Raw genomic sequence first — 288,358 nt, 5'->3', positions numbered from 1 at the left:
TTGTGAAAGCCTTCTGGCCACATGGTCAACTTAATTTCTCAGTGAATCAAGGCAATCAAATAGAAATACAGATGCCTTCAGGGTTCATTTCCAACAAGCTAGTTTAAATATACATTGCTGGTGACAGTGCAATGCAATCACATCAACATTTAAACATGAACCTTTCAGGGTAATATGGTAAACAACAGCTGTGGTTACACACAGTCACAAAGAGCCCTCACAAATGCAATTCTGCCACTCCGTATGCAGGAAGCAGCAGCCAGCACAGTGACAACAGTTCAAATCTGGGTCGGCACTGCCGTCGGCGTTGCATGAAATATGTGAATTATTTTTTTCTTTCAGAAACCCGGGTAAAAAGTTGGGGGTGCGCAAATTATGCAGTAAATATGGTACCGTTTTCTGGATGTCACAGATATCCAGAACATCAGTTCTTACACATCTGAAATACATTCACTCATGTAAAACAAGGAAAGATTAATTTTAAGATGTTCACAAAAACCTGAAAACCAAAATCCACACAAAATTGAAAGCCATCATGTGTACGTCTGCTGCTACTGTTATCACCTGGCTGTCTTTTGACAAACCTGGACAGTATGTCCAATGCATATCCATCTACGTATGAATATTTTCAATTACACAGCACAGTGAATCATAAAATTTTTAAAAATCCAGATAAAAGACCAGTGTTCAGTGGCAAGTGCCACAATTTTTTTTTCCAATTATATATTTACAAAGGTTTCGTTTCCTTGTCTGAGCAACCAGCTTTAATACAGGGACAAAATTTTGTCAGTAAAAATCTGAAACTACAGCTGTACACAAGCAAGAAACTAAGCTAAGGTACCAACAGCATGTGAATGCTTACGTGACAGCTTGAGTATGCCAGGCTCTTTTGCGAGCAACCGAACAATAACATTCTCTGCATACCTATATAGGTTTATTTTTGCAACAGGAACCAAGTTTCAGATGTCTGTATGGCATCCATGGATTTAACGAGAGAGGCCCCAAGTGTTTGATAGAATTCAGGAATACAATAAATATCTAGAAGAACCCCAAACAATGTCTGCTAAATGACCCATAGATATCCACAGAAACTTCGGAAATTCCTGTTTTCAGCGTATGGTTTTGCCCTACTTGAAAGTAGCCGCCGCGGTGGCTCACTGGCTATGGTGCTCGGCTTTCAACTCGAAAGACGCGGGTTCGATCCCGGCCCTCCTTGTAATTTGCAATGTCAGTGCACATAAAAGAAACCCAGGTGGTCAAAATTTCTTGCACCCTTCACTAAGGCATCCCTCATAGCCTGAGTCACTTTGGGACGTTAAACCCCCAAACCTACTTGGGGGCATCTGAAGCAATTTTAATTTCATGAACGGTCTTGGATGCTCAATATAATACTGAGCAGGCTAAATGTGCAACAAGCAGCCTAAACAAAACAGAAAAACCAAATGAAATGTTCTTACAGCTCATTCTGTACCGAATTTACTACAGTCAAATATATAACTTGAGGATGAAGCGGCAGGTGCCCCTCAAAGGAGCCGTCCAGCCAATGGCGTCCACAGATTTTCATGGCCCCGTGGTTAATTCGATTAGTCCGTGGTTATTCCCCTTTCATCTGCCACCCCTGGCGATTTCACACTAGCAATCCCAAGGGCATCAGTCAAATAGGAAAATCAGGAGAGGGGGAGAATCTGTCAATGCCATTAGCTCGAGGGGTTCCTTTCAGAGGTATTTGTCACTTCGTTCTTGAGTTGTTTATGGTTTATGAGGGTTTAACGTCCCAAAGCGACTCAGGCTATGAGGGACGCCGTAGTGAAGGGCTCCGGAAATTTCGACCACCTTGGGCTCTTTAACGTGCACTGACAATGCTCAGTACACGGGCCTCTAGAATTTTGTTTTCATCGAAATTCAACCACCGTGGCCGGGATCGAACCCGCGTCTTTCGTGCCAGCAGCCGAGTGCCGTAGCCACTGAGCCACCGTGGCGGCCGTTCTTGAGTTGTATCAGACTACATTAGTGAAAGTTATTCTTCAAAATTTGTCAATTGTTGTTGAAAACTACATTGTGCAGCTTTCAAATCACAGGACTGCAGCTTTCAATAGTGCAGCTGATGTACATATTCTAAAAAAGCCTATCTGCTCAACTGGTCAACAAAACATTACCTGACTATGCAGAGTTAAATGCAAAAATTCAAATGCATAACAAAGCACATAAGCAGCAACACTTGTAGGAGTGCTCTTAGAAACAGCATTGGCTCGAAAACAAGATAAAGGCTCAAATCAAGAATAACTCTGCATGAAAAAGGAGATGAGGAATTAAAAGGTTAAAAAACTGCAGCACTGGCTGAAGCATAGTACACAGCTATAGAATGAAGATATTGCATGAAGAACCAGAGAATTAGTAGATAAACAAAATTTGGTTGGGGAGAGAAAGGTGAAGTTCAGAACAGTTGGATAACTCCATGTGGAAATCATATTTAACTATTACATGAAAATATAGCAACTTTTCAATACTGTTGGAGGCAGGTACTAAAAGGATTTCACAGTCAATAAGCCTGGCGCCATCCTTTGAACAAAGTAAAACAAATTCAAGCAGCCCAAAACACTGCCATGACCTTAATTGTTGCGCTGTGGTGAAGCCAAAAATTTTGATTTAACCTAAACCTCAAAGGACAAAAGACAGAAATATGGTGCTGAGTGCACTTGGCAGCAACCTAACCCAAACTGCTAAAGCACAAACAGCCCCAGGACACAGTCACATTACGTCAAAAACTTAGATCAAAAATTGCACAAAACGAAGGAACAAACTAGGTGTTGCATGAAAAAGGGGTGAAAATGTTACATCACAAACATTTGGACAATAAGGTTTCTCATTTCCAAATAAGAAAGCAAGAATGTGATATGATTTCAAAGACCACCTGTGCAGGCTGCCATTTCAGAGCTCAAGTTAACAGACATGAGCCTACCGAGAAATTGCCATTCAAGTGACTTGCATACTGTGGCATACCAGCAAATTAACATCAACAAGTAAACTATGACATGGTTCATTTCATGCTGTGTAAAACTGCCATTCAAAAGCTATTCATGAACTAGTGCATAGCAGTGGCATCAGTGACTGCCTTGTAAACTTTGCAGACAAATGGACTTGCTCCTACCTCATTTCTGTACAGAATGCACAGAAAGCCATACCACATCATCAGCAGCCTGACTACTCCCACTGCAGAGCAAAGGCCTCTCCCATGTCTCTCCAATTAACCCTGTCCTTTGCCAGATGCGCCCACCGTATGCCCACAAACTTCTTGATCTCATCCATCCACTATGCTTGCCTTCTCTTGGAATCTACTCCGTTATCCTTAAAGGCCAGCGGTTGTCTTGCCTTCACTTTACATGCCCTGCCCAAGCCCATTTCTTCCTATTGATTTCAAATAGAATGTCATTAACCCGCATTTGTTCCCTCACCCACTCTGCCGCTTCCGATCTCTTAACGTTACACCTATCATTTTGATTTCCATAGCTTGCTGCGTTGTCCTTAACTTGAGCTGAACGCTTTCCGTTAGCCTCCATGTTTCTGCCCCGTAGGCGAGTACTGGCAAGATACAGCTGTTGTGTACTTTTCTCTTGAGGGATATTGGTAAACTGCCATTCATGATCTGAGAGAACCTGCCATATGCGCTCCACCCCATTCTTATTCTTCTAGTTGATTCCCTCTCATAATCCGGATCGGCGGTCACTACCTGCCCTAAGTAGACATATTCCTTTACCACTTCCAGTGCCTCGCTATCAATTGTGAACTGCTGTTCCCTTGCTAGACTGTTTAACATTACTTACCATACCAACAAATAGATAAAATGCTGGTTGTTTCTAACCTAGGAATTTGATCTTTCAACTGCGCGCATAGCAAGCCACCATGTCATGTAACAACGCTGTTCACAACATATGTGCAAAGAATAATAAACAGAGCTCACAAGCCAGCTTTCCCACATAAAGATGATTAAACACTACTCACTGCACCAGCAAGCCAAAAACTACAAGCCAATATGCAAGATTTGATAATGATATTGAATTTTTATGGTGCAAGGACACCGGTGGCCAAAGAGCGCCATGGCACAAGACGTTTTTCATTTTGCTCAAGGTGGGGTCAAAGACCCATTTCCCAAGCATTTCACTCTGATTAAGCCGAGCACCAGGCCAGGGGAAGCTTGTACCCATTGTATGACCGGAAGGTACCCGGAGGCACTGGGGATCGAACCCCGCACTTCCCGCATGCAAAATATGCGAGATGTAAAATCAACAACACATGCCAATTATTTGCAAATTCACTCACAGTCACCTGGAAGAACTGATTGCCCTTTACAATGTCTATGTTACTACAGTAGAACCCCTCTACAGTAAGATGACTCGGACCTGCAAAAATCTTTACTCGGACCAGCAAAAATCTTTGCTATATCAGGATTTTTACAATCTCAGTTTTTGGTGATGGCATGACTCCGAGGATGCTCAATAGTGATAAATTGGCTACTTACTAAACAAAGTGTTGGTTTATAAAAGAAACTCGCAAATATCTTCTATCCTGCTCTTATTGCCCCTGCTCTTAATGCAATGTGGCTATGCATATTACGTGAGTGTGAATTCATGTAAAAAGCATAGTTTTTCGTGAACACGGCGTCATTTTCCACAGCCTCAGCATCGTTTAAAAGGCAACGCTGAAAGGGCAAATAAAAAGGCTTTAGAATTCGATGAGTTTAAACGAGCCAAATGTGCGAAACTTGCAGGCAAATCATGTGAAATCTTTTCACGCTAACATTTGAAATGGTGGTGTAATCAACTTCTCTGCAGTGCACAACGAGCAGGCAGAGGCCGCAATGACTACGTCATGTACGGCGGCATAAGTTTCCAGCGAAGACGCGGTTGTTTCAAGGAAGAAAACGAATGCCGTCGAAGGTGAAGCTCATGAAGCATTGTTTGGCGTATTGGAAGTCGCACAGCAGCATCTCATTCCGATGCTCTCGAGAACTCAAACCAGTCTCTTCTGCTGTTGAAGAGCCACCCCGGGATGTGGCACGACTTTTTCTATCCGCATTTTCGTTACGACGCTCCTCGAGTCGTGCGGCGCGTTCTTCTGGCGTCTCTTGAGTGCGTTCTCTCTTCCTCGCTTCGCTCTGTCGTTGTTGCGTCTCTTTCGCACTCTCCATAACGACTACAATACACTGAGGCGAAGCGCATATTACATATATATATATATATATATATAAATATATAGCCCTCGCGAGGCGGCACCTCCTCTCCCTCTACCCCAGCGGAGCACATCTGGTGGAACGAGCGGCGACGGCAGCGGCGTCGCCATCTGTTGGAGTGCGGCTGCGGTGTTGCTAGGCGACGGCGGCTCAAGGTTGTTCGTCGGCCCCGGCAAACAGCTGAAGTGCGACCACGCGACCAGCCGAACTGGCTGGCTGGCTGGCGTAGTGTTGCTTTCGCAACAAAACAATTTCATCTTCCCTTTAGGAAACGCGCGCGACACAGCCAAGGTGCGACGGTACCACTCAAGCAGTGCCAACGCGCCTGCCGCCTGTTTCCTGCCGCCGCAACCCTGTGCTTCGCGCTGCAGTGTTGCCAATGTTCGCGCTTTTCTTCCCTTCCCTACTCTTCACTGCACATTTACTGTCTTTCCTTTCTCAGCGACCCGCGCTGCCTTGTTTCTGTATTCATATCCAGCTTTACTTCCTTTTTTTGTGCGCGCCACACGCTTTCCTTCACGGCCCCAAGGGCTTCCAGAAGCTGTCTTCTCCTATCAGCTTTGAAGCTCCGTAGTGAAGCTATCTCAACGAGCACTGTTTTGTAGCCGGCCTCGAGCGGGCCGCGTAGTCGACATACCGCGGAAATGATGTCGCCACGGCCAGACGCTCTTTGCAATAGCAGTTTTTTTTAAACAAATATTTACTATAACCGGAAAAAAAATATGCAGTAGCTTATGGAAAACAAAATGGGGCCGCAGTTTCACTTTACTTTATCAGAGTTTTTACTATATATGAGTTTACTATAGCGGGGTTCTACTGTATATGGCTTGAAGGGCAGTGAGAAGTCACCTTGCAGAAAAAGAGAAGAGAAGACAAAACATCAAAAGCACTTATGCAGGCCTGTACACTTGTGCATGGGCTGCACCCCAAATTTTTGGCACAGTTTTGTCATCATCATCATCAGCAGCAGCAGCAGCAGCAGCAGCAGCAACAGCAGCAGCGCCGGCAGCAGCCTGACTATGCCCGCTGCAGGGCTAAGGCCTCTCCCATGTCTCTACAATTAACCATCCGCGCCCACCGTATGCCCGTAACCTTCGTAATCTCATCCACCGACCTAGCTTTCTGCCACCCCCTGCTACATTAGCCTTCTCTTGGAAGCCACGCCGTTACCCTTACTGCCAAAACCGACACTTCACTTCATCACATGTTCATAGCTACTGCTTTTGTCGTGAGCACATATCAACCAGGCGAGATTTACTTCTCACGCCGTAGCACTGCAAAGCGATGTATTTGCCTCCAATGCACCTTGGCAACATGTCAGTAGGCGCTCTCTACTGAGCTTTCTCAAGCAATGAATAACCAGAATATACTGTCAGCACTCTGCACAAATATATGAGGAAGGAGAAAGCACAAACTGCGAGCCCTAAGTTCTGAGAAAAGGACCATCAATTTTTCAGCGCTCCACTACACCATTTGTGGGAAGCAAAGGCAGCAGTCACAGTTCCCTGCACACGCATATGCACATATGCACACACACACACACACATGCACACACATATACACACAAAAGAACCCCTGCAAAACAGACCTACTGCCAGCGCTGACAAGGAAAGATGGCAGCATAAAATGCAGTGCAGCCCTTTATATACGTGGCAACAACACCATAAGCAAGCAGAACAAGCACACAAGGTACACTCCAACTAGACAAAAAACTAACAGAAAACGGAGTGTCACGCTAAGCTGAAAGTGAAACACGTTGCAGATGCCCACAGCCAACATGGCCCCATGAGACAATGATGGCATTGTACATGATTTTCCCGCCAGTGATGGGAAGGGCCACATTTGACAAAGTCATGAAGGCCATTTGAAGCGGCCAGCAGTAGCTGCACTCAAGTTTAAGTCATTGGGAGACACGGACTTCTTTCTTGTCTGCCGCTACGACTTGTGCCCAGAAATGGGGGAGGAAGGCAACATCTTGGCGGCTTGCACCGATGAAGTCCTGCAGTACAAGAGAGAAAGAAAGGCAAGATTAATGAAAACACAGCTGTGTACTGTCAGGCTGGCAAGTTGCAAAGGGATCGCTGTCATATGCAACACTAAGAGCTACACAATTCAGCAAACAAACTGAATCAATGAATTCAGGATTAATTAACCATTAGTATCCACCTCAGTGAATCCAATGGCTAAACAAAGCTATATGAATTTTACAGAAGCTTCACAGTGTAAGAAAAAAATAATGCCTTAGAGATTTCCTTAGAGACCCTTCCCACCATCTCTATTTATACTACATACCGTATAAACGCGTGTAAGGGCCGCACCCGTGTAAGGGCCGCACCCCGTATTCCCAAAGGAAATATTTGAAAAAAAAAAAATCCGTGTAAGGGCCGCACCCAAACTTTCCAGGAAACACGCAAGAATAGCCTTCGAAATACATGTGCACAGGAGCTTCGAGGTGCCACCCATGGATGGCGCCCGAGGCCGCGGGTCATCATCATAATCTTTTATTCTGCCGCGAGCTTCTGCTACTGTACTTCCACTATCCGTATCGGCATCGGTATCGCCAGGTCTAACTTTGTTCTGTTCTGGCTGTCAAAGCATGCGTTTTTTGGTGGTTGTGTTAGCGTGGTCGATCGGCATAGTTGTTGCTCTCGTGCACTGTCGTTCTTCACTTTTTCATGAACTGCCTCCAAGCATTGTCACTGTTGCACGATTGGCAAGCACCTCAACAGCTACACGGCGGGCTTTAAACTGAAAGTAGTGGAGTTCGCTCTCGAACACGGCAAGCGTGCCGCGGGCAGAAAATTTGACGTGGACGAGAAGTGTGTCCGACGGTGGTGCGGACAAAGGGATGCGTTGAAGAATACCAGCTCCAAAAAGCGCGCTTTCCGAGGCAAGCCATGCAAAATTTCCTGAGCTAGAAGAAGAGCTGCTATGCTATTCAATGGAAGTGCGGAACAACGGCTACGCGTTGACAACAGACATGCTGCGCGTGAGGGCACAAGCCTTGGCGCGTGCTAAAAGCATACCGCACGAGGACTTCAAGGCTAGTGCCGGCTGGGTACGAAGATTTCTGAAGAGGAAGGGCCTATCATTTCGGCGAAGGACCATGCTGTGCCAGCAGCTGCCCCCCGATTACACCGACAAGGTGCTCAGCTTTCAGAAGTATGTCATCGGTCTGCGTCGTGAGCACAACTATATATTTTCGCAGATAGCGAACGCCGACCAGACCCCCGTGTGGTTCGACTGTCCCGAGAGCGGCACAGTTGAACTGAAAGGAAAGAAGAGTGTTTTCGTGCGGACAACCGGCGCGGAGTGCCAACGGTGTACCGTTATGCTGTGCGTCACCGCGGATGGGCGGAAGCTGCCCACCTATGTCATCCTGAAAAGAAAAACGATTCCTAAAGGCGTTTTTCCCAAGGGAATTGTAGTTCGCGCCCACGAAAAGGGCTTGATGGACGATGAGCTTGTGCTCGACTGGGTAAAAAGCGTTTGGGAGAAGCGCCCAGACGCCATGCTGGCCCGACGATCGCTCCTCGTCTTGGACAGCTTCCGCGGTCACTTGACGCGTAGGGTTAAGGAACGCCTGCGCGGTATCCGCACAGACATGGCCGTGATACAGGGCGGCCTCACCGGCATGCTGCAACCCCTGGATGTAAGCGTCAATCGGCCTTTTAAGGTTGAATTTCGAAGGCAGTATTCGGAATGGATAACCAATGGCAATCACGACGAGACGCCGACAGGGCGGCTTAAAAGGGCACCGCTCGCGACTGTGCTTGGATGGATTTTGTCCGCGTGAAGTTCCGTGTCGACCGACATTGTAACCCGGAGTTTCAAAGTGACCGGAATTTCAAACAGTTTAGACGGGACCGAAGACGACTTTCTGTGGGCTGAACATTTACCTGAACACAGCACCAGCTCGGAGTCTGAAGACTCCGTGAGTGATGCCTGAATGGTAAATAAATGCCACGCATTCCAGATTGCTTTGCTTTCACTTGAAAAAAAAATTTTTTTTCGAAAATCGCGTGTATGGGCCGCACCCCGAAATTTGCCCCCCGAATCTGGGAAAAAAAGTGCGGCCCTTACACGCGTTTATACGGTACTTTCCCTATTTTCATCACACCAATTGACACTGCAGAAGCACCTAAACAGCCTGAATTCAGCATTCTTGTGAACCACCTATGAACTGTGCAGGTACCACCCAATCCATTTAAAATTAACATTTGGAGAAAAACAGATTTCATTTTTTTGTTACAATTTATGCACTTTCTATGTAGTTTGTTTGGGCACTCTAAAAAAATCAAACAATCACGTGAACAAAGTTTTTAAAAAAACTCCTAAAGCTTATGCTTGTTGCATAAATCGTGAGATTCAGCGAGAGCTAGTGTTTGGTTTATGGTTTATGTATTAACATCCCAAAGCAACTCAGGCTATGAGAGACGCCATAGTGAAGGGCTCCGCAAATTTCGATTTCGACCACCTGGGGTTCTTTAACGTGCCCTGACATCACACGGTACATGGGCCTCCAGAATTTCGCCTCCATCGAAATTCGACCCCTCGTCTTTCGGGTCAGCAGCCAAATGCCATAACCAGTGAGCAACCGGATGGTCTACAGATGTCATAATTTCCTTTAAATCTCTTCCTTCCTTTAATCCCTTCCTTCATGGTACAGTCCACGTGTTCCCCCCCCTGCAAGACTGCTACTGCGCCTTTTCTTTCCACTATTTCATTTATTTTACCCTCTGGGCTTTCGCATTACATAACCCTTGCGTGGACGGGCACTCTCTATGGCTTAAGCGCATTGAGCTTGCTTCTGCCTCCAGCTGTGCTATGCTGTGGCATTCTGCTAGCAAGCTGGGGGCCACGAGTTTTAACCCGCCAGGCTGTTGCGGGGACAAAGCTACATGTCGGCAATCAGCGAAGATGTCCACACATATAGTTCTTGCTCTAAAAGCTTCTCTGCTCGATGCGAGTTTGTTGAGAGGGCTAGCCAAAACAATGCTGCTTCCAGCCTCCACTGCAAATTCATCTTTTGAAACTGCGTGCTTTAGTGCGTCACCTTAAAAAGACACTGAAGACCAATTGAAGTAGGACTTATAAGCGAAGCTCTTATAAGCGAGACAAGACAATAAAACAAAACACAGGTGTTGTCATCACTGGCCAATTTCAAAAGGAAATTGCATGCTTCAACACTGAATGACTGCAGGGCCCCATCACAGAGTCCAGCGCAGAATGACTGCAGGCCCATCACATAAGAATGGCCCTACAAACAGCTAAGGTGCTGTTATCGCCGTAAGCACAACTAGCAAGCCACAACTAATGCACTGGGGCAACTGTACACTTTGAGACTCATTATCATTATAGAATTATTGACTGCCACCAAAGATTCGGCTGGTTGAAGGTATAACCTCTTCTTGAAAGCCAAGCCAAGGGGCATGTCAGGATGTGGCAGTAGCCAGCAATGTCTTAAAAAGACAGCTTTTTGCAGGGTGCAACCAGTGGTGCAAAAGCATTCACTAATGACAGAGCAGCCAGAGCTGTGTGATGTTGTCACAGTTGACAGTGACTTTACTTTAGTCTGCAACAACTTTTTCTGGCAATGGAGCAGAATAAGTAACAGAGCCAAAACATATGCCCTCTCTTCCTACAGAGCGAAGTATACTCCCTGCTCACAGTTATTACTAGCTTTCTCTTAAAACACAGTTAATTCTCAATACTCGCTACTTAAGACACATCTCTAACATAACTTCCAGCCTTCAGCATTGAAAGTGAAGAAAAAGCAGTTTTCTTGATTAAAACGAATCTGCTAAGCATATCTAGTTACAACAAGCTTCCACAGTAATGTTCCAGCTGCCCCAGTGATGGTTTGAACGTACCGCAAAGAGCAAATGCACTAGGCAGCCAAACAAACCATCGTGCGACCGAGCCATTTGATGGAATGACAGTTATGAACACTCCATCCCTGTAGTTTTCCCTTCAGTGCCAAAAAAAACCTGCTGCCGAGTACTGGCAATCTTCACAAAATCGGAGTCGCTGTGGCAGTGTCATGACAGAACCATGCCATTTGCCCCATTGCGTGAATGTTTTGCCGGTACACTCTGAAAAAGTTTTCGCAGTTTGGCTGTAAAATATACATCTTAGGAGCCTTGTTACATGAACATTTGAATGCTGATCAGATAGAAGAGGCAGTGTCATTTCGCGAGTTCTCTGGTGCCAGCGATGTAGACAGCATGGGGACCGAAAATTTGCATGCTGTTTAGTGGAGCACATGCAGGACCATGACAGCGCAGTTTGTATGGCATACCAAGACTATATTTCTAAACAGATGTTTTGCATGGACCTATGTAAATACAAGGTACTATTTTTAACAACCATCGCTGAGCTCACAGGACTAATGAAAGCATGAGGAGTATTGTGTATGACTGTCCCTGCAATGGGAGTCCTTATTACAGCGTATGTGTAAGGTGATTTGTTATCCATGGAGAGACAGAAGGGGGGAGGTTCTATTATTATTTACTCCAACTTCATTTCATTATAAATTCTTTTCACACTTCGTTATTGCACCATGCCTATGCTGTGGCTAGAAACACGGACTCAAAACAGGAGGTCAGTAAAGACCAAATAGAATTGGATGAAAAGACTATCACAGTGGCCTACGTTCGTTACATTGCTTGGTTTATGGTTTAGGCAGGTTTAACATCTCACAGCGACTCAGACTATCAGGGAAGCCATAGTGAACGGCTCCGGAAATTTCACCGACATTGCATAGTACACAGGCTTCTAGAATTTTGCCGATATCGGCCGATATCGAACCCGTGTCTTTCGGGTCAGCAGCAGAGCGCATTAACCACTGAGCCACCACAGCGGCCTGTTACATGGCTTCCACTGTTAACGTACAGAGAGAGAAAGGCGCATTTGATCCTAGAAAATTGTGCAAAGGGAATACAATCTCACATTGGTCTCACTTTCCACCTGTGTTGTATCTAAAGTTAACACGTGGCCATTAAAGTTTATAAGCACGAGAAAACTGATAAATCAGTTGCTGGGGCCATTGTGTCAATAAAACAAGCACCAATCATCAGGTGAAGAAAATACCAAGCACATACCTGACATTAATTGCAACAGCTGTATTTAACTTATATGAAGGTGAATTTGGAGCGCATGACACAGGTTTCGAAAATAAAGTTACTTATTTATATGATGTGTGTTGTTTCCCATAGAATATTGCAAATTTTTCGTAAAGAATTTGAGAAATTTTTAATTTTCCACCACAGAAAATTACAGTAGGTATATAATAACAACCTTTTTCATGTTTTCCCTTGCGACTCAATGACAAACCAGCAAAAAGGAAGCCATCTGTGGCTGACACCGCTATAGATGGTGCCACTGTTTACCAATAATGATTCTGGCAATAACTGCTGCTGTCTTGTTAAACAGCAAACTCACATAAAATACGGGCAATGATGCAGCGCTGCTACCTCTGCCATTTGGAGTTGAAATAGTATACAGTAGCCGACGGGTAATTCGGACTCCAATAATTCGGACTTGTAGGATATTTCGGACCTCGATGAGGCGCCGTCAGTCACTCCATAGAAGCACATACATATTTGCGACGGATATTTCGGACATCAAAAGTCCGAAAGGTCGATTTTTCGGACTAATTTCAGTCGCCTGCGGGCCAAAATCGGCCATCTTATCGGCTTTTCACTGGCGCAAAAGGTGCCATCTTGGATTGAGGTGGATCTACACTGCAGTTTGATTGGCTTGACATAATTTTGGTACTTTATTGTTGCCAGTAGAGGTCCCTGCGATCTCTGACACTTCGACGTAGCACCCGGATTGTCATCGCCGTCAACTTGTTTTTGTCGCCGACGTTGTCGCGGGCAGTTATTGCTTATCCCATAAGTTGAAAATTGATTGTTGGGGGGAAGGAAATTGTGCACGAGCTATCTCGCATCTTGGCCCGAAGGAATAAAGGAGGGACCGAGAGAAGGAAGTAAGAAAGAGGTGCCGTAACGGAGGGCTCCGGAATAATTTTGACCACCTGGGGATCTTTATCACACAGCACACAGGCGCCTTAGCATTTCGCCTCCATCGAAACGCGGCCACCGTGGTCGGGATCCAACCCGGGTACTCGGGATCAGTAGCCGAGCACCCTAACCACTGAGCCACCGCGGCGGGTCCCATACGTTTGCCATTCATCATTTCGTCACTTGGGTTCCTCTGACCGCGTCCACCGAGTGGCGCTCAGTCTTCACGAAGTTACATCCGTACGCCGTTTTGTGATTGCGTCCGGCAGTTCCGTCGCTTTCCGGTCACTTTCAAACTCCGGGTTACAATGTCGGTCGACACGGAATTCCACGCGGACAAAATCCATCCAAGCACAGTCGCGAGCGGTGCCCTCTTAAGCCGCCCTGTCGGCGTCTCGTCGTGATTGCCATTGGCCATCCATTCCGAATACTGCCTTCGAAATTTAACCTTAAAAGGCCGATTGAAACTTACATCCAGGGGTTGCAGCATGCCGGTGAGGCCGCCTGGTATCACGGCCATGTCTGTGCGGATACCGCGCAGGCGTTCCTTAACCCTACCTGTCAAGTGACCGCGGAAGCTGTCCAAGACGAGAAGCGATCGTCGGGCCAGCATGGCGCCTGGGCGCTTCTCCCAAACGCTTTTTACCCAGTCGAGCACAAGCTCATCGTCCATCCAGCCCTTTTCTTGGGCGCGAACTACAATTCCCTTGGGGAAAACGCCTTTAGGAATCGTTTTTCTTTTCAGGGTGACATAGGGGGGGCAGCTTCCGCCTGTCCGCAGTGACGCACAGCATAACGGTACACCGTTGGCGCTCTGCGCCGGTTGTCAGCACGAAAACACTCTTCTTTCCTTTCAGTTCAACTGTGCAGCTCTCGGAACAGTCGAACCACACGGGGGTCTGGTCGGCATTCGCTATCTGCGAAAATATATAGTTGTGCTCACGATGCAGACCGATGACATACTTCTGAAAGCTGAGCACCTTGTCGGTGTAGTCGGGGGGCAGCCGCTGGCACAGCGTGGTCCTTCGCCGAAATGATAGGCCCTTCCTCTTCAGAAATCTTCGTACCCAGCCGGCACTAGCCTTGAAGTCCTCGTGCGGTATGCTTTTAGCACGCGCCAAGGCTTGTGCCCTCACGCGCAGCATGTCCGTTGTCAACGCGTAGCCGTTGTTCCGCACTTCCATTGAATAGCATAGCAGCTCTTCTTCTAGCTCAGGAAATTTGCATGGCTTGCCTCGGAAAGCGCGCTTCTTGGAGCTGGTATTCTTCAACGCATCCATTTGTCCGCACCACCGTCGGACACACTTCTCGTCCACGTCAAATTTTCTGCCCGTGGCACGCTTGCCGTGTTCGAGAGCGAACTCCACTACTTTCAGTTTAAAGCCCGCCGTGTAGCTGTTGAGGTGCTTGCCCTTCGTGCAACAGTGACAATGCTCGGAGGCAGTTCATGAAAAAGTGAAGAACGACAGCGCACGGGAGAAACAACTATGCCGAGTGACCACGCTAACACAACCACCAAAAAACGCATGCTTTGACAGCCAGAACAGAACAAAGTTAGACATGGCGATACCGATGCCGATACGGATAGCGGAAGTACGGTAGCAGAAGCTCGCGGCAGAAGAAAAGATGATGATGATGACCCGCGGCCTCGGGCGCCACCCATGGGCGGCACCTCGAAGCTCCTGTACGCATGTATTTCGAAGGCTATTCTTGCGTGTTTCCTGGAAAGTTTGGGTGCGGCCGTTACACGGATTTTTTTTTTTTTCATATATTTCCTTTGGGAATACGGGGTGCGGCCCTTACACGGGTGCGGCCTTTACACGCGTTTATACGGTAAATGCGGTGACCTTGCTGTCTAGCGTGTACAGTGAAAGCACAACTTTGGCACAAATACAGGCGCAAATCGTCGCCAGCAAGAGAAATTTGTTGCGAGGTAAAATCAGTGGCATTTTTAAGCCGATTTCATTTCAATAAAGTGGTTTTTTTGTACTTCACGAATTTTTCGGACTGTTCGATTATTCGGACCACTTTCCGAGTCCCTTTGAGTCCGAAAAATTGGTCGGTGACTGTATGTGAAAAGGAACCTAACTGCCCGAGCGCCTCTTCAAGTTCTCAAGCCCGCGTAGACTACTCGCAGGTAGACAGCATCCTGCAAGCTTGCTCTTGACAGCATAACTTATCATAGCCGGGCAGGTCAGCAGCCACTGGAACCCCACATTACAGCCAGAAGCACCATAAGCTAGCCTTCAACTAAAGCAAAACTATCATGAGACTTCAGACTTCCACAGACAAAGGCATAACAAAAGTGGAATAGTAGTAATCAAAAAGGTCCAGTTAATGGTTCAGCAAAAATGACATCAATAAAGCGCAGGAAAAAACAATATGCATCATCTAATGAAGACAGTACTTAGACATGGAAACTCAGCCAGCTGCAGCACATGTTCATGTGATGTTCATGATGGCAAACTTAAACTGAACTGACCTACACTTTGGAATGAACATGGAAAGCCTGCAATAATTTCTTGGCACTGGGGTCCACTCTTAACAAGGAGAATAAATAAAGCGTTAACGAAAAAATTCCCAAACGCATGCAGTATTGTGAATGCACCGTGCAGTAAGAACCCTGTATAAAGAAGTGCACAGGACCACAAAATTGCTTCTTTATCGAGATCAGTTTGTTATGTCAATTGTGCGCCCTTACAGCCCTCAATGAAGTTGGGTTAGTATCTTGACAGAAATAAAGCTTTATTCTGGGTGGGTACAACACGTAGTCAGTGGAAGTAATTTTGTTTCCACCTCTCAGAATGCGCAACTAAAGCTAAACTGATATTTTCATGCCCGACAGCGTGACAAGTCAGGAATATCTGGGATTCGAGAATGTCCATCGACGAGTTACTTGGGACAATGAGTTGCACAAGTGAAGTAAGTGTCGAATAATTCTGGAAGCATGGCAGAAAGATAAGAGCAACTTATTTATGCATGCTGTCAGCATGGGCTTCTTTTATTTTTTAATGCTGCAGCATCTAAAGGCACTTGAATAACAACGCATTGGTATTGTGAAATTATTACCAAAGAAAGCATCAAGCCTTTCCATGCATGTCCTATTATAGGTCTCCTCAATTTGGCTGCACTTTCTGCACGAGTTCAAGAGGTCCAACACTCTCGCACTCGATTTGACAAAGCAGCTAGAGCCACCTGTACTTCAGCACTCGATTTGACTTCGTGCTGCACAAGTTCTTCTGCACTACTGCACTAGCCTCCCGGCAAGTTCTCTTCTCGTGTAAGTAGTGCAAGGCACCTGGCGCATTCCATAGCAGACAAGTAGCAGACGGCCCCACGGCCATGCTTGTTTTAGTGAGCAGCGTTGAGACCATGGTTGAGACGGGCGCGTGCCCAAGACAGATGCGGCCTCTGCGCCGTGTCCTCACCAAACAGCTGAAATTACAGTGTGCATACGTGCGTGCGCAAGTGTGTATGTGCGTGTCTGTGCACACACGTAAGCGACTGGCTGGCAGGCACACTGAGTATGAGTGCTCGCCTTTCTGTCCAACCTCGCACTTGCTTTGCACCATTTCTCTTTTGTGTGCAAATGTTAATACACACAGCACGATGGAGCGTTTGTGCAGATGGTGAGATGTTTTTAATACTAGGTGATCGCAACATTTGTGATGACTCGCTGCGAGGCTGCCGTCAACCCATGCCTTCGCCTGCCAGTCAGTCTATGACTGTTGCTCCACCGCCACCATCTGCAGACAGTGAACGAGAGTTGTAGAGTTCAAATACAGTCGAGCTCACTTATAACGAACCTGACAGTCATGTGGATTGCGTTCGTTATATTCAAGATTCGTAGTAAGTGTACTTCCCATCTTACAGCCAAAAATACAAAGTCGGACAGTGTGAGCTCCTTTATACGCGCCTGGTTAATCAAACTAGGCCCTATTACTGCACTTCCCAAGCATCTCCATCGCAGTCATATACTTCTCGCTGATACGCTTGGTCTAGGTACTGGTACTGGCATGCGATATAACTAATCACGAGAAGCGCGCGCGGTAGCAGATCGTAGGTCGGCCTCCTCATCATCGTCTTCATCAGATTACTGGCAATGCGAAAGTTCTCGTAATTCGCGTACTATTATTTTCATCACTGCACGGCTTTTCAATCACAGCATCATCATCCGCACCAACGAAATCATTCCCGGCGACAGTCAGGTCAGCTGCGCATCTACAACACGTTGCCACAAATCCATATGCATCCGATAATAATGGTATTCAACAGCCTCCTCCATCATTCCTGGGTCCCTAAATGCTGCCTTACAGAAGCAGTTTTTGATGTACTCCGCAGTCAGTTTCATTCATGGGACCTTATCATACCACGGCGGGAGGCAGAGAAATTTGAACTGGCACGTCGCTGCACCAGGTCGGTCAATTGCTATCAGTATGCGCTAGTGACATGCCGCCAACAGGAAAACATGAGCACGTGAGAACTGTGACCATGTCAAGAGGCTTGTCTTGCTCGTCGTGTGCGGTGGCACAAGTGCGTAGTCACCGCAGTGAGGGAAGGGTGCATGTGATGTGCCACAGGCTTGCCGAGCATGGAAGGACATTCAATTTCTTTTTCGCTAAGGCATAGTTGAGCACAACCAGGCACTCAGTGCACATGTCACTAGCTGTTATCCCCATGGCCCTTCTAAACTTATCCCTAGTGGCACAATGGTGGAATAAAAAAAGTATTGCATTATTCAAGCTTTTGTGTTGTGCACGTAGCTTATGAGAACGTAGCTTCCGAAGCACTGTGCCTTGAGAGTCTTCCTGATGACAAAGGCGACTGGTCACTGCACTCATGTTCCTGGATATAAAACTGCTAACGCAAAGCTTGCCGCACTTAAAACAGTGCTAGGAGTTGCCTTTCCAGGCATGTGTTCTTGGTGACTGCATCTGGTAAAAGGTTTTGTCAGCATTCCATACGTTGCGTATTTCTTATTAATTTTTATTGTTTTTGCTTTCTTGGGTCATCGCGTTATTTCTGTAGGAATGCAAGCATTTAGTGGGAGGCTACAGTGGAAATCGCATAAGCACATTTAGTTTATCGTATGCCAACCTGAATGCAACAATAGTGCAGGTCGCAGCGGCGCCATCTGGTGTTAAAGCGTGAAAATATTTTGTGATAAATTTTTCGTATTTAGCCAAGGGTGTCCAAGTCGTATTGCGTAGATAGCCAGTTCCATGGCCAGTTAAGTCAAGCCAGGGCCCAATTTCTTTTAGGTAACTGAACCGAGCAAGTTTTTTATAACGTCATGTTGAGTTCTTTCGGGCCCTTCTGCCTACTGCCGAAATGACTACATTTGGCAAAGCTACCTTGGCGTAAAAATCCAAATCAAGGCAATCCACAGCCGGCCATGTCTTGTTAGGCTTAAGAACTGCCGAATCGTTACACAGGATCAAAATTGGGCAAGTTTATCCCTCCTTCGTTATGCTGCTGGCGAGGGGAGACAAAGCAAATATCACGTGTAGCATTACAACCCAATGAACATGCCTAAAAACCAATAACATTGACGAATTCTCTCTGAAGAAAGGTGACATGGGCGCCACCATCTTTACAAGGCTATTTTTCCTAGTGTGAGCAAGAGCACGCAAGCTAAATTCGAAAAACAGCATACGTAATGTGCTCGTACGCTAAACCTCAATTTAGAATAGCGTTTGGCGCATGCGCAGTACGCAGGACGCTATTTTATAGCGTTCACTATGTCTTTGCGTATGTCTCCGTACGCTCCACTAAAATCCTAATAACCAGGCAATTTCGTTGCAGTGGTGTTCACAACAAACTATTAAAATAAGAAACCAGCTAGGCCAAGTTATCTCCATTAAGCAGGTTGTTTTGTAGCAGACCGATTCATTGTTGAGGCATTTGATTATATTTGCAATGCTGCACGAGATGCAAGCACAGCACCCAACTCTTGGCTTGACATCAGAGAATGCTGCCTTGATACAGGGGTTAGCAGCCCAGTGCATATATGCTGACAGCAGAGATTTGCAAGACTTCTCATGTTAGCATTAACATGTCTCTTTTACAGACGTGTTAATGGGAAACGTGAAAGCTATGTATACTACATTTTCGTGATTCTAAACACCCCCTATTTTTGCAAAACAATTTGGAAAAAAAAAATTTGCATGCATATCTAAGTACCCCCTTTTTTGCAAGGAAGAGCACATAACCAAGGCCGCCATGCATGCTTGCTTATTCCGTCGTCGAGCTGGAGCTGTCAGAGCCACGAGGTGGCACAGCATCTCCAGCGCAATGTCTGGCTTCTTGTGTTGCTGCGTTTCAACACCACACTAAGGATAATGGCACAAAATGCCAAAAACCAGCCTGAGCGTTGCTTTGTTTGGTGTCAGTTGCTCGACAGCCCTAATGGAAGTCTGAATGAGTTTGCAGAGGGCTGCCTACAGCTTAAAGTTCAAGAAAACTGTAATCACATTACTGTAACCGCGTTTGCTGAAGATAATGGCAACCGCAGTGCTGCCACGAAATTCAACATCGACTGAACCTGCATCATTATGTGGAGGAAGTAGCAAGACCAGATTATCAAAGGCGGCGCAACACGTTAGAAGTTCACAGGACCACACGAGGGCACCAAATTCACAAATTAAATAAGTCTGAGTTTGTTCACAGCGAACGATGCAGGGTCTTCGCCGATGCAATCCAGATGAAAATAATGGAGACTGCAACAAGAATGCAGATTCCCCACAAAGTGTTTCGTTCAAGCAGGGGCTAGGTGGAGACTATGATGAGAAGAAATGAATTTTCTTTGATGAGACGCCGGACATGCCAAAAGCTGCCAGCTGATTTCGAAGAAACTTATCAGTTTTCGATCTCCACAGTGAACGCAGCTACGAGCTCGGCCAGAGCGGTAACGCTGACGAGGCGCCGGTGTATTTTGACATGCCGAGGGCGTGCACAGATAATGATATAGGAGCCAAAGAAGTGAAGGTAACGATGATAGGGTACAAAAAGCAGGGTGTCACAGTGATGCTGTGCATAACAGCTGACGGCCAAAAGTTCCGCCATACGTCATCCTCGACACGAAAGCTGCAAAAAGTATCACCATCAACCATCAGAAGGTGCAATTCAGATGCGTAGGAGCAGGCCCAAGTCGACACTGCAGCCGAGTCATTTAGGAATTTTCAATTACAAACCACTTCAACAGAACGGAAGACGGCCTGCTATGGGATCTGAAGAGCAGTGGCTCAAGCGGTGCGACAGACTTGAGTAGCAGTGAGTGTGACTATCAGATACAATCAGTCGATGCGCTGCCTGCAGCTAGTTTTGTTTTGAATGATTGCCAAATAAAATGTTATTTCTTGCACCAGTCTCGTCGAGATATCACTGCAAAAAGAAGGATGGGACGGTCTTTTTAAGATTTTTCAGATCTAAGCTCCCACTCACTTTGGGCAGCACGATCATAAAAAAAGGGGGGTGCCTAGATTTGAGTAAATACAGTACGTCAAGGTGATGCCGCAAAAAGTAGAAAGCGGTCAGCACTGACTGGTTTTTAATGTTGCTGCCAGTATTAATCTACTTCCTACTTCTTAGCTATTTCCTGCCAATCTGTCAAATTAAAGCTCTAAAACAATGAATTTTCTTTCATGTCCCAAAAATTTTCTCTCAGCTCCTGCTAGCTTCAAGAAGTAAACGATTTCCTTCAGCCCTGCATACCTACCTGATGGAGCAAAGTTTACTCCCCTCGTCATTTTTTTTTAATTTATTTAAGCATACTGTAAGCCTAGTTAGGCTCTTACAGGAGTGGGCAAAATAATGGGACAATTATACAAACAATAGCATATCCAGTATAACGGTATTTAGTTCCACCATGAGATACAAGAATACAGTAAAAGCTCGTTAATTTTAACTCGAAGGAGACCGGAAAATTGTTCGAATTAAGCGAAGTTTGAATTATCGAATGGGCGCTAGACTGAGCGGTCATTGCGCCTCACCACGCGGGCAGAAACCGAAACAGTCACATCTAGACTCGTTATCACGAGCTAGGCGCTACTACACGTTTGTGGCGGCCGATTCCGATAATTAAACTCATGTGGTCCTAATGGCAAAAGAAATAAACTAATCGGCCAGTTATGCGCTAGAAACAAGTACTGGAATGCATTCGCGTGAGCAGCAAGCTTTAGTGCTGGAATATACGACGCTATTTATGCTCCAAAACATACTCATGGCAAAGGGTTGGCAAAATTAAAAGTAATTAGTAAGCCTCAATTATATCGGCATCACTCAAAGGCCCCAACGTCTCCACACTGCTGTCCATGTAGCTAGTGGCAACAACAAAAAATTGGCTGTGGTTTAGTTCTGGTTAAACCTAGTCGAGTAGCGATAGCTACAGACCCCAGACCCCCAGCTGCGCTTAGGCTTCGCTCTTTACTTCATTTCTATGGCGATCCCTGGCCTCCTTCAGGCTGGCCGACTTCTCACCATCCATACTGCGGCCTCAACTATGGCTGCGGCGACGCAAGCTCTGCCCTTCTATACTCCCAGTTATCACACCTGCAGAGCGCAGAGTGTGTCGTCATACAGAGGGCGGAGTGAGCGCCCAACGGCAGGAGCAGTGGCCGTATGGCGACCGCGACGAGGCGAGTTGCCGGAGAATCGAGGCCCGTGGTGCCACATCACACAGAGGGCGCGGCGAGTGCCCAACGGCAGGAGCGGTGGCCGCACGGCGACCGCGATGAGCAGAGTTGCTGTAGAATTGAGGGCCGTAGTGCGACGTCACAGTGCGGCCATGGCTGAAAGTGCGGTGACGGTGAAGAAGCGAAAACCTGGCGTAATGTAGCTATCGCTACAAAAGCATGACTGCGGCAGCCGACCGAACCGCTGAACTGGCCGAACTAGCCGAACTGCGTTGTGTACGCCACATGATCGCGACCCAGTGACCACGGCACAACAAAAACCTGGAACGGATTGCGCCGAAGCATCAGTGGCACAGGCGAGTGCTCCGGCAGCGAAAACCTGCTACGGCATGCACCGGAGAGCGGGCTCCGTGAGCCTCGTGCACTCGGCATTTTGTTCTTTTCCATTGCTTTACATCTCCAGTAAATTTGGAGCGTGTTTTACTCACCATGGGTCAACTTCTATCTACGAGGAGCGGTGTCGGCCAGGGGCTCCTAGTTCAAAAGCGGATGCAGACTTTCGAATTATCGGGTTTTCCTTCAATGAAATACAAAAAGCTGTGCCGGGACCCGGGCGTCAGTTCGAATTAACCGTAAGTTCAAATTAACCGTAAGTTCAAATTAACAGAGTTCAAATTAACCATAAGTTCAAATTAACAGAGTTCAAATTATCAGAGTTCAAATTAACAGAGTTCAAATTAACAAGATTTTACATAGATATTGGTATTACAGGAGGAGGTCCTGAAGTAAAAACCATGCAAAGGCCAGTATAATGTCTAATATCAGACAAACATAAGTGTAATGGCATAAAGCCTGTGCTTTGGCTGTCTTTTATGAACGGTCAAGATGCAGGAGTGGCTGAATTAATATCATTTTCTGGTGCACAGTTCATAAGCTTGGATGAGGACGGTACTTCGGCTATTACAATAACTACTGGTGCTGAAGTTTCTATGGAATAAATTAGCACTTATTGCAAAAATGTGAATGGCTTCCTGGACAAGCCATTACGTGAGCCTGCAGCGCAGACGAACGAAAATTCTCCCTTACATTATAACATGCACCAGCTGATATGGTACAGCACAACCAGGTAAGTCTAAAGATGTAAAAGACTACACTGGTTTCTCGTTTTTCTCTTTCACTGGAATTGTCCCTGGCGCTCTACTATCTGGACAGCGTACACGGGTGGGTTACTGCTCACCATGCCTCAGGAGTGTGCCAGGTGGCTGGCCTGCAGCACAGCCAGTGAGGATGGCGGTGGGGGCATGGCCGCAGCCAGCGCCGCCGTCTGCGGCTGCTGCGGTGTGGACAGCATGTCAGCGGGACCCGCCGAGGGCCCACCATGTTTCTCTCTGCGCTCAGCGGCAGCTCGGCTCAGCAGGTACTGGGCCGCAAACTGGTGCTTTGGGTCCATGCGCATGTGCTCCATGTGATGTAGGAGCCCTGCAGTACAACACAACAGGATCCATCTGTGAGCTGCTGCCCACACAACACAAATCAACATACCAACCAGATGCAGCATCAAAGCGAGAATATCATATACCAGGGATATCCAAAAAGTCTCCCACTGTCTAGTTCAGGCCCTTTATGCCAGCAACTGTAGAAGTGTCTTTTGCTGTACCCCATTGCACACTGACAAAGATAAGACACTCGCGCTCTCAATGGACATTGTGCAAGTGCAGTTACAGCCACCAGTGCGCATATTTGCAGTTAGGCTTGAAGCACACACAGAGTGTCTCGAACATAACTGCACAGCCCACCTGCCTGGCCCATGTGAATGAAACTATGTAATAGTATAGGGACTGTGTGATGGCTGTCACGTAGCTTGTAAACAAACCAGCTCTTTCTGATAAAGGACATTTGCAATTTGATGTGCCCAATCCTATTTATTACTTGTGCGGCGAGGCGACAAGTTCATAAGTGAGATCTTTGCTCAATTGCCAAGCACCATTGGCTTTAATCGGTGCTCTGATATATGGCGTACACAAGGTAGGAGAAAATGCAGTTTTAGTTTATATGTACCGAGTATAATGCTACTGCATAGCAACATATGCTTTGTTTTTTGTGGTTTTATAGTTTTTGACATCCCAAAGTGACACAGGCTATGAGGGACATCGTAGTGGAGGGCTCCAGATAATTTTGACCACCTGGGGTTCATTAACGTGCACTGACGTCGCACGGTACATGGGTCTCTTAGCATTTCGCCTCCATCGAGATGCAACTGCTGCAGCTGGGATCAAACCCAAGTCTTCCGGGTCAGCAGCTGAGCACCATAACCAATGAGCCACCGTGGCTGCTTGCACCTGCTTTGTGGTTTTCATGTGGCTTTGTATGCATCGAACTGTGTTTGCTTGCTATTTCAGTCTGATCACGTCCCAGCCAAGTTTTTTGCATTACAGTTGCTTTATGTCATATATATGCTGGTAATCACTACTGCTGTTTAGCCAGGCACACTTTTGTTGTGAATATTCCTTGGAGAAATGGAGAAATTAAAAATAAAAACTTCAAAATTTTAAACTCAGCCAGTAGCCACCATGTTCAAAGCAAATTCAAAAGATGCCACACAGACATGGAAGGGCAACTTGCCAGGCAGCTAAATGGCATGAAAGATAGGCTGGATCACTTCCATACCTCCAAGGAATATTTTTATCACCCATCTCTTCCAGAATTTTGAGAGATGCCTGGGAGGTAAATTTTTTTCATTGGGATTCTACCATAGCAACGCATTATGCTGGTTAGTGCCTGCCAAACAGCTAGACTCATTTCCCCGAGTTCTCCTATGCCATTACAACTGCATTTGATACCGGTAGCGTACTGATTTGGTACAGCAGAAGGGGACCGCTCATCTATATATGCACAGTTTCTAATAAGGTTAGCAATGTGTGAATACAAGCCAATAGAGACTGTGCTCAGAAGCCTAGGTGCAAGAAAAAGCATGCTGTTCACTTCATGGACCCCCGTGAACCTTCAGTTGTTTGCGACATTCTGCTATCCTACGATAAAATGTATGTGGGCCAAGAGACCAGATATCCCAATGATTATTACAACGCGTGACAACTTGCTAAAACCTAGCATGGGTAGCAACCTGGCTTCCCAGAAGACTTGTGGCTGTCACCCTGTGTTTGATAACAAGTATTTGAAAGTTGTATCATAAGCAGTGCGCTGAAGAGATTTTTTAAGCATTTGTGATAATCAAAAAGGGGCACAGGTTGTATCACTCGCCTTTCCATCTGTTCAATAGAAAAAGAGTGCATCAGGTATTAATGTGACGGGAGTTGACAAGTGCATGAATAATTAAAATTGGTTTTTGGGGAAAGGAAATGGCGCAGTATCTGTCTCAATTATCATTGGACACCTGAACCACACCATAAGGGAAGGGATAAGGGAGGGAGTGAAAGAAGAAAGGAAGAAAGGGGTGCCGTAGTGGAGGGCTCCGGAATAATTTCGACCACCTGGGGATCTTTAATGTGCACTGACATCGCACATGGGCGCCTTAGCGTTTTTCCTCCATAAAAACGCAGCCGCGCGGTCGGGTTCGAACCCGGGAACTCTGGATCAGTAGCCGAGCGCCCTAACCACTGAGCCACCGCGGCGGGTCCTTGTTTGTGTTTTCTCTTGGTGAATTTCATAATGTTGATGCAGCTATCCAGGAAGAAGACTGATTTAGAATAAAGAAAAAGCAAGGAATTTTCTGAGCGATGAGTTCAGCATAGTGTTAAAAATGTGCTGTTAATCAGCATTTACCACATTTTATGTCCAGTCTCATGCACTCTCTCCTGTCAAGGATGCTGGTAGCTATGTTTGATTTAGTTCAGTTTTGTTTGGAGGCAAGGATGGGTGGAAGCACAAGCATCAAATGGTCAACTAGTGTCATGACTACCATCAATTTATTAACAGTTGTGAATGTACCAGTTGGCAAGATAGGAATTTAAATTCAAGGAATTGTCAACGAGAATTACAAGAACCAATTGGTGCACTTATCAGGGAAAATGAACAGTGGGAACTAAGGGACACAAGAGAAATACCTTAGACCTACCCTCTTCTCCAGCCAGGCAGGACACGAGACTCATATTGGAGCCCAACTAAATGCAATTGTGTGCAAGACAATGCCTAGCACTCAAAGAACAGCTAGTATATGCTGCATTGGCATCATCAGATGTCTGTTAAAAATGGTGCCATGAACAATGTAAAAAGCGGGCAAAATGGTAGTTCATGGAGCATGCAATGACCATCAGATTAGAGGTGCCTTCACCACCCTCCACCTCAGAACTGCATGCAAAGCATGAGCTTCAGCCTCTCCGGAACAAACATGTCTGCCAGCTTCTCTCTTTACCAGTCTCGTGGGTGAAGACACTGTGGCAGACAGTGCAGGGCCACATGCGCAGTGGGGAGCCCAGGGAGGCTGCCTCCGGGTGACTGCTCACGTGCTTGCGCAGCGAACCTTCATTCACGTACACCTTGCCACACAGGGGGCATGCATGGCTCAGCTGCGGCTGCTGCTGCTGGTTGGCACGCCGCTGTTGCTGTTGTTGCTGCTGTTGTTGCTGCTGTTGCTGCTGCTGCTGCTGTTGTTGTTGTTGCTGCTGTTGCTGCTTGCCTGCACCCACAGACAATATGGTCAGGGACGTAAGGCTGCGCAGCTTAGTTTAAAAATCACAATATGGGCTCAGTCATTCAGGTCACACCTGGACTTCGCCAACCATCACTGATATTACAACGTGTTCTAACTAATAAAAGACCAGCAGGCACATCTCCTTGAGCCATTGCATCAAATCTATTAAAAGATAACAGCCAAAGAAAGTATGAAAAGGCTGCTTCCAAAAAAAGGAAGGTTTTAATTATTTTTAACCATCTGAGGTTCTCTACCATGAATTAACATCACAACATACAAGGGTATTTTTGCACTTCACTGCTACTGAAATGTACCTGCTGCAGCTGGAGTTCGATCTTGTGACCTTGGGTTCAGTAGATGACTGTCAAAGTCACTGAACCACCATAAGATAGGTAAACTAAAAGTAACAAGACAATAGTGGCAGCAGAGCCAAAGATTAAAACAGAACATCTGAGGAATGGTTTGAGCTGCGGCTGTGTGCAATCAAATTACTATCTTCAGCAAAAAAAAAAAAACATGCTTTGTTGCATCTGCATTACATCTTTGTTGCTAACTAGATTTCATAACATTTATTTACCTTTTTAGTTTTGTTCCGTAAATTTTGTTTATGAACAAGCAGAGTACACATGTCATTGTTTGCCTTTTTCACCTGAATCTCACTGCAAAACCTTTTATACGTACTACTACTATTGCCATTTATTCATAACACAGTTTTTTGTAACATCTTTTTTCTTACTTTCTTTTTTCCTTGCTTCCCTTGTTACCTGTATCGGAATGTAAAGCATTTATACTACTAGTACTACCATTTTGTTTGTAGTGCACTATACTCTACATGTGGTGATCATCATCGTCATTAGCCTGACTACACCCACTGCAGGGCAAAGGCCTCTCCTATGCCTCCCCAATTAACCCTGTCCTTTGAAAGCTGATCTCACCCTATGCCCGCAAACTTCTTAATCTCATCTGTTTATCTAACCTTCTGTCACCCCCTGCTACGCTTGCCTTCTCTTGAAATCCACTGCGTTAACCTTAAGGACCAGTGGTTATCTTGCCTTACATTACATGCCCTGCCCAAGCCCATATCTTCCCGTTTATTTAGACTAGGATGTCATTAACCCATGCTTGTTCCCTCACCCACTCTGCCCGCTTCCGGTCTCTTAACGTTACATACATCATTTTTCCTTCCATGGCTCACTGCGTTGTCCTTAACTTAAGCTGAACCCTTTTCGTTAGCCTCCACGTTTTTGCTCCGTAGGTGAGTACAGGTAAGATTAAGCTGTTGTACACTTGAAGAATATTGGTAAACTGTCATTCATGTTCGGAAAGAACCTGCCATATGTGCTCCACCCCATTCTTATCCTTCTAGTTACTTCCCTCTCATGATCCGGATCAGCTGTCACTACCTGTCCTAAGTAGACGTATTCCTTTTCCTTTACATGTGGTGCTGCCACTGCAAAAATGGCACCCTGGCCAAGTCAAGCCATGTTGACAGCTTTTTGCCAGGGAGGGCATCATCAACACTATACAAATGTTGATAATAAACTTGATTTAGTTTAACTTCAAAACTAGCTGGTCCAAACAGAGTGGTCCAAACAGATAAAGGCAAAACGTAAAGCAACTAGGCTACACACTCAAAGTTGACTGCGCAACACTGCATTGGCACTATAGATTCCTTGGCGCAACTCATCCAGAAGTGAATAATCCAAGTAGCAAAGAGATATCCATGGGACATATGGTAACAAATTCAAATATCCAGCCACGCAGGTGTTTACACTGAGCATCCAAAGGACACATCCACATTATCTCTCAGCCAATTTTTAGATGCAAAAAGAGACTTTATGTAGATATTTGCAAAGGCATAGCATACTGAATAATAAAAGCAAAAAATTAAAAGTCCATGATTTAAAATAAAACACAGTTTCTGTATGGTAAGTTTATTTGCAAGTGACATATGAGTCTTTCTGTAAACACCATAAAATTCCAACATATAGTACTCAGCATCTTTCTGCAATTATCCTTCTCAAAAATCTCATTTACTACTTTCAAGGGCATTTACTACTAAAAGGGCATCCAAATTTAATTGGTATATGAGCAGGTCACTACCCTTACCTAGTATGTCGCTGTAATGAGTTTCTGTGACTGTGCATGAATGCTACTGAGAGAACGCTGTTGAACCCAGGCTGTGTGAAATAGTACCTTACCTGAAACAATGCGAAATATGCATTTATCCTTGAGGATTATTTCGGGTACAGTAAGTAACGTTCCACTCTGGACATCCAATAAACATATCAAAAACAGCCAACAGGCATCCAGGTAATTTCTGGTGGACTCCCAGGGGTGACTGACAAATATCTGCAATTCCCAAAATGATGTCCATTGCATGCCTGATGAATATCTGAGGTTACTTCATCTACTAAGGTGCAAGATGCCGTTGTCAACCGCAGTCCACAGAAAAACATCCCTCGGGTGCTCAACATGTACTGGAACAATTCATTATCTGTGCCAAAAAGCATTAAAAGTGAGTTTGCTAAATAGAAGACTATGCCCTTTCCTTAGCCGGTGTGTGTGTGCTCAGCAGGGAACACGCACAGAGTCTGCATTGGCAAAATGCTAACCTTGGTCTCCTGAGGACTGAGTGCTACCTGGAGTGTCACCAGCAGTCCATGTTGCACCTGCATTAGAAAAATAGACTACTTTAAAGGGACACTGAGGAGAACTCTATCAATTTTTTTTGTTAGCAAAATCTGATAGTTCGGCATTTCATGGCTTTGTTGCCACCTGTCCGGGTGCGAAAGATGCATTTATTTCAAAGAAATTTGGATTCGAAATTGAAAAAGTTTTTCCCGCCCCTCTGATTCAAACTCAGGAAACTCTTATGACGCCACGGCAACTTATATGACGTCACAGAACGGAGTGACGTGAATCGTGACGTAAACGCAGACTCCGTGATTTCTGACGGCTAGCGATGCTGTGTGCAACCTTCCTTTGCAAACCTCAGAGATTCGTGGCTTCCATGAAGTAAGGAAAATTCCTCCAAGGTGGCGCCTCTTGTCCAAGGAAGTCATCACGCTTGTACTTGCGAGATTGGCCTGTGGCGGCGATACCTGTATTTTGGTTCTTGCTATTTTCTACCTTACGAGAGTTTTGTTTTCAGGAAGAGTGGCGTTTTTGTGATCAGGGGCTGCTATTCTATGGATACAAGCCAACTTCAATTTCTCCTCAGTGTCCCTTTAATGCATTTCTGCTGCAGCACATATGCTGGGGCTGACAAGAAAGGAGAGTGACTTCTGAAGCACTTACGAGGTGCTGCAAGGTGTGCTGCAAACTGAGTCAAGCATGAAAAATGATAGCCAAGCCCAAGCCACATCAATTTTAGGGCAGCAAAGGACTGAAACACTTTGTTCCCTGTTTCTCACTTGTGAAACGCTTTTACAATGCACTAAGTTGTTGCCCATGAGGAGGGAGTGAGGAAGGAAGGAAGGAAGAGAGAAAGAGGGGCCGTAGCAGAGGGCTCCAAAATGATTTCGACAACCTGGGCTTCTCCAGCGTGCGCTGAGGTCACGCAGGCACCATTTATGTTTCGCATCTATCAAAACATAGCCACTGTGACCGGTACCGTGTTCTCGTGCTCAGCAGGTGGGTGCCTAATCCCCCCAGCCACCTTTGCTAGCATCCCTGGTCTCCAACAGCTGCTGTTTGCAGATCAGCGTCAGTATTTGCCGTGAAAATAGTCCTTTTCTTTAAATGTTCTCTATGATCGAATTGAGCATTATCTATACTAAACTCGATACAAAGAAAGGCAGCACAATATTGTCCTGAGCTTTATTTGTGCTAAACCTTGTCACAGTACATACAAGTGCAGTAAAAGCTTCTAAAATGAAATGGCAGCCTGTCTTCAATACAGTGAAAAAGACTAAGTGCATTTCAGTCTATGTAACTGCAGGAGGTTCATGATTTAATTTTAAAGGGCAAGGAATACTTGCACACATCAGGTGTCTACACATACCTGGCTGCACAGTCATACTACGTGTGTAAAACTGCTCAGTTGCACAGCACCACTCCTCACTAAAGCATAGCATCACTAGACACTAGAATAACTGAAAGCACCTTTTCACAATATGCAAGCTGGTTTCTAAAGCCAGCAAAAATTTTTAAGCTTTTGAATTCCTGTGCTTTCAGTGATGCAAATTCAGCAAATGTCTCATATGCATTACTTATTGTATACTGTTGTTAGTGTACTAAGTGGACATTTACAAACAAGAATGAGCTGATGTAGTATATGCAGAATTATTTAACACAGGGCCATTTCCATAGAAGTCCAGTCAGGCATAAAATGCACTTTTGCTCAGCTACTGCCATGTCCCTCAAAGCTGACAAGCATTTCTAAAAAAGAACAGAGTAAGAACTCGTATACTTCATGCAGAGAAGCTGGCAAGACATGACTAGTTCAGTGCTACCATCATTTTATCTCGTACCTGGTGTGGTGCCTGGTGGCTCCTTGTGTGAAATGCGCATGTGCTCCATAAGGGCTTCAGCGTTGACGCAGATCCTGTGGCAGATCGGGCAAGACTGCGATGCTGGTCCTCCAACCAGTGCCGCGTGTTGCTGCAAGCAACACATGATGCATTAGTTACTGACTAAAGAATGTTTGTGAGGTATTTAGCGCAATAAGGCACTTCTACTTATGATGCACACAACCCTTTCTGCTGACAGTGCCCAGCTGCAGAGCACTGCATTTTTTTGCCATACTAATATATGGTCCAGTTGCAAAAGCTGTCTGCACTATTCTGTCAATAAAATCTTTATCACCAATGCAAGTAAACCCACAAAAAAAACAGTCTTACCCTTGCAACATAACAGCCCAATCAAGTATTTAATTAACCAAGTTTCAATGACTGTTGAATGAGGTACGAAGGCATTTATTGACAGTTTCGCTGCACAAGAAACGTCAAAAAGAACTTCGCGGCACAAGGTATGAACAGCTCCTTTCTTTTTAGTGCTCGCAGAATTCAGACCATCGTTGTGTTGTCTTTTGCAAAGAAGAAACTTCGCAACACATCCGGCCGAGGACAGCAATGGCGAGCCAGGATCCCCGCCGCGTTGTTTTTAGATGCTTCGCACCCTTACACCATTGCACAATGTAGAAGCCTCTGCAACGGCTGACTGTTGCAGCGTACCCGCTTTTCATGCTGCATTCCCCAGACCCGGCACGTACAAGTGTGGACATAAGTAAACGGAGCACGCTATCTTGTTCTAAGTGCGATCACGCCTTCCCAATTGGAAATGAAGAAACACTGTCCACGAGAAAGCCACGTCCACTACCAGCACGCACATACTATTGCCGGAAATATCAATTAGGCAGCGCGTGAAAAATATTCGAAGACAATTGCGTGCTTCATTTACTTTTGACCACACCCGTATATATGCAAACGCATCGTTGTAGTTCTCGGTTGCTTCACCCCCTTGTCCCTAGGCACTACAAAGAAGCCACTGGGTTTCTCTTCATGTCACTTCTCCACGGGAAAGACCCTCCTAATTAGGCACCTTATTTTTTTTTAAATGCTTTGCCCCTTTACACCTCAGCACTGCAGAGAAGCCGCCACGGCAGGCGAGTGCCATTCCACTCCACCTCATGTCACGTGCACTTAGGTTCGGTCTGCTAGTATGTTTGGACATGTGCAGTTGGCCGGTAAACGTACAGGTATTATACGATTAGAATTCATCACAATATTGAAATCGTGTTATCCAGGAAAGTATAACGAGAGGAAAAGTAGCATAACTCTGGGGGTAAATTTTTACTCCTCGCGCAATTGAGCGTATGAACCGGATAATCGAATGAACCGGGAATGTACCAACGAGGTTATATTTACAAAAGTCACTAGCACAAAAGCTGGAACAAGGGTTCTGCCCGTCAGCACTGATTCCCACAGCAACACCTGGAGACAACACAAGGAAGTGCTAGAGTGCCACACACGAACTAATGATGTGCCATGTTTCCATGATGCACTGTCACTACATTAATCATTTGCGTGAAGTGCATGGACTGGCTGTGCAACCAGCAACAACACTTAGCTCATCCATACATTCATGCATCTAGGCATGGCTGGTCACAAAAACAACTGATGTGTAACTTCAGAAGTTTGCATACCTTTAAGCTCCTGCACAACAAAAAAAGGGGGAGCTATAAAATGGCATAACTGTTGTGTGTACTGACTTTTACCAATACACCTTTAACCACAGCGGATCCTTCTTTACTGCGAGTCATAGTTGCCTTCATTCTGATCTAAATCCATGGCACTGCCAGTGCCTTTGCAGTGATATCATCATCATCATCACCCTGACTAAGCCCACTGCAGTGCAAAGGCCTCTCCCATGTCTCTCCAACTAAGCCTGTCCTTCACCAGCTGCGACCACCGTACGGCCGGGAACTTCTTAACCTCATCCACCCGTCTAACTTTCTGCCACCCCATGCTACGCTTGCCTTCTCTTGGAATCCACTCTGTTACCCTTAAGGACCAGCGGTTATCCTGCCTTCACATGACAAGTGTAGGTAAATTTAGGCAGCCAGTTTTAATGCACCATGTGGAATTAAACATAGCGTATGAATGTTATGTGCAGATTCACCATTTGTCTATCCAATAACACATGCACATATAATGAGAACAAAAGAGGAGCAAACACCTTGGATCTGTGAGTCCGCAGACTGCTATCCGACGCGAAGCCCTTGCCGCAGATGTTGCAGTGGAAGGGTCGGCTCTTGGCGCGTTCCATTTGGCTGTCATGATTTCGCAAATGCTGCTGCAAGTTGGACAGCTGGATGAATGCCCGGCCACACTCGGCAACGTGGCACTTGTAGGGCCGCTCGCCGGTGTGCAGGCGAGTGTGCTGCTGTACATGCGAGAGCTGCTTGAAGCGGCGGTCGCAGTAGGAGCACTTGTACGGCTTCTCGCCAGTGTGGATGCGCACATGCTGCGCCAGCTGGTGGGTCGACGAGAACGACTTGAGGCACTGGCCGCACTGATGCGGCTTCAGGTCGCCCCGGTGGGCCTCGCGCGAGTGCTGCTGCATCGCAGACTTGTGCGCGAACACCTGCATGTGCGAGTGACACCATCAGCACTCTGTCGAGGACTAGAGACAAACATTCTGGATAAACCGTGCAAAGTTACAACATTCTGGAACAACGTAGGACCGGCTCCGCCAGGATCCGACCACTCGAGACAAATCTGGTCATGTCTTGCATTGCAAGCAAAGCGATAAAGCAGCGTGCCGGAAGCTTTGAAGAGTGAACAAACACTAAAAGATTTGCGGCAATATGAATGGTTTTGAACACAGCGCGACCAAACTGTGCGCCACTTTGCGTGGCACAGTTGGTATACCCAGCTGTATTATCGGTTTCTGCCAAAAAAGGTGAAGCCCCGCTTACGCCCCGATTTGGTACAGTGGCTTATATCTGCGGATATGCACAACCTGTGTTAGCTATCACGGCTTGTAGACTGATTTACGACACAGTGGTGAGCAGCCCTGTCTAGAGCACGCCAATGGTGCTCTGCAGAGCAAGTCAGCACCACCTACGTTAGGGGTCAAGTTTGAGTTATGCGTCCCATGGGCATGCGCGGCAAAATCAGAGGGATGCCTGCTCATCGCTTCCTTGTCCAGCCATTGCCTTTGAACTGGGCGCTCTGAACGAGAGGCCGTCCACCTGTTTTCCCTCGTGTATGACTGCAGCCGTGTACAATTCCCCCCTGCAGTGGTAGGGGCGTGCAATGTTGGCAAAGAAGACGTGTTTCTTTGAGCCATAGTGGCGGTGCAGGGCACCCGCCCGTGCCTGGCGCCGGCCATTATGGTCCTCCTTGTTGATCTTAGTCGGAAGGGGTCGAACGTCATGCTCACAGACTCGCAGAGCCTGTTGCAACTTTGAGTTCGGTTGGATCACTCCACTTGCTCACCAAATTCTTTGCCACAGTGCTCGCGACTGCGATCCAACTCATCACTCAATCATATGAATCCCCGGCCACCAAGGCATACCAGGTAACAAAGCCGCCCGTGAGGCAGCCTGCGCACTTACTTACCGGGCATCAGGCATTCCTTGGGAGGACCTTAACACATATCACAGCCATCTTTCTTTTAAAGATGTTAATGAGCACTATCGTGCCGAACGCCAGTGCTAGCCGGTTCCTATGAAGGGACTGGGTAAAGCTGGCAAACGAACTCTCCTAGGCTCATTACAAACACCCTGCTGCGCCCGGCGGTTCTCAAGCACTTTGATTCTTCTTTTGACGGCCGCTGCTCATTCTGTGAGGAGGTGGCCGACACCTTTCACATGGTTTGGGCATACAGGCAAAAAGGCCGCCACTGTCTGGAAGACGTTGAAGTAATAGGCGTTAGCTGTTTGGCTTACTAGACGAAGAAAGCAAAGAAGAACGCACCAGTTGTTGAGTTAAACGCCCTCAAGATACGTCCCAAACGGAATTTGCTTCGTTTGGAGGGTCAATGTGGTCCTAGAATTTGCCTTGCAGTGCGATATGGTAACGCTTCAGTTAGTATTTGCATGTATACAATGTTTACCTATTATTTAATTGTTTTATTCCTATACCACAACCCATAGGGTTTTATTTTCCTCCCAAATTCGGTACAGAACTGTCCTCGGATGGGTGCCCCTTCTTGTCCGAGTGTGTGCGTGTGCGTGCGTGCATGTGCGTACATATATATATATATATATATATATATATATATATATATATATATATATATATATATATATATACATATATATATATATATATATATATATATATGCCTGCTGCGCACGCCCAGTAGCAGGTGCGAGTACTACCTTGCTCAACACCGTACAACTTCATCACTATATATATATATATTATATATATATATATATATATATATATATATATATATATATATATATATATATATATATATATATATATATATATATATATATATATATATATATATATATAGCGGAAAGAATGTATACACTGAAGCGGTCCCATAACGGTAGTTTTCCTCATGCTATAGGATATTTTTTTGGGGGGAGGGGGAACTGGGTTGGAGGGCACAAGCAATTTTAATGACCGCCATCCTGGATTTGAGAAACCGAAACTATGCCTCCATTTTGTCCAATGACGTCATACTCACATAGTTCCGCCTCTATCCACCATATTGAACCATGACGTCATCATTGGCACGCGCCAGGTGGTTGTTTCTACAATGCTATTGTAGATGGCGCTACAAGTCTCGGTGCCAGATGTGCTGTTTTTTAGTTGCTGCCAGAGATGGCGCTGTGATCTCAGGGCAGTAGCAGGCCCCACGAAATCACGAAACGTGATGAGTAAGAGCTAACGCTCTTAAAATCCTCTCCCCCCCCCACACCACCCCTTCCCCTACCCTAGAGGACTGGGAGGCGGATCTGCTCGGCTGCCAGGAACTATCGCCCAACAGGCCCTGGTTCGGCGGACCTGCGCAGCGGTCAGGACCAACGAGGTCCGGGAATGTGGGACTCCGCCTTGTATTGTAAGAGGCGAGACCCCCTAGGGGACTCTCCCCGAGCACCTCTCTGTATATATAGCTAAATAAATGCTTTTCACCACCACCACCTCTAGGCGAGGCTGCGCACCACTGTACAGGCAGCCAAGAAAGCGCGGTGAAAATTGGTTATGTGGAAAGGAAGTGGCGCAGTAACTGCCTCACTTCTCGGTGGACACCTCAACCGCGCCATGAAGGAAAGGAGGGAATTAAAGAAGAAAAAGAGCGGCGGTTCGGGCGCAAATCTGAACTAGAGAACTAACTGCAGGGGCCTCATTCTGAATCCCCCGCCCAGGCCCGTGGCTCAAAGTTCAAGCCCAGCCCACGCGGGCCCGCCCCGAGCAAGCTACATTATCACTCCACTAAGCCCGGGTCCGGCCCTCCAAGATCGGCTTGAGGCCCGACCCGGGCTCGTTCCGGCAGCAGAAGTAAACTGCTCATTGTGTACAAGAGGCTCCTACTACACAAGCAAAGAAGTTGCCGGCGACAGCACTCAAATCGCAGCAATGCTTGACAAAACCGGTTCTGTAAACACAACAGAAAAGAAGCACTATCAGAGACGAACTCGGAACAGGCGGCTACCCGTCGAGCTATCGAATGCAGTTCCTTCTTCAGCGGTTCTAATGGAATAAGCGAGGCCGAAAACGGGAGAACAACTGCAGCGAGCGCGACCCTCCGTGTCACTGAAGCATGCGAGGCTTCAAGCTCTGAGACAAAAATCTGCTGCAAACGTGGATGGAAAACTGAAGCACCGTAGCTACAAAATTAAAGACGGCCACACGGAGTAACGGCTTACGAAAAAGCAGCTAAGCAGGACGCACTGCGGAAGATAAATGAAAAAAAAAAAGAAACGCGCGGTTCTTACCTTATTTGCCGCGCTTTTTTAGTCACTATACGCAGCTGCGCGAGCAGGTTTTGGTCTTTTACAGATCGTGTCGAAAGAACGTATTTCCAACGCACCATGGGAAACATGCGTTCGACCCAAAAGCACCGTTCTCCGTAACCTCTACTTGGTCGCTTGCACTGAACCCCTCACTGATGGCATCAATCGGAGCAGAGTGTTTGCGCTGTGGTCGAGGTACACCACAGTCAACGAGGGCTCACAACAGGCATATAAAGTCAAAAGTTGTTTGCAGTCATCTACTTCCGCACATGACGCTGCTAAAGCCAAGAGCCAGGCTTTGATTTGGGTGTCACGTGACAATTTCCCAGCACCCGGGCTACCCATGCGGGAGCAGCGAGCGGCCAGACACCAAGTGACACGCGCGGCGCTATGTGAGGCGCTTCCATAGGCGTGGCTAGTGCTCTTATCGGTCGTACTGTTTCGGCTTCGCCCGTACGCGGCCCCCAAATTCCTTGCACTGAGCGGCGACGAGAACGTCATTTTCGGATATCTAAAAATTGATATGGATATCACTTACGGATGGGCTACAAACCTCAGTAAATGAGTAACCTAACTGTGACAGTTAAAAGCTAACTATTCGATATTAGTTACCAAGCCTGCGAGTTAACGTCTCAGCTGTATTCTAATTCCCACCACCGCTGTCGATCATATGCCGAAGAGAGCGCTCCTGTAACCTTAAAATGGCCATTTTTTAAACAAAAATTGCCGACAGTTTTTAGTGAAACACCCTGTATATAGTTCGTGCAACGAAAAATGCGTAAGCGAAGGCTGACGCTTCGTCATTGCAGCGGGGTAACCTGTTTGATCATATACGTATGCGGACGCCTGAGTGGCTGTAGGGGTGCCTACATACAGGCCGAAAGAACCGCTAGGATTACAGCATCGTACAACAAGCGCGGCTGGCGTTGACGTCCGCGGTGATTCTGCCACGTCCAGCTGAGAGAGACCGATCGGCCCAAGCAGGAGACGAGAGCCATACCTCGGATCCTTCCGGAGCAAGAGAAGCACCCATGTTCGATGTGGTTCGCTTCTTTCTCTTCGAAAATGTCGCGCCACGAAGGACGGGCAGCCATTCGGAATTACAAGGGGGCATCAAGGATATTCATAATGATGATACGGTGGCTCAGTGCTTATGGCGCTGGGCTGCTGACCCGAAAGACGCGTGTTCGATTCCGGCCGCGGAGGCCGAATTTCGATCAAGGCGAAATTCTGGAGGCCCGTGTACTGTGCGATATCAGTGAACGTAAAAGAACCCCAGGTGATAGAAATTTCTGGAGGCCTTCACTATGACGTCCCTCATAGCCCGAGTCGTTTTGGGTTGTGAAACTCCCATAAACCAAATAAAACCAAACCATAATAATGAAAATTGAGAGAGCACAGATTGCGTAGTAACGACTGATTAATTAATTAATTAGTTAATTAATTCGACCGACCGACTAATTTATTGCAACATCTTCAATGACGACCAGGTTGTTTTTTTAACCCCATCACTCTTCTCGTAAACGCACGTTCAGAGCCGCTACACATGGACGCATTTGTTTTTTTCACGCCAGGCTAATTTCTTCTGCCCCTATTTCCTCTGCGACGCGAACGTGCGCCGGCGAAACGGACGACCAGCCCGGCGGCGCCTGGACTGCGCGCCTATAGCAAGCCCGCGTCCGAAATGCGTCGAACAGGCAGCGCACACCCGAGCCTTCCCTGCAGCCTTGGATGGCCTGCGGACAGTGAGCGAGGGTGGCGCACGTCAAGCGGGAAGTGGCACCAATGCGACACGGAAACCCAGCCGCGCGCTCTAAACACGATCAGAGGCGGATAGAGACGGCGCCTCGGGGGCCCCGACCGGGGCGACAGCCATTCCTCACCGTCGGCAGCGAAGCGGGCTTGGCCGCAGCGAACGGCCATCGATTCCGTTTAGCCGCCGCCGCCAGCTCGGCACGGGAAGAATTGCAAAGTGGGAAGACAACAACGCGTTCCCGCGGGAGAGACAGTCGGCGAAGGTCGGCGTACACCCGATCCTCCACTTTCACGGGCTGACGGGGGCGCAGGACGTTACATGTTTGGCCAGTTCAGGGCATATGAGCTAAAGAAAATTTGGAGGCGTTAGGAGGTGACCTTTTTTTTTTTCGAGTATACCCGGCGCGCATTCGTCAGGAGAAGCAGCAGCGCACCAGACCCGGAACTCGGAACACTTCTTGCGTGCAGAGGGTGCGCACCCGTCGTGGAACTGCAAACTGACCCCCAACCCCCTTCTCCTCTCTACCAAGCTCCTTTGTTTCGAAGCTATTCGCCCGCCCGACCAACTTACCGGTCACTTGCGAAAGTACGACAAATGAGGGCCACAGAGAACTCGGACGTTTTCAAGCCCGAACCCCAATCTTTTTTTTTTCACCCAAGTAAAAAAAAAAGAAAGCAAGACGGCCAAAACCGAACGCGAGGCACCCCTCAAAGCCCTCGGTATCGCATCCGCATCCCAGTCACGAAGTGTGCTGTCCTGCTCGTTGCTATAGGTGACCGGGATAGAACTTACTCCCCCCGCTTGACCAGGCGCATCCCGAATTCGAGCTGTACTTCGGGGACCATCGATCAGCCGCCAGTGACTCTAACACTGTCGCCGTGTGGAAAAAAAAAAAGCGTCCGTACGCCCATGTTTGAGGCATTGACAGAAGTTCTCCTCCCGTGTTTCGGACTCGAAAAACAAGTCGAATATTCAGCAGGGTAGAGTAAGAGGCGCGGGTGATTAGTTTTTCCATGCCTCCTCATCCCTTAATTCCTCATGCACCGAGGGTAAAGGGGACAGCGGACGACACAACTGCAAGGTATACATGCAGGGTTCGTACATGGGTTTCACCTACGCGCTGCCTTAGAAAAGTATGAGGAGTGCAGCCTCACGGCTGTACCTGCCGTGCTACAGAAAGCTTCAATGAAGCTTAAAGCTTTGGAGTTATTAACGGTTAACGGTAAACATTGCGACCGATTACACCTACGACCAGGTGTGGACAAAGACACGAGCCTGGGCCACGGCACATGAGGCCGACACACAACTCTCAAGTCATACTCCTGGCATAAAAGAGATTAATTTATGCAGATAATGACCACTAATTGAGAAGTACGATTAGGATCGCTGAAAAGGCCCTGCGACAACGTCGGTAACGGTCAGATTTTAACGAAGATTGTAAGCAGGCCCCTACATGTACCGGAACAAAGAAGTTTAATTTTTAATTATTTTTTTTTTGGGGGGGGGGAGGAAATGGCGCCGTATCTGTCGCATATATCATTGGACACCTGAACCGCGCCGTAAGGGAAGAGATAAAGGTGGGAGTGAAAGAAGAAAGGAAGAAGGTGCCGTAGTGGAGGGCTCCGGAATAATTACGACCACCAGGGGATCTTTTAACGTGCACTGACATCGCACAGCACACGGGCGCCTTAGCGTTTTTCCTCCATAAAAACGCAGCCGCCGCGGTCGGGTTCGAACCCGGGAACTCCGGATCAGTAGCCGAGTGCTCTAACCACTGAGCCACCGCGGCGGGTGGACAAAGAAGTACAGGATCGGGATCGGGACACTGTGCGCAGTAATGCACAGCATCACACAGTGCACTGCATCAGCGCGACGCGCGGACTCTGCACAAGTACATGGGGTCGAAATTATTGCGGAGCCCACCACTACAGCAGCTCTTTCTCCCTTTCTTCTCTCATTCCCTCCTTGATTCCTTCCCTTACGGCGCGGCTCAGGTGTCCGGCGACATGCGAGAGATACTGCGCCAGTTCATTCCCCCCAAAACCAATTTTCATACAGGGTGCGCGTGCTTAACGTGCATGCGTGTGCCTGCAGTGAAGGAGACATGACCGACGTTTAGCGAGCATTGGTGACCACTCTCACAAGTCAAGCGTCTGTTCCTATAGACTTTTTCCATCTTTGCCTGGGTTTAACCAGCTCACCTGGTGGCTGCAGCGTGATTATCAGAAACGTCTTCACATCTTTGCTGAGAAGCGCCAAGTGCCACTTGCGGAAGCTGTTCTCTGTTGCAAATGCAGGCTCCGAAACCCAAAGCTAGCACAGAAACTAACGCCAACTGTCGGCTGCGTTTTTATGGAGGAAAAACGCTAAGGCGCCCGTGTGCTGTGCGATGTCAGTGCACGTTAAAGATCCCCAGGTGGTCGAAATTATTCCGGAGCCCTCCACTACGGACCTATTTGTTCCTCTCTTCTTTCACTCCCTCCTTTATCCCTTCCCTTACGGCGCGGTTCAGGTGTCCAACGATATATGAGACAGATACTGCGCCATTTCCTTTCACCCCAAAACCAATTATTAACGCCAACTGTCCCGGTACAGGCGTTCTCGCGTTTAAGCCTATGCCTGAGTGAGCTGCAGCCGATTCATCTGTAAGTCGCGCACACGAAAGCGAACAGCTGAAAGTTCCAAGACCGAGAAAGGCGCAGCGAACACCGAGAACACCAAGCTGACCAGGATAGGGGCAGCATCAACGCTAAACATCAGGCTGATTTTTCAACGACATGCAATGGCCGTTATGGGCAAGCAAGATGACGGCAGAACGGGCAGGTACGTCGAGGCAGCACAGCTCGAGACCAGCTTCGAAAAGTGTCGGCGAAACCTTCGAGAGCTTCAATGGCTATGTAATTAAGCGCTGCACCTTCCAGCAAGCGAAGACAACCCGAGAACGCATGTCTATATAGGCGGCGGGGCCTACGCAGCCTTAGTGGCGTACTCACCACCCAGTCCGCAGCAGTCGCTCCTATTCCAGATTCCAGGCAGCTACAATAGACAGACCGGGTCTGCCAGCAAAGTCAGCGATGACACTTCCGTGGGGACCTGGCACCAGCAAACGTGCAAGGCGACACAAGAATGCGCGGCGAGGCAGAAAAAAAATTGTTTCGTTAAAAAAAAACTTACAACCACTAACAAATGTTGCGGGTGCCGCGACGACGAACAGGACGATACCTTGCCGAGGCGGCGGCAGAAGAACGGCGTCCCAGACCCAACGAAGCAGTCCGAACCCGTGGCCGGACGTCGTTGGCTAATCCCCGAACCGGACCCCCGACTCTGCAGCGCCGTACAAAGGGAAACCCGTCGCCGGGGACCAAGGGTGCACGCGCAGCGCCCCACCGGCTACCGGCTATGCGATCCCTCCCCCCCCCCCCCCCCCACCTCTTTCTCTTACCACCCATGTGCCCCCCACCGCAACAATATTTCACTTTATTTTTGCTCCCGTGGTATTAGTTCTATTGCTCTCCGTCTCAAGTAAAAGCAGTGACGATCGGACACTTAATGTTCTTTCTCTGGTTGTAATAACCGCGATAAACATAGCTGCAGTAGCAACAGAAATGAAATGTGGTCGAAAGGTGAGACGCCGCTCGGTGCGAACGCATGCACACAGAGCACGCGAGTGTCCTGCGTGTTTATTGAGCGTCCGAGTCCAGAACAGGAACGATGTAAGCACATTCCACTGACTTACATGGCCAAAGGCTTACATGGTGAACTGGCCAGCCAGTTCACCATGTAAGCCTTTCCTAAGACACGGACGAAGAATGGGGCATGCGTAACGTGTCTCGCCCAGGGATGCTCCAACGGCCGCCTGTATACGCACGTGTTTATCCTTCGTCGTTGTTTTCAGAAAAGAATTTCTCCCCATTCGGCCGGTGGCACGGCTGGACTGGGGCCACGCCGCATCACCTTTGCTTCAACAGCACTCCGGCGTGCATCCGTCCGTACTTTCTTTTCTCGTAAGAATGCCACTTGCAGTGAACACTGATACAGACGCTGAATCAGGCAGTTTCGCATTGAGACACATTCCACTGGCAGCGCAGTTTGGCGGGAAAACTATTTCTTAAGTGAGCCTCGTCAATATAGTTTCAAGAATGGGGCGTGAAAACCGTTGTAGCCATCACCAACTTTAGCATTGTTCCCGCATCAACGCGCCTTTCGGACCTCACGGAACTGCGCAATGACCTGCGACGAGCACAACAAAAATGTCTTTAGGCTGCCAATAAACTAGTCTACAGGTAGTCTACAGTCTACAGACTTCCTATAAACAAATCATATAGAGTAATCTATAGTCAATACAAACCATATAGACAGTCTACAGATAATCTATAGAATTATGGTCATACACTTTTAGTACACTTTTGTCTGTGACAGTCTGTAGACTATGAATAGACAAAAGCAAATATCTATAGGAAGGCCATAGAGTCTATAAGAAGTCTATAGGCGACTTTTGAAACGGTTGAACCAGCACCACCTACACACTGACTAGGTGGCGCTGGTTAAACACAGCAACAAGATCTCGATGAATTAATGCTTCCTTAAGCCACACGGCAGCCTCTAAAAGCAAGCACTATCATGAATCAGACGACATCCACGGTAACCTCTCCAGACAGTAGCTTGGTTCCGGCTAGTTGGTAACAGTTTTTTGAAAACCTCTCCAGACAATAGCGCGCCCACATCTGCGTCGTCCGTGTCTTTTTTTTTTGCGCTATGTTTTCAAAAAACCTCTCCAGACCACCCTCCCAATCCGGAAAACAAAATGTAATAAAGGAAAGCGATGAGATGAAAACGCGCATGTTCGAAGCAAATTCGCCTGTAGACGCGTTGTGCAAGGAGATGCGGTTTAGAGGAGACCACCCCTTTATTCGTTCTCATATCACGGGCATAAGCTACAACAGATCGGCCTGGTGTTGCAACAAAGCCCGCCGCCCGGCTGCGACCGTTTCTGCTTCCGTCAACGACCGGAAGTGGACGGCCGATCGAGACAGGTTTCGAACACCGCACTTCCGGCGTTCGACCGTTACCTCGTGCGCGATCTGAGCATCGGAGCCGAATGTCGGCCAGGGCTATTATTATATACGAACGCCGGCTCACACAACGAGGCAGAAAGGGGCAAGGAAAAGCACGGCGTCAACACAAAAGCGGCCAACGTACTATACGTCGCCCGTCTTGTCTCGGTGTAGAGTGTAGAGGCAGTGTGTAGCGTTTGTGTGTTTTTTTTCTTCTCTTTTCCCTTCTCTCTTACTTTACTTTGTTGCAGCGCAACGCGAGTTCTACAAACGTCGCTGTCCACAACTGCTCTGTTAGCAACAAGTTTTCCCTTTCAGTTTGCCCTTCAAGTCCTTGCATGAATTCATAACGTCCGGAAGGAATATCTGCAAATATAAAACAGCTGCTCGATCTGCGTGCTCCAGTGTTACGGGGATATGCTGACATAAGGCGAACAAAGACAGAGAAGAGAGGGAAAAAGTGTGAAGGAAATAAACAATAAACACATCGATTTCAGTGTACACATGCTGAGCACAATCAGGACGCACATGTGACTATAGGGTGCCGAGTTTCAAAAGATAACATTCTTTCTTCTTTATTTTTGCAATAGAAAAAAAAAACGGTAGTTTCTTGCGGCTGTCATAACGAAAATAAAACAAATTCTGACACGGTATACACACAGCCGAGTGCTGCCTTAATTACTACACGCAGGCTCCCGCGTACACAGACGGTGTATCAGGGATAGGAGGCCGAGCTAACCGCGTCCTGGAGGAAATGGCAGGGTGGACGATGGGGAACGGGGAAGCATAAGTGGGGTGGAAGAAAACGACAACCCGAAGAAAGGCAGGGAGGAGGATTCTGGCTGGCTACTTGGCAGTGTGCAGAAAGGCAGAGAAAGGGGAAAACAGGGAAGGTAAGGGCGCAGTACGTAGATGACGGATGCGACAGCGACGTTCCCAAGAAGCGGGGCAGGCCCTTGCAAGCCTGCACGGCTGGCTACGAAGACAAAAGGAATCCGAAGACAAAGTGTAGAGGCATGATCAACTCGTAGCCGCCGCAGCAGCTACAAAAACTGCGATGCCTGACAGCGGAACATTTATAAACCGTGCTTATCGCGAAGACTTTCACCTCAAGCCATTCAGGAAGCTGGCACAGCAATAGCAGTTACGTCATCGATAGGTTACGGCAGTCGACAGAATTCCCACAAGCGCCGAAGTTGTACGCGTGTAACCATTTCACGTTTTGCACCTTCCTGCGCCCGTGTGCTGCGCGATGTCAGTGCACGTGAAAGATCCCCAGGTGGTCGAAATTATTCCGGAGCCCTCCACTACGGCACCTCATTCTTCGTTTCTTCTTTCACTCCCTCCTTTATCCCTTCCCCTACGGCGCGGTTCAGGTGTCCAACGATATACGAGACAGATACTGCGCCATTTCCTTTCCCCCCAAAAAACATTATTATTACTCCTCTCTCCGCCAAATTAGAGAGTTCAGTTGTTTTCTTTCACGGTAGGCATCATGTTTGTTTATTTGCTTGCTTGTTTGTAAGGCCAACACATGCGTCACGAATGGGGACGCCACGAAGCATACCGAGCCAGCGCTGGCCCTGAACGCACAGCGCGCGCTCCATCCGAGAATAGGCAGCAGGGCTACTTGAAGAAGCACCGCAAAACGTGCGCCGAAGGTCCAAGAAGGCGAGGCCAGTCGCCGCGCGTGCAGGATAGTGCGTCTCGAGAGCGCACAAGGGACCACCCGACGCTGCTGACGGTACACGACGGCGGGCAAGTTAGCCGCAAGTATGCGGCCTCTGACGCTGCCACACGGTCGAGCAGCAGCAGCGTCGTCGTCGAAGGAAGTGATCGAGCAGCGGGCTCGACCACGTGCGCCCAAAAAACGAGGCTCGCTTTTTGCCCCGCGCACGGGGGCTGCTAACGAGCGCTAATGCGGGCTCCGCGGCCGCTTTGTCACCCTGTCAGCGACAGCGCGCAATAGACGCCGGGCTCGGCAGAAGGTTCGAAGGAAGAAGGCGGAGTCGCGCGGGGGTTTTGTGGGCGCTACGACGCTCCACCATCGCACAGCGCTGGCGTGGGCACCGCGGGTGAAAAGGTTCACGGAACGCCGGCTGTTGGAGGAGCTTTCCGACGACACCACCGGCGCCAACCACCCCGCACCGTTACCTATCAACGCCCGGCGCAAGTGTTGACTCAGCGCGCGTATGCGCTCTTATGTGCTGGCGCCGTGTACGCATACGGCTTCGGCTTCTTCCCTTCGCCGACAGATGACGCCCACGGCAGAACTAGAGTTTTTAGTTCGGGCCAAGAGCACGCAACACCTCACGCGGGGAGCAGCACGAGAGCACAGACCGCCTTACACAGCACCGCAGCGACAGACCGCGAAACCGAAACGTGAAGGAAGTCGAAAGGCAAGCCAAGGAAGCTTCGAAGACGAAACTATACAGAGCGCTGCTTGCGGAGAGTCAGTCGTCTCCCGTAAGCGTAACAAAAGGGATGTCGCTGCTGTTTAAACAAGGTTAGTTGCCTGGTTTCGAACGAGCGCCACTCCGCATTTCCGCGTAATCCGACGCCCGTGGTGTGAGCACCCCGCAGCTTTTATATATCTCGAAACACTGTCAAATCCAACACAATTTAATGCACCAACAATGGATACATCTGGGGACAAAAGCACATGTTTTGTGCATGGTGCAATGAAACGTCGCCCTGTTTGAACTGTCGGCCTTATGGGAGCCATTAACAAATCTGTGGTCGCTACACAGAGACATAAAAGCCACTCTGTGCGATTCTATAGTTTCGTTTTTCGACACTAGTGCGTGACCAGTCACAAGATACGCGTCAGCTATCGACCGAATCCTTTTAGCCGTCGGCGGACACCATCGAGAGAGAGAGAGAGAGAGAGAGAGAGAGAGAGAGAGAGCCGGTAGTGCCATGGTCTCTTAATAGAGCGGCCCGCTGTGCAAGCGGCGGAAACAGTCATCGATATGACACTCGACCGCAGCGAAATGAGAAGACACGCCGGACTAGAGAAAATGAGTTTCGCAGAAACAACGCGATAGGGAGAGGAAAGATGCATTCCGCACTCTCGACGAAATGAACGCGCCGCCAAGTGCGGCCTTTGAGAGACGTTTCGCCAGTGGTACAAACGGAACATAAATTTCGCAGTCAGAACGCTGGATATATGAACTGTTTGATCAGAGCACAAGTTGAGAGGGATACGTAAAGACCGTTAAGTCGCCACTCTGCGCTTGCATGGGCGATAATATTCTTTTGTTTCCAATGCAATAGAATGGGTTCAGGTAGACTGCATAAGGAGAGACTCACATGCCGATGTTCATAAAGGCTTTTCTTTCTTTTTTTTTCCACTCCAAATGCTGTGCCTAAGAATGTTTCCAGGGGATCCCGGCGTATCAGTGCACATCTTACCTATAGTTATTGGCACAGAGTGGTTCGTATAGGTAAACTGTAAATTGTGGGGCCTAACGTCCCGAAGCTACACATGGCCGGGCTATGACAGACGCCGTAATACAGGGCTCCGGATTAATTTCGACCACTTGGGGCTCTTTAACGCGCGCTGACATCGCTTATCACATAGGCGTCTTTTGCATTTCGCCTCCACTGAAACGCGGCCGCCTCGGCTGGCATTCAATTCAATTCAATTCCTTTATTTTACCATATATATGGAAGGAGCTCTAGGGCAAAAAGCTGCTCGAGGCAGCTTGACTGGGCCCAAGAGACCACAACAAGGTAGGGCAGCGTGAAGTTCACTCAATGTACATTGCAAATACAGGAGAGACGCTACTTGAAATTTCAGTATGGGGCGCAGAATTTCAATATCATGTCGAAAAATCAATATAGGAAAACGTATTGCATACATGGAAACGACAAACAAGGAAAATAGTTTATACACGATTAAAAAGAAACAGTAACATCAAACACAACAAAATAAATATCGTAAGTAATAACATGAAATGCAGTGTTTTAACTGTTGATCTCATAATATATTAAGGAATTGCTGCCTCAACTGATTTATCGTAGGCTTGGTATGAAATATGTATGTGTTTAGAACTGAAGGGAGATTATGTTTTAGTGACTGATGTTTATAATTAGTACGAAAGCGCGGAATGTACCAGTCATTAGTGCTTCTGGCAGAAACGTTATGTTCGTGACGCTGTAGTGATGCGGTTGAAATGAGAAATTCATGAAATGGGCTATTTGAAGAATAAAACGCACGTAAAACCCTGAAGTCGTACAAAGATGTCACGGGAACTATTTTGTAGGTTGTAAAGAAGTGGCCAGTGTGTGTGAGGTATGGGTGATTTCCGATGTAGCGGATGATTCTTTTCTGAATTCTAAGAATTTTATGCTTGTTTGTAGCTGTAGTGGTGGCCCAGACAAGACTGCAATAATTGATGTGGGACGCAAATAATGCGTGATAGAGCTGGATTTTTATTTGCGTCGGTAGGAACATTCGGCAGCGTGAGATCGCCCCAGCTGTTGTGGAAATTTTTTTGCATATGTTCTCTCTCTCCCCCCCCCCCCCCCTCCATCATGTAAATCCCACTTCAAGTTACTATTAAACATGACTCCAAGTATTTTATGCGATTCTACGATTTCAATATTCTGGGCTTCATAAGATATTGGGTGATGAACCTGAAATGTTTTATTTTTTGCTCTGAAAACAATAATTTTGGTTTTAGATAGACTAAGTTTCAATCCGTTGGATTGTGTCCATAAGGATAATTTTAAAAGAAAGTTTTCACATTGTTTTATTAACATACCTGCATCTGGCCCCGGCATCAGTATTGAGCAATCATCGGCGTATATGATAAACTTTACTGATTTGTCAATGAGGACAATATCATTGATAAAAACTAAACAAAAGAGGGCCTAATATGCTTCCTTGTGGAACTCCGTTATTAATGGGTAGAAAGCTTGATTGGTGGTTTTCCAAGCATACCATTTGTGTTCTCTTGCTTAAATACGATTTAATCAATTCTAGGGGTATGCCACGAACTCCATAAAGGGACACTTTAGTTATAATATTATGACTTAGACAATCGAAAGCTTTCGTGAAATCCACAAAAAGGCCTAATGTAAAGTAGTTCTGATCAATATTATCTAGTATATATTCTTTCATTGTTAGGAGAGCAGTTTCGGTTGACCTACCGGTTCTGAAACCATGTAGGTTGTCGCTGAAAACATTTCTTACTGAAAAATATTTCATGAGATCGATCCCGGCCGCGGCGGTCGAATTTCGATGGAGGCAAAATTCCAGAGGCCCGTGTACTGTGCGATGTCAGTGCACGTTAAAGAACCCCAGGTGGTCGAAATTTCCGGAGCCCTTCACTACGGCGTCCCTCATAGCCTGAGTCGCTTTGGGACGTTAAACCCCTATAAAACTAAACTATTTCATGAGACGAGAAAACAATTTTTTCAAGTCCTTTCGAAAAAATTGGAATTATGCTTATTGGTCTGTAATTAGTGAAAGTATTTTTATCACCACCTTTGTAGATGACAGAAGCTCTGGAACGCTTCAGTTCATCTGGAAATACGCGTTTCAAAAATCACGTTATAAATGTGCACTAGCACGGGAAGAATTAAATCTAAGGCATGCTTTATTGGCTTAATTTGAAGATTATCGCCGTCCACTGCAGCACTATTATTTCGATTACTAAATGTTCTGTGCACTTCTGTTTGGTCTGTTGGTTCCATAAAAAAGCTATTTGCGGGGCTGCTGACTGTATCTTGTTCTGATTCTTGCTCTTGCGGCAAGGGCTGTATTGTGGTAGCTATGGTGACAAAGTGTCTGTTGAAACGATCAGCAAGCGCCTTGCCTGTGAGTTCGTGGCCGTCCACAGTAATCTTATCCGGGTGAAAGTCTGAGCGTTTGCGGCCCAAGACTTTATTTAATACTTTCCAGGCCACGTCCCTCTGTTTCCTTGATGCATTGGCAAATAACTGGTGATAATATGCAAGCTTAGCTCGTTTTAGTTCAGCATTAAGTTTGTTCCGGGCCTTTTTAAATTCAAGTGTCGCTGGTGTACGCGTGCGCAAAAAGGAATGGTACAAATGGTTTTTATGCTTTATCATTTTGGCGTGCCATTGCGTTATCCATGGCTTTCTGATTTTCTTCGATGGCTTAGCTCTTTTGAAGGGAAAGTGCCGTGTGTAGACACGTGTAAAAGTTTTGATAAAAGATGTATACGCTTCATCTGCGCTTGTCTTTTCAAATATAAAAGACCAGTCTAAGGCATGTAGTTCATTTCTGAATGATTATAAGGCATCAGTTGTTAAGCACTGAAAGAAAAACGGGTCGTGGAATGTACTTTTTTTGTGTGATTCTAGAATAAAGCATAAATGCAGGACAATGGTCGCTTATATCGGAAGCGATTGTACCAGCATGGTGAACACTCGTATCAGTGTTTGTGATAATCAAGTCCAATGCAGATGAACTCGATAGCGTGACACGAATGGGTGCAGAAACTGTTTCTAAAACCAGTTGAGGACAGCCTAGTTGTGAAATCGAAAGTTACATTACTCTGCTCTAATATATCTATGTTGAAGTCCCCAGAACATATAAGTTGGAATCTATTTTCAGAGACGTATTCTAAAAACTGTTCAAAAAAACTGAGAAAGCATAATATACTACCGCTGGGTGGGCGGTATACAACTGATAAAATTTCATCGTTGGAGCGCAGCGCCAGCATCTCATAGTCCGCAGTAACCTTGCTATACTCTGGCACAAGGTCACTTTTGGAAACTTCTGTATACATAGCAATGCCGGGACCTCCGTGTCGGTAGTTATTAGACACGCTTGTTTGTAGTTATCAGACATGCTGTTCATAACCTGACACATTTCATTGCGTGAAGGAGAGTGTTGTGGTGATAGGAAGTGCGGTAAAAATAAAAGATAAAATAAAAGGTAAAAATAAAAGTTTGGTCCGGTCCTTGTGCGTACACGATTTCGTTGCAAGAGGCATTTGCATACTGCGCCTTTCTTCCGGCGTACGCAGTTTAGAAACGCTGTACTCTTGAAAAGTTCTCGAAATACCACCGCCATAAGTAATTTAAGAGCTTATACCCCAGTGCACTCAACTGACACGGTAGAGTTCAGTAGAAGGTACGCTTTTGCAAATTGGTGCCTTTTGTTTTGCAAGGTTACAATATATCCATAGAAGATCGCAACCTATGGTCAGCGGTTACACAGAAACTTCACAGAGTGGTTAGAAACTTCTGGTAAATGTTTGGTTTCGCTTACGGGGTTTAACGTCCCAAAGCGACTCAGGCCATGAGGGACGCCGTAGTGGAGGGCTCCGGAAATTTCGACCACCTGGGTGTCCTTAACGTGCACTGACACCGCAAGTGTACACGGGCCTCTAGATGTTCGCCTCCATCGAAATTCGACCGCCGCGGCCGTGATCGAACCCGCGTCTGAATGGAAAATGCAAGCTATGCACCAATTATGTACGTTAATTTGTATGTTATATTCGATGTTTCATTCCAGTGGCTGCACCAAGAGTGCTAGTGCATTAAAGGGACACTGACGACTAACTGAAGTTGTCTTGTATCAAAGCCTGAAAAGGCCATAGAATCGATTTTTACTTAGGACAAGAAATGGGCGGAGACAATTTCCCCATCAGAGATCTTTGCTTTTGTTCATTCCACCGTTTGCGGTAAAATTGGGAGACACACTGCGAAAATCTACGATTTCGGCAGACTACCGCGGTCACTGCCGGCTACGCAGAATCAAGTGCAGTTGAAGCTCGTTATAACGAAGTTGAAGGGGCCCGGCAATTAGTTGTTTACAGTTTATAACATCGTTACAGCCCATGTTGACCGAGCTTCCAAGGGGAAACGTCATTCCTTCGTTATATCCATTATTTCGTTACAAACCGTTTTATTACAACGAGGTTCAACTGTATAGCCTTCACCACTGTACCTTGGCCAATCCCCCCGCATGGGTATGTGCCATGTTCACTGGGATAAAGCAGTAAAAAGAAGAAGAGGGATGGTGAAAACGGCGAATCCCCTACTGTGAGTATGTGCCACTTCAACAGAGGACAACATAAACACAGCGAATGAAGAAGAGACGCAGAACGTTGAGAGGCAAGATGTTTATTCGACGGCCACAGGCGCATGCACACACACACACACAAAGACAGAGCGACACACACACACACAGAGACAGGACAGCGTGGTGCCAGGCACCGACCACCACTACTACAAGCTGCTTGACACGACTGCGATCACACTTTGAGGGGTGCAGCCACACATACACACACGCACAGAGGAAAAAAAAACATGAAGACAACCATATACTGTACTGTGATTTCCTTCTATCCGACGCCTCTGTAGGGCCTAGAGCATTTCCCCGCTTCGCCCAGGAGTTCGCACTGCGGAGCTTTGCCGCCAAGCCACCTTTGCGACGCCACTGCGTCGGCGCCCTTGGTCAGACCAAAGTGCAGAAACGCTACTGATGGCTAAGCGTTCTGTAGCATAAAGCTATGTCAGTAGCCCGCTCCTGGGAAAGCTATGCATACGGTTTAAATGCCGCAGTATCCTTAGGCGTAGTCTCTCCTCATTTGACGATGAATTTCGCTCGAGGTGAATCAGCGGCACTCGTTAAAAGAACCTCCACGCACAGGCGCGAATGGAAGAACGGTAAACAGGTCGCCGAGAGGGAGTACAAATTCATCGAAATCGGTTTCATGGGATGAGTGCATGCGATACAGAAAAAGTTAACGCGGAGAACGTGCCACGCGTGGCTAAAGCGCAAAAAGAAAAAGGAAAAACAAGATGTCGAATGAAAGGAACAAGTAGGACCGCCACAGCTACTCCATTCCTCCGTATTAGGCTTTAGCCAAGAAGTCCGCCCAGCGTTTCTCGCACGTTCAGCATTACTGCACAGAAATTTCGAATATTGGAGTATTGTAAGGTAATCTGATGAAAAATGCTGAAGCAATGGCCCATTTTTTTTTTATGCGCACCAAAAGCTTTCTTTGTATGTTCTCCCATCGCTCGCATCGAGCAGTTGAGATTGAGATATAAAACAAACGGGGAACGTTATTGACGAAACCAAAAACGTTAATAGCAAAAAAAAAATGGAAGCCTGCCGGGGGGAGATCTGTGGACAAACTGATCGTTACAGTTAATTCTTACAATATATGAAAAGATTGCGCTCGTAAACTGTTTCCCGTTGAAAAATGCTTTAGTTCTGAATTGCTGGGTATGAGAGCAAGGAATGCCATGTTACCGAGCCATGTTTCTTTTTTCGAGGCCACCTCGGTCAAGCAGAACAATCGTTCACAACTGGCGAAGAGGATCGACCCCGTGGCAACGTTGGTTTTCGCGTTGGCGCAGACGCTCTCGAATTTCGCCGGTTTCGCCTCCCTTGTCTTCCACGTCGGCCAACGTTCAGTAAGCATACACCGAACGCGCGGCTAATTTGAATGGACCTAAAAACGAAACTAAAGCTGTTCTGGTTACCGGCTTCAAGCGACCGCGCGACCGGAGATGTTTGCACGCAACTCTGGTCAGCTGCAATGACGATGGTTCCCTTTTCGTGGCGAAAGTAGCACGGGTTAAATGACATTTTTGTAAAAACGGAAAAAGCACTTATCGCTATCCAACGCGTGGTAGCTGCAATGCCCTTCTCTGCCTCCCTCCCCCATAGCCCGTATGAATAACACGACCATGCATGGCGCACTCACAAGCCGACATGACTCACATGACCTTTTCTTCGGCTAGTGGATGAATGAGAGTGTTTTCGGCTGTGGCATATCAGCCTTTGTTTGAAACACAATACGGGGAAAAAGAGACCAGACGTTCTTGAACGCACCAGTCGCGAGCACGTCCAGGAAAAATAAAAACAAATATGGCAACGCCAAGAGTGCCAGTCGCGCTTCTGACGGTATCGTTCGAATGCAAATGATGATCAGTGCAACACCTGCGAAGAACACTACTTATGTGCGGAGTTGGAACTTAATGTGTCTGAAAATAAAGTTTAAAAGAGAACCCGGCGAAAAGCTAGGCCTTGCTCCACTGTAAGACGAGCGTGACCTCACGTACAAGACAGCTGGTAAAAAAAATTCCAAGAGTGACCTGGACCTTCTTGCCTCGGAGCCTATTTACAGGGCAGACTTTTACTGTTTAAACTCGGTGCTAAAGAAGGATAGCAAAGACGCATGCAAATACTGCTTCCAGGCCGAATACGCAACACAAAGGGCAGCTTTCACGGCCGATATTCACATAGAACACGGAGATGTTGCTGATGGAAATTAAAAACACAGCAGCGTTTTTAGAATACTGTGCGAGAAAACTGTGCTCAAGAAGCGTTATTAAATGCCGGCCGATCCAGACACGGCATGGTCTTGCTTGTACCATTACTGGCAGTTTCCTGATTTAGACAAAATACTAGTCCTTTTGGGAGCTACAGAACATGCCTTCGATAACCAAGACGGGGATCAGTTTGTTGCTGAGTTAGGGCTAGCTGGCTGTGGTTATTTTGGACCTGCCTTCCCTGACGACTTCAATCAATCAGGTGTCGCCAAACCAATGGGCTTAGTAGCACAGCAGCACGTTAAAACTAGCACTACACTCTTCGGTTATAATCTCAACACGTTGAAAGAGTGGCTGTTCCAGCTGACGGCTACTCCTGCGGACCAGTACCAACGAACAACTCACTTCCTTCATCGCCCCTTACTAAACTTCCGAACAGGCTGTCAATGCCGTTTCTATTTAAGCTTTCCTTTCGTAGTGGCGGCACAAGATTTACCGTCTGCAGGCTCACGACAAGTTACCTTGAGTGACGTCTTACGTCACAAAGCAACTCTAATGGCGTTCTGACAAGCTGCATCCAAAATTTCCATCAAACCTAAGTTCATACAAAAAACCATCGGCACTTCCACATCTCCCCTCATTTCGACAGGCAATCCGCAGCGTTGGCCGCGGAATAAACTTCGGCGGCCCCGCAACTGGTTTCAAGTCCCACACGACTCCGCTCGTGCTGAGTTGGAGCTGCCCGGCGGCTCGTCGACGACGCATCTGAAGAGAGCATGCGGCATATCCAGGACGAACGCCCGCGCTACGGCCTTCCATCGTGTCCGCCGAAACAACCGAAGAGCGTGCGGACGACCGTAACTGTCCTGGTTCGGGGAACGGCGCCGAAGCATACAGCGCGGACACGCACTTCCTCACGAGGCACGCCGACAGCGCAGTCCTCCTCCGCACCGCCAAGAGAGCACAGCCGATGGAAGACGGCAGGCCGCACGCCCCTTCTGGTCCGCGTCGACGACGAGTCCGGAGGCCTCCAGCGGCGGGCCGCCGCCGCCAGCTCCGGAGTCCTGTCAGACGTGGGAGACCGGGGGCATGGAGGCGAAGTTCCTGATCTGGTGCAGCGAGATGAGCTGGCTGGCGGCGCTCTTGGGCTCGTACTGGGTGGTCTGGGGTTGCTGTGCCGACGACACGGGGTTGCAGTAGGCCATGGCGGCGTTCGCACCCTGCGACTGGTGCGGGTGCGGCAACCTCGACTCGCCCTCGTGCCAAGTCGCGGCGGGGAGTGGTGCCGGGGCCACGACGGCGGCGGTGGTGGTGCCTTGGGGAAGACCTGCGGGGGCGTGCTTCTGCATGTGCCTGACCAGGTAATTTTCATGCATGTAGCTCTTCCCGCAGCGGGGACAGATGTGCGTCTTGAGGTGCTTGGAGCTCCGGTGCTGCGGGATGTGGTCGATCAGGGCGGCCTCGAGCGCGAAGCACTTGTAGCACGAGTGGCACTTGAAGGGCTTGTCCGCCTGGTGGCTGCGCGAGTGCGACTGGAGGTTGGACAGCTGCGAGAAGGCCCTGCCGCAGTCCGGGTGCCGGCACAGGTAAGGCTTGTCCCCCGTGTGCGTGCGCACGTGCTGCTGCAGGTGCGACAGCTGGGTGAACTTGCGGGCGCACAGCTCGCAGCGGTACGGCTTCACGCCAGTGTGGATGCGGGCGTGCTGGGACAGGTAGGACGCGTTGGCAAACGCCTTGCTACACTGCGCGCACCGGTACGGCTTGGCCTCCCGCAGGTGGCTCTGCGCGTGCAGCTGCAACTCTGCCTTGGCGCCAAACATCTGCAAAACAGAGGAGGCAGCCCGTCACACCAAGGCACCCAATTGCAGCTGCCGCCGCCGCGCTGCCGCCGCCCCCCTAGCGACCTTCCTCAACGGCCCCTTCTGCAACACGCCCACCTATGCAGTATTCAGTGTCAGCGCCCACGGCTCAGGCCGACAGCCAGACCCGGCCGATACGATGTGCGCTGACGTCGCGGCCGACAGGTCGGCCGCAACTGCAGGTGGCGTTCTAGCACATCACTGCAACAAGACTTCAAGTGACAGGGACGAAGCCAGTACCTGACCTGCAATAGGTCGCCTGAAAAACTGCGGGGCATACCGCGACCAACCGCAAACGAACGCGGTTTTCGTAACCAGCTACGTCCATGCCAGCATCAGGAAAAAAAAAGCATAGCGCCTGTTGGAAGAGTGGTCTCACTGGCCACAGCAAAAAAAAGAAAAAACTATAGCACAAGGAGCCATAACAGGTGAGCTCCGCGGTCGAAGCGGATTCAAGTGCCCGTGCTATTACTTGGCATGTTTAAAGCATATCTTTCAAACTGAAAGGTTAGATCCAGAGTACATGCCCAGACGAGTATTGAAAAGCCCAAGCCATAGAAAAGGACACAAGCGTTTCCAGCACTCACGGCTTGTTCTGAGCGGCACTGCACAGAAAACGCGGTTCGACAAGTGCCGTCCAAAAAAAGAAGGCAACGTCAATATTATAAACCAAACCGCGGTTTTCCAAAAGCAGGAGGTAGCGCCCAGAATAAACCAGCTGCCTTCCCTACTGAAACATGTATATAGGTTTGAACGGGTCAGCAAATAGGATTATGGCGCATTTGGTTTGGCTTTATAGGATGGACGTCCCAAAGCGGCTCAGTCTGAGAGACGCCGTAGTGGAGGGCTCCGGATAATTTCGACCACCTGGGGTTCTTAACGGGCACTAACAATGCACAGCATTCGGAATTTTCACATTTTTCCTCCATCGAAGTGCTACCGTAGTAGGCGGGTTCGAACCCACGACTTGCATGCACTGTGTGATGTAAGTGCACGGTAATTAACCACGGGTAATGGTAGTTATGCGGAGCCCTCCACTAAGGAGTCACTCATAGGCTGAATCGCTTTGGAAGCTTCATCCTATAATGTTAAACGAAATGTGCCATAATCCTATTTGTCTCCTATTCAAACCTGTACACATTTTTCAATAGGGTTATCTCTCCAGAAGCAGTTCATTGCGTCTTATGAGGTGTTTACTTCGCCTAAATTACCAGCGGCATTAAATGACACCGTCATTGTTGCTTCGGTAAAGATACAACATCCTGCGCACTCCCCCTAGCTATGCACACATGGAAATTAGAAAACGATGGTATCCCCTCCACTTGCATAACGACCACAGTTGCGGTCTGCGATGACCTGAATCTCTCGAAAAATACCGCAGTACACCAACGCACACGGACGACAATTATGTAGCTAAGCACAAGCGCTCAGTAAGTATATTTCAACGAAAGCAACGACTTGCGTACATAGGTTAGTGTGAGCCTAACTGCCTGCTAGTTGTTGCACCTTGTGCAATAGAATTATTTATGCATCGATATCTTTTTCGCCACTGCGTTCTTCATGTCCCAATCACATCCGTTTGTAAACAGCGTTTGGAAGCATTGCACAAATGCAAATGACCGATGCTTCGGCTCAAACAAAATACTCCACGCTAAGTGGCACTGGAAACGTTGCATTACGATGTGCCATTACGGTGTGATTGCTTAAAGGGTTCCCGAAACACATTTTCAGTGCATTGTTTTGCCTGTTGGTCGCATAGAATGAGTTATAGTGATGCTATTAGCATCGTTCGTACCGCGTATACTGCGGTTTTTAATATTTTAATTAGCTCGCAAAAAGAAATTCGTGGCGCTGACGGTGTCACCATACAGTGGCGGTTTTTAGCAGCGAATATGACATCACTTAGGGCGAGCTTGATGATTGGACAAAGAGTAAATATACAGCAAATTGTGTTAATAACTAAAGATACGCTTTGTCAAGCTTTTGTGTTTTATATTACACTAACAAAGCCAACTTGTTTGCCCTAGATAAAAGCACTGTAAATAAAGTAAAACAAAAATACACCACCAGAGGCTCTGGCTAGTTTTTGCGTCGAAGGACTTTGCGCCTCTCTGAAAATCCTACGACCTAGAACTCATTACTTATGGCTACTGTCTATGTATCCGAGAGCGGCTTTGCGGAATCGATCCGACCGAGCCATTACACTCTATAAGCGTTCGTTTCGGCTCCAAGGAAGGATGCGCTCCTTTCACATTTAGCAGGCAGTGCGCAACGTCAGCTTGTGGAGGATCACCGGGCGGCGGCGCCAGGTGGCGCAACGCCTTTAAAAAAATTTCAGCCTGTTTCAAAATGAGCGCCGCTGCTTTATTCGCGATGTAGTTGTATTTGGGAACTTCCGAGCAGGCAATTGCGAGGAGTTTTTCCATGACCAGAAAAAAAAAATGTGTTTGCGCAGCAAACAGTGCTTTGCCTCTGCAAAATCAGTTCTGTTATGACGAAGAGATTCTTCTTTTGCGATTATATTTAACTACTTTTATTTCGCAACGCGCAGCTGTGAGAGCGTCATGTCCGTGTGGACACGCAGTTACCGCTCGCTCGATTGGCTCCGAACCGCCCATGCGGCTCTCAAGCTTCTAGCTCAGCCAATTCGACTGACAGCCCATTTACTTGACAGCTGTTGGAGTCATTCACGTAAAAGCGCAACCGAGGCCGGTGAATCGCTAGACCATCAGTTCCACGGCAGCGGGGACCTGCAGATGTTTATCGGTCCGAATTCGTAGGCACAGATCATGTGAAACTCGCAAGCAAGGGGTAGGCAAAAGGGTCAGACGCTTCGACTTACAGGCACAAATATGACCTAAGTGCGGTCTAGTAGAACGGAGGGGAAATGGCGGCGTCCTTCGAAGCGGAAGCCGTCCGCCCCTTAACAGAATTTCCATTGTTTTTGCAGCACGGGAGCAAAGCGTTGCGTGCAAAAACACCCGAGCACTCATTTCTGTTGCGCGTTAAGAAGTTTTAGCGAGCAAAAAAAAAATCAATCCAGAGGCCACCACTACAACACGCTTCACAGAAGGAGTGCACAAAAGCTTTGTTTGTTTGTTTGTTTGTTTGTAGCGTCTACCAATGACGAATGGCACAGTATTTGCGTGCCATAATCGCATCTCATGTGAACGATGTGTCTGCTTAAGTGACGGGACGCGAATTTCAGCGCTCCTAAGCCTGACTACAGACGCTCTGTCACACAGGGGCGACAGTCGCACAACGGAATCCTTTGCACCACGTCGCAGCATCAACAAGGACCCGCCTGTCAGCGAGTTCGTGTTAACACGCACAGGTCACTGTAGGCGGAAGCAGCAACGCCAGCTGGGATAGTTCTGTATGCGCTCGCGTGGTATTATTCTCCTGCATTCGCTCTACTTGTTCTACGAGTTGGTCGAGCTTGAAGTAGTCGGCCAATATGTCGGTTCGCTCGTACATCGGACCCGCCGTAAACGCGGCCCGTCGGCCAATATGTCGGTTCGCTCGTACATCGGACCCGCCGTAAACGCGGCCACGTGCGTCAGCTGCGCATACAAATTCCCCATTCCGTGCCCACTGAGGCAGCACCGCTCCCAACAGCCTTCTGCCTCAGCTCCACGTCAGTCTCCGAAACCCCTCCTTCATCGGTGTCACCCAAACCCCTACTTGTTCGGTGTCTTCTGCACCCCTCCTTATTTGGCATTTGGGATCTCCCAAACCCCATAAGCTGCTGATCCGATGACACACTCCTCCTGAAGTCCATAATAATAATAATAATTGGTTTTTTGGGGAAAGGAAATGGCGCAGTATCTGTCTCATATCGTTGGACACCTGAAACGGCGGTATAAGTGAAGCGATAAAGGAGGGAGTGAAAGAAGAAAGGAAGAAGAGGTGCCGTAGTGGAGGGCTCCGGAATAATTTCGACCACCTGAAGTCCATCCCAAGACTGCTATGATCTGCAGGTCCCAACCAGCGCGTGTTCAATAAATCGCTTGTTTCTACGCCCCAATATATCTTGCTGTTAAGAGCTCTGAGAAGCGATTCTGGGGATGCACAGGAATACGGAATTCGGAAAATTCGCGCCAACGAGAAGACCGAAAGGCTATGCTTTTATCATATATTGCGCCGGGAAAAGAAAAGCGCTAACATGCGACCTAGATGTGTGCCTCCGTGTGCAAAAAGGCACAGCCAACGTCACTTTACACAATACACGATGTTCCAAGCCCAGAAACAGCACCGAGAGTTATTTTTTCTCCTCTGCGACCCGTGGCCTCTGGAAGCTAGATGCACGCGGTGAAGGAAGACAGCCGTGTGTTCGTGCTTGCACAAACAACTCAACAACAACTCGCATAAACAAGTCCCAAACGTGGTCCAAACAAGCTCGCAGTTCTACAACAAGGCGCCATTCGTGGCTTCGTTAAGATATACTGCGCAACGTAGCGACCCACCAGTACCAAGCTGCTCAGAGATAAACTAATCGATAATCCATTACTTTGACCGCCTTTAAGAACAACCCCCGCAACTATGGCAGCCATCTAAGGTGGCACTTGCATCGTCAGCATTTTGCAGCAGAATTAGGCGGCTTCCCTATGCATCTGGTAGGTGCACGCCGACAGAAGGTGTTTCGACACGACTCCGGCACATTGAAAAGGAGCAACGCACTGTTGCTATGCGATGACGCTACGTCTCATAAGTCGGCCTAACCACCCTTCATCTTATCCCTGGTCATCTATGTGCGAATTCCACGCTTAGCTGTGGATACGATACGCCTGCAACATGTATCCTGCCTTCTCGTCTGCCATATTTTGTGTGCGTGAAAAGCTGTGTATGGGTACTCCTGTTTTACGAAAGCCGCCAGTTCGTTGAGGTCTCTGAGATATTTACATTTAAAAATGAGACATTTAAAACAGTCAGTCTTCAAACAGGTTAGCTTAAACTGGTAGCTCTGTGTCATCAAATTTGCTACAGCACTTGCAAACTCTGCCAAACAAATTAATGACAGCCCCTAATCAATTATTACAACTATGTCACCCACACTAAGACAAGCTAACAGTTATCAGCCTGGCATCTATATAAAACTGCATATCTTTATGTGGACATCAAGGTGATCAATTTGCGACAGTCGCCAAACCTTGTTTCCTGTTAATTTATCATTTTGTTGCATGTAGAAGAAGCTCTGTATACACCTCTCCAATGTCCCTATGAAATGGAATAGTAGTGATATTAAATATACAAATTAAAGATTACAAACAAGTTTCACAAAATTATAATTACCTCTGAGACTACTCACTCTTACAAAGCAGTAGTAAATCTAAGTAATGCCATTACAAAAACAGAAGTAAAATAATGAAATATTTTATCTAGCATGTCCTTAGAAATATGGGCTAACCTTGAATGACATAAGCCTTTAACATAAAATGACCGCTGTAGAAAGGTTACACGAATAAGACAACTTTAAGTGAGCCTTCTTATGTTTTTTTTGTCTGCCTGAAACATTTAGGCGTAACAAATTAACCAAGACAGCCTATGCCGCTGCAAAGCTCAATCAGTTAAGTTCAGGTAGGTCCAATCACAGCATTAAATCGAAGTAGCGAGTTGCCTCTTCACATGCTAGCCTGCCAGCCTGCATGGAAAGAATGAGGTCTTAGGGACCAAATATAATGCCAAAGCATCCAAGATTCAGCACATACAGCCCCTTCTATCATTGTAAAACTGCTGCAATATCTATGCATTACTTTACCAAATCCACAATTACAAAAACTTTCCCCTCACACACTTTAACAGCATCGACAACACAGTAGAAATGCCTCTGCTCAACCATAAGAATTCAACTCTCTCGATGGTCACTGAGCGTAAAATGGGTGTTCATGAGTGAGTCACTACTATGTCCTGCAGGCTAAAAACTGCTAAACTCAAGAGCGGCACTCGATGCCACCAATCAGCCTCGCCAGTCCTTGTGCATTTGCACCCTCAAGTGACTTGCGGCACTGAAGAAGCAAAATGTGCCTGGTACATTTTCTTTATTGTGTTTTGAATGACGTATGAATCACTGTATATGTCTGCATTAAACTGAAATTATCAAAATTAGCGGCTTGTGTTTACATCCGCGTTTAACCTCCACATTTAATTTTGCATCAATGAATGACGTTGGTTTGTTTTAAACGTGGAAAGCTCTACATATCCGTAATAGTGAAATCAGAAGCATGCTTGCACTGCATGTGCTTCGAAGATCGCTAGCCTCCGGTAACACACAGAAATTGCGGAAGTCTTGCAATTCGGGTGCACACCAAACCGCATCAATGTTTCTTTGAAGGATGCAAAAGACAAATTTCGCGCCCAAAATGCTGGCACAGCGCCATTCAGAGCCACGCATCAAAGCATCTGTCTCGTTGCATAACTGCGAGCGCCACTCCAACTCGGCGGCGAACCACGGGCCGACTCAGCAAAAGAAAAGCAAAGACGCGGGATATCCACATGGACAGCCCACTCCTGTTGTGACGGGAATGTCGAAGAAGCCATCTGCGGAGCAGCAGCTCGCTCATGCGTGCGGCGTAAGAGCACGCTAAGCCGACGCACTGATGAAGTCCGAACAAATCGCGCTAACAGCGCTAAAACTGCACCCCAGCGTAGCGGAGCGCAGAGAAGCCACCGCACGTCGAAGGCGACAGCAGCTAGTGACGCCAACGGAGAGCCCTCAGCAGAAAGAGGGGGACTCGGCGACCGCTTTGCGCTGCATTCGAGCGCGCGCGAAGAGCAGTGAACCGCTTTCCCTCTTCTTTCAGGCCCGCTACCCTCACCCTTTTCTCCTCGCCCGCCACAACAACTAAAATGGCGGCTGCGGTGCTGGCTCACCTTCAGGCCGGCCGAGTCCGCAGCAGTGACGAGCGTACAAACTCCCTCGTCAACCTTCGCATCGCCACACGTCGCTTCCGGCTCGCAGCTGCCGTTCACAGTGTCATTTTCATAACGTACTCGCGGCGGACGCGCGGTCGGTGGTGACAAACGAAAATTTCTTCTCGCGGTCGCTCGACGAAGGCCATTTTTTTTTCCCGACTCGTCCACCGCCCTCCTTCCTCCGCCGGAACAAAGAGGGCTGGTTTGAAAAAAAATTCGCCAGCGCCCCCAACGGCACTGGTAACGAGAGTACATCTATAAAACTCTCGAACCGCTCGGGCGCGCTTCGTAGCAGACGACGCGGGCGGCCTAGCAGACGACAGAAGTGATTTGGAGCGTGCGTTCGTTCATATCTCTCTTTTTATGGCGGCGAATTGAATAACTCCCATTTTCCTAGTCTCACGAGAAGCTGCACTAAATTTTCTGAGACATTTTTGTTGCTTTTTAAGTGGGCTTCCGTTTTATACTAAACTTCATGTCATTGATGCTACTCAATTGAAGGCAGGTTTCTTTTGTTACATGAAACAGATGATGTTTCGAACGAAGTTATTCTGTCCCATTTATTTTTTTTAGCATAAATACTGAACGACGTGGAATTCAATGCCAACATTCTAGCTTTCGGCTTTTTTACGCAAAACCCCACACCACCCGATGCAAAAGTGTCCCGAGTGTGAATTCCTGCTGCTATGTTCATAAAATTGTTTTTGGAACGGTTCCTACTCCTACATGCTGCCAAACTATGAGTGCTGCCAGTACTTTCCACGTTAAGCGGTGAATACAAAATGGCAGGCATTGACACGAAGGAAAACTGTTTACCGGCAGTCATACAGCTTTCTTTCTGAAGCCATGCATCCCTGAAAAAACTCTGGAGCTGACATTTTGGATTTCCAGCGTCCCTCAAAATTCCCAGACTTGATATTTCTTCAAGGTATTAAAACACCTCTGTCGAAATTGTGACGATGATAATAACATAAGGTTAAATTTCAAATACACGAGTGCCGCTCCTTGCGTCAGGTTACATCTGTGATGAGATGCACTGCCGAAAAGGGCTAGAAACAGCCGATACGCACTCTGCATAGTTATCTGTACTCACAATTACACTGCAATTCAGACACGTGTGTTGGATAATTGTAACATAAAATAACTCCGAAGACTTTCTAAAATGAAAGACATTGTGTCACAAACAAGCGCCGATTCGATGCTTATCTGGTGCCGTTTAATACGACACCTTTATTTTACGAGCAAATTCAACGTGACAAAAGTGTATGCAATAAACTGTATCATATAGAACAATCATTTAAAAGTAACTTTATGATGGGCAGCGGATGTTGGACCGTTCAGACACATGACAAGCCCAAAGGTCAAAGTTAGAGTTATACGATAATTTCACCTTGAAATCTGCTTTAAAAATTGGAATCGCCTCGGAAACAAGATAAGTACTGCTAAAGCTGTAACATAGGAAAGAACGCCTGAAGCTGTACGCACAACACGCTTTCTTCGTTAGCTCGAAGCTCTAACTCCGGTTTTTATATTCTATTATATTGAAAACGGGGGAGGGGGCGGATTTTGTTAAACCACTGCCCGCAAGGAGATTAATTTTTTGCACCCAAGAAAGAAAACTTATAAGGAAGGGGCTAGTGAAAACAGATACTGATTTAACAGGAGCTTTTGCGTAACAGAAATTTCGCAAGCTGCACTTGTATAAATTTTCGGAGCACCATGTTTGCAGCATAGTTTTCATTGAATATATTTTGTTTGTTTTTTTAGCAATAGCAATATCAATTTTCCAAGCTTCGATCGCAGCATAAGACAAAACTTCGTAAACTATTCTGTTGCAGCGCTTAGAGCATACAAAAGTGACATTTTTAATTGCAGTGAACGCATAATTATTAACGTTGGACACGAGGACCTATAAAAAGCTTTATTTCTAAGTGTACAGCAAAAAAAAAATCAAATTTCCGATGTTAAAGGGCGAAGCATCCTGGAATAGGTTGCTATTTCAAAGATTATTAAAGGCTTTTGTAAAAATGAACCTTCCAAATTTATAAATTATGGAAATTAGAATCTCTTAGGAACAGAAATCGAGGACCCCTCCCCTCGGGGATTGTACTTCAGCTGTTACTCTTTTGAGTGCGTAACCGCCGAGTTCCAAGTCATTCAGGCAGGTTCCGTGTATTTTTTTATGTACAGGCACCGTGAGGGCAAGCTGAGCTTGCCCTGTATTGACAGAATACCGCGCTCTAATCAAAAAGAAGCTACTTGAACTGAAAACGGAGCTTTCATAAGCTAGAAAAGGTTTTAATAAAAAAATAATGGGTTTTAAAAAAATTGCACCCGTGGTCACGCGGATGATGAGGGCTAGTTCCTTCTTCGCCCGTATGAATGCGTGGCGCTGTGCCAGATAGGTCAGCGCGTGGTGCGAGGCATCGTCTGTGCGCACGGAATGGTCACGTGACCGTGAGGTGGCCACCTGTCTCTCTCCTGTCCCCCTCCTGCTCACGCTAGGCTGCACGGACGCTTTTCGGCGACGACGACGACTAACACGCATTGTTGTTGTTGTTATTAAGTATTTAATTTTCGTAGAGATTTAAAGCAAAAGGGCGATTGGATCAGGCAATGTTGGCCGGGAACCTTCGCCTGAAAAGCTTGCGCTGTAAATATTAAACACAGGTGTCGCCACCATCGCCCTGTTTCGGAAGCAACTGCTGCGCGTCAGGACCCCCGTGGCCAGGACTGCAAGCTTTTGGGGTGCGGATCCCCGAGGCCAGGCTAACAACGCAATTCACTTGTCAATAGTGATCACGGAGTTCTTTTCGGTATTGACGTCCCAAATTTAAACTGAGTGGCAGGAAAAATTTATAATGCGATTTTCTCACGAATAAATGCGTTTTTCGCTGCCGGAAAAATATCAACAGAGCCAGAAAGAGCCGCAGAATCAATTTTTACAAAGAACAAACCTTTGATGTGTTGTCCTCAGCGTCCCTTTAAATTATGTAAAAGAAGTGGGCGTAAAACTTGGACAAGGACCGAGAAGAAACAAAAAATTGTCAGTCGTCATTTGTGCTTCTTCTCGATCCTTGTCCAAATTTTGCGCCCACTTCTTTTATATCATGCAAAGCCAACTAGCCCGACATACAACGGAAATTCTCTCAGCAAAAACATACATCACAGTGATGGAAAAAAGAAATTAATGGCTTGTGCAACAATTACTGTTTAGACTCATGAAGTTGTGAAAAAAACTACCAAATGTAGTTTCATTAACAATGGGAGATTTCATATATGCATGTTTAGAGTTACATAAAAGAAACAGATATCAGCTGTTAATCGTTCTATAAAGCTCAATTCGGACCAAATTTGCATCTGAAATTGTACTGCACGTTTCTGTCTGAAGTCAATTAAGAAAGTTCTACAAAAGCGCTGTTAATACAATACTAATTCCGAAAGAAGGCACAACTTTAATTGTAATTAACAAATACAATATGCAGAAATTCTGGACGTTGTTTAAATCTCTTTCAGTAGCTTCCGTAATCCTAATGCAACAGCTGTAAATGTAGCCGCGTTTATTCACACGAAACCAACTGCATACGGGCGAGTGAATCAACTTACTCTAACCTGAATATCCTCCACCGCATGACATCCCATAAAACTCATTTGGAACCTATTATATTTAGTAAGTTCAGCCCAGGCGTTCAACATAGCAAGCAGATAACACATCGTTAAAAAAATAATTTTTATATCTTATCACTGCACACAGCTAGGCAAGCCAAAAAGCTCGATCGATAGTAGTCCAGCGTTAGTCTCTCGTGGTTCCTATTTTGCGCATCAGTAGGTAGAAATTCTTACACGTCAATTTGAATTTTTTTGCAATGCCCCATTTCAAACAAGGCATCCTGTTTAACCCCGTAGGAGCCGCTAGTGAACAGCCGCAGAGGACACGTTCAAAACTGCTAGGGGAGGCCGGTGTTGGGCAATAAGAATAAAATTCCCTAATGTTCAAATCTGCAGCAATTCAACTTTTTTTTTTTTGCAAATGAAACACAAGGATGAATCTGCAGCAAACACCTGAGGTTCACCATACTGTCAGCATTACTGTTAAAGTCACATATAAATGCTCAAGCTTAATAAAGTAGCACTTAACCCGACTCACCTGGATGGTCCAAAACTCATTCCAGGTTCTGTGACCTGGAGTGAAGGCACTAAGCAAGCATACCGTCTCGCTCTTGTCTTCTACATCGAACTCCTCTATACGCCTGCTCACTGGCACACATCTCGCACATGACGACTTGCATGTTCATGTTTAGGCATACAGGTCTTTCTTTTGTCGCGAAGGCACGTAACACAGAACGTCCTTTTCGTCAACGCTCTCTAAATTCAAAACAATACCAGTTTAGAGGCAGCCACTGAGCAAGTCCTCCGCCCTTCAATTCAAAAGCATCACTGCAGTGCCCTTGCAAGCCACACGCAACGAAACCCCCATACTGGCAGACAAAGACAGCTCAAACGTAGACACTCGCGTTATAGACAAGCAGGCCACTTGTGTATCAAATTATGTACCAACTAGGAGCAGCTATGAACCAATTGTAGGCCCACAAAAAGTACTCCTAAACCCCGAGAGACACATAGGGAAACATATCCGTTGAGATAAACAAGCAGCCGAGCTCCTTCGCGAGCCAATCGGAATCACAGGAGCCGACACCATGTAGGTATAAGCGTAGACCAAGCGAGCGATACAGACGTCACAGCAATTTTGAACGGCAAATGCCAGCGGATTGACGGGGTCACAGGTCCAGCTGAGAGAGCACGAAGACGGAACATTGTACAGTGGCTGTTCTGCTCTAAGCTGTGCTATATCGCAGGCAAGGACTACACAGAGACTACACAAGGACTACAAGAACCACAGAGACAAAAGAAACAAGGGGAGGGACTGACCTGCGGGCACATCTTGCACTGGTACTTCCTCGGCTGCGGAGGGTGGCCATGCGGCGCCGTGGCGGCGGCTGCGCCGTTGGCCGCCTTGAGCGGCTGCGGCGCGGCCAGCATCGGACTGGGCGTGCTGGCCGACGACGAGGAGCCGCTGCTCGAGGCCCGGCCGCCACCGTACATGGGCAGCAGGTCGCCTTCCTCCAAGCTCGGGCCTGAGAGGAGAGGGACAAGGGCAAGCAGTAGTGAAAACGACCAAGGTTATGCTGCACATATAAGATGCTGTAGTTCCTGGTTGCAGACGCAAAAGATATTCGGGGTGAGTGACACATGCAGTAGACCGCGAGGTTATACTGTATAAAGCGGTGCACAGGTCGGCGACCTACAGGATTCGACACTCACTCCTAAAGTGCGACAACATGATCTGTGCAGATGCTGGCCAACCCAGAAGACCCCACAAAGATTATGTTGGCTGACCTGAAAGTCCCCCCCCCCCCCCCGCCCTTATTCAAAGTCTTTCGACTGCGAAGAAATGAAAAGACGCAGGACTGCGTAGCACTCATGTTGCGGGCACGCCGAAACGCGCCCGACTTTCAGGCATACAGGGTGGCCACCACAAAGGTAAGCGCGGGGCAGCCGTGGTTCAGACGCTGTACCGTAGGGCAAAGCTCGAGGCGCCGATTTTTGCTGGGTCTTTTTTCGCAAACTTCTGAACGCTCAACCAGAATAAGGACAGGCAAGGGCTGCGGAATAATTTCGACCACCTGGGGATCTTTAACGTGCACCGACATCGCACAGCACACGGGCGCTTTAGCGTTTCGCCTCCATCGAAACGCGGCCTGAACGCTGCTCGTGTGCTGTGCGATGTCGGTGCACGTTAAAGATCCCCATGTGGTCGGAATTCTTCCGGAGTCCTCCACTACGGCACCTTTATTCCTTTCTTCTTTCACTCTCTCCTTTATCCCTTTCCTTACGGCGCGGTACAGGTGTCCGCTGATATGTGAGACAGATACTGCGCCATTTTCTTTCCCCAAAAACCAACCAACCAACCACTACGACACCTCTTGCAATTACTTTCTTCTTTCACTCCTTCCTTTATCCCTTCCTTACGACGCGGTTCGGGTGTCTACCGAGATATGTGAAACAGTTACTGCGCCATTTCATTTCCTCAAAAACCAACTTAAATTTCAAAAATGTGTGCACTCAAGGCTTCGTGCTCACAAAGCGAGACGGAATGCAGCCCTGGCTGCACGTCTAGAAGACCTGGTAGTATGTTGCGCAGTCAGCGCGTGAAAGGGTGAAATGGGGAATTATGCCGTAGGAGCCCATAAGCTGATGCCTCGACCGTGGCTAATATTCTTCGCTATATTCATGACCGCTGTGAGACAAAATCCCCTGAATAATCCCTACGAAAACAGCGCTACCGAAAGATGCGTGCAAGGCAGCTTCTCGTTACAGTGCAGTCATAAGGTCCAACTTTCTGCCACTTGAATGGTGGATGAACCCTGCACCCTCAATGTCCATTTACGCACGCTGGCTGACTGCATGGTCCGACGAAGACGTCTGCGTGTGTTGGACTTCAACACCGACCATTACCGCTTCTGGACGCGACGTCAAGCGTGGCCGAACGCGCAGCAGCGTCTGCAGCAAGCTCAGCCCGAATAGTTACCACGATGGTGGAAAGGGCGACGAACCAGGATGCAAGGCGGAACGCAGTCGAGGCCCGAGCCTCGCGCTACCTAGACGGCTCACCATGAGCTCGCTGTGGCGGATCGGCGCCGCTCTGCGCCTGCGGCCAGCCCTTGTGGTGCGACAGGAACGACTTGAGCTTCTGCAGCGAGATGACGGGCGTCGCGCACGCCGATCCCGGAGCAGCCTGGGACGTGCCCAGGCATGCCGGCGACTCCACGAAGCCGCACGTGGCCAGTGCGGCCGCCGACCGGTGGTCAAACAGCGCGCGACGTCGTCGCCGCGAATCTCGCCGCGGCCGCTGACGCCGATGCTTCTGGTCGTCGCTCTGCAGGTTCTAAGGGAACGCCGCCGCCGCCCCTCGCGCGGATGACGCAACCCTCATTTTGCTGCCTCTTTGTGTGCGCTTGCGCGCGAGCTTGCTTGCGAGGGCGTTGTTTGCGCCTTGCGCGTGTTTTGCTGCGGGCCCCATTTGCATGCGAGCCTCCTCTCCCCCAATCGAAGGGGTTCCCCGACGAGCGGGAGTCACCCTTTCGCGAAAGAGCGCCTCTCAAAAACAAGCACGCTGTACTCTTGCTTGCCACGCGATCGATGCCTGCCCGCGCTCCCCTCTTCCCGCTCGAGGCGTCATCGCTGCTGCTGCTGCTTCCTCAACAAGGGGAGGCAGGCACAGCGAAGCTATGTCGCTGCTGGAGCGATGGCAGCGTACGCGGCCGCCCCTCGGGACGCTTGGCAAGACCCCCAAGTCCATGGCACCGACGACGCATCCCGGCAGCGATGAGGCAGTGCTGGCACGTGGCGCGTGTCTGCACATGGCGTGCGTAATCTAGGAACAACCCGGTGCGGGAACACCACGCGCAGGGTAGAGTCCCTTGCTGAGACGCCCCAAAACCAAAACGAAGTGGGCGGTAACGGTACCGCTAGCCACCACCTTTACCGCATACCGGCGTATGAGGCCGGCTACAGAAGCTTCCGTGTGTTGATTCCTCGGCGGTCCCCTTCTTGCTACCGTTGAGCCAATGGACTCGGCACAGAGGAATATGATGGAAGGCTTCTTCGTGTAGACAAAGTTCGGGACACAAAAGCGCCTGCTGAGCTGGAAATAACGTGGAAGCTAGGACTTCCCTGCAGTTTTCCTGCGAAGGGGAAGCTAACGCTTTCGACTGCTAAGCGCGCCGTCTCTTTCGACCTGCATATCAAGAAACAAACACTCGCCAACGTCATACAAGAAAAAAAACAAAAGCATTGACGTTTCGGCACCACTGCGGGTGCCTTGTTCACAACAGGATGAAAACGAGATGGGCTGCTTCTTATGTAGGAAAAACGTTACGTATCGTGCGAATGTATATCTCGGGTAGATTGCCCCATGTCCTGTCAATCCCTTGGCTTGTCATTTGTATGTGAAGGGGTTCCTTGAGCAGGCGAGTAGATATTTTTCTTTCTCGAGTATGCGCGCGGCATCCAAATCATTTGAGTGGCCCGTGTTTTGCTGGTGTTCAGCGAGAGCGTTAGAAGTCACTCTTTCGTTCCTAACGTCGCGCTGGTGTTCTTTGAAACGTGTTCTTTGAAAACTCCGCTGTTTCGCCTTATAGGCTGCACCGCATCCTTTGCAAGGGATTTTGTAAACGACTCCAGGGTAACTTGACTTTTCAAGCGGGTCCTTTACCAGCAATAGATGGTTTCTGAGCTTGCTGGGTGGGACATGGGCAACTTGGATGTCGTAGTCAGCCAACATCTGGCATAACGTCTCGCTGACATCAGGGGCATATGGGATGGCTGCGCGTGTTTTCTTTTTGGCTACCGTTGCTTCGGCTGGAGGGGCCGCGGCGTGTCGTTCGTGTGACTGTGGTACTTGACGCGGGTATCCGTTCTTTGCCAGCACCTTTCTTACGTGGCGGATTTCACGAGTTCTTTTGCATGGGCTTGAACAAAGCTTGAAGGCACGATTGTAAAGCGCCGCGGCAACGGAGCGTTTCTGCCCTACTGAGTGCGCAGAAAGAAAATTCACGTACTTTCCTGTGTGGGTGGGCTTCCCGTGGACGCTTATCCTGATGTCATTTGCTGTACGCTCGTTGAGGACGTCGAAGAAAGGGAGGCGCCCATTGTTCTCTTCTTCCACGGTGATTTGTACGCTTTCGTGGAACTACTTCAGGTGCCGTAGAAACTTTTCCGTATCCTGTCGTCGGATGACGCAGAAACAGTCGTCAACGTATCGTAGGAAAAGCCTTGGTGGCGGGTCGAATGACGCAAGCGCACGACTCTCGATCGCTTCTAGGGCCAGTTTGGAACAGACTGCAGAAATGGAGGCGGTCATTGCTGTCCCGAAGACCTGCTTGTATAACGTCTTGTTGAACACAAAGTACGTGTTTGACAGGCAGAATTTTAGGTGCCGGCACAGGTCGTCTGACGACCGCTGGAAACGCTGACGCCCGCAGGCCTCAGTGTTTCCAGGAGATGGCCCTGGTTACCCGGAGGGGGAACGAGGACAGACCCAAGCAGCGCTCCCGACTGGTCCAAGGGCTTGGGTTACACAGGGACGCCCCTAACCCTGATGACTTTAGTCAGCGGGGAATTATTCTGCAGCGAATCTGCTTGAGACTTAGCCGCACCAGCCCTTCCCAGGTTCATCATTAGCGTCACCTCCTATTAACTGGATTACAGGAGCACGCAGATGCTCCCAGCATTAGACCTAGGGCCTTCATCACCAGTGCCAGCACCCCACTAGGTAACAGGAAGACGCTACACCTTCCAGTGTTAGCCGTCCTTGGAGCGCAACCTAGCACTTCACAGCCCCGGTCCCAGACTTAGACTGTGTCCAGGTAGCCGACCCTCCGGCCGACAACTGCGCACCAGTCAGTCCAGCCCATCATCAGTGAGACTACTAATGTTTTGGTTGAGGCTGTGGTTCACCACTTCCAAACAACTGTAAGCCCCGAGGCGGAGAACCCCCTTTAGGGAGCACAGATTAGCCCTATTTTGAACAGGGTCGCCTCGGGTGAGAGCTCGCCCGTGTTCTTGGGGAACCCCATCTCAGCCAGCCTTTGGCTAGCTTCACAGGCTCACGCCAACCGAGCCCGGCTGAAGAGACAGAACGTATGCAGCACAACCTCTATCTCCAAATTCATGCATATATAGTAGTGTCTTCCGCATCATTGTAGACAAGAAAACGCCACCAAAATTAGGTGTCGATACTCCTTTAACTGTTATCGTGGCTCGCAGACTAGCGTGCTTAACTGTCTGGTGCCGGCTTCAGGCGACGACAAACATTTATTCGTGGCCTGTAATTAAAGGTGGAAAAGGTAGAAATGCTTTCCAAGTGAAATATTGTAGAAGTATTGAGATTTTTAACATCACCTAGAGGGAAAGCATGTGGTATTGCACTTCATCCTCTATGAAGGGGCGCAAGGATGCCGGGAAGATGAGGTCACGTATTTGGCTTGGCTATTGTTCGGCATTAAGCGTGGATTTGACCTCAACAATACACCCGCCGCGGTGGCTTAGTGGTTAGGGCGCTCGGCTATTGATCCGGAGTACCCGGGTTCGAAACCGACCACGGCGGCCGCGTTTCGATGGAGGAGCCACCCGGAGCCCTCCACTACGGCACCTCTTTCATCCTTTCTTCTTTCACTCTCTCCTTTACCCCTTCCCTAACGGCGCGGTTCAGTTGACCGCCGAGATGTGAGAGATACTGCGCCATTTCCTTCCCCCAAAACCGTTTTCAAATGTGGCAGTTTTCGTATCAGCTTAAAACTTGTGTTAAATTTATTGATGAAAGGAAAAAAACGCACAGTTAAAATACTTTAATCTGCGCGCAGATAAGAGTGTCACGGCACAGCTGCAGAGTCAGAAAAAAAAACGAAAATTGGTTTTGACGAAAGGAAATGACGGCAGTAACGCTCACACATCTCTGTGGACACACGAACCACGCCGCAAGGGTAGGGAGGAAGGTGAGGGTGAAAGAAGAAAGAAAGAAAGAGGTGCGTATTGAAGGGCTCCGGAAGGCTCAGGAAGGCCCCTCAATCGAAACGCGGCCGCCACGGTCGGGTTCGAACCCGGGTACCCGAATCAGAGGCAGAATCTACCTTTTAAAGCTGAAGCTTTACTGGACGCGAACTTGCGATTTCGCCGTGGCGGTGCTCCGAGGCGGCACATGACGTCACAACGCGCACCTCGCCGCGGAGCCGAACCGGTCTGGCCGGGCCGTCGGCGGCTGGAGCAGTCGGCGCGAAATAGACACGTGCTCCAAGTCTCCGCCAATGCGGTCAGAGTGCGCCGAAGCCGGAGTATAAACGCGCCTTAACAGAGCCTGCGCTTAACCGCTAACCAACGTATTCAGTGGCGGCATCTATGGGAGCCACTATAATCCCCCGCACACTCACTGAATAAAAAAACAACCCTGTAATAATAATAATAATAATAATAATATTTAATAATAATAATAACTGGTTTTAGGGGAAAGGAAATGGCGCGGTATCTGCCTCATATCGTTGGACACCTGAACCGCGCCGCAAGGGAAGGGATAAAGGAGGAAGTGAAAGAATAAAGGAAGAAAGAGGTGCCGTAGTGGAGGGCTCCGGAATAATTTCGACCACCTGGGGATCTTTAACGTGCACTGACATCGCACAGCACACGGGCGCCTTAGCGTTTTCTCTCCACAAAAACGCCGCCGCCGCGGTCGGGTTCGAACCCGGGCTCGAACAACCCTGTGCCGAGGCTCGGAATCGAACCAGGGCCTTTGGCGTTTGAGGCGGAGACGTTACCATTCCACCACGACGGCTCAAGCTTTAGTCACGAATAAAGGCGCATCAAGTGAATGCACTCTTCCGATGAAGAAGTCTGCGCGCTTTCGCTACGTATATCCTGGCCTAACAGAGCTAGCCCATCAGCAATTTTTTTTTTTTGCCCAGCACTACCCAAGCTAAATACGAAGCTTTGTTTCCAAACATTTCCGCGAGGTATGAAGTGGTCTTAAATAAACTCGCATAGACGGTGGCGCCAGCTTTCCTCTAGGTAATATTGAGAAACTATTAATATAAGGAAAGTTTGTACTATTTAACATGCAGTTGGCACCACGGCGTCTTGAGAAAGGGGTAATTTCGGCTAGTTACTTTTCAAAAAGTTAAACTCAACAGCAAATGAAACAAATTAGGGGTGTCCAGTCTGAACGACATAGAGCATTAGAGGACGCTGATAACTGTTGGAAAATTGATTTTGGGGGAAAGGAAATGGCGCGGTATCTGTCTCGAATATTGGCGGACACCTGAACCGCGCCGTAAGGGAAAGGATAAAGGAGGGAGTGAAAGAAGAAAGGAAGAAAGAGGTGCCGTAGTGGAGGGCTCCGGAATAATTTCGACCACCTGGGGATCTTTGACGTGCACTGGCATCGCACAGAACACGAGCGCCCTGGTGTTTCGCCTCCATCGAAACGCAGCCGCCGCTGTCGGGTTCGAACCCCGGAACCCCGGATCAGTAGCCGAGCGCGCTAACCACTGAGCCACCGCGGCGGGTATAATAACTGTTCCCCTTTCAATTTCGCCAAGGGAAACTGATGGAAAGTCGTACGAAACCGATACGTCACATCAGATAGGGGTTTCAAAGCGATCGTTGTCTTGCATCCGTAATTACGTGGACTAATAATTTAGAAGCGAATATTTCAGAACACGAATGTGCGGTGATAAGTCTGTGAAATGAAGCGGTCTGTGGATACTACCGCGTCTACGTTTCCAGAATTAAACATTCACACGCTAACTGTGTGGAGTAAAAGGATAATTATTTGATATTAATGTCAATAAGCTAATTAGTTTATTATAATTTTGACAGTGGCAATTAACCGCTGATTTTGTGTCCGTCCAGAGGTATAAACTACGGGCAAAAAGGCTTTCACGTAGGACTCATCATAAGCGCTCTTGTGTTGTACCTCTTCTCACAGTTTTCCCGTGTTTCGTACTTATTCGAAAAGTTATCATTTGTGCAATGTATTTAAAGGGACTAGGAAGAACTAATGTTTTTGAGCATTCGCACTCTTTCATTTAAAACTGTTCTACCTTGGCGATTTCCCCTAAAGGCATTGCACTAGCACCGTTCCCGCTTCGAGCTGTTGATCAATTAGGATTTGCCCTACCATCTATCTGCTGGCCGTCCTGGTTAGCTTATTCGGTAAAGCGACTGCCCCGGATAGGCAACGGTTTCGGGTTCGAGCCCCAGACCAGGACCAATTTTTCTTCAAATACGAAGCTTCTGAGAAAGCTCTTTAGCTTTTCTTTGTAGCCGCATTCATGGCTACGCTTTTGTGGCCGCTAATAAGTAATTGCTGCCTAACTGATTATCTGTTTTTCAGTATTGCGAAAGCGTTATTTTGAACACATTGTAGAGCCCGTGCCGAAATGGAACAACGCACAAGTTCCGCTTTTATTTCCCTTCGGTGAACGAATTATAGTGTACTCACTTCACACATGAATTTTATATTTAATGCCCAGGACTCATGCCACTTTTTTTTATACCGACGCAGGTAACTCCTAACTATGAGGAGTCGTAGAAGGATATGCTTACATCACGCCAAGCCATATGGAACACTGCGGCTCAGTTCGTCCAGGTGAAAAGCTGTAAGGCTCACTTCGTATCCCCCCCATTTGAGTGTGATGCCCTACATCCAGCGGTGGTCTAGTGGTTTTCACTATATCATCATCATCAGTGCTGGAAACATCCACTGCAGGGAGACGACCTCTTCCACTGGTCTCCAGTTAACACCCTCCTACGCTAGATGTGGCCAACCTATAACCACAAACTTACTAATCTCATTTTACTCTTAATTGTCCCCACGCCTTTCTTACATAGAAATATACTCTTCGTTTCCCTAGCTAAAAAACCCTCGTTTATGTCCTCCGCATCACATGCCCTGTGCAGGTGTATTTCCTGTGTGTTTGTGTTTCGACGATGCCATTATCAGAACATACTGGCTCATGTTAAACGCTGTGGTCATGTATGAATGAAGAATTAGTTATGAAAGGAAGTCATTTCAGAAAGAAGTTTTACAACGAGCGGACCACAGTGATGAAGTCCGGACATTCGCCCCACCGCGACTGTGCCCTGAGGGAAATTCGCAGAAATGATCGGAGAGGAGTTGTACCGGCTCATTTTTTTTTTCGCTTAGTGCGGTAATAGAAGTGATCTTTCGGGAGGAAATTTTCCTCGTTTTAAAAAGCCTACTAAGGGACTTTTGCGGCACCTATGTAACAAAATCACACATGGCTACATAGTCGCCTAAACGCATAAGCCTCGCTCAATATGCCTGTCGATATCTTTTCACAATAGTAATATATTTTATTATATTTTTCTTCTTTATACAACTTCGAGGCTGCCAATGTCAGAGGTTTGCTTGACTGGCAGCGCCTGGCAGATAACGGCATAGCAGAGAGATAATGAACTGCTCTGGTTCACAAACACGAAATAGGAATTATCAAGAAAAAAATTACTGCGTATAAAAATTAAATAAGCACGTCATTTCTCCGATCGTGTTCAAACTCTTCTCCACAGAGTTCACTAAGGATTCTCTGTACTCAGGACGAGTATGCTCGTCGTACTGTTTTTGGCAATAATTTTTTTTGGCAATAAATGCCACTCAGACCCGCCGCGGTGGCTCAGTGGTTAGTGCGCTCGGCTACTGATCCCGTGTACCCGGGTTCAAACCCGACCGCGGCGGCTGCGTTTTTATGGAGGAAAAACGCTAAGGCAGCCGTGTGCTGTGCGATGTCAGTGCACGTTAAAGATCCCCAGGTGGTCGAAATTATTGCAGAGCCCTCCGCTACGGCACATCTCCCTTCCTTTCTTCTTCCATTCCCTCTCTTATCCCTTCCCTTACAGCGCGGTTCAGGTGTCCAACGATATATGAGACAGATACTGCGCCATTTCCTTTCCACCAAAACCAATTATTATTACTATTACTATTATTATTATTACTACTATTATTATTACTATTACTACTATTACTATTACTATTATTACTATTACTATTATTAATAATGCCACTCAGGGGCCTGCAGCAGACATGCAGGGGTGAACTGAATACAATGTTCTGCAGACCAGGTGCAGCTTGATACAACAGCTTCGGAATTCTTTATGTGATACCTAAGGACCTATGAAGTAGAAATAAATCCGTTTCATAAGGTACCATCGTATAACGCTGGAAAAAATTATTTTTTTAAGCTGGTGCTTTGTGCACTTGTCTGGTGACTAAAGAAATTAAATTTTACGTGGCTATGCAGATGTCTTAATGAACCGTGTGCGAGTTTCTTCACTGGATCATGGCATAAGCTTGAAACGCCACGACAAAGCACTTCGCTTCTACTTCACCTACATGCGACGCTCCTAGCTTGTCAATAAGTGAACGAATTTGACCAAATATTTAACTTCAGAAGAGACTGTAATCGGGCTATGTTCTTGCGCCTTTCAAAAACCTTAAGAATCGTGATCTGCGCCAACACTCCAGCTTATTTTGTCATTTACTGTCCCAACTGGAAGTCCCAACTGGAAGTCCCAACTGGAAGTCCCAACTGGAAGTCCCAACTGGAAGTCCCAACAGCTAAGAATATAAAGCTGCACTTCGTCAACAATTTTAGTGTTCAGCCATTTTCAGCCTTTTAATCAAGATGAGTAGGTGGCAGAACAAAGCCAAGTTATCTACTTTCGCAGTGTACAAACCTGCACCTTCACCTTTCGGACATTCAGTGTTCTCTAATTTTCAAAATGTAACACTTACTGCCGTGAACACAGGTAACAAAACCGAACTAATAATTTCAGAATTTTAGTAAACATTTAACCGATAGAAGTCAGGAAAGTGCGCAGCCTCCACCCGAAATAACGTAAAGTAATATGAAAACTTAATTTATTTCACTTCTGAATTTAATTTATTTCTTCCGCAATCTGTCCGCGGTCACCGAGACTGACCCAGTCCCCACACAAACGCAGTCCGCTGCATTATTGTTACAGAGAGTTGTGATACGTCGCGTGATAATCTTCGCACCTGCCAGGAAAAGCAAGTCACCAACGCGTGCGCTGACTTTGAGGAAACGCGCAGTAGCTAGGCGGTTCATATCACTTCAGGTCACTAGGTGGTTCAGAGTTCAGATCACTTCACGTAACCGCAGCAGAACGTATACAAACATATACTACCAAAGTATTCATTATTCGTTGTGGCTACGCAAAGTAGTACATTACACCAAAACTTTTACGACTGCACGTCGCTCCAAATTTAAGAAGAAAAAAAAGATGCCTGAATCGTAGTTCACCTACAGCTATTTCGCTTTTTGGCTCTATAATTAGGTCTACAAATAACCACAAATGGAGCACGTCTCTAGTAAGATTCAGGTCAGCCGAAACAATTGCAAGCTGCCAACTTCAGTATCGTTAACAGCAATATAAGACAGGAAACCTGCCACTGCCTCTTTTTGAACTAACTTGATATTCACCCATTTTTCAAACTTGATTGGGAATATAAAAACGAGAGATAGGCGTGATGGTTTGCCTTACATTTCAGTGTGTTATAAGCAGCACTAAAGCGGTGCGTGAAGGTTATGACGGCGAGTCAACTTTTATCATCAATTTCTGCACCATGGAAATCTTTGTGACCAAAATTAAAACGATCAACTCGACAGATCAACTGCGGAATGAATATAAAAATACACATTTCGAGACAGCGCCCGCAGTAAATGTCATTTGGGCGAGCCGAGCGATTACTTTTGGCCGCCGAGGCGAAAAAAAGCGCTGAAACGCCTAACATTGATCCTCTCTGCGAGCGCCAATCAATTAGCATTTCCCACCGTAACCTTCAAAGCACACCTTTGCTTCCACTCGCCAAATATCGATGTGCGAACCTTCAAATATTGCGTTTAGCGTTCAGTCGACGCCTCCCCACCATGTCGTATCCCCCCCCCCCCCTCCTTCCCTGGCCCCTGGTCATTTCCTTGTTCCTTTCGAACCCACTGACCCACTCCACCCAAACCTTTCGTCGCACGCATCCCGTGTGCTTGCTTCGCCGCATAAGTAGCGTGCAAGACGGAGAAGCAACTCCTCGGAACACCCACTATGGCGCAACACACCTCCCCCAACGCTATCGTCCAGGGGCGACCGTCCATGTAGTATACGCGTTGGGGAGCGATCACTCCCAAGCCTCGTAGGGAGCCAGCCATCATACGAGCGGGCCATCTAGCTCCGGCATCGCCGCTGTCTCCCTCTCCAAGTCGCCGACGCGCTAATTCTTGCCTCTCCACAGCAACGGGAAGCGCAGGCAACGGTGTCGTGTCCGCGCAACCCCAAATCACGCGTCTCACCCGATCGATGCCCGCGAGTCGAGCCAGGGCTGCCGGGCTCGCGCACAGAACCCCGCAAACCCAGGACGACAACGGCAGCGGTCGAGCGACCAGGAGCGGAGCCGCGACCCGAGTCGGTAATGGCGCCCCCGGCAGCAGCAGACGACGCGGCGGCGGCCGCAACTGCATGCAGCGGCGCGCGCGGCTCGCCCCGGAGCGGAAAAAGAAAAGGAAGAGAGAAGGGCGGTCCGACGCTTTATGTTGCCGCGGCTTTCTTTTTTCAAAGGGGCGCTCTTTGCCTACTTACTTGGGGAAGGCTGCTTGTCCATCATGGCGGCGCGCCGCCCTGCGCGCAGGCTCGCCGAGCTTCGACGTGGCGCCCCCGGGCGGCGGGATCCCGACACGCAGGGCGGCGCGGAAACGAAAAAAGCGGGCCGCTGTGACGCCGCAGCGAAGAAGCCCGGCGCGGGTTTGAATAGCTAGCGAGCCTTTTTCGCTGTCTCGGAGGAGACGCCCGGCTCCCGACGCGTCAAAGCAAGCTGGACTCCCTCTGCCGCTGGCTACCGCGGCGGCGGCGCAAGCAGCTGGCTGACCACGAGATATCGGTGGCAGGGGGCGATACTGCCGCTAGCGGCGCTGTCTGGTACTAAGGTGGGCGCTGGCCCCTCACGGTCAATGGAGATTTGCCAGCGCTTCCACCCACAGGCTGAGTCGAGAGGCGTGTATTGAGAGCACCACGGTGAAACGTCAGGGAAGATTCTCTGTGCATGCTCGATCGCCGAGAATCGCGTTTAGGGAATGACCGGGCACGCGATCACAAGTACATGTAGCGCAGTTAGTGCCCCTGTGCATTAGACCTTAAGAGGCTGACAACGATTATTTTCAAAAACAACCAGTATACTACGCATCGCCTTTCGCCGGCAGTTGTTTTGGTAGCTAGATACGAGGTTACCTTTCCTCCGCAGGGCTTCACGTCGCCCGTTTCGACGCATAGCTGACACGATCGGTATACCGATCATGTTGCGTGAGCTTAATGTTTCGTCGCGTAGTAAAAGTACAAAATGTCTCGAAGCGCACATAAATAGGTATCCCAGCTGCATATAACAAAAGGATGGCGATATTTAGCTGATAAAACATTTCCGACTCTCCTCGTAGACGGGGTAAAAAGGAGTTTTAAAGGAACAATTGTTTCTTTGTGTCAGGTGACTTTCTAGTCTGTGACTTAATTCGGCTAAATGAGCTTTTTCTGTTCGCCCTTGCTTTGCTTGATGCGATAATAAAGTTTTGAATACAATGCACCCATAACTCACTGCCGGCTGTTTTGAGAAATAGAAAAAGTGCACTACAAGAGGTAAAGGACGCCTCTGTGGCGATAAAATTATGATATTTGGCTTCTGTGAACAGAAAATACATCCCTAGAGAGCTTCCTACTACAAACGGAATCTCTATGCTTGTATTGAAAGTTGATGAATCGTCAGCACCCTTCAACACCACATACACAATTCTGAATTACCTACGAGAAATAGATTTTTGAGAAATGTTTGCATAATTTCTTCATTACTATCAGTTGTGTGTATACAGCAGTGCTTCACAAATTACGGTTGTGCATTATATGTAGCTGGCCCTTACCAACACATTACAAAACCGACTCTGAAACTTGCTTCGCCACTACACTTGTAAGCGAGAGGTGAAGCCAACTCCAATGTTAAAACTGTCACGTGCATAAACAGTGACCAAACGAAGGTCGATTTCACATTCCTTTCCTTTCATAGTTTCCCGAGAGAAACGCGTATGCTGTCACAGACAATGAGTCTCATTTCTTCGCGCATTGCTTAAGCAGTCACTTTAAACTTTCTTGTTTTCTGTCTCGGCTCGCGTTCCGTGCCGTAAGAGTGTTCTCTTGCTTCAAACCGAGCATTGACACCCGTTTCTGTTCTTGATCCTTTCGAATTCGCGCTCTCCCCTGAAGCGTATTTCCTCTTTATGCACTTGGTAGCGCGTAGCCAGTTGAAGGGCCGCCATCCATTCTTGAATGAAGAAGTTTTTGCCTGTGAGGCCTTCTCTTACCCTCCTACTCTCTATTCTCTTTTTTTCTGTTAGGACAGCGTTACCTCGTGAGCATCACTACCAGCACCCTTTCGTCATCCAGTCTGTCGGTCCTCCTCTTCCGGCTTCGCAGCTCCTGGGATTTCTCAACTTCTCTTCATCTTCTCCGCTCAATCTTTAGTCGTTCCAGCCGGACTCATTCAGTAGCACGTTTCCCAGGCACAAATCTTAGAAGTATAAAACAAAGGTCACCTAAAATCAAAACGAAAATTAATTCAAGAATACAGGCTGCGTTGGTGCACCTTTTTTCGTTATAACGACGGTCCCGAAGTGAGCCTTGTGGTCGGCTAGCCTGTTCAATCTTTCTTTTTGCCACAAAGGCAAACCGGTGTGCACGACTTCTATGGGCTGGCACTGGCATCCGCTTCTCTCGATGGGTTCGAGCCATCAGTCTAATTGCCAATGGCGACCTCGCGATTTCTGTGTCGCCTTCATTGTACCCCCAGGCGCCAATCAGAGGGACTGCTTTGATGAATAATAGACGAAACGAAGCAGATCGATATCGACATCGTCCTGACAGTCTGACCGACCTTACACAGTCAGGTGGCCGTTGTGATGGTCGTTGACGGCAACGAGCTCTCTGGGGCCCTGTCGAAATGTTTGCATTACGCATGCATACGAAAAGAAGGTCGGAGGCTATGATTCAATACTGCTGGAAAAGCGTTGGTTCTACTCAGCAAGACTACGTCTGCGTGGCCTGGATTCCCGAATCCAAAATTTGAAATCGAACCTGCTGAAAAGCACTATTATGTTTCGGCTCGGTATGAATTGCATAACCCTTTCAGGCGCTGCGTCTGCATCTATGGGCGCGACCTGAACGCTGTCAATTACTCTTACGCAAGGCGCAGTGTACACAGATGTGGAAGCAGTAAAATGCGCTGAAATCTGAAAAAAACTTGCGTAGAAACATATCAAGCCATGCTTGCGTAATTAGCTCATAAAAATGTCTTTAAAATCTATGTCTCCGCCTTTAAGATGGCTCCAGTATGGCTTCCGTGAGTGTGTATTTTCATTTGCCGGTTTTGCAAGCAGCAGCGCTTAGATAAATAACGAATTATGACAGGAATGAGCCAGAAGAAGCATACTGAGACACTGAAAGCGGCCTTATTGCACGTTTTGGACAAATGAGAACGCGGCAAAAATCGCACAATAAATCATCGAAGGAGGCGAGAATTTTTTTATGCGAAATCTTGTCTTTGGGCGCACCCATGTCGGCACGAAGATGAAACGCGATGCAGGTTTGTGCAGTCTGAAGTTTCTAAATTACCACAACTGCGTACTGGCGTGTTATGCAGCCTTAGGAACGGCATTATACATTACTGCGTGGTTTCGCGCTGGGTGCTGGTTCGCCCAAAATGCCAAGATCTCTCTACGACTCTCTGGTCCTAAGTCAAGACCTCCTGTGTAAAGCTGTAGCTCGATTATGTTCGCTAGGTGCAGACTGCGCACCCACCTCGACTTGCCGGTGCAAACAACCTTACTTACGATTAGTTTCTTCCGCCATGACCCCATTGGTGCGGGCTTTTCAATTTACTATTCTTTGAGGGAAGCAAAGGAACGAAGAAGTCTCACCTGTGGCAGTCCACCGGTGGAAGCCATGCTGAGGATCGGCGGAACTCCCCGCCTTGGCCAGCACGCTACGATGGTACGAGGGCGGCGGCTCTGCGAATGCGGCGAGATGCTAGAGTTCGCAATCAGCGCCTAGCGCACAGGCTATTTAGAAGCCATGCAGAATGCTCCGACGTTGCGAGTTGCCACTTAACGCAGAAGTTCACAAAGCAAGTTTACCATTCTACTCAAGTTTAAAGAAATCTTATTATCAAGTTGCAACCATTCCGAATGACACCTTGGCTCGGAGCACAGAAGCAGCAGAGAGAGACCGAGGCGTTGAGTGGATGACTAATGGGGCTAATGGTTACATCGCAGTTGTTCTTCAGCGTTTTCCTCCACTACAGAACTTTCCTCACATTAAAATAAAACGCAGGCGGTCATTTCAGAAGCAGTCTTTCAAGCGCCTGTAAAGGGTGCCGCCAAGGTGACTGGCGTGCTAAGGGGCAAAGCCAACTCAAGCACAGTGGGCGATTGTCATCAAATTGACAACGCTATTTGACTAGATTCTTGTGCTATCGTGTCCTTAAAATACTTTTTCCACACTTCTTTCCTTATGTTACACTGAACTACAAGGTGCCTTTGGCAGTTCTTTACTTTACTCCAATATGAGGGGTTTCGCCTGTGGTCTTTGTACCCCTGAATCTCTGTGTGGCGCAGGGAACAATTATTTTGTGTGTGCGTGTAATTTTATTTTGATATGCCTGAAATTAAATGATGGGCGTTTAGAAAATGTTTTTAGTCTATTTGACGCCCTTTGCTAGAGAAGAGCCTTTTCTGTTTTTCTTTTTTGCAGGATTAGTTGTTATTGTCCCAGTAAAGACAAGTCCATGCGCTAGCCCACTGCATAACGCACAATAATAACTACTGTCAAAGGCTGTAAACAATGAAAAGCAAAAAAAGTATAGCAAGACACGAACTGAAGCTATGTGTCACCATTAACTGTATTCGGATGCAGCCTATCGCGCTACAGCAGAACGGGATAAAGGCGGACATACCTCTGTGAATGGGTTGACTTGTTAGGCACTCGGCGCCATTCAATTTCGCCTGGAAAAAAATACGGAAAAGTTAAACATTTACCCAACAGGCAAGTGAAACAAGGCAACAAAACAAGAAAATTTGGCTCTTTTTAATTTTTGTATCCCCCCAGCGACTTTCGTCAAAATATCTTCTCGCATTTTTGTAATCTGTGATGCGATAATCCCATGTGTAATTAAAAAAGAAAGTTGGTCAAATGTTTAGGGAATCCCCAAGGTGGAGTATATTTTTGTAAGGGAGTAATGACTCATTGGCATCCACCCGAACGTAGCCATACGGTTACAAAGGAACAGCTTTCTCAGAAACTTCGCAGTTAAAGAAAACTTAAGGTTAAAGAATATTTTAGTTTTTATTTAGTGTTGTAGTTTTGCTTAGACATTGTTTTCTTTTGCATAGTTAGTGCGGGTTTCAAGCATCAATGTAAGCCGCTGGTTGATGTCTGATTGGGCAGATCTCACGCAGGGTGGGGCTGTGGCAGGGGCGCAGAGAGTAGTGCTTACATAGCCAGAGTGAGGAGGCTCGTGCGAATAAATGATAATATAAAGTTGTGGACAAACAGCAGTGCGAGCTTTTCACCAGGGCAAAAAGTGACAAGTTGTAAAAGCAACTCTTCAAGAAAACTGATCTTACGTTCTGTTCGTAAGATCAGACATTTGCACACAACACATTTCAAGGCTTTTAAAGTTAAAGAACCCACGACACATTCACCCAGATTTCAGTGCTTAAGCTTGCTTCCAGCTAAAGGAGTACGCGCGAAGCGTTGCCAGAATTTTCGCACTGTGCTACAATTTTCTACATCTGGAAATCTCACGTTCTAAATTACCTCGATGGGAGGCAAGGCGTGTTGCAGCCATAGCGGAGTTATGTTCAGATAGTTTTTACTAGTACGTAATGGCCGGCTAGTTAGTTGTCGATGCTTAGAACGGAAATACATGCTCTTTGTTTGCGTCATTTTCGTGCCTCGTCGATGTTGCTATTGCGCTGTCGTCCTAAACATTTGCCAAGCAGTGTGCGCGAACATTGATCCGAAATCCCGGTGTGCAAGAGCGTTTTCTATCTCTCTCCCTCTCTTCTTGCCTTCTCTTTTTTCTACCTGTCTCCTTCATTGGAAAAGTGGCTTTGTTTAACCCCCGGTAAACCCAACCAGATGACAGCCATTGAGTCGCAGAGGCTTGTGCTAGTGCACCGTTGCTTGCAAGAAGTTCCTCCTGGCATCACACCTAGCGAGGCGCCCGATAAAGACGCGGCGAACGTGCAGGTCAAAACCGCCCTCCCCACTGCGCGCGGTCGCAAGCGGGGATGACTTTCAACGAGCAACCGAGGGCAGACCCTGGCATGAAACGACCTCCCTACCTAAGGAACACCTGACATGCTCCCAAGAAGGGAGCAGATATACAGAATCAAAGACAAACAAATCCAGTACCAACAAAAAGCACTCCACATTCGCAATTCCTAGCGATAAAACAGAAAACTCCATTACTCGTTTGTCCGCTAATCTGCCGCTCTCCTGTTTTTGCCCCCCCCCCCCCCTCTACATCCTCATGTACCCTCCCCAACGACCCCTCCATCCCCTCTACACGAGAAGATCAGGGTGCGGTATTGTTATACCGCTCCTAGCTTCCCGCGCGAATGGGTGTGAATGAAATGCGCGGTAAAACAAGCGCCCGCTGAGTCAGCGAATGCGCCTTGGGAGGCAAGAAAAAGGCCGCGCCCAGAGGAGCAAGGAGGAGGTGAAGCAGAAAAGGGAAGTATAGGGACAGTCGCTCCCGTCTCTCCCTCCCTGTACCCAGCCTGGGGACGCGTACACAAAAAACACACCGGGACCCTGCCCAGCGCTCGCGGCCGCTGTCCCTGCAGCGTGTGGTGTTAATCTCTTTCTCCCCTTTAATTAAAGCCTCCTCTAATGAGCCGAGGGAGGAGAAGAATCCGACTAGCGCCGCACGCCAGGCAAACAAGCAAGAACATCACGCCGGGGGCGCTCCCTGCAGGCACACACGGGGAAAAAATATTCAAAAACGTCATTTAATAAAAAAAATTACGCAACACGAAATACGCCACAACGTGTTGAGATAAACTAAAAGAAAGGAAAAGCAAAGCGTCGGGAAGAGAGTGGGTCGGGAAGGGAAGAAGCATCCCTTTAGTTTGCAACGACGGGGCCGCGCCGCCGGTGCAGCGAGGGACTCGGAGAGCGATGTTGGGGATGCGTACCGCAGATATTTTGCATGCTGGCTGCGACCCTTTCTTTTCCCGAGCGAAGTCGCGGTGCTGCACTTCCTTCGCATGGCGATTCGTGCCTTTGCTCCCGGGGATTCGAAACCCGTGGCTCTCTTCGTTCCTGGCTCGGAGTGCAATGAGGTCTACCAGAAACCCGAGCAGACGCATGTTGTACAGCGACCTACTTTATAGGCGCTGCCTGCCAGCAAGTAGCCGAATATTTTGTATTATCTCCTTCCTTGACTCGTTATATCTAATGCACGATGTTCCGTCCGTTGCCGAGAACGAAGGATTTTTTTCCTTTTAGCGTAGTAAGAAAAGAGGAAAGGTGTTTATTGAAAAGCAGACAGTCTTGCCATCGAAGGTCCGTCTGCGTGCTACTGTGCAGTAGGCTGATGATAGGACAATGGTAGGCCCTGTACTACAGTTAAAGAAGGGGGGGGGGATAAAAAAATGATGTTCGATTTGCATAGTTAGGGCAAACGAGAATTACGTTCGCTAGCAGTTCGGTTTTCACTTCGGTTCCGGTGTTCAGGTCCAGCGTTCACGGATGGAAGTTGTTCGGATAGCGATAATGGGTTAATCTCCATATATGCGGAATTGGTCTTTCTCTACATTCATAGATCCCTGGGGGTCTTCCTACCACGCCTGGCGCAGTGGTGCATCGCTTGACCGCTGCACCACTGCCCTTCTATAGCAGGTGCTGCCATCAAGGTGGGGGGGGGGGGGGGGGGGGGGTGTATATGAGTTGCTTGGGTAGGGTTCAAATCCAGGTTGCTCTTCGCGAGGAGCATATCACGATTAATTGAACTGCTGCCTGACACGGTGGGCAGGTGAGCAGCTTGCCTGAAAATCTGCTTCAGACTGACTAACACAAAATGGCCAAATGCGGGGAATGGCCACTAAGTGCTAGCGCACTAAAAAAAAAGATACGGCTTGTCCTAACTCCTTTCTTGGCTTTTCGGAAGAGAGCGCCCCTAGAGACACTAAATAAATAATAAATTTTTATTTAGTGATTCTAAGCGCCCCAATTCTCAGGACACAATATACAAGCAGTGAATGCAAATATTCATTTCTGGATCGCTGCTAAGCGAAAAGCACATTGGTGCTTCATACTAATATTATATTTTTGAAAAACAAACCCAGCTGATGAAATTACTTGCTTTACATTATTTCTGCGTCTCGACTGTGGTTTGGTTCGATAGACTTTTCCGCAGCGAACGAATTGCGCGCGCGCCGACTAGCGGTTCCGGCGCTGCTTCCCAGAGGGAGCCACGAGCGCGTATGGCTGCCAAAATGAAGCCTGTGCCGGGGAGTTCGGGACATGGTTGGCGGTGTGCGGAGAAGCAAGATACTAATGAAACTCCGGAGAGTTCTCAGCTTTAAGGAATGAACTCGTTTTCACTCTCTCTCTCTTCTTTTTTAGGAGCAAGTGGGAACTTCCTCTGCGGCTTATTTTGATGTTAGTAACAAACCGCATAACTTTTTTTCAGCTACATCGCTCCATGCCTGCCCTCTGTGGTGCAAGTGCGAGTTTAGATGTCACCCTCGAAACCACATAAACTGTATTATTTAATCATTTCGTCTTAACTTATTCCCTATTTAATATGGGCTTTCTTTTATTATGGGAGCATTGCTAATATTTTATGTTAAAGTAATATTTCAGCGCGAAATAACAGTACCATTGTTTTCTTTTGACTTTTTTGTTTAAGTTTACTTTTTCCCAATACACGACTGTCTTACAGCAAACGCTACCTTCAGTTTCATTCACTTCTGCTTTTGCGAATGCGGAACAGAAAAAAATAAAATAAAAACTACGAAATGACAAGTTGGCGCCTTTACACCAGATTTTGCACAGCGAGCACCGCAGCTGTCCCTATCATCAGGTTGAATGCTAGTTACGGCTGCAAGCAACGCGAACCTCCAGAGATAGGCATTAGCTCGATGCCTTCACTTCGCACTTGGTAAGCAGTGCCATAATCTGTCACATCTCGTAGTTTAAACAGCCAGCTATCACTATATAGCACTGAGGGTCGGGTGCTTGTTACCCGTACGCATATCAGCGTGCAGAACAATTCGTAAGAAATAAAAGTTATTCTAGCTCCACTTTACAGACAAACAAAGCAAATAGAATGTTCAACTAAATGTTCAACTATCTCACAGCTATGGGAAAAGGCACGTCGGATCTATTTGTGGCCTATGCTGGTACAGCGGTGATGAACTGGCCAGCGAACCTGCTCAGCCGAAGACAAGCTCCACCGCAATGCACTAAAGAAAGACCGGAAAGCCAGAAGCGTGAGTGGTTCGCTTCCGCGTAAACAGCGATGTTGTTTTGGGTAGTTTGTGAAAGATTAGGTGGGGTTTTAACCTGCGCGGGTTATAAGTTAGTGCGAGTCGAACGGACCCTGCTCAGCCGCCGTGGCATGCAAGATGTGGTGCGTGCACTCAAGTTGAACTGGAGTTCACAGCTCGCCAAAAGCAAAGCCTCAGCGTTTATGAAGGGGACCTCGGCACACGGCAGAATATCGCATGTGGCTCATATGTTCGGATAGAAATAGGCAGCAGTAATTTTGCAGTTTGCATTGCAATCAAAAATCCGGCAGCTTGTCCGCATCGTCGTGACTAAAACCACTGACATGCACGAATAATCCGCGATAATAAATGCACACGGTTATGTTACGACGTAGTGAAACACCCGAAGCGCTCTCAAAATTGACACAGATCGGCGCCTTCCCACCAGGTTGTGCGAGGCGCGCCTTCACTCGCACCATGTCGCATTCAAGCGACGAAGGCCAGGTGACCCGACAGCATGCAGAGATGTACTCGTTAGGTTATGTTAGGTCAGGTTACTTGCTCGGTGCCTTTGCAATCCGGCTTAGTAAACAGTCTCGAGATCTCCAATCTCATTATGCCCGTAATTCCGTGCAGGCGGAAATTCTGCACCGACCTCTGATGCGCGGCGGCATACTTCGCAGGGATCGAACCTTCAATAGTACCCGGAACACGCTTACCCTGCAGAGTACCCGAAACCAATACGTAAGAAATATCATATGCTAGCTCTTCTTCACCGGCAAATAGAATGTTTATGTTTAAAATTTCAAGAATCGGCCTCAGAGCTACGGCAAAATCAATAGAGCGTCAAATTTTCGAGTCCTACGGTTACTGGCACAGCGTCGATGGCCAAGTCGACGCTCCAGTTGAGGCGAAGGCGTGCTCCACCGCAATACACGGGGCAGGGGAAACCGCGAGGCCGGAAGCGAGGATGAGCCACTTCCGGGCAAACACCACCATTTTTGTGGGGAAGACGATAAAAGCGCCCTGCTCACAGCTGGTCCACGCAAATGGTCCACAGATTCGAGCTCAGCGCGAGCCGAAGGGCCCCTGCTCAGCCATCGCCACAAATGTGTATTTCAGGCACCGACACGGCGTGCACTCAACTTCGACTGGAGGAGAGCGGCTCTCCGCAAAGAAACAAGCTTCCAAGTTGACGAAGGCGGCTTCGGCACAAGGCAGAAAAATTGGAGGGGGCACTTAAGCCCCGCATTAAGGATATGACGCTAAAGCGTCATCGGTTAATTCCCATATATGCAGAAAGTTATTCTCTAGTTCACATTCATATATCCCTAGCAGTCATTTTACCCTTTCCTGGTGCAGTGGTGCAGCGGTCAAGCGATGCGCCACTGCCACTGCGATGGCAGGTGCTCCCAGCGGTGGGCCTTGTGCAGCGCAGGCTGGCGTTCCCAAGAGACCAATCATTAATTTAACTGCCACCCGCCTTGGTGGCCAGTTCGATCCCTATCCGTTGGGCAGGTTGTGAGGACGCCGCAATTGGGTAACGTGACCTAGGTGGCCCACCTGCCTCCTAAGTTGCACTCTGGGGGCCACCTGCCAGAGCCATGCCGGTGAGTTTTCCCTCACAACGCTGACAACGTCGACACCGGATTTTCTGGTGAACGGGGCTTTTAACGCGATCGCGTTAAAACAACCTTCTCAAAACAAACGAAAATTAAATGCAGTCAACCAATGTAACAGAGAAATGAATGTAGCAGTAATACTCAATGTCCATGTTCTGCTTTATAAATTCAAAGCAATGGGAGAAAGAGCTGGAGTTGATGTGTTTTCGGCTCCTGTGAGATTGAGTGGCTTGTGCGCGCGTATAAATGGCCCTAAAAAGAATGTGAAACCGGTTTCCAGGTGCAAGAGAAACCACAAGAAAAAGTATGTGTCTTGCAAAGATAACCTTGTGTATGTGTTCAATGCCTTTGTCATGTAGTGCCTCATTCATCGGCCAAACCGGTCGTTGTTGCAACAATGTTAATAACGCTTCCGTAACATCGGAGTTCACTGCCGCGATTGGTCTCGCTTCCCCTGTCGAAAAAACAGGAGAGTTGTCCCTAATCACAAAGATAACATAACTAGAGATATAATCGAGGCATCAGAAATCGGGAAGCTGGGTGCCAAATGTGTCAGCACACCGTCTGTTTCCATCTCGATGAAAGAGCACAGCCTGCTTTCGCATAATCACTGTACTGACTAAATGTCTGCATGCTCAAAGTGATTGGGTTAGATCTACTTGTCACTTCTGTTTTGTTTGTTTTTTTGCCTGTGATACTAGAGTATATATGGCGATAGCATCCCGAATAAACATCTGTTATCAGTTCAGCGCGGTTTTTTTTTCCTTCGTCCTTTGGTCTCGTGCCTTTGCGCTGCTTCGTTTGATACTATGTCTGACCAACTCGCCCACTAGTTCATGTGTTCCATTTGTCGTTCTTATCTGTGTAATGTTAAAACACGAAGAAACCAGGAACCTCTTACAACAACGCCATGCTTTTCCATCAAAAAAGAAAAAGTCGTTCATCGTAAGCGTCGCAATTGGCGGGCCGTTGTCGGGGTCCTTGCTTATGAAATGAGTCGATTGGCGAGAAATGATGCACTATGCTGTGGACCGTTACATCAGCCAAAGCCGTGCAGCCACGAGGCCTTTTATACCTCGACTGCCATAATATACTGTGGGCATCTCACTTCATCGTACTCGACGTTTTTTAAACTGGACGCACAGAAGGTTTAAACGTGCTACAGCTGAGAAGCTCCGCGTGATACATTGTTGTATGCCAGGGTTTGTCACCAAGCGTAAAAGCTTAATGCACAGCTTCCCTATAGTCCCGTATCACGATCTTTCATCGAGCATTTGAGTAAACATTAGATACTAGATTGTACATACAGTCTACTAATCCAGATTAGACTTATTCGCTAAACAGTGTCCGCTTGCCTTTACAGCTTAAGTACAGTACTATAGCATAACATCAGGCATCTGCATTGCGGCTTTTTTCCCTTCTGTTCAGTTATGCAAAGTGCATGTCTGAAATAAAAGAGAATCTTAGCATAGCGATAGCATATACTAGCATAGATGTATACCGGATGACCGGGTGTCTTCTCCGCACGTGGTCTGAGAGCATCAGGTAATCCAGTATACATTTACGCCGCTATACCGCTCCGTTATGCTAAAACTCTCTAAAGACTGGCTCTGACCAAGACGCTGCCACGAGCACGTCCTTCGTGTTGGAGTAATAGATGTAGAGAGGGCGCCCGTGCACCACGTCACTTATCCACCCAGCAGCCCTTCCACACAGCTTCGCTAAGTTGCCCAGTGTCCCCCCTCCCACCGCCATCTGACAGCGGCACCTCTTGCAATACTCTTCCCGCGGCTGCTCCCTCAAGTCATCGGCGCGAGCAAAAAGCGCTCCCGCGCACACGGCTAGCTCCAACTGCGCGCATGGGAGAGGAGACCCCGACGAAAGGCCCTCGCGACGCCGCGTGGCCAGCGTCCTGCGGAACCACGCAGTACGCGCGCTCCTGGCCATCGGCCCACGCCTTCTGCAGAGACGCCGGCTGAGACAAAGGCGCGCGCAAGTTTTTAACGACTTCTAATGAGATGTGCAACCCACGGCAGAGGGAGGGAAAGAGAGCCCGCGTCCGCTCTCTCCGAGAACACGCGCGCGGCGCCAACCGCCATTTCTCTCTCTCTTTTTTTCTTTTTTAATTTCATTCCTATAGTTTATTTTTTGCGCGTGTGTGTGAGCGTAGCACGCGCGCGCGAGTCGGGTGCGGGTTTGCGTCTCGTGTTTGCTTGGCCCGTTTTTTGGGGCCTTGTTCAGTCGTCCGCGGTGGTGCTCCCCACTCCCCCAGCTCTTTCTCTTCTTTTGCGAATCGGAAAGGGTGCTCTGGGTGGAGGGTGGCTTAGACCCTCGCGTGAGTGTTGGTTCTCTTTCTTCTGTGGGTGGCACGTGCGCCTGCTGATGTGCCGTTGCCACTGCCTTAATGACATCTCGCGCCCGCCTTTTTGCTCTTTCTCTACCGGCCGCCGGCGTTTCTTGGACCGCTTATGCCTTGTCGTCCTTGCCGGCTGCCTTCTCCACTGCCTCCGCCTTGGACTCTGTGCTTGCCTCGTACACGAGAGAAAGTTCGGCGCCACCCGAGTGCGCGTCGGAGAGCACGTGCTCAATGCGCGCCGGTAACGCGTTCTTTTAAGAGGCAGGGGTCGAGATTCTCTTTGGACCCTTTCCGAGAAGCAGCAGCCCTTCAACACACCCACACACACCGCCGGGTCCAGTTTCGCGGTCGATAGCGGCGCATTTGTCACAAAGTTGTGCACTTCTATGCGCGCCCACACACGTCGCCGGCACGCACGCTATTAGGCCATGAGCCCTCCGGCCTGAGTTCTTCTCCCGCGCCTGGTCTCGCGCACTTCGAGCTCAGATTTTAAAGAAAGTGGGGGAAGATTCGCGCATGAGCTTACCGGTGTATACCTTGGGGGAAGGAATAGTTCCGACTGGGGAGAATATATTGCGCACTTAAATAAGCCAGCATATCTCCCACTCGTGTTTTCACTGTCTTCGTCCCTTCCGTATGCACGGTGTGGTTGAGATGGCCGCTCAGAGCGATAAGGTTGTTATCCCTTTCCTTCCTTCATTACCTCCTCCTCATCCTTATCGGTTAGATAATAGAGGCACTTGCTTCTGCGGTGGCACCATCCTAGCAAAACCGTGCCACTGGAATGACGCCAGTAAGAAGCGCGCGGCGCCATTCACTCTAAGCAAAGTAGGCACACTTGGGACCTTCAAAACAGCGGGACGTTCAAAACAAGCAACCGAGGTCTCACTCTTGCCATCATGACCCGTGAAGTCACCGTGTCGAACAAACGTCATTCACGTTGCAGAATCAAAAACCATAATGTCCGCCGACCTTCATTTCGAAAAAAAAAAGCACAAAAAGGATCTGCCCCCCCCTCCCTCCCTCACCTGCTTCTTCCTACTTCCCTATCAGTGCGGCCACTCTCAATGCCATATCAATCGCCCGGCTCAGTGGATATGACATTCGAATGCTGTGCGCTAATGTTGCGGGATCGAATCTCGGCTGTGGAGACCGCATTTCGATGCAGGCGACATGAAAAAAACGACCGTATGCTGCGATGCCAGTGCTCGTTAAAGAACCGTGGGTGGTCGAACAATCAGGAGCACGTCCACCACGGCTTTCCCCAGAGACCGTGTGGAGCTTCGGGACGTTATACCAGTTAACTAACTAGTTACGTGGATGACACGACCGCACGTGACACATTCGGAGAACGGAGTATGTGACGTCAACGCTGAAGTTGCAAGTCATGGCGTACTGTTTTTTTTTTTTCAGAAAAAGAAGCGCTTGTGATCTAGAAAGAACCCACCAGTGGCCGTTTCTAGAATTCCACTGCGATGACGTTTGTTGCGAAGATGGATGATACTTTCTATTCAATATAGAACCGGAAAAGGGTTAGTTACACACCTGACCTTTTTTTGTAATTTTATAAATGTTATCGCTACTGTACTTTTGACGCATAAGGAACAGGCTACAAAGTCTAAAAGCGGAGAGGAAACGAAACCCGTGACCTTCGACGTCATCAACAAGGTCGCGAGCCGGAATAGAGTGGTGGGAAAAAATAATATTCAAATTTGAACTCCAAATTTCTCAGAAATGAACGCTCCTTCTGCTGCTGTCAAAAACGAACCACAAATGGCCCGGCTATCGGGTTTTCCTGAGCTCAATGATGTTGCTCCCAGTGCGCCTCTAACGCTACAAACAAATGACGACCCTTTCCCAGTTCCCAGTTAAAATTTCTCGTTTTTCGGGTAACCAGAACCGAAGTCGTAGTTCTCTAACCTAAGCCACTGCTTTCCATAGTCTAGATGCTGCGCAGTGCCACTATCGAATAAATGGCTACTGGCCTACCGGCATATGTGTGTACGTGAATGCAACGCGGAATACAGACCGCACAACGCAACAAGCGGTGCTCTAGTAGGGTCCTCTTTTGAGACCATTGGCCGCGGGGCAAGGCTGAGCCGTTTGAAAGCGGAACCGCCGTTTTCCGGCGCCTTTCCAATGGAGCGCCCTAATCTCGGTCGCTCGGAACCTCCAAAGTCCGGGGGAAGCGGTTGAGAACTGCAACGCCCCCCCCCCCCCCCCCTCCTCGCCTCCTCTACCTGAAGACACGCGCACACGTTGGGACTACTACGACCAAGGTGGCTTTGCTACGACGGTCACAAACGCTCAGATATCAAGAGACGGAGCGGAGAGAACGGCGCGGGAAATAGCGCGCGTCGGCGGCTCCGAAACCAAGATGCGCGCGCTTTTGAGAAGAGCCGGCATTGCGCCGCCTCTGCTGCTGCTGCTGCTGCAGCTGCTGTTCGTCGGACAGACCATTTCCGATGCCTGCTTGCGCTTTCTTGAAGGAATTTTCAAAAAGTGGAGTCGAGGAAAGAGGGACACCGGACCGCCGCTGGGTGGCCAGGCTAGCAGGAGCGTTTTCACGGAGGTACGGTCTACGTATACCGCACACGATAAGAACAAGCGCTTGGGGATCGGCTGTTTGCGGGACACGAACTCGTTTTTAATGAAATTGTGTGACTTGTAAGAGTTTTCACACCCAAAAAGCTGTAGCTATAATAACCACTTGAAGAATAAACAAAGATAGATATTGCATTTGATCGATTATATGAGTTTTGTGACTTATTCAGGAGAAATTTTTCAACCACGACGCCTCCAACTAAGGTACAGACTATTTGTGTGATCATCGTTAGTGCTGCCTTAGAAAGAATCCGTCAGCTCCATCGCGCAAACGGCACGACAAGCATGACAGAATGGCCCCGTGCCAGTCGCTTTGTGCAAGCAGACCAATATCGCTGATCGAGTTAACCTGAACGTTGAAAAACTATTCTTGTTCCTAAGCAAATGACCGATAACATCTCCATTGTATTCATTGCGCCTCTCATGACGCCGACCTGTCACGCTCCACCCTACCTCACCTCTTTCATTTCATTTCTCCAGTCTGCCTGCTAATCTGCAATTCCGCTGCCCCAGCTCAGGTGCTTCCGTAGCGATGGCAGATGCCGGGGCTCTCAGGCAAACTCTCAGGCAAACTCTCAGGCAAACTATCATGCAAACTATCATGCAAACTATCATGCAAACTATCATGCAAACTATCATGCAAACTATCATGCAAACTATCAGGCAAACTATCATGCAAACTATCATGCAAACTATCATGCAAACTATCAGGAAAACTATCAGGAAAACTATCAGGAAAACTCTCAGGCAACCTGAGCTAATTAACAGGCAGGTACGCTTCATTTGTCGATGTATCTCGAGTCATTCGATGTATTTCTGATGGTGATATAAAGCTCCTGAACAATGAACAGCTTTGCCCAGAGATGCCGCGCTGCGGAGCAGCTTCCGTTGGAAGGGCGCAGCTTTAAAGTGAAGGAGGGATTGACCCCATTCACGTGCGCACACATGACATTTGATGGATCATCGAGATAACCGATGGTTTCATTGACATTGTGTCTGTATTAATATTGTTTAGCGCGAAAGCACTGCCTCACGAGTTCTGACCGGCTCACCGAATTTGTGTGAAGCTCGACCTTGAGGTGACCTTGGAAAAACTATAAATATATATAAGAAATATTGCCGCGACCAGGATTCGAACCCGCGGCGGCGCGAACAGATCGGCCTCGTTGGCCACTGCGCGAGAGCACAAGGCTATCGCCGCAACCGATCACAACTCGTGTTAGTGCGTTGCACATCGTCGACTTCACCAGCTAATAATTCTGTCGAACTAATATCATCACAGACGTGCCGACGACACAGCGAAGCAAAACCATGAGTCAATCAGGTTAGATACATGCTTTCACACGTCTACGCGGTTCAGCCACGTTAAAATCCTACCGCTTTTCCCTATTGGAAAGAAAAATGAATCGGGTGCACACATAATCGCATTGTAACGTTTGATTAGTTTTAATGAACTATTTTTTTATTTACGATATCCAAAGCGCGACAATCTCCTCATCCCAATATGCCGCCGCCATGATTGAGCTGGCAAGACGACGGCGCTTGCTACCCACTGAAAACCGCTCGTACAACTCCCATTGTCCAGTGCACTATCCCAGCGTGAAGTGTTGGGGAAAATTCGTGACCAGTGAAATAACTACTAAAAGACTCCGGAATTGACCATTCGTGGAAATCTCAAAGTCAGCTTCCCGGTAAGGCTTATTTTACAGCCGAAAAGTCTGGTTCCCAGTCGACACTGTTGCAGAAGCGGAAGGTGACAGGGGGCCCCCAAATTTGCGCAAACTCGGATGGTCGCGGGTTGACTTCAATGCGGCTCGGACAGAGCAGACGAAAAGGTTTGTATTGCGTCATTGCAAGCCAACTCGTGACCGGGGGGGTAGCTGCCTCTTTTTTTTCTCCCACGAAGAATGCAAGAATGTTGTCTGGGGGAAGACCTTAATGTTGTAAAATAAACCTTACGGCCAATTGTCATCACCGACTGTCACCCAACCACGTTTCCCCTCGCACAGGGTGAGGCGAGCGACACCTGCAAGGCAGTACAGTGGAGTTATAGAACATAAATCCGATGCGAGCCCTTCGAGCCCCTTGCATACAAGGGACCACTGCAGAGATCCATGGCGCTGTGAGGAGGAAGCCGACTTAATGGATTCGAAGAAACGCTTGTACCTGTACATACTATCTAGTTGGCATTCGGGTGAGTTGGGCAACCTCTTGCCTATATATGGAAGAAATCCCATGCATTCACTTCGGTTGACAACACGGACGCGGCAACAAAAATTGCGAAAAAAAAGATGGGACGGTCCGGCTGCCACGGTGGGACCCCAGCCCTCTGTTGGCGGGACAGAAGGGTGAATGCTCCCCTTTTTTAATGTCACGTGTTTACATCAAGTGGGGTCAACGAAGCCAGCGTGTCGCCCCTCCGGCTAATCACGGCGTGAATGTGCCGTCATGCGGTCCCAGAACCGCCCTACCGAACACCAATGTGCTGACAGGGCAACTTGTGGCAGTAGGACGTCAACTTCCCCCTCTTTCGAGGGGGGTGACCAGTCTGAAAGCGACATTCCTGCGAAGACTTCTCTCCCCCAGAAGAGCGGTCATTCTCTTTCTTACGTCACGCATGATGTGGGAGCGCTGTTTATGTAATGTTCAAAAACAGACGCCAAGTGGTGCCAACCAGGCGAACTAGAAGCGCGCCTGTTCAGAATCCTTGGTAACGTGATCGAGTAATCAGATTCCCCAGCCACGAATCTCGGGATGATAAACTGTAACGAGCCAGATGGCGTGTTTTTGTGCGCCCCCTATTTATGCTGGAAATGTGTAAAAAAATGGTTGCGGCGAGCCCTCATACCACTACCAGGCCTATGAAGCAGGGGTTAAGCGATGCGCCACTGCACTGGCAGGTGGCTGTTTCTATCACAGCCATAGGGACTGTGCGACACATGTTGCCCTTCCTGAGCTACCTCCCACGCAGCTGGCGCAACGCTCCTCCGAACTTACCCGAGTTACTCCGGCAGTTACTCCGGCAGTAACTCGGGTTGCTAGGCAACGGCACAATATCGGATGAATGTGCGGTGAACGTACAGTCGGGGACAAAAGTCTGTGGACCACGTGCTAATGAAACGAAGCCGATAGCTCTGCTGTTAGGGCGCATTCACACTTGTCCAAAAATCCGGCGAGCGAAGCGGATTCGCTCGCCGGAAAAACTAGGACCTGTTCTCATCTGTTGACGCCCGGGCGAGGCGGAACCGCCGCGCCTCTGCTGTTCTCGATTTTCCACACACTCCCTGGCCACCACGTCACCGCTCGCGGCGTACACAGATATGATTAGAGAAGAGCATAAATCGATGCTGTCTGTGTACCATAACCGTATTCGCGCTTGCGTATGTAAACGCAGGCACATTCCCATTTTTAGTTCAGCGTATGCAGACTCGCAACGAAACGCCCAGCCTAGTGGCGCCATCTGCTTGTCAGGACGGGAACTAGTACTGTCAACAAAACCGGCGCTCCTTTTAGGCCTAGTAGCGGCAGAATCGTCACTCAAAATAAAAAGTAAAGCAAATTTATCACTTATACTTTTGATTATAGGTGAGGTGAGACGAAGCGATGTACCGGTGTCTGATTTATGACCAGTGAACGCGCTGAACAAGGCCGCAACAACGAGAAATTCATTCCGAGGCGAGGGGTCCTGCGTCGAAGAGCGCCGCCATGTTTTTCGCCGCGACGGCGAACGCGAAAAATTTGGGTCCAGCCCGATCGTCCACGCCGCGCCGCTTTCCGCCTCGCTCGGCGTCAAAAGCGGCCGAATCCGCTTCGCTCGCCGGATTTTTGGACAAGTGTGAACGGGCCCTTAGACGCAGGCTGGAGACCACACTTGTGGACGTGAAAGTCAAAACTTCGTTCTTTCATCTCCTCTAGTGTGGTCTCCCACCGCCAGCTAATAGCAGTGCTAGGGGCTTCGTTACAGGAACGCGTGGTCCACAGACTTCTGTACCCGACTGTACGTGCGGTGAACGTACAGTGGGGGACAAAAGTCTGGAGACCACGTGTTCCTGAAACGAAGCCGATAGTTCTATTATTAGCCAGCGGCTGGAGACCGCACTTGTGGAGATGAAAGAACGAAATTTTGACATTCACGTCTACAAGTGTGGTCTCAAGCCGCCGGCTATTAGCAGAGCTATTGACTTCGTTTGGGGAACATGTGGCCTCCAGACTTTTGTCCCCGACTGTACGTGCGGTGAACGTACGTGTGGTGACAGCATTCTTGGTCAGTGTTGGTGAGCGTATGAGTGCTTTCACACTAAAACCTTTCGTAGTGTTCTCCCCTAGGCCCTCCCTGCTCTTCAATGTTTGACACTCCGCACCAGCACTTCCAGCCGGGACCTGTGGACCTCAACCTGGGAGCAAGGCGAGTCAAGGGTTCCACTTCTAACAGTGGCAACTGTCATCGCTACAATAACAAGAAAAACAACTGCTGTATCTAGAGTTGTGCACGGGCCCTTTGGAAGCCCTTTGACCCGGGCTGTCGGCGGGTCCGAGCCCGGGTATGTCTAGCTTGGACGGGCCGGCCGGGCTTCGCGATCGCGAGCACACGTACAGTCTTGGTCAGAAGTTTAGAGCCCAGGGGTTTTGCCTCTAAACCGTGTAGTGGGGCTCGTGGAAGCGTGTAGCGTTCGTGGAAATCCGACCCCATAGGAGAGGGCAGGACTAGGACCTAGAGAAGATTTGGAACCAAGTCGGTATCCAGCGAAAGGAACGATGGGATGCCTTCTCTCTTGTCCGTGTACACGGCAGAAGCGACACGCTCCGGTTCCGGCAGGGGAGACGGACAATAGTCAGGGGCGAGAGCCACGGGGTAAAAGAATGCAAATGGCGCCTCCACTGCGGCTCGGACTGTTCCGGCGCAGGCTTGGTAGTAGCAGAATAGCGTGAATAGCAGAAGGGGGGGACACGTCGCGGCCACATCGGAATTCGCAGAAGAACGCCCTGCTGTCGCTTGTTTGCTGGCTTATCCTCTGACAAGTCACAAAGTCTGCCAGTCGTGGCACCCTGTCCACGGCTTACGACGCCACGCCTGTCACTCCAATTTGTACTTCAAGCGTTTTTCTTGCTAAAGCAGCAACTCCATGCTCACTTCCGGGCGTATGCGCGGAGCGCCTGTGCGCCCAGCGCCGCGCCGCGATGGGCGTCGAAAAGGGGCATGCACCTCCATGCTCCTGGGGCTGGCACATTTCCCCTCTCGAGCCGAAGGAAAGAATTTCAAGGCGTAAAGAAAAGGGGATTGGTGGGCGCTGAAAGGACAACTTAAACCGCGAAGAAAACTGGGGGAACCTAAGGGCCGGAACTTGCAGAACGTCTAGTGCCCTCTGCAGTTTTCCAACCAAAAACCCTCGCTCGCAGACGGCAATCTCGCATTCTTCATCGAAAAGAAAGGGCGGAGATATCCCGTTATCTGCCTGAGAGGGAAGTTGTTGAAAGGAAACGATAGAGCAGGGGTGCGAACCTCAGGAGCCGGCCGAGACAGGTACTAGTCAAGGGAATGTATCATTGTAACCTTTCTACTACTTCCCTTTACACTGTCTCTGAAGCTGGTGGCGGCCATCGGAGCTTCAGGTTCTGGCAGATTTGGGGGCAGTACCCTTCAACTTTTCGAAAAAGAGTACAATGAGGGGCGATCAACTGACTCATCTCGCTCATCTCCGCTCGCGCTAACCCTTTCTGTTGGGACATCCGGAAGTGAAAACGCGATCTGTGAAAGAGGGTTTTTGGTTGGAAAACATCTTCCTGACATCTTTCCCGCAATTTTGCAAGTTGTCCATTGCGCCATGATGTGCCAATTTGATCTGCTGCGCCAAGCTGCGCGTAAACGGCAATTTACGCCCATTGCAAATATACGGGGCCAAATTTAGCCGAGTGTTATTGTCGGCTAGGCAACACTGGGCGTTCGCTACGAAACGGATTTTTGGTATATTATTTGTGATTGCCTGGGGTCGTATTTCGAGGCAAAAGTAGTTCAGGAGCTTGACATGCCCGCCATGTTTTGCACCATCATGATTGACGACAGCCCAATCCCTGAGGCCATGGTGCAGCAGCAGAACATGCTTGTCCGCTACTACTGTGCGAACACTGAAAATGTTGTGGTGGAGCAGAAGGAAGTGAGCCCCGACATGGCTGACGTCGGTGAATGCGGCCTCCACAAAGTTCACAACGCTTTTGCTGCTGGGCTGGATATGATCTGCGCGGAAGAGCAGCCTCTTGTAACTGATGCCCCCTTCTATTTCAAGTTTGCCACGAGGCATGCGGACATGAAGGAGCTGGTGAATGATCTAGGACTGCCCCAACCAGAGTTTGTGCGGCACGTGAACAGCAGCTGGCTGAAACTGCTTCCTAGTGTTGAGCGAGTGCTAAAAAAGCCATATTCCCTCACGGCATTCCCTCACGGCTGGGCAGTCAAGGTGTTCATCTATGAGGCGCGGTCGTCTGTCATCTGCGTTTTGTGACAGAACGGTGCGAACAAAGTTGTTTTTCCTTCAAAATACAGCTTAGATATTTGACAGATTTCAAACGCTCTTCCATAGCAAGGACCTTCTGCATGTTTTATATGACGAGATTGAATCTCGTGAAGTTTGTAGAGAAGTTGCGAACAAAATTGCTCTTAGTCTCATTTAATGTCACCAGCCTACTCCAAAAGTGCTCCGAAATAGCCTACAAATTGCTCCAAACTAAGACTTGCTGCTCCAAACTAAGACTTTTGCTGCTCCAAAATAAGACTTTTGCTGCTCCAAAATAAGACTTTTGCTGCTCCAAAATAAGCCTTTTGCTGCTCCAAAATAAGACTTTTGCTGCTCCAAAATAAGACTTTTGCTGTTCTAAAATAAGGCTTTTGCTGTTCCAAAATAAGACTTGCTGCTCCAAAGCTGCTGCAAAACAAGACTTTTGCTGCTCCCGTGTCTGCTCCAAAAAACTGGAGCCTGCTTCTACCCCTGGAACCTGAATGAGCCCCAACCCATTAAAAAAAAAAGTCCCCGAGAGTCCCGCGGTCCTCCGATTGTTGTAAACCGAACCCCGCTTCCGACACGCGCGCGAGTGCCCGTGCCCAGGCGCGGATATCTCACATGTACAGATATCTGCGCCCTGTTCGCGCCTGCGCGCGCGTCGCGCATGCGCAGCCAGGCTTTAGCGTACGCCCGTGCGCGTAGGCGCTCCGCCCGTACGCCTAGGATGTGTCCATCTAGTTGGGGCTTAAGAAAGCATTAGACGTTCCGGTTCAAGCAGCGAGAGAAATTTCAGCGCTGCCGGATTTGTAATGCAGGAGCGCCGTTCTTGCCTCAAGCCATCATCAATGGACGACTTGGTCTTGCATATTAACTTAGAGTGATAATTCTACACCTATATGCGTTGTGCCTAGTGTATACTCACAAACTGTCACGTGGAAAGCGAAGTAAAAAATTCAATTTCATTGAAATAAACTCATTTTCCTGAAATTCTCTCTTTGTGTCGTCGTCGCTTTGCAGGCCGGGCCCGGGCCGGGCCTTAACTCCGAGACCAGGGCCGGGCCCGAGCGGGCTCAGGGTCCTTCAGTGTCAGCCCGGGCCGGGTGCGGGCTCGAGATTGCGGCCCGTGCACAGCTCTAGCTGTATATATCCAGTGCAGTGCGCGGAAAGCGGCCGGCTCCTCTGAACTAGGTGACAGAGAGGCCCTGAAAAATTCAGTGCGCTTCAAAGGAACTTTGCATAAGGCGAGAGATTCGGACTGCCAGGGGCTAGGCAAATCACTCTGTACCTGACGCTTCATTTCATATCGCTCTACTCTACTCACTGGGGTACAACTTAGAAAAACGCCTCATGCCGGCGCTATCACCTTCAAGATCAGCCAAGGTCAAAGCGAGACTTAATCGAGACTTAATTATGCAGTTATGCCGACTAATTACTGGGGCGAATTAGCGTTAATTGGTTAATTTCAATTGAGCCAAATTTAACTTTGCGCTACAGCATCGAGTCATATACCTTTGGAAAGCTTAGGTCGAATGTAAATGCTTGGTTGCTGCAGTGGAGGGCTCCGGATAATTGCGACCCCCTGGGGTTCTTTAACGTGCACTGAAATCGCACAGTACACGGGCCTCTAAAATTTCGCCTTCATTGAAATTCGATCGCCGTGGCCGGGATCAAACCCGCGTCTTTCGGGCCAGCAGCCGAGCGCCATAACCACTCAGCCACCGCGGCGGCTCGAATGTAAATGCATTGTGCTAGTTAGCGACCCTAATTAATTAGCGTGAATTAGTTAATTACATTTAAAACCATACTTTGCGCTATAGCATCGAGTTTTATACCATTGGAGAGCTTAGGATGAGTGCATATGCGCTGTGCTAGTTAGCTACCCGAATTAACTAGTGTTAGAGTTATTTGCAGTTTAAACCAAACTTTGCGCTATAGCATCGAGTCAGTACCGTTAGAAAGCTTAAGTCAAGTGTGAACGCGCTGTGCTAGTTAGCGACCCTAGTTAATTAGCGTTAACTAGTTAACTGCAACTAAAAACAAAATCGGTCATAATCACAGAGCTCACACTCTACTAACTAGGTTCAACAGAGTTTAACCATTGCCAGTTTTTTTTTTATTTCAGTCATTAAGACGTGTATACCAATCGGCCGAAATTGGCAACCAAAAAGGTTACGTCGAATGATTTTCGTCACATTTTCGCCACTATACCAAAAAAAAAAAAACATGCGGAAACCTTGTCCTAACTGCTGAAGTCACCGCGAGAAAGCCCGTTGTCGTAAGGGTGAGCAAAAATTTATCAGGCTTTCAAGACAATGCAAGTGATTTTCTCTTTCTTGAAAGCTTTTTAGCCTTTACAGATTTTTCATATTTTCTAAAGCATGAGCAATACGTTGCTGCGGTCTGTTCATGTGAACTGTAGAACAGGACGGACATTATGTACTTGACAGCAGTGTTGGCGGTAACGCATTACTTTTTTCGGTAAGCTAGTAACATATTCGTTACCATTTGGTAACTGTAACGGGTAACGTACTTACGTTAACATATTTGGGTGACGTGAGCTGTCACGTTACATTTACTTTTTATTCCAATCGCCCCCCCCCCCCCCCAATCCGCCCCCTTTTTTAGAGCAAAAAAGCGCAGAGCACCTGAAGTGATGTTGAAAATGAACAAAGCGTACCGGTGCTCTCGACGACCCCTGTTGCGGCTCGCATTCAGGCCAGAAAACACCTGCCCTTGACGACGCACCCAACTAAAAAAAAAAAAAGAGAATAGCCATAAAGCACGAAATTCATGCAGGAACACGCATTCACACACTTGCCTTCACCTACCTCCCCTTCCCGAACCAATCACACACACAACTCTCTAAAGAGTGGAAGCATGCCGAGCATTTTGGAACATCACATTTTTCAGAATTACCTTAAATTTTCTTAGGAGTTCAGCGATGTTTTCATTGTGAAGTTAGAATTGATGATGTAGTGTATTTTGTGTTTAATGTCAGATTCAGAAAATGGCTTCACCGCGTGCCGAAAAGTTAGAATCCATCACATGTAACTCTACAGGCAAATGTAGGCCACTATAAGATTGCTAAGCTCGTGCACATTTGTGCAAATTATTCTCGTCTAAATCAGGATTTCGCGTAAAATGGTCGTTTGGTTTCATGTGAAATATGAGCTCTATAAAATTGTTATCGTGAGTTCTTAAGGCGAAGACACACTAATTAAAATTTATGGTCATGAAGTAACAGAAAAGTAACGTGTGGTACTTCTTTCGGTAACGGTAAATCGTTACTTCTTTTTGGAGGTAACGTAGGGCGGTAACGCGTTCCTTTTTTTCTTAGCGTAACGAGTAACGTATTTGGTTACTTTTTCCGGTAACGCCTACAACACTGCTTGCCAGTGTCCAATTAAAGACGATTAATTAACAAATCAAATAATAAATTTTATATTGCTGGTTTTATAGCGCAAGGCTATGGTGAAATTTGTGGCTATCAATTTTCTGAATCGGCATTGCGGCTCACGTTAGTTTTTTTACATCATAAAATACACAAACTACCTCTCTATTCCCCGCATTAAAAATTCGAGCGACGCCATTTTATCAGTGTGCAACGCGAGAAAACCGGCTCAACAAGTTTTCATAAGCGTACTTCTGACGTTCGGTTTTCAGATTAAAAAACTAGGATCACCTTCGATGTTGACAACCTTCAGTCTCCGGCTTGGTGTTCAATGACTGCCGTATGTTTTAAATAAAGAATAAACTAAATAATCTCGCCAGTTAATTTCGGCTTAACAATGGTCTTTTAATGAAACTATCAGGTAAGTACATAATGTATACCTTGTTGTGCAGCCGATATCTCTTAACGGTTTTTTAAAATGAAAATTTGTAAAGATTAAAATATAACCGGGCATAGCGAAAGCAGCGCCACTATTCGTGATGCCACATTTTGCAAGCCGTGTAGGTACAAGGGTCTTTTCCCTGTGCTCCTTATGTTTGCTCTAATGCCTCTTGATCTTGAATGTTAATTGTATGAGTTATTAAAATTACCTTTTTACTCTGTTCTTATCTGCTCCTCTTGAAAAAAGAAACAAAACAAAATGCAATGGCAACAGAGACGCACAACCGAATGTCGAACACCACCCTGCTCTTAAAAAGGGATGCTTTGTGACTCTGGCTGAACAAAGGCTCGTGGAAGTCGTTCGTTGCAGCCTGGCTGCTTTTGCGTTGAGGACCATGTCTTTGAAACGTCTTCCGCTCTCTCGCCAAGACGAGAAGGTGGTATGAGGTAACTGCTCTCACTTTAAGCGTCCCTCCTCCCCCCTCCCCATTGGCTGACAGAGACAGGCAGATAAGAGATCTTAATCTCCCAATGAGACATTGTTCATCGGTTTCGTTCTACGCGAAAAATACTAAATGTTCGCGATTATCGCCCGATCTTTCGATAAGCCCTTAGCACACGAACTGGGTCGTCCAATCGCGTTATCGTATTAAAAGGTGCAACTTGAGTGGTAAATGTGGTTTTCAAACTAGAACGCACAACGAGCACGGTTTTACGCCCTTCCCCCCTCTTTTTGATGGCGTCTTGCGGTGACGTAAGATTTGTAAGACGTGCCCGAATAAGGGAAATGGTGAACGGAGTTGTTGTGGCGAGGCGGGTTCTGTCGGTGCCTTTAATCAACGCCCACGCGCGCGGCGACACGCTCACAATGCGCAGCCATTTTTCAGAGAGCAGCGCCCCCACCCGCGGCGCAATGGATGGACGCGGCGGGAGGCCGCGCTCGGCGCGTGTCTCCAACATGCTCCACAGCCTTTGGTCTCGCCGCCGCACGCGGCAGACGACGAATCGGCGTTTCGGCTAAGACGCAATAACTTCAGACGAGGAGGCTCGGTGAGTGAAGGGCCCTCTGGTGCCAGCAGAATGTGTTACTTTGGCTTAATGTTCTCAGAGATTCACGAACAGCGCCACCGTCGATCTTGATGGCAGTTGGCACAACACTCTGCTCCGGTTTAGGGAGGAAAGTACTCGAACATTTTTCATGAAGCTGGCAAAGGGATGACAAGGGATAGTCGGAGACTTTACGCCCAGCACCGAACAAATGACAACGATGAGCTTAACACCGCTCCCCATCATAGAATGGGGCAACCAATGACCCAGGCTCGCATACATCACATATCGGCACATGAGTAACACAAATTCACGCCTGCACGCCAGAGAAGGAAAGAAGGGGTGCGGGGGGCGGAGTCTAATTTTTCTGATGTCTTCACGTTTTACAGTTCACCATGCTTGCCTAATTTGAGAAAAACACTGCTGCTGATATCAAAAGAATCTAAAGTAAGGTTCAACGGGACTGTGGAAACCGGTGACCAGATCCAAGACAGGTCTCGATGGGTGTCAGATGACGCAAACAATGCCACTTGTCACAAGAATGCCGAAGGCCATTGCTGGCTCGTGCAGAGGGAAGCACCATCACGCGCAACAGCGATGTACAGTGGTAGGCCGCTAAGCCAGGGCACTAATTCATGTCCACGCTACCAGATTTCATAAGGAGGAGGAGGCAGTGCAAGCAGCGGGCCGAACATCCCGCCTCCCCGAAGCGATATATACTTTTCGTAGGAAAACCCTCGGTAATGCTACCAGCATTCAATAAATGCAGTTTTTTATAGCATGGCACCGTTCCAGCGGCTCCCAAACGACGTGTCCAAGTGTTGCTCAAGAATGTACGTTTAGTGGCATGAAGTGCAGCCGACTGAAGCTCCTGCACGACACGGATGCTCACAGCACACTGCAGCATGAGTCGTCGAACGAACGACACATGATCAGGTGTCGATTTTCGAATGCTACAGTGTAAAGTTAAATTCTACGGTTCTACACTCTAAACACAAATTCGCCTATATTGGTGTAAAAACGGAGTAAGATGTACTCTAGCTCACTCCTTTTTTGTAAAAGTGAGTGATCTAGAAGACATCTTACTCCTTTCTCTTTACGGTCTGCAGTGAAAAAAAAAAACTAAAGAGTTGTGCCGTATCTCGTGAGCTGATCGCGAGAAATAGCAATGTCGTACCTGCAGGGGAACGCTCCAGGCGGCCGCAGGAGAAGGCTGCAGCTGCTCGTGGTCCCACAGGGATGTAGGCGGAGTCGAGGCTGGCCAGCTCACAGGAGGACCGGCCTTCTGGAACGCCAGGCATGTAAAACACGCCCACCCACAACAGTTAGTTCCATTGTTGTTAATCGATGAACTGTCGCCATATCGCCTAGAAACAATCAATAGGTGTGAACGACTGTCTGACAGAAAAAGTAGCATGCAAATGGACACAGGAAGGCCGCCAACAAAACCTCCGCGCACATGGCACACGGCCGGATGTGCCCTTGCTGATGCGGTTCGACTACCTCGCTTAACAGGCTGGGCCAACCAGTTTCAGACTTTCAGACGAACTTCTCGGCCTTCCATGCCACGGAGTTGCCTTTCCTTTAATTGGCAAACAAAAACTCAACGTTAATCAAAAACTCAACGACAAAGGATAGTGCAACCTTTAGTAAGATGCAGCTAAAGAAACAGCATTTAGTAACAGTGGGCCACGTCCACGACGTACTGTATTACTCCGCCAAGCAATCACAACAGTTATTGTTTAACTGTACCAAACAAGTGCCACGTGCATCCAAATTCCTGAGCTTATGATTTCCTCTTGGGATTATCTTGGGTTAACAAGAACGGCTTTAGCAATGGTCGCCTTTTTGCAACGGAGGAATCCTGTTTGGCGGTCCTGAATGTGCACGGAGCTTCACTGCAGTCTTGAGGTGTATCCGACTACGGTTTGACAAAAATCATAATGCGACATTCATGCGACGAAGAGAAAAGTAATGCTCACAGCTGTGCGGGTTGGCAAAGCGACAAACAATAATAACAACAATCACAAATCGACCCTCTAAGCATTAATAGCAAACTATCGGATCCTCAAAAGATGGAAGTATTTGGGCAGAATTCATTTCGAGAACAATTCCGTAAGTTTTCTAATCTGGTAGCCCTATTAAGTTTAGTCACTCATCCTCTGTATTTTCCCAGGTTATAACGTTCACTTGAGAGGCAAAGGAAACTGTGAGGAAGAACAATATGTTCTTTGAATGCGCTGTCTTAACTGAGCGCTTAACGAGCTTCAGCGTAAAAGAAACTAATACTAAAAAGGTTCAGAATCTGCTTTTGAGAAGCACTCAATTATTCAGGACTGCATTCTTCTTTAGAAGCAAGTCTCAAATGATGATGTTTTGTATATAGGTTCCTCCCAGTATGTACTAAAATAACAAATAACAGTGGTTGTTCTAAAGCATTAGCGAAAAGCAGGCATGGTTGGCGCCGTCTGCAGATTTTTCATCGTAATACATGGTGAGAAAGAACTCCACACGCGCAATGCGCCAACACGGAAGCATGGGTTCCTTGGCATTGTTATCGATAGGAACAGCGATTGTCCATATCCTCTCCTTCCTCGAGGAAAGTCCTGGGCCGCATCTGTGCACTCGATTCTTCAACTGTACCGTTCGCTGTTGCTGGGCTACATGCGGTACGGCTTTCTCATTCTAAGCATTATTAGAAAGACTAACATCCAGACACTTCAGAATGTACAAGCACAAAGCTCTACGAATCTGCCTTGGACTGCCTAAATGTGCCTCAACAGCAGCCACTGCTCTTGTAGCCGGGGAGCATCCTGTTACTACATACATTGCTGTTGAAACCACGAGAATGCACATTCGACACCCCACACGAGTTCCGAGTCATCATCTCGATGCTCTTCCACTAATCAGACCACATACTTCATTCGCAAAACTAATTGAAGCTCATCGTGCCTATCTTCCTTCGCAGTCTGCATAAACCTCGGGTATACGTCTTTATTCCCGGAATTACTAAGAAATATGGGTTATCATTGCCTGATCTCAAACAAATGACATCGGATCATCTGCATTTTAACTATAATCACCGCATACATATATACACATAGGGCTCAGTGAACTCAACAATTTCTGCTGGGTCTGTGGTGATACCGGCCAGGTCTATCTTAATGAAGTTGAGGACTACCGATCTCAACTCTTCAACTGGTGCGGAACTAGCTGCCCTGCGGGCTGCAGTTCAGTTCATCAGTCAGGAATCTCCCCATGACTGGCCAGTTTTCACCGACTCTAAAGCAGCCCTCCAAGGCCTGCAAGCTGCACTACGCCGCGGGTCACACAAACAACTCGTTACAGAAATCCGCAAGCTGTACCACGATGCCGCATTGAAAGGACATGAGTACTAATGACTAAGGCAGTGCAGCTAGGGAGAAGCTAGATGAAGACGGTAGTGCGTGTATTCATATGTTGATATCCCAGATAAGTATTGCACGCTTCCAGCCACTTCCGCATGCTGGACGAGAGGACAGTATTTATCTGCTCGCGGCAGAATGTCTAAACAAAGATCAGAACGTGTACAGCTCTTCAGTGACCACTTTTTATCTATGAGACTCCTCACCTCTGCACACGACCCAGTTTTTCTCTTGGCGACAGCTACGACAGGTATGACGGGAAAGGGAGGGGTTTTAGCTTGCTGTTAGCGCTCCGCCACCCGTGTTAGGAATCATGTGCAAGGGACTGAGCACGCGCGTGCTGAACGTATCCAACCAGCGCCGCCTGATGGTAGGTAGCTGTAGCGTAGCGGTGTGTGCGTATGGTGGTTTATTGAAAAAAAAATAAAAAAAACGGAAGGAAAAGAATGTTGCCGGCCGCAACAATTGCTATCTTAAGCACCAGAGCTGCAGCCGCCGGAGGTGAAAGGGAAAGGGAGAGGATAGCGAGGAAAAATATAGAGGGGAGCGATAGCAATAAAGGAAAGGGGAGAGCTTTGTACACTATTTACAAAACACATAAAGCAATCAAGTTCGCGCCGCTCCCGCGCTGGTGTTCAGGTTCTGTTCGAAAATAAGTGCGCGCGAGCGGCCACTGCGCACAATCATTTACAGGAAACGTAGCGGTGTACAACACTGCTTTGCTAAAACTCCTTTATTGGTACCAGGTTACCTGGTACACATAGAATAGGCACCGAACAAAAGTTTTGAGCTGACCCGGACGAAAGCTTACCCTCTTTTTTTGCGACCCGAGGGTTATGTTTACGGCATAAGATAGCTTACCGTGAACGTGCTTACTGCAAATTTTTAGACGGAGGCGTTAAAATTAACGGTCTGCAACTAACCATTACCTGCGTGAGTTCATAACAGTTCAACTTAGATTTGCTTACAGCTAGGTTTACTGCGCTTAGATTCGGTTTTAAACGCAGGCGTTAACCATTCAGAATTTCATTTTATTTATTTATGGCCGCTAGGTGTCGTTATGTTTAAGGCTATGTTATATTTACAATAAAAGCGTTAACAATTGACTGCTAACAATTATTGAAGAACTGCGTAAATGATAGCAGTTTACTGCGGCTTTGGTGAGCGTTAGGTTATGCTTAAAGTTCGGCTAAAATGAGTTTTGGGCTAGATGATAAAATAAATGGAAGCTTTATACAATTAAATGTTGGGTTAACAGACTGCACAGCTTCGGTGCGGTGAGCAAATTTTGTCCGGGTCAGTTAAATATGGAGATCTTTTGTCCCCGATTCGTGCATAACCTATCAACCACTCGAAACAGCGCTAGGTAGGTATTTGAAGGGGGTCGCTCAGCGCAGTAATGGGGAAATTATTCCTAATAAATTAACTGCTCAAATAAGCCTTCTCTTCGGGTTGCTTTCTTCCTTTGTTTCATTCTTCCGTGTTAGCTGTCTCCTAAATATTTACAAACATGTTAGGAATGCGTTGACCAATTGTCTTTCGTGTCTTGCTGAAAGGACGCTTTCCCCGCTGGCGTCTGAGACAGCGGTACAAAATTTCCAAGCCAATCCTACTTTCCTCACAACATTCCAACAGGCATAGCAGTAACCACGACAGGCGCAGTAATTACTCCTCTTGTAGGGTAATTTAAGACAGCTCTCATGCAATCGCCCACAAAACGCAAGTCACGAATTGACGCGTGGCCAATCCATTCATGCGGGCTTTTACATGCTAATCCAGACCTCAAGAGCATGTTTTGTTTTTTTTAATGCGCCCCGGTTGGCAACACACCAGGACATGGCAGACAGTGCCACCGTTTTGTCACTCGCCGCCTCGTTTGACGACCGGGACGCGGCGCTTTCACGGTGCCTTCCCTCCTCCTCCTTCAGAGTGCTTTGGCCAATTATCATTGTTCCATTGTCCGCAGAGCCGTTCATCACGGTTTCCCGCTTCCCCGGGAAGGGAAACCGACAGCAGCGCTCGCGGCGGTTAGTTCAAAGCGGCGCAAGGCTCTAGCCGGGCCGCAGTGCGCGCCCATCGTAGACCACTCATCCTCCCGACAAGTGTCCCATGATGGCCCGTTGGCGCCTGCACCCTTCGGGACGGAGGGTAGCCGATTGTCAAGCGGCTCGCTTACTACCTGAATGTTCCCACCACACCATCAGCATAGCGCCGCAGAAGCTGCCGGGCTGCGGTAAGGCTGTTCAGTGTCAGGTGCGCGCTGGCATCGGTTGCTTTTTGTAGAAGCGTGTCGCGATTCCCGAAATGTTTCCAGCTTTAAAACAGCGGCCCCGCCGCGGTGGCTTAGTGGTTAGGGCGCTCGACTACTGATCCGGAGTTCCCGGGTTCGAACCCGACCGCGGTGGCTGCGTTTTTATGGAGGAAAAACGCTAAGGCGCCCGTGTGCTGTGCGATGTCAGTGCACGTTAAAGATCCCCAGGTGGTCGAAATTATTCCGGAGCCCTCCACTACGACACCTCTCTCTTCCTTTCTTATTTCAGTCCCTCCTTCATGCCTTCCCTTACGGCGCGGTTCAGGTGTCCAACGATATATGAGACAGATACTGCGCCATTTCCTCCCCCCCCAAAACCAATTATTATTATTATTATTATTATTATTATTATTATTATTATTATTATTATTATTATTAAAACAGCGCGGTATGCGATGCGTTGATACGATCCGCTTGCACAGAAAGCGAACTACTCCTGGCCAGTCCTAGTTTTATTAGAACAGGAGGAGGAGAACTTTAATGGAACAAGAGTTTTATCAGAGTGCCGTGCTTCAGCGATGCATGATTGACGCAAAAAGTGTCTCGCGCCTTCAAACGTGCGAATAAAGAAATAAATGCACGAGCCAAAAAACAGAAATCATTGGTTTAGTTTAGCGTGGTTTATGGGGTTTAAGGCTATGATGGGTGCTGTAGTGGAGGGCTTCGTATAATTTCGACCACCTGGGGTTCTTTAACGTGAAATGGCAACGCATAGCACACGGATCTCTAAAAATTCGCCTCCATCGAAATGCGACCTCAGCGGCCGGGGTCAAACCCGCGTCTTTCGTGTCAGCAGAAGAGCACCGTAACCCTGAGCCACTTCAACGGCTAAAAAGATTGATAGAACCCGCACTATGAGCAGCGGGCGCTTCAACCCCACCTTGTAAACCATATACACATGCAGCAAGCTAATAATTATTGCTTAACAGCCAAAAGAATTATGCTGGCATTTAACCTTCGCATAGGGATTGTTATTTTCCGTTAAATATGAGCAAATGTTTCGAAAATCTTTTTATAGCACGTGCTTACTTTTTTTTTATTATTGACAAATACTGTATCTCTTTGCAGGAGTGAGTACTGGTTAGAATCGTTACGAGAAGTAAACACATGAAAGAATTATTTTTGTTGCAATTATGTTACCTGAAACATCAAACGTCGGTTAAACAAGGTAAGACAATGCAAGGGAAGAAAAAGGGGTACCAATTCTCTTTGAACAAAAAATTGTTAAAGGGCCTCATTGAGGCCCAGCACTCATTTTGATGTGTGTATTTGCTTGATCATATAGAACTATGACGCACAGTTCTTTTTAGAGAATGCTTGTATGCACCTTTGACGTGGTATCGGCAGTGCGCATACTGTACGCGTAGGCTTCTCTTCCGCAGAAGCACGAAGAAGTTATTTGATTTACATTGCCCAAAGTAAGCACCCCTTGCCTTATGAAAGGAGAGTAGCCGGTTCTGACAGAGGGTGCCAACAGCTCCTGAACTAACATCGAAATATTAAAAAAAAAAAGCGCCATGGCTGTGCTTTCAAGCTTTCAAGAATCCTGCTCCTGATGCCACAACAGCACAATTTATAACTGCAGCCCGTTCCTAACCTTTGTGCCTACTTTGACTTCGCCTATTTTCCCGAGACTATCTCTTCTCCAATCGCCGCAAGACCTTGAATCCTACGCGATTTTCCAGATAAGAAAAAATGAAAAAACCCGCTCGTCTTCAAGCGCTAGCTCAAAAGCTATGCTTTCTATTTCGCTTAAACTCAGTGTTCAAGACAAATAGCACAGGCCAACGAGCCAGAGCGCCACACGGGTTTCCTACAAAGCATGCAGCCACTGCCAGCACCGAAAGCTCCCAGCCCGGCAGCAGCCCGGAAACCGCAACGAATGACTCGGCGGGCTTCAAAGGCGTGCGTGTCACTGACCTTGAAGGGGTACAAGACTGGCAAAATGCTCGAGAACAACAGCCTAAGAGATAGAAAGATTTGTTGGGGAAAATGTCCCATCTCCAGCTGGTCTCGTGTTTGTGGCGGCAAGCAAACGCGTTGTCTCTGACCGCAGGCGCCTAAAGTGCTCCGTCGTGTCGGCGCCCAGCGCACATTGGTCGTTATTCCCGACCCCCGCCCCGAGCCTCGCTGCCTTTCAGTCCCAGCGCCGATGTACGTACGGCTGCGAACCGACTCGCTTTGCGGCTTGGGCAGAGTCGCCCGCCTCGAAAGGTCGCGCCCCTGCACAATGCGTGTCTCCCTACCCTCTCCCGTCAGACCCAAGCGCGGACGGGTTCGCAAGGCGGCGACGGAGCAAGCCGGTCTTTGTGGCACCCGTGCGTTCTGTCCAAGGAAACCGGCAAATACTCGCGCACACATGGCTTCTTCAAAGACGCTTTTCGGCAGCGCATTTGCCATTTCACGCGGCTTGGTTTTGTCGAGCTATTATTTCGTTTCCTTTCGTTTTCCTTAAACGGCGAAACTTTTGAGGCGTCGATTCGGAACAGGCTGCATCAACTCTCCACCCTGGTAGAAACAACAACCAGTTGAACCAAACATGACCTCAGGCATTCAGAAAAGGGAGAATGAAAAAAGAAGGCAGATTTAACAGTTCGGCTGCTTAGGCCCGTTTCACATGCTGCGACTAGAACGAAAACAGTCGCTCTAGTCGGTCACGCCGCAGTGCGATTTTGCGATTTTCGGTCAGTGCTTTCACGTGCAGCGCGTAGCTATGGTGTACTATATCGTACCCAGCGAATTCGGTTGGAGGGACAGGCAAGGTTGCTTGATGTTTGCGTAGGCAACCCATGATTAAACGCAACAGAAACGCTACACGAAATGTGTGGAGGATATGACCAGCGTATTTTTAGATACAAGGCAATATTTCATACGTTTTGATTAGAATAAACAGTTTTGCTTCCGCCGCGTCAACCGCTCCCACGTGACTCAACGTAGCACGCCGTCTCGGCGCTCCCCCATTGGTCAGTCGCAGAGCGAACACACCGACGCTGCGACTGAATTCCAACCGGTTGGAACTCGATCGCAAGCCGTCTGCGGCTAGGCTGACGGCCGCCCCCAGTCGCAGACCGAATTCGCTGAGTCGCAGGAGAAAATCGCATGCATGTGAAACGGACCTTATACGTGTGGGGATGCGAAAGCATTAGGTTTTGCGCCGTTAAGTTTCTTTCATCAAAGTTGCTTCTACGAGATGGTTCGTCTGCGTGGTTTGTTGTGCTTGGCCTTGAAGTGTCGCTACCGCGGCTCTCCTCACACGCGACGCCATCTGCTTCTCCTGTAGCGCGCTTGGCCTTGACGCAACGCGTGCGCCTCGCTCACAAACGGCGTGATGACGTCATCTTTTCTGGACCATCTCCCGGCCTCAACGGCGGTCGCCACGGAATTCCGTCTAATGGAGCCAGTAATGCTTTCGCATTAAAACAAAAAGATGAAAGTGGTAGGGGAATGTATCCAAAGGCTACCCTCCCCCCAAAAAAAGAAACGGGGGGGATGTTATGGTCATGCTCAGGGGCTCACTGGTCAAGCCGTTCGGCTGCTAAGCATTAGGTCGCGGTAGCTGTATTTCGAGGGATGCGAAATGCAAAAAACGCCCGGGTGTTTTGAGACACCAGTTCACATCAAAGAACACTACGCGATCGAAATTAATCAGCGCTCCCAACTACGGTGTCTCGTAGCACTACGCGCTGATTTTCCGGGCAAAGCTTGATTAAAATTCGCAAGTGCCCCTAACTACACTATGCGTTTGAAATGCAATAGCATACGAACCTGTTGATGCCTTTACCGGAAATGACACCACTTCCCTCCTACCGACGAAAATCATCCGGTCAATGAGCAAATTCTATGACCAATGATACAATTTCTTCCCCGATTAGGCCTCTAATGCTATCGCATTATTAATTAAACAGTTTGGACAGAGGGGAGACGTTAATTACGCTAGCAGCGTGGAAATAAACTTACCGTAAGGCAATAGTTAGGAGGAAAGATCAAGCCTCAAGGTCAGAAAAGGGTCACATTAGAGTTATAGCATAGCGCAATCCTCTACCGCGAGGCGCTCTGCGCGTGCGCAGAATGCCATGGGGGCGCCACGTTCCCGTCAGCTGAGGGCGCGCCTGCCGCGTCAGGACCTATCGGCGCGAGGCGGATTCACACGACGGACGAAATCTCTGATTCCGACCACAGACAGAGCAGAGCGTCATCCGACGTCACTGGCTCCGCCTCGTCCGCAGTGACTCGCGTGCACATGACGGACGGTTGTACTGGACGATGGCACGGACGGGCGGGAAAACCAGTTGTGACATGCTGTGGTAAGCCTCCCGCGCCGTCGCCTTCTCGTTGTGTTCCACTGTCCTCGCAACTCCCTCCCAAGAGCGAGGCAAGTGCCTTACCCCACAACTGCACCACCACAATGGAAATATGCAGGAAATATGCACACAGACTGAGTCACAAAAAAGCATACCTCATGCTATCCTCGCAAAGATTTCTTTAGAAACACCGTCCATAGACCTCTGTCTACAGAGCGTATAGACCGTCTATGGACAAATGCTAGAGAATAGTCTATATGCAATACAAATCCTGCACCGAGAAAGGCACTGCGCAGGTCGAGCCGGCAAAGGCAGAAACCACTATTCTCTTCAAAGCTACGTGTTTAGACCGCCAAGATATAACCTTTTCGCTGTCTCCACGTTCGGAAAACACCTGTGCGCACCTGTGAATGAAGTGCATTTTCCTATCTATACTTAGCCTTGTTGTCACGCGCCACACTCCGCGCCGTGACATGCTCCGCGCGCCACAGACTTGGCACATGTTCTCTATTCCACGACAGTGTCGTACATTGACCAAATCGGGCTATGCGCGTTACAGCAATATAAGGCAGGCGCAAATACCTTAGCATATCAAGTATGTGCAGCTCCGATGCCTGCATGTTAACCGATTTATCATTGTGAAAGCTTCCGCGCCGCAGAAAATGATCTGACGTGCGCTCGATGAGCAGCTATCCGCCTTCAATAAAACATTGAATCCCGACCTGGCCTGATCAGCATATCTTCTAAGTGTAGTAGGTTAATGAATGACAGTGCCGTATTGTTGCATACTAAGCTCAGCGCACGTGAAACGCCGAGACTGTTGTACGGCGCCCACAGACCAAACAGGTTTACCCTCTTCCCGACAGCCATTTTGGATTTCCGTCGCGCCACCTACTCTCTGTTAACCCCTCAACGCAATGGTCTGATCCAAGGGCCTTTTCCCAAGCATTTAACCGAAGAAAGACAGAGCAGCAGGTCGTGGGAAAATCTTGTACCACAGTGCTTCAATGCTTTAAGGACTCTGCATGCTTGTACCCAAATCTCGTATAGTATGCGCTAACGCGAAGACGAAGAAAATGATAGCTCGTTACCACGACGAAGTTAAGTGTCACTTTAAGCGAGTGATGGCGCGTTCACATTTGGACATTCGGCGGCGAGAGCGAGCGGAATCCGCTACCGCGGCAGAGATTCCGCCAGAATGCCCAGCGGAAAGGCCGATCGGTCCAGGACCGAATTCTGCCACCCGAAAAAAAATCCGCCGAATCTCGTCAGCCAATAGGAAGACGAGTACCCGCGGTGAGAAACATGGCGGCGCCCTTCGATGCAGGACTCCTCGCTTCGGACTGAATTCGTCGCTGTTACTGCCTTTTTCAACGCGTTCACTGGCCATAAAAGAGCCAGCGGTCTCTCGCTTTGTCTCATCTCGCCCATAAGAAAACGTTTGAGCGATAAATTTGTTTTACTTTTTATTTCGGGTGACGATTCTTCCCCTTTTAGGCTTAAGAGGGGCGTCGGTTTGTTGACAACAATGGTTCCCGTCCTAACCACCAGGTGGCGCCACTAGGCTAATTTTATAGTTTTAAAAGCGAGAATGTTAGAAATGGCGTAACGTCCGGCAAAATAGGTGCATTTAGCGTACGTAAGTGTGCATATGGTTATGGTACGTAGACAGCATCGATTAACGTCTTGCCATATCTGTGAACGCCGTCACCAGACGACACACAGACGATGAGCAGAGACGCGGTGGCCGGGAAGTGTGAACGATGCAGCGTTTCGGCGGCAGCGGATTCGCTTGCTCTCTCCGCCGAATGTCCAAGTGTGAACGCGCCTTTACACTCGCCTTTAAGGCGGATTCAGGGCCCGTTCAATCTTGCCCAGAAATCCGGCGAGCGAAGCGGATTTGGCCGCTTTTGAACCGACCGGGGCGGAAAGCGGCGCGGCGGGGCCGATCGGTCGGGACCGATTTCTGCCGCCAGAAAAATTCCGCGGCGACTAACATGGCGGCGCCCTTCGAAGCAGCACCCCTCGCTTCGGACTGAATTCGTCGTTGTTGCTGCCTTTTTCAGTGCGTTCACTGGCCATAAATGGGCCAGCGGTCTCTCGCTCCATCTCACCTCACCTACAAGTGATAAATTTGCTTTAATTTTTATTTAGACTGACGATTCTGCCGCTACTAGGCTTAAGAGGAGCGTCGGTTTGTTGACAGCACGGTGGAAGAAACCGTGGTTGACAGTAACGGTTCCGGTCCTGACAAGCAGATAGCGCCACCAGGCTTATCGTTGCGTGTCTGGCTGCATACGCTGAAATAAAAGTAGGACTGTGCCTGCGCTTAACTTACGTAAGCGTGCATACGGTTATGATACAGAAACCGCGTCGATTTAAGCTCTTTTCTAACCATATCTGCACGCCGCGAGCGGTGACCGGGAAGTGTGTGGAAAAACCAGAACCAGCAGCGACGCGGTGGTTCCGCCTCGCGCGGGTCCCATTTTTTTCCGGCGAGCAAATCCGCGTCGCTTGCCAGATTTTTGGACAAGTGTGAACGCGCCCTCAACTGTCGAGTCGCAAAAGTCGTACGACCGGCTTCGGTAAATTAGTTACGGTTTCCGAAGCATTGTGAAAGGTGAAAGCGGGGAGGGGGCGTAGGTAGCAAGTCGATTTCAACACCCTCTGTAGCTTAACCCGTTCCCCCACCAAGCCTCCTAGAAGCTGCTAGGAATACCACCTGCGAATACCTGCGTTGTGAATACCACGCACGTGTTTCTGGACTGGCAAGCCAAACATGCGACGCTTACAGAGAGGGCAATAATCGGAAGAAATGCTGCGGGGCGTATCTAGCCGCCTATAATCGAGAGAAATGCGGGGAGAGGAATGCTCCACCATCAACTCAGAAGCGAAGGTGGACTATTTTGCCCACCAGGACACGCTCCTTTGACGTCACCTCGTCATCTCGAAAACACGTCCTGACAGAGTGCCTGAGGTGTGTACAGTTGGCTTCCCTGAACCGCACACAATCGCATACAATGCCGGCTTGGCCTTACTTCGAGAAAATAGTTCGAGCGGCGCCAGCGTCATGCAGCCCGAGCAGATGTGCGTTCGCCCTCAGTGGTCAAACCTGCCATGCACTACGTCACGACACAGTTTGGGCTATACTCCGTTTCATACACCAGGTGCAATGCTGTCAAAGCTAGCGCTCTTGTGTGCGCTGCCTGCATCCGCTGCCAAAAAGTAGTGCGCTCCTTGTGGTGAGCGAAACGCAGTAAATGCTTTGCCTGCAGGCTTATTACATGACACATTTGTCATGAGCTTGATTAAATCAACTCTTATTGCTGACAACACGCTGTCGCTTTCTCGTGACTTAGACCCGTCGGCCACAGAACAAGCGCGGAGTAACACGGCTCCCTTTATTATTCCGTGCGGACTACTTCCATACCTTTCACAGCGTTGCATCTGATGTATGGAACGGAGTATAGTTGGTTGTACAATGCAGTTCTGTGATGCACTACCCAGTCGGGGCGCTGCAGTTAATCCGCTTATCCATGACTGAAGGACGCTGGTGAGCCAGACGCGTCTTCTCTCGAGGCACGTCAGTGCGGTGACTACCTGTATGGGCGTAGAAGCTGCTAGCACTGCACATAATTTATCGTCCCACATTTCGTAGTTTCGTTGTCCGGGGAAGCGCATACAGTGGACGAACAGGCGCCACGGCTTCGCCGTGCGAGAATGATGCCGAGAAGGCAAATGACATTCGAAGTATGTTGGCGGAAAAGGTCCATTCCAAATGGCACTTTTCCTCCTGAGCGAAACCCGCCGCGGTGGCCCAGTGGTTAGGCGCTCGGCTACTGATCCGGAGTTCCCGGGTTCGAACCCGACCGCGGCGGCTGCGTTTTTATGGAGGAAAAACGCTAAGGCGCTCGTGTGCTGTGCGATGTCAGTGCACGTTAAAGATCCCCAGGTGGTCGGAATTATTCCGGAGGCCTCCACTACGGCACCTCTTCTTCCTTTCTTCTTTCACTCCCTCCTTTACCCTTTCCTTACGGCGCGGTTCAGGTGTCCAACGATAAATGAGACAGATACTGCGCCATTTCCTTTCCCCTAAAAACCAATTATTATTATTATTCCTGAGCGAACTAATACATCTGTCACACGGGCATTTCGAAGGTCCTCGATCCGATAGCCTATCGACTCAAAGGCGATCGAGCGCTGCTACACGGGCAGTTTCAATGCCCATCGAGTCAATAGTCTATCGAGTCCACGGAGCAGCGCAGAACTCCATCGAGATTTCGAGGGCCTTCGAGCGCTGCCCAAGGTTGCTAGCGTTGCTTCGAGCGGCGCCAAGCGCACTTTCGTACACGATACACTCATGGCACAAAAGCATGAGAAAACATTATTCGCCTAAACTTTAATGCAAGCAGTCTGTACAATAACTTTAAAATTGTATCAGACTGTTTTTAAGCGCAAATGCGCATTAATTTTGCGTTGCGGTCTTTGCGTTGCTTGCGTACTTAGCGTTGACAACATGGCGGCGCCCTGCCCGCCCTCTTCACAGCGATAACAGCTTTGCCGCTAATCCCTAAAAGCAATATCGTGTTCTAAACTGTTGTATTCGCCTTCGATTTGCCCATTCTTACCATCGCATAAAGTTTTAAGCGGCAAATACCTTTTATTTTTCAGATATCAAGGCGATTTCCCAGGTGTTAAGCCTGACGAAGTTTTGGCTCGTCTTGTAATATAGTGGCTACAGCAGTGTGCATCTCTCCGTCGCGTACGTGAAATTAAAAGGGTTTTAAACGACATGCACGTATGAGTGTATTTCAGCATTTAGTATACATTTATCAAATATTTTGTTATTTTTGCAAATTCCAAATTAGTGATTGTGGCGCCACACAAGCTTGGCGTAAGACTCGATAACCATTTCAATGGCCATTGAGATTTGCTGTGTAGCGGCGACAACTCTTTAGAGTTCGATGGCGATTGAGAATTCTAAAGACCCTCGACTCGATGGCCATTGAAACAGGCCGTGTGACAGGGGTATAACACCCACAACTGAACAAAGCTAACACACGCTATGTATCCATTTTCTCTTTCCGCTGGACGGGACCAGTTTCAGTTTCCACGAACCTCGTTTGCATGAACCCGACCGCGTCGAGTCGAGTCAGGCGATCCGAGTTGAGCAAGGTCGTCCCAACTCGACGACTGCGTGTTTACTCGATTTCAGCGAACAGCGGGACAGGGCAGTGGCGAGGCTGCGCTGCCGCATCCCCTCTCTAAATTTCTATTTACACAAGTCGGGTTTGGCGCTCTCTCCCCTTTGTGCATTTTGCCGTGAGCCTGAATCTATAGAACATTTTTGGCTGTATTGTCGCCGATTCAACTCTGAGAAAAAGGTTGCTGGAGGAGCCCTTGCAGCATTCTGGCCTTAGTTCGAGCAACCCGCTCTTGCTATCATTTGGCGCCACCACATTTGGGTTCAGCCACAGATCTGTTTGTACCGCTGTTCAAAATTTCCTGATAGAATCTCACCGACTGCCTTGCTAAGTGTTCCAAACTTTTCTTTTCTAGCAATTATTACATTTTGACTTAATCATTATTATTTAATCCCTCTCTTTATTATTATTCTTATCATTTTGAAATCAAAACTCATCCCTTTTCTGTTCATGACGAAGAATTCACCGGTGTTGCGCTTCCACGTGCTTTTTTTTCCTTTTTGAATTTTCACCCGATTCTTGGCCGATCCCCCAGTGTGGGTATGTGCCATCTTTTGATAGGCTAACAACAACAACAAAGCAGTGGCAGCCTCCAAGACTGCTACGCGGCACCACTGTCTCGGAGGCGCGACGGCGCAAGCAAAAAACAGGTTTGCATTTTTTTTATCTCATCTCCCACTAACCCGACTCATCGACTCGACAGCGTTTACAAGAACGTCGAGCGGGGTCGAGTTGAGTCAACCCACCCCCTGCAGCAGACTTGACTAGACTCGCTCCCTCGACTCCCGGACCCGACTCTGCGATGTTTACATAAACCCAGTAACCGGTTTTCAACTCAACTCAACCCCGTCATGTAAACGGCCCTTATATATGTGACAAACGGTTTTAGGTAGGCATCACTACGCTAGGTCTCTCGTCTGTTATACATTCTGATCGCGGCTCGGCAAACTGTTCCGACGGATTGAAAGCGAGACCAATGAAGTTCAACACATTTGGATCTTAGGGACAAGCAAATTTACAATAAAATATAATCGATTCGTGTCACTGGGCATAAAGTGAAGCGTACAGTCAAAATGCTAAACAATAATATGAACACGCTCATCCTCAGGTGTCTACCAAAGAATCGGAAAATGCAGGCTCGAATCTCGCGCTCAGTGAGCGAACATGGAAAACAAGAAGCGGGATATGTTTTCAAAGTAATATGATTCACGATTAGTGCATTGCAGACAAAAAACAAGAAACATAAAGCAACGGCTTTCGGGCCACGTCTAGCAGCGTAAGCGGACGAGAGGTAAACATGTATTACAGGCATGACTATGACGCTACTGAAAAAGTATTAAAGCCATGACTGCGATTGTACTGAAAAAGTATTACAGAAAAAGTATTACATGTACACCCACCCTAAAAAGTAAATGGAAGGAGATGACCAAAAAATATAATTTCTCTGAATTCAAACCATAGCGGTCGAGTTTTATTGGTGCACTCTGTGATTCACACAATCACAATTTGGCTGAATATATTTGTTCATTCATGCATATAACGAGGACGATGGAATTAAATTTTTTGGATAAGATTGGCTTTTATTTACTTTTGACGGCACCTTTCGTCGTGGCCTGTATACTGTGACCTTGACTCTGTGTGGATTGGCCTTCTTTTATTTTCATTATATTTTTACTTGCCCGGTTTTCGCTGTGGCCTGCATTCTGTGTTTTGTCTGTGATTGTTACTGAGCCCGTGACTGTTAGGTTCTTTTTTTTTTCTTCGTCGCGGACTGCACTCTGTGCCTTTGACTGTGGTGTGCCTTTTGCATCTTCTTTGCTTTTTACCGATTTGATCTCTTTTTCTTTGGTGCATTTAGCTCCTTTTGATTTATTTGGCGTTAAGAATGACAAAGCGTTGCTGGTCCGCGCTCCCTGTCTTTCTTTTGTTTGTTTTTTTACATTTTCTGAGAGCAACAATAAAAGGTTAAAAGGGCGCCTGTACCTTATCTCCCCCCCCCCTGAAAACCTCAATGCCAGGCCCCAGCCCCACCAATGGCCATGCGTTCAACGAGTGTTTCAGCTCTGCTTACCGGGTACGGCGTCTTCCGCCACGTCGACGGGTCATGTCTGGTCGATGGCGAGGCGCAGTGCCTGAAGGGTATGTACGTAGATTGCAGCTCGAGGCACGAGTTCATCTCCACCTTGGCCGAGCGCACGACGCAGGGTACTTCTTTTCTTACTCTCGCATCCGTAGTCACTCGCCGAAGGCGCACGGCACAATGGCACTGGGAATTCCTCCAAGCTTTCAGGGGTACATGTACAAAAGGTCGAGATCATCACTTCCCAGCTGTGTCGACTTCCTGGCGACCATTGTGAACCGTCAGTCTGGCACGTGGAAGCGCGAGTGATGACAATCGCGCGTCAGATTGCTTTGTCCTCCATTTGACAGCTTCTGAGAAAGTCAGCGACTTCTTTTGTGTCCTTTTCCAAGCTGTTGGTGGTCACTGAGAAAGACGCATCCGCACCTGGAAGAATGGCGACGTGAATCTCATCCAGTTCACGGTGGTCGACGCTCTGCGCGGCCGAAGGTGCTCTGCTCGATCATGGGGAAAACGGGCTCTCCTCTCCTCCAGTTCGTCGTCACGTGCTCCTAGGGATCCCCAACAAGCGCCGCGCGGGCCGTCCCATCCGTTCCCGAGCTCCCGGCGCCCGTGAATGTGCGCCGGCCAACGGCAGCCTTGGTGGCGGGCAGCCTTTCCTCCTCGCCCATTCCTTTGGGCGCGCGCGCGCTTAGGAGGCGCGCAGGTGCGCTCTTTCTCTCCCCTTTATCTCTCTTTCCCTCTTTCTCTCTCTCTCTCTGCTCCGTCCTCGAAAGAGCGCGCGCCTCCGAGCTGCGGCTCCTGAGGAAGGAGGGCCCCGAGCTCCCTTCGAGGGGTCCAAGGGGTGAGAGACGCGCAAGTGAGCAGCCGCTGCGTACGCATCAAGGACCGCCGTGCGAAAGCAACGACTTTCACCCTCCGCACAGGCGCTGCCGGTGGCGGAGAGAATGAATCTGCCGGGGATGCGTGGGCTCGGTGCGGAACGCGTTTAGGCGAGAACGCAATGGAATTTTCGAGCCCCATTTCTGACACTCTTACTTATGGAATGTCAGGGCATGGAAAGCGCAAACGGCCCACCGTGCAAGAAACCTACTTTAGGTAGCACAGAAAACTACGAACGATATAAAGCACATCTGCGTTAAACAAAAAATAAATCGCAGCGGTTTAGCTCGGCTATGCCAGGATATACGTAGCGAAAGCTAAGGCATAGCTTGGTTAGTCTTGATTGCAAGTCCAGGTTAGTCTGGTTGCCTGGCTAGTTGTTGTTGCATTAAAGGCGAGACATTGTTGTTTAGACGTCACGCCAGATGGCGAGGAGGTGGCGCCCTGGCTGGTCACGTGACCAGTGACGTCACGTGGTGCGGTGTGACCACGCTGAGAATGCGATCACGGCGAAATTGCGAGTTCGTGGCCAATGTAGCTTTTGCTACAAAACATGCTCGAGGCGGCTCAGTGTATGATAAACGCGCTTTTACAATTTCCTGTCTGGGTTGCTCGTTGACGCTATTCAACAAACGGCTGACGCCGAAAGCAAGTCCAGAGATGTTCACATCAATGTTCATGACCGCAGAAGCTGATACCACAGCGTCGACGCCTGCTACAGTAGCGCCAAACACGGAACACGACGCGTCTACTCCAGCCTTTCATCAAATTCACTGCACCATACCGTGGTTGCCGTGAGTGAGGTCAACGTCAGGTCATTGGTATAAAATTAATGCACAACCGTTCGCAGGATTAGAGCTTCGAGTCAGTTTCGCGGAACAGATGGCCGTGGTATAGCTGTTCTTTAATGGGAGTAATGTTTAAGAACGAAACGTAAAAACCCAAAAACTCAATACCAAGGGACCAGATATTGCTCACTAAATCAGGAATTTCGTATAAACGGCCAGAAACTGGGCCACTTGGTTATTGGTCACCATTTCATTTCTAAGCCGTGGTCACAGGCAAAGACACAAATGACAAGACCAGGAATAAACACCAACTACCGCGTATATTTCTGCGAAAACATAAATCGGAGCTGTTTGTCGAACAAATAAGCATCTACTACCTTCTCTTAATCTACTACCTTCTCTACTTATAATTCCCTAGTGTCAAGTCCCATGGAATACGTTTCGGGCTGTTTAAGTAGCCCCGTCTCTTCTTTGGGCCTTCATGAATGAACAGACCTCGTTAGTGAAAAGACGACCGTCGTGAAATCTGGTTACGCAAATCCCTGACTCGGCTATAACCAGTGTTGGCGGTAACGCGTTACAAGTAACGACTTTTTTCGGCAACTTGGTAACGCACTCGTTACCATTTCGGAACTGTAACGGGTAACGTACTCCCGTTAACATTTTTCGTTAACGTGAGGTGTCACGTTACAGTTACTTTTTATTCCAATCGCCCTTTTTTAGAGAAAAAGGCGCAGAGCACCTGAAGTGATGTTGAAAATGAACAAAGCGTACCGGTGCTCTCGACGACCCCTGTTGTGGCTGCCATGCATCCCAGAAAACAGCTGCCCTTGACGACGCACCCAACTAAAACAAAAAAAAAAGGACAGAATAGCCATAAAGCTCGAATCATGTGCACGAGCAAGCATTCACACACTTGCCTTCACCTACCTCCTCTTACAAAACCACTCACACACACAACTCTACAGAGTGGAATCATGCCGAGCATTTTGGAACATCACATTTTTCAAAATTACCTTAAATTTGTTAAGAGTTCAGCGATGTTTTCTTTGTGAATTTAGAATTGATGATGAAGTGTCTTTTTTTGTTTATAATGCCACATACAGAAAATGGCTTCACCATGTGCCACAGAGCTATAAGTAGGATACAACCTTAAAAAAGAGCAGTTCGTTACACTGGGCCGCCGTCCGCTGCGTCCTGTATTACTCCGGTAGCCAAAAATTAAGTGTTTGGCTATATCCAATAATTCACGTACCAAAATTCTAAAGCTCGTAATTATTTTCTTGTGATAAGCTTGTTTAGGTAACGAGAAACGTTTAAGCAATGAACCACTTTTTTTTCGTCGTGGAGTAATTCTGTGTGCGCCGGTCCTGAATGTGGGCGGAGCTTCACTGCAGACTTAAGTTGTGTCCGACTGCTTTAGGCCACTATAACATTGCTAAGCCCCTGCACATTTGTGCAAAGTATTCTCGTTAAATCAGAATTTCGGCTAAAACCGTTTTTATGAACAGAAATTTAAAAGTGAGAAATATGAGCTTTATAAAATTGTTATCGTGAGTTCTTGCAGCGAAGACGAACAGAATAAAATTTATGGCCATGAAATAACAGAAAAGTAACGTGCGGTACTTTTTTTCGGTAACGGTAACGCGTTAGCTTTTTTTGTAGCTAACGTAGGACGGTAACGCGTTCCTTTTCTTTAGCGCAACGAGTAACGTATTTAGTTACTTTTTTTTTCGGCAACGCCTACAACACTGGCTATAACGCACTACCGCGCTATTCCGCCGATCTTCAAGCCGTCGCAAAGGAAGTCAAGTCGCGCCACTTTACGCCGACACAACAACGACGTCAAGCGCGGAAGTCGCAGCATCCACCACGGAGGAGCGAATCTCTCCCAGCTTCATAAGAGAGGCGCGCTGTTCCTCTTGCACCCCTCGGCACTCATATCTCAAGACACACCGCGCGCGCTCATATATGCACGCTCGCCATAAGACGCGCGCGGAGGCACCCCCCCCCCCCCCTCCCCCTTTTGCGCGCAAGCAATCCTTGGGCTCCGAGTGCACCTCACGGTTCTTGACCTCGAGCCGCGGGAAAGCGGGCTCGGCAGGAGTTCCACGCGCTCACTGGCGCAACCGCGATGCATGGGAATGCCATATGCCGGCGACCTGGGCGCAAGGGCGCGCTATTATGCAACCACGACCGTCGCCGGGTCAGGACCTAAGGTCACCTTGGAGCCCCGTGAGAGCGAACGGGGGCCCCGCGTGCAGCAGAAGGGTTGAGGTTCGGATCGCGGAGCCTCGGCCGCGCGGTGGGGTGCGCACAATCAGACGAGGGTGGGGAACAGGGGAGGCACCATTTTTCGCTTCACTGGCTTCTCTTCAAAGCTCGCCGAGCGATCCGTGCCCGAGGGGCTGGGGCTGCCGATAATGAGCGAAGGAAAGAGAACGCCTCGCATGCCGTGGCCCCGAAGGGTTAGGTAGCAATGGTAGCGGCAACCGCTGGCATTTGGACTCCGAGTCTAGGTGCATACAGAGCGGTCGCAATGTATTGCTCTTACTTGGAATCTTGTTCGAATGCGCAATGAACGAATGCATCCTTAAGCATTCCGTCCGTGACAGTGCAGATTCTCACTTTGATGGAAGCGGCAATATGCTATAACATTAGTGTGCTGGTATGCACATACACTCGGGAAGTGTGATGAGACGTCGAAATAAATTTTGGCAAGCATAGCACGTGTGCGCGTGTGTGCGCGCGTGCGTCGCCGTAATATGATCTCATTGACAAATCCAAGGATCTAATCCGCCATACATAAAGTGCGATACAGCTTTATATAGGTCATTGTCCCTTTTCTTTTTTCTTAAATGGAATGGCTCTACGAAATTCACCGTGTCACCTCAAAACTATGCGCCAACTGTGCTGTCCTGCATGCGTGAAGTTTATCAATTCCATTAAGGCTTCCACGTTTTCGTAACAAGCCCGTGAGACACTCCTGCACAATCTGACCAGGATAAACGTTCCGAGGGCTCGCGAACTGAGCGGCGAGCAGTGACAAAAGTAAAAAAAAGAAGCTCTTGAGCTTTTTAGGGGACACTGACCTTCTGGGACATTGGTAGAGACGCATTCATTAAAATGGCTCAGGCGGAGCAATTAGCGGCCGATTACTGTAACGCTAATCCCGCCTGTACATAAACGTCACCACGACCACCACCGCTACCACTTTTTTCACACGGAGGAACGGCAAAAACGCGTGATAGTTTATTGGCGGGCTTTTCTCGGCTCGGCGCGACTACAGCAGCCTCTTCTTCACAGCAGTGCAACTGTACGTGTGTCATGCCTGAAACAAACGGTGCCCGTGGAAGCGACAACAAAAAGCGGGTTCGCCCCTCGAAAGACGCTGAGCGAAGCAACTGCACCTGCTGCCTGGTCTCAGGCGCTTCGGAAAGAGAAGGCGCCGGCCGCTTCGGGAGACAGCCTACATGCCAAATGAGCCGTTATGGGCCCGAGCAGCCACGAAAAAGGGCCCGCCTGGCTGACCGGGCCCCCGGTCTGGTGAAGCGTGGATGACCCAGACGCTTTCTTCTCTGGGACGCCAGCTGATGGAAAACGACGCGGTTCCACAGGGGGCGCTCTCGGCGTTTCTGGCCGGCCGACCGAAGAGAGTTGGCGAGAGTGAAACAACCATGGTAATGTGTCAACGATGCTGGCGCGTCTCTCGAATGGTCGCCACGTCAATAGTATGCTGAGGTTTTTCGTTTACAGAGGCTAAAGGCAACGCGATTCGTGCATTTGCTTGTAGAGACTGGTATTATAACGCGAAGCTTTTTCGAAAGTTTTGAGACGTATTCATATGCATTCTACTGTATACAAGCTACGAAGCCCGTTATGCCTAGCACCTCGAGAAGGAACACTTTATTGTTCAGTTTTACAGTCCCATCATATTCTTTGTACAAGCTACGAGGAACAGTATTCACGCACGACTCACCAAATTTTCGGGGCTGTTTCAATCGTCATATGTCCATATGGCCTGGATTTTTTTTTCCTTTCGTAAAAATTCTAGCGCACCATATATTTTTTTTTATGTATCAGCACTCAAGCCCACATTCGCGGAAGGAGCCACTTGTTCTTCTGGGATTAAATGGTCCACGTGTAACGTACAGATCGCAACCCATCCATCCAGAAGTATATATATACCGGATGTTTCAGAGAATCTCGTCACTGATATTTAAAAACAGTGTATTTGAGAAAAAAAGAAAGGTTTGTTGCAGCATAGTATGGTACCAGTGTTGGCGGACGCCAGAAAACAGGCGAATCACGGTAACTAGCAGCGACTAACTAAATTCCGATAATAAACTTTTTAACAGTTACCGATAGGCGCCCGACTGGAAATTAGAGATTTGTAGCCGGCCATGAGTAACACCCATATCAGTTTTTAGAAATTCAAAAACGCGATTACCCTCCCCGCTGTGGCTCAACTAATTTGGGTCATTTATCGCTCCATTCGCCGCGCGCGTGAGGGGAGCTCGAAGCGACGTCAATCAAATCGCGTCACTCCACGACGCAAGCACCACGCGACAATCTTTGCTCCGCCTTTGCTGCGGCGCTCCCCGCCACTTCGCTATAGATAGATGGAACCAGCGCAAGTACTCCTCCTCTTTTCTAGATTCATAGATTGCGGGGAGTCCTCATAGCGCTTATTGGCGCAGTGGTGTAGCGGTTAAGCGACGCGCCACCGTTCTGCAAGGTGGCTGTTTCAAACACAACCACCGGTGGGGCTTGTGAGACCCAGGTTGCCCTTCGCGAAATCCTATAAGGCTCATTTTAGCGTAGTTTTTCCGGAGGCTACACCTCTCGACCAATCAGCGCAGTGCCACAGTGGGCAGGTGGCAATTGCATTGAATTTGTTTGAAACAATTTCATTGCCACCTGCCACTTGTTCTCGTGTTCTGCATTTCTACTCACAAACTAAAATGTTTTCTTTTCTGCCTCTTTCCTTTAGACACGTGGGTGCTCTTTGGACGTTAAGGAATTCTTAGCACTATCTTCCAGTTTGAGATTATCACGAGGTAGTTAAGAGTAGGATGATGATGCTGTACTTTCAGTATACGTGGTTTGGAACGAATGGAAGTCATTTGTTTCTCGTCCCTGAATAATCTTCTGATAAGAACTACGCAGGCAAGCATATACTTGAAAAATTAGCGAACTTGAAAGTATGACAGCTCAAATCACTCGGCACGTATTTAGCGATGTTCTCTCCGGGTCACGAAAGGTTGTGTTGTAAAATCGTATCTGCTTATCTTATCTTATCTTACCCGCTTATCTGCCTTGCTCCAGGTAATCAGTAATAATAATAATAATAATTAGTTTTTTTGGGGGGAAAGGAAATGGCACAGTAACTGTCTCACGCATCACGGTGGACACCGGAACCGCGCCATAAGGTAAGGGGGAAAGGAGGCAGTGAAAGAAGAAAGGAAGAATAAAGGTGCCGTAGTGGAGGGCTCCGGAATAATTTCGACCACTTGGGGATCTTTAACGTGCAATGGCATCGCACAGCACACGGGCGCCTTCGCGTTTCGCCTCCATCGAAACGCGGCCGCCGCGGTCATGTTCGAACCGTGAACTTATCGCATTTCACTCACTGTCTGATTTCACAGCGTCGTTGGATAGCAGCGCCGAGAATCATCCGTTATTGACCGAAGCGGGTAAACAGGGACGTTACATCAGTTTTTTTATGTTGCTCTTTGTTGGCATGTAAAAATATCCGAAGTAAGTATCAAAACAAAAATAAACAGGGCAGCGCCAAAAAATAAAAAGCTGGGCAAGAAACACCAGAAAAAAGCTATCATGTCGGTGATGACGCCTCCATATCTTCAGCAGCATTCTCTTCTGACCGCCTCGTTATGCTCAACTCCGACAAGTTTTATCAAACTTAACTCGCAGACGAAAGGAATTAAGGTGGGCTGGAAGGTATCCCACTGATCCATGCATATACACGGTAAGATGCAGCAAGCATTCATTTGCACATATACATTGCCGTACATAACCTCACAGATCAAAATAACTCATGTTAACGTATACAGCGCATTAAGTTCGTTTATAAAAAAAAAACAGCCTTAGTTGTTCGTAATTCGTAAGCGCGGAATGCTTTCTCCTAGCCGCTCATCAGGTGCGAGCCAAAAGCGAAGTAGTTGAAGCGGCTGACACCATTTCCGACTCTCGTTCAATGAATAAGCGCTAACACTCAGAGCGCGAGGCCTAATTCTCTAGAGGGCAACAAAACAAATATAGCGTAACCAAGACGAACAACACTAGAGAGGACCACACAGGACTAGCGCTAATTTTCATCTAACTTTAGACACAGACAGCGCAGCAAATATAAGGAAAAACCAGGGCATGCGCAGATACTAGTTCACGCACAACACTATCACAGAACCGTTCAAGATATGTCATTTCCGGTTAGAAGAGATTAACAGACGTATCGCTAACACAAAAAAATTCGTTGGAGGCACTTAGATATCTCTTAACTGAGGGAAGGCGAAAGCCGTTTGCGACTCATATCACTTATTTGAATTTGCCGCCCATTTTATTCATTTCCCGACAGATAAGAACAGCTGGCGCGAGCGTGGCAGAGAGCTCACGTGACATCACAAGGTCACGTGATCTTAAGGTCACGTGACCTACAATGTAAGGGACGGACGCGAGTATGAGCCATTAAAGGCTATCGCCTTAATACACCTGTCTTTCGTATATGAAATGCTTCCAATAGTTAGTTCCCTTGCTCTTGTGTCTTTGCTTGCAAGGGAGCTATGACAAGCAGGTTGACAGATTACTTTCGGGAGGTTTCCCAGGATCAGTAATCGCAGCGGTTGCTGAAGCCCTCTTAAAGAAGATGAAAGCCACCATGTTGCAGCAGCCATGTAAAAGCAGAAAAGCGGCTGTTAAACCTGAGGTAGTGCCTTATGTGCACAAGGTAGCCCACCACTTGAAAAAAGTGGCCAACAAACATGGCGTGCCGGTTGTTTTCTCGGTCCCACGCAAGCTGGCACAGCTCTGCGCGCGTTTTGCGTGCAAGGACAAGAGTGGTTGCCGCATCAAACATGGCAAGAAGTTCACTAAATGCTGCATCGAGGTGGTATACGAAATACCGCTGTCATGCGGGAAGGCCTATGTGGGCGAAACAGGGCAGGTGAGCATGCGCGGTCATTAAAAGACGTAGTTGCTGCGTATCTATCTCAGCACTTCGCTGAGTGTTATGAGTGCCCTCGCGCGGCAGAACATTCGCTACCGGTTAGATGCAAGTACTGAAAAAAGTGCCAACTACGGTTTCATGAGATAAAGATTTCAGGTAAAAGCAAAGATACAAGGGCAAGGAAACTATTGGAAGCATTACATATAAGAAAGATGTATTTTGTGTTAGCGATACGTTTGTGAACCTCTTCAAATCGGAAATAGCATATCTTGAACGGAGTGTTGCATGTCAACAGGTATCTGCCCATGTCCTGGTTTTTTCTTTATCTCTGCTGTGCTGTCAGTGAATAAGATGTTAGATGAAGTTTAGCGCTAGTCCTGTGTGGTTCTTTCTTGTATTCGTCTTGGCTGCGCTGTAGTTCTTTCGTTACAACATGCACCATCTAGCCCAACAAGAAGTTCTTCTAAACCATCTCTCTCTAGAAGGTGTTGGCGAGGCGCACACCGGCTATAGACCCCACGTGACTTCGGCGTGGCGGTCGGCTGTCGCAGACGAATGTGCTCGGTGGCGACCACTGGGAGAAAGGGGTCACCTTTCGATTAAGCAATCAGTTGCGGCTCTTTTCCCCGCCAAAACCGCTGGCATTGATTTCGGTTAACCGAGGGCCGTTCTTCTGTTCTGGGGGCTTTCGAACGAGGCTACACGCCGCGGACGGACGAGTGGCAAAGCCGCGGAGGCGCCAGCTGGGTGGCAAACAGCCCCGCATCGACGCGCGCGCTTCGGGACTTGCGCCGCGCGTTGATGGACCCGCGGGGGAACAGAGATCCTGCGGGAGGACCTCGGACGGCGATTACGAGCTGCCATTGATTTTGTCATTTGACCCGCGGCTGCCCCTTACCTTTGCGGTGAGCGCGTGCCGCCGAATTGATGAACACCTCTCCTTTTCGCACGGGGATGAAGTGCCGCAGCGGTGGAATACGGTGCGGCCACTGGCCTTGTTTCGAGGTACAGTCGTGGACGATATTAAAGGGAACAAACTTCATGCACAAAATTGCGAATTTTCTGGTTATTTCTCCACTGAATTAGTGAATTCGTTTTGGATATTTTACGCTAAGAGGAAGCCTAGTCAGAAAGCAGAAAAAACTGTGCCTGCCACAAATATTTATGGAGTAATCAATAAATAAAACGCTCAAACCTTGTTTCCTTTCATACTGCTCATGACTGTATACGTTCTGCAACGCCGGGACTGCGCGCGAGAGACTCTCCAAAGACAACAAACGACGAAGAACCATTTTGCGCGAGAGGAGCACTTCGCTTTAGCAAGCTTATTCACATATTTGTTTAGTTTAGTAGTTAATAAGTTGATTAGTTTATTAATTCACTTCCTAGTTAGACAATAAGCTCTTTGCCAGTTATTTTACGCAGTCAGTTCCAAAGTCAGTCATTCGACATTCAATTAGTTAGTTACGGCAGAGAGATGCCAAGAAGATGGGATTCTTGACAACACAAAACAAAGTACTAACCATGGTCCAGACGAATACAGGTTCCCCTGTCGATACGCTGGCTAGCGGTCTGAGGTTCCCTTGTTCACTTTGTTTCTTTTGGATCAGAATGTGTCGCAGCGCCCGAAGCCATTACTGCAACTTGACACACAAGGCGACGAAGAATTTATTAAACTACCACAAAACTGAATGAAAGAGAGACGTCGTACAGCATTCGGCCCATTTATGATTGAAAAGAAATCATCGGAACTGGGCATCAGATTCCCACTTAACATTATTTATTTATTTATTTACAGAATACTGCAGGCCCTTCTGGGCCCTAGCAGGAGGGGCAATACAGTGCAACATGAATATACAAGAATATGACGCTGAAGCTCATTCCATTCTCGAAGGAAAAGGCACAGCGCAAAAAAAGACAGTACTAAAGGAGCGGGCAGACACAGGCGCTGTCTTACGAGTCGTAAGTCAGCGCCTGTGTCTGTCCGCTCCTTTAGTCCTGTTTCTTTTTTTTTTTGCGCTGTGCCTTTTTCTGCTAAATGTACCGACTACCCCAGACAAGTCCCCTTTTGCAGTTCATTCCATTCTCTTCTCGAATTCAGGAGAAAGAGCCCTCCAATACTTTATTGTAATAAATACTCCGTTTTCGGGAAAAAAAAGACAATAAGGAAAATACCTTTGCGTCTGAGTGGCTCCGTGGTTCCTTGATTTGCTCCTTTTGAAGGCGGTGCATGCAGTATGCAGCGCATGTGCTTGGGCCGGGTGCGGCCCAAGCGCGTGATTCCGAGGCCGGAGCAGTGCAGATACTTGAGGCAGGGAACAGTAGCGCGTAGAAAGACGAACGCAGCGAACGAACCGCGTGGACGAGCATTGACTTGATTCGCTGAGAAGCCAGCAAATATAAGGACAACCAAGGCATGCGCAGAAGCAAGACCGCACGCAATCAACCGAACCATTCAAGATATGACATTTCGATCACAGATGCATGACTAATACAATCTTTTCCTCTCTTATCGGAAAAGCTTCCAAAGCCTCCCGCAGGGACACTAAGGCACGGGACGTTTGGGGAGCTTTTCAGATAAGGGACAGAGGAAAAGATTGTGTTGGTGACGCATTTGTGAAACATTTTAACACCGATATGTCATATCTTGAACGGTTTTGCCGATTGCGTGCTTGATGGCTCGATTGGTTGGATGGTTGGGATTACAAGTGAGGTATTTGGCTGCCCTCTAGGGGATGAGTTATGTAGCTTCTGCGCACGCTTTGGTTTTCCTTAGATTTGCTGGCTTCTCGGCGAATAAAGTTAGGTGAAGTCAGCGCTTGTCCGCGTTGTTCTTTCGTTGCGTTCGTCTTCGTAGAAGCGATTGTTTCCTGTCGCAAGAACTATACACCATCCAGCACAAATTGAAGTTTTTCTAAAGCAGTCCACATCTCATCACTGTGGGGAATATTGGGGAGGAGAAGACGTTTATTTAAATTTTTTTCAATATGTGCGCTCGTTGTGACGGAACTGGTTACCATTACACAGTGCCTTTTCGTCCCCAGCAAGTTATGGAAATGATTTTATTCTTTTTTATTGTTTATGTTGTTTTAACATTCCAAAGCAACATGGGGTATGTGGGACGCCGTAGTGTAGGGCTCCGGAAATTTCGATCACCTGGGGTTCTTGAACTTGCACTGACATCGCACAGTACACGGGCCTCTAGAATTTCGCCTCCATCGAAATTTGACCGCCGCGACTGGTATCGAACTCGCGTCTTTCGTGTCAGCAGCCAAGTGCCGTAACCACTGAGCCACCGCGGCGGCAGCTATGAAAATGACAGACAGTCTTTGGTCCAAGCATAGCCCAGAAATGCTATCGTATTTAATGATGGCACTGTTCTTTTATTCATCTACAAAAAAAAGAGAGGAATGTCTAAAGGACATGCGACTGCAGTGTTAATAATCTCCAAACAGAACGGAAGGTGACGTTCTTTGCATGTAAACAGCGCAGCAGCACGGGACCAAGAAAGACACAAACACGGGCGCTGAGTGTTTGTGTCTTCCTTTCTTGATCCCGTGTGCTGCGCTGTTTCCATGCAAACAATGTACCAACTAGCCCGGCTTACTCCTTTGTTGGAAGGTGACGGTTAAAAAACAGACACGGAGAACGGAATAGTTGCCTCATATGCGCAAATGCGACGCATTTGAAAACATTGTGGGCTCCACCGCAATGGAAAACTGCACAGCTTACAGAAGCGAAGTCGCTGATGCGGAGCCTTCGTTACGTTGACAATGACTGTCTCACCTCACCCACTCCCCTCCCCACCCCCTTCCTCGCCTTTTCTAAGCCTGAATTTTCATTTAACAGGCTAACACGTGACCATGGCAGATTAATTGACAGCTGCAGAGCTTCTTTTTCCACTGTGCGCCCGTTATTAAGTCCAAGGGCGGCACGGGCGCGATGACATCGCCTCACCGTACACCGCTGTTGTTTGCGCAGCTACTAGTCCTGGCCTACTGTTCCTACGGAGCAGACAACTGCTGGACTACCGGAGACGCACCTGTGCTCGGTGCTTACCTGCTGGACCGTGGCGATGCCACCCTGTTGCCTTGGCTCCGGCGCTTGGTTTATCCGCCCACCTGCTTCTATCTACGCGATGCCCGGCTCCCTATGCCGCAGCGTTCCCCTGCCTACTGCGCACCCTCAGATCATGGCCATGCACTTCCGGTCTGTCTTCTCTACGTCACAAGCCATACATAAATCCTTGTGACATCGTCATGGCTTTCAGTGGGCTTGGCAGCACGGGCGCGATGACAACGCCTCAGCGTACACCGCTGTTGTTTGCGCAGGTAGCCAACTGTTGCTCTTTATCAACTAACCGCACGCGCTACAGCGGTCTTTTAGTGCTGCCAAGCCCACACGCAGCTTTTGTCATTATTAGGGAATATGCACGTGTCATACAGGCGCTTCTGCAACTGTCCGGGGATGTCGAGCAAAACCCGGGTGCCATTACTCGTGCCTCTGCTGGCGACGAGCCATCTGCTTTGTTAGAAGCTCAGGACGAACTAAAGAATGGACAGGCGACGTTATTAGATGAAGTCCGAAATATTCGTGAAAAGCAGACTGGAAACGATAAAATGCTGCAAGATATGAAGGAAAGAATAACTGAAATTGAAGAAGAGCGCCAATGTATAACGACAATCAAGACAAATATAAAAAGTGTTCAGACGCTCGCAGAGGCAAACGCTTGTCAGATTGAGCCTTTAACTGCTCGAGCAAACGATGCCGGACTTAGGGCGCGGCGAAAACAGCCTGGCGTTCTACGGGGTGGATGATAAGTGCGACGAAAGTTGGGCGAGCTCTGAGGAATCGCCTCTTCCAAGGAATACTTGAAATTGTGCATTGAAGCGAGGGAGCGTGCCCAGAGGCCTGGGTCCTTTTCTCCGAACAAAACTAACCAATTCTAGCGAAGTTTGCCCATTTCAAGGATAAAGAAAAACTGGTGACCACTAGCAGGGCAAACAAACTCTCTAAAATTAGTGTTGCCCAAGACCTTTCTTCTGTCACCCCCTTAGCCCCGAAAAACCTGATTGAATTTAAAAAAAAAGCTTTCTCAGCACTCTTCGCCACAACAGACAGGAAGCAGGAAAGGACACATACAAACGAGTTGTTTTTAATTCAACATAGCAACTGGCACGTACCAACCATGACAACATAAAGAAATCCCTCTCCTTCCTTAGGAGCGTGCTACCCAAACGCGATATCATTGAACCTTATCGATTCATCAGATTCTAATGTCAACGGGTTAACTGAGACATGGCTGAGTTCAACTATAGATAATTCAAAGATTTTTCCTTCCCACCCAGACTTCAAAATTTTTCGTGCCGACAGCAACAACAGACGCGGCGGTGGTGTTCTCATTGCTACTCATCCTGGTTTTAATTACCACCGAGTATCCGTTCATACTTCTTTAGAAATAGTGTTCGTACGTTGTAGAGCTGCACACCCCCATATCATATCCTTGGCGCATTCTATCGCCCACTTGATTCCGACAAATCATTCGTGCCCCAGTTTCATGACGCATTTAACTCTGTACGATCTCTATATCTGCATGCCCCTATAGTTATATTCGGTGATTTTAACTTTCCTGATATTACTTGGTCTGACCTTGCCCTCTCCACATGCCTAAAATTTTCGCCATTCCAGATTGTTGAATCAGCAACTATAGCATACCCGTCATTCAGCTAACATCCTGGATCTTGTACTTACAACCCATCCCGATAGAATTCCTTCGCTGTCATACCTAGATTAAATTAGCGATCATGAAGTAATCCATGACACATTCCTCATCAGACTGAACCGCGCAGCCAGAAGCAACAAAAAACTGGCCTTATATGGCAAAGGTAATTATCGAGACTTCAATGAAGAACTAACCAGGTTTTGGGAATTCTTGTCTGTGGATTTCTGCACGCAATCTGTCGAGCAAAACCGCTTAATGTTTAAGTCTAAAATGCAGGAATTAATCAATACCTATATTCCAACCATAAGCATTAGCGAGCGTAGTTCCTCCCGTTGGTTTAATTCTGCACTCAAGCGTCTTAAAAACAAGAAGATTCGCCAATTCCGTGCATTCAAAGAGTCTAGAGGCACGGCAAAAATACCGCACCATGTTCAAATTATATAACTCAGAGGTTACTAAATCTAAATGTTCCTTTTATGAAACCACCCTACTTACTTACTTCGAACTAACCCAAAACAATTGTGGAAAGCAATTAATCCCAAAAAGAAAGACAAATCAGTTTCATTAATGGATCAGGCAGGTAACCTTGTCCCCAGTGACGAGGTAGCGGAAACACTCAATGTAACCTTTTCTTCTATTTTTACAAGAGAACCAGACGATAACCTCCCGTATGTTTCTTCGTATAACCATCCCATAATGCCAGATATCACATTTTCACCCCAAGGAATCTTAAAACCATTCAAAGCTTTAAAACTGACTTCATCAGCTGGCGTCGACGGCATCAATGCCAAAGTGCTCAAAGGCACCAAGGAAATCACCAGTGTTATTTTGTCCCACGTTTTTCAGCAGTCATTGTCATCTGGCATCGTCCCTCATGATCGGAAAGTGAGTAAGATTGTTCCAGTTTCTAAGCCAGGTTCTACTAACTACCGGCCCATATCTCTAACCAGCGTCTGTTACAAAATTATGGAGCACGCTATTTATTCGTAAATCACAAATTTCTTTGCATCTGTCAAGTTCTTCCACCCTAACCAGCACGGATTTCAAAAAAGACTTTCATGCGACACCAAACTTGCGCTATTTCTTCACGACATAAGCACTAATGTAGACCTTAACACACCTCTTGACGCTCTCTTCATCGACTTCGAAAAGGCTTTCGACAAAGTCCCTGATAAGCACCTATACTACTAAAGCTTTCACAACTAAACCTAGACCCGCTCATCTTCAAGTGGATACAGGATTTCCTCACTAACCAAAGCCAACAATAAATCTTCACTCTCTAACGTACTCTCTGGTGTGCCGTAAGGAACAGTTATTGGCCCTCTCCTTTTCTTAATTTACATCAATGACTTGCCCAATCATATTTCATCATACATACGCTTATTCGCCGACGATTGTGTCATTTGCCGTTCTATTAATAGTGCTGCAGATAATAATGCTCTTCAATGTGATCTATTAAGGTTTGAGGAGTGGTGTCGTAGGTGGCTGATGGTCTTGCACTAACAAAACTGCGCTTTCTTCCTTCCACAGACGACAAAATTAACGGGTCTAGTGTCTTACCCCCCAGTCGCATTAAGTACCTTGGCGTTCACATCTCGGGTACCCTTAACTGGTCTACCCGTAATAAAGCGGGTAATTAACAATGTTAACAAAACTCCAGGCTACCTTCGTCGTAATTTATGTCGAGCTTCACCAGCAGTTAAATTACTAGCTTATAAAACACTAATTCGGCCAAAGTTAGAGTACGCATCTACCATCTGGGACGCCGCTAAACTTAACCTAACCAGTTGTATTGAACTTGCTCAAAATCATGCCACTCGATTCACCTACTCAACCTACTTATACTCCACCTTACATTCCTCAAAAACAATGCACGCCTACCTAACCTCAAGCAAAGCCGTATAGTTGCAAGGGTGTTCTTGTGTCACAAAATGTATCACAACTTTCCTTACAACTGTCCTATGCAGCCTGCTCATCGTTCTTCAGCCCTCACAACCCACCACCAGGCCGTTTACCCACCCCCTGCTCGCACCGTGACCCATCTTCATTCCTTCATCCAAGCAGGGCGTGACTGGAACAGTCTTCCCACCAGTACCATCCTTCTTACAAACCTGGACCATTTCAAGAAAGCCATCGAAACTATGTTCTATTAACACCAGGTTGCTAGCCCACCCCTCATGTAAAGCCCTCACCCAAAGACCTTTGAGGTATCTGTATTTTTACACGCTCACTTTGTAAGAAATCGCCACGAAGGCTGAAAACAGGGCTGCGTTTAATATACAGTTTATGGCTCCGCGGTACGTGGAATAAGTAAAAAAAAATTAAATTTTGCCAGTTGTTCGGCCTGATTCTGTGGCTCATGCAGGACATCATCACTTGCTAGCGACAAGAATGCGAAAAGTGGTGACAGAGTTAGTTTTTCAAGCGAGGATAAGATATGAGAATTTAACTATTTCTGGCTACTGACCCAGTCTGAAACTAAACGTGATGTATAACTGTCTGCGCAGGCCTTTACTTCAACTATACCAGCGGATGGCTACTGGAGACAGTGGTCCTTACAGACCGCCGACCTTGAGTAACGCCAACCGCACCAAACCCGAATTCTTTTTCCTCCATCCAACGGCCGGCTTATGCACCAATATTTTTCTCTCTTTTTTTTCTGGTCCTATAAAGGGACTCACAACAACATTCTCTCTTATTTTTTACTTCTAGCTCTGTCGTCGCCCCTGTGAGCATGACTTTTTATGCTTTTATTTTGTATTTTAATCCCCTCTTCCGCCTCGTCGACAGCCACTTCACTGCTCTCCTAACGACACGAATTGGCTCGTCACAGATTCACACCAGGCACAACCACTGCATTGGGTAACTTGAAAAAGAGACGTAAAAAATAATGACAGATTCAAAGAAGTAAAAAGCGTGAAAAAAAAATCTAAAAAAGAACACACCTGGCTGACACTACAGTGCAAGCATGATCGTCACGTTTGGACCTCTTAAGGTGGTGGCTGTATAATTAGCACTGTGATCCGGGGAGCTCGGCGGCCGTGTTCAAGTGACACTGCGTGTGGCCCCAGTAATAAAGAGAGCTACGCGCAGAGTGCAACGAACGGCTGAAGGATGAGGTGGGGTGAAAAATACGAGAGCGCCAACCGTAAGAAAATGAAACGCTCATAAAGTGCACCAGGTTCTCTCGACTTCAATCAGCCAACTTTAGCGCTGCGAGAGGTAATATATCGTAAAGTCTATTAAAAAAAAAAGATTACAATTCGAGCAAGTGTGAAGTTGCATGGAAACTCTCGGGTGTATACAGTTTCCGCACCTGATATATACGACATGTGCGACGAATTACAGCGAAATGAGTGTAATAGAGCAATTTACTTATTGTCTATTTGCAATGTATAGAGCGCAAGAAAAGAGAGGGCAAATCCGTCTACTTCCGGCCCGTTTTTTTTTCATTGTTTACAATCAAAGGACATAGCTATTGCGTAATTAGTATTCTCTCACGTGTGTCTTCTTAGTTAGAATATAAGCAAGTTCACATTGCTTTCTTCTTATTTTTTCTTTAAGAAACCCTATTCAAATGAAAGCAAAGACTTGTAGACCGAGTGCAACCAGAACAGCCACCAGGGAGCTGCGATTTGCAATATTACACACATTTCGTTACTGAAAGGACGAATACGTGCTTCCTAGCTGGTTGGTGCGCGACGCTCTGAAAATAACAAAAAAAGGCGTGCACCTTCCTTTGTTCTTATCCGCAGTGATTGTACAGTCGGGAACAAAAGTCTCTGGACCAGGTATTCCTCGAACGAAGCCGATAGCTCTTCCATTAGCCGGCGGCTGGAGAGCGCACTAATTTTGGAGGTGAAAGTAACAATTTTGTTCCTTCATCTCCAATAGTGTGGTTTCTAGCCGATGGCTAATAGTAGAGCTAATGGCTTCGTTTGAGAAACACCTGGTCCAGAGACTTTTGTACCCGACTGTACGAATTTACAACTTCCAAAGTGAACCCCGTTGCACGTTTTCTCTTCCGCTTAATGAGTGAATGGACGCTGGGCAGACATGATATCCATATAGAGTGTTAATCTTCGTGTCCTTCCTCTATCTATATCAAACGTTATTTATTAGGAGAAACAAGAAATATACTTCGCCCCTTAAACAACGAGGCTGTATTCGAAGATGCCACTGTACAGTATGCGGATAACCACTCAGCTAACACACCGCCGAATACCGATAGGGTCACAGCAGCGGACTGAGAAAAAAGGTTTAATCCTACATCATGCCATAAGAAGTCCCGCGTACCAGTCCATATATGGAGTGTTCACCTATGTCACAGCGACCGCCATTATATTCCATATGGAGCATGGCAAAAAGCAACATGTATGTCTAATCGGCTTCCGCCACCTGTTCCGGCCTGCGTAGCTCTCGTTCTTATAGCAGCGTTGCAGCTCGGGCAGCGCAATCTTTGATATACCTGTAGCCGATATCCCTGCCAGCGGCCAATCACACTGATCCCACAGGACCTTGCGTAGCACGGAAAGAAAGTAAAACCATATATATATATATATATATATATATATATATATATATATATATATATATATATATATATATATATATATATATATATATATATATATATATATATATATATATATATATATATATATATATATATTCTTTTTAACAGATATGCCTGTCTCCGAAAAAGACGGCAACTAAAGTCGTCCTTGGCTTGGCTTGCGTCCCCCGAGGTCTGGCAGATAATGGCCCCGGAGTGGCTGCAGAGACCGTGTTTTGTTGCTTCCGAGAAGAATCGCTTCCCCGCGAGTTACTCAGCGCGCAGTGATACAGGGATGACACATGAGAATAATCTCCGAAGCTATATAGCACGCCTCTGATACTTTCCAACAGCGAACGCGGTCCTTGCACGTGCAGTGGCCACAAGCGCTCACAACCTGCGCATTTCACGTACACTATCGTACCAAACATATCCACGCTCGATCCGAGAAGCTTCCTCCTCTTTCATTTTTTTTTAATTTTCCGTTCTATCAAAGCAGCATCGATTTTTAATTACCTCCGCGCAATCCGGAGGCGCTCCGTTCGTTCTGCCTGGTCCGCTCATGGCGTGAGGACCCCGCGCACGCACACTGGACTCCATGCAGGAGCAAAGAAGAGTGGTCAGCGTGTCCCCAGCTTCAATTTCCTCATCGCTGTGGCAACGAGGCTAAACAAGCCCGGTCGCGTCTCGGACGCGGCTTGCTCGCGAGCACTGGCCAAGGAGGTGTGGGAATTTTTAATACCTGCGAGCGCACGCAGCGGCGGGCACGCCGCCGGGTCATTAAGCCATTTGGGGCGCGCAAGACGGATGACTTCCCAGGGAATTACAAGGAAGGGGAAGGTCGTCGTCCCCCGTGGTTTTCGCCTCCCGAATTCCCGGCTTCACCGCCCCGTAGGGCCGCGTTAGTTTTCTTCCTTTATTTCCAAGGGACTGAGCCAGACCAGGGTACACCCTCTATACTCTGTACAGACGCACGTGTTCCCGGTAGATACCTTGGTTTAGTTTTGACTATGCTTCTTTTCGTTCAATCAGTGAAGGCTCGCTGTTTTTAGGAGGAACTCGGGTATACGAGCGAAATTGACTAAATGCTCGAGGTACTTACACGGCGTACCACTCAGCAGCAAAAATAAATGACCCAAAAAGATCAAGCTGTACTCTGAGCGCCATGTTCGGCATATTCCCCTGAAGCCGTCGCCCGTTCCGAGCCTTCGTGCGAGATTTCCTTAGACGCAAGGAGTTCGTGATTTTGGCTAGCTCTTGGACGTAAGTGTTATGCATGGGTGCAGGATGTCCCCAGCGTTTATGTGGTTTGACCATGCGCATGGCGACGTATGGTAGAACCGCTTAAGCACCGAGAAAACATTTTTTTTTATATATGAGTCATATATTATACGCCTTCATTTTGAGGATTCCTTACCCGCTTTGACTGCATTGCACAGACTTTTTCAGAACTTCAGGCCAGATGGTTTGATGGAATTTACTTGTAAGTCCATAACTCCGAAGGACGAAGAGAGATTTCTTCTCACCCTCCACGCAGCTATCGCATTGCAGGCGCTGTATGTGGCCCGCTGCACGATTCAAAATCAATTAGCCCTGTGGCCTGAAGAGGTTTTTACAAAGGCTGTGCATGTGCCGTATGGAGCGTAAAACGTCAAATATTTCTAATCTCTTTTAAATACAGTTAATGTGAGTGACGGTAGTGGCGTTTTATTTATAACGCGCTAATGCTAGATGCAGCTATCAGCTGCGATAAATCGTAAAAATGTGAATAGTTTTAACATCTGGAACTACAAGAGTTGCTAAAATAATTGCAGAAACGGTCTCTTTCAAATTATTTATCAAATAAAGGTCAAAGTGTCGGGTGCGAAAGAGGCAAGAGGCCTACGGAAGTACAAATTTATGCGAAATTTAACCCTAATAGAACAACAGCCTAAAATATTCGTGGTTGCAATGTTGCAATGGGATGTGATGGACCAAGTCAGGATATCACTTTTTTATTTATTTTTATTTTATTTACAAATACTGCGGTCTCAACGAGACCAAACAGGTGGGCATGTCGTACAAAATTTTCTCCCGATCAACACGAATTATAAATAAGCTCTTGCGTTTAACATGCGAAAGAGAACAAAACATGCGAAGAGAACAAAAGTTAACAAGCACGCATTTCACTTATGTAGAATGATTTTTACGTAATATCCAAGAAATGAACTTGCATACGCTACCCCTCAGAATAATGATAACCTGATAAAATTACGGATTAAAACGTCACAGAATGTCACGATGCAAAATACAGCAGCAGCGCGTGGTCAAAATTATTACTGTAAGCGCCTGCGTATTATGCCGCAGTTTTATCGTCCTTATATACTTACAATTAACCAAAATTAGCTAAATTTAACTTGTTCTAATGATTCTTTTCTTATTAACTGTCCTTTATTTTTTCATTTATGCAATGAAGGGACCATCAGTGACGGAATCGTGACAGTTCGTATATTTTATCCAACGTTCTCGATGTCTGGGAATTAGAGGGTAAAGAAGCCGGGTGGTTTCATTACTTGCAGTCATTATGTCCAGTGTCGAAAATAATCGACAGTTATTGACCAGAGTTCGTTTGGTGTAATGTCATAGAAACAAAGAGGTTTTTTTCGACAGCGCTGACCTACAATTTAACAGATTGCATGTTGCATGGGTGCAGCTATTTGGAGTTATGTTGGCAGAGCCGCACAGCTCGTGCGGTCCCCTGCTTCGCTTGCACTGTTTTCACTTACTTTCCTCCAAGGATCACGTCGAGCCTGATGGAGGCCATCTGTTAACTTCAGACGAGCCCATATGCTAAGTCAGCTGCATGTATAGGCAAAGTCTTCGAACTATAAACCAAGTCCGGTATATTTCATCCGAGAGCAACTTGCGCAAACGCTCTGCGGCAGGATTGACGGTGACTGTTCACCGCCTCCATACAACGGCCGTCATTGTCGAGAAGGATAGCTGTTCACCGCCTCCATACAACGGCCGTCATTGTCCAGAAGGATAGCTGTTCACCGCCTCCATACAACGGCCGTCATTGTCCAGAAGCATAGCTATTCACCGCCTCCATACAACAGCCGTCATTGTCCAGAAGGATAGCTGTTCACCGCCTCCATACAACGGCCGTCATTGTCGAGAAGGATAGCTGTTCACCGCCTCCATACAAAGGCCGTCATTGTCCGGAAGGATAGCTGTTCACCGCCTCCATACAACGGCCGTCATTGTCCAGAAGGATAGCTGTTCACCGCCTCCATACAACGGCCGTCATTGTCCAGGAGGATAGCGTCCATCATTTGCACACAAGCGGCCACACACGGAATACAGTTAAGACTTCTTCATCTCGTTGCAACGCCGACGCCTTCCACATAAGTAACGTTTTCATACTCACGTCACCTGTTGGAGGGCTCACAAAGGTATGGCGACTCCATGGGTCGCCGGTTAGAAGTAAATAGCGGTGTGGTCTAGCGTGACGAGTACAGAGACAAAAAAAAAAAAAAAAAGACTGGCACGTGTTTACGTTCTGCTGCGTAACGCGCTAAAGTCCGCCAAAGTTGTCGCTGTGTCTGTCTTGCCGCGGAAGCGCGCATCGGCATTAAGAGGTTTCCTGCACTTGCTGAGCGCAGCGGCTGGTCATCAGCGGCGGCTGTCGGCAATGGCCGGTGGCAGAGCGGAGGACAGTGTGCTGGAGCCACTGCTGCTGATGATAATCTTTGCGGCCAATCGTTTTTTAACGGGCGATCAACGATTTTAACTTGAGTCAGGCCGCAAAATTTGTAGCCCAGGTTGTGGTAGCCTAGTAGCACCGGCCAACGTTGGCACCGGCGAAGAGCCAGTGCCGGCATCGAACCGGGTACGAGAGATAATATTCGAGGGGATGCTATTTTGAATACGGCCTGTGTGAAGCGCCTATGAGGCGCCTAACGGGTTGCGATCCTTATAATAACTATCGCTGTAAAACTCTTGACGCCTTAGCAGTTTACCTGAGAAAAAGGCCCGTTGCGGCAGCACCTGTGTTTGGTTTTTGCAACTTCTAAAAGCTCAGTTTCAATGAGAGCAGTCCTCTTTTCATCAGAACACGGTAACAAACCGATATAAGACAATTTTAGTTGCGGAGAAAGATGACTGACACCAACGAAGTTAATTTTGCAGAAAAAAAACACGAGGTTCCGGGACCGGCTCGGTTCCTTCTTCATGGTGTGACTTCGGGCGAGATAATAATAATAATAATAATAATAATAATAATAATAATAATAATAATAATAATAATAATAATAATAATAATAATTGGTTTTTGGGGAAAGGAAATGGCGCAGTATCTGTCTCATATATCTTTGGACACCTGAACCGCGCCGTAAGGGAAGGGATATAGGAGGGAGTGAAAGAAGAAAGGAAGAATAGGTGCCGTAGTGGAGGGCTCCGGAATAATTTCGACCACCTGGGGATCTTTAACGTGCACTGACATCGCAAAGCACACGGGCGCCTTAGCGTTTTTCCTCCATAAAAAGGAAAAACGCTAAGGCGCCCGTGTGCTGTGCGATGTCAGTGCACGTTAAAGATCCCCAGGCGGTCGAAATTATTCCGGAGCCCTCCACTACGGACCTATTTGTTCCTCTCTTCTTTCACTCCCTCCTTTATCCCTTCCCTTACGGCGCGGTTCAGGTGTCCAACTATATATGAGACAGATACTGCGCCATTTCCTTTCCACCAAAAACCAATTATTATTATACTCCATAAAAACGCAGCCGCCGCGGGCGGGTTCGAACGCAGCTTGGCTTTTTAGGCCCTCGTGTGGAAGACCTCCGGGTCAGTGGCCGCAAACCATGGATGTAAGAAGAGGGAAGTGTCCTCAGGGACCCATTAACATTCTTCTGCGTCTGTTGGATGTGCCACGACTCGAGTAGAAGCCTCCTGCGCGGGTTGGCTTCGATTCGGTGGTCGCATGCCTCGCAGTGTTCGGCCACAGCGCTGCGTTGACGGTTCATCTGTCGGACGTCCGCTTTGTGTTGCGTCATTCTTTCCGCGAAGTTCTTCGTCTCCCCTACGTACGAGGCCGGGCAGACCGAGCAGGGGATTTTGTGTACCACGCATTGGGCCCTTTCTTTAGGGCGACGGTCCTTCGGGCGGGGGAGAATGCGTCCGATGGTGGTAGTCGGTTTGTGCGTTGTTAGCATTCCTCCTTCAACGAGAATGCGAGCCAGCGTCTCGCTCACGTGGTGTTTCTCATAAATTAAATTTCTGAACCAGACAGACCTCTGTCAAATGTTTTCTCCTTTTGAATTTTAGTTTCCCCATAGTGCTCGCTTAATGTGGATCCACTCGAAGGGCCATTGGCCCACGAACCAGGCGTCACGTGACGTCCCACTTGAGCTCCATCAGGTCCGAGTCTTGCCCACAATGTTGCCGAGCATAGAATGTGAGCGACCCGTGGGCATGCCTAATCCGCTTATCACCGCCAACAAAGGTGAAGGTCAGCTAGGCAGGCGGGGGAGCAGATTAGGAATGCGTGCTGCCCTCTCCATGCTTGGGCTAGGAGGGGATCTCACGGAGTGGACTTCACGAAGCATGAGTGGAATGTCATGTGAAGCCTGGACCGCAGGCCCACTATCCGTCGTGCGAGTTTCGCGTACCCAGAAATACCGGACAAGCGCATTTTTCAACGGAAAGTTGTTTATGAGCGCATTTTTTTTTCGTATATTGTAAAATTCAACTGTAGCAATCAATACATCCGCAGATCGATCTCCCTTCGGCAGGCTTGCATTTCTTCCTTAGTAACGTTGTTGCTGTCCTCAAAAACGTTCCCCGATTGTGTTTTCCTGTCAGTGCACTCGATACAAGCGATGGACAAGGTTTAAAAGAACGACTTCGATGCGCATCGGAAGAATAGACCATCACCTTCAAATATTTCTGTAACAGTATACTTTACAATATTACACAGTTGCCTCGCAATTAAAAATGATGCCCAATAATCCTGGATTTCTGCAACGAGGTCACTTCATCGTATCAGTTAATTGCGTCCACGGCAATATTTTTTTATACAAAGAATATCACTACCTTCGATTAGAAATCTTCCGGAAGACATTACTTACGACACCGTAATTTTGTTTGCTAGATAGCTATTTGCTACTTAATCTAGCATGAAAGAGTTTTAAGAGAACTATAGGAGCGCATAGACGCTTCCTTGAGAAGTCAAAGCCCCAAGCACCGTGAATACAGTTCCTTTTCCCTTCCATATCCTTGTTTTGCAGTTGATGCATGGCCAGGTCTGCCGGCGAAGCATGCAAGAGCCTGATGTGAAAACGTCAAGTTCACTCTCATTGCCTGGCATATTTCAAAAATGCCAGGCGTGCAGATTCCTCAATCCCTAGCTGTCAGCTCTTCTTTCTGATCGCTCCTTGCTTTTTGTTGCTGCCACCAACTCTTTTTTTGTCCCCCCCCGTGATATCCCAACGGCAAGAATTTCTAACGGCCGGCTCAGTGCGTAGCGTCGCGCCGGGGCGAAGACGTTCTCGGTGCGGCTGGCGGCGACGATCGGCGCACAATCGGCCGCGGACGATCAATCTCGGAGAACGACAGTGCGGGCAGGTCGCCTTCAATGCTCGCCCGCTAATGGTCCCCGGAACCGTTGGGCCGCAAGCGCACACGCTGCCTAGGCGTTGCGGCGCATGCGGCCACCGTGGGGGCGAATGCTCGGCGTGCCACGCATTTAGCCGTGCCGAGCCGGAGCCGTCCGGTGACGAATCCCGCCATGGCGTATACAGGGATGCTGCGTGTTCGAGACAGGATATATATATTTTATTTCATTCACGGTTCCTTCGTTCCTTCATCCATTTTAAAAGGCCAGTAAAGTTTCCGATCAGCGGATTAAAAAACAGCTCGAGTTTTCCCGGGACACGGCTAGAACTGAGATAGTTAGCTGTGGGTCAGAGTGTTCGTAGCATTCCAAAGGGCGTTCGACGATAAAGAAAGGATCACTAGACAACTGATTTTAGTCAGGGGCGGATATGGGTGTAGGCGGACAAAGCGATAGTTTTTTTTTTTCTTTTATGGGAAAGTCAGAAAAACTCATCCTTTTGAAAGTCCTAGAGATGCATTGCAGATATATGTATGGCCGCCACCTCAAGCAGTCATTTGACGCATTGTAATTAGCGAAAAAAAAAACAACACAATGGACAGAAAAAAAAGCTGGTGTCCCGTCGGCGTCCGTTTTCGGTGTCAACTGTTTTTTTCGCGCTAGTTGTGATGTCGCAACCGGTTACACAGCACCAGCTAGCCGAACTTTCCTCTTTTAATTCCTCAAAGAGTCGCCCATAAATCCGCCCCTCGTCTCAGCCTTGCGTTTCGTGCTTCCTTTCTTTGTAATCGTCTCCTTTCGCCCTTTCGGCTGTCAATAAAGCGAGATGTATTCCGCAGCTAAATTGTCATGCGCAGTCCAGCCTGAAAGTAAAGCTGATCTTGGTATAGTTAGAGCAGATCATTGATCCCGATGGTGGTTAGAGAAGGAGCAGATGTCCGTAAAGTGCAGAGCAGAAACTGAATCCTAAAATTGTTGACTTTTTTTTTTTTACAATCAACAATGCCATCTGCAAACATGTGAATCAGCCCTCGGCACTCCTTTCCAAACGGGGAGGTCTCTTCTCGCGATAGAGACGTGCGTTTTTATTTGTCGTCCCGCATAGTTGTTGCGGTGTAACTCCCCATCTGTGTCTCGCGATGCTAACAGCCCATTTAGCTGCTTCGTTTGACACCGGCGCAGCGCGTTTTCCGAACATTTCGTGATTCACTCTTCACCAGTTCTTGCATACTGCTCCCATATTTGAAATTGAGACCAGTCGTAAAAGAGGGCTCCAGATTAATTTCAACTGGCGTTCTATGCTGGGAAACAAAATACAAGAACGCCAGCCACATTTTTTGCATTCCGCCTCCACCGAAATACAGTCGCCGCGGCAGGGATCGCACCCGCGACCTGGTGCTCGGCGGCAGGTACTCAGGTAGGTAGGTAACAACTTTATTGGTTCATGAAGGAATCAAGTGAGGAGGGAGCTACCGCGGCGGGTAGGACACTTTTCGGATTTGACTTTCTACCGCTTCCACAGTGTTACTTTGCCTCCAACCTTTCGTATTGGCAGCCTTAATTTGCTCCGGCAGCGAAACAGTTCGCTTTAAACGCGGCGGTGGTGTTTTTTTTTTTTGTTTCCTCGAAGCACGTTGCGTCAACTAACCCGAGTTTAAGCTCTTCTCGCCAGACCTTAGGGCGGGAAAAAAAAAGAACACCACGAAAAGGCGCTCGGCGAAGGCGTCACTGCCTGCCCTTTCCCCTTCCTCTTTTTCCGCCGGCGTCGAAGTGCGGCGGACTCGCGGGCCAAGGTGCAACGGTGCAGCCGCGCGTGCGGCGTTCCTCGTCGCGTTCTTCGCGGCGTCTCCTCCGCGCCTGGCGCGGATCGGGGCTTCGGCGGCGCATGCCCAGGGACCTGCCTGCCCCCAAGTCCCGCCCCCCGCTGGCCCGGGGCGCCGCCCCGGGCCCGCGCCGAGGCGGCGTCAACCCTTTCCGAGTCCGCCTCTCCTTCGGACGCCGAATGCTGTGTACTCCGACCTCCCCCACCCCCACCCCCCCCTCTCCCCCATTTCCCCGCATACCCCGTTCGTCCCGCGCCGCGATCCCTTCGCCGAGCGCTAGGGTTGACGACGCACGGAAGCGGGAAAAAGGCGGAAAGGTGTCGGCTACTCGCTTGCTTCTTGTAGACTCGTCAGCGGATAGCGATGAATGGTACAAAACATAATTATGGGTAATGTTTTCGGATGATCCTTTTCACGACTCACTCTGTTGTTTCCTTACCATTTTTCTGCCCCGCCTTCGATACGAGAGCCAACGAATGACATTGGGCGTTCAGCTGACAGTGATGACGTCACAGGTCTCAACTACCAATGAATATATATACGGGAAGAGGAATGAATCGAATAAAGAATTGTTGCTAAATACCCACGTTGGCAGGTTATCATGGTCAGTATAGTGCCCTAGCCCCCTTCGTTCAAACGACGTTTCGTATGTCCGTTACGATTTAATAATAATAATAATTGGTTTTGGGGGAAAGGAAATGGCGCAGTATCTCTCTCATATATCGTTGGACACCTGAACCGCGCCGTAAGGGAAGGGATAAAGGAGGGAGTGAAAGAAGAAAGGAAGAGAGAGGTGCCGTAGTGGAGGGCTGCGGAATAATTTCGACCACCTGGGGATCTTTAACGTGCACTGACATCGCACAGCACACGGGCTCCTTAGCGTTTTTCCTCCATAAAAACGCAGCCGCCGCGGTCGGGTTCGAACCCGGGAACTCCGGATCAGTAGTCGAGCGCCCTAACCACTGAGCCACCGCGGCGGGTACCGTTACGATTTGCATTTTGAGGAAAGGCTGTCGGACTGCTGGTACACCTAACTATGGGCGTTGGACTTGGGAAAGAGACACCGCGGTCCGAGTGGTAGGCAAAGATACATAAAAAAAAAGATAACGAGGATTATGAAAAGATGCAAGTTCGTTCTCCCTTTTACTAGTTTCGAAGCAAAACTTTCCGAGCACCTGCTCATTACGCCAAGGTTTCACGAAATACGTTTGTTTGTCTCGTGCGGTAACCGCGTATATGCTGAAAACTGCCAGCCAAAGGTAACGGCTCGTCAAAGAGGTTACGGGTTCATCCAGGCCACTCGATACATATTCGTCACAAATGTCAGAATTCTACGCCGGTGTAGCCGAACAGCGACCTACAGAAAAGGGACTTGCGTGAGAATACCACCGGCTCGTAAATCTGTAGTTGAAAAGAAAAAAAAAAAACTCGAACAAGCTTAGTTGAATACTCTGCTAAGGCAAGCGAATAATTGCGGCGTAAAGCTGCGGTTACGGAAACTTTATAATCACCGCATCAGTGGCAGCGCCATAAAACAACATGACTGACAATATCGATACCCCACAGCGTATTGGACTCCTGCTATATATAGGCTTGACTACACGATTAATTGTGCACATTAGGAAGAATAAAAATACTGTCAGGGCTATAACGTCGTCCGCGCCTTATCTCACAAGTTCTTCCCCTATAATAACATCGACACTAACGAGGACCGTGCGAGGACAGAGCTGATTCTTGGGCCAGTTGGTCGCACGTGTTAACGAATACGTTGTTGCACCAATCAACGAGGACACGAGGCGCCGTGTGCTCTACCTGACTCAACTCATTGCTATAGTCTGCGCTATAACAACTTCGCAAACAACCTGGGTAGACCTCAATATATATAATTGGTTTTGGGGGAAAGGAAAATGACGCAGTATCTGTCTTATATATCGGCGGACACCTGAACCGCGCCGTAAGGGAAGGGATAAAGGAGGGAGTGAAAGAAGAAGGGAAGAAGGAGGTGCCGTAGTGGAGGGCTCCGGAATAATTTTGACCACCTGGGGATCTTTAACGTGCACTGACATCGCACAGCACACGGGCGCCTTAGCGTTTTTCCTCCATAAAAGCGCAGCCGCCGCGGTCGGGTTCGAACCCGGGAACTCCGGATCAGTAGTCGAGCGGCCTAACCACTGAGCCACCGCGGCGGGTCCTTCGCATGCTGCACTCACTCTGTTATTATCACCGTCAGGCTAAGCGCATTATTAGGACCAACCCTTGAACACCCGCTCCGTCTTAGCCATAGTATTCAGCGTCAGCACAAAAGTTATTAGTAGCTCATTGTTCCGAGAAGCTCACTAGGATTCTTCCCCTTTGCATCGTTCATACATGTATGTCAGAATAGAGAAACTTATCCTGCACAATTAACCCGTCGCTTTTTAATGGGTAACATTTCAATTGTTAATAGTAAATTGTGAGTTTTAAAGTCGGGAAACGACAAACGGGAGATAAGGGACGCCGTATTTAAAGGCTTCGGATTAATTTAGACCACCTGGGGTTCTTTAACGTGCGCTGACATTGCACAGCACACGGACGCGTTTTGAGCTTCGCCTCCATCGCATTGCGGCCCGCCGTAGCCGGGATTGAACCCGGCTCTTGCGGCTAAGTAGCCGAACGCTCTAACGTTGCACTGAGCCACCGCGGCGGGTGGGAGCTTTTCTATGCACACGGCATTAATGTGACCCTCAACAAGTACTTTTCTGTGCATCTACATTAAAAACACCTGTCACTTGAGATTCTTTGTTTCGCCATCAGGTCTGCACCCGAGTCTGAACAGGATTTCTTTTTTTCCTGTTTTTTCCCTTAAATTCGTACGTGTTTTCTGCTACATTTTATCAGTCACGTGACTCATTTTTTCCCCTCCGCTGAATCGCAAAGCTTAAATTTATTTTCTTTTCGCACGTTTCTGTTAGCGAATGAAACAGTACTGCCCCCTCACCCCGTTCGGGTATTCACGGAACCGGAAGACGCAAATAAAAAGAAATAAAATTTGGAGCGCTATGAAGCCCGTACTCGCAGATGATAAACCAAGAACAAGCAGCAATCAGTCACTTTTTTTCTCTCTCTCTCCAATAATGAGCGCACTGAGTGTACGGTTATTGGATGCTTGAAAAGACATTTACCGTGTAGCCCCCTCTAGTGTTATATGCCATGTACTGTACCTGCAAAGCTATGCAAGCCAGGATTACCTTGCAAAACACAATACAAACATTCGAAAGAAAAACATAACAAGAAAAACAACTGTTCGTAACAAAAAAAAAAAAGGTTCACGCGTACGGAATCTGGAAACTCAAAATTCGGAGCAGAGCTGCTTGGATTGCTTGCTTCTCTTCACATCCCTTATCTCGTTTTTTTTTCCCCCCATTTTCTTCGCCTTTTGTGCGCTTGGTTGGTCTCCGTTCCCCAATGCGCTTTGTGTCTGCGGTGCTTTACTTATACCCCCCCCCCCCCCTTTTTTTTTCTTGAGCTGACTCCCCGGGTTTTCTTTTTGTGTTTTTGTAGAAACCAAGAGTGTTGGTGGCCCAATAAGGAAAAAAAAAGACTTGGAAGAGCAAATGCAATGTACGCAATGTAGAGCTCTTTGGAAAAGACAATTGTGAACGTTTGACGAAGTAAATTATTTGTGAATGTGCTTAATAGTTTTCTTTAACATAATTGTTAATGTCAATCTGAAAAGTAAACTGTAGAGGTTCGCCTGACTTGAGATACGTGATTAATTAATCTAGAAAATACGGTACTGAAGAATGGGAGAGTACTCACAGCTATATTGACGAGAATTAGTTTTAACCGAGCAAGTTTACTGCTAATTCCTTAACAGGGCTTCGATAAAGATTTTTAACGAAGACGAACAACAACAGTGCGACACAAATGGCACGCGTCTGATTGTTCGCCGTCGTTAAAAGTTGAGCTCGGTGGCAAATTAGTGTACCACTCCTGTAGGTGACAAAACGTGACACTGCCGGTGGGTGTCGACACAAGGGCTCTTATGCTCTAGCATAATTGTTAACGAAATGAGGTCATACTCGAAGCAAAGCGCCAAAAGGCAGACTACCTTATACATTTCTGCCTACACACCGCCTAGCGAAATTTCTCACGGACCTGTCAGCGCCATTCAAATTTCGCGCGCCGGCTGTCACGCGGGGCGGAACATTCTTCTGCCAGGTGATCTGGCAGAAGAATGTTCCGCCCCGCGTGATCTGGCAGAAGGATGTTTCGCCGCACGTTTTTTTTTTTTTTAGTGAAATCAAGGGCGCCTTTACATCAACTGCAAAAATATATGGCATGTCTCAGTAATCTACAACTATTCCCGTCGTCCGCCCGCTTTGGTCACCTTGTCCCCCTCAATTTTTTTTTTTTAATTTCATCCACCCACGGCGGTCTCTTGCCGTCTTTTAGCCTTACTCCTACAATTTTCCTTTCAAGGGCACGTTACGCTGTCCTCTGTTCTCAAGTTAATCTATTCCTCTGCCAATATATCAGTCTGTCACGGATATCAGACTAGATTAAGACATGAAAATCGATCTCGGGGGATAATGTAATCCGGAAAACAGACAACTGCTGGCGTGTTAACAGAGAGGATTGCAACTTAAGCTAAACGTGAAGTGTAAAAAAAAAATTGAAAATTGGTTCATTGAGGAAAGGAAATGGCGCAGTATCTGTCTCACATCTCGGCGAACACCTGAAACGCGCCGTAATGGAAGGGATAAGGGAGGTAGTGAAAGAATAAAGGAAGAAAGAGGCGCGTAGTGGAGGGCTCCGGAATAATTTCGACCACCTGGGGATCTTTAACGTGCACTGACATCGCACAGCACACGGGCGCCTTAGCGTTTCGCCTCCATCGAAACGCGGCCGCCGCCGCGGTCGGGTTCGAACCCGGGTAGTGAAGGGGCAGCAGAGAGTCTGGTGATGAGACGTGATTAACAGATATGCACAGACTCAGAGCGGAGCTGTATGATACCGATAACAAAGGCGTTTGTCCTGCAGTGGCCGTAGTTGAGCTGATGATCACAATGATGACCTCCCATAGACGAACCGATACAGTCGCCGATACTGCACACGCATAGATGCGTCAGTACGCAGAAATGTTCGCAACGAATGCGGTAATCACACGATCATATCTTGCGTATCGCCACGCGCGGCCAAGTCATTATTTCCTCTTTTTTTTTTTCTACAGGCGAGTCGCACGGCACAGCCGAAACCAAGGATCGCCGAAGCCCAATCGTTAGCGTCGGACGACTAAACTCGACGGCAGTGGTGAGAGGCCGCCGTGGAACCGTAAAACGCGTAAATCATTTGCGCAAGAAGTACTCGACGCGGAGCTCTGCAACTCGTACTTAAAGGAGGCGCACCTCCGAGCGGCACAAATTTCGGAGGTCGTGCCTTTCTTTGTGATCAACTCCATCGGCAACCCAGGACTTGACAATAAGGCTCCGGAGTAGTTCGCGCTGGCGGGCTCTCTCGTCAGCTCGCTTGTACGGCACCGCTGCAGAATCGGGCACTCGGGGACGTATGTAGAACGAAGCGGAAGACGACGCTTCTTCTTTTCCTCTCCCAATTATTCTTCCCCGTCCAAGTCATTAGGGCCAGCGACTGCTCAGGTGCGAAGAAAGCGACCGGCTTGACTGCTGCTGCGCGCGTTTTTGTCTCGAACATCGAAAAGCACAATGTCAAGCGCGCTGCGATAATAACAGCGTGTCCGCCGCCGAGCGGGTCGTCGAGTCTCTATCAGGAACAAGCCGAGCAGTGTCAAACAGAATAAGAGAGATATCTCTGTAGTCGCGCACCAACTTAGAGAAGCGTCTCGCCTCCGAGGAAAGGAAAGGGTTGTACGGGACTCCGTCGGCGCTTGATAAAGAAGGGAACGGAGAGGAGGAGAGATAAAAAAAAAATCGGGAGTGTTCTCCCGTTGCGTGCCCTGCTCGTTTGTCGATAATTGCGCTCCTCGGCGCGCAAAAATGATCGCGTTCCGGGCTATAAACGCCGCTCGCGCGTGCGAGTTCTTGTTCCTTTTGTGACCCCCGGTGGCACGCGCATCGGGCATGATGAGGCATTTATTACACGTACGATCTCGGGGGGCGGGGGTGGGGGGGGGGGGGGGGGGGGGCGACGTGTGGCAAAGCCAGATGAGGCTGCACGCGCGACGACTCGATAATGGTGGAACCCTTCCTTCACATTTCTTGCCCCCCCCCCCCCCCCCACTAAATTTTCTTTATGGATTTCATGGACCTGGATGCGTTAAAGATGTCTGACGTCAGCTCCAGAAGTCGGTCTTGATTATGCATACGCGCTTTTACAAACATTTCAAAGGCGACATGACACCACAGTGTAGTATACGGTGGGAAGGAAAAGCGTTATTACGCGATAGAATAAGGAGCTCGTTGGTCCGTTTGGCGTCGAGTCGTGTCACACTCGGTCGGAACGCGGTATGTGCTGTATCTGTGGCAGAAATTATGACGTGTACTTATGATGGTAAATGACTAGACATGAGATGCAATATGTGGTGATCCATCATCTTGACATATGATTACTGTAATTAATGTCATTATGTCCTGTGTATGGCAACTGCGTGTGTTATGACTAAGCATGATACTGCTGTGTGATGCCATGACTATGAATAATTAAAATGCCGATTTGCATACGTGGGGGGGGGGGATGTATGCCTGATTTTGTGTCACTTGACCAGAGTGATGACGTCATCAATGACACGTGACGCATGTTCATGGCAAGTATGTCATGTCCTGACTGAGAGTGTGTGACGTCACATACCAAGTGGCTCTACAAATCAGCAGCGACGACTGTATAGTGAACTAGAATACTGATCAAATCTAAGCGAACGGCAAGGAACAAAACACAAAAAAACCCGCCGCGCTGGCTCAGTGGTTAGGGCGCTTGGCTACTGATCCGGAGTTCCCGGGTTCGAACCCGACCGCGGCGGCTGCGTTTTTATGGAGGGAAAACGCTAAGGCGCCCGTGTGCTGTGCGATGTCAGTGCACGTTAAAGATCCCCAGGTGGTCGAAATTATTCAGGAACCCTCCACTACGGCACCTCTTCTTCCTTTCTTCTTTCACTCCCTCCTTTATCCCTTCCCTTACGGCGCGGTTCAGGTGTCCAACGATATATGAGACAGATACTGCGCCATTTCCTTTCCCCCCAAAACCAATTATAACAAAAAAAAACACGATGGGAATTACCCGAGCACCTCGTCGCCTTCGGGTTGCCCAGATTCCGAAGCTTCGTTTCAAGCCGTGCCACTGCGAGGAAGCTGAGTTCATCTCATTTCTGCGTGCAATAGCACTTTTAGACGGAGCCGCCGTGGTGGCTGAGCGGTTATGGTGCTCGGCTGCTGACCCATAAGGCACGGGTTCGATCCCAGCCGCGGCGGTCGCATTTCGATGGAGGCGAGATGCTAGAGGCACGTGTACTGTGCTATGTCAGTGCACGTCAAAGAATCCCACGTGGTCGACATCATCCGGAGCCCTCCACTACGGCGTCCCTCGTAGTAGTAGTAAGTGTTTGATCAAAAATATAATAAAAAGGAAGTTGAAAGATTTTTTCTCACCCCGGCATCTGCCATCACTGTATCGGTGGCACCTGAGCTGGGGCAGCGGTAATAAAGGATAGAAGGCAGTATAAAGAAGGGAAATGAAAGAGGTGAGGGGACAGCAAGAAAGGAAAGTCCCTCGTAGCCCGAGGCGCGCTTTTGGAAGTTCAACGCCACTAAACGAAACCTTTAGACGTTGTCTACAAAACCTGGTTTGTCTGAATTCCGGAGCCCTCCACTACGGAACCTATTATCCTTTCTTCTTTCACTCCCTCCTTTATCCCTTCCCTTACGGCGCGCTTCAGGTGTCCAACGATATATGAGACAGATACTGCGCCATTTCCTTTCCCCAAAAAACCAATTATTATTATTGTCTGAATGCCATCTCCGTTACGTACTAAAACGAACTGAGCGAAGAGGGGACCTCGCGATGGACGGTACGCACTCATAGGAGCAGCGAAGGAGGCTTTGATAGGCAGCCGATCTACTATCTATCCGTCGTGCGGCAAAGCGCTCTTCAGTTCTCCTCTTACGAATGCCTGATCGTCTTCCATGGTTCAGTCAGTGGTTGTTACTCGGCGTGGGCTGCTCTTCTCACGGGTAGTTTAGAGCCAAAGGCTGAGAGCCTCGAAAGAAATAAGTTTTCTAGTCTTCCACGTGCTTATACTTTGTGATTATAGAGCAGTATACTATGTCTTGCTACGCGGCTTTAGTTTCCGGTTTATGTTCGCCATTGTGTCTTACGTTTTCTTGCCGTCTAAAGGAACAGTTTTGACCTACGATTGTACTCGTTTTCAGGTTTCGCCCCCTGCAGGCTGCGGCGGCAGCAGTATATTTGGCGGCTTTCAGGAGTGCAGCTCACTGCGGACGTGCGACATAGCCCAGTATGCACGCATGCTTAAAACTTTAAACAGCGAAAACCTTTACAAAATGGTCTATGACAGTCTATACACTTCTTATAGGCTCTGTTGCCTTCCTATATTTATTTTTGTCTATTCAAAGACTATAGACTGTCTATAGACAAAGGTCTACTAAAAGCGTATGGCCACAAATCTATAGATTGTCTATAGACACTCTGTACGATTTGTATTGCCTATAGACAGTTCTCTAGGGTTTGTCTATGGAGAGTCTATTGACTTTATAGACAGAAGTCTATGGACAGTCGAAATAATTTTTTTTTAAGGTAAGGTCTATATGATTTCAAGGCACGCAGTCGTGGTTGGCTTTCGCCTGTCCGCAGCGCCACACAATGATTGGTACTCAAGACATATCTTTGTGACTTTAATTCAACAGGTTAAAAAAAAAAGGACAAAGGACGGTCACGCTCGATGTGAGAACAGGGGGCGCGGGAGAGCCGCATTGTGACAGCGCGGCGACTCGCATGCCCCGGCGAGCCGCACCGCGCCGTCGTGTGCGCGTTGGCAAGAGAGTTCACAGCAGTGGAGGATGGCCATATGTCCCACCAGTCGGAGGCTACGCGTGGTGCAGTCGAGCGCGCCGGATGGCAGGTGAGGTCCCGTGGTCCTCACTCCTGGAGCTTGGTACCTGTCCGAAGAGAACGAAGGGTCGTAACGTCGCGACACTTGGGGAAACTATATTATTTAGTGTGTTTTCACACCATTGTTCCTCATGACTAACATGGCTGCAGTGACGATGCCTCAGGCAACTTAGCTGGCGCTAACACAATACTAACGACTCTGTCATATCAAAAGTTAATGAACAGCCTTCCCACTGCTGTGTCCGTAGGTGCAACACCGAAATTAAAGCACTCTAGCGCAGCGACTAGTCGAGGCACCCGGGATCAGAATCCAGAAGCCTCGGCCTAGGGCTCCGCCCGGATATGGAGCACGAAACGTGCACAAGTTCTGGTATGTGGCCAGTCACACTTCAAGAGACTGCACCCCCCCGCCCCCCCGCCGCACTGCTGCTACGTGCACCTACAGTGACGGCGGGCAGCACCCGGGAGTCACCGGAAAACAATCAGCCACTTAGTGGGATGGAAACCAGGTCAAATTCGCATGAATCGACGTCGTTTGGAAAAGAAAAAAGTGCCAGGGCTGAAAGACATGCGTAGGGAGAGGCGAAGACACGCTCATCCACAGCGCTGTGCGCAGAAGGAATCAGAAAAGATTCAACGCATCGGATTAGCCCCCCCTCTACGTGCCGCCACGGCCAATGTGTCAGCCACACGTAGCACGGGTCGTACACTGGAAGAACCCACGGGGTGCGCACTGTACGCGCGGAAACCCTTCGCGGCCTCAGGGCCAACACCTGTGGCTCGCGGCGGGGTCATCACCCGCTCCGACCCATTCTGCTGGGCGGCGACGCGCTCCCGCGAGTCCCCCGCCACCTCACCTCGGAAGAAAGGGGGGAGGGAGCCTGCGCGCCCACCGTGTGCGGAAGCCAGCGGAAGCGCCACCTCGGGGCAGATGTGCGCGCCCCCTTTGGGCCCCGTCCTTCGGCGTGGGAACCGGGGGTCAAGGGCCGTCGCCCGGCATCGCTTCGCCTACCTCCCCGCGACCCCGAGCCGTAGCCGAGCATCCACGGCGCCGCCAACCGATTTCCCAGACGCCGGGGAAAACGGTGCCCCTACACGGAGCCACGATCCCACAACGCCGGCGCGTGCTTTTCGACGCCGGTCCGTTCACCTTCCTCGTCACTCGGCGCCTAGGTGCTGCCTGGGGAGAAACGGAGCTTAGCCGTCTAGCGGCGCTCAATCACGGGCCAACTTGGCTGGAGAGGACTGCGTAGGGGCGTATATCAAAAGTGGGCGAAGGATCCGGGGACTTCGGCTTCCCTCTCCGCGAGAGAGAGGTCAGGGGCGCTGAGGACGGGGGTTGCAACGGGGAAACGGGGGATGTCCGGCCCACATACCCGGCGGCGGCAGCAGGTCTGTGCCAGCCTACGCGCTCCCGTGTGAGCTGGAATGCGAGGTTACACCGCTGTTGCTGGGAGCGAACGAAACGGGAGGAACTTGTACGAACCGCAGCTTACTCTGTTTCGCATTTCTACATTCACATTCTTGTTTCAAGGGCAGTGGCTAACGCAGGTTAGGTTAATGGGCGGGGGGTAGGGAAGCGTCGGAATCGTTTACATATTCGCGGGCTCGGATACCGCCGGCCGCGTGTGGTTGTCGTTGCTGCTACTAGAGAGTTATAGCATATCGTTACCGTGTTACCGGACGCCGGATTTTCCGGTTAGCGCGGCGCGAAGACGTTTTAGCGTACCGTCTGTCCCGTAACAAGTTATCGTAGGGCGAAAACGAGTGATGATGATGGCAGATGCCCAGCTTTTAATTATAAAAAAACGGATGCGTTGCAATCATTTCTATGAAGTGAAATGCTACACTTTAATAATTTTTTTCTCTGCATATAAAGACGTACCGACTGCACTTCAGCTAACAGCCGACTATGCGGCTTTTCAAATGTGCACGCGTGAAGCTACACACATTTGCCTGCCCTGGCCAGTTGACAATTTCACTACGTAGACCTCATTAAGCTTGTATACACAGCGCACGTTGCGTTGCGAGCGCTGTAAAAAAAAATATCACAACTACGACACCTGTTCGCCGTGCCGCAACGTCGCTGCTTTATGTGTTTGGATGTGAACACGGTGGCGCCATCTAGTGGCAGTAAGTTAAAGCGCGCCAACATCGGGCCGGAGAAACTTTTTATTTTCTGCAATTACTGATGAATATACCAAGAGAATTACCAGTCTTTTTTTTTTTCGAGCAAAAATATCATGAAAATATAGACAAATGTTAAATCGGGCACGAAACTGAAGAGCTGCAGTGTAGTCGTTGCTATTTGGCTATGTACACGACATATAGTCAGGCTTAACTGCTCAAAAATCGGCAAATAACCTCAAAAACATGGCCTAGTTGTTACTCAAACCTCAAGGTACGAGTGAGAGTTTGCAAATTAAAAGCGAATGCCTTCATGAATAGCGAGAAATGGCGCCGAAGAACGCGGCGGCGGTGCTGTATTTGGTCCGAAGCGGCCGTGCAGGGCGCCGCCATGTTTGTTTACAAGCGAACGCTAACTTTCCGCAACGCTAAAAGGGATTCCGTAAAGTGTTTGCGGACCGGTAAGTGGCGGCGCATGCGCAGACGTCGCTAGCCGGGCCCGGTAAACGGTAACGCGAACACGGTAACGATATGCTATAACTCTCTACTATTTGCAAACGTGCCCGTAAGATACCTATATGACCACGCAAACAATTCTCCCTTCCAGTCAACACCGCCCCGAAGAAAAATGTAACGTTCCCCTCTGCTCTCTCTGGCATGTCAATGCCAGTTCGGTTCTTTCATGCGCATGTTAGTGACGATGCACCGACACTTCGCTGCATCGATACCGAAGGCAGCTTTTCTAGCCCCGGGCCTGAGCTGCTGTGCAGCTCTGCTCTCGTCGCGAACATCGCGCAGACAGGTTACCCGTGCCACGCACAATCGCCTGCCACTGCCTCTGACTCAACTGCATGCGACAAGGTGACCGCAACGAATCGACGCGCGATTACGTTCAACACAGCGTATCCTTCGTGCGTCACGACAACCCCAAAGTAATTCGCAACTTTACACAAACCTAAGACAGCTTGCTGCTACCGCCCTCATCGAATAGCCTTCTGTAGGACTATTGAAATCCAGCAAGAGCGAACTACATTCTCTAACACCGTACACCATGGGAACATGGCAGCAGTGCTGCTTTACTACTGCGTACCGTTCTAAAAAAGTATGCCATTTAACCAATGCGCATCGCGTGCTGTCGTTTTCTATCGCTGTACAGGTCTCACATCTCATTTCTCGAAGTGATATTACGCCACTGCAGTCGACCACGCTGGGCGCAGTCCCGCAAGCTTCTGTCATCGCTATACGTTACCTTCTTTTTTGTGACAGAGGCTGCTTTATTATCGCTGCCCCGCCCTGCATCGAACGTGCACGACTACAACGCACTTCGGTGCTCGGACTCCAGCGCGTCTCCAGCAACGACTCTTTGGCATGCTTACCTTTAAAGCCCATCCCGGTAGACTCCCTACCTGCAAAGACAAAAGCCACCCTTAAGCGCCGGCTAACCAGCGATGATGACAGCGCAAGGCACTTTTGACCATTCACGAGTTGCCCCAACTCCCAAGTAGAGCGGCAGTTAATCGTTAAAAGGGGATTCGCGAAAGTGGTGGCAAATATGCGAAAGATGGGTTCGCGCTGCAAGATGCACAGCAAAGATATAGGAGCGCTGCCGAGCTCAGTTTACCGGACAGGTCGTTGTCATCCAGCTCGCCCGCCGGCTCGTCAACCTGCGAAGAAACAGAAAGGGCCCGTCAGCAGCGCCGGGGACGGCGGGCGCATAGTTCACGGTATGCAGCGATACAACGCGTGGCCGAAGTGAACACAAAACATTGAGGCTGTCAGAGTGCCCAGGCGATATAGTTTTCTTACTGGCGCCAGGTCAGTTCAGACACCCAGCACAGCTCCAGAATGAATCCACAAGAGGCGCAGTTTGTTAAAACAGGCAATTCGTCGGCAACGTGACGCACTGCTACACGGGTCCGCTAAACACGGCGCCTGTGCCGCAAAGCAATCCCTTTTGCAGGGAAGTGTAGCAGCACGGCGGCCTGATTCATGCCGCAAGTCGCACCGCGTAACTTGACTTTGAGCAACACTTGCAACAGTTTTAGACTAGCTGGTCTTCCCATGATTTTGGCGAGCGCTTCCGTCCGTGCCGTAGTCCTTTTGTCTAGTACGCTGTATTCATTGCGCTGGTTCGTCAAAATCGAGCAACCTGACTGCTTCTGAAACTATGGAAGAGACTCTATTGGAACGACGTATCACTCGTGACGACGAGCCCTACCGTTTGCACGGTGGCTCTGTGATAGGCAAAGATGTGATACGGCTCATGGTTTAAGGGGGTTTAACGTCCCAAAGCGACTCAGGCTATGAGAGACGGCGTAGTGAAGGGCTCCGGAAATTTCGACCACCTGGGACTCTTTAACCTGCACTGACATCGCCCAGTACACGGGCCTCTAGAATTTCGCCTCCATCGAAATTCGACCGCCGCGGCCGGGATCGAGTCCGCGTCTTTCGGGCCAGCAGCCGAGCGCCATAACCACTCAGCCACCGCGGCGGCCCGCAGATATGTGATACGGGGCCCCTCAAAGCCTCACACCGGAAAGAGAGAAGGAACTAAGGGAGAAAGAGAGTCGAGACACTAGGAAGCTCCAGCCTCCCCGCGTTCGTTAGCGCGGCCAGTATCCGCCATACAAACGGACGAGACCGGCGCAAGGGACACCCACCACGAGCAGCAGAAGGGCGCCGGGGAGCACGCCCAGCTCCGCGAGGGTGGCCGAGTTGCCGACGAGAGGCCGCGGCAACTGGCCGTCGCCCATGTCCATGCTCAGGTGCTGGTCGAACGGGGCCACCGTGAACTGCTCCATCACCTGCGAGGTATTAACAAGCGGCGTCGTCTCAAGCAGCCGCCCATTCCACACGGGGCACGTGCTCCCTGACCTTGAGCTTGAGATCGAGCAGCGTCTGCGTGGCGCGCATGTGCACGGCGCGGTCACCGCGACGCGCCCGCCGGTGGCGTCGCTCGTCCAGCCGGGGCCGCTTGGCGCTCGCCTCGGCCTCCTGGCTGGACACCCGGCGCACGAGCACGGTGCCCTGCTGCGAGTGGCGGCGCTCCAGCTCCGCCGACTCCCGGCACGACTCGCACAGCGCTGCACGCCGGGAACAACACAGGCGGGACTCGCGACAATAACGCTCGGCAATGCACAAATGAGGGGGCTCGGTGCGTGCGCCCGATTTTCGCGGCGACCCTTTGGCGATCGCACGGCGACTCTCATCGCCTGGAAGCCCCCGTGTCTTCACAAGCATGTATTAAAGCCCGGCCACGTATGGATGGCTCGCATCGACGTCATAGTGATCGCCATGTTGGTGGACTATGGGGCACGGTGAAAGCCCGTGCGAGTTTATAGACACGCTCAATTCAGCCAGTTGCTCCGATATGTGCAATGGAACTTGTCCACCATCATGGAGCACGCGACGTCCCGTGCGAGCCATCCACAGTGCGTAAACAGCCTCGTAGGTATGGGAGGCCAGGATTTTCCCGCGTTCAGCTAGGAATGACGAGGGGAGGATAGGATAGGATAAACTTTACTGCTCTATATTTAGAAGTACGGAAAGCTGAGCAAGTTGCTTACTACTATCCATGGTAAAACAGCGCGGAAAAACACGAGGACACGTGTCGTCGTTTGTTCCGTCCTCGTGTTTTTCCGCGCTGTTTTGCCATGGTTACTGCTCTAGTTTCCATACACTTCAGAGTGCAGAGGTCGTCTTCATCTTGCGATGTCTTCACCCTCTTCAGCGAGTGGAGCCCCATTCCTGGGCCCCACTGGATCTGGCAGCTTACGCAGCATGTTGTAGGGGAGGAAGTAGCACACACTAAACAAATTCTCACCCTTAAGGGTGCAAATCAGCTGTCCCCAGACGAACACCCTTTTGGGTGCAGAGATCAGCACCCTTCAGGAAGGCTGCAAAGCATGAAAGTTTCGATGGCGCGCATCAATCCAAGGCATTTGCTTCATGGGTGAATCAATGTGGAGCACCCTTCCAACATGCATTCGTAGAGGTGTTATGGCAAAATAGTACCCTTTAATGAGGGTGCAACCATTACATCCTCTAAAGTATCACTAAGTGCACCCTTCCGGGTGCTGATCTCTGCACCCTTTTTTAGCACCGAACAATTGGAAAAGGGTGTTCGTCTGGGGACAGCTGATTTACACCCTAAAGGGTGAGAAAATGTGTAGTGTGTAGGCGAAGGAGGAGAAGAGCAGAGCAAAGGCAAGCGATCCGTCAAAATTCGCGAGCGTAATCAGTGGTAATGCGTTTGTGCAGCAGTCAACGCAATAACCATTTCCCCGGCGTATCTGTACAATTCTCGTTTACTGCAGACGACAGTCACCGCACGGCCTTTCGTCGCGACTGAATTGAATTGAATTGAATTGGTTTTTGGGGAAATGAAATGGCGCAGTATCTGTCTCGTATATCGTTGGACACCTGAACCGCGCCGTAAGGGAAGGGATAAAGGAGGGAGTGACTGCTAACCGGCGCATTTCTTCGACGAGGCGGACAAAGGGGCATCGTCGTTGCGTCAGCTACGAGCATCAAAACACCACGGGTATCCGCAGGAGGCGAAATAACGGGCGAAAGGTTTCGAACGAAGATAAACGAAGCGATCGTGCGAGACAGCGTCACCATCAGGCTATCGACTGTACCACTCATCGGCACAGTAATTCAGTAAAAAAAAAAAAAAACGGGGACTCGAGAAAACAGCTTGGAACAATATCTGACTGGGTCCACTAAGTCTTTATTGAATGGGAAGCCAATGACGTGCCCGGAACATCGGTGCTTTGGAATAGCGCCGCTCAGACTTTCTACCAAAGGGCACGCATCGAGGCGGCCCTAAGAGGGCGAGTAAGAAACGCGTGAGACCCAGAAAATGAGGCACTGCATACGTCTCCCGGGGAGGGGAATGTCTATCCCTGACAAGGAGTGGCGACTGTCCAGTCGGAAAAGCGAGGTCATTGTAGTCCATCGGGCGTGATCAGTGTTGACATGCATGCGCTAAAGCACGCTACAGTTCGTTCCAATGGGTCACCAAAGATGAGCAAAACACATAAAACGCCGATTGCGTACTCCACACGATTAACAGATGCGCTGTTCACGCAGGCGGACGCTTTTAAATGCCAAACTGCGAGTTCTAACAAAGGCGAAAAAAAAAAAAGGAAGTTAATCGACTTTCTCTGCTTTCAGACACTCTTCCAGCTTCACTGCATCTCGCGCGTGTGCAGCGAGGAAGAAAGAAATCGCCCAAAACGCACAGGTGGTAGTGGTTTTATTAAAAATAATAGTAAAAAGGAAGGAAAAAATTTTTGCCAGCCCCGGCACCTGCCATCGATACTGAAGCACCTGAGCTGGGGCAGCGGAAATAAAGGACAGCAGGCAGAATGGAGAAATGAAATGAAAGAGGTGAGGGGACAGGAATAGAGGACAGGGGGGAGAAGTAATATGTACAAACTATTTACACAATAAGTAATGTGTCCCGGTTGTGCGCGTGATTAGTTCATTTAAGAGGAATTAAATCACACACGCGCACAGCACTGTGTTGGCTACAACTGGAGTGGGGCGTCCAGTTATTAATCGTTCAAGGTAGAACTCGCGGAGCGTTCGGTCACTGCGTGTAACTACCTGACGGAGAACAGACGGGACGTCAAGAACGTGTGTTCGAGGAATGCACAGTGGACCGCTTTTTCTTGCACTGCACAGTTCTCGTAACACAGGCTTGGTGGAGGATGAGCGGTTGTCCGTAGACGCAATACTACGGCGCAAAAGTGCAAAAAGAAAGGACGGGGGGGGGGGGGGGGGGGGGGTCTGAGGTCAAGGTGCCAACGGGTGGTGTCATATACAATTTCTAGTTGCACATAGCATACATGTGCTGGTCAAGTTGTAGGCTGGCTTGCGACAGGGATTCGAGCCGCGACATATGCACCTTTAATTGTATGCCCTCCCAGAATCTCGTATCAAAATTGTGATGCAACCGTTCGTCGTACAGCATTCCGGGGTGGTGTCATACGCGCGCGTGTGTGCGGGGGGTGGAGTCATACAATGCACTCAGGGAGAGTAATGTAACCGTTCTTATATAGTACAGCGTTCCGGGTGGCGTCATACGCGCGTGTGCGTGGGTGGTGTCGTATACAATGCACCCAGGGACAGTAACGCTTTCGCATTCCCACATGTAAGCAGTCGTTAAGTATCTCCGCAGATTTTTTTTTATTACTAGAAGATATTCCGGGCGTCAAAATTTTTTCTCTCGCAGCTATTAAGTTTTTTACGCGGTCTAGCCTTGCTTTATCGTCATTTATTAATCTGTTATGAACATCCAGACAGCGCCACTGCGCTGACAGTGGCGCTGTCATGGCAGCACGTACTGCTCCCAGCAAAAAATGATTGCTGACATCTGCGATGGATACAAGGAATGTTGTTTTACAAAAATGTTTTAAAACCACCGTAGCAATTTAAATTGTAGTTTAATACCTGCGCACCTCAGTTAATGTCACACTCATTAATGCCACCATGCACTTCCACTGCCCGACGCCTAGGCGGCGCGGTAGTCGCGTCTTTAATGTCGGGGGTTTGCAGATATCGACTACCGCGGGAAAGGGACGTATTCGCCCATATAAAAATTACGCTTTAAATTGTTCCGCCGTTTTTCTCAGTCCCGCATTGGGCACGCGTTTATTTGGATAAGGGGCTTTCAACTGCCGCCGTAAAAAAAAGGTCGATACAAGTCAGTGAACTGTCTCTCTAAACGAACGTTTTAGTCAACCGCTACCACGTTACAGTTATGCCCTTACCGTGGCTGCATGAAACTGCGCGTGCTCACTATGTAAGTGCGCAGCTAGCCCCTGACGGGAGCGGTATTCACGATAACGGTACGCCAAAACATACTCTTCATAGAGTTGTAGCATACTCTCGCTACTACCGAGATTCTATTCCACGGGACTACACTGTCGGAACCAATCAGCGGGTGAGCACCGGCGGCGCGAGGAAGCAGCTCACGGTAGCGGATTGTACTACGCTACAACTTTCTAACGACATGACTCGCCACTGGAGCACAAGTCGCCCGCAGTCGTGTCGTTTGCGAACATCGGCCCAGACAGGAACGCAAAACGGGCGCGCAAGGTTGTGTCGCTCGCCAAGTGTGCGGATGTCAGCGGGACAAGCAGTCCTGAGGAATAACGCCTCGTGCAAAGTAACTGTTCATCCACCGCGTGACTAGAGACGCAGTCAAGCCGCTTGGTGAAACAAGCTACGCCCGGATGTGTACCAGAAGAAGCACGCGTCTGCACATACCGACACGCGACCGCACTTCTTTTGCACTTCGCGGAGCTCCACAGGCCCTGCAGAGCGAACTCGTAACTATAGGTGCGCACCGTTGCGACTGCACTCTGTGTCAGCGAGGACTCGCGGGAACAACGTCCGACTACGCTGTCCAACAACACGATGGGGGTCGACGCCGAGAACCCGCATGGGCAGAAAGGGAAGCGGTCGTCACCACAAGAACACCGGCTCCGTCCGCTGCACACAACACGACCAGTTTGGCCATATCGTCGGCAGCGAGCGCATTCCGAGGTGCGCACACACATACACACACGCGCGCGAGCCCGGGCGTATTTAAAAGTGGGGGAGTGCAGGTGAGGGGGAGGAGGGGGGGACACGCCAATGAAAGTGCGGGCACGGCATGCGCTGACGCGGCGCGACAAAGACGGATGCGCCGCCCTGAATCATGCCGCGGAAACGACCTGTGACGACGGCCGGCAGCGCGGAGGAAAAAAAACACGAGGGGGCGCAAATGGACGGCCGACGACGACGACGCGAACCGCCATCCACCGGTGTGGAGAGGAAAGAAGCAAAAGACAGCACCCAGCGAGGGGAGGCGATAAAAACGGGGAAAGCCGTCGACACCGCAGCAGCAGGTCGGAGCGGCTTCTTTTTCTTCGCTTCCCCGGGAGAGGGCGCTACCCATCTTCCCCTCATTCGCGGGCGCCCGCGCGGCAACGCAGAGCGCGAAACAAGCGCCGCCGTCGCGACCGTTCGTCTACGCACCATTAACGCGAGCTTAGGCCCCAAGGTGGCGGCGCTTTCTCTCCCCGAGCGTGTCGTCTTCGCGTTACGCATTCGGCGGCCGCCTCTATGTATGCGCACGCTTCCCACACCTCGACGGGGCCCGCCGCGGCAGAAAAACCCGTTACACGCCGCTTTGGGCCTCTCTAACCCCTGGCACCTCTTTTTCTCGTTGATTCATACTTTCCCGGCGCCCGGGGTTCTTCCGAGGTCAGAGGCGGGTGGCACGTCTTCAACTTCGGAACATCGTGCGTGCGTGTGGGTGGGAATCCCCCTTCCCCCTTGGCTGTCGTCGATAGATTCAAACCCCTGAACAGACGGCGATGCTCTGAACGGCGTCCAAGGTATTTGAGAGTGACATATTTAAGTCCCGGTTACAAGTACTCCAAACTCCGTGGCTTCTTTCCCTACTGCACCTCGTCGCTGCAGAAGGGAGTGCCACAACTAGGCAGGGCCCGCAGCACCCGGGGTGTGTACACACCCCGCTCGCTACAAACGGCCAACACCTCCGCGTACTGGACAACGATCTGTACACCTGGAGCTGACTGCCAGCGAAAGCCGGAGGATAATGAAAAAGCCTAAGTTTACGGCCCAGCCAAGCACGTGCCGAAATCAGAATACTTCCCACCCGTTAGTGAACAAGGCGCCTCAGCTTATGGGGCTGAATCAAAGGCCAAAACTTGCACACTTGAACAACAGCCTCTTGAACAGCAGCGCAAGTATGCATAGGGTGGCAGCTACACACGCGAGTGAATACATGCTACACAGCTTCCGCTTACAGAGCTGGCTGCCAGCACACCCGTCATCAACAGGGTGAGGAAAAGTCGCGTAACACGCCACACGAAGCGGAGGAACCCGGAAGTGACAGGCGGAACTGCCGATCTGCTTCCTCATAATTGGTGCGTAAGTGCACGACTGTGCAACAGAACAAGTAACTCGACCTGAACTTTTTGTGAATCTGCTGCTATGCAGAACAGGCAACTGACGAAACGCGCACAAGCTCTTTCCGCTAATTCTCCGTTACATTGTTACGGTAACAGAGTTCCAGTGGTAACGGCAGAGCATTGCTGGTCTCGCTGCAGCTGGTATCGAGAGTTAGGGCAATATTTATGGGGCAACACCAAGTTGTTGCCCGATAAACCAGCATCACCGCAGCGCTGAGGAGCTCAGCTGACGATCGCGAGGCTTCACGACCAGCTCGTCGATTCGTGACATTCGGGTGGGTGATATATGGACCCGTGCTGCCGCAAAATATATAAGTATACGGTGAAATACCATTAATATGAAGTGGCCAAGTCGGCTGATTCGAACCTCCGGTTCGTTCGAACTGGTGCTTAAGTCGCGTCAAAATAGCGCGTACTTGGAGTGCAGGAAACACCTGGCGACACGAACGCATCATTGTATGTAACGGTTAGTTTAAACTAAATTCCCTCCATGACGTTTTCTGCCGACCAGGCCAGCGACAATAGAGTTTGAATAGGCCGTGCAACCAGCGAAGAACCGAAAGAGCAGCGGATCGCCAGAGGACCGGCCGCGCCGCATCAGTAAATACCCACAGCACCGACCATACGGCTGCTTTCAGCAGTCTGCGTTTATCGCAATGGTGCCGTGTGCATACGCATCCCCCCCCTCCCCTTCGCCCCTTTCAAAGTGAGAAATTTTCTACGCGAAAGTCGCGCTGTTGCCCATATTTTTCTTGCGACGAAATTTAAGAAGTACATTGTGCAGATGGAACCGTCACGAGCATAAACAATTTTGTCTAGTTTTACTTCACGGACAGGCGTTTTCATTTCTCGCGGGTCCTAATGCACTAAAAATGTAGCAGGAACAGCGAGTGCCCATGGTGGCCAGGACAATACAAATTTCTGCTGCTAACGGCCAGAGAAGCTGTCATATGAAACTGATTTCTTGGGACCATGAATTAACAAAATACAGCCAAACGTCGCAGTAACGAAACAGTTTATAACGAAATAATGGATATAACAGAATAGCTATTCCCTTCAGAAGTTCCCATAGAAGACAATTTTTTTATTTCTCCTTTTTTTAGAAATGAAATTTCCTGACGACGGGAGCCCCGCCGCGGTGGCTCAGTGGTTAGGGCGCTCGACTACTGATCCGGAGTTCCCGGGTTCGAACCCGACCGCGGCGGCTGCGTTTTTATGGAGAAAAAAACGCTAAGGCGCCCGTGTGTTGTGCGATGTCAGTGCACGTTAAAGATCCCCAGGTGGTCAAAATTATTCCGGATCCCTCCACTACGGCACCTATTCTTCCTTTCTTCTTTCACTCCCTCCTTTATCCCTTCCTTACGGCGCGGTTCAGGTGTCCAAAAATATATGAGACAGATACTGCGCCATTTCCTTTCCCCCAAAAACCAATTAATAATTACGACGGGAAATAAAGAACCCCAACTGAGAACGTCCCTAGTGATTTCGTACTCAGCATATATAAACTTGTAATGGCGCGCTACGGTTCCGACTCCGCAGCCAGTCGGTGCGGCAAACTGAAATCACCTGAAGGTACACCGCGCAGAACGTGCGAAAAACGTCTCCCGTCTCAAGCGGAACCCGCATGTGGCGTTTCCCCGAACGATTCATCAGCTTCCGCACGACAAAAATACTGACGCCTAGCCGCGTTCTGATCTTCGCCGAAACTCCAGCACGCTACCCGCCGCGCCTCGACAGAGTTGCCAAGGTCACTGCAGTCTCAACAAAACTTGTAGACAGGCCGGTTTGGTATGGTTACATTACAGAGTCTCCCTATTCTCCAACATACTCGTTGCGCGTGGCCCACGCTGCGAGCGCACTGTGACTGACGTCGTGCGCCGTTTAGTTTCGGTTTTCACGGCATGGTCTCGTGGTTCGACCGTTTGGCAGTGCTTTTAGTGTGCCTGGCGATACCGACGAGCCGCGGTTTCGGGGAGGGGGGGGAAGGGGCGTAAGGATTGCCGCCAGGGATGGAAAACAACATCACCGCAAGACGATGACGTCTGAACAGAACGCGGCCATTATCAAAGCAGTTGCATCAGGCACGAAGGAGTGTCAAGTACCGCAGAACTGATATGTAGCTTCGAGCACGCTGCTTTGATTCTTCCGCGACAAAGAAGCAATCGCTAACGTCACCGCCCGCGGTGTGAAATAAACTAGAAAGAGGCTAAGGTCATTTGCTTTCGAAGCAGTTGAGGGAGCCCTAATCAAATCATCAAAATGTTCTTCGGCGTACTCATTTTCCACTGGACACCGCTGTCGTGCGGTGAAGTGCTCTGGCGAGCGTGCATATGCGCCATGCAGGGAAGCGAACTAAAAACGGGCACTAGCGACAGAATCAAGAGCCGCGCGTCCGCTTTTACCGCGGCCCGTACCGGCCTCAGCGACGAGAAAATAGGGGTGGATAGGTCTCGCCCTGATATTTTTCTTGTTTCTTTTTCTTAGTCCCAATATAATCTATGTCCTCTACAGCAGTAGGAGCTGGGCCACCTTTTTTCCTTAGTACCAAGATAATTTTTTCCTCTTCTACAACACTGTTCCTCCTAGAACTGTTTTCTAGGCTCTGCAGGAATAAACGTACACGCTTTGGCGAGGCTAATATATTAATTTGGTGTACCTATACTCGGCCACATCGGGGGAGCTCAGTGCACGTGCTTAAGGCTCCCTCAGCAAACATCAGGAGCCAACCAAACGCCAGCTATGCTGTCGTCAGCGTGCACTCAGACAAAAAGTCCACTTACATGTGACAGTGCGGCCAGGGCCACATATGACTGCAACGAAGAAGTGGCGGGCCCCCTTGGCCTTCGTCATAATGAGCTTCAACTGCATTCCTGTTTTCACTTTCACTTCCCACACCTAGTACGCAGCAGGAAGCGTTGAAAGTTCGACTGTTCAACTTACAATTTGCAGTGCGTAGCTGTGCCGCTACTTCTTTTAGGACTTGTTACTTTAGTGAAAATGAGACACCCCCATAGGAAAGGCCTTTCAGGATGGCCGCATAACAGGGTTATAAAGACAGGAGGTGACAGGCGAGTCCCAGAGCAAAGGTTGCAAATCAGGAAGGGCTTGAAAGTTGAAGCGATAGATAAGATTGAACTTCTGAAACATACTGAAATCACACTACATTAACAGACAAACAGAGCACCTCTTTTTGAAGGAAACATTTTTCTTCATGGTGGGTGAACAGTGCAACAAAGGCAGGACAAAGACAAGACAAGCACTGACTAACAACTGAGTTTAAAAGGATAATATACGGTGAATGCCAACAATCAAACAGAAAAAACCGAAAAAAAAAATGTTCTTGGAGAAAAATGCATCAGCAGTCCTTCCGTGACATCAAATCGCAAGGAAATTGGATATCTTGCCTCGCACGTGGCATAGGCTTTTTACTTTTTTCGCGTTTTTTTTTTTCTGTTCCATCGTTAGCACTTACTGTATACTATCCCTTTCCGTTCTTCAATAAATTCAGTTGCTAGTCAATGCTTCTTTGTCCCGCCTTTGTTACGCTGTTCAACCACCACGAATGCTTACCAACTCGCCCCAAATTTCATCTTTACTCAAGGTTTTTGTTCCAATCTATGCTTACTAGCTATTTTTGCGACACATTTTCATTAAGTCAATGGCTGTCCTGGCCACTGCTGGGCCTGCTCACCAAAAGTTCAAAATACAAGAGAGCGCACTGCCAGTTAAGTATTTTCAATACAGAGGAACAAGAGAGGTGACTGAAAATGCACAATATATTTTGGTAACACAAAATTTAGCTTTGCCAGCAATTCTCCTCCAGTGTTTACAATAGACATCCACAGGCCTTATAATACCCTTGGTTGGCATACACCTTGCAGTAGGGGTGTTTCAGTGCACAAACGTTAAGTATGAATGTTAGTCGGTATTAGAGGGAGAAACTGCTCCCCATGGAGCGCCACTTGCCTGGTTCAGCAGTAAGCCCACGCTCCCCTGGTGACACAGTGACGCACAGGTCGGCTGGGAAGAGTTGAACAAGCGATTCCCACTCTTGTGGCCAGATGGCAACCGCTCTGCAAGGACATGTGCACAGGTCGTGCTTCCCATACTGTGTGCCTGCCACACAGCACACATTGTGGGGCGGCTGGTGCCTCAGACAGAGCACTTTCTTGATCCTCTTTCCATTTCATATCAACACAACAGACCACCTGACATTGCTGTGTGTTCCGTTTAAAGACAGCTACGGAACCTTGAAACGATTTATGACGTAATGATAGTTTCTAAATCAGGCATGGGTCACATTTCACGCAATGCTGCTGCATCAACACTGAAAGCTTCTGCAAGTGCACATTCTCAAAAACTCACAAGCTGCAAGACCCCGAAATACAGGTCACGCATGTGGCCATCCCTCTGGGCAACGGCACGCTACCAAACATATCTGTGTCATGAACCTGCACCCCACATACCTGTGCTTTTTTTTTTGTCATTGAGCCATGCACCTTCAAAGATCAACGTAATATGAACTGCAGAGAAATTCGCCACTATGCAGACTAGAGTACCTGGAACTCAAACTTGCAGACAATTCTACATAATTGGGCATGAAAACGTGGGGTTGGGCCACAGGGAAAAGTGGTGACCACTGCCACATACCGGTTTTGACATTCATAATGCCTAAAACAAGCCCAGCCGCTTCTCTTGAACTTGCATGAACACATTATTTCACTAAAATGCGCATACAGCCTTGAACAAAAGTCTCCAAGCCACAACTTTGGTTTTTATCAGCACAGTTTGGCCGTTACGGAGTCATTCAAGTTCCAAATCTATGTAGGAGGAGAAAGAATCTTGTCCTCATGCCTCAGTATGGTTCAAGCTTCGGGGACCAGTGATGCTCCATTCAAGGAAGGAAATTTTTAGTCTAAGATTGGGCCTAAAGGGAGTCTAAATAACTTGGTAGGGAACCTTAAGAACAACGAAAATGTTTTCAGCTAAAGATAAAGATCACAGCCAGGGCAAGGCACAAAGATGGTTACAAACACAGGAAAGAAAAGGAGAGAACGGTGCACTCAATGCCACTACAGAAAGCCGTTCCTTAAAGCCGCCTCTGAGCCTTCACAAAGCACAACATTTGCTACCACTGCTACTACACAAAGGTCATGCACACGCCATCTTTTCAAGAGAGCTGCAAGAAATTTCGACATAAGGCCAATGTGGCAGTCAGCACTAAACCTTGACTATGCCATCATATCACTGATGGTGCAAGTGCGCTATTGTATCTCCATTGTTCAATAAATTAGTGCCATTAATGTGAGGAGCAATCAGAGTATCGTATCTTCATTGTTCAATAAATTACTGGCGTTAATGTAAGACATGGACGATAATGCAGATGTTTGGGTTGTCTACCAAAAATTATTAGAAAGAAAAGAAGGCGGTTCCATTTTGCATCTTCTTTCAGGCTCTCCTATATATCGCAACTTTGCGTTCATGTTCGTGCTGGGCACAGATATGGTACTGTCTCTGGCAGTGCGTTTCTCACGATGCCGCTGTGCAATACGCTTTGTGCCAGTAATCTTAATTGCAAGTTGGCAGCTTAGAGCTTTTGTAGGGGTGGCGTGGCTGTGCAATACGCTTTGTGCCAGTAATCTTAATTGCAAGTTGGCAGCTTAGAGCTTTTGTAGGGGTGGCGTGGCCTTTTTGTGGGCATGAAAAAGGAAAGACAAAAAAGCACACGAGCGTAGCGCGAGGAATGACGCTGCAGTATATGGAAAGTCGAGCAGAAGTTTATGAACAAACTTAATACCTCCAAAAACAGTTTTACTGTGCCTCACCTTCATAGCAGCCTATCTCTTCGTGCACCAGAAGTGGATAACTGCCATTAACATGCAACACTGCAACATACAGCAGTCTGCCAAACTTCACGTCTCGTGATTTCCACTGTTTCTTGCTCGGGACTAAGTGTCAAATTTGCACTCGATGCGCAAGTACGCTGTCTCCAATGGCAAGTTTCTCACTGCACTGCTACTCTGATATACCACAATGTGCCATGCCGGTTGCCTTGGTGGAAAACTGGTTCCACGGCAGCTGCAGCCACATGGAAAGGGCAAAACCCATGCACGTCAGCTGCAGCCAAGTGGAAAGGCAGAAACCTGTGCCACACTGTGCCAGCTGCAGCTTACACTGTCTGTAAAACTGCAATAAGTAACCTATGCAGAGGATCCATACACATTCGACACCTTCAGCCTACCACGTATCGTGCTACCATTACCGCTGCCAAAGTACCGGGAGCCCACGTGTCGTCAGTGTGCATGCGTAGATCGCCTTGAGGGTGCCAGATGGTGCTAGGTACCCAGCAGCTGCCCGTGCACCTGCTGCATCGGGACCAATCAGCGTGGGAGCAACGGTGGCAAGCGGGCTCCCAGTATACCGGCAACGGTAACATGATATGCGGTACTCTAAAGGTGCCTATTGTGCTAGGACACCTGCGTCGCATTTAGTTTAGCAAAGCAACCTGAGAGGGTTTTTTTTTTCTTCTGATTTTCGCTGTCTCTCCGGCTCCAGGATGAAGAGGTTGCAATGTCTCTCACTCACTCCTTCCACAGCACGGCTGTTACCAATTCTGCGAGCAGATGTGCCACATGCCTTTCCGTCCGCTGCAGGCAATGCACACATGGCAACTATTTCTCGTTATCTCTGCGCTGCACTAATGTGTATTGCGATGACACATCAGTTGAAAATTCGGCGCCCAAGTTCTAAGCCCCGGGTCAAATAGCCGGTGCACTTCATGCCTACGTGCCTTCAAAGTCTGCTGGAGGTAACACGCGAAATGTGGCACGTGCACAACGCCAAGGTCAGGCCATGTCAGATCACTGCGCTGAGTGCAAGCAGATGCATAGGCGCACTGCCTTTCCCACACTAACAAGAAGGCCATCCTCCCCAATCTCCCCAAAGAAAGCACGTTGCCGCAAGGCAGCTTCCCCGCACTTTTGCACAAATGTGCACGGAAGCCATTTTGTGGAGCCGCATGTTCTTGCGTCGAAGCATTTTACTCAAGGAAAGTGGAACCAGCAAAAATGGATGCAGGACAAGAAATAGGAGGCACACACACAACACTGCATTCAGTGGTGCTGTATGTGTGCTTCCTATTTCTTGTACTGCGTCTGTTTTCGCTGGTTCCAACTAGCCCAGCAATTTAACGTTCTTGAAGCCTTTCTCATTCTTCTTTCTTCGACAGAGCTGCGCGGTGTCGCCGTGGTGTGCTGTCACTGTGAAAGTTCAAGCTAACAGAAGGTACACGCAAAACAGTTTGTCTTAAGCAGATTTTTGACTTTGAATTCTATGACAAACCAACTAAATGGTCTCACACTGTTTATCCTATCCGAGAATTCATCTTAATTCTTTCAATACTATGCCATTACGCATCGATCACTGGCGACCGACAGATTCGAAGCACGATTTCAGTGCTACAGGTGATGCCGAGCATCTGTTGCACTGTCTAGTTTGTTGTTTAGGCACTGTACTTTAGTTTCTTGCGTGGTTTGTATTTTCCTCCGCCAAGTGGCAATTTTTGAAATGCCGTTGAAGTTGAGGTTCCTGCGTAGTGCACTCACGGGATGGCTTAAGCCAAACAGACGGTGCATGCTCAGAAGAATCCTCCTGCGGAGGCAGCATGTTTTTTTGGTGCTTGAAGCAGCAGTGACTCTGACGATGATACTGCATTGTCGGAATTTGATTCTTGTCTATTTTTTGGCTCATAGAGTCAGTTTACGCGTCGCACTGATGTCATGAATGATATGTATGGTTCCTGTGGTGTCTCAACATCATATGGCTAAGGTTTACTTCCATCTGCCCAAAAAAGAATTGACTCTAGGCCCGGTGGAAATCAGGGCACTTACATCGGATTGACGCTTCGTAATAGTCCAAAGCCGTTCGCGAAAGCTGTGGATGTCTTCAGATTGGTCCTAAACCGTCAGAAACGTCATCTGAAATGGCTTCTTGTAAAGTCAAAGCATTGCAGGGCATTTTCAAGCAGTTTACAGTAAAACCTCCTTATAATGAACACTGATATTATTAATTGTTGGCTACATCAAATTGTTCCTAAATGCTTTCAACAAATACATGCATTTCTTGCTTAATATATTGAATACGGTTTGTCATAAGACGGATAAATCGAACTGCCGAGCGTTGAGCCATGCTGTGATGGTGTGTACGCTCGGATGGCAGGCGGCAGGCTTTGCCTCACTACACGGGTGACTAGTGGTGGTGCGGCATGAGTTAGCATCACGGTTCACACTTAATAGATCTTTCTTTTGCCAACAGCGCCACAAAATATATAGCGGCAAGAACAGCTGGTAGCCAGGCGGACAGAACCCGTTTGCACCTCTCACACCCGCAGACAGCATCTCGGGACAAGTGACGCGGTCAGTTGTTGCTTTCCAGCAGCCATCCTCTGCTCATGTCGACTGTCATGGAGCGGAGGTGGTGACAACGGCTGTAGCTTTCGTACTGGCATCCAATTTTTTTGCACGGCACCATTGTAATGCAAAGAAGACCCCCTAGCTGGCATCTGACCTGCCACCATTGCGTGCTGCAGTGTTTTGTGGGGAAGCCAACCTAGTTGATGTTTGCCGCTGTTTTTCTTTTTGAGGCCTCTGCAATTGCCGCACAGGGCTTCGAAACGGTGCTAAAACTACAGAAAAGGTATCTCCCTGTTGCTGTTCTTTCAATGATTGAATTTTGCTTCTCCAGCAAGAGTTTCTGGAGAAATCTTACAATACAAATATTGTTAACACTGAGCCAGTTTAGTTTCGTACCCATTCGCTATAAGCAGGTACCACTGTTTTACTTTCCGTAATTTTCATGCGAGTAGACCATCACAAATGGTATGGCGGATATACTTTTTGTGTTTCTGGAATATTTTTGTGCTTCTTTAAAAATATGTTAAGCTCAAACTGATGACGTCGAAAAGTAAATTTATCAAGCTATATTTTGATACATTACATTTTACATTAAAAAATTTTTACTAGGTGTAAAAAATTTACATAAAACTTTGTTCATTTGTACTTCAATGGACTGAAAAAAGTGTTCGAATTATCCGAAAATTCAAGTTATCGAATGACCCTGAAAAAACTGGCTAGAGCTGCTCGCATCATGGTAAATTTATTTGGTGAGAGACTTGGCAATGGTTGCTCAGTTTTGAGATGAGAACGACGTGACAATTACTATTTTTAGCGGTGGAGCTCCACTGCCACTGCCTCGCACACCGCATGAGCAGCAGTCTCATGTGAAGAGGCATCACCGCACTAACTACGAACGACATATGAAGAGAGAGCAGTTTCGGCACAGTGAAAGAATGGAAGAATCATGTGGATGGAAATGCTCAGCGGCGCCAAAGTGGCAAAAAAAAAAATGTGGATGGGGAAGACGAGTGAAACGCGTGAACCAGCACCCAAAATGGCGCGCAGCCGGGCTTGATTGCCTGGCTGATGTGGCACAAATTTTAAAGCGAAATTGAGACTACATGATGCGACCACAATTGGAGATGAGGCAGTCCATCTGTCGTCACGCCTGACGTTGAGCACAGGTCAGAGGAGCACGAGTGATTCTGCCGCACGGAATTCAGCTTTGAGTAGGTATATTTGGACGATCGCTTGCTGCGCCAGATATACCTGTACGTACACAGCCTCCCTATGGAAGTCCGTTCGAATTTAGCCATGAGGGACCTGTAGCATTCGAATTAGCGAGCATGCGATGCCATAGATTACATAGCGCTGGCCGGGGCTGCGACGGAAATTTACTGTATATCAAACACTTTGAAAATGGCTGTTTTTTCATGTAATGTTAGAAGAAAATTTCTAGATAGAGAAGTTTTTGAGTTATAAATTCACTTTTAATGGCTACTTAACAAATAATTTTGTACGTTCCAGAATGTTTTTAATTTTTAATAATTTTTCTCCAAGACACAGTGTCTTGTAAACCCAATTTTTCAAAACATTTAACCTTTTTGCGTGTTTGCCGATTTTTTTCACAATATTCACACAAAGTATTTATGCTAAAATAAATGTCTTCAGAAAGCACATTCTATTGCCACCATTTTCGTGTAAAATTTGCTTTCTTACACCTTCCATATTTTGCAGGAAAAAATTCTCAAACCTATCAAAACAGTCATTTTTCTCCTGGTAATGAAGGAGTTCACAGAGTTTGCCTCAAAAGGAATCTACTGCATTCAATTATAACAAAAGGGGCAACTTGTCACTCCCTTTTTTTTTTGTTTTCCGCCAGCCCACACAACATCAAAAAAAAAAAAAACATTCGCTTGACTTCATATCACAAAGTTGAAAAATAAGATTGAAATTGACTCAGCCTTTCTTCTAAGGTCATCATGGGCTACAAAAGCTGGTGGTATGGGTACAACCCTGAAAGCAAATAAGCTTCCATCCAATGGAAGACATCCAATTCCCCAAGACCAAAAAGAGCAAAACAATTGAGATCAAATGTGAAAACGATGTTCACTCTTTTCTTTGTTTTTTTATCAATGTGAGAAACGTGCACAAGGAATTCGTTCCTCCTACTTGGACGTTTTGAGGTGACTGGGAGAAAACTTGCAAAGAAACCACCTAGAATTGTGGAGATTGGGTGATTGGTTTCATCATCACGACATTTCCGTGGCTTGCATAGCTTCCTCTGTGGCCTGGTCTTTGGATTCTATGGGATGAACTGCTGCATATCAGGAGGCACTCAACAACATCAAGCTTGAGCAGTTCCAGAGAAGCTTCAAACAGTGGGAAAAAAAGACTGGACAAGTGTGCTGTCTCAGGTGAAAAGACTTTTGAAGGGGATTAAGTGTTTTTTTGAATGAAATCTAAATAAATCACATTTTCTAAATAAAACATATCGTTATTTGGAGTCCCCCTTCATATCGTTTCATACTTTTTGAAAAGGGGCGCCTTGAATACCAGGAGCCAGGTAAGAGGAGATGGCAATGGCGGCCGATACGCAATAGTGTGAGCGCTGCATCGCAGTCTTCCAGGTCAGCTTTGTGCCACATGGCAATACTAGGTGGCAATATAGTAGTCATAGTGAGCCAGTATTAACCTGAGCTGTAAAAATCATGTACAATGAGATATAAGTTGTTCACCACAGTCAATTATTTGCATGCTTATTTCCTTTGCTTCCATTAAGAAGTGGATGCTCTTAATAATACAGCTTGAAAATGGATTCATCACAAACTTTTAATTTAACATGTAGCCTTAGATGGTAATGACGGTCAACTATTCTCACAGGTTGCCCCTGCTTGAATTACATGATGTAGCGCAGAAAAGAATAAATGAATGAATGAGCTGTTTATTTAGAAAGGGAGGCTCAACGCCGTTTGTTGGGGAATTGGGTTGTTAAGGAAGGGAAAAGTAGGGGTCTACTGATACATGAAGGGACGGCATGGGTGGTCTAGCCCCGCTTTACACTGCTTTGTAGAGGCCACTTATCTTAGCATATTTGCCAATATCTTCCAAGGTGCCGTTTGCTCCGGCTCTGGTCAATGCACGAAAGTCCTCGCCATCGGTGGGAAAACCATGCTTGGTGACGAGGTCGTCACATCCCTTGCGGAACTCTGAACAATGCCAAACTAGGTGGTACAGGTCAGCACGACACGTACAGCCACAGTACGGGCACTTCACAATGCCAATATTGCCCTCTTGATTCTTGATGCCAGCGAGGGCCAGTAAGCCATTTACGGACGATGTTTGGCATGTAAGCGGCATCGGCGGTGATCTCATTAATGAAGATCTGCTCATGCCATGTGAGAGCAGCTGAGGTATCAAGGTAACCCGGTGGTGTAACGGCCGTAAGTCGTGCACGGCTCCTCTGTTTGGCACGCTCTAGTCTGCACGTTAGGACAGCCAAGTTGTTGGACATATCAGCAGGGGCGCAGAAAAGAAAATGCAAACACGTGCAATCAGTAGCACTTGGCAAATTCCTACATGCTAGCCTTCAATCATCCCATGACACCAATAAAAGAAATGCTATGAAGCAATGCAGGAAAAAATGCCGAGATTTTCTAAACTGCTACAGGAAGAAACTCTAAATAGGAATTTTTTCTAAACTTCCAAGTAAAGGAATGGAACACAACTGCAGGGAAGCCATCAGCGTCCATCTGGTAAGCTCATCAAATGCAGATCAGGTGGCATGAAGACTCTTGAACAAGGCTTTATGTTTTCAATCCCAAAAAGGGCTTGATGGCTTGGGAACTTCATCAAGAAATGGCACACAAATAAAGCAGCTGCCTACACAGACACTAGAGCACAGTGCTTGGCATACCTGTCCTCGTCCTGGGGCAGGTGCAGCAAGAGGCCATGTGGGCAGAGCAGTTCCTCATTAGTGATGCGCGTGGGGCGCTCCTTTGCAAGGGGGCACCTGTGGGAAGGTGAACAGTAGTGGTAACTTTAAAGGGGCTGCGAAACACTGCTTGAGCGGATGCCGGTTACACTTCAGATGGGTTCTTTATGTCAAACAGATGCTGACTCAAAAAGAATTACAAGAATCGATGCACGGGAACGGGAGTCATTCAATGAAGAAATGCAAAATACAAGCAAACAAAATGCTGCCCTCAACTCGACTTTCGTGCAGCTTCCCATTCCCATCTCACTTTCGCGATGACAACACTTGGGGGGACCAATCAAAACAGCCTATCTGAGCACGTCGCGGAAGTTTGCACACCATGACTGCCTGTTCTCTGTAACTCGTTCTTGCCAAGGCTGGCAGCGCCGTTTGCATGGTTACAACAACCATGTGAACACCCAGCTGACCCAGTGATGCATCATCGTCACGTCAACGGCACAGAAGGGTACGCTGATCAGTGACGTTCCCTGACTTATGGATCCCAACGCGATCCAAACTGGATCCGAACTCGAGCACGAGATACTGCGACGGTGTGACGGCCTGCGCAAGATATCAGACACATTTAGCATAGCGTGTACCGCTACTGCTTACCGCCTACCATGGCCCGTCGCTCCTAGCACGCTGGTTGGTCACTGCGAGCAAGGAGCACGTGCTGTTGACGGGAACGTGGCGCCATCTGGCGCCGCCACCCGGTGATCCTCCACAAGCTGACGATGCGCACTGCTAAATGTGAAACGAACGGCTTTTTTTCTTTTCATCCTTCCTTGGGACCGAAACAAACGCTTATAGAGTGCAATGGCTCGATCGGATCGATTCCGTAAAGCCGCTCTCAGATACATAGAGAGTAGCCATAAGTGTCGTGTGCTAGGTCATAGGATGTTTACAGAGAGGCGCAAAGTCCTTCGATACGGTGTATTTTTGTTTTACTTGCTTTACAGTGCTTTTATCTAAGGCAAACAAGTTGGTGTTGTTGATGTAATATAGAACACAAAAACTTGACAAAACGTATCTCTATAGTCGGGTACAACTTAAGAAGGCAGCGGCATTTGCCCCTCAAAGGCGGATGCACACGAGCCTCCGCCAATAGGCGTGCACTTCAGGTGACGTCATGAGCCGGACGGCCGGTGACACCGCCGACGGAGAACATGCCTAACATGGTCGCCCTCGCTTCGAACTGGGCCGAGTCGCGTCAGCTGTGTGCGTCTCCCTTCGTCAGAGTGAATTCGAATTGTTTGTGGGCGTCTGTCATGTTGGAAATATTATTGCAAGCTTACGATGCACAACTTGTGCTGCATGCGTTTGTTCTGAGCCGTGAGGCGACGAAAAAAGGTTACAGCGAACATCGGTGACTGCGCTGCGCTTCGTCTGGAAACAGGATCCCGCAGCGGCACACCGCTGCAAACAAACATTGTGCGTGTCTGTTCTATGGTGTTTTGTTTTGCTCCTAAGTGAAGTTACGACGAGGAGAATTTGCCAAAGTCTGGTACCTACTGTGAGCGGCGGGTGTGTTAGTGTACTGTGCCCCTGCGTTTCACGTCGGACGTGGCGAAGTGATGGAGCAAAACCATTCTCAGGATAAATGAGAAAAGCGTGCGCAGATGAAACCAACCTACGAGTTCCTCAACCGAAAAGATTTGCGGAAGCAACCTCCAACGCAAAGATTTGTTGCTGCCAGCTCAGCGCGCAAACGATCGATCGTTGGCAGCAGTATGATAAGATAGCCGAGCATCTAGCAGGGCGTCGTTCGAGTGTTGTGTAGCACCGTTGATTGATCACTTTTTACCAGTGCTAACAATCAGTGACTAACACGCGCTGCTTGAGCGAATGTCATTGGATTATTAACGGCCAGGCGTGTGGGAGCAGTGTTTGTTTCCTTAATGTCAGCCTTAGTACTAATATAAAAATATGACCGATACACTGGTGCCGTTACAAGGGAGCTTGGCATGAATTCGCGTCTCTGTATGGCTTAGAATTCTTCACTCACTGCACGCGCCAGCTGTAGAATGCCTGCTGTGACACAATCGCACATCACTTGTGCTGCCAGCGCTCGACTTGCTTTCCCACAACACAGCTTTGCGCTGCTTTTCGATTGTTATGATATGTTGCTACTAAAACAATTCCAAGACAGTGAAGGCAACAGAGCCATTATGTACATCAAATAAAAGTACGACAAAGTAGGCACAGCTGCTTGTGAACTGACTCCTAATACCTCTACTCGCGTCTGCATTAAATGTGTGTGCATGTTTTCTTGCGTGTTTGTTTATATTTGTTATTTTCCCCTTTTCTGCATTTTAGATCTTAGTTTTCGCGCTCGCGTTTGTGTGCATGTGTGTGAATATGTGAGTGCTTCTGTGCGTGTATGTGTTTATTATTCCTATTTGTGTCCATTTATTTTTGTGTTTGTTCTTGTAAGCATGCTGCATCCACCTCTTCCTTTACAATTTCATTAACTCGTCTCATTCAAAGCACCAAGTCCTGTGAATAGCAGGGCTGGCCTCTTCGGTGCCATTAAATCCTTACACTCTTGTCTACCTTGCCTCCTCAGTCTGCCATCTTGCTGTGTTTTCTCCTACTATTCTGACCTTGCTTCTTGTGCTGTTGTTGCAACGTGATTAACCAACTTGCACTAAAGAAACTTCTATCAGCTGTGACGACAGAAACATTGACCGATACAAAATGTTAAAAGCATCACGTAGCTTGCGCAATAACTTCGTTTCTTACCCCTGTTAATGTGTTTATGCATCAGTGCATACGGCAGCTCGCCAGGAGTGCACATGAAAGGGTGCCATATTGTGCAACAGCATCTTGCGATGTTGTTGCATTCAGTCTTAATAAATAGATGGTTTCGCTGCCCGTCACATGTGGGGGTACACAAAACATTGTGCAGTGGATCATCATTTCCTGTCTTGACGCTTTCATCATTACAAATGCAGTTTTCTAGTCAATGGAGTCCAGCAAAGCAGTGCTATGCGAGCTTTTTCAGCTTTCACCATTTATTACCTCACCAATATCACTGTCTGAATCTGGCCGTCATTTTGCCTATGGCTTGCAATGAACAAAGTGGCCCACTAAAACATGTTCAACCTTGCTGAGCATTTTTCCGGTACGTAAATATGACAAAAAAAAAAATGTTAGCAAAGTTATTCGCGTTAATAATTGTGCTTGCATTCGCGTTAATGCCAGAGTCAGATAAATAAATTAAAAATTGGCTATGACAAGGCTGCGCTTTTCAGTGCATACTGCTAACAGAGCCATAAAGCGTGCTCTGACTACTTGCTGTTAGCCACTGTTAGCAGCTTGCACGCCAAAGCACATGAATGTGCTTTGGCGTGCAAGCTGCTAACAGTGGCTGTCAGTTTCGTGTTGACTACTGGTATCGCAGCTGCACTGGCTATGACACGACTGCGATTTTCAGTGCATACTGCTAACAGAGCCATAAAGCGTGCTCTGACTACTGTTATTTCAGCATGGGGCCCGACAAACTCGACGATGGCTGCCTGAATGAGCATTCTGGGCCTCAATAAGCTAATGATGCTTTATATTTATTCTCTTATTCTCATTACTTGTGTGAGCCAGATAACCAAAATAAACAATGCAACCACATGAATGTGCTTTGGCGTGCAAGCTGCTAACAGTGGCTGTCAGTTTCGTGTTGACTACTGGTATCGCAGCAGCACTGGCTATGACATGACTGCGATTTCAAGTGCAGACTGCTAACAGAGCTATAAAGCGTGCCTTGAATACTGTTATTTCAACATGGGGCCCATCAAACTAGATGGTGGCTGCCTGAATGAGCATTTTGAGCCCGCCAAAAATAATCAGAGTTAACAGTTGTGTTTCAATTCAGATATACCAGCATTTAAACATGTTTCTATGCCACTTCGTAAATCGAGCACAATGTGTGCTGGACGTTGCTTATCAGAATTGAGCTTCTATTATAAGGAATACGCCATAAATGGAACTGCTTATTTATTTCAGAGGTCACGGAATGGATGGTTGTCTGTTGCGAACCAACGGGAAAAATTTTGGTAGCCCTAATAAAGGCTGTTCTTTCGTTAAAAGAAGCCGTTATGCTTCGTCGAGTGGCTCAATGCCAGACAGCTCGCAGTCGGAGTCGCTTTCTTCAGTGTCATCTTCACCCAGCTGGATGATGATGGGTTGAATGTGCTCACTCCCAGACGTGTCAAGTCTGAACTTTGCCTCCAAGTCCATCACGTGCTGAATGCTCTTCGCCCAGTCTTCCGCCGCTACGTGCTTGATTTTCTCCCTCAAGATGGCGTCGACCGTGAACAGCTTGAAGTCTCTGTTGTCCGCAGCGATGCCATTTTTGACCTTGGCCCACACAAGCTCAATGGGATTAAATTCGTAGTGGTACGGCGGGAGCCTGAGTACAATGCAACCGGCGCTTACACCTGCATTGTCTACGATGCAGCTCAGAAAGCGTGACTTTACAGATGCCACCAGCTCAAGCAGCTGCTTCTTTATCATCCTTTCAGCGTAGGTGATCTTCTTGCTTGTGAGCCACTCCTGTATCTTCTCCTTCTTCCAGGCCGTCGTTGGCAATTTCTCTTCTCGCCGGCTATGGTAAGGTGCATTGTCTAAAACAATGAAGCTACCAGCTGGAAACTTCTGCAGAACGCCATTAAACCAGCCCTCAAAGCGATTGCCGTCCATTTCCTCGTGGTAGTCGCCTGTCTTTTGGCCTCGGATTACATCTAAGCAGCCGTCGACGAAGCCATCCTCGCTGCCGATGTGCGTGACGATCAGGCGCTGACCTTTCCCAGAAGGTTGTTTTAGACCCGTCGTTAGGCCATTTGCTCGAGCGAACAGGCGTCCGCGCTTCTGCACCACGGTGTCTGTCCACACGATCGACCGAGTGTGTCCCGCTGTCACCCATGTCTCGTCCAGGTAGAAGATCTTTCGGCCTTCCTCTCAGTAGCGCTCCACGTCACGGAGGTAGCGATTCCGCCAATCGGTGATGACATCCCGGTCGATAAGCAGAGAGTTATTATATATTATAATTGGTTTTGGGGAAAGGAAATGGCGCAGTATCTGTCTCATATATCGTTGGACACCTGAACCGCGCCGTAAGGGAAGGGATGAAGGAGGGAGTGAAAGGAGAAATGAAGAGGTGCCATAGTGGAGGGCTCCGGAATAATTTTGACCACCTGGGGATCTTTAACGTGCACTGACATCACACAGTACACGGGCACGGCTTCTCTTTTCGTGCTTGAAGCCGATCTCGGCAAGCAGGCGACGCACAGTACACCGCCTTAGTGATGGGAGTTCCATACGTTCCGAGAACTCGGTAGTGATCTTCTCGACCGTCGGTATCTCGTTGCGGTGAAAGAAATCGTGCACACATGACCTCAGCGCGCACAACGTGAAGCTGTCAAACTTCGCGCTGCGTCTTCTCTTCTCCGCATTGCGTGGGCGCTTTCGGGACGGCGTCGTCAGTTTGCCACCCGAAAAATGTGAAGCTTTAACTTCCTTCCTCACCCTGAACACAGTCCTTTCGCTGACACCGAGCATGTCAGCGACAAACTTGCTCGTCTCCTCTACGCTGCGTTCAGGCTCCCTGTTACGCCAAAACGTGTAGCAGTGGAAGATCATGTTGCGTGAATCACTGTTCAGGATGCGGCCGCTCTTGCTCTTGCCGAGGCTCCTTGGTGGTGTGATCATCGATGCGACACAAGGCTCGTTCGGCAACAAAGGCTCGTGTTCGGATGTCACCTCGCTGGGCTCCATGGCGGAAAAGAGGTACGGAATGCCGTGCGCGAACGTGCGTGAACTCACGAGATTGTAGGTTCGCAACCGCAAAAAAAAAAAAAAGAAACAAGTAGCAATTGAAAAATAAGCCTCACACATTTAAAAAAATAAGCTTGTGAAAACACACAAAAAGTACATATGAATCCTATGCTATTGAGCCAGACTGTTTTGTAATTACACGCCCGGTGCCGTCGATCTCGCTCCGTAGCAGACGACGCACAGCGTTGTAGAAGGCACGGAGTTATTTTTCTCTCGCGATCCGGCATATGCTGAAGCATTTGCATCATGATAGTTTTACTAAACCACTCATCAAGATACACAAATCTTATTTATACAGAGAAATACGCATTTTAGAAGCAGTCACAATTTTTTGAGCGGGACTATTTCTTTAGTCGCGGAGGCAATTGGCTGCTGCGCTTCGGTCATCTGGGCGGGGCCTCTCCTGTCTTCTAAAGTTGTACCCGACTATAGTTATTAACCCCATTTGCAGTATATTTACTGTTTGTCCAAACATCAAGCTCCCGCCAAGTGATGTCATATCCACTGCTAAAAACCGCCACTGTATGGTGACACCGTCAGCGCCATGAATTTGTTTTTGCAAGCTAATTAAAATATTAAAAACCGGAGTATACGCAGTACGACCGATGCTAATAACATCACTATAACTCATTCTATGCAACCAAAAGGCAAAACAATGCACTGATTATGTGTTTTGGGGCCCCTTTAAGAGCCAGAAAGAGAGCAGGATGCGTTGCAGAACAAACACTGGCCGAAATCAAGAGGAAATGAACAAGTGCAGGCCATGTATGTGGTGAAGAGAGAACCAATGGTCTCTTGGGGTAACGGAGTGGATTTCAAGATAAGGTAAACACCGTAGGGGCGGCACAGAGTCAGGTGGGCGGATGAGACGAAGCAGTTTGCGAGAATGGGATGGCTGCAGCTGGTGCAGGAAATTGATAATTGGAAATCAATGAGAAAGGCCTTTGATCTGCAGTAAACATAGTTGGACCAGTGACGGTGATATGCACTAACAAAAGGATCCACACACCATCATTATGGGCACCTTCCTCATCAACACTGCACCCAATTCCTACAACAGATTAATGCTATGAATGCAATTGAGCACTGTTAGGCATGGCTAATGACAAGGGGAGTTACTAATGGATGAAGCCCCGCTCCACAGTGTGCCCGTGACTACTATTAATTTGTCCTCGTTCCACAGTGCGCCCGTGACTACTATTAATTTGTCCTAACAGTTTTTCGCCATCACCGTAGCAATTAACCAAGTCAAGTCCCCTGCCAAGACAAGAGCCTGTCCCAGTAACGGCCAACTACCTCTCTTCTGCACCAGCTACAACCGGCCCAGCTTTGTGGATTAGTCTGACTAACCCAATCATTCCACCTCACTCTTTTGTACCAATGACGACTACATCTTGATTACATCTTGAGTCACTTACTACATTGAGCTAATTTCTCTCCTCATTATTGGCCTCATTTTACGAGGCTTCAAAAAAATGCTGTATTTACTAAAACGTAATGCAGTTTCTTTAGTCATAGCTGACGTATAAAGCCAACGCTTGCATTACAATTAAATCGATATAATTGAATAACTACATCATATCTTTCTCCTGCTGCATACTGGCAAAAGCAACCCTTGAATTGCAATTATGGTCATGGTACATTTGAGTAAATACAGTACTGCCACATAGTACTACTCTCTTCCCAGAGATCTGCCGCAAAGCAGCGCGTATACTGTCAAGGCAACTGCATTTAATATCAGCTTACTTGATAAGAAAAATGCCGAAGGAGGCATGCAGTGTGCGCTTCTCAGCACGAGCCTTTTTGTGTGCGTTTGCCAAATCTAAGCAATGAAGATAAGGTACAAGCATGGCTGCTCCTTGCGCATCACAAACAAAGACAGTGCCATCTAACCTGAGGAAGAGCTTCCACTGGGTGAGGAACTGACGTGCAAGCAGCCGGGCAGGAGTCTCGTTGGGGTCAGGCCTGTTCCTCTCCTGTACCAAATCAGCAAACTGCTGCCGCTCTTGAGCCGCCTGCTGCTTCAGCGCCTCCTGGGCCGCATTGTCTTGCTGCTGGTGGACCTGCCACAACAAACCACCATGCTTTCAGCAGAGCTCCTCGACTGCAAAGACGTGAAAGTATTCATGCGCCCCATATTTTGAATTCTGGTGCACTGATAGGGTCAGAATTTAAAGGCCTGCCAACCGTCACACTACCCGTGGCAGCTAAAACCCAGCCCTGTGCTCCTCAAAATTTTTAGAGCACGCCAATACAGCCACCAATTAGAAATTCGTCGGATGTTCTTAATTATATGGTTTTCCTCACAGCACCACCACATGCCCCAAGAGCCAATGTGTAAAGCGTGAGTGAAATTTCGGATGAGCTGCAACCGACTGCTTGATTGTTCAGACCTCATGCACACTCACCGCAGCACCACTAACAATAGCTAGGCCGCCGTTCTTTCTTTACAGTGGAACCTCATTAATTAGGGGAGAGCAAAAAATGTGTTAGAAGAGCATGTAGTTGAAGCTAAAAAGGAAGAACTATATGGTGATTTCCACTTATTGATTTAGAGCACATTTTAGAGCGAAAGCTTTACTCCTTGGGTACAACTTCCGATTTCGATGTGGATGAGACAATTACCTTCAATGCCTCACAAGGGCAAACCGAACTTAACTGTGTGGTGGTATGGCTCAAGCTATGGTAGTATGATCACATGACTATGACCATTGGGTACCTGACCTTGACATTTGGCCTTGACCTTTGATTTGAGACAGTGGGCACCACATCGACAACGACCTTCAATGCCCTACAAGGTCAAACCGAACTAAACTGCGTGGTGGTATGGCACAAGCCATGGTAGTGCGACTTGTGATCATATGACTAAAACAATTGGCTGCCCGACCTTGACCTCTGAACTTGACCCTTGACATTTGATTTGAGGCAGTGGGCATCATGTACCGCCTAGTTCTAACCTCAAAGTAACCCAACTTCTAACTGCAAGCAATTAGTTTACAGAACATAAAACAGTCTCCACATTAGTCAAGCCACAGGAAGACTGTTATGAAGCCTTTGGTGTGCAATAATAAAACATTCAAACCAAGCGAAACGTGCCTCGCCATGCAAACAGAACTTCCGCTTGTATAACTAGGTTCAAGACACGTTGAACACCAGCCATTTTTGCTTGACGAGGACCAGTGGTGATGACACTGTTCAGTAGTATTTTTCACTTAGCTTGTGAGGTGTGTCACGTTTTGGCATGCCCAATGGTTGATGACAACCAGGGCTGAGCAATGGGAATGAATGAATGCCCTGCATATGTGTCCATACTGCTTGATCTTCTTGTAAATTGTGGGGGTTATATGTAGCCCCAAAACTATATGTGGGAAACGAGGGACACCGCAGCGGAGGGCTATGGATTAATTTAGACCCCCTGGGGTTGTTTACCACGTGCTCACATCACAAAGCACACAGGCGTTTTTTTTTATTCAACAGTTATGCTGCACCATCGATGTGGCCGGCGATTTTCTGACAGCATTTGTGAGGCGATTTAAGAAATGTTTTTTTAAGAAATACATTTAAGGAAACATGCATTTCGCCATCGCCATTTGCGCTGGCCTCTGGGCTCCATAGATTTCTTTCCGAATCAATTAGGGCGAGAAAAATCACTCTTTGTTCCGACGACACGATCCAACGTCAGAAACGCAAACAAACGCCAAGGGGTTAAAAGGCCTCTGAAAACCGGAGTTTGAGGTTGGCTAAAAAATAGTTTCATTCAGCACACTACACTGCACCGAGCGTGGAGTGAATACAAGTGCAATGAATACAAATGAACCCTTCTTTGCAACTGCAGTGTGACTTGCTCTCCTTTTTTTCCAATGCTCTTAAATTAAAACTGTGGGTTTCTGCCGGACTCAATTTATATTACCTATTTAAATGCTTGTAACATAATAACGTTGTTGCATGCAAGAGAGCAAATAAATTAGTAACAAACCAGGCACTGCTGGCAGGCCTGTGTTGACTGGGGAAACTCTGGCGCAGATGGGAAGTGCCCCTTGAGAAGATTCCACACATCCATGCCCACTAGCCGCCGACTGTTCTCGTTGGGGTGCAGCCCACCTGCACAAGGAAGGAGAAGCCTGAAGGGTTTTGTATTGGTTGCAGTGCCACTGCCCCCCTCTCCTCCCTCAGAAAAAGCGACTATTAAAACTATCAACACGAAACCAAAAATGGCTTCAGCACTGTACAGGTATGACTCGTGAAAAGATAAAGCTGGCGCATGTGCAACTGACTAAGATTCACTCCAAGGTTCAAAAGCTACATATACGGGTCACTAGCCTCACTGTCTCTTCTTTGGCACAGTTTCAGACCCCTAGTTTTGCTAAAGTCAATTCAATATTAAGCATCCAATTTTTTGAAATGCAACAGAAAGCTTGCTGTCTAAGGCACTGAATTTCACAACAGTTTCACTAGAAACGCTGCAGCTGCAGAAGACTCGCACAAAGAAATTTTTTATCAGTGCATGCACCTGCTTTTCACGATGCTAGAAGTCATGATTAGCGAGCGTGATGGCAATTGTACGTCGACAAAAGTGACGTATCGAAAACTAGCATAAATCTCACCCACCTGCCAGTAATTAGACACTTTTAGCATTGAGGAGCGTCCATTTCAGCTTCCACGCTTAAAGCTGTTATGGCACAGTGATGCATGACTCATCGACGAAAGGTTTAGTGGACTGTAGTTACCGCTTCATCCAAAAAATGCAAAACACTATGTGGCGCTATCTAATGAAGAAAGCTAAAACCACATCATTGGCAATGCAAAGGGAGCATTGCTTATCATTGAAGGATGCACTGGAGTGAGTGTAAACCACACAATACATGGATATAACAAAACTGAAAGAAGTCTGCGCTTTCTCATTACTTTCAGGTTTTCATAACATGCAGTTTTTGCTAGAAGGTTTGAACGGACAATGCCAAAATGGAAACCAAAATAAGAAATAAATGTAGGCAAAATCACCTTGAAAACGTTTACAAAATACCCGATTACTGAAGACACAAACGAGGAGAAATGTTTCATGATCACGCTGATAGTGCGACTACAACAGCAGAAGCCACCACCTCTACTGTGACTAGTGCAACGCCGCTAGTAGTGAGGTTGGGAGAGCAAGAAAGGTGGGGGCACTGCAGCCGAGCTAGAAGAAAACACGTGGATGCGCTGCCACCAGCAGCCTGGCCGCGGAGGCATCTGCTTCTTCCCGCATGTTCCCTCTCTTGGTCTGCCCGCTGCTGTTTCCGAAGGAAACACTCTTCACCTTACGTCACTGGTGCGCTCCACCGTCCCCACTCCCAAAGAGCTTTCCGCGCAGGAATCATGCCAGCAACCCCTCAGCGGCAATGGGCATGCATTGCTCGTGCTGTGTCTTTTTTTTTGCTGTCCTATAATTTTTCGCTGCTCTTGATCATGAACTGTTGTGGTGCCAAGTGGTGAGACGTTCCAAAGGCGGAAGCAGCACAGATGTGCCGATGGTGCCGGTGCAGTGCGCCATATCAACTGCAGTTGCTCGTTGCCCCCCTCCCCAATCGTAGACGTTCCTCTCATGTCAATTCGTGGTTTATTGTCACGAAACTTTTCTACCAAGTTTCGTACCTCAGCACAAGTTAACAGAATCGGCATAGCGAGTTCGTGACATCAAGGTCAACCGCCGCAACACCTTCGTTACGTGGGGGCCTGAAATAATACACACACTTCAATGGGAGTGGCGTCAGGGAATTGAGAAATTTCGTAATATCGAGGAATCTGCTATATAGAGGTTTGTAACATCCAGGTTTAACTGTATAATAAAACATAAAAAACACCCCTGAGAGAAAGAAACTGTGCACTTAAAAAAAATTGGCGATACTTTACGAGATGCAGAGACATGGTGGGATACACCCATAATGGCAGGGTTTCACCGCAAGATGGCACTTTAGTTTGTTTTGTGCAATTTTCACTGCCAAATAAATATTATAAATCCTCATTTCTTGAATACTGGAGTGCTCAATGCTTACAATACGAGGCAAATTTTTTAAATTTCCATCATACCCTCACGACACGCTTTGATCAGTGGTTGGCCCCCTTTAAGATCCCAGTCCCCTTGATTTTTCTATGCCAGCAACCAATGTATGAATAACGACTGACCCGAAATGAAGATATTCAGCAAATCTTGCTTTGCACCAAAGTGGGCAGTGCATAGCTCCATAGCAGATTATGGAGAGAAAGTAATGACCCTGAGTGAGTGATTTATTTATTTAGTGCCCACTAAAAGCCAACAGCCTAACAAAGCGGTGTACGTGATGAAGTAGAAAGCAAAAGAGAAAAACAGTAAAAGAACACAATTACAAACGGTTAGCAAGGAGTCCAAAAAAGAAAACTGACAAATGTTTACAGTATGCGCCTAATATGAGAACGCAGTAGCAGCTATTACGCTGCACCTTCTTAAATCTTGTGGATCACGCTGCATTGTGACTGCAAACCTTCACCCTTCAACCTGCAGTGCAGTTGGTGCTTCGTTCTGCCCCACTGTGCCTCAGCTGCCAGATCCCTCGCCCTCCACACTGCACTACGCCTCTGCAGTGCAGTGCTTCCCTCTCGATGTCCTATGCTCCTACAACACTCCACCCCGTGTTGTGTCCCCATGCGCTCCCTCCCTTCACCCTTCACTCTAGTGAGGAGGGGGTAGACACAGCATGGGATGCTGTGTCCCTCTCCGTCCCCTCTATCCTGCACCCTATCGCATCCCCTCCTACTCCCCTTGATGTGCAGACTGCTAAGCCAATGCTTTACTAACAGCAATTGCTATAAAAAAGAGGCCTAACGAGCCTTGTAATCCCTTCACATCTGTGAAGTTCACTCATACTGCTTCAGCAGGCACCCAAAACAGGTACTATGCGGAATGCTCGCTATGCACTTGCATATTCTTTTTGTTTGACTGCAGGCAACACGCAATGCTGCATTTGAACTGTGACTAAGGGCTTCGGGCCACTGCAAGACTGGCCATTGCCTTCAGTCCTAACTCTGCCTTCAATAATCAAGGAGTTCGAAAACCGAGACATGGAATGCATAAAATGCCATGGAGCTTGTGGACATGAAGCCGCTGCTCACTAGTGTAAAGGTCAACACAAGCATTGCTGTACCATGTGGGCAGCAGATGTCATCGTTGAAACTGAAGTTGGACACAGGTGCTGGAGGCAGTGTGGACTCTGGGTCCTCCTCGATGGGTCCTGAAAAGTGGCAGGTTTGGCTTGGCTAGTATGCAAAACAGTATTGATGCTTGACAATTTTAGGTTCAAATACCACAGCTATGCAAGCATGGAAGCAGTTGTAGAGCATGCGTAACTTGCCTTTACGGACAGTCTTCTTTCCTATTATTCGCAAACATCCAAAAATTAATCTTCATTTGACTGCAGACGTTTTGCTTAGTCAACTCCACTGCAATTGCCACTTAATTTTGAGCCCACTGATATGCGGTGGCAAGCTGAAGTACACAACATGAAAGATGGTGACGACATTATATAATGGCTGGCAGGCCTGCGCGAGCGCTCCACCCCATGCCACAGCCTGTTTCTTCTCTCGCAACAATATAGCACATATGTTTTCTTTTTAACCCTGTTCTAAACATTACCTCCATTCTTGCAACAGCCTGTTAGGACACACACCAAATCAGACTGCACCTTTCCTACCACTCTTTATTGACCCTGCACAGAGTAGCACCAGTCAGGAGAATATCAGCCACATATGCACTGCTGACCTGTGTCATTGCCGTTGGCCTCCTGGGTTGGCGGTGCTGCCTGAGCCATGGCAAGCTTGCGCCACCACTGCAGTGACTGCTTGCCGACCCACACAAGGGGATCACCACTGCAAGACCGTCCGCAATCAGTCACCCACACTGAATTGCAGTACAACAGCAACAAAAGAGGTAATACTTAGAAACGAGGCTAAAAGCATATTTACAAAAGCTGCTAAACAATTTCAGCTTGCACAGCCCCCTGCAAAATGGTTTGTACAGGGGCTATAGTTTTTGCTAACTCAATCGCATTCATTTGCGAACCTAGTGTGACACCTTCACAGCAAAGCCCCAGCAGTACAGTAAAACCCCTTTAAGGAGTACTTGCTTAAACGGCAATTCCATTTAGGACGTAGTAGCATAAGATCCCTGGCTCGGCTTCCATTAAACTTCATGTACTTGGTGCCCGCTTACCGCAGTAGCTCATCATGAATGTCTTGGTTAGCGTGTACCTATCACTGTGTAAGAAGCTGAAGGGATCTCTTGTCAAGTAGCCATGAATGATGCCGTGCACTGCAAAGAAACTTCACTGGTGCTCCAAGCGCGTAGATTGCAGTGGCATGCTGATACTGATACAGCGCAGGGCATGATGAGCATGCTTGCAGCTGACACACTCAGAGAGAGAGAGAGTACTCTCCCCACTTGTCACCAAGGGTGCCAGTGTACCCCCCCTACCCTGCCACCGTTCAGCCTGAACGGCTGTGGTCAGAGCCACACGATGTGCCCATTGCCACAGCTACCATTTATAACTAACACGATTCAGCTTCTACACAGTACGGTGGCTACGCACTTTCAACTGGCCACAGCAAACTCTCACTTTAGTCCATGAGCCATAGCCACCATTGCCGCGCCGTTGGCTGACTGGTGTCACTCCACAGCTGCAATTAGGCCTCAACTCGTTATTCTGCTGCATTACTGATCTTGTCGTGAATTGTGCGCTTACCAAGGGACAATGCGAAGCTCCGAATATTAACAACCGTCAGTGACGACCCCTGTAAAGAGCACTTTGCAGAAGTTTTGCAACGGGACGGCACTGTAGAAACTGTCACCTTTTGCATGTTTCCAAACATAGACAGTGCAGCTGAGACTGCTCCAGCATGGTACGATAGTAGTGACATTGGTGCCTCTATCACTGGAGAAATGTCATCCAATGCAAACAACACCGACGAGGAAGCTGACAACATCCCGGGTTCTACCACTACAGATACTGCGTGCGTGTTAGATGCACTTCGCCTGTTCGCCCAAATACAGAGCCCAAAAGAGCAGTTTGATGTAGGTTTCAATGCCTTAAAAGCTGCAAGCTGCAAGGTCGCCCTGGCGGCAGATATGACAGATTTCAGTGGTCCAACTTAGAGCTTTTGCTTGTGCCTTTCTTCAAGGAATACCTCAATATCATCCTTTACCAGATCAGGTGGATATATTTAGGATGTCATATATATAAAAAAAGAAGAACAAAGAGACGAGAAATGAAAGAGGGACATCAGTCACTCATTAGTTGTCCTGGATGGAAAAGAGTTGGGCATATCTGGATGCCCCCCACAACTGATTCTGCTGTTATATTGTTGTTTTGTGTACACTTTTTCTGTAGATATGTACGTATTTTGTGTTTTGCGATTAAAAGCTCAGTTGCCATTCAGCACTTGTGGTATCCGTTCTTCACTTCATCTTCAGTCTCTCTGCGCTGTTTTTTCTATGATGCATTATGAACTAGCTCAATAGTGTATCACTTAAGTTCATATCATGGCTTCTATTGATTAGGGAGTAATACCTCACTCTGGTCCTTCTGGTCATCCACCACAGTTGCCGTTAATAAAGATACAAATGTATACATAACACACATACAACTACATGGTGCATATAGCAAATACAACATAACAGCAACTCAATATTGCAATGCTTGAATGTGGTGATACTTTCTGTACTAGCCTGAGCTGAATAATTACAGAAATTAAAAGCCTCTGCGACGATTACAACCAGAAAACAATAATACATCATGTACTTTAAAAAATTTCACAATCTTCCCTTCCATGATTTTGCATGGATTAGGAAATGTATAAATGTAAGGCATGGCAACTCCACTGGCCACAAACTTACGAAAGACTCATCTATCTTATCCAAGTTTATCACATTCAGTTGTAAAAAAGAAAGGGTTTTTGTCGACTGGTGTTCAAGTTTATCACATCCAAGTAACGTGGAAAGCGCATAGCAGCATAAGCACTCGAATGGCTTCTTGACGGTACATTCTTGTAGGAAAAAATCAGATGTGCACCTACTCGGAGGGTTTGAACTTTAGAAGCCGGGAGATGTTCCGCTGGTCATCCTGCACCCTCGTGTGGGCTCTGAGGTAGCGGCACTGCTGCACCACACAGCTTGCACACAGTGCCTCCCTGCAAAAGCACACTCCTGTCTATACTGAACATCATGTTGCAGAAAACTAGATGATTATGGTAATCAGTAATGCAAAACTTCAGCGCAGCTGCGGAGGTATTTCCATTTTGCGATATATTGAGGCCAAGAATTTGAGAGAGATATGTATATACTGTATAAACGCGTGTAAGGGCTGCACCCCGTATTCCAGAAGGAAATGCTAGAAGAAAAATAATATCCGTGTAAGGGCCGCACCCAAACTTTCCACACGACCCACGTGGGTATAGCCTTCGAAATGCATGCGCCGCGACCTCCGAGACCGGCTCCAGCTGCGAGCAACGGTGCTTTTGATCGCGGAGGCGACGCATACGCACAGGAGCTTGCAAATGCTGCCCACGGATGGCGCCACAGGCCGCGGCTCATAATCATCATCATCAGCATTTTCCTCCGCCGCCGGCTCCCGCAATCCTTATCGGCATCAGTATCACTAGCTCCAGCTTTTTCTGGCTGTCAAAGGCACGGGAGTTGTGGTTCACCGTAGTTGTGGCTTTCGCTTGCTGCTGCCGAGCGTTATAGTTTTAGCAGTTTTAGCACGATGGGCAAGCACCTTAATAGCTACATGGCTGGGAGTTTGCTGTCGAACACGGCAAGCGTGCGGTGGGAAGGAAATTTGACGTGGCCGAGAAGTGCATCCGACGAAGGTAGAACCAAAAGGATTCATTAAGGAACACAAGCTGCAAAAAGTGCACTTTTCGAGGTAAGCCGTGCAAGTTTCCCGAACTGGAAGAAGAGCTGCTCAACGGCTACGCGATGACAGCGGATGTGCTGCGCGACTTCTTGTGAGATGAGCGTGCACCACTAAGGTGACTAGAACTTTTTAGCACAGCACCAGCTCGGAGTCGGAATACAGAGCGAGTGGCGATTAAACACAGAATTAATGCCGCTAATTTCCTGATTGGTGTGTTCGTAGTTAAAAAAATTCTTTTTCTTCGAAAATGGCGTGTATAGACCACACCCCAAATATTGACCCTCAAATCTGGAAAAAAAAGTGCCGCCCTTACACGCGTTTATACGGTATTTACAGGTATGGACCTTTTTCTTTTTTTCCACAAATAATCGTTTTCTGACTTGCACTTAACTCCAAGCGTGTGGCATAGCTGCTGCCGAGTCTCTCCTCATCATGACGTTCTGATAAGTTGAGAAGCCCTCACACAGACCTATGTTATTACATTACTGAAAGCCTACAGTAGTAAGTTATGGCAATGTGAACGATTATGAAAACACAGACCTGTATATGTAAGCATATTGACCAACAGCTAATAAGAGCACTGCACACAAGAAATACCACCAAATAAAAACAAGCAGTTTTTATAATTTTTCTCAAGTAACGATAGGATAATGCACTGCCAGTCATGCTCAAAAGAATCTACACCTGCTTAAGATTGTTAGATTTGAGTGGTACTTTTAAAAGCAGTGACAACAAAAAATGTGCCGAGTGCATGGAGGCAGTTTTTCTTGCCACCTGATGCCACCACTTTGTGGCCGGCCCTGATAAGCCGCCTAAGGTGCTCGACACACTATTGTGTAACCAATAGTGGCGTTTTCCTTCCTGCATATTTTACACAGAAGCTCAGAGCAACCCCTCCCTCCATACACACCTCAATCTTGGGCCACCCCCGTACTTCTGGTATATTAAGTCAGCCTGAAAAGACACCAGGGAAGCACACTCAGCCGTTGCAATAAGTGTGTCGCTGTTAATTCATAATGATGACTTACAGCTTGGCTACTGATGCATTTCACCTTGCCCACATGCTGAGGATCAAGCCTGTGGAAAAAAAAGAAATCCAAGTTAAGTACTACTAGAATCACTCTAAGCATTACAATGAAAAATTGTTGGCATACTATGCCGATACATGAAATTGGAAGCACAAACGTGCAAATGTTGGACTCCTGTACAACATGGCTAAGCACCAACTCATAAATTGAACAGGATGTGCTTAAGAGGAGCTTTGATCATAGACCTTGCTTCAAAATCTGCTATGACTGACAAGATTGGTTCATGAGGATGTCAACAGTTCCCCATACCATTAAAGCATTTGTCAGTTCACGCTAATTAGCAGTTAATAAAATGCCTTTTGTGTCAATCGCATGGCTGAGCAACTGCTACCAAAAATGTGTATTACTGACAGAGCGCGTTAGGAGCAGAGACTTGCTTAGGAAGAGCCCAACAAAACTGCTTCTCTCTTTGCAAGAAATTCGCACTATTAACACATTTTTTAAAGCAGCGGGACAATGTGGTCCCACTTGCTTCAAGTGCCAACAAATCGACAACGATGCAACTATGTACCATATTTTTTGTGTGCTGAACACTACCAAACTATCAAACAAGCCATTCAGCGTGTTTTCATCTTTCACTAATGGGCCTCCTTGCTGTTGTGTGTGGCTTTACAATCGCGGATGACCAGTTCGACATGGCCCAGTATGGCAGGAAAAATAGATTTTGAAAAATTGTCGAGCTTTTGAGCTTTTTCCTTCAGTCAACTGCCTCGTAATGCTCATTGAAGAAATTTTCAATTCTAACGAAAGACTGAGAAATGGACACATACCACATCTGAGGTCTTTTTAAGAAGTCATTAGTACAAATGTGTACCGTGCTTTTTTCTACAAAGCAAACGGTCGAAACAGCCAGAAAGTGATGTGATTTAATCTATACAGTCATTCTGAGTACAATTTCACCATTTGTATGCATGCGAGGCATGCACACTACTTGTGCTTTACAAAAGGTCAAGCACACACACCAAGAAGTGCCATCAAACACCTTGAACACTAGATGCTTCGCACTTCCTTTCCATTTCTAAACTGTGTATGTGCTGCATCATTTTTTTTGTCCGTTAAAAACTGGAACTCTCCCACCAACTCACAGGGAGTGTGGGCACAGAGCTGCTGAGTTGTCCACAGGTGGTACTGGCTCCTTGTCCTGGGCCAGCCACTTCATAAGCCAGTCGGTGGCAATCCAGTCCACAGGTTCACCTGGCACAAGTTGAGAAGGTCAACAGAACAATCTTGGCGTTCAACAGTGTGAGATGATTGAGACAACAGGGACGGCAACAAGAGTAGGTAGGCAAGGGGCGGCAGGCACCACCCTAAAATTTTGCCAGGTGATTCCATCAGCTATGGAAAGAACAACGATAAGTGTAACATTAACAGACCGGAAGTGGGCAGAGTGGGTGAGGGAACAAATGCGCGTTAATGACATTCCAGTCAAATTAAGAGGAAGAAATGGGCTTGGGCAGGGCATGTACTGCGAAGGCAAGGTAACCACTGGTCCTTAAGGGTAACGGAGTGGATTCCAAGAGAAGGCAAGTGTAGCAGGAGGCAGCAGAAAGTTAGGTGGACGGATGAGATTAAGAAGTCTGCCGGGATACAGTGGCCGCTGCTGGCAAAGGACAGGGTTAATTGGAGAGACATGGGAGAGGCCTTCTCCCTGCAGTGAGTGTAGTCAGGCTGGCTGATGATGAGGATGACGATGATGATGATTCTATAAGACCCTGATTAATTTGCCAACAAGTTTCTTAAATGTGCATTCAATTGTGGCTAGTAAGTGCCCGTGTAAAGCTCCTGTGTGAGCCTGTGTGACAGCGCCCGCCCTGTCATGTTTTTCTATGTCTTCATCTATATGTGTAGCGCTGCTTAATTTCAAGAAAAGAAAATGACAAGAAGCAATACCACAAATTAAGCCATCATGCCGGCCAAAAATTTCGCTCACCATTTAATGGTATATGTTTCATGAGATTTTTTGTCGTACATAAACCAATTTCAGGCCCATTCCAGCAGAAGTTAAGAGCACTGAATGGCTTTGCCCAAACACGCCAGCAAGGTGGCATATACGAGCACAAAAATGTTTTGATGCTCAGTTCGTGGCGTGCTCCATTTATAGTAGAGCCCCGATGTACTGAACACGGATATTACGAAGTATTGGCTATATCGAACTCTTGATAAATAATTTTGACAAACGCATGCAATTTCTACTTTATAATGGAACGCGGTTGGAAGTGAAACGGATATATCGAGCTCCCCAGTGAAAACTGTGTCCGTTCGAATGCAGGCGGCAGGCTTCGCCGCACTGCACAAGTGACTAGTGGTGATGCGGCAAGCGTTCGCGCCAAGGTTTGTACTTTTATCTCGCACTCGCCAACAGCGGCGTGCGAGTTGCAGTCCAGCAGTCAGCACGCATTCACGCCACTGGCATTCGTCAATAACGCCCTGAAAGCAGCTGCGCAGGTGGTTGTAAGCTTGCAGTAACAATCCTGCGTTCAGGTCTGCTGTCGCGCAGCTGATGAAAACGGCAATAGCTTTCGCTCTGACGTACTGCTTTCCACGCGACATGGCTGTGATGCCAGGAAGCCACCACAGCCGGCACTCAACCTGCGCTTGAGGTGCTGTGCAGAAAAGCCAACCTGTCTCTCGTTTTTTTTTTTCGGCCTTCGGAATAGCCGCCAGCACCTATGAAACGCTACCAAAACCTGAGAAAACGTCTCTCCGTTTCTCTAGTAAGAATCGCCAAATTTGCTGTCTCTTCAATGACTAAATTTCGCCGCTGTTGCGCGCGTTTTTGGCGAAGTTTTACATTACAAATTTCGGCTATACTGAACTATTTTACAATTTTGCTACTTGTTTGCTATAACGACGTTTCACTGTCGGCAGATGCTGCAGGGTAAGAAAACCTCAGGTGGCGTCACAACAATAACTAAAGAAACTCATGTGCTGCACCCTACTGCTGCAGTCTAATCAAAGAAAGCCAAGAGCACCTTTGATGACAGGTAACTGCTTGTAAAGGGAGCGAACTTCATCCTGCTGAGCCCGGCCAGCTGTCACCTTGTCTGCCTGCATGACATTAAGAGGAGGCGTCAGTGAAGCTATCCAGAAAGCTAATGATTCATGAAGTTGTATGTAAGCCTCTTGCACTGCCCTTTGCTCTGGGCGCGATTGTAACACAGATGAGCAGGCGCACTCCAACAGCCTTAGTACATGCTTGAAAAAACTATAATTAAACACCTTGTGATGAAATAGCTCGATTTAAAGGTACCAACCCACCTATTCATCCAATCCAATCCATCCTATTCCATCCAATCCATCTCAATCCCATCTAATCCCATCCAATCCAATCCCATCCAATTTCAATCTAAATTCCATTTATCCATCTATCCATCCTATTCCATCCATCCCATTCCATCCAATCCATCCTATTTCATCCATCCCATTCCATCCAATCCATCCAATCCCACTCCATCCCATCCCATCCCATCCCATCGTCCGTCCGTCCGTCCGTCCGTCTGCGGCATTATCACATATATCACGACAAAATGCAAATTTTCCTCCCCTGTCTACTCTTGCTTTGCAAGGGAGGACACCTCCTTTCCTCTCAACTGTAGTAGAGATGTTAATGAAACCAGTCTTCTTTGCATATCCACAAGAAACTTTTCTCAGCATCATTCATACAATATCAGTGAAGCAGCACTATGGCTGAAAGTAGTGAACACTAAATGGCGATCCCATCCGTTATTATTTTTCAGTGTTAAGCTTGCCTATTCCCACACTGACTGACGGAACTGCCACTTCTATGCTGATGGTCTTCACAAAAGACGGGCAAACCAGCAGGAAAATAACTGAGTCATCAAATGAACTCGTGAAGCAGTGAGATTTCAATGTTGAGAAAGGCACACACCCGCATAGCATCCATCTCGGCCACCCACTGTTCGAAAGCTGCATTGTCTGCATCCAAGGCCTCTTGCAAATGCTTGGGTAGCATCCAGAAGGGGTCCTGGTCAGCTGGGAATGCTGCGTGGTATGCACAAGGCAAGCTTCAGCTGCTACTTACCTCACTGTCACAACTAAGCAACCTCAACATCCTACAAGAAATAAAAATTTATCCAAGCACACAACTTTTCATACCTCATTAACGTACAAACATTTTAACAGACATCTACGAAAATCTCAGCAAAAAGGAGCAAGTATAAGGCATAGAAAGTTTTGATTTCTAGTATCAATGAAAATGGTTTCTGATGCCAGGATTAAAAGGACTGAGAACTGAATTTTAATCATCCATAGTTTTTTTTGGTGCAACAAAAAGCTTATAGTCAAAGGTTCCCTTTCCTGCAATGGTTTCATTGGGAAAGCCATAGATTCTTACCAAGAATTTTTCAGTCAGTAGATGCACAAATTTTCATGCATCGTGATGTTGAAAACCATGATCAGCAAGTGTGACAATGACTGCACCGCAGCGAAAGTAAGAAACCTAAAAACTGATGTGGTCACAGCCACCAGGGAGTAGTTACACAGTTTCAGTGTAGCATAATGTCACTTCCATTGCCATGTGCAAAGATGTTAAGGCTCAGTGACGTACATCTTATCAATGACAGCTTTAGTGCCAAGACTGACTACCATTTCAACCAAGAAATGCAGAATACTGTGGCAATATCTAGTAGCAGTAATTCAAAGCAATTTATCAGCAATGTGAAGGCATCTGTCATACTTGGTAATGGTTTGCACGCTCGTCAGTCCACCTTTCAATACAAGGACACGTGAAGGATGCACCGCTTTTTATTGAAAGATGAATTGAAGAAAATGTAAACCATTCAAATATGACACATACTTGCAAAAAAAAAAAAAACCTTACAACTAATGTCAGTTTACAGAGACATGGTCAAGTGATGAGGTACACTGACAATACCAAGGCTTCATCACAGACCATTGCTACAGCTTGTTATAGGCAATTTTAGATGCCAAATTAAAAATATAAATCTTCGTTTCAACACTGCTACAGCACTAAATTCTGCCAGTATAAAGCAGGATCTTTTCACTTTGTGGTCAGTTGTCAGTCCCTTTAAGGCTAGAGCAAAGTCTCAGTTACAGTGCACTGATCTGGAATATCCAAATCTAAAAACTAAAGGGTGTAATTAAAGATGTGCAAACTCTGCTGCACGCCACTGCTTGGAGCAACATTCATACATCACAACCACAAGTATAACTGTTTTCACTGTTGCACAGCTTCAGAAAAAGATGCAAGATTCAAGAGAGGAAAGGCTGAGCAGCTTCCCAATATAGCTAACTTAGCAAATAAGACATATATTGAGTGTGAAATGAAGCCAGCATTACAGCATAGCTGGTGAAACTTTTTTTGCTGCCAACTCACATATCTAAGAAAAAAAACTGGCGGTGGTTTAGCTCTGGGTAAGCCTGGAGTGATGCGATAGCTACAGCTGGCCGAGTGGAACTTGCTTAGTTGAATTGCAAAATCAGCCTTTCACCGCTCCGTTTCGCTGGGCGTTCCTTCTTCATCTTCGTCCCACTTGACACAGCGCATGCGCACAACTGTTGCAGCTCGGTTTCGCCAGCGTGCCACGCCGCCGGCAGCAGTAGCTGTTCCGCACCACGTGGCTGGTCACGTGATCAACCATGTGACCACATGGCAGTGGCAGCGCCGCCACCGTCACGTGCTGCCGCCACGGTCACGGGCCACCACCACTTTGAAGGCTCGAAATGCTACCGTAATGTAGCTATTGCTACAAAAGGTTTAACATCCCATCCATATCCATTTAATACCTGTTTCACCTCTGTGCACAAAGGCAGAAACTCTGCTGCTCAGGGTTACACTCACACTGTGCATGGCCGTGCCTCTGGTAGACCAACATGTAAGCCCCCGTAGAGTCATGGGTGCCCTTGGCCAGTCGTTTGGGCTCGCTGGCATCACCTACATGAAAGAGAAATCTAGTAGTACTTCGCCTAGAGCAGTAACACAGGCAGAAGATCATACACTACCCTTTCCCTGCCCCCTGAAACTCCACAGGTACCCCTTCCTCTTTTAAATCGAAAGCACTAGGAGGGCCATGATGGCTGAAACTGCCCGCCGTTGGCGTCTTTGTGAAGCCTACACCTGCCAACTATAACAGGTTGGAGAAAGCATTTAGGGGGAGATCTTCCTCTTCACCTGCCACCTACTACAACGCCAGCTAGAATGAAGCACTGGCTATAATAACACACCAGCTATAACGAAACACTGGCACTACCAACTAGGTTAGGACGCTTCAGTGACACGTGATAGTGATCAGGTTCTAGTGATGATAGTGGCTTAGTGAAGTTACGTGTAGCAGTAGTGGTCATTGTGGTTCGTGCTCAAGGCTGCAAAACGACAGCACAAAGGAAGAGATCGTAGCGGAGAATGTTCTCGCACTTCCTCCGCACCAATCCAATTGATCGCATATCCCTTTTTTTTTTTGTGGGCTCACTATTACTTTCTTCCAAACCACGTTGCCTGAATAACAGCACATTAAAGGAAGTATCAAGACATGCAAGTACCATTATTTCTCTTTTCTGGTACCTTTAACAGCCTGCCACTATGAAATTAAAACCTGTGCTAGTACAAACATGTGGTTTAGCTGCAATATATACACAGGAATGCATTGCATTAACCAATGTTCTATTTTGTGCCCTTTGTGTACCAGAATCAATGTGCCATGCTCAAGATGCTATCATCTTTATGTGCACATTCATTAGCTACATATAAGCTATTTTTCAGTAACTGAATTTATAGAGCCTCCTGAGCGAGAGAAAACGTTAGTCTGCCTCCCTCTCTTTCCCTTTCTCTAACCACGTAACCAAAACAAAAATCAGAGGAAAAATGTAAGCTACACTTTAAGGGTCCGATGTGATAGCGTTAATAGACTTGTGCCCCCATATGCAGAATTGGTCATTCTCCACTTAACATTCATAGATCCCTGGGAGCCCTCATGCCAATCCTGACATATTGGTGCAGCGGTTAAGCGATGCACCACTGCCCTTCTATGGCAGATGCTGCCACCGGTGGGGTTTGTGCTATCCAGGTTGCTCTTCCTAAGCAACCTCTCACGACCAATAATTAATTTAACTCCCACCTGCCACAGTGGGCAGGTTGTGATGATGCCACAAAGTGGCCTAGGTGGCCCACCTGCCCCCTAGCTTGCTTCTATGGGGATTTTTCGTGGATTCTTCGCTCACGGTCAATGACACCAGCACCAGCTTTTCTGCGACTCAAGCTCATTAATGCTAACATGTCAAAATGCTGCCTCTAAAAAGGTACATGGCTACACCACTAACCTAAAGGACCACACAACCCTGTTGTAAGAGCACACTAGTCCCAAACAGGCCCTACCACTCCTTTGCTGCTGACCAGCAACTCACCTGAGCTGGTGCCTTGCGGTCGCATAGGATTCTCCTCATCTGTGTTGAGCTGCAGCTGACGCCCCCGCATCTTGCACACCCCATCGTCGTTGAAGAGGTACCAGGACCCTGAAGTGCGGTCCTTGATGTGGGCCACATAGTGGCCAGAGTTGGCACTGGAGCCCCGGTGGATCAACACCGCCATCAGAGTGTACACCATGCTGCCCGCTGCACAGCCACGGAGACTGATTGGACTGACTGGCTGACAGAATGGATTGGTTGGACTACTGATTGACCGGCCTGATGGCTTGGCCTGATTGGACTGTCTGACAGATTGATCAATTGACTGAGTGATTAAAAAAATTCATAGATACATCTAATTACCTCATGTGCTGGCAATTCAAAAGCATCAGAAACTGTTGATGCCTTTACTGAAAGTGATGTCACATCAGCTCTGGTGACATCCCTCCCCTCCAGCGAATTGGAATTATCCAGTCTGGTGATGTCACTCTCCTCCAGCCAATGGGCAAATTTTATGACCGACGACACAAATTTTTTCCCCAATGAGGCTTTTGATGCTGTCGCATCAAAACTTTTTATTATACGAAAGGACCGAACTCTCCCCACTGTGGGTAAAAAACCCTCTGCAGGAGAGTAGAAAGAGGCGAGGCGTCCTACTTCTGAGGGAGTGCAGCATCCTGTTTTCTTATCCCCAAGGGGGTCACAAATGAAGATCCGACATTTGATATTCATAAAAGTAGACAAGAAGCAAGCTCATATAAGTTACAAGTACAGCTGACTACCAATTTTTTTTACTGTGAAAACGCCCGAAAATATCACTAACTTATAGCAAAAATGCTGGAGGAAGGGGACAGTATGTTTATGCACAGTATTTTTATGCTCATTCTGAAGCTCCTCATGACTAAATCTTGTTGCACGTCATGCACACAGACGACAGGCGGCGACTACTTTCACGAGCTCAATGTACGATGGCTTTACTGGGCGTTCACCATGTCACCGAAGAACGCAATGGCTGGGACAGTCTAGATGCAAAAGCGATTCTGCCGCTGCAGGAACTGCGCTGCGCCTGCAGTACGAAGGGCCCGGAAAAAGAAGGCGAAGATGGCAAAACAATAAGAACTGACAAACGGCCGAAGGAAGCGCTCCGCCTGCAATGGTCTTTGTAATTAGGCTTAGTGACTAGGGCCAAAATTGACATCATAACTGCTGATATGCACTCTGTGGTGGCTTGAGAAGTGCCCTGCCTGTCATTAAACCACCAGGTGTTGGTGGTTTTACGATAGAAAATTCAGGGTTGCAGTGCTTTTTGCCGTGGGTACGCTGACCTTACTTCGCAATACACCGCCCTTTTTTTTCCGTGCCTCCCACGCTCTTCGCTGCTACCTCTTCCCGTATCCGGGACAGAAGACTCAGCATAAATAGTTCTGCATACTGTGACAACTGTTCAAGTTTGTGCCGCAGATGATGTAAAAGAAGTTTGGTACGAATTCAAAACCATGCGGGTGCAATGTGCTGATTCGCCACGAATATCAACCTTGCCAATTAGAGGCTCCTTTTCAGTTTGAATTTCATTTGAATTACCTGGCGGCAAGTGCAAACAAGGTCCGAAAAATCAAGCAGTCCATTGCAGAGCGCTCGAAATTTCAAACGCTCTTATACAGTGGCTCTATGAGCCATGTCGCGGTGCCGCTAAAGTGTCCAAATAATCAAGCATGTTAAAAAAAATCGGGGCTCCGAATTTTTGGACGTCGACTGTACATACGAGGCTGTCGAAGGTGTGAGCTGAGATCGAGTGTCTCGGTGAACTGGAGTGCAGTGTTGATCTTGCGGCAGCCAGCCTGCCGGTCAAAGCCAAAGCGCAGCAGTTGCAGGCTAAGCACAGGTGGCAGGCGGCGTAGCTGAATGCAACGCACCGCATTGCGTTTGCCACCGCACACCCTGCACCTGTACTGGTTGCTACCTTCCAGCTTTTCCTCCTGCGTGCAGACATGAAGTGCAAACAGGTCACTGCAGGGTAAAACTGCAGTTTATACTACTGAACAAAAACCAGTTCCAAGCAGACTACCCACACTCTAAACACGAATACACCTATATGAAAATAAAAAGGGAGTTAACTGTCATCTAGTGCATTTCAGGTAAGTCCACTGGGCTTAGAATGCTAATGCTCATTTAGCTTTGGAGGACAGCTTACTACCTTTTTACTTATGTTTAGAGTGCACAGTGCATGACAGCAACACTCATGCATTGAGGTTTAAGCCAAACAACTGCACATTTAAACAGGAAGGTTTGCACGGGGCGCTTGAGTAATGCAGAGTTAAATCCACCGTCAAATGTTTGTGAAAGACGACTATGCAAAAAAAAAATTTTCTTTGCATCCAAGGCGTATTGCTGTGATAGTAATAGTGCTCAGTGTAATTCACTCAAGAACGGTTGAGCTGCAGGCATCTATTCCAAAGTGCATAAAAATATGCTGCTGCGATTAAGTTTTTTTGTTGCCAATATTGCCTTCCATAAACTTTGACAGTGGGAGTACATTATGCCTTTGTTTCTGCTCCCATTGCACCTGGCCATTAAGCAGCATCTTTACTGCAAACATTTAAATTAAGCCAGCTGATTTTTTACTTGTCAGGTTCCCTTCGAGTTCACTGACTTTGCAAACACTGCAGGTAAGTCCACTGGGCTAGAACGCTACAGCTCATTTAGAACACAACATCTAGGAAGAAACAAAGTTCCAGTTAATATTTAGTGCTGAAAAGCAATTATATGCACGCATTCTCGATGCTACAGCCTCAGCAGCTAACAAAAAGAACAGACTCGGAAGAATTGCCTACCATTTGAGACAATTAAGAGAAAAGGGCCCTTCAAAGGGACAGAATGAACTTGCCCTTAGGAACTGGTTGATTGCGTCGTCCAGGTGCCTGAGACCCTTGATGTTGAGATCCAGCTCATAAAACTTGGAAGGGCATAGGGATTCTGTGCTGCACTCAAGGCACCTAAACGGAGATAAAGGAGGGTAGTGGATTACAAGCTACAGCGGTAAAGGAACTTAAAGCCTATGTCTCAAAAAAGAAACAAATTCTTCAGAAGATGGCAGCATGCTACCACTGACTATGATTTTCATCATCTAAATGACACAAACAAATATGTAAAAAGAAAGGCTGTTTAAGAGCCCATGTGCTTATACTAGACACAGACAGAAACTCCTTCGTACTTCTGTTCTCTGAAATTGAGCTGAAAATAAACCATCTTAGGAGGAGCATCGCATCCATGCAGCATCTCTTCAAATGCGTTTCAACACATTAAGTTGTGAACAAATAATACATCGCAACCCTGCCAATGATAATTAGAACAGCAATAAGGGAAGCACATATTAAGGTTTCAACACTGATAAGGGTATGCCGAGATCACTACACATATTAATATTATCTTTGCTAAGCTGGTTCATATTTTGCTTTCCAACCACGAACTCAAACAACTTTCATTAACATTACAGGTCATTAAGACCTGTAATGGTTACTATGTTCACAGGGACTGCAGAGTATAAACAAACTGCACTAAGAGGAAACAGGCTGCTGTGAAGTGTATTTGTTCCATATGAGGTGCACATTTAGAACCAGAAGCCAGCTGCATTATAAAGCTCGGAGTGCATTCATAACAAGAGGACTGGCCAGAAATCAGTACACACTTGGTGACATAGTCGTACTCCCCCACATACTGCTCCTGTACAATGTTGCGAACGCTGGGCTGCTTCTGTGAGGAGAAGTGCTTTTCCAATAGGCACATGAGCAGCTTGCTGAATTCTTGTGCATCCTGAGAGCAAACAAAAACAAAAAAATGCTTGAAGCAGCATACAGCAACACTCCCTTATCAATCCATTTAGCTTTGCATGTTTGGTACTTCCACCTTGTTCGGCTCAAAGAATAAAGATATGAAAACAGGATGGCAACAGTGCGTGACAACTCTCGTCATTGGCCACTTCAAAAACTAAGGACTTCCATGGGAGCTACAAGAGCCCCACTACACAACTTAAAACGAACCCCCCTCGGCACCACACAAAAGCTGTGCATGCAGGGATGCACATGCACGCAACAACACAAAACAAAGGAACAAAAAACAACAAACATATCAGCATTGTGTTGACATCCAAATGTTTCTTGGATAGCTGTATATCCTCAGAATCTAGGCTGTGCATTTACACACATCCAATGCCCTTGCTTAGACTTACTTACCCTTGACCTCATTTTGTAGTGAAATACTAATACTTGAAATTGTTTATCCTCTTCACTTCACACTGATCTACACAAACTTTTCTATCAGATGCTTTGCTTCTCAATTTGGTTGTTTTTCAGCAAGGCCATCAAGGATGCACTATAAATTCTCAACAGTCAAGCATAGTTCCCTTCTCCATTTATTTTCCCTTTAGTGCCTCTTTAGAGTGGGGTAAGACTTAGTCAAAAAATTCGATTTTGAGATTTTGTGATCACCTGATAGAAAATTTCTGTATCTTTCAGAAAATATATTACACATATTCATGATTTCAAGAAATTGGCAGTTGCTTAGCTCGGCTATGCCAGGATATATGTAGCGAGAGGTATGTTTCCAGGGTTGAGCTTGTTGTGGTCACTGTATGTTTAGCAATGAGAGACATTGGGCACCATCTCGGCGGCTATGCGCAGTCTGTTACGCTCAGCAGTCTGGCATCTCCGTTTGGCAAGCTGCTCTTCTCTCTGTTCGGACGTCTCTACTGCTCTCTTCGCCTTCTTAGGCTCATTCTCTCTGTTGAGTAGCCAAGTGCCAGGCAATAACCTCAGGATCGAAAGAGTTAATCTTCTCTTGTCTATACCGCCATTTAGCAGCGGCCGGACTCTTCTTCTGTGCATCCATATCAAACATTGATACAGCCGCCCATTACATCTCCGCCTTTTATACGCAACGCTGCGCATGCAACGCACGGTTCAGGTGATAGAGCCGCGAGCGGCGAGGTGGCGACGAAGCGCACAGAGCACCTGTGGGGTCTCTCTGGTTACCATGGTATCAGCGTATGCGCACAACTACTCATCCGCGTGACGTCACGCAAGGCTCCGACAGTGGAGTGGGCGCACGGCGACGGTGAAGCACACACCGCACCTGCTGCTCCTCTCTGGTTGCCATGATAACGGCGCATGTGCACAACTGGCCTCTCAGAACCACAGCAAAATGCTCGACAGGTAGCCAAGTGTAGCTCTCGCTACAAAATGATTTTAGTCCTTTCTTGTCATCACGTCGACTAGCACTATAGTTGAATACAACTCAAGATGGAAGTGGCTTTTCCCCGTCAAGAGCCAATATTGGTGTTGGCCGATTCTCATGAACTTGCTAGTGTGACATTACAGGGAGTGGTGCGACAATCCCCTTTCATCTGCCATATAATAAGTTGCCCCCAACGCCCCCTCTCGCTGACTGAAGAAGAGTTCAGTTAAAACAAAAGCAGATGCTCCAGCCTGGTCGTCATAGCTAGCCAAAGCAAGAAGACTCATATCTACAGTGCTTCCCGCGAGATGGCACTGTGGCGCACGCGCAGCTAAAAGCAACAAAGGCATAATGACGCAGTCTCAAGGCCATCAGTCAGAGGCAATTGGAGAACAAAGTTGATAAAATGGCACCCCTTTCTGCCCTCCCCAACCGGGTGTGGAAAGGCTAACTAGCCTGGTAATGGGAAAATCGAATTTCCAACAGTCCTCTAGTTTCGGATTCCGCTGCAGCGCACGCTTCTGAGGTTACTGGAACCGGAAATCTGCTCTCGCGCTATCTACCACTCGACTGGGAAAGCAGCCACCAGCACGAGGGGGCCGAGTAAATGCGCTGCAGTTAAAACTGTCGTGAGTGGACCTGCACATCAATTGGCACCAACTGACAATTTTTTATTTTATGGATGGCAGGGCATAGCTAGCTGCAGCTCAGTTGAAACTGCCTTTTAGACCCCCCGAATAGGTCAGCTCCCCACATAGGTCAACCCACTCCCCAATTTCGGATAGTAATATTTGAATCATTCCACGCCAAAAGACCCAGACGTTGCGCTCGACCATCTCCAATTTATTGAAAAAAATTCATGGAAATTTATCGTAATATGCGTAATGAAAGCTTGAAATATTTTTGCCGAAAAATATATACTCGTGAGGTGAGGGCAGTTTGAATATTTAGAAAAGGCGAGAAATCAGGCACTGCTCAATAATTGATAACAAGTTCAAATTTTTACAAAACAATTGAAAAAATTTTTTATTGACATTTGCGCAGATTCTGCTTTTCGATATAATTCGGAGCGTGCAGCTTTAAATGGCATAAATACTTTTAAAAAATCGAAAAAAAAAAGTATGAAAATGTACCATTCTTGTCGTTTTTTTGTTTTGCTCTCGGAAATTCGGAAATAGACGTTTCGTTCCTCTAGATGTCTAGTACCTATAATAAATGTTACAGGTGATGAAACTGCGTACACAGAAGTAAAAAAATACTAAAGTTGCAAAAAGTGCGTTTTGAGCCAAAAACAGTCGTTAATTTCATCCTGAGGTGGTCCAAGTAAAAATACAAGCAATAGCTGGTTACGTAGAAGGGTGTATTGCCTTTCATTTCTGAAATTTTTATCGAGATAGTTTTTGTTTAAAGCGAGAAAAGAATTTTGACGTTGAGCTCTCGGGCCGCAAGTTGCGTCGTCTCTTAACGCCTCTTCACCGCAGAACATGGCACCTGGCATGGCACGACACTTATGGCCAGATAACTTCGTTTGCTGTCGTGCATTTTTAGGGCTGGAGCTAAAGAAGATATCACGCGACATTCGGCGGATGGTAGGCAATAAACGAGATCGTTTTGGCTTTGGAAGTTCGAACAGACCCGCTTTGATGTGGGGCGGCCAAGAGAAGAAAAACAAGGGTATTCAGCGTGCTGTCTCACATGGACCACAAGGAGGGATGACCAGCTGGCATGGCAGGCGTATCACAAGTGCATTATTTATATCCGAAAAGATCGCGGAGAGCGCACGCCTCTGAGTGCACGCACGTGAAGGTGCGATGTGCACACCGCTGCGGCGAGTAACATGAGACACTCCGGCGGTGAACGCTGCCCGCTCGCGCATAGGTGCATCGCTCGCATGAAGGTGCTTCGCCAGCATAGTGGCTCGTCAACAGTTGTTGCTGGAGTATTAACGCATAAATTTCACCGATTAAATCAAATACACCAAACACATCACATCGGAAACAAACGGGCATGAGCCTCTGATGGCCACAAGGGTCAGGTACCACGTAGTGCTGCTGCGTCGCGGATTGTTTCAACAACGGATCGTTCTGGTCATTTCCAGATTGGCGTCTCAATGCTGGTGATTATGTCTGTCATGGCGCCGACAAGAATGAGTGACTGCAACAGAACCACACCGAACAAATATAGATTCACTTGGGCATGTGCCGCCCTAGCAACGTTAACAAAATATTCTCCTACGAATACCTGTTCGACTACACAACGTTCCCATGCTTGCCTGCAGTGCAAACCTCACTTAAGAACAAGAACTAAAGATTCCGCTTGGCTAAAGTGTCGGCAGTGTCATGCTCTGCGGTGAAGAGGCGTTACGAGACGACGCAACTTGCAGCCCAAGAGCTCAACTTCGAAAATTATTTTAGCATTAAACAAAAATTACCTTGATAAAAATTTCAGAAATGAAAGGCAATAAATCATTCTACGCATCCGGCTATTGTTTGTATTTATGCTTGGACCACCTCAAGGTGAAATTAACGAGTTTTTTTGGCTCAAAACGCACTTTTTGCAACTTGAGTGTTTTTTTTACTTCTGTGTACGCAGTTACGTCACCTGTAACATTTATTATAGGCACGAGACATCTAGAGGAACAAAACGGCTATTTCGGAATTTCCGAGAGCAAGTTGATATTTAAGACAAAAAACGACAAAAATGGTACATTTCCATACTTTTCTTGGTTTATTTTTGAAAATATTTATGCCCATGTAAAGCTGCACGCTCCGAATTATATCGAAAGGCAAAATCTGTGCAAATGTCAATGAAAAATTTTTTCAAGAGTTTTGTAAAAATTTGAACTTGTTATCAATTATTTAGCAGTGCCTGGTCTCTCGCCTTTTCTAAATGTTCAAACTGCCCTCACTTCACGAATAAATTTTTTTCGGCAAAAATATTTCAGGCTTTCATTACGCATATTACGATTAATTTCCATGAATTTTTTTCAACAAATTGGAGATGGTCGAGCGCAACGCCTGAGACGTTTGGCGTGGAATGACCCATTTGCAAAAAATTGAGGTAGACTAATTAGTGGCAATATACGGTATATAGACAGAACAGTCAGCCTATTACAGCGTAATATACAAAAGGAAATCTGGAATGCTCTTCGGTGGTCTGCCAGAAGCGAAATAAACACGCAAGATAAATCAGGGCCAGGGTAAGCACATATGGGACACATGAAAAAGAACCGATCACGGAGACAGCAGTAAGCTTAGTACAGTTGCAAAATTTCATGCATGCACTTGCATCTCTGATTACCTGCTGCTGGGTAGTGCTCAGGCCCAAGCAGGTGATGAATGGCTCAGGATCTATGTACCTGCAACATAACAGTTTTGATCAATCTCCCTGGCAGTGCTAAAAGAAGAAGCATGTTCTGCTTAGTATTTCAGTTCACAAAGACAGTAAAAGCAGCTTAGAGCAATAACAGACACAGGCCCTAGCACAGTAGGATGGACAAATTATTCCCAGTAACACCAGTTTCAGTGCACAAATACTGCCTTGACCACAGGAATCGGGCACAAAAAATGAGACACATGCAAGCACATTCCGTGTAGCGACGCCGACACTGTCACATGCACCGACATGGGGCTAGAGAACAGAATCATCTCCCACAAGCTCTCTACAGAGCAGTCAAAGAACTGTCTTTCTAGTAGCCATGAACGCTCAAGCACAAGTTACCCATTTAACTGACTGACCATTCCGTGAGTGCTGCATTAAAATTAACAAGCACAGAAAAGTGCTTTATTGCCACCTTACAAAAGAAAAACTGTCCACTTTTGCATGTTTTGAATGACAGAACACCCCATCACATAGACTGTGACATGCCACTTTTGTCAAAAGTGTCACACAGAGTTAGGGTTCACTGTTTTGCAGTGCGGTGAGATACTTACTGCAACCTGCGGCTTTGATTTCCTGCAAGGGGAGCAAACCTATCATTCTCATCCTTACAAAGCTCTGCAGCTTCAAGGATGTCATATTTCACTACAGAGCTCAACAGTGAATCCTCTGGGCCAGCAACTTTTGACAAAGACTGCGCATGAGTGCTCTCTGCTGCACTGAACTGCTAAAAGTGCTGTTGTATAATACTGAAGCAATAGTAATGTTGAAAGTGACTGTTTGAGAATATGGCTCCTGTATATGATCCATTGAGCCGAACCTTGTGATATATTCAGAGACTCTTCACCATACTACACAAATGAGGTTGCCAGGTAATAACTGCTATTCCTCCTGTCATTAAGTGCCAAGCTTCTTGGCAAACACAAAAGAAAGTAAGGCAGAGTTCAGCTTGTTAAGTTAGCTGTACCAACCAGCTGCTGGCTTCACCTCTCCTCTGGCCTTGACCACGTGCACCGAGTGAGCTGCCACTGCGTGGCTTGTGCACTGAACTTGGCATAGCACAGGCCTGGAAATGGCATTTCTCAGAGCTTAAGCATTGCAGTAACCTCACAGTATTCATCACAGCCTATGTAGCCTGGAGTTGCTCTGGAATCAACTGTATTGAATGAACTATCACTGCAGCTCCTCTGAAATTAAGGTGCAACTTGTCCGTCGGCACTTTGGCAGACACATCGAGCAAATAATTGCACATAATTGTATGTAGCACCCAAAGAGCCGACCAAGCTTTCTAGAAGTGGTGTGAGCAATTATCAATGTTGCATCGCTTTGCTTCAACTACATCCTTCCTGTGTCATCAAAGTGGTAGTGGTATCTGTATTTACAACATCCCTAAGCATTAGCATGTGGGCTATAAGAGACACCACAGTAGACGGCTCCAAGCTCATAACAGCTGTCTGGTGTTCGCAACATGCATTTATATTGCACGGCACATAGGAATTTTTGTCTCCACTGAAAAGTGGCTGCTGTGGCCAGGATTGAATCGCGCTACTTTGGGATCAGCAGCCAAATGTCAAAGTTCCTAAGCTGTCCTGGCAGGTCTGTGTTTTCAAAGGGTCAGAGGCACAGACAGGCCAGCCAACATTGTGACTTCCAAAGGATACCTAATAAACCTATTGCTATAAGGACTTTATGCAAGTGACTGGGTACGAATCACATTTCCTCTCAGCACATGTTCAAATAAACTGCACACACTCGCAGAGATTTAGAAAAAAGCTACAAACATGAGTGCACTAAGCACTATCTAAGAACAAATGAAATTAGCTATGCTTAAAATTTTGCCAGCATGGGGGTGCAGAGCCACTAACCTTCTTTTGCTGAACTGAAGCTGTGCAAACAGGAGCTGAAGATGTCCAATAATTGACGATGGGCTGTACACAGCAGATGAACCAGTCCAGCTGACAGCTTCTGGCTCACCTTTTCCTGTAAGTGCGCAAAGGCCTACTGGGGCAAATCGAAACTTATTGTGCATTTAACAGCAACATATACAGACCATGAAAAGTATAGCGTCCCTTCTGCACTAAATGCCACTGTAAAGCATTGAAACTTCACTGCCCTGCAAAGCATTTCACTACTAACATCCTTACCAATAATAATGCAAAAGTAATCTCTAGAGCTGCATATGTTTATATTTTAGCTAAAAACACTAAGCATGCAACTTCTTGCTGGGGTTAAAAATAAAACAGGAGCACAACAGAGTTTTGTTTTTCAGGAAGATTTTCTTACCGTGGGAATGAATGAGGGCTTCAATAACTTCAGAAGAACTCGTCAGGCTAGTTCGTTCATTATAGATGCGAACAAAGAACTGCACGAACGAAACACGGAGAGCGAAGAGGCAGAGATGTTTGTGCAAATATGTGTCTAAGACGTCTGAGTCTTTGCCTCTTTGCCGTTTGTGTCACATTCGCGCAGTTCTTTCTTCGCTTCAATAACTGCTTTAATTTTACACATTACCTGCACCGACTAACACCTTTGCTTCGTTGCTAATACAGCATGTACTGTCATCTACCAGTCTTACAATGCTGCATTTTTTAAAATTCCAAGTGTCTCTCAAGAGCACACACAATACACAAAAAACACCTACCGTTTGAGGCTGAGAACTTTACACATTCTTGTGGATCCTCCACAGGATCCCACATATACAGCGAATGCCGAAATGCTGGGTTGTGGTACAACACCTGAGCAGGAAAAAAAAAATTCTGGAATCCCCTAACGGAATGCACACATTACCAGGAAAGCCCAAATGGCAATGACATGTGAATGCATGGCAGGGAAGTATGAATGCGGTACTTTATGCCCCTTTGTCTATCTTAAACTTCAGCCACTATTCTTCCATGCTGCTGCTTCCCTGCTAGGAACTACAACTCTGTCATGTTACGCACAAGAACCAACTACCCATGTAGCACACCTGTTGTTGCTATTACAGAAATAAGTTGCTTCCCAGGTAACATCATTTTAGCTTACGTACCTGCAGGAAGCTGTTCAGGTAGCAGGTTGCACCAAGGTTCTTCAGGCCAACAAATCCTCCCTACAAATATTATACAATTAGGTGCGATAATTTCAAATAACTGCGTTTCACCTTACCTCGGCTCTCCTTTCTGCATTAGGGTCATCCACATCATGCCAGGCGCTGTCTTTGATTTCTTGCAACCAGCTGCGTTCTCCGAGACCAGACAAGCAACGGGGATTTCCTGAACAGTTTCGCCTTTAAAAGACAATTGACATACGAGGTTGACAACGAAGTGCGCATACATAACGAATCACATTTTGGTTAAGAGTATAGCCACCTCATGAAGCTTCCTATGTTCACGGTTTGTTTTTTTTCTGCATGCACAAGATGCTGACGATAAATGCAGCACCCCGTGTTCTGGCCCGGCGCCCTCACTCGAACGAAAGCTAAAGCAAACCGGTGTAGCGACGCGGTTTGGCGGGAGCGCGTTCGCAGTACTCGCGCCATAATACTTGCACGGTGAGCCTGTACCACGCCATTACGTCGCATAAAAATAAAAATACAAGTCAGCACTTTTATTAAAGACGGCTGTCAGATGCTGCAGCGCGGAACGTGTGCGCACGGCAGCCGCGACTGTATTTCCCGCGTGTTTTACTGCGAGTGCGACGTCGACTGCCAGAGCGCATGCCGGCACTTGTACCGTGCCCCGAGGTGGTGATGAACGCAGCATCATACCTCCTTCACAACACACACACTCACCTGCACGTATTTGCCTCGCAAGAGCCACATCTGACTCGGTAGGCGGCCTCGATGTGTTCTTGCTTTACGTCTGCCGGGTCCACTGTCTCAGTCCACTGCCAGGCTATCTTATCCAGCTGCTGTTTCGAAGGCATGGTAATATCCGTCTTCAGCAAACCATGATGCGTTCATCGGTTGCCACACTGTGGAACACAGCTAGCAAATTGTTCCGAACACGAACGGACGCACAACACAAACATTAAGGCATCGTTTCGGGATTCCCGACACGCGTGCACGCTACAACACTGCGCGGTTATCCAGACGCGCATTTAGCTGCTTAGAGCACAGCGAGCAGCGCGTTTGACTTGGCACATCACACACGGACGCCCACGGCACACATTTTCAAGAACGAACATAATAAACCGCCGCTAATGCCAATCGCTGAGGTGAAGCGACATTCAAGGATCAGGAAGTGCAACAACCCGCCAGGCCGCAGGACAGGAAGTTACGCAACTGGAAAGCTGTCCCGCCGTTCTCGTGGGTTTTGTCGTCTGCTCTTCCAAGGCGCGTCATTTGCGAGCCCTTTCGACAGAACAGCTGCTCGAGTATCCGTTCGCTCGGAGCGCTTCCAAGGAACACTTCAAGTCGAGAAAGGCGCTAGCGTTCGCTCACGACCAACTTCCCGCAATAGGCACTTTTCTAACAAAGTATTTCGCGCGTTTGCACTGAAAAACGAACTCTCTGACTACGGAACGCAAAAGACACCCTGGCGGATTCACTGATGTCGCGTTTCCTTTATGCAGGCGCACATCACAAAAGCGCATGTATACAAACGTTCTTTTTGTTAAAGATCTGCAGGTGGTCGAAATTATTCCGGAGCCCTCCACTACGGCACGTCTTTTTTCCTTTTGTCTTTCACTCCATCCTTTATCCCTTCCCTTACGGCGCGGTTCAGGTGTGCAACGATATATATGAGACAGATACTGCGCCATTTCCTTTCCCCCAAAACCAATTTTTATATTACAAACGTTCTTGCCTTTTTTCTTTTCTCGCCCAGTCTATGCATACACGCGCGTTCCGCGCGCGTGATATATGCATGGGCAAGGGGCGTTGTTCGGGAACGCACATTTCGTGACATTCGCGGGCCCCAGGAGTAAGTTACAGCTGGCGCAAACAGCCAAGATTAAAAATGGCGGCATGCATATGCATTCATATTGCAGGCGCTCGCGTAAATGGCGCACAGCAAGCAGCTTTCGCCCGAAGAGATCGCCGACATCAAAGGCGCCTTCCTGCTGTTCGACCGTAACGGCGACGGCGTCATCTCGTGCTCCGAGCTCGAGATGGTGCTGCGCGCGCTCGGCGAACGGCCCAGCGCCGATGAGATGGCGCGCATCGTGCGTCAAGTTGACCGGGACTTCAACGGGAGCATCGACTTCCAGGAGTTCCTCGCCTTCATGGTGCGCAAGATGTCGGCACGCATCTACACTCGCGCAGACGTGCTCAAGGCGTTCCAAGTCTTCGATCGGGACTCCAATGGGTACATCACGAAGGCCGAGCTCGCCAACATCTTCACTAACGTACGCGCTTTCCGTGCCGCTTGCATATATATTGCTAGGTGGCCAATGCTACACCTGCTACAACAGCTGTTTCATTGCACGTACCTTACAGTTTCACATATATCACGTGGCAAACAAATATTGTGACGGGCGCTCCTTCTGTTCAAGCACAAAAGCAAATTCTATGAATAGAATCTAAAGGGTTCAAGTCAAGCAAAAACATGCAACAGCTGTATATGACTCGTCTTTTGTCTTCTGTGTTGTTCCCATTTTGAATTGAATGCAACTGATCCAGCTAACAAAACATTCTTGAGATGCAATAAATTTGGACCAAACTGTCATCCATGTCGCTTGACTTGCCAATGCCAACAAGCACCGCCAACCTTAGCGAACTTCAATCACATGTGCCTCTTTTATCCGCGACTACTACTTCCAATGACTGAAATTGTCCAAGCTGCCTGGAACAATTTATAATTGTTTTTAAGAATAGCTGTTCTGCCATGCTAAGGTGCAGTGCTATATTACAAAGGTACAGCTCATTATGCTTTCATCTTAGCTAGCTGTGGCATAATTTACTGGCCAAAAAAACATGGCCAACATGGTCAGCAGACTTTTCATGTAGAAATAATATAGTTTGTAAACTAATTTAAAACCTTAAGGCAGACGTGTCCCAAAGAGCACTATTATTTGTCGATATGGGGAAATTTTTTTACCATCTATTAGAGAGCAAGAACTTGTAGTTCACTGAACTAAGGTGAAGGAATTATGTAGTAGCAATGTGTGGTTGATACAGTGCTCTCAGTGCTATGATTTAATAAGTGTTTTTTCCAGATTGGGCAACACATGACGCTTGAAGAGGCTGAAAAGATCATAGCAGAGGTGGATGCCGACAAGGATGGTCGCATTAACTATTCAGAGTTTCTCAACAAGGTGGGTAGTTCCGCATTAAATTTTGACACTTCAATTCTGGCATAACACACAAGGTTATGCAGCATGCATACTCTGCAGCTTGGAATTCTAGTAACACACAGTCTGGATGGTATGGCTTTTACTCAAGCTCAACATTGCCCTTGTTCTTAAGGTCACTTTGATGCAAACATGAGGAATCCATTTCTTATCAGCCTCTTCAGTTATGCCTCTTCCAGGTTGGTTATTGAGCTTAGAGTCTGACACTCAAGCTAATGATGAAGAGAGGACAGTAGCAATGACTGTGATGAGAAGACACAAAGCTTTCTTGCCAAGCTGCATAAGGTGCCACAAGGGGACCTTTGCAGGAACTCTGTTCCTTAGCAACTGTCCTTCATTTGCATTTAACCGCACATTCTACATTACAATTTATTATTTAGGCATATTATAGGCTAAACCCTGGCCCAAGTAGAAGTCCAAGTAGGAGGATGAAAAGAACGCAGATGAAGTAGAGACTCTACAGCAGCACAGCTAATTCACCGGTGGGTGCTGCACTGTTGTCACCAATACCACAGGTTGCTATTCTCCTCATTTGCAACCTTACGGTACACAATTTATTCCACAATATCTAAAACAGCAGTATAGCTAACATCCAATAATTCGAAATCGAAGGGGGTAGGAAATTTGTTATTTACAATGACACTGGCGATAAATAGAAGTTCGCCTGTTTTGATAGAGTACCACGTTCTAATCGCAAAGAGGTCACTCTCACCAAAAATGGAGCTTTGAAAGCTAGAAAAGTTTACGGTTTATGAGGGTTTAACATCGCAAAGTGAATAAGCCTATGAGGGACGGCGTAGTGAAGGACTCCGGAAATTTCAAACACCTGGGGTGACCTAGACGAGGCCAAAGCGTCAGTTTGGATAAACTGTAAGTTTGAATTAACAAGTTCGAATTAAATTTTACTTTGCATGGAATTTACTCCTTATCAGTGCTAAAAACTCTGCCTTATTTTTCCAAAAACTTCTGTTTAGCTCCTAAGGTGCTGACAGCAACAGCAAATAAATGAACGAACGAGATTTTACTCTATTCATTCTAATCCTTTTTGAGAGCATGGACAGTTGTATTTTTTTTTTTCCTCCCTTCAGGTGATGCCAGAGGACAAAGAGCAAAGCAGCTCTACTGAGAAACAACTGGGGAAATGAAAAACAGGTTTAATGCCCCCCCACAGCTGTAGAAACATTGAGCTGGTCATCGCTTGGGCCACTTGGCAGCTGGACTACCGTCCTGGTTTCCAAACGTGTGGCTCTTGACCTGTTGCCTCCTGCGCTTCCGTCTTCCGGACTGCAAAAGAGTAAGGAAGTCCCACAACTTGCAGCACATGACTGTACAGCAGATGCTGCAGTGATACCGTACGCACCTTCACGTCGGCAGGCTTCTCAGGGTTGTAACTCCATGGCTGCTTTTTCTGTGCATTGGCTGTGTGGAAAGAAGTGAGTCACAGATTTGTCACGCTCAAGTTCAGCTCACAAATAAAGGATCAGTTACTCATGTCAACCTTTTGCCTCTAATAGATAAGCAATGCTTATCAATGCTGCTTGCATCATTCCCCAAAGTGACAAATTTGGCTTGTTCAAGCTTGCTTGTCCCCTTCAGCTGATGAACACATGAGATCGCTGAGGCGTGTTTCATAGTGCCAACTATGTTTAGCCAGCATGCGAAACATTGTGGGAAAGTGGGAAACAGCTAAATTAAATAAAAATGGTTCCTCTACAAACAAACGGATTTAGAAACAATGGATTAATTTAATACACCCATATCTTATGCAGACAAGATGAAAAAAGTTGCATGCAAAGCATACATTTTACGGCGACAGCTGTATACGGCATGATCAGTGAAATCACATCCTTGTCCACACTCTCCTCCTCACCCGTTTCCCTCATTGTGCCTGTCACACCTTTCATTTTCATAAGCCTTAGATGATCGACTTTGTGCAATCATGCATGGCACACGCTCACACACTCCAAACACTCCAAATGGTATCAGCATTTTGCACCAACCAAGCTGTTATCGAAATTAGCATTACTACAAGGATAAAAGTTCGGTGAATTTTTTTCTGTACATAGTATAACCAGCATCACTCAGTGAAAGGAATAGAGCAGCTGTGATAAAAGGTGGTACTATATGGAAACAGCAGGAATGCTATACCATGGGGCAATAAAACAAATCATGTATCTAAATGCAGAGTTTTGCAACAACAAAGCAGCCAAGCTGTCGTCACGAATATTCCGAGCAACCAATTAGGCTGATATAATGATACAGTAATGCCCATTAACCCTACAATGCCCAGCATATCACGTACGACACAGACTGCAAAAAAGAGAATAGTTTTTGTTAATACTCGCAACAATGCACCAGTTCCTCACAGTACTGCACAAACAACACACTTCTCAAAGCTAAGCCAAAGTGTCAGCCATGAGAGATGCAGACCACTTAGTGAAAGATGATGCGTAGAAAAAGCTAACCTCACAGGAAGAGCAACCGAAAATTTCAACAGCTTAACTGCAGCATAGGCAGATGGTATATTGATTTTAAATTTTGCTACCAAATTATTGCATGCACCTGAGTATGTATGCAAAGTCTTACACTTCTTAGACATTTAGATGTTATTATAACTTGCTAATTTTTATAATGCAGTCATCATATTTTGCCTAATGAATCTACAAGTTTCTAACTTTACAGAACCAGTAGCAATAAACTGCTTTTATTCGACATCTATTCGACATTTTCACAGCCCGGGCGTTATGCACGGTTAACAGTCTACCATTCTTCGGCACCTATTTATTACCTTTGGGAGTCTGGGCATTGTTGTAATCGAAAGGCTGGAAGCTGGTTCCACCTTCACTGCCATCCTCCACTATTTCACTGGATGGAGTGCTGACATGAGGTGAATTATAGGTCTGGCCATCGGGGAGTAGGCCCACATCAGGTTCAGGCTTCTTTCGCTTGCCACGCCTTGTCTTCTGCAAATGAGACAATTCACCACAATGCATTCCCTTCCCTCCACAAGAGGAGTGCCATAAAAAAAGAACTTGATTCACCTGGAGGATTTTTGATAAAGGGGTGTGATATGACAACTAAAAGCTCTTCTGCCGAATGCCATACCTCGCCTTATTGTCTGGTCCCTGATGCACTATTTTCTGAGTATGCAGCAGCAACTACAAGTATATATTCAAAGAGTTACAGTACATTGTTGTGTATAAATTGACTCCGAATATAAGATGACCATCCTAAATAGCACCCCTTGCTGGACAAAAAAAAAAAAAAGAGTTGCAAACTAAAGTCAATGCCCGCCATCCCTACAGCTCTAGCTATTCAAAAAATAAGGATGTGAGCAGACAAGACTAGAACCAGAACTGTCAGGGCTTAACTTTAAAGACTCCTCATTTGTTGAATAATATAGGAGGTGAGGTTGATTTTCAGCAACTCAAATTTAAACAATATGTCAAATTCGTACATTTGTGAAATAAGCTTATTTCTTTTCCTTTATTTCTGATTAGGTAGCAGGTTTGTGTCAGTGACAATGTACATATGTACTACATATGTCGTATGTACTTTATGTGTGGTTGCGTGTATGTGCATGTAATAGTACTAAGTAGTGCCAACATGTACCACCAGTGTCAAATGAAACGCCAACAGGTTATTTGAAATCTGAACGCAAGAAGCCAACAATACCAGCTCATGGAGAATAAATACATGCATTACTTCTATGCAGCAGACTTCCCACCATCGGAACGAAAATCAAGTGCTATAGCATTCAGTCTTTGTTACCTAAGACATCGTTTCATTGTACCTGTTGACTTTATCTTATTTGCGTTTCACTTCATGCTGACAGTGCATGCATGATTTCTGTAAATACTGCACATGCATATGGTACACAGCAACATTTCTATGTGTATTCTTTCATGTTAAGCCAGCTGAAGACAATTTAATACAGTCGCTGAGTGATTTTTTTTGGACTTGGCAGGACCCGGAAAATGGTCCAAATAATCCAACAGCCCGAAAAACCTAAAAATCTGTGAACTTAAAAAAAAATCACTTTTCTGCAAAAAAATAGCAAACTTTGCTGCTCCCCATGCTCCGCTTGTAAGCAATAATATTAAACTGTAACTGAGCTAGAATCATGCTTTTGTCGTGTCTGCACCACCTCACTTCCAGATACCAAACATTGCAACGTGGCCGCAAGTTGTGGTGCGAACAAATGCACGAGCCACATGAAGTCAGAACAGTCTGTTTCCATAAGCAATCATACTCCCCAAGACCAAGGGAAAAAAAAACCCGTAGGAATAATCTATAAACGAGAGGAAGCAAGCACCTCCAAATGCACCCCCCACCTCCCCCCCCCCCCCCCCCCCCCCCCCCCCACCCCGTCCTCATCTGCCCCACACTGCGGGCAGCAGCAGCTAAGCCATGGCGGGGCGGACACTGCAGCTGTCTTGTTTTCAACGTGATACTATAGTCAGATACAACTCAAGAACGAAGCAGCTTTTCCCTGTCAAAGGGCCCCTTCCAGTCAATGGCGTAGGCTGCATCTCGTGAGCTTACTAGGATGCAATGCAGGGAGTGACAGATCAAAGGGAGACAGTAAACTCCTTGCATTGTCACGCAAGCAGGTTAATGGGAACCGGCTGACGTCATTGGCTGAAAGGGGGCTCTTTGTCGGGCCACTTTGTTTTTTAGTTGTACCCGGCTATATAAACTAACAACACAGCAGTGTGAACATTAGGACATAAATGCAGCAAAGAAACGGAATAGAGCTGCCAGGGAGTGTACCTTTGGTGAGCGAAGAGGCTCATTCAAAGCTGTGTCCTCATATGGGACCGCAGGCAGGGCTTTTTCTTCTTCTTCTTGTTCTTCCTCCTCCTCCTCCTCCTGCTGCTTCTCCTCCTCCTCCTCCTGCTGCTGCTTCTCCTCCTTTAAAGCGGTTGCTTCATTGCTGGAGGCCTCTTCCTCAGCCTGCACCAGAAGCAATAAAGTGATGCCCAGGAATGCACCGAACAGTAGCGTACACAATTTCCTGAAAGGCTTCTTGCAAGCCCTGAGCAAAACAGAAACTCCCACCCTGGCTGTGACAAGCAGGATAATACAGAAGCTGAACAGCTTGCCTTCAAGGTTATCCGCTCCAGTTTATTTAAATGAGCTAGACCAAGAACACTGCCCCCAGATGTAACTCAATAAAGAAAAATGATAGAAGAGAGAAAATGCAGAAGAATAGTATGGAAGTGGGTCCAGTGACAAGCACAGAGATTGAAAAAAGAGACTGAGACTGCAGTAATACTCTGAAGTTTTTCTTTCGAAGGATCGCTTGCAGCAGTGACAGCTGAACGTGTACACCTGTGAAGACACGCTGGTTAGAGCATACAAACTTGAACTCGCAGTGAGAACCCCCGTGTGAACATGGTAACACGAACCAGCTTTGCAGGCTGAGGTCCCATTTGTACAATGCAGTTGCTGAACTTTCCTCTTAAAAAAAAAAGCTTTTCATAGTTTTTTAATAAGGAAGCCACCCCATGTCCACATTGGAGTCATCTCACTGCTTATTGTTCACTGTCTGGCAGTGTTTGCAGCAGTGACTAATTCTGGATGACTCAAATGATTCCTGCTAACCTCTTCCAATCTTACACTTCAGTTGACATCACAATGTTCAAAAGTCTGATTTGAATTGGCTGTTGGGGAAAGGAAATGGCCCAGTATCTGCCTCGCATATCCGCCAACAGGACACCTGAACCACGCCATAAGGGAAGGGATAAAGGAGGGACTGAGAGAAGAAAGGTGCCATAGTGGAGGGCTCTTTCGACTACCTGGGGATCTTTAATGTGCACTGACATCAGGCGCCTTTGCGTTTCACCTCCATCGAAACATAGCCACGAACTCCGGATCAGTAGCCAAGCGTCCTAACCACTGAGCCACCGCGGCGGGTCTCAAAAGCTGCAACCAAGCTGTGAAAAATGCTGTCATAAACAATTACTATAATTACGCTATGGCACATTTTGAATCATGATTTATGGTGGGCAATTACAAGCACAGTGTTCTAGGAAAAGAAAATAGAATAAAAATACTGAAGTATTTACCCATGCAACATATTTTGCCGGAAATGCAACCTTAAATGAAAAAGCAAAGACCTGAAATAAGAAAGAAAGAAAGAAACTGGGGTGACTGCAAACCAGACTTTGCAAATAACACACTGTGAAGTGTGTGTACCTCCCCACAGTTGTTGATATCCATTATGTGTGCACAGCAGAACCATGTACTTACAGCACGGAGCTCTAGGTGGTTGCCAGCTGGCGTTCTTGAATCTTCCTCACCTTCAGAGGCACCTTGTTCTGCAGCGGCCTTGTACTGCACTCACACAAAGCATTAATATGAATTAGTACTTCCTGGAAAAGTGCAGCAAAGTGCCTTGTAAGCTTTTGCCTTTATTTTTTGCCCGATGACGAAAATAGTCACTTGATGGTGACACACTCAATACTGACAAATGCAAGGTGTTTTAATTTTTGGTGCAGGAAGTTTAACCAGCAACTGCCCGGGGAACCAAATAGCTTCCAAAAAGGTGCCCAGGAGTCCTGTATGACCAGGATTTCATCCCTTCCAGTCTAACATGCATGCAATGTATGGCCGCTAAAAAAATGTTCACAATCTAATAGTGACTGGCTATACGGCAGAACAGTCTGCTATGAGCAATTATAGACTGATTAAAAGAGGTCCCCCGGCAGCACTCCACCATGGGGCTTCTTTCTGTATTATAACAGGTATGCATCTGAACATTTCATGTAGTTCAAGAAATAATAAACTTCAAAACTTCAAAATCAAATAAAAGAAACTTTAAACTTCAATAATTTCAATGAAACTAAGGTGAGTGAAGGAAAGGTGAGTGTTGAGGCAAGGCATGGATAATGGATATAGGTGATAGGGGGGAACCCGGAAAGCAATGCAAGGAATTCAAGGGTTCCACAGAGCTCAGTTTAAGAACACTCAGATGGATTATTACTCAGTTTGAGTAATAATCCATCTCTTCTGAAACAACTAACAAAGCATATTTCATGACAATCACCAAGGTACTTTAGCTACCTGGTAGCTAAAGAAACTGTTGGCCTACACCACCACTAAGAGCACATTCCAAAGCATCCCAAGCTTTCTCAAAGTAAAAGGTGGATACCAGAATGTTGTGGCAGAGGCTCACAGTGGCATATTCCGCTGCTACTGCTGCCACCTATTTACCAAAACCTAAAAGATTTCTGATGACTTGCACATGCTACTGCCCTGCTACTTAACATTGGCCAATAAAGATATCTACCTCCACGTGCTTCTGGAGACAGGTACTGACTGAAATGTTACACTGTATGCAACCACTGCAGTGAAAATGTCAGAGAGACTGAGTCATTAAACCTGAACTGACCGAGGAACCAGCACAAAATGGCAATTTTGCCAAATGGGGTTAGCACGAATGCTAACCAGAAACTGGTTTGGTGCTGGAAGACAGGTGTCGAAAATGGCTCTGAGTGATGCAGGACTGGATTGTAACCAAAAAAAAAATAACCTAGCTCAGACACTGTACCAACAATGCAGGAAACTAAGCCCAAATTCAATTATTTGCTTGCTACCTAATCCTGTGACTGTGAAACCACCCTTTATATTTTACTCTATAATTAATTATTTTTTTTGGCTACCGCTCAGAGCATGCTGCTACCAGAGATTGCAAATATTAAAAGTGGTGGTCTCTGCATAAACATTCCATGTTTTTTTATCCTGTGTAGTCATCACTGACACCAAAGGACATAGGTAGTTAAAGGCAAAGTAAACCTCAGTATGAAATGGGTCAAGGCCAAGGAATTACCTTTTGACAATGCGAAACATGCAAATTTAAGAAAAAAAAACATGCTCTTGAGGCAAGGAAATGGTGCATATGACCAGTACCCATGGTGACTCACGATAAACTTTTCCACACAATGGGGAGTAACGACTCTGTGAGAAGCAAACTCAAGGCTATGTTTTACACATTGCAAAAAACAACACTCCTCACAGCATGATGAAACAAATGGGGTTTTGAGCAATGTCTTTAGAATGATGAGAAAAACACAGCACGAAACAAAAGAAACAACGAGAACTAGTACCAAAAAAAAAGTAACAAAGCTCACAGTCGTGCATGACAAGTGGCTGGCCCAACTGTGGCCATCAATTCCATCAAACTACACTTCTCTGGCACAAATCCCAATTTATTCACTAGGTTACACCTCAGGTCTGCATTAAAGGAACATAGAGAAACAGTGAGGGGGCCAACTATCCAGCAGCACTAAAGAAACAAAAAGCTTGGAAGTTGAGTTCTCACTTTCCACAAGAAGTGACCTCATTATTGCACACATTTTGAGAGTCTACAAAAGCAAGCTGATGCATGGTAAGAAAGACCAGCGTAAAGTATGTTAAAGAGACGTCGAAGACGAATTGAAGCCGGCCTGTATCGATATATTACTGCATTCTAACAACAAAGAATGTACTTTTTCTGAGAATGGAGCTTTTATAAGCTAAAAAAAAGCAAAAAAAAAAAACGCAGGAGCCTGTGTCACCAGTAGTTTTTACAAGTAAACTGCAATGTGTCAATACAGAGTCAATTTAATTCTAGAGTAAAATATTAAGGGTGGTTTACACACTCAACAGGATTAAGTAGCATATGATTGAATTTGGGCTTACAGTTTCCTGCATTATTGGAACAGTGTCTGAGCTAGATTTTTTTTTTTTGTTACAATCCAGTCCTGCATCACTCAAGAGCCATTTTCGACACCTTTCTTCCAGCATCAAACCAGTTTCTGGTTAGCATTCGTGCTAACCCCGTTTGGCAAAATGGCTATTTGTGCTGGTTCCTTGGTCAGTTCAGGTTTGCTCACCCAGTCTCTCTCCGACATTGGCACTGCAATGGTTGCATGCAGTGTAACATTTCAGTCAGTACCTGTCTCCAGAAGCATTTGTAGTTTTTGGTGCAGATCCCGGAGGCCAGGCTGCAATGCAATTCACATCAAAGCCACGATCACCAAGTCCTTTTCAGCGTAGACATCACGAGCCTTAATCTGGCAGTGGGAAAATTTTAAATGCAATTATTCCAGCAATATATGTGCCTTTTGCCACCAGACAAGCATCAACATACCCTGAAAGAGCCGTGGAATCATTTTACTGAGCACAAAAATTAAGTGGAGTTGTCCTCGGTGTCCCTCTAAGACGGGCTGGCAGTGAATGTGACATGCACGACACAGCAGCAGTGAACGCAGTGCAACCACTTACCCGCTTGTATGGCAGGACAAGGCTATTGGCCCTTGACTGTGCGCGTGGAATCTGCAATCAAGAGTAAGGGGCTGTTCGCACAACAGCCTCACTGGCTGAATGCTAATGAAGGAGATCACAGGGCATGTGTAACAAGGCTGCACTCGGCTGAGTCACCACCTCCTTGCCCAATTTGAAGTGGCCAGACCAGACCTGTTGTGCAACTACTACTATTCAGGAATGCATAAGCCGTGCGTGCACATGGCTACAGTGTACCACGCACGTAACTCACAGAAAGAAGATGTGCAAAGGTGGATGCCTACAGGAAGCAGAGATGAGCAAGAGTTGTGAAAGTGCCATGGTAGGGCAACTTTTCAACAAGATTCGTCTTTGTGAGGGCCGTGACAGCAACGAATGCTCTTGCTGAAACTTTGGCAGAGAGTAGTAGCACTACAATAGTAAAAAAAAGCTACACTTCTGATTTCCTGGGCCATTAGGATGAAAGATAATCAGCCATCCTCTAATATGTCACACTTTCCATCAAGCAAAGCCACCTATGCAGATGCAGGGGCAATATTGATGCAAGCAAAAAAACATGCACGCATAAGCAAGTGCACAAGATCACAAAACTCCACGGCCGGCATGTGGCATACCTTGGCTGCCAGCGCTCCCAAGCTTGGCACTGCTTTGGTCACCAGGCGTGACGTGCGCTTTTCAGCAGATACACGTTCGCCGTCTTCATCTGCATGAAAAGCCATCCACTCCAGGATCAATGATGCCAACTTCAAACATTAGCAGGTTTACAACGAGGAGACTGAACAAGGGACAAGCTGTTTATGATGGATTCACAACAGCAACAGCAGTATTGTAGTTTTTCAATGTACAATATTTATGTACTTGCGTGCCTCACACGTCACCACAGATTGAAGTAAATGCTGGCAGCGAGGTGCCAGCATCACGGTTTAAACCAAGGCTAAATCCAGGCATTTTTAATTGCAGGGCAAGCTAACTTGTGAGAGAGTGGAGTGTTTGCACACACAGCTTGCATGCAGCCCAACACAGGAAGTGCACTAGATGGCTAGGACAGAGTGAGCATAGAGCACCCATTACAGCACATAACAGTATCATTGGTGGCTGGGCATTGTGCCTAGGGAACAATACTGCTCTCCATTCATTTTCCACTAGCCACCATGTAGAGGCATAACGCACATAGCTTTTCCAGCCTAACCAAGCTGCAACTTCTGGGCGCCAGAACATTGGGCTCAAACACTTGGCATCAGCAGCGGCCGCTAAATGGCACAAGTGGAAGCAAAATGCCAGCAAGTTTAGATTTTAGTGCCTGCACCGGACAAGTACTGAGCAAAAAAGAAAAAAAAATCATCTGCTGTACAGCCCAGCCATCAACCTACAAAACCGGATGCCCAAAAATGGTATGGTAGCTTTGGCAAAACACAATGGTTCTCAGTGAATGAAGAAATGACACCGTGGCAATAACAATTTGGCACAAAAGCCAGCTGTAGTGAGCATAAAGTTAAGGTCGAAGAGTGAACGCAAATCATGTGCTTTTGTGGATAATGTGTAATACAAAACACAGAATGGTTCTGGCAAATGTGAAATTGAGCCCACTCAACAGAATGCCAGCCTGCAATGCAAGAAAATGGCTTATGGGGCTAGAGAATGCTGCTGGCAGGACAGGAGGAGCAAGCGCAGCAAAGGATTGTGCCAGAACACGTGGTAAAGGTGTGTCACCAGCCAAGCCATGCTGGCTTGCTCACTTGCTTTGACTCGGAGGCCATCTAAAGCTGCTGGAATGTGCACAAAGCAAAGGGCTGAGGTTGCACGCTCACCAAGAAGAGTGGGCAGTGACAGGTGAGCATCGTCATGCCTGGGTCGATCGTGGACGCTGTGCAGCACACTGTCCAAGTCCACCTGTGCAGCCACTGGCCACGACAATTCCTCAGGCACCATGGTCTGTATTGAAAAAAAAAAAAAAAAAGGAAGAAAAGTAGCAGACCAGCATTATGAAACAATGCTACAAGTTGAAGCATTATACTTTCTGATACAACACATATATCACCATTTGAAGAGAAGGCTCTTATTCCACAATATTTTAGAAAAATAAAAAAGCAATGCCTGTTAACATCTGGTTTCACATGATGAATCTTTAGAGTAGTCTAAAAAAAACGAAGGCTTTCAACCTGCCTTCTCCAAAACTATCATATAAATGTTATGAGGTTAGTTCCAATAAGTGTCAACAATATCAAGCACTTTTGAGAATGCACAAAGCGCAAGCTGTGAAACAAGTGAAATAAATATATCAGGAACTCTGCCCCAAACAATCTTCCATGCAGTTTAACCTTCTTCACAAATACAGAAAAATTCAAACAAAATCCTAAATCAAATATGCCTCCTGACTACAGGAATTTGCTTTCAGTGATCTAGAGAGAGAATTTCATTCAGCAGTTGGCTGTCAGAACAGCTGTTATGGTAGTAGGACATATACTAGTAGGTACACTTAATGCACTATCTAACATTTCTACTAGTATAATACTCCACTGAATTCACGATGTTCCTCAGTCTGCCGGGCAGGAAGGAAAGAATGTTACAAACAGAGCTAGGAGAGTGAGAGTATCACAAAAGTTACATCACTGCAATGCGTAGCACGTATCATGTTTTGACATAACATCCCATGCGGACGTGCACCACAAGCTTCTTTCGAGCAATTCATCAAACATGGTTCCTTTCCCAAACATGGCATCTATTTTTCCAACAATTTGAGTGTCTCTTATGTGCATTCAGAGCTGACTTGAGTGCAGGAACAAGATAGAAATGACCAACTGAAGAAGTACACTATCTTCACACATGCACAAATGAGCCTTAACAACTGCATACTTTCATACCAGAATCAATCAGAACAGCTGTAAAATGGAAACAGCCTCACATCTATGTCAGGACTGAATTTGTAGCAAAGGTCTCAAATGAAAAGCTTATTATGGAACTACCCTCGAAGAGGACAGAATACTACCTACAAGACACTGGTACTCAACATGCTCAGCTTAAAGGGATGATGAAGATGATTTAAGGGATTTCATACTCAGTCTGTTCATTTGTAGAAACTGAGATTACTAATATAAGGACTGCAATTACAGCTTTTTATGCATGTGTCTTAAGACAGGTTTCCTTCAAAAGTACCTTTAATGCTGCCATTTGTATTTTCTGCGCTATAAGGCGATGTGTGCTACATGATCTGTGATGTTACCGCACCAACTGTGATAACTGTGATGAGGCCATCTACATTGCCATGCTTTGTCATTTTCGCTTAGCTAACAGCATCAGCCACTATATTCAGATACAACTTGAGAATGAAGCAGCAAATGCCTCTCAGAGGAGACACTATGTGGCGTCGAGTTATTTTCATGACCTCACAGTTAATTCCCTTGGACTTGTTAATGTGACTTTGCAAGGGGAGGCAGATGAAAGGGGGTTAGCCACGGCTTAATCAGATTAACCACAGTGTCATGAAAACTGGTCCATGCTGTTGGCTGGAGGGCCTCCTTTGAAGGGCATCTGCTGCTTCATTCCCGAGTTGTATCTGCCTCTAGTTAAGCCAACACATTCAAGTCAACACAATGACAATGACAAGAAATCCATTATAACATAATGCAAGTTTTTGTTGCTGGCCTCGTGGAAAAGCACAACCCATTGTGAAGAAGTAAAAAACACAAACGAAGAAAGAAGAAAGACTCAAACAGGAAATACATGCTTACTTAGCTAAGCAAACATTGGTTAACTTTTGACTGAAAACTACTAGTAATGTAATTTTGTAGCTTATAACTAACAAAGGGGTCTACCTGATGCTGATGATATAATCATGGAGAAATCTGCACACTAGTTTCAGGGCATGTCCAGTGGCATTAGCACCAATGGAGAGGAGAACAAGAATAAAAAGAGTAAACCCTAATAGAGCAAGAGGGATCTCCAAGTAAGTTCTCTGAGCAGCAAACCACCAGCAGTAGACAAAAAGCGATCAAGTGATTCAATTCACCACATGACACACAAAAGTTCGATGAAGGAAACACCAATTGGCATAAATAAAGATTCATTCTTGGTATTCTGCAGCGCACAAGAGTTATGAACACCTCGCATTGCCGTGAGTCGCATAAATGGACATTCAAGGCAATGCCAAATGCTGAAAATCCACTGCAGCAGAGAGAGGCTCATGGCTCAACTCAAGCAGTTGTGATGCTGGAAGTGTTGAAAATGTGTGACTGTCAAGCGAGTAGTGTTTGGAATAAACGTTCAAAAGGTCCACAAAGGGCAGACTTTGCTAAAAAAAATGGCCCATCACATCAGATGCAATGCCACAACTCCCAGGTGTCCAGTGAAATCGCAGTTCTTTAACATGTGATGGAATGAAAAACCGAAGGGAACGGCTCGGATGGGTGCCACTCGAGCCTTCAAACACTGTCAAGATGTAAATTCTGATGGAGTCTCCAGAGGCTTTCTCTTTTTTGGGGCCTTGAAAGAAAATGAGAGCCGTGGAGCCCAGCTGGAAGGTCTAATTGTGGCTCACACACCCAACCGAAGTACAACTATTATCGAAATTCACGTTAAAGCTCCTAAAATTCCAAATAAATACCACTGCACAGATAAAATGGAAAAAGAATTGGAAAGCCAGTTTAGCCATGATATGGCTTCCTGCTTGGTTTTAATCATTTTACAGCCGAAATTTATGAATCACTGTTTATACACACCATTCCCTCTAAGAACATATTTTTCTATGCAAAGCACAGACTACTGGTAATCAGTTCACACAAGGTTCAGCTTTCCATACAATGTACTCTCTCAGCTTTCTTCTTCTTCAGAGAGGTTGCACAAGAAGAAAGAAGTAGGCTGTCATGAAGGAATTGATTTCTTGCCTTGCAAGCCTAGCACGAGCCCCATAAGAAAAAAAAAATCAACATTGCTTGACTCATTTCATTAGTAGCTTATGTCATTTCTTCACTTGTGTCTACACCAAAATACATTTTATGAGAACCCTGGCAGGCTGGCATTATGACAAAAGAGGAAGAAAAGATGCCTTCCTCATAGCGGTAGAAGTCAAGCATCACTTACTGAGGCTGGAATGGAAGAAAAATGGCAGAGCTAAGCACTGTACTGCCTATTTCAGGATGTCTTTTTCATGTCGTTGAAACACTCTTAAGGGGCAACCTGGCAGAAGAGGCCTGGTTCAAACCACTGGACTGCTGACATTGAAGCAAGAACAAAGAAGTCAGTTCCTGCTTCTAGTATGTCATCGTAAATAACTGTGATGCCGAAAAGGACGAAGTGTTCCCAGCACGTGCTAGGGAGAACGCTCGTGACCTTGGCCAGGGCCGGACGCTGCCGCCGGCGCTCTGCTGCTGCTTCCTCTTCAGCAGGCCTCAATAAATGTGGCCGCGGTCGCCTTCCTGGGCGACCTCCACATTGTGGTGACCCGTCGAGCCGCGCCTTCTCCCTCAGCTGCGTTCCTGGATGGCTTACTGGCAGAACCCAGCATTCGACCCGCCGCTTCCGGCCTCAAGGCATCGACGGTGGTTCGCTCAATTCGAGGCGGCGCTGTACCTGAACGGCATCACCATCCAGCCGTCTTCTGCGATATCCTCCCGCCCGACCTGCTGCGCCGACTCGCCTGCCCTGCCTTGGGCTGCCGGCCGTACGACGAGCTGCGCGCTGCCATTCTGGTGGACTTCAGCGTCTCCTACTGCCCGCTGCCGCTCTATGACGCTGCAGACCCACTGTCGCCACCGTCAGCAGCTGGTGCAGGACCAGCCTCGCTCTCGCCCACGCTGCCTTCGCCCCAGCACTGCCCGCCTCAGCAGCCCCTGGCCACTAGCTCCCCACCACTCCAGCTATGCGTCTCCGGCCCCGCCGTCCATCGTCACGACTCACGAGGTAGGCTCACCGTCCACGTTTCCGCAAGTCCTACTCCCACACCTGCCTTCTCCGCTTCTTTGGACGCGCCCCACTGCAGCAGTGCCCATCCAGAGATTCATTTGGCCCAGTCCCCACCACCTCGCCCACCACTGCTGTTCTCGCCAAAGCCTCTTGACACTAAGGACCGCTCTGTGCCTGTCTGCGAGTCGCGTTTTTCGACACCTACGTCTGGCTCGCCACAACAGGCCCTACAGCGCTGTCGCAGCCGCCACCGGCTGATTCTCACGACCTCTCGGCAATATTGCATTAAGTGCTGGGAAGCAAAGTACTAAATGTAATTTTCACCTTCTAAGTACAATTCAATGCTTTAATCACACTGCAGTACACTTTATTTAGATATAGTGTTGATTTGCAATGGCATTCGATGGAGCGAATCAGTTACCACGCTGCACTTTGGTCCAGCACAACACAGAAGCATATTTCCTGGATAAAACCACCACTGAAACCCTGCAACTCAAATGCTTAGTGTGAATGTGGAAAATGATATACAGTCAAACCTGGATATAACGAAATTGAAAAAAGTTCGCAATTTTTCGTTATATCCAGGTTTTCGTTACATGCAGTTTTGGGTTAAGACTGGTAAGGATTATGCCAAAACGAAATAAAAATTCGACAGATATCAATTCAAGTGAACTCGCCATTCAAAGAATTTATTTAATAGAGAAAAACTGCGTAATTTTCGCTTGCTGTTTTTGCCCGATCGAAGCCACTACTCGGCGCTCCAAGGAAACTAAGGCATCCATGGCTGCTTCATCGTCCTGCGAGCCGACGAAATGGCGCAGAACGTCCACCGCGTCCATCAGTTCCCTCGCGGTGGGAACAGCACAAAACGTATCAGGCTCTGACGAACCGTCACCTTCAAGGCTATCTTTAACGGTTTCGACAAGTGCCGCATCAGTCATCTCTTCCGTAGCCACGGCGCCGTTGTCCACGAACAAAAAGTTGCACAGCTCGACACCGTCGGGCACCCCACCGTTCATGCGTAGTTCATCCCACGCTTCTGCGACCTCGGGTGGGCTTGAAGGTTCGTCTTCAGTGACTGTAGCTTGAATGGCCTTATTTACCTGAGCCTTGGCGAAGCAATTGGTGATCACTTGTGATCCGACCTCTTGCCACGACGCAGCAAGCATTTCGATTGCTTGGTAGATATCCACTTTTGTTGGCCATTAAAGGCGGATGTCCAGGAGCATCTTCTGTATCAATCGACGCCGGTAACAGCATTTAAAGCTGTTAATAACCCATTTGTCTAAGGGCTGTACCAGAGAAGTGCAGTTAGGTGGCAAATGCTGCAGCTCGACCTTAGAAAGCTGTAGGCCTTCCACATGGTGCGCGGAGCAGTTGTCAAGCAGCAAACAAATGCTGCGAACTTGTCGCTTGACATCTTGGTTGAGCTCCTTCAGCCAGTCGTAAAAAATTGCCCGCGACATCCAAGCTTTGGAGTTTGCCACATATTTTACTGGCATCCGCCCTGTTCCTTTAAAACATCCGGATCGGGCATTGCGGAAAATAACAAACAGGATTCGCTTGTCGCTGGCATCAGTGTTGGCGCAAAGCAAAACCGTCACGCGGAGTTTAATTTGCTTTCCACCGCGGCAGTCTTCTCCTTTCAGTGAGAACGTGCGGCTCGGTAACATTTAAAAAAACAGGGCCGTCTCATCAGCATTATAAATGTCGGCAGCTTCATAGTGGCTGAAAATGCCGGGAAGCTTCTTGGCCACCCACGAGGCAGCAGCATCGCTGTCTGCGGAGGCAGACTCGCCAGATACCACTTTTCCGACGACACCGTGCCGGCTTTTAAATCCTTGTAGCCAGCTGTTACTCGCTTTGAAGTCGTCGTGGCCCAGGATACAAGCAAAATCTATGGCTTTCTGCTGCAAAATCGCGCCACTTATGGGCACGTTTTGTGCTCGTCTGTCCAAAAACCATGCAAACACGGCGTTGTCCACATCAGCATACGTCGACGTCTTCAGTCTTTTCTTCTGGGCGCTTGTGCCCGACTCCATCGCACTGCGGATGCTTTGTTCTGCAGCAATAATGGTTGACAGGGAGCTGGCTGGTATATTGAAGCGGGCAGCGACATCCTTCTTTTTTTCGCCGGCGGTAACCGCATTCAAAATCGAGAGCTTATCTTCAAGCAACAAAACTTTGCGTTTCCTCACAGCAGAACTCATCGTAACGAACCGACACCGTAAACACACACCAACACACACACGTCAACACGCTGACGAAGAAGGCTTACCATAACTGCGCCGCAACACCACGAAAAATTTGTCATAGTAGTGCCACCTAGTGTCAAGCTACAAAATGAAAGCTTAAAAGTTGCTACGCTTGCCACGGAGCGGCGATAGCGGCGCTCAACATCATCATCATCACTGAGGTCTGCTTGTTTGCTGCGATTGCAAGCGTTCTGCTCGCGGTCTACTTTACCTTTTAATATAAAAACTTACTTAAACAATATTCATTAAAGTTGCGCACTGCCCGGTCAAATTTCGGGCAAAACATTACAAGATACAGCTCGATGATCAGAGCCACGGATTCGTTACATCAAGGTCAACTGCCGCAACGAGTTCGTTACATGGAGGTCGCCTATACATGGGCTTCAATGGGGGATGTGCTGGGGAATTGAAAAATTTCGTAAAATCCAGGAATTCGTTACATAGAGGTTCGTTACATAGAGGTTCAACTGTAACACATTGAAGGCTTAAAACTGCTTCACTTCAGGTACTCCGACCTTCTTGCTCATAACAGGTAACCTTTGGGTGTCGTAACATCTATAGGTAGTAGAACTGCTCAGTGCTGTACAGCTCAATTGTTACGGGTTAAGGCAAAAAAGGGCACAAGCATAATGATGTTGAGAGTAATTTAGTTTTAAATTTAACTGTGCCTCACAAATCTGCAACCGAAATAAGATTATGAAGGTCAACTGCTGAAGGGGAGTTTCAACATATCATGCAGTGTATGGAAGAGGCCAGCTCCTGAGCAGTTTGTTTTTACAAATGCTTCACTAACAGGTTCAAATCAGCTCAATGCATAGATACAACTTACACTTCAATGTCAATACCTTATGTCACTCCTTTAGGACATCCCATATCATAAAAAATTATCGTAGTCATACTGAAAACTTGAAATAACGGCTCAATATACAAAAAAAAATCTTAGCATTTTAAATAACAATGTATGTGAGTTAAGGTACCCAAGATGAAGACAGAAGACACACAATGAAGGTTTTTTTTTTTCTTTTAAGTTGCTCGGGCTCAAAATGCGTGCTGCAACCATTCACACAGCTGCCGAACAGTGCTTCGTAACCTTACTTGTGTTTTGCATATAACGGCAATCTAGAGCCAAGCATGTGCTGTGATGCTTTGAACTTTTTTCTACTTCATGCTCCAATGGGTAATTATATCTTCGAATGACCAGTGGCCACATTTACGTGGTGCTAGTGCTGTGCACTGAAGGTAGAACTCTTTCTGCACTGCCGTGCAGGACTTGAACTCTCTTGCTCTTCTTTAGCTGCCTTGGTTGGTCCAGCAGGTTTGTCGGCCAGTGGCACAGAAACCATGTTTGTCGTTGGAACAGTCGCCATGGATGGACCTTGGCGCTGCCCTTGGAAACCGTCCTGCACATGCAGCATTATACGCAGCAACGGCCATACCTGTTATATCATCTACCTGAAACTTACCGACCTGCTAGCGACATCACTCTACTGTGAGCGCTGCTTGTACGTCCTGTGCTGGCAGTGTGCCCTCACGAGTGAGCTCTTTCTTGCCTGCTGCCACAAGTGTTTTGTGCTGCCTTCAAACTGTTTCCACAACCAGGACTTGATGAATTTAGCATCAGTGACACATTTCAGAATATCTGAAGCTCACCAAAGGTTCTTCGATGGCTATGTTATCTTTTTCTTCCCTTACTTCGGATACTTGAAACATCCCCATCTTCTCTCTTCAATGCAGTCTGTCTTCAGTGTGCAGATTTTTCAGATTTTATAACACGGGTAAAGGCCCAGCATTAGGTGCCATGTGACTGCATAGGACAGATGAGAACCACAGGACTACTGTGGACGGTTTGACAACGGGGGCCCCGCCACGAGCATGTGCCTTACGATAGGGTCCACAAATAGGGCAACTTGGTGGGGACCAATACACACCCCAAACTTCTGGATGGCAAGATCAAAGAAATGCGCGAGCATTCAACCAACACAAACCTTCTGGTTGAGGGGCACCTCCCGAGCCTTGAGGATGATGGAGTGCAGTTCGTTGAGGTTCTGCCGCACCAGGGGAGGGCATGGATTGCAGCAGGCCACGATGCCCTGCTGCTCCCTGGGACATGAGACGGCATAGCATATCAGGGCAAAAGTACCAGCACAGCAAGGGTCAAGTGCATAGTCTAGAATACAACCACAAAAGAGTATTGCACACTGTGCCCAGCAAGCTCTTCAAACAGAATATACTTCCATAGGAGCTCACAAGAAACTTACACCTACACAAAAAAATTTCATTAAGAAGCAGAGAAGACAGAGTGAAAAAATAGGAAAGACTGCATCCTAATGCACACTGTTAAATAAACACTTAATCCTCTTCCGCAGTTCAAAAAATTGCTTAGGTGTGTCACTTTATGGCAATTCATGCTGAAGCTCGGCACTACTAAGTGAGTGACTAATGGACCCGATTATTAACAGTATTCACTATTAATGATTGGTAGCCGGCTAAATAGATTGTGCATCAAAGTCAGGAGTGGTTGCTCTAAATGGACATTGCATTATTGCTGAATGCAAAGCAGTCAAAATAGATTTAACGGATTACCTTGGTAGGACTTCGGATATCTCCAGGATCATGTGCTTGGGCAACACATATCTGCACATAAAAAAAGAGCTCTATTAAATTATAAATGTCAAGATGCACAAAAAATTTTCATACCATAGATCTATTAGCCTGCCCTTGAAACTTGGAAGCAGGTATTGAATGACGTCGAAACGTCACACAATCTCCACAATGCCTCCTGCAACTGTGATATCACAAAGCCATGATCCCTCATGGAAATTATTTCAGCCATGAGCCATGAATACAATCAGTTTTTACTGTTTTGCAAAAAAAAACAAACTCAGTTTTCATTATCAGTGGTCTGCCTTTGACAGCAAATGGGACAAGGTATAGTCGGGGATAAAAGTCTAGACACCACATGCTCCTCAAACGAAGCCAATAGCTCTGCTATCAGCCGGCGGCTGGAGACCACACTTGTGGAGGTAAATGTCAAAATTTTGTTCTTTCAATTCCACAAGTGTAATCTCCAGCCGCTGGCTAATAATAGAACTATCGGCTTCGTTTCAGGAACACGTGGTCTCCAGGCTTTTGCCCCCAACTACATTTGTCTGCAATACTAAATGATTGTGAGACACAGCCAAACCTGGATATATCGAACCCAGATGGGATCATGAAATATTTTGATAAGCTCATAATTGATATATAAAAAATGCCAATACTAGATAGGCTTATCTGCAGTCTACGGTCAAGAAAACATTGCAACCCCCTTAGTGATGCACTTCTTGCCGTGACGCACCGCTCACTAGGCATCGTTAGACCTCAACTGCTTCGCACCAAAGCCACAGTGGACGGCACTTTAGAACTAGCCACTGTCTATCATAAAATGTCTAATCCTGATACCAGTATAATATAAATAGAATATCTTTTTAAAGTTAAGGTACAGTTGGTCCCCAACGCTTTTGGTGAAGAAGCAAGCGAGAGCTGCCACTAGGCCCTAGTTAGATTATTATCACCGCATGGCAAGAATGTAGTATGGAAAATGAATACAAGAGACCGAAGGCCCCCCTCAAACACAGCCCACGTTCATCTCGCATGCAGTTTCACAGCGCTAGAACAGCCAGCAGGTGCCCAAGGTCGCAAAGCTGACCTGTCTCTGGGCATTAAAAGTGACCAAAGTGTGCTATTAGGTGAAGTGCCACTTACAGGGCCACGGTGCGAGTTCAATAAACACAAACAATTGCGCAGAATTTTTTCATGGGATTTTTAATGAGATGTTCTGACTTTTAGCAATAATTCGATATATCCAGGTTTGACTGTGTCGGTTACAACCAAGGGCAGTAAAGCAGTAAAATTATGTGTGCATCTAAGCATATGACAATGACTAGCAGTCACAACTCTCCCGCATCTATAAGCACAGGATCGTACTCTACTTTCTTTGATGAATGAGCAAAGAAAACATAATTGTTAAATCAGCCACAGACTGAGATGATGAATTTACATCTTCACATGAGATCAGAAAATTGCAATTTAGACAAGGAAGTTTTTAAACACTCTTTAAACAATTATACGAGATATCTACAGTGCCAGAAATCTCCATTTTCTGCATGTGGCACGTAAGTTGCATTAGGAGAATGCTGAGCGCCAACAAACCCAGTGCTCTCATCTTCGACACGAGCAATGTGGTCTCTCCAGGCATACAGGTGGCGCAGCGCGTGCAGCTGCCGGCTATTGAATGTCTTGCGGCTCTTGCGGTACAGCTCAAGGTAGCTCTGCTCATTGTAGATGGGCTTCTCGTAACGCTGCATGGAGCCAAAAAGTAACAGGAGGCAAGCTTCAACCACAACTGGAGCAAGATCACTAGTCTATGCATGAGTTTGCTCAGGTCTCATGCAAAAAGCATGACCGAGATTCAACAGCATCCAGACCATCAGCAGAACCATGCAACAGAACTGCGCCAAAAAGCTTTCCAATGAAATCAACCAAAAAAAAAAAAAATCGCTCTATAGTTGGGTCTTGGATTCCGAAGTGCACAACCCAACCACAATCTGCACCAATTAACATGAGAGCTCAGCAGATATATGTACAAACCAGTGCAATTCTACAAGAATAAGTCATACTGAAGCCCACACTCTCACTTTAGGACTCTGAAAGGAAAAAAAAAAATGGCTAATAGCTGCATTGGCCTTCATATAGATAAGCGTGGATGCTCATGACTGAACTTGTTTTTTTTAATTTTGAAAGGCATATTTTCAGAAGTTACAAACCAATGTACGTACAGTCATGAACGAAAATTTGCAGAATGGAGATATGCGGTAATTTATTTCTGAGTGGTCGGGCAAAGCATGATGTTTGAGGACATATGCATGCTCCATCTGTAGGGCGAATACCAGCTGACTGGCTAGAGAGGCAACAAAGATAATTCTTCTTCCGCAAATCCATATCCTGCAAACTTTAGTCCATGACTGTACATGTAAACAGAGTACCCGCCACAAATTTGCTGCACAGTCGTCGACCAATTTTTTGGACTCTAGAGACTGTGAAAACATCCGAAAAATTAAAGCTTTCCAGAAAAAAAATTACTTTACTTCAGCGTCTAATTGCAAATATAGTGGATGAGGGGGTCACTAATTTTGCGCACATTCTGAAGCTTCACAACGCATGGCAAGTCTTGCCATGCGTTGTATACACGAACGACAGGCAGCAACCAGTTTAATGACCTCAGCGTGTGATTGCTGTGCTGCTGTTGGCATGTCATGAACGCACGGGATAGGACAAAGTCTGGATACAAAAGAGAACCTTCCACAATTCTTTTTATTTTTTCTTTTAAGCCTCACGATAATTTTATGTAGTAACTGTGAGCCCGTTGTGAGCGCGGGCAGGGGGCTGGGCACTTTATTTTTATTTATTTTTATTGGCCAGTCTAATGTATGTACTAACTGCGCTGCACCCGCCGTACGGAGGACCTGAAACAAAAAGGCAAAGATGGCGATAAAAATAAGAAGGCATTAAGAATATCGCCCTCGGTGTTTCCACTATACATATAATATGGCGGCTTGCCTATTTGCGGCAGTGCTACGGCGAGTGCGAAGGAGAACTGAAAAATCTATCAGTTGCGATGCGTTCCGCATTTTGGCTGCTCTTATAAATTGGCTCTATTGCAGCATGCGGCACTGCTGTGACAAAATCCAAATAACCAAGCATGTCTGAATAACCAAGCATGTCCAAAAAATCAGGGGTCCAAATTTTCATTCGGCAACTAGAAAATTCAAAGTGGGTCGAGTGCGGCATAAGAACTGACTAAACCTTGTGAAAACAAATTAATCTGGCTCATAAAAAGTTCACACTGCCTTTAACTTTTGCACAGTGTAAACTTTATCGGCTTCCTAAACTCAGTTGTTTATAACGAAGCACAGATTCATATGATAGTGCATAGAGTAACATAAATACAAGCTTCTGCAGGCTGGTAGCACCACTTTCCTGACTTTCAAGCATATATAATCCCAGTTCAGTCTGCGCTTGATGAAAAAACACCTACTAATTGGATAAGCCTTCACTGTGAACACACCAAAGGCCTTGCCGGCAGGGTACTAATGCTGATTCTCAACAATTTAAACTGAAAGGAGGTCAAAAATCTGTTCAAATCATGCTGGATTCAAATCAACAAAAGCATTTTCAACATGCACTTGATTCTGAACAACCAAAGTTTTCAGTTCAAACAACCTGTCAGTTCTAATTAAGGAAGTCCGAATTAACAAGACTGCAGGCAAAGGTACATTACGAAAAACAAAGTGCACAGTGAGAAAGCAGCACCCACCTTAAGCGCCACCTGCTTGCTGCGGTCAAACACCGATCGAACCAGGTTGTCGTTATTGTTGCTCCTGTCAGCCAGGTCACTCTTCAGGCAGTCCATTATGTACAGCAGGTAGTGAGTGTCCGACCGTGCATAGTGAATCATTACAGCTGGCAAGGGCCTGTGAAAAGCAGTTCACAGCAATGCAGTGTGGAACAATATCATTCAAGTGGGCTACACCAAAATAAAACTCAGTGAGAAAAGAAGCTCCTGTAATACTATAGAGTGGGTCGGTGTTGGTTCTTTCTTAGCTTTAACACTTTTCACAGATGCGTTGATTTTTCCAGTCAGCTGTGGCGAAGGGTGGAGCTCGGCTGGATCGCTGTCCCCGCTGCGTTAGCTTCGGCATGTAATTTCTGGGCCTCAGCTTGCATTTTTTTGCTATGTCGTTTTTAAATGTGCGCTGACAGCATATGGAATCTTCATGCTTGGCGCTGTACCACTGGGAAGCAATGGGGCATAATGGGCACTCGTCTCCTTGAGGTACTTGATTGGTCACCATTTCAATCCAATGAGGTTACGTGTTGAAGCTTTCCTTGCTTCACCATTGCCAGTTATCATGCTGCCTATATTCAAATATGCGGATTTACATGTTATTTAGTATGTGCTAGACTTGTGCAAGGTTGTGGTTCTCGAGGTCTAAGTTGGCCCATTCAATAGGTACGTCACACGCAAGCTCTGTCGCTTCGTGTTCAGTGCACAATCGTTCGCGTACACTGCAGCCCTTTAGGATCTTCCGTGTACAAAGAAGCTTGCATTCATTGGAAGTTTCCTTCCACAGATATCACTGTGCTTGGAACTATCAAATATCATGCGCACAGCCATAATGAACGACGCGGCATGCAAACTGTGGGAGCTGGCGGTTCATAAACATAGTGCATACATATCCCAGGATTCCTTTCTCTGACGTCAGTGCAAGCTATGTAGAGTGCAGAGCACATGAAACAGGGCAAGTTTTCTAACACGCAAAAGCATGCATATGGTGCATTTTTTTTTATTAAAAAGATGCAGGGCTGCCACTGTACACATAACAAGCACATTTTTTCATCAACAAAAACTGCTGCTAATTTAGGAGGTGCATTTGCTATGCATGGTATGATATAATTAAATCTTCGATAACTAATGCAGGGGATGCATTTATAATGCGAGTGCATCTGTTATGCACATAGCTCATTAGTACTTAGCACTCCTGTTTGAATACTTCTGCATTGATCCAAATCTCCTGTAGACCTTTGACCTGTTGCACACTAAAATCATCAAAAGATGCCCATGGGCTGCTCTATCAGTTACCGTATGCGCCAATCGGCAAGCTGGAACTGCTTGTCGGCCTCTATACGGCAGTAGTGCCTCAGCAGGAATGCCAGCGAGAAATGGGCCAGGCCCAGCACCCTGGCTGCTTGGCCCGTGTCAAACAGGCCCACCAGGTAGAGGCCGAAGTCACGCTGCAGCCACAGCACGTCCATGTCTGCACCATGAAGGACCTGGGGGCACACACAGCACCACACTGCTTTCACTTGAGCTGGCGCAGGCTGCAGCACTGGCAACTTCTTCCGCTGCTTGCTAGACTAACTGATGTTCAGCTTTAAATGAATATTCCAAGCACCCACGGGGCAAGCTTTGCTACTCTTTTCAGAGAGCAAATTTACTGCAGCAGCAGGCCCAGAACAAAGATCAGATGTCATAACAGCGCAAAAAGAGCTTTTGTCAAATCGAGAATGCCTCACTTACCAGACGTGACCACTCGACCAAAAAGGCACATCAGCCACAAGCAGATGCAACACATTTTCTTAAATAGCATCTTCCTTCAGCACATCCCTGCCATATGGACTGCAGCAGATGATTTTACCATCCAAAGTTCCACATTCTCACTACAGCTAGAATTGCAGCTTTTCCATCATACAGTTACACTACACTGTGTTCAGGAGACTGATGACGTGGAAAGCAGAAAGAGTTCTGCTTTGTGCACTGCACAATTCAATTTGGTCGGTGGTATAATGTGGACAATTGCTGTAAATGAATGCTCTACAGTCCCTTGCATTTGCCCCACTGATCAATATGGAAATCTCCAGAAAAGGCTGTCCATTGCAGCAACTAAAGAAAAATAAATACAAGAATTCTGAAAATTCTGGGGACACTGCTCACTTGCAAGAGGGAACTATCAAAAACATTAAGCAGTAGGACAGCAGTGCTTCATTATATCAGGCTCAAAATCTGAATTATATGACGGAGGCAACAACATTTTTGCAGTTACAGAAAGCTGTTAACTCAATTACAGAGAAGTGGCAGCAACAGTTTACAAATCTCGAACGCATCTCAATGAACGTTTGCTAACTTGTCGCCCTCCTTTTCGCACTAACGAACAGCAAGGCCTAACCCCCAAATCTTGCTACTTCGAAAGAATTCCAGCAAGCAAGTAAGGAACCCAAATAAATGGTAAAAATAAGATGCCAGCACAGGATGCTGTAAACACACACTTCAGCAGCATCATTTCTGGCACTGGCCAGAGGAGCACATACTGAATTAGACAAGGACTAGTGACCTTGATAATCTTGGGGTTGGCAAAGACTTCGTTGAGAACTTGTAGTTCATGGCGCAGCTTCAGCGTGTCGACGATGTAGTCGTGGCTGCGAGTTGAGATCTGCATCAGGCACGTGATCCCCTGGAAGCTCCGGTACGAATGGTGCTGTGGAAGAGAAGAAGGAGGAGAATCCGCACTTTCTAAGCAGGATGCATGACCATCTCGCTACAAAGTGCCATGCCCGTCAAAGCCAGTAAGCTATCCTCAAGGAAGGAAAAAGGAAAGGATATGGCACAGGGTCTCTCTTTTTTTTTTGTTGCAATATCCATTTTGCACTGTTTAAATCATTTGAAGCAAACTGAACAGTTTAGTATCACAACTTCCTTCCAAATTTACACTTAACTTCCTCTCTTTTAGTATAACATGGAGTAACCTGTGCAACCTAAAAAAATAAAGAACAGAGAGCAAGAGGAAGATGTTTCCACAGGTTTCGTTTTTTCTCTACTTCTGAAGCAGGCCGGCTGGTAGACTGGCTGCATCTACCTCCAAGTCAACAGCGATCTCGGTTTCCTTCGAAAGTGCAGCGCACATGTCCTGCAGCTGCTGGGATGTCTCCACAAGGGTGTATGCAGTCTGTTCCAGTGGCGCTGGCAGCTTCTGCAAAAATAAAAAAATAATTCAACTGCTGTTCCCCTACGTCTAAAGGTCACCACTCATGCAAGGCATTGTTACTAGCACTAGAGCAGCTATGTGACAGACGCTTAAAACCACCCAAGGAAAACTAAAATTGTGTTTAGTATTTGAAAATAAAAGGCACACCTAAAGACAATGCTTCCACACCAGCTACTTCAACATGTTAACAAGGCGCACAGCTGGCAACACCTAGAAACCACAGCAGGAAATAATTATTTCGTGCTCGCTTACCTTTTCTGCAGGTGGTTTCAGATGCTCCTGCGGAGGCTCGAAGCGATCAATTTCCCATTCGTAAGGGTGACCATAGCTGAAATGAGTCCGAGCAGAGATCCTTAACATGTTGCACAAAACATGTCGCATTCTTGGTCCCACTCTTGCCTCATTCAACAAACCCGCTGCTTTGAACTGCCTCAAGCATTTCACTAACAAATGCATTCCTATCATACCATGCAGATCTCTTTCAACATATTGTAAAAATAAGGATGCACCAAACCCCACTAAATGCCTGGACATTGCCCTGCCTTACAAATCTGAGCTGTTACATATAACCAATGCCGTCACTATGCAGGTCTACATGGATGCAATTAAACTGTTGTCAAAAGCCCTTAAAAGACGTTGCAAGCAGCCAGAGGGAGACAGAAACAAGAAGAAACACACTGGTTATGTATGCATTTTTCAATTTATAACGCACCATCATAATATCATGCGGGACATCTCATACGATGTTTCTCACAGGTCAGCATCATACCAGAGTTTTTGCACAGTATTGTTACTTGCGAATTTTGGAGGTAATGCTTGTTCATTTCTGCTGGCATGTCATAACATCTGTACTCCCGCGAATTTATTACAGTAAAAGCTCGTTAATTTGAACTCCACAGTGACGACGATGCAGTTTGAAGTAACCAAAGTTCGAACTAACGAAAGTAAACAGAATATGTAGTACACTGCAATCGGGAAGCAGTCGGATAGTGAGATTATCCTATTTTGTTGTTCTAAAATAATCGGACATCATGTTTTGTTTTTTTTCCCTGAAGGCAACAGCCAACACCTAAAGCCCGAACTTATCGGACGGCCTCTACTTCACTTTCAAAACTGAAGAGGCGGGCAGCATTCAGAGTGTCCGAACTTGTGCAGCAGAGGGCCGCACCAGAGTCCCAAAGAGCATGCTATTGCCTGCATCATGGATGCAAGACTAGAAAATCAAGCAGTTTGTGACCACTGCACAACTGTCGCTTCTCGATCAAAATGATAGCACAACCACAAAGACTCGAAAATTCACACTTGCGAGCTGTAGACGTTATGAGATTGTTTAGGATGAGACTGTTTAGGTTAAAGAGCAAAAGTCACGAGGACGGCAAAAATTTGATGATTTCTTGGGTTCATGAACGAGCACCTCTGCAGCATGTGCAAGCGTATGTATAAAGCGCTTCCTAATTTTTGTTAGGTAAGGCACGACAAGAGTTTGATTGCCGAAGTATGGTCCGTAATATTATAGCCAGGACTGTACACTGGATAATTTTCTAGCTTTCTGACCTCGAGTCGCAAACAGCCAAACTAATAAGCGCACTTTTTGGTGACATCTTGTTCCAATAACGCACCGGCGTCGACTTCATGCATGGTTTCAATCTTCTCTCCAAGCACTTTGGCGCGATAATTACCGCAAATAGAGGACATTTCTAAATCACTATGCTCAGGCACACTGCGTAGCTTGACTGCTATGGGTGCAGCTGGTTGTGCAACCAATCGTATGGAATGTGACGCAAAAGGCGGCAGAAAACAGAGACAAAGATGCATAGTAATCATCACCGAAAGCTCCAATTAGTTTGTTTCCTGCAAGTTCATGCACGACTGCGTGGTTTCGGTTTCGGAGTGCTGGAGACACTACGCCGCTCCTGATTTTCTGTAACTCACCACTGCTCGCGTCATTCACTGCTTAGCAACAAACGCTAACACATCAAGCTACTGAAGCCTTCGAGATCAGTGCTTACAAGAAACAGCCGGGTTAGGCTAGCCGGGTACAAAGACTTCATGTGCAGTCACTATGCTGCCGCTAAAATGGAGAGAGAGTCCCCCCCCCCTGCACGTCTTTGAACCATTACCAGCATTTTCTTGACTTTTATGTAGAAGGAATCCCATACCACTGAAGCGTACTCGAGTTTTGGTAAAATAAATGCTTTATAGGCTTGGAGTTTTAATTCTGAGGGTGCCTTTTTTTAACTTATGCCGCAGAATGCCAAGTTTCCGTGTAGCAGAAGCCCAAGTGTTTTTAATATGTGTATACCACGAAAGGGTGTTAGTAAGTGTAATTCCCAGGTACTTATATTCGTTAACTTCCTTTACAGGGTTGCCATTAACATGGTATGAAAAGAGATAGCAACATTTTTTCTTTGTAACACGAAGCATCACTGTTTTTTCAGAGTTTAACGTCATACCCGACTTCGCACACTATTCAATATTTTTTGTCAAACTGGTCAATAGGTTTCTTGATCCTTTTCACATGTTATATGCTTATAAAGAAGGCAATCGTCTGCAAACAGGCAGATGTTGACATCAGGATGAATTTCAGTAGTTATGTCATTAACGTACATTAAATAAAGAATAAGCCCTAAAACGCTTCCCTGGGTAACTGCCGATGAAACTGGTAATGTACTGGAAGAAAACCCTCTTATGTCCACAAACTGGGTGCGATTTGAAAGGTACGCGTTTATCCAATTTATTATGCAATAATAAATTGCAATAAAACGTATGCAATAAAATAATTTGGTTTTGGTTTAATAGGGCTTAACGTCCCAAAGCACAGCATACAGGCCTCTAGCATTTCGCTTGCATCGAAACGCGACCGCCGCGGCCGGGCAATATGTTACAATAGTTTCAAAGCCAAAGTGCCCATGTCTCAAAGTCAAGATGTCAATGCCTGGAGTGCAGGCAAATGACTATGTCTAGGAAAAGGCTCTGTCCATTTTTTTTTTAAAGCGAAATTTATTGCCCCAGGGCATCAATGATGGGTGAAGGTGTGATGAATGATGTAGTAGACATTAAATGAATGGAAATGTTAGCTGATTTGATGAAGTCCAGTAGAGAACGATGGTACGGTCCCTGCATCCAGGCAATGTATGAAGCAGGGTTGCTTGGTGAAAGACCTGCTACCATCAGGTGCCGGATCCTTGTAGGCTTGAGAGCTAGGCAGTCCCACAGAAAGTGATGAATGTCGGCCTCAATGTCCTCGTGTCTACATATCAGACACCCTGGCCGAGGAAACAATTCTCGGTACTGAGGCCACTTCCGAGTTATGGCTGGTGTGAGGGCAACCCCGACCCTGATCCTCCTAAGTGCAACCTCCTCTGCACGGGTAAGACCGCGGGGGAGGGTTACCGCACACGGAGGGATGCGAGCACGTGCGCGGCGCCGGAGGAGTTCCTTTCTTGATCAAAGGAGGGTAAATTGTCCAAATGAAGGAGCCGAGGCGGTGATGAGTTTGTATTCGCAAGGCGGGTCGCTAAATCTGCCTGACTTTGATAGGTCAGCAGATCCCGTGGGACCCACTCAATACGTACTGGCTGCCGGATGCTCCATTTGCTTGCACAAGTCTTAAATGAAAGTGAAATTCCTCGTCATTATCTTCAGCAGCAAAACTAGCTGGTGGCTGTGTTCATCACATTGCTGCACAGCCATGTGCTCACTATGATAACAAGTACCTTGCCCCTGTCAAAACAGATGGTACTTGACCTATTTATATTTACATGTCTGGAAAAATGGAAGTGCGCACCACATCAAACCCCCGTTTTCTTCCACACCACAAACAGCAGAACCAGGCAGGCACTGCACCTTTCCTGTCCGTCAGCTGTGCGCTCAGGCAGCAGGGCAAGGGGCTTCAGCGAGTGCGGCTTGTCCCTGATGATGGGCACAAAGGGTATGTTCCTGTTGTCCACCTTGTCCCGGAAATTGATCTGTGGCCGCACCACATTCTTGGCTGCCAACAGGTGGACCTTGGCTGCCAGCTTGGGGTCCTGCCAACACAAGGGTAAGAAGTTGAGCTAGCTAGACTGTGCAGACCAGAGACGAAAGGCATAGCACACAAAATGATTCCAGCAAATGTGGCGATGTTTAACAAATTCACTTCTTATTTTTTTTCTAGCAATGCTGGGCCTTCTGTACTGATTTAATTTTCTGCCTGGGATGCATGCAGGTACTCAACAAATACTTGCTCTGCCCTAACAGGAGACTTCTATAAAAGAAATTGTGACAGAAAAGCAGAAAAAGGTATTTTCACCCTGAAAGCAATATACATGAATTTTACGGATGCTATATTTTTATATAGTGGCTGTGTTGCATATGGAGGGTTTATTTTTCATGGCTCTACAGCACTGCTGTCATTCACAATGCTGCTGCCACTTATCTTTTGAAAAGTATTCACAAAAAAGCCACTTTCATTGCTGGAGTCAGTGTGGTCATTTTCACGAAAAATAATCTCCATTTTGTTTTTTTTGAAAAACTGCATCTGAATTTTCTCCCTGTAACGGCTGTCTGGCACATCAGAAGGCAGCCATATAAGATATCTAGATGAACAATAAAAAAGATTCTAAAAAGTGGAATCACTACTGCCATCTATCAGGAAAGTATCCAACATCCATTCAACGATATGTCACACTGCATCATCAAGAGATGCATGTAAGAACTGATAAAAGCTACAGGCTGTCATTTCGATGGCTTTTGTATTATGGCCCTGTTTTTCATGAGTGTCGATCTGATGGCTTTCGAAGACAGTAGATTAAAATTGCTTACAGCTTTTCGTGAAAGAATAGACTACAGAGTCCATATACTAAGCCCGCTTGCTCAAGGGGGGAACCTGCTTTCAGCAAAACTTTTTTATTTCTAGATGTATTTACATGAAATTTTTTTAGCATATTAAACAATTTTAAAAATACTCTCACAAAAATTTTTCTGTTATATCTCCAGAAAATTGTTTTCTAATACATATTTTTCCTCTGAATCTTGTGAAAAGGCTGCAGAGTTAAGAAAATATAGCAGAAGGCTGGTTTAACATTCATTGAATCCCTACTGGCGTGCCATCGGTCAAGACATTCTTATAACCTTTCTCTTTTCGCAAAACGAAAATTTTGGTTTTCAATTTCTCTGTTACAGTTTCCATTTTCATGTCTAAAGTGAGAAGAAAATTTCATACACAAAATTTACAGTTTTGAAAAACAAAGAATGTCTTGACTTGCAGTATGCTTCTAGGAGTGCTGTTAAAACAAACAAGGCCAAAACAGGCAAAAACAGTTGCGAAGAAATCTCCGCAAAGTGAGTATCTAGGTAAATGACCGTAACAGAGAAAAACACCCATTGTTTGAGCATTTCTCTGCAATGCAGAGCCACCATGGTTCACGAAACAATTTTTTTGCAGTACTTACAGTACTTCCCTGCCGATCCTTGCAATGAAACCTCAGGACGGCAGAAAAAGTGAAACATACAAACGGATGCAACAATTAAAAAAAAATCAATTTTCTGGCCATTTTTGGGGATTTCAAAGCCGTGACCCCCCTTAAAAGCAGCATGTTCCGTCACCAAACCATTTATAGCCTTTGTCAAAAATATACAGCCCACCAGGCTTTCTTCTGGGCCGTCCGTGTTGATCATTTTGCATCAACACTGTTTCAAATGCCTTGAAAGTGAGAGGACATCTTTATCTCACCCATCTTAGGGCTTCCAAGGATGCTAGGAAGCAGCATTACATGGCTTAGGAGCAAGCCCCATAGGCTGCATATTATTGACAAAGGCTTCATGTGGTCATGTGTGTTCACCATAATCAGAAATGTGACTCGGCATAGATTTACATATCAGCAAAATTAAATGCAGGTCACACTGAAGTTGGAAATGGCAATGAATTCAACCAGGTGACACACTGGTGCCAACTTATGCATTAGCTGAATTCCTTGATTTCCTTGAACTGGCTGCACTATGATTTCTGAGCATAAAATTTAACTGCTTCTTAGGCATGCCTTGGCCAAAGTATTCCACACAAAGCACTGGGCAGGAACACCTCTTAGAGGATCCACAGCGTTTATCCCAGAGTGTCAGAACGCAACACAGCCAGAATCTAATGCTCACCCTCAAGTTCCAGCTGGTGTGGATAGGCCTGTTGGTAGCACTCACAGTCATGAGGACAACGTCATCTTGTTTCTTCTTGACACCATCTGCCTCGTCAAGACTGTTGCCCTGAAATTTCAGTACGCTGCTTTCATTAATGCAAGACCAAGAAAAAGAAGGAGCAACCAGAAAATTTCAAAACAGCTTAAGTAATTGCAGTTGTTGACAACTAGTAGAAAATGGGTGTTTGAAATGGTGCTCACGCAGAGTGGATAACTCAAAAGCTAATGAACGCAGTGCCTGGTTTACGTTTGGCAATTTGTAGCACTGTCAGAAATAAGCAGTCATTTTTACTGGCATAATTTTGAAAACAGTGGAATTCTAAAAACGATTTTGTTACAAACACAGATATGATGAAGGCTGAAGAAAGCTGGCAAGCAAAAATAAAAGCCACAAATATATACTGCTCTATAAACTTGAAATAACTAACATATAACATCACACAGAAACAACAAAGTGAGTCGCTTGAATAGCAAGGCTTGGTGGCTTCTGAAAGGTCACTTCAACCACTGCCACATGCATAGCAAGGAACAGAGGTTACGGCAGCAAACATTACAAGGGGAGACAACCCCAGCTGTGTCCTAAGCTGAGTGTGGAGTAAGTAGCAATACTTCAAAGTATTTTATGCCAAAGTGGGATCATACCACTCGTTCCAGAATGGTGTCATTAATATCCGCCAGAAGGTCAAACTTTTCTTCCAAATCCAGGCCCTCGAACTTCCCTTTTCCAACTTGCTGACTGGCCAGTGAAGACATCCTACAAGAAAGTTTGCACAGTATAAACATTAGGGCAAGCACTTTTCAAGGCTAAGCACAAAACAAAAACAGGTACTATAGTAAACCAATGACTTCGGCCTAACATGTTTGAAGTACTGGGATTAAAGAATTGTGTGATCCTAAAAAACTAATAAAGATAACAAAGATATCTCAGCCAAAATGCTGATCATCTATCACCCTTCGAAGTCTCGGTTGTTTTTGGTGCCTACAAGAAGGCTGCTGAATTTTGGTAAATAGCCCATCACAAATATGAGTTTTCATGTTCTGAACCTGCTCAATAGTCTTCACTAGTGTGTCACTAATCCTGGCTGCACACAACTGTACACAGGAGATTCTAGTGTCTGAAGCGTTAGCAAAAAATAGAAGGGCAGCAGAACCCGCTAAAGCAAGTCTCATAACACCAGTGATTACTGGCACTTATTGACATGAAAAGCAGCCCTTTAGCATACGATGGAATAAAAGCAAAACCAGCACTTATGTCGTCATTTAGTGGATTACTCGTCTTGACCAAATTATCTAGAATCCCACAAATGTGTACAATTCACGCAGCATAGAAGACAAAAAAAAAGGGGAAGGGAACTTACAGCTTCAGCACACTCTTTCCGTCTGCTTGCATGACTTGACGAAAACTAGCAAAACTGCTGAAGTACTCGAAATCTTCACCAGCCTCAGGAAGGTCATTGGCTGCTTTTGTTGCTTGCAGAACAGAACGTAGCACATGCTGTCATTTAATATAGAAAAAATGACAGTGTTAGGCATCTATCGCAGCCTATAAACCTTCTAGCTTCATATTTCACATTAAATTCCGCCCTTCCCCTTTAAAGGCAGTAAGAAATAAATCAGTCAGATTAGGTCATAAATGCACTCATCGTATATGATCCTCCAGGGCTGTACATGTAGACGCTGCATGCTTTGAAGAGAAAACCCGAAAACAGCCAGAACATACCCCTCACAATATGAAAGGCAAGCAATTCACAACCTTAAAATATGTGTATTCTTGATGGTCTCATAACCCCTTATTTAACAGACACCACCCTGTGCTTGAGCACATAAGGCTGCCCAGCACAAGATATCATGCCAGCAGCTGGGCAACATTCTGCGCAATTCTGTGTCAAAGGTCTATTCTTATGAGCATGCTTGTACAAAATGTATAATGCATTTCGAAAGAACGCCTCAACACTTCACAGTTTTAAAGTTAGTGCCAATGAACACGAATTGCAATGTTGCAATTACCATACAGGTAAGTATTTCAGTTGGTCTAAAGCATTCCACAGAACTCAACCAACACCGTTTCCTGCGCATTATTTGAGCATAGGCTCCAAAGCTAGTCTGGCAGAAACAATACTGGCAGAAACACAGCTTACGAGTCCTGCAGTGGCGATTAAGAGGAGCAAAACATAGATGAATAAGTTATACTTTTGTCCAGAGGGTGAGGCTAGCACAAAAAATTAAGTGGATATACGAAGACCGGGGTCGAAACGGGATTGGAAACCAAACTCGTTCAGCGTTGTTGCGATGTGCAGTCAGTTGCAGTTTCCAACGCGATCACATTTAGTGTGCCTTGCATTTCAAAGCCTGCAGTTTTGCAGTAGTGCAATGACTGACGGCTAGCATTTAAGGCTGATCAAGAGCCTAAACCGCGGGGCCAAGAAAACAGCGGCATGAGTTTTTTTCTTCTCGTTACGCATTTAAGCAGGATAATGCGCGATTGGCCTTCTCGCATGCATCAAGGAGGGTTTTCAGTTTACCTCAGCATACTTGTTGGAGTCATCGTACGAGTTTAAAAACTTTGTTTCGCCGGACGTTCCGGTTTCCGGCTGGTCCTCAGATGCCATTATAAAATATAGTGCGGGAGAAATATAGTGCGGGAGTAACGCACGATTCAAGCACGTCAACTGACTGTGTTCCAGCCCGTGGGCATGGACGCCGCCATCTTGAGCAAAACAGCAGCAGGAGCAGCAACACGTGAAACGACGCTAAAAGGCGTTTTTATTAAAATTACCTAAAACTTGCGTTAAACTGCTACTTAATTAAGCAAGAAGTTTAATTTATAAGACAATTGTTGTAACAGTTTATAAAAGTTTACTTGGTCAAATTTTTTCAAAAGCTGCCTTGGACGTAATCTGATCCGATCCAAGCCAAACTTGTGTTGACGTAGAAGCCACGGCAACGTCGGCGTCGGTGGGCTCGGCGCGCGAGCTCCGGCTTTGACGCGCGAAAGTATCAATGAGCAAGAATGGCCCAAAAGACGGCGAGCCGCACTGCAACGAAAAAACTCGATTGGTGAGAACGCCCTGTTCACCTATGGCTGTGGACTCCGTGAGGAGCCATCCAAGTACGCTGCCTAGTTATTCCGCCGTCATCATCTCACTGCTAGTTCTTCTAACCGCCGGACTTTTCGAGGTGCGCCGTATATGCGCAGATAATAATGGTCTGCTGGCGTCGCTCAGGGCACCCGCGACTAGGGATGAGCCCAGCCGAGTTCTGTGGGTTTATAGCAAAAGTTCGGATCAAAGCCACCTGCATCATGTCACCGACTCTTTCCGCCGCTACGGATACCGGATCGGTGGACGCACGGACCCGTGGTCCGTGCTATGGTCGCATGAATACCCGTTCACAGAACTCGTTAGTGAAATGCGCGAACTGAGGCCCGGTCAGGTGGTCAACCATTTCCCGGGCTCGGGTTACATCACCAACAAGGGCAGTCTCTCAACGGACCGGTCGATACGGCACCTGCCTCTCACATTCAAGCTGCCAGATCAGAAGGAAGAGTTTCTGCTAAACGTCGCCGAGCGACCTTCCGCCATGTGGCTCCAAAAGAACCAAGACCACAGAGGCATACACGTGGTCGAGCCGTCAGAAGTCTCTTCGGTGTCCGCCGACAAAGAAACGTTCGTTCAGGAGCTCATAGCCAATCCGCTGCTAATCGACGGCAAGAAATTCGACATTGGCGTTTACGTCGTCATGACGTCTCTGGAACCTCTGCGGGTGTACGTGTACAGAGGTGACGTGCTGCTGCGCTTCTGCGCGCGTCCGTACAACGCCCGCGAGTTCAACGCCTCGGACGTGGACTCCTACGTGGTGGGCGACGACTACACGCCCATCTGGGATGTGCCATCGCTGGCACGCTACTACGTGCGAGCGCATCTCGGAATGAGGGCCAGCCTGGACGCCTATCTACGGGATCAACTGTAAAGAACTCAATAACTCTCTTTGTATCGGAGTGTCAGTTTGGTTGCCCCATCAATTAATTAATTTACTTATTCTCCGCGTTCGTTTCAAAAGCGGAGCTCAATTTAGCTCCTCTCAAGCAGTTATGTTAAGAGAAATTCAATCATTTGAAAGCAGTCTTTTTTTCTTGTTAACCGCAAGGAACGAGATAGGCTCGTCTTGTTAGCCTCTTCCTCGGAGCCTTGAGATGACGGGAAAGAGATATGTTCAACGTGCACCAAAGCAAAAGAAACGAAGTTATTAAGGCAATTCCTGAATCTTGTCACCGCACGTTTTAATTGGCGCGTCATTCGTATCTGCGCACGAGCGAATTCTCCGAAAAGCGAAATTCTAGAGATAGCGAAATAGTTGGCTGTCCTCGATGAAAGGCTAATAACTAAGCGATTACTTTTTTTTTCGAAACTGCGCATTAACGAATGTCCTGAATGACGAAATGCTCGGTATAACGAAGTGTTTGGGGTCCCGCTATGAAAGTTAAATAACAAGCGGTGTTTTTCTCCCCAGAAAAATTTTCTTCGTAAAGTTTCGCCGTTCAGCGAATACAATCACGACGTCTGGTACGCAAAGCCACACATCTGATATGCATGAACGAAGGCTTCTGAGGTATCTCGGCGAATTTTCATCACAGCTGGTCTTTACTGAGAACTAAAATGATCTTGCGAGAAGCTTTTGCCGTTGTGCATTCCCATGGGACCACGTAAGGATTTTAGCAGCAATGCACGAAGCTAAAACCGTAGACCGGTTTTGGTGCAACAAGCATATCTCAGGGATGGGTCTAACTTGACCTCATTTGCAGGCCAAGAAGGCGGCGCTTCTTCAGGGAAACTACAATCATCGATAAATTCTTTGGTGTGGGGATCGCCTGCTGACTTGGTTACAGCTATAATCGCTATAATCTTGAGCACAAGTCGATGCTGTCACCTGGTGCCAGTTAACGGTTAAAGTTCGTAACTGAATAGGATTGAGTCTTTGGTGATTAATTTCACTAAAACATTTCTTTTTAGGCAGGTTTAGAAGTTTGCCATTGGTCGTGATGCTGCCACCATACTCTGAGTGGAACTCTTAAAAACCGCACGATAAATCTCTAATTTTTCTGATCTGCTTGCTATGTTGGACCTATGAAAGGCATTGCTTGGTTTCAATGGTTCTCAATAATGTTTTTACAGATTCACCCGCCGTGATGGCTCAGTGATTAGGGCGCTCGGCTACCGATCCGGAATTCCCGGGTTCAAAACCGACCGCGGCGGCTGCGTTTTTATGGAGGAAAAACGCTAAGGCGCCCGTGTGCTGTGCGACGTTAGTGCACGTTAAAGATACCCAGGTGGTCGAAATTATTCCGGAGCCCTCCACTACGGCACCTCTTTCTTCCTTCTTTCACTTCCTACTTTATCCCTTCCCTTACGGCGCGGTTCAGGTTTCCAACGATATATGAGACAGATACTGCGCCATTTCCTTTCCCCAAAAAAACAATTATTATTATTTTACAGATTCGCACTGAGGTGAAGCATAAGACTTTTGTCGCCCACTTTCAGCTTACCACTCAGGTGCGTTTTGCTTCGTGTAAAAACACGCGGCTGTGTTTGTGCGGTGGCTTTTAGCTGGAGGTTCCAATCACCAATGACATGCGGAAAATCGTAGTAAAGAAAACGAACTATTGGCTCGTCTATATTTCTTGCGCGTGCTTGTGAATTTGAACTCGCTTAATTCGAACTTCCGGTTTATTCGGACTGACAGTCTTGCCCCGTCAGCACCATGCCAGATCGGGCTCCCCTTACTTGACATAATTCGAACGATTTCTCGGTCCCTTTCGAGTTCAGATAATCTGAATTCGATCGTTTCAACAACAATTCACAGGGACGTCTAATTTCCTTCGTGTGCTGGCAGTTTGGTAGCATTAGAAGCTGTTGACGCCTTTACCGGGAGTGACCTTACTCGCCCATTGGCTGGAGAGAGCGGACGTCACCAGAGCGGATCATTCTCGATGGCTGGAGGGAAGCAATGTCGCTTCCGATCTGGTGATGTCTGTTCTTTCCAGCCAGTGAGAATTATCCGCTCTGCTAACGTCGTTTCTCTCCAGCCAATGGGCGAATTGTATGACTGACAACGCATTTTTTTAATTGTATGACTGACAACGCTCGGCTACTGATCCGGAGTTCCCGGGTTCGTACCCGACCGCGGCGGCCGCGTTTGGATGGAGGCGAAACGCTAAGGCGCCCGTGTGCTGTCATGCAATGCACGTTAAAGATCCCCAAGTGGTCGAAATTATTCCGGAGCCCTTCCCTACGGCACCTCTTTTCCCCCCATGAGGATTTTAATGCTGCGGCATTAAAATAGATTCTGGGCCTGACTGCCGTTCCCGCCGCGGTGGCTCAGTGGTTAGGGCGCTCGGCTAATAATAATTGGTTTTTGGGGAAAGGAAATGGCGCAGTATCTGTCTCATATATCGTTGGACACCTGAACCGCGCCGTAAGGGAAGGGATAAAGGAGGGAGTGAAAGAAGAAAGGAAGAAAGAGGTGCCGTAGTGGAGGGCTCCGGAATAATTTCGACCACCTGGGGACCTTTAACGTGCACTGACATCGCACACCACACGGGCGCCTTAGCGTTTTTCCTCCATAAAAACGCAGCAGCCGCGGTCGCGTTCGAACCCGGGTACTCCGGATCAGTAGCCGAGCGCTCTAACCACTGAGCCACCGCGGCGGGTCCACGCTCGGCTAATAATAATAATTGGTTTGTGGGGAAAGGAAATGGCGCAGTCTCTGTCTCATATATTGATCCGGAGTTTCCGGGTTCAAACCTGACCGCGGCAGCCGTGTTTGGATGGAGGCGAAACGCTAAGGCGCCCGTGTGCTGTGAGATGTCAGTGCACGTTAAAGATCCCCAGGTGGTCGTAATTATTCCGGAGCCCTCCACTGCGGCACCTCTTTCTTCTCCCAGTCCCTGCTTTATTCCTTCTCTTGCGGCGCGGTTCAGGTGTCGGCCGATATGTGAGACAGATACTGCGCCATTTCCTTTCCCAAAACACCAATTTTCATTTTTTTTACTGCCGCTTTCGCAGGGGCGTGGACAGCGGCCCCACGTGGGCCGAGCTGGAACGGACAGTGGCGTCCGTGTACGAACGCAAGGCGGAGGCCATGCGGCGCACTGCGTCCCGCTGGCCCCGCACGGGCCGCTTCTTCGAGCTGGTGCGCTTCGACTTCGTGCTGGACGAGGCACTCGGGGTGCACCTGCTCGAGGCGAATATGTCGCCCAACCTGAGCTCGGCGCACTTCGCGGCCAATGGGCCCTTCTACGAGCAGCTGCTCTTCAGCCTGCTCAGCCTGGTGGGACTCGGCGCGCCGGCGACGCAGTCGGAGGCCTCGGACGCCTGGCGCTTCGTGGATAGGGCCACCTCCACGCTGCCAGCTGACTGTCCGGTACGCGGCCATTTTATTTCCTTTTCTCTCTCAATACGGCTGGTTTTGAGACGACCCCTCAGGTTCGATGGCTGACTAGGGTGGTTGCATCTCGAAGAGAACCCTCTCTAAAGGTGCCTTCAGGCTAAGGTTCGGCTACAGTGAACTAGAATATTGGATAGTGTGCTCACTCAGCGCCTTTTCTATACTTTAGAGGAAAGTTTAGAGCAGGCGCTGGCTCACTCCGCGGCGGCTCAATGGGGAGGGGCATGGAGGAAAAAAAACTAGGAGGGAGCGTGACGTCATAATCTTGAGGCCTAGTCATAAAAGATATAATGGAAAGCATCATGGGAAATAGGCCCTCACGTGACAAGGCAGCGGTAGCTCTTAGCCGGATTTCGGTTTCGCTCTCTCGCTGTGTTGGTTCAGACTAAAAAGCACCGCAATCCAAGCTGGTTAGCAGTCTGGTAACTGTGGAGGGCCTATTTCCCAAGAGCACTATAACCAAGAGTCAGTGCGCAAAAGGGCCCTCGGCAGTGGCGTCAAAGGAGGATGGCTTGCAGAGGCTGAGCGCGTGACGTCATGCTTCCTGCTAGATTTTTTTCTTTCTCCATGGGGAGGGGTGGCCCCGCGAATGTCGGCAGGGTTCTGCTTCGCGGCACCGACACGATGTGGCGCCACAGTAGACTCACGGTAGGATTTGCCATCGCTGTCGTTGCGCCGCGTGTGAACTTGCGAGCTCGTTGTTGTAAATTAAATTAAATTGTTTTTTTTGGGAAAAGGAAATGGCGCAGTATCTGTCTCACATTTCGGCGCACACCTGCACCGCGTCGTAAGGGGATGGTTAAAGAAGGGACTGAAAAAAGAAAGGAAGAAAGAGGTGCCGTAGTGGAGGGCTCTAGAATAATTTCAACCACCTGGGGATCTTTGACGTGCACTGACATCGCACAGCACACGGGCGCCCTTAGCGTTTCGCCTCCATCGAAACGCGGCCGCCGCGGTCGGGTTCGACACCGGGAACTCCGGATCAGTAGTCGAGCTCCCTAACATCTGAGCCACCGCGGCGGGTCTCGTTGTTGCTCCGTCGTGCGGTTTTGCGCTGGTTTGCGCGCTCCTCGGGCGTCACTTCACGTTTTAGTTCACCTATTGTGGCGTTCGCGTATGAAGACATTTTTAACATTCCTTGACAATTGGGATAGGCTTGTAAAAAGTGTTCGTGGTTTTCTGAGCGCCTCGACAGCCGCTGTTTTTCGTTTGACTATTTTCAGCACACTTAGACTGTTGGCATACCTGACAAAAAAGCTGTACAGATATCTGATGACTTCAAAGCTTAGCCAAGATCCTCTTGAGAATCTGTTCGGAATCATAAGGCAGTCTTCAGGATGCAACCACCACAATACACTGACCCATTTTTTAATCCTATAGGCAATTGCCTTTCATTTTATGGGCTCATAAAATGAGTATCGCAAGGTAATCATTCTGAGACGGTGATAGATTCTCTCCTAGACTTTGAAGACAGATGTGATGGAGCATGCCTAGATAAGCAGCTTTCAAACGCAGTGTCAAGGCCTTCCACTCATGAACAGAATTCAGCTTGTATGCCAGCGCATGACCACGATGAGCACGTAGATTAAAGTGACTGTAGACTTTTTTTCTACCTAGCAAGGTATGTTGCACGGAAGTTTGGGTTATGGCTTATGGGGGTTTAACGTCCCAAAGCGACTCAGGCTATGAGAGACTCTATAGTGAAGGGCTTCTGGAAATTTCGACCACCTGGGGTTCTTTAACGTGCACTGACATCGCACAGTACACGGGCCTCTAGAATTTCGCCTTAATCGAAATTCGACCGCCGCGGCCGGGATCGAACCCGCGTCTTTCGGGGAAGCAGCCAAGCGCCATTACCACTCAGCCACCGCGGCGGCAAAAGAACAATCCGCACGGCGGAAATGTGTATTGAAGACAAATTATCAAATGTGCATAACCTTGCTTACAATGCAGTCTCCTGATGAAAACTTTTTCCTTGCGAGGCTGACAAAATACCGCGACCACGGAGGACTGCTGTACCCATCAGCGCAGCTTTATGGCTTTGTGTTGAAACTTGAAAACTTCTTCACAGAATGGGGGTTAGCTCGAATGAATTGCATTCCGAAAGTATTCTTGATGTGTTGGATGTGGTTAGAAGTAGATGCAGCAAGAAGTTGGTTGCCCCGTTCACGCAGAAGACCTCGCTGAAGAAGTCATAAGGTTTCATTTAGTAACTTGACTGCACTTCTCTATGTGAAAGGAGTTAATTCAAAAAAGGCAGAAAAACATGAACGTGCGAAGCACCTTAAACTGAGCCGTTGCTAACGCTGCTCTCAAGTGCTAGAACAAGCTGAAGGGAGGCGAAATGAGGAAATGAGCGTGCATATATATGCAGTGGTGACAAATCTGCCTCATTTGTTTCAAACAGCAGTGGGCCAGTGGCTGCCCAAATAAATAAGAAGTCACTGTTACTGTTGCATCTAAATGGCTTGCGGATGTGTCTACGGGTCGAATTCCTTCCACCTATCGTTTTCCTGCCCCTCTGTTTTCTGTTCATCTCGGCTCCTTGCGAATTAAAATAATTGTTGCCGCCGTCACTCTTTTAATTCCGCTTTTGTCCCTGGCATGAATCAAATGCCGCTACGCCACTACTATTGACGTTAAGTATTAATAGAATAAGCTGTACAACCCCTCTGTGTGCAGTGCATTATAATCTCCAGCAATACTCCCTCATGCAAAGTCCCTTGTGAACCTTTGAGGAATGAATAAACATGTGCACAGGCCAGAAATAAAGTTCCATGGCTACCACGCCTACTGCGACGCCTGCCGAATGCGCCACTCGTTTTTTACCAGTGAAGACGCGTTCAGCGCCACCACACGCCGCCGCGCCCTGTCGACACCGGCGGGGTCACCCCGAGCCGTGCCTGTGAGCACACTACCCAATATTCTTGTTCACTATAGTTCGGCTGCGGAAATTAATATGGAGTCTTCGAATGCGGTCCCTTATAGCACCCGGTGTAGCGTTGGGACGTAAATATTTGTGACGAGGTACGTCATTGCATTAGAAAACTGAAAGGAGCAGCAATTCAACATTACTATCATCACATCGCTGTAACCGTGAATATCCACAGCCAAAGAGCTTTAATGAAAACCGTCCATGTGTAGAATTCCTTATGTGGACTAAACTGCACAGCACACAAAGGGAACATGTACTGTACAGACCATTCAGGCGCCCTTACTGTTTGCATGTGTGCGCATCTCGTGTCGTTGAGCCCAAGACCTGGTAATCTAGTAGCTGTTGTTGAGACCACGTAATACACGCATGATGCAACTTTCTGCAAAGGTCGCAGAGATTTTAAGTGCATCCATCGTGCTTGCAGGCGGCCGCTTAAAAGCGGTTCGCTGATAGTTGTGGCGGTGTTTTGCTGAGCTATAGAGACCCGCCGCGGTGGCTCAGTGGTTAGGGCGCTCGACTACTGATCCGGAGTTGCCGGGTACGAACCCGACCGCGGCGGCTGCGTTTTTATGGAGGAAAAACGCTAAAGCGCCCGTGTGCTGTGCGATGTCAGTGCACGTTAAAGATCCCCAGGTGGTCGAGATTATTATCCGGAGCCCTCCACTACGGCACCTAATTCTTCCTTTCTTCTTTCACTCTCTCTCTTATCCCTTCCCTTACGGCGCGGTTCAGGTGTCCAACGATATATGAGACAGATACTGCGCCATTTCCTTTCCCCAAAAAAACAATTATTATTATTATTATTGAGCTATAGAGTGACTTTACTCCGTCTCACTCGAGCAGCACAGCGACTCGTGAAGAGTATACAAGTTGCGCTCTGTGCTCAACAGGTGCAGCAAACGGAAGAGGAGCGCCAGCAGCGCTGTGAGCAGCCGCTCTCTCTGTGCGTGCCCCGTTGTCTGCCAGCTGCGTACAAGCAGGCATTCAGGGACGCCTTCTGGGAGCACCTCAACAAAAAGCAGTTCGCGAGGCTCGTCCCACGCACCGACGACAGCGAGCCCGAGGGCAACCTGACTGCGGCCGACCGCATCATGGCGCACTGGTTTCGGGCCAAGTGCGCCCAGGATCCCGGATGGTGCCACTGAGGGACTTGCTCGGGGAGGCCTCTCGCTTCCCGGCTTACGACCTCGATACTGGCGTCAGGCTCGAGCATCGTTCCGGGGAGAGACGTCGCGACGAATTGACGGCATCGCTCGTAGACCTCCACAACACGCTCTAAACATGAATATGCCTATATGGGAGTAAAAAGAGAGTAAGCTCGCCTCTAGCGCACTCTCTTTTGTGCGCTAGAGGTCAGCTTACACTCTTTTTACTCCTTTCTGTTTAGAGTGTACTTAGAGAACTTGCACCGATGACGTCACACTGGCCGCCATGTTGGTGAACCGTGAGCACGGTGGAAGCCTGTTCGTTCGTGTAATCCGCCTTTTTCACGACGCGACTGCGCATGCGCCCATCCCCTGGCGGCGGTGTCGCGAAACATATTGGAAGGGTCGCTCGCTCCACTCGAGACCGGATGGAAGTGTAAACAAACCGGCTTCCTACGCGGGGTGCGTTGCTGCAGCCGTCGGGCGTTCAGCGCGACGCATTTGGCGGTACCTACGAAATGTGTTGCATACGGCAGCAATGCCCAATATGTAAAGGGAAGTAAACTCGGATTTCTTCTCTTTCCGAGCGCTTCCCGGGACAGCCTTCGACGCGAAGCGTGGATAAAAGCAGTTCGCCGGCTCGACGATCGTGCCGCCCTTGGGCACCGTCAAGCACGTCAAGACTGTGCGGGAATCACTTTGTGACAGGTGCGGACGAGGTACTGTGTTTAAATGCGTGTGCAGTCGATCACGAAGTGTTTTATTCATGGGCAGGAAGGCCTCGAATGTCACCGCGGCACCCAGACTTTGTTCCGGCGGTTTTTGCTTTCTCAAGCAAGAAGGCCAAATGGGCAAGCGCTGTGAGCCGCTTTCAACGCGCGATGGAGCGGGCAACGAAAAAGAAGCTACGAGAGCATTCACGCATGGTGCTAAAATTTTGTCATAATCTCCTAAGGAAATTTCCTTGTTTATGCCACTACACCCTGGCCAATCCCCCCGTGTGGGTATGTGCCATGTATTAAGAGGCAGAAGAAGAAGAAGGTGCGTTATGCGTGTGTTCGAATCATATCCATGATGAAGAGCTCTCCGTGGTATCGCCGGAATGGATTAATGTGCGCCTCTCGCGCTCGTCTTTATGGACGCGCATGCTTGTTTAACCTATGCAGCGGTGTGTTGTGGGAAAATACAGTGAAATGCTAGCAGAGCTGCTTTGTTGCGAGTACGCTTGTGCTTTTATAGCTCGTGTAGCTATTCGGCAGCGCTTGAGCACAACGATTGCTTGTGGAAACTGTTGTCCCCAGTCGTTTTCTGTACTACGGCGTGCACGATGTAGTATCCACCTTTCATGAATGGCAGGCATATACAGCGGAAAACGCCAACCTCACTGATCGGGGATATTTCATTGAACATTATGTTCCGAATGTAGCCTTCATCTCTGAAGCGGCGGCCCTTCCTAGCTGGTGTTCGCATCGCATGCCGGATGATCGGAGATACTGAAGAATTTGCTCTTCGGTGGGCACTGCAGCCTGCCTCGGACTTCGCACCAAGCCATCAGTCAACCCTAGAAATCCTCCAGGTACCAGGTGCTGCCCAGGACACGCCATCGTAGATAGATTCCAACAAAACGTGCTCCGCAGCGGCACTCAGTCCGGCCGGGTTGGGCGCGCAGTACCCTACCAGTGAGCTTCCAGCGTTGTACGCGAGGTGGCAGCACAGGAAAATGAAAAAGGCGGATTCATTCATCGCCACCTGTCCCGTGCAACCTTGATGGAGGCTATGGGTGCTCCGCCGTCATGGCTGCCTTGACGTCACGTGCAGGCGTTCTGCAGAGAACACGCTTGTACGCTTCTCCGAGCAAAATGAACAGCAGGGTTTTCCGGTGCCATCGTTATGAACAGCAAATGCGATGCATATACAATTTTATTAAGCAATATACCTTGAGTCTGTCGTTTATTCTTGCTTACTGCCGCCATGTGACGACAGCAGCCAAGTGCCCTTTCGGTGGGCTGCGCGAACTTAGTCTTTCAACATGAATTACGCGATAACTGTTTGACTTAGTGCACTCTATAGATGTTTGTGGTATGTCGCGGTAGTTCAAGCTTACCCTGTACGACATGTCAGAGGACTCTGCTAGGTTCCATGAGTGTTCCTCGGGCTGTACATATGCGGAAAACGACGCGGCATGTGTAGTATTGTGCGGGAGGTATACGGAAATTGCCAGAGTGATGCATCATGAAGTGGAGGAAACACGGCTTGTTCAGGTGGCTTGGCCAGAATCGCTAAGCATGTCTTGTCCTTTCGCGCTGAAAAGGTGAATATTATGGCAAGATACCAACTAGCCCAGCCGTTAACTCTTTTTAACATAACATGAAAAATCATGGTTGCAGTCTGTGCTTGTAAACGCAAGCTTACTTTTCTGAGCAAAAGGGTTTTTTTGGTGTCATTGTCGCCTATGAACGCAATAGCGAGTGCAAGGAATAATCGGTAGCCGTATAGGATATCTCCTCTCAGCTCATTCTTCGCCTCAGAGACGATCTAAATACATTGGCAGCTGCAGAACAGATTCGGATCGCACTATGCAGTATAACTTGTAATATGAAATATCAAGGTGAGTTGGAAACAAATTTTGTAGTTTTTTTTTTTCTTTTGAGGTAGAGGATATCAAAATCGTGAATTGTCGTAGAATTGAAGTATTTTACATTTGAAGTGTAAGTTTGACCATGGTCGTGGGAAAAAGAAATAAAGCAACACTTGTCATTGCAGGGTGTGTGGGTGCGTCCTGAAGCCTTGCGAATGTCGTTTTTCGTCCGACATCGCGGTGATTTACGCGCATTCCGCATTGCCTTCTTTCGTGGTCGAGCCGTCTCCTATAGCGTTTCGCAAAGGCGACGCTTTCAGCAGCCGTGAGTTATGCATACAGCGCAGTCACTATCAGGCGCTGTAAAAAGTGTACGTACATGTCCAAATAAAAGATTAAAAATGCTTTTTTTTGCGCATTATTGCATATACAGAGGTCGAATCGGGGAAGGACACGAATTGACTGCCAACTGGCCTACTGTGGATTCAGGCCTATCTAAGTAACCGCTGTCAAGTCGTCAAAATAGAAAGTGCAGTATCGGATAGGCGTGAAGTTCTGTCGGGGGTGCCACAGGGCTCCGTTTTAGGTCCGCTTTTGTTTTTATTGTATATAAATGATATTTCTGCTATCGTCGAATCGCCTGTCAGAATGAAACTTTTTGCCGATGATTGTTTGATTTACTCTCCTGTGGCTTCCCCGGCAGATCAGATGAACATAAATAGGTGTCTTCAGTCGTTAAACTCGTGGTGCCTGAAATGGGGTATGGAAATAAACTACAAAAAATCTAATTACATGCAAGTAACAAGGAAGCAGAATGTTATGATGTTTCGATACAATATCGGTGAAAATTCCTTAGATCAAGTAAAGTGTCTCAAGTACTTGGGAGTGACATTAACAAATAATCTTGACTGGCGCACCCATATTGAAAATGTCTATTTAAAAGCCTACCAGAAGATCGGTTTCCTGAGGAGGAAGTTGCCGAATGCGACTAGAGAAATTAAATTGATTGCGTACAAGACGTTCGTGCGGCCAATCATAGAGTACGCAAGTGCAGTGTGGAGTCCTCATCAAAAGGGTTTAAAACGGCAACTGGAAAGATTGCAAAGGATGTCAGCACGTTTTATATGCTCTAAATACCGCCGCACTGATTCAGTCACAGCAATGCTAAAAGAGTGTCAGTTAGAATCACTAGAAGTAAGAAGAACAAAGCAGAAATTGAAACTTTTTTTTCTGATAATGAATGATAAAGTCAAAGTTAATAAACATCACTATGTTACACCTCCCCTGAAGCGTTGCCCTCGGAAAAATCACAGTAAGGTATTACAACCTATTATTACACGTACTGATGTCTATCGCTACTCCTTTTTTCCCGATGCTGTAGAAATTTGGAATCAACTACCAAGTGACGTTGTGGACCAAACAGATGTAGAAAAATCTGTGATAGGTGTGAACGCGTTCCTGGAAGATTGCTGTGCAAATCTGTAATTCTGTGCATTTGAGTGTTTCTTTTTTTTTTAGCGAAGAGAATTGCACTTGTGTCTATATATGTTTCCCTCCCTGTAATGACCCTCATGCAGAGGGTTAACAGTATGAATAAATAAAAATAAAAAAAAACTCCTGCTGGGTGCGTTCGGCGGCAGCCTTGAGGGAAGAACTCGCGACGCGCCCTTGGGTTCCGCCAGCGACCTCCGACGCTGGCTGCGTAGTTTGATTCGGCTCGTAACACCTGCAGTCAGCGACACGCTACACTGCTGCTGCCACCGCTACGTGGGAGGAGCGCATCACGATGAAGCTGCGGCCGACGCGTCACTCGCTTGCCTGCGACGAGACGTCGGCATTGCGCCAGCGCTTCCGAGGAGCGCATGCATGCACAGCGAGCAGAGACAGATAGAGGGACGACGATGTGTGCTCCATGCTCAACTCGTTCGGTTTCATATCATACCGTACCGTACCATACCATGCCACACCGTACCATACCGCACCATACCATACCATACCATGCCACATAACACCATACTATATACCACACTACGCATACTATATACCACACCACACCATACCGTACCATACCATACCATGCCATTTTCGCTCTCAGCGCAACACGAACGGGACACAAGACGAAGGACTAGCACAAACAGCGCCTGTTTGTGCTAGTCCTTCGTCTTGTGTCCCGTTCGTGTTGCGCTGAGAGCGAAAATGAACACTTACCAACTCGCTCAAATTTCCGCATTGCGATACCATGCCACGCCATTTCACATAACACCATACTATATACCACACTACACATACTATATATCACACTACTCCATACCATACCATGCCACATAACACCATACTATATACCACACTACACATACTATATACCACACTACTCCATACCATACCATGCCATGCCACATAACACCGCACTATATACCACACTACACATACTATATACCACACTACACCATACCGTACCACACCATACCATGCCATGCCACATAACACCATACTATATACCATAAAATACCTAAATGCGGCGGCGAATGTAACGGTAACCACGCTTTCTGTGCTTCGATGCATGGGATTCCTTCAAAATCGTAATGAACTTTCAGAAACACTCGTATACGCCTTACGGAATACCTACACCAAGTTTGTATTGCCCAGGCATCGCCAGCGAGAAGTTTGCAATGACGTTAATATTTCTCTATCTTTTCCGCGTACTGACACATTCAAACATATTTCCTTTCTGTCCACAGCGGGTCGTTGGGATCCGTTTCTTGGTGTATACCGTTCGTTCTTTACTGCTGCCCGCATTTTCAGGAATTGTTTTACTGGGTAAATATTTGTAGTTTTTTTTTTGTTACGCGTGGTTGTGTCTCTGTCTAAACAGGGCTTCCCAAAACACGATACATTTGCAAGCACAGGTGACGGCGGGACGCGACAGCAGACGCAGCGATCGGACGCGTTGCACATCGGCTCCGCCGATTTTCGACTGGAACCGCGGCAATCTGGTGTAACACCTATCAAACCTGTGCGACTGCATCTGTGAAGTCAGCAGGATCCTGGAGACACCGATCTGACCCAGGTACGCCCAATTTTCGGCCATTTCGAGCAACCCTCCGCATCACCACGTAGCGGTCGAGCTAAGCCTAACGGCTTCGGCTCCCCCGCCGCTGGCTGCGGAGACGCCCGCCGGTCAACCGCTCAACATGGCTCTGCCTGAACAACGCGGATACGACCCCACGACTCTGTCGTGGTCGTCTGTCCCTGCAAGCCAACCAGAGGATGGCCCATCCACCATTTCGGCGCAGCAAGCTGCCCTTTTTCAAGTCGTTGAAAGCCGGCGCCGCCGCCGGCAGAACGCACGAGGAGCTGCAACGCCCAAGACTCCTCTCGACAAATCAGCAACGGGAGACGCTCGCGCTCCGTCTTCTAAAGGTCCACAAAAGTCATTTTCACCAGTCTCCAAGTGGACGCCGAAGCCGACGGTCAGGATGAACCCTGACGATTACGTGATCGTGCTGCGGCCACGCAGTACGGTCGCCCTCAAGACAGCATTCCAGCAAGGTGAGCTCGGCGCTGCCATTTCGGAACTCATCGGCAGACAGCATATGAATGCGATTACAATTTCTCCCAATTGGGAGCAAAACATTATCGTCTGCGGCACGCAGAACCCCGAGGTAGCTCAAAAGCTTCTGACGGACATCCAAATTACAACCAGCAAAGGATCGCTCCCGCTTCACGGACACCTCAAGCTCACCGGTGATGTGTGTCGTGGTGTGATTTCTGTGCATAACCTTGAAACCAGCGAATCCTTGAAACATAGTGTGCAGTGGCGCGGTGGTGATTTAGTCCATGTGCGCAAGCTGGGAAAATCGAATGTAGCTGTGTTGACTTTCGAGGGACGCAGCGTTCCGCGTTACGTCCATTATAATGCAGAACTGACTCCCGTCAAGGAGTATAAAAAAACGGTGCCAGCGTGCTACCGTTGCGGCACACTGGGGCACCGGGTGGACAACTGTCCCACCCCGGTCAAGGAAAGATGCGGCCTTTGTGGTCAAAACGTGGGGCTTGGTACTGAGGGGATGGCCCCCCACGTCTGCAACCCTATGTGCTTAATCTGCGGGGGCCCGCACCTCACCAGCTCCCGCGAATGCACCGCCAAATTCATCAAGCTGCCGCAGCCAGGGCCCAGGACGCCATCCAAGGGAGCCAATTCCGGCGCTACACGGGGAGGGCGGCAGCAAAACAACCAGAAGACGCCACGACGTGGCGTGATGCCTCCCCCAGGCAAGACAGCAACGGTAACGCCACCACCCGGAGCAGCGGAGTTCCCAGCTCTCGGCGCTTCACCTGGCGGAGCCGCCTGCAACCAACCCAAGGTAGGCAGCTGGGCGAGGGTCGCCTCCTCTTCTTCCCCTCCTCCCTCCTCCCCCACCAGCACCGCCGAGACGCAAGAACTCAAGCGCGAGCTCGCCCTCTTGCGAGCTCAAAACGAAAAACTAGCCAGCGAGCTTAACTCGCTCAAAGCCAAATTCCCTACTCAGCCCGCGTCGAGCGAAGAGGAAGAAAATATCACAGACAGGGAGATTCCTACTAATGTGGAGAGTCGCGCCGCGGCCCTGGAGAGCCGGGTGACCGCAATTGAAACACAATTGGCTGACCTCCCCCAAATTATCCACGATATCATTGCGCGTCAGGTGGAGAGTGTCATCGCACAGGTGACCCAAGCAGTAACTCACATTATCCAAAAATGGATAAAAGACAATCCGCGCGTCCTTAAACGCGTAGGGCCCATCAGGGACGATAACCGCCCCTCCAAATTCAACAGAGTTATTCCCGATGAATTTGACTTCTCGGAAGACTCCTCCACGTCTGCGCCGGGCACTAGCGGACTGGGGAGTCTTAACAACGTAACCCCACCCTCTGCCTCCGACCATGGCCCCCAACCCTAAGTCGCGAGCAAGAGCAACTCAGCCGCTTACAATAACGCAGTGGAACTGCCGAGGTCTCAAGAACCGCACGAAGCGGACTCATCTGCGCATCTATCTTGAGACCTTTGAGTTTCTCGTCGCCGTGGTTGCCCTTCAGGAACCCGGCGCCGGTGCCAAACTCACAAACTACACTACATTTCAACACAACCCGCAGACATGTATACTTGTTCACAAGCAGTATACTGCGCAGGAAGTCACGCTCCCCACAACACCGCCTTTCCCATACACGATGGTGTCCGTGCTGCCCCTAAAGCGGTCTGACCCACCTGTACACATTCTAAACATTTACTGCCCACCTAAACTTAAGAACGTCACGTTCAATGAAATTTTCACCCAAGCAATGCAGGTGGCGGGAAGGGATCCCCTTCTGATCGTCGGCGACTTCAACGCCCCGAGCAGGCTATGGGGGTACCCCCGGGAGGACAGACGTGGGCGGAAGCTTGCGGAACTTCTTTCCACACTTGGACTTACTTTACACACTGATCCCGCCAACCCAACACGAGTCGGAAATTCGATTCAACGAGATACTTGCCCGGACCTCACATTTACACGCAACATACGCCATGCCGACTGGCTGAATACAGAGGACACTCTGGGTAGTGATCACTGTATAATCAACACCACCATTTACATGCGTCCCCTGAAACGCCCACTAACACAAGCTCGTGTACCGGACTGGACGACTTTCCGCACATCTCTACCTATCGTAGATCCCCTCCAGTCGGGATACGACGCATGGTCCAAATCGCTCACGTCTACACTCACGCAACACGAGAAGCAGATACAGCTCACAGAAACACAAACGGACGTGGACAACCACTTGCTCCACCTTTGGGAGGCCCGCCGCAGCCTCACCAAACGATGGAAGAAACAGAAACATAACAGGCGCCTAAAGAAACGCATCCTCGAACTCACACAACAAGCAGCGGAATATGCTACTCAGCTAGCCGACACTAACTGGGTGGACCGGTGCAACGCGGCTGCGCGCCAGATGTCTGGCCGCAACACGTGGCGCCTATTCCGCGCTCTCATCGATCCAATACAAACACGCACGGAAACCCAACGCCAATTACATAGGGCATTGCACAACTTTACAGGAACGACAACACAGCTAGCGCACACGCTCAGGGATCGATACCTTTGTACCACTAAGGACCCCCGGCAGGCGGCGTACTCGTATGCAGGCGAAGAGAACGCGGAGCTGGACAAGCCGTTCCAGCTCCACGACCTCCGGGCGGCCTTAAGCAAGATGAAGCGGGGCACTGCACCTGGGCGCGACAAGGTTACGGTCAAGCTTTTGGCCAACCTTCCCGACGCAGCCTACACCGCGCTCCTCAAATACATCAATAGCATTTGGGACGGAGAGACTCCTCTCCCTCTCGATTGGAAATCGGCTCTCGTGACCTTCATTCCGAAGGCCGGCAAACCTATCGATGTGGAGAACCTTCGCCCCATCTCTCTGACGTCTTGTGTCGGCAAGCTGATGGAGACGATGGTGCGCGACAGACTCTCCGATTATCTCGAAACACAGCACATTTTCGCGGACACCATGTTCGGTTTTCGTCCTCACAAGTCAGCACAGGATATACTTCTGCAGCTCCACCACGACATCTTAGATCCTGTCGAATGTCCCCAAAACGACAAGGTGGTCCTGGCCTTGGATCTTAAAGGCGCCTTCGACAACGTCAAACATGCAGTAATCCTGGACCACCTCAGTAACACCAACTGTGGCCACAAAACATTCCATTACATAAGTCAATTTCTTACAGACCGTCAAGCCTATATACGCATACAAGATGCGGAACACGGGCCATACACCATCGGCTCGAGGGGAACACCTCAAGGCGCGGTCCTGTCTCCCCTGCTCTTCAATTTGGCAATGCTTCGCCTTCCCTCCAAATTGTCTTCTCTGCCCGGGATACATCACGCTCTTTATGCGGATGACATTACAATCTGGGCCACGCAAGGCAACCTGGGCCACATGGAGTCCTGCCTGCAAGCAGCAGCGACCCTAGTCGACGACTACGCGGCCTACTGCGGACTCCAGTGCGCCCCAGCTAAATCAGAATTTGTGCACTTACGTCCCTCCCCCCGGGACACAACTCCGCTTCGCATCAGTCTCCCCTCGGGACCGATCCGGGAGGCCAAGGAGATCCGCGTCCTTGGCCTCTTCATACACCACCAACGCAGAGTCGACACCACCATAGCCAAACTTCGCACGGTGGGAGACCAGGTGGGCCGAATGGTCCGCCGGGTCTCAAACAAGCGGGGCGGATTACGAAGCAAGGATGCACTGCGGCTTGCCCATGCTTTCGTAACGAGTAGAATCCTCTACTCAACTCCCTACTTGCACCTGCGCAAACATGATGATGACCAACTGGAGGTCATCCTGCGGAAAGTCATCAAGCGGGCTCTCGATCTTCCGATCGCCACGTCCAACCAGAGGCTTCTGGCCTTGGGCGTGGTGAACACATTTCGGGAGCTTCGAGAGGCCCACTTATGCAACCAATACACGCGTCTTGCACAGACCACGTCCGGTCGCCGCCTCTTGGACCGGCTACACATCAAACACGACTACCACACTGAGGAAAGGGAGAGAGTGCCAGAACCCTGGAGACGCGCCCTCCGGGTCCGACCCCTTCCCCGCAACATGTCCAGTGAAGACCATAGCGGTCGTCGCCAGGCGCGCGCGGAAGCGTTGGCGCGATACTATGGTAACCAAGAACATGTGTATTACGTAGACGTTGCCGGCCCACACCACGGGGGGTGGTACACGACCGCAGTCGTACACAACACAAACACAGTTAACGGGCTCACTTTCAAAGCCTACAGCGCAACACACGCGGAGGAGATTGCCATTGCTCTGGCTCTCACGAATCCCAAGTCAAAACACATCATCACCGACTCGCGAGGGGCCTGTCGGAACTACGAGTTGGGCTGGGCTCCCCCGCTTGCCTGGCGCATACTGGAATATCGCTGTCGATCTGAAGATCCAACTCCACGCAACCTGATTTGGGCTCCCGGTCACCAGGGCCTCCAGGGAAACGAACAGGCCGATCAGGCCGCCCGCGCACTCTCTCCCCGGGCTATCTCCCTGTCCTTGGAAGGGTACTCCCAATCAGACAATCTGGCCATTACATTCAAACAAATCACCGATTACTACAAGGAGGAGCACCGGCGCTACCCGGCCCCTTGTAAGGGTCTGGATCGCGCTGACGAGCGCCTCCTCATCAAAATTCTCACTAACACTGTACTGTGCCCGGCGGTGCTTAAACACTTCAATACATCCTTTGATGGCACGTGCCAGTTCTGTGGGGAGGTGTCTGACACCTTCCACATGGTTTGGGCGTGTCAATCTAACCCATCTATCCCCCCCAACCCCAACCCCACCAGAGAGGACTGGGAGGCGGCCCTGCTCGGCTGTCAAGACCTGAAGAGCCAAAAGGCCTTGGTTCAACGGACGCGGGCGGCGTTGCTTGCCAATGGGGCCCCGGAATAGGGGCTCCACCTAGTACTGTGAGGGGAAAGGGCCAATAGGGTCCTACCCCAATCACCTTTCTGTAAAAAATTTATTGCTTATAAATGTTTTTCACCACCACCACCACCATCCCAAAACACAGAAGAATCGAAGGCGCTACGATTACACGTCCCCCCCTCTCTTAAACGCGCACTTATTGTGGAGAGATGTGTGCACGCTTATGAGGATGTGGAATGCCGGATCGAAGCACCTGCACCACATGCGCATCACAAGCGAATACAAGAAAGCAAAAGAAAGCGCTTCCAGACCTCTCCCTGGCCCCGCGCTCATAAAAATTTAGTAGACAGCCTGTAGACTTAATAACCTTTCTATTGACTTTGTATAGAAATGTTTGCGATGGTAAGATGCTCAAGCCCGTCTTAATCGGATGACTACTGATGGCGCAGCCTATAGAGTGCCGACTCCTTGGCCCAGATGTCCAGAGAGTGGGCCATGTAACTTGGGCACTTGGATAACTTGGATATAGAGGGGTGTGTCATCCGGGTGACCAATGCCCACATTAATAGCACTCTGCCTAGCAGGTTATCACGGGATTTTTAGGTTCTTCATATATATCACGAAGGAGACACCCCTTACTCCTGAAAAAGCCAATTTACTACAAGCATCATCGCTGTAAAACGGTCCAGGAAGAGTATACTATATACTATACTTCAACTGAAGGTATTTGTCTGTGCAACTGCACTTTAAGTTTTAACCCGCGTCTGGTCATACACCCTGCTTTGGCTCTTTTGGAACATTGCACTGCGTCAAGGATGGGAACATAGAGGGAAAACACACAGGAAAATGATGCAGCCACTGTGTTGAGTGCTTTTCGCACCCTACATGTTGGTGCAATGTTAAAACATCCCAAGCAGCACAGGTAATTAGCCCAGTATTGGAACCGTACTGGCAAAGGCCGGCCCTACAAAGGACAAGGATGGAACCATCCTGTTGCAATACTGGGCTGATTACCTGTGCTGCTTGGGATTAGAGCGTCCAACTTGTCCACATTTCTGCTAAAACTGCTTTAAGTGAAATACAAACAGCATCAGTCTGAGTTTTAATGAACCAGTGATCACACTGGCAGGTGTATTTACATTTCTTTTTTTTACAGCGACAGCTGTTAAGGCCACGTGTCATCGTTTTGGGGCGTCGTTGGCCTCGTAGCATCGCGCCACACTGATTGGTCAGCATGTAGTGACATGCATGAGGTCACTGCAGCGCGTCGCGGTGATTGGTCTTTGTGTATAGCGACGCACCACTCTGAGTGGTCCGAACTCATGTCACGAACGGCGGCTGGTGACATCACGCGCATTCTGCAAGAGAAGAAACCGGATACATATTATATTTACCACCGCAAATAGCTCTCACTGAATATCGCGTTACACAGTGGTAACCATCCAATGAGTTTTTATTATTATTATTATCTTACAGGGACTCGAAGCGAAGAACAACCAATGTCAATGGCCGGAGCCAGCAGTTTGATGTTGTTTTTAATAGAACGTATGTAATAACAATAGCGAGAAAGAGTAAATACCAATTAGTTTCTGAAAAAGGGCAGCTCGCGCTAAGCGGTATGCGTCATCACGCATGATACAGTTCCTGTATACATAAGCTGGACGCTGCGTTAGGCTGAATCATATAAAATGTGCTGGATTACGAATGTCTGTTTTCATTCTCGTTAACCGGGAACGAATTACAGAGGAGTGCAGACGTGGCGGCTACAAAATTCAAGTTCGCGTTGTCAGATAATTGGTTTAATAATTGGCTTTTTGGGGAAAGGAAATGGCGCAGCATCTGTCTCATATATATCGATGGACACCTGAACCGTGCCGTAAGGGAAGGGATGAAGGAGGGAGTGAAAGAAGAAAGCAAGAAAGAGGCGTCGTAGTGGAGGGCTCCGGAATAATTTCGACCACCTGGGGATCTTTAACGTTCACTGACATCGCACAGCACACGGGCGCCTTAGCGTTTTGCCTCCACAAAAACGCAGCCGCCGCGGTCGGGTTCGAACCCGGGAACTCCGGATCAGTAGCCGAGCACCCTCACCACCAAGCCATCGCGGCGGGCGCGTCAGATATCGCTAAACGCAAGTCTGGGAGTGTTGGAGTTGATTTGTTATTGTAATAATAAATGCCATGGAAGAATACAATGAAAGGGCAAAACTAAAAACGCATTGCAAACGTCCTCTCTACACTGTGTTTTCAAGTCCCTCTTTCAGTGGACAGTGAATGAGCAAACTGAACTGACTCGAAATTTGTCAGACCCTTTATTGGGCTGACGGGCCCACAAAGAACTGAACAACTCAGCGGCGGCGATAGCAACATTTAAAGCCGACAAAGAACTTTTGGAGGTAAAATACGAAAAGCAACGACAACAATATCGAACTTTCAGTGGACAGTGAATGAGCAAACTGAACTGGCTCGAAAGTCAGACCCTTTATTGGGCTGACGGGCCCACAAAGAACTGAACAACTCAGCGGCGGCGATAGCAACATTTAAAGCCGACAAAGAACTTTTGGAGGTAAAATACGAAAAGCAACGACAACAATATCGAACTTTCAGTGGACAGTGAATGAGCAAACTGAACTGGCTCGAAAGTCAGACCCTTTATTGGGCTGACGGGCCCACAAAGAACTGAACAACTCAGCGGCGGCGATAGCAACATTTAAAGCCGACAAAGAACTTTTGGAGGTAAAATACGAAAAGCAACGACAACAATATCGAACTTTCAGTGGACAGTGAATGAGCAAACTGAACTGGCTCGAAAGTCAGACCCTTTATTGGGCTGACGGGCCCACAAAGAACTGAACAACTCAGCGGCGGCGATAGCAACATTTAACGCCGACAAAGAACTTTTGGAGGTAAAATACGAAAAGCAACGACAACAATATCGAACTTTCAGTGGACAGTGAATGAGCAAACTGAACTGGCTCGAAAGTCAGACCCTTTATTGGGCTGACGGGCCCACAGAGAACTGAACAAATCGGCGACGGCGATAGCAACATTTAAAGCCGACAAAGAACTTTTCGAGGTAAAATACGAAAAGCAACGACAACAATATCGAGCCCGAATATCGAGCCCGATCCGCTACCCTTCTGAAGAAGCTACGCGTGGCTGCGACCAATCGAGAAAAATTTGGTCGCGTCTTGCATCACAAACAAAGCGATGGAGCCGCGCGTGCCTGCATTTTTGAGGAATGAACGAACAAGCACTGCAAACCTTCGAGGCAATCTTTTTGACAAAAAATGAATACTCCATGTCCCAACAAATGCCTTGGTTACTGACACACGACAAGCAGAGCACAGCAGGTCTCAAACCAACTCAAGCCAGTCTTTAGTGTAGAGCTACTCATGCATACACAAGTTCTACAGAAGTGTCGCAGTCGGCTATGTGGCATTAAGTGTTGGTCTCAGGAGGTCGCGAACAATGGTTGCAGCAGCAGCTGCGATGTTGTAGAAAGGAACAGGCAAGACGAAAGAATGCACGATATACTGTTATATTTTATTTAGTTTTGTCTGTAAACTTTTTTTTTCGGAAAATGTCGACAGCCTCGTACAAGGTATGCAGAAGGCCTGCTGGAGTGCTGCATAGTCCGCATACAAAGGCACTGTCGCACGGCGTTAACGACGTATGCACTCAGCGTCGAATTTGTGCAGAGCGCTCGAGCTGTGAACTGCATTTGGTGTCGCTGCCGTTAGAGGGAAACCCGAAGCCTCGCATGGTGTCCTGCGAAATGACGTCACGACTGAGACCCTTCCTGCGCTTGCGTTGTCACCGGCGCCGATAAACGGTCGTTTCGTTACACCACGGGTAGGCCTCGCGAACAATAGGGGGTTTTAGAATAGACGGGCCCTATCGAATAGGGAGACAGGGGAATAGCGGAGTTCCAGTGCGCGTGCTCAGAACAATAACCCGACATGCGCACATGGCGCCCCGCTATTCCCCTAGGCATCTGATCGATAGGATTCCCCTATTCTAAAACTCCCTAACTTGGAGTCTTTCTGATATACGCGAACACAAGCGACGACACGGAAACAAGGCTAGCAGAAGCGTGCATGCTCAAAGAAAGATCGCAACTGAAAAGATAACCTGTTGCATCGTACCACCTTTAAAGAAGGCCTACCATCCAGCCAATGGCGTCGACCGATTTTCATGACCCAGCGGTTAATCCGATTACGCCGTGGTTAATCCCCTTTCATCTGTCATCTACTGCGGTGTCAGCCTAGCAGGTACAAGGGGATTAACCACCACGTCATAAGAATCTGTCGACGCCATTGGCTGGAAGGCCTCCTTTGAGGGACATTAGCCGCTTCGTTCTTGTGTTATATATCCGGCTTTAGCCGCTGCCGCGGGACACACGTTTACGCAGCGGACAATACAGAAAAGAGAGATAAGGCAAGCAAGAAAAAAACTCACGGACTTTTCGCGGTCCCCTGAGAAAAAATGTTGACGATATAGTGTTCATATGTGAGGAGGAGTAGGCGGAGAAGAACACTGGAGAGGTTAGCTTGGTAATCTATGTCTTGGCAGGCTACTCCAAACGAGGACACACTCGCCCAAAAACTATCCCGCACACACATACAAAGCACTATCACGGGACGTGTATAAGAGTCGTGACCTTAAGAAATTTTAAGATGCCTTTCACAGCACGTAATACCGACGCTGCTTCACGCCAGGGGCCAAGTACGCACATTCGCCACGCTGTGGTAGAGTATCCTCTCGGAGACCTATACAATTTACAGCGTGCAGCGGCATGTTGTATAAAATTACTGCAGCTCAGTTAAGTGTTGAAGGTTATCGCGCACACCACACATGCTCAGTATAGTGAACTGTTGGAGAATTCGTTTTTGGAGAGGAAATAATGTACGCTACATCAAGGCGGATCCGGTGGAGGCAAGTACGGGCTCGCCTGTCCAGGTAACGCGGCATGTGTAAATCACAGGTGGAGTCGATGCATCGAAGGCGACCGTATTGACGATCCGCATGGCTCACATCACAGAGGGTCAATCGCGAGTGGTCTCGCTTCATCACTCCGAGGGAAAGGAACGGCGATCGCCTCGAATGAAACAGTGCCAACAAGCCCAACTCACCACACTTATGGAAAAGTTCACTGCGCTCTCCGCACCATCTGCATATCCATCACGTGTGAGATGCCGCAGTGAGCAGGCAACTATACTGCAGCAAAACGCTGTGGCGTAGTCCACGGCGCTTTAGAGAAACACCGATGACAAGTAGAAGTCGGATGTATCGACAGAGTACCGCGCTGTAATCACAAGGAGACCATTCTCACTGAAAATGCAGGTTTTATAAGCTGAAAAGTAAAGAAAGAATCGAAATGCAGGTGTTGCCTCCACCGGTCGATTTCGCAAGTATAAACAGCGCGACGTCATCGTTTTTTTCGCGAATCACGGAGGCTACACAACGCCATTCACTTTAAAACTGCGGCAATCCGTTCTTTTCGGTGAGACCATCGCAAGTCTGAGTCGACTGGCGGAAAGGTTTTAAATCCAGTTTTGCTGCTGGACAAACATTAGCATTGCCAGAAAGAGCCAGAAAATCAATTTTTACTGATAACAATAATTGGATAGAGCAGTCCTCAGTCCCATGTAGCAGTGTGCACCGTCAGCTACATGCGCGCACAAGACGACCACTGCGCATGTCTCAGCCCAAGAGTTGCAGGTATAAATACCGGCGCACTTCGCAATAAAGATTCATTCCTCGTTCCCACATGCTTGCGTGCTATATCTCCCTTTATGCTTATCCTGACACTGTGCAAATTTTGTATTAATGACTTATGCTTTTGTGTCACCATTTCTTTTTTTTTTTCGTGTGTATCATTAGTGAATTGTTGGCGTTTGTACTAAAGGCTTCGTACACAGCTCCCATTGCTTGTAATTTTACATCCCCTGCTTTGTTCTCTCCGACGATCTTGTTCTTAGGGCATACTACTGTAACATTCGTTACATTATACTCGTTTACTGTATGTATTAACGAATAACGAATACACTTATATCCATTAAAAAAAGGTGCCACAATGTACTGCTGAAAAGCGGACCCTGCATGTGGCCTGGAAACTTTTACCGCACACTGCACATGTGACCTCATCCTTACGTAACACCCGTCACAGTGTTTCTAAAGCTATCAAATGAAATCGAACTAAACGTTCCCTCATCCGGACTTAAGCCGATTGAAGAAAGTGCGACGGCTATTTAAGTTAAGCTGCGACGCGACGGTTTTATAACGACCTGGCTTCCGGTTTTTCCTGTTTTTTTTTCTCTCCTCCCACTTTGACCAGGCAGTCACGTGGTTGTTGTTTTCCTTTTCTGCACTCGCCGCGGGAATCCTCGTCGTTTCTTGCGGTGTGTTTACCACCGCGCTTGGAACGCCTGAAGACGGAACGCGACACGGGGGCGGAAAGGGGGCCCGCGCATGCGCGTTGAGCGCTCGTGAAAGTGATCGATTGCCCAGCTCATTTTCCGCTTACTTGTGCGTTGCTCTGGCGACTGCTTCAGCAGTCGATCTTGAGACCAGCGTCACTCCTGCAGGAAATCCCTGCGTAGGAGGGAGGATTTGTCCTCTAATACACTTGATGCCCGCTCAGGGTCAGATGAAACTCATCGCCCGTGCATAGTTTCACGAGTAAGTTTATCTCCCGCGCTCGACAAAGCTGTGCGATGAGAATTCCCGCCAGCTAAGCCGTTACCATGGAAATCCAAGCGTGAGTTTATTATCGGACCCGCCGCGGTGGCTCAGTGGTTAGGGCGCTCGACTACTGATCCGGAGTTCCCGGGTTCGAACCCGACCGCGGCGGCTGTGTTTTTGTGGAGGCAGAACGCTAAAAGCGCCCGTGTGCTGTGCGATGTCAGTGCACGTTAAAGATCCCCAGGTGGTCGAAATTATTCCGGAGCCCTCTACTACGGCACCTCTTTCTTCCTTTCTTCTTTCACTCCCTCCTTTATCCCTTCCCTTACGGCGCGGTTCAGGTGTCCAACGATATATGAGACAGATACTGCGCCATTTCCTTTCCACCAAAAACCAATTATTATTATTATTATTATTATTATTATTATTATTATTATTATTATTATTATTATTATTATTATTATTATTATTATTATTATTATTATTATTATTATTATTATTATTATTATCGGAGAACGAAGGAGCCTACGCTTGCAATGAAGTTGCAGATATGTAATACAAGCAGCACAGTGGCTTCGGTTCAGTTCGGTTGCGAAATCATTGTAGGTTTGAAAACTTTTCAACTTCCATTCTCTCTTTATGCACTTCACTGTTCCTCACGCTGCGAAAATTTTGTCAGCAAATACAGCCTTAAATTCTGCCACGTGGAGTTACTAGCGCAAATAAAAAAAATCAGATACAGCCTGGAAAAGTGGCAGGACACAAAATCAATGTATTCGTAACTGCACTGATTTTCTGTCCTTACAACAGATTTTCTGTAATGTTTTTGGCCAATAACTTGTAGCAACAACAAATTTTGTGCACTTACTACACAAATGTACTCCAGAAAAGCATTGCAGAAAAAAATTACAATAGCGCAGAAAAATGCTACCAAACAAGAGAAAATATGTCGTTACGGCAAAGCTACAGAATATTTTGTAGCATTTTTGACACGGTTCTGTCGCTCCTTTTTCGACTGGGCGTAACCGAGTGACCAAAACCTCAAAGCGTTTAGAAAATTGAGAACATCGGTAACAACAAGAAGGAATGAGCCCATAACAGATTGTAGTTGAAGACCAAAGAAAAAGTTGGCTAATCACGATGTAGTCGGAAAAGACGGTTCACTCGCTGTAACAAAAACCACAGCTGGCCGCTTAAACTGTTCCCGCAGTTTCCGGCGCGTGACGTGCCCCTAATATTTACAATCATCTGTGTCTTTTAGTACAAAAGCAATTGAGGCTGCATGTAAACGAGGTACCAACTTAGAAGGGGCGGCGAAGCTGCTCTATTCTTTTTACTTTGTTATAATTTGTTATTGAGCTTACACTGCAGTTTATGCACGGTCAATGCAATAATAACTTCAGCGCTTGTCAGGGGAGTGCTGTAAACGACGCTGGCCGTTTTGCAAGGCAAATGTGGATTACCGCGTTGCTAAGAGGATTATAAC

At 47.5% G+C, this 288,358-nt stretch overlaps 6 protein-coding genes across 9 annotated transcripts; 3 read left to right on the top strand and 3 right to left on the bottom strand.

Moving 5' to 3' along the window:
* Nucleotides 1-6,854: 6,854 nt before the first annotated feature.
* LOC144121302 (uncharacterized) lies at nucleotides 6,855-124,857 on the bottom strand. 3 transcript variants are annotated; one of them, XM_077654445.1, is made up of 8 exons: nucleotides 69,484-69,606; nucleotides 67,741-67,946; nucleotides 33,217-33,624; nucleotides 31,011-31,140; nucleotides 29,151-29,207; nucleotides 26,257-26,520; nucleotides 23,125-23,366; nucleotides 6,855-7,226 (listed from the first exon to the last, which is right to left on the bottom strand). In XM_077654445.1, exons 2-7 carry the CDS (start codon nucleotides 67,912-67,914, stop codon nucleotides 23,131-23,133), a joined length of 1,269 nt encoding a protein of 422 aa, XP_077510571.1. In that variant the 5' UTR covers nucleotides 67,915-67,946; nucleotides 69,484-69,606; the 3' UTR covers nucleotides 6,855-7,226; nucleotides 23,125-23,130. The 3 variants fall into 3 exon arrangements, with proteins under 3 accessions (XP_077510571.1, XP_077510572.1, XP_077510570.1); XM_077654446.1 differs by lacking the exons at nucleotides 67,741-67,946; nucleotides 69,484-69,606 and adding an exon at nucleotides 37,962-38,006; XM_077654444.1 differs by lacking the exons at nucleotides 6,855-7,226; nucleotides 23,125-23,366; nucleotides 26,257-26,520; ... (2 more) ...; nucleotides 33,217-33,624; nucleotides 69,484-69,606 and adding exons at nucleotides 51,133-55,860; nucleotides 83,403-83,492; nucleotides 84,437-84,485; nucleotides 108,115-108,219; nucleotides 124,229-124,857.
* Nucleotides 124,858-160,630: 35,773 nt separating this feature from the next.
* LOC144121299 (ubiquitin carboxyl-terminal hydrolase 48-like) lies at nucleotides 160,631-223,024 on the bottom strand. Its single transcript, XM_077654440.1, has 28 exons — nucleotides 221,942-223,024; nucleotides 221,317-221,437; nucleotides 221,201-221,260; nucleotides 220,817-220,910; nucleotides 220,041-220,155; nucleotides 218,098-218,155; nucleotides 213,254-213,378; nucleotides 212,453-212,561; nucleotides 211,331-211,544; nucleotides 209,569-209,775; nucleotides 208,010-208,102; nucleotides 206,078-206,190; nucleotides 205,161-205,236; nucleotides 203,274-203,382; nucleotides 202,129-202,177; nucleotides 202,011-202,054; nucleotides 200,259-200,372; nucleotides 197,950-198,056; nucleotides 197,336-197,422; nucleotides 194,155-194,279; nucleotides 192,072-192,241; nucleotides 184,290-184,385; nucleotides 175,947-176,053; nucleotides 165,862-166,070; nucleotides 165,648-165,791; nucleotides 164,609-164,651; nucleotides 164,364-164,393; nucleotides 160,631-160,907 (listed from the first exon to the last, which is right to left on the bottom strand). Exons 1-28 carry the CDS (start codon nucleotides 222,073-222,075, stop codon nucleotides 160,888-160,890), a joined length of 2,973 nt encoding a protein of 990 aa, XP_077510566.1. The 5' UTR covers nucleotides 222,076-223,024; the 3' UTR covers nucleotides 160,631-160,887.
* Nucleotides 223,008-225,667, top strand: LOC144121301 (neo-calmodulin-like). 2 transcript variants are annotated; one of them, XM_077654442.1, is made up of 5 exons: nucleotides 223,008-223,073; nucleotides 223,141-223,497; nucleotides 224,308-224,406; nucleotides 224,823-224,924; nucleotides 225,531-225,667. In XM_077654442.1, the coding sequence occupies exons 2-4, from the start codon at nucleotides 223,153-223,155 to the stop codon at nucleotides 224,892-224,894; spliced, it is 516 nt and encodes a 171-aa protein (XP_077510568.1). In that variant the 5' UTR covers nucleotides 223,008-223,073; nucleotides 223,141-223,152; the 3' UTR covers nucleotides 224,895-224,924; nucleotides 225,531-225,667. The 2 variants fall into 2 exon arrangements, with proteins under 2 accessions (XP_077510568.1, XP_077510569.1); XM_077654443.1 differs by lacking the exons at nucleotides 223,008-223,073; nucleotides 224,823-224,924 and having other exon boundaries at nucleotides 223,153-223,497; nucleotides 225,531-225,666.
* Nucleotides 225,581-260,350, bottom strand: Rrp6 (exosome component Rrp6). Its single transcript, XM_077654441.1, has 21 exons — nucleotides 260,157-260,350; nucleotides 258,993-259,129; nucleotides 258,277-258,388; nucleotides 257,594-257,701; nucleotides 255,311-255,492; nucleotides 251,717-251,792; nucleotides 251,336-251,449; nucleotides 250,814-250,957; nucleotides 249,565-249,755; nucleotides 248,239-248,395; nucleotides 246,075-246,223; nucleotides 244,467-244,517; nucleotides 243,869-243,983; nucleotides 235,539-235,662; nucleotides 234,345-234,433; nucleotides 233,713-233,763; nucleotides 230,698-230,781; nucleotides 229,216-229,398; nucleotides 227,231-227,405; nucleotides 225,803-225,861; nucleotides 225,581-225,726 (listed from the first exon to the last, which is right to left on the bottom strand). The coding sequence occupies exons 1-21, from the start codon at nucleotides 260,241-260,243 to the stop codon at nucleotides 225,634-225,636; spliced, it is 2,481 nt and encodes an 826-aa protein (XP_077510567.1). The 5' UTR covers nucleotides 260,244-260,350; the 3' UTR covers nucleotides 225,581-225,633.
* A 218-nt stretch (nucleotides 260,351-260,568) lies between these two features.
* On the top strand, nucleotides 260,569-269,484 carry TTLL15 (tubulin tyrosine ligase-like 15). The gene is made up of 3 exons (XM_077651477.1): nucleotides 260,569-261,599; nucleotides 264,696-265,053; nucleotides 268,903-269,484. The coding sequence occupies exons 1-3, from the start codon at nucleotides 260,635-260,637 to the stop codon at nucleotides 269,155-269,157; spliced, it is 1,578 nt and encodes a 525-aa protein (XP_077507603.1). The 5' UTR covers nucleotides 260,569-260,634; the 3' UTR covers nucleotides 269,158-269,484.
* A 5,233-nt stretch (nucleotides 269,485-274,717) lies between these two features.
* Nucleotides 274,718-280,296, top strand: LOC144118571 (uncharacterized). The gene is made up of 2 exons (XM_077651476.1): nucleotides 274,718-276,099; nucleotides 280,105-280,296. Exons 1-2 carry the CDS (start codon nucleotides 274,927-274,929, stop codon nucleotides 280,246-280,248), a joined length of 1,317 nt encoding a protein of 438 aa, XP_077507602.1. The 5' UTR covers nucleotides 274,718-274,926; the 3' UTR covers nucleotides 280,249-280,296.
* Nucleotides 280,297-288,358: the final 8,062 nt, after the last annotated feature.

Source organism: Amblyomma americanum, chromosome 2 (genome assembly GCF_052857255.1).
Source record: "Amblyomma americanum isolate KBUSLIRL-KWMA chromosome 2, ASM5285725v1, whole genome shotgun sequence".
NCBI classification, from domain to species: domain Eukaryota; kingdom Metazoa; phylum Arthropoda; class Arachnida; order Ixodida; family Ixodidae; genus Amblyomma; species Amblyomma americanum.
The sequence above is the reverse complement of the archived record's forward strand: the minus strand, read 5'-3'. Positions and strand labels throughout refer to the sequence as shown.

Coding starts and splice junctions, on each gene's coding strand:
- LOC144121302 (XM_077654444.1), bottom strand. CDS start 124,333: ATGAACTCGTGCCTCGAGCTGCAATCTACGTACATACCCTTCAGGCAC. Junction 84,486..108,114: donor CCTGGAGCGTTCCCCTGCAG/GTACGACATTGC, acceptor ATTTTTTTCCAG/GCGAAATTGAATGGCGCCGA. Junction 83,493..84,436: donor AAGTCAACCCATTCACAGAG/GTATGTCCGCCT, acceptor CCGCATTCGCAG/AGCCGCCGCCCTCGTACCAT.
- LOC144121299 (XM_077654440.1), bottom strand. CDS start 222,075: ATGCCTTCGAAACAGCAGCTGGATAAGATAGCCTGGCAGTGGACTGAG. Junction 208,103..209,568: donor ACCGCAAGGCACCAGCTCAG/GTGAGTTGCTGG, acceptor TCTTTCATGTAG/GTGATGCCAGCGAGCCCAAA. Junction 192,242..194,154: donor AGGCCTGCCAGCAGTGCCTG/GTTTGTTACTAA, acceptor TTGTTGTGGCAG/GTCCACCAGCAGCAAGACAA.
- LOC144121301 (XM_077654442.1), top strand. CDS start 223,153: ATGGCGCACAGCAAGCAGCTTTCGCCCGAAGAGATCGCCGACATCAAA. Junction 223,498..224,307: donor TCGCCAACATCTTCACTAAC/GTACGCGCTTTC, acceptor TGTTTTTTCCAG/ATTGGGCAACACATGACGCT. Junction 224,407..224,822: donor ATTCAGAGTTTCTCAACAAG/GTGGGTAGTTCC, acceptor TTTATTATTTAG/GCATATTATAGGCTAAACCC.
- TTLL15 (XM_077651477.1), top strand. CDS start 260,635: ATGAGCAAGAATGGCCCAAAAGACGGCGAGCCGCACTGCAACGAAAAA. Junction 261,600..264,695: donor GCCTATCTACGGGATCAACT/GTAAAGAACTCA, acceptor CCGCTTTCGCAG/GGGCGTGGACAGCGGCCCCA. Junction 265,054..268,902: donor CGCTGCCAGCTGACTGTCCG/GTACGCGGCCAT, acceptor TGTGCTCAACAG/GTGCAGCAAACGGAAGAGGA.
- LOC144118571 (XM_077651476.1), top strand. CDS start 274,927: ATGGCTCTGCCTGAACAACGCGGATACGACCCCACGACTCTGTCGTGG. Junction 276,100..280,104: donor CCGCCTGCAACCAACCCAAG/GTAGGCAGCTGG, acceptor CAACCCCACCAG/AGAGGACTGGGAGGCGGCCC.
- Rrp6 (XM_077654441.1), bottom strand. CDS start 260,243: ATGGCATCTGAGGACCAGCCGGAAACCGGAACGTCCGGCGAAACAAAG. Junction 258,389..258,992: donor GGAAAGAGTGTGCTGAAGCT/GTAAGTTCCCTT, acceptor ACTTTCTTGTAG/GATGTCTTCACTGGCCAGTC. Junction 234,434..235,538: donor GTCACTGCCCACTCTTCTTG/GTGAGCGTGCAA, acceptor CTTTTCATGCAG/ATGAAGACGGCGAACGTGTA.